This window comes from Engystomops pustulosus, chromosome 5 (genome assembly GCF_040894005.1).
Source record: "Engystomops pustulosus chromosome 5, aEngPut4.maternal, whole genome shotgun sequence".
Classification (NCBI taxonomy): domain Eukaryota; kingdom Metazoa; phylum Chordata; class Amphibia; order Anura; family Leptodactylidae; genus Engystomops; species Engystomops pustulosus.
Window position 1 is genome coordinate 63757809 of NC_092415.1, and position 288358 is coordinate 64046166.

The 288358-nt window shown below is 41.5% G+C and overlaps 6 protein-coding genes across 20 annotated transcripts; 4 read left to right on the plus strand and 2 right to left on the minus strand.

Moving 5' to 3' along the window:
* Positions 1 to 21594: 21594 nt before the first annotated feature.
* LOC140132870 (acetyl-coenzyme A synthetase, cytoplasmic-like) lies at positions 21595 to 77603 on the minus strand. 5 transcript variants are annotated; one of them, XM_072152221.1, is made up of 20 exons: positions 77410 to 77603; positions 53568 to 53677; positions 52186 to 52226; positions 48209 to 48404; positions 40801 to 40892; positions 38081 to 38184; positions 37842 to 37914; positions 36779 to 36854; positions 36043 to 36121; positions 35200 to 35337; positions 32572 to 32742; positions 30901 to 31034; positions 30554 to 30686; positions 29740 to 29796; positions 27550 to 27630; positions 26850 to 26958; positions 26499 to 26567; positions 25833 to 26009; positions 24457 to 24531; positions 21595 to 23717 (listed from the first exon to the last, which is right to left on the minus strand). In XM_072152221.1, the coding sequence occupies exons 4-20, from the start codon at positions 48394 to 48396 to the stop codon at positions 23590 to 23592; spliced, it is 1884 nt and encodes a 627-aa protein (XP_072008322.1). In that variant the 5' UTR covers positions 48397 to 48404; positions 52186 to 52226; positions 53568 to 53677; positions 77410 to 77603; the 3' UTR covers positions 21595 to 23589. The 5 variants fall into 5 exon arrangements, with proteins under 5 accessions (XP_072008322.1, XP_072008324.1, XP_072008323.1 ...); XM_072152223.1 differs by lacking the exon at positions 77410 to 77603 and adding an exon at positions 54016 to 54156; XM_072152222.1 differs by lacking the exon at positions 52186 to 52226.
* A 10-nt stretch (positions 77604 to 77613) lies between these two features.
* NDUFV2 (NADH:ubiquinone oxidoreductase core subunit V2) lies at positions 77614 to 93409 on the plus strand. The gene is made up of 8 exons (XM_072152225.1): positions 77614 to 77773; positions 79035 to 79094; positions 85475 to 85537; positions 85699 to 85815; positions 87061 to 87229; positions 89420 to 89529; positions 91927 to 92003; positions 93251 to 93409. The coding sequence occupies exons 1-8, from the start codon at positions 77732 to 77734 to the stop codon at positions 93342 to 93344; spliced, it is 732 nt and encodes a 243-aa protein (XP_072008326.1). The 5' UTR covers positions 77614 to 77731; the 3' UTR covers positions 93345 to 93409.
* A 7806-nt stretch (positions 93410 to 101215) lies between these two features.
* Positions 101216 to 155412, plus strand: ANKRD12 (ankyrin repeat domain 12). 5 transcript variants are annotated; one of them, XM_072152227.1, is made up of 14 exons: positions 101216 to 101452; positions 124403 to 124541; positions 127247 to 127391; positions 129594 to 129662; positions 139808 to 139954; positions 140102 to 140302; positions 140875 to 141017; positions 141942 to 142089; positions 142898 to 147474; positions 149140 to 149238; positions 149837 to 149980; positions 151714 to 151773; positions 153037 to 153132; positions 155020 to 155412. In XM_072152227.1, the coding sequence occupies exons 2-14, from the start codon at positions 124452 to 124454 to the stop codon at positions 155203 to 155205; spliced, it is 6105 nt and encodes a 2034-aa protein (XP_072008328.1). In that variant the 5' UTR covers positions 101216 to 101452; positions 124403 to 124451; the 3' UTR covers positions 155206 to 155412. The 5 variants fall into 5 exon arrangements, with proteins under 5 accessions (XP_072008328.1, XP_072008329.1, XP_072008332.1 ...); XM_072152226.1 differs by lacking the exon at positions 101216 to 101452 and adding an exon at positions 101512 to 102033; XM_072152228.1 differs by lacking the exons at positions 101216 to 101452; positions 151714 to 151773 and adding an exon at positions 101511 to 102033.
* Positions 155413 to 170173: 14761 nt separating this feature from the next.
* On the plus strand, positions 170174 to 199853 carry TWSG1 (twisted gastrulation BMP signaling modulator 1). Its single transcript, XM_072152232.1, has 5 exons — positions 170174 to 170409; positions 175359 to 175516; positions 178939 to 179038; positions 184255 to 184527; positions 199289 to 199853. Exons 2-5 carry the CDS (start codon positions 175394 to 175396, stop codon positions 199468 to 199470), a joined length of 678 nt encoding a protein of 225 aa, XP_072008333.1. The 5' UTR covers positions 170174 to 170409; positions 175359 to 175393; the 3' UTR covers positions 199471 to 199853.
* A 13581-nt stretch (positions 199854 to 213434) lies between these two features.
* RALBP1 (ralA binding protein 1) lies at positions 213435 to 243646 on the plus strand. Its single transcript, XM_072152233.1, has 10 exons — positions 213435 to 213591; positions 220215 to 220519; positions 223751 to 224194; positions 227471 to 227820; positions 228716 to 228877; positions 230090 to 230221; positions 237029 to 237139; positions 237737 to 237858; positions 240431 to 240554; positions 241396 to 243646. Exons 2-10 carry the CDS (start codon positions 220276 to 220278, stop codon positions 241639 to 241641), a joined length of 1935 nt encoding a protein of 644 aa, XP_072008334.1. The 5' UTR covers positions 213435 to 213591; positions 220215 to 220275; the 3' UTR covers positions 241642 to 243646.
* Positions 243647 to 251491: 7845 nt separating this feature from the next.
* PPP4R1 (protein phosphatase 4 regulatory subunit 1) lies at positions 251492 to 276614 on the minus strand. 7 transcript variants are annotated; one of them, XM_072152235.1, is made up of 21 exons: positions 276322 to 276544; positions 272831 to 272875; positions 269661 to 269796; positions 267461 to 267567; positions 267176 to 267318; positions 266381 to 266527; positions 265071 to 265178; positions 264233 to 264298; positions 263992 to 264150; positions 262266 to 262399; positions 260796 to 261331; positions 260301 to 260479; positions 258244 to 258339; positions 257979 to 258164; positions 257716 to 257877; positions 257296 to 257396; positions 255521 to 255641; positions 255137 to 255271; positions 253774 to 253915; positions 252382 to 252552; positions 251492 to 252292 (listed from the first exon to the last, which is right to left on the minus strand). In XM_072152235.1, exons 1-20 carry the CDS (start codon positions 276326 to 276328, stop codon positions 252389 to 252391), a joined length of 2874 nt encoding a protein of 957 aa, XP_072008336.1. In that variant the 5' UTR covers positions 276329 to 276544; the 3' UTR covers positions 251492 to 252292; positions 252382 to 252388. The 7 variants fall into 7 exon arrangements, with proteins under 7 accessions (XP_072008336.1, XP_072008339.1, XP_072008342.1 ...); XM_072152238.1 differs by lacking the exon at positions 276322 to 276544 and adding an exon at positions 276556 to 276614 and having other exon boundaries at positions 251492 to 252552; positions 269661 to 269745; XM_072152241.1 differs by lacking the exon at positions 276322 to 276544 and adding an exon at positions 276556 to 276573 and having other exon boundaries at positions 251492 to 252552.
* Positions 276615 to 288358: the final 11744 nt, after the last annotated feature.

Genomic DNA, 288358 nt, shown 5'->3' on the forward strand with positions numbered 1-288358 from the left:
TAGATCATTGATTATTTGGTCTCGGACAATTCCCCGCACTGGTCGGCTGTTTTGCACTATGTAATCTCAAGGACAAAAATCTGGAAGCACTTTTCCCCTGTAGCAGCCAGATGCTGTAACTTTAGCTCCATCTCACTTTTTACAGGAGCCGTAACGGATTTGGGGCTACAGTGACAGGGGCCCAACTACTTCCAGCTCCGTGTCCCTGTGTTTACATGGCGTGGAGCGGCTGATCAGAGTAGGGGGTGGTTATCTGCAGACAGTTTCTTTTACAAACTGTCTTAATGTCTTCTTACATGCTGGAAATCTTCTGAAGCTCAAGAAAAGCAGCTTAAATAATTTAAATCTGTTTGGATTTGGCTATAATAAAAAGTGACAAAATAATGAGTTAGTATTCTACAGTTTAATTGAATAATGTTAACTCCTTAGGGCACATACAGTTAACAATTGTTGTTTGTGAGACAAAGAGCCAGTCAACATGCCCCAATCCTAAGTTGCCAGGTCCAGTTGAGAACTGGTGTTATTTATTGGACAATAGATCTGCCAATGTGATATGTTCTCCATTTAATTATGGAATCTATTGCACAGGTGTGAATTATCTGTTATTTTTATCATTTATTTGTGGTCTCCTATTTGTCAGTAAAAAAAAATATCATATTATTAAAAACACTAAATCATTTTGGATTAAAAAAAAAAAATCTTTACCTATTTTTATTAGTGCTGATAGCACGATATATGATGTCATTTAGAAAATAAACACACATAACCAAGAGTTTATTGAGTATTTAAGGGTAACAGCCAAAAGATTCAATAGCCCCCCCCCACCACCTCATGGTGGAGACCTGGTATGGGGCTCTATGAAATTGTGAAGCATACTGGCTTATTCTGACCAGCTGTTGAACAACAATTTTAATGCTGTTGTATCCTGTGGCTGATGTAGTACATGTCCCTGCTCTGTCCTACATATTCCACACAAAAGAAAACAATTTAGATGTGGGAGAGATTTGTATACGATCAGTGGCACACAACCACGTTCAGTCCGTGGAAACAGCAGAACCGTGTGCAGGTCAGACAGGTGAGTCTTAGAACAGCTTAGCAATACCCTAATCAGAAAAAAAGAAAGACTAATACCCACATTTCAATGTAAATAACACAATCTTTTTATCATTTTAATCCAGTGCAACAACAAATAACAAAAGGAGTCATCCCAAAATACAAAGTATAAAAAAGATACTATATAACAAGATGTTCACCAATATTATAATCTATACAAGAGCAAACACATCTAGCAAATGAGCACCAAAAGGTAATCGGAAGAAAGCATGTCGGACCTTTTAGATGTCAGGATATTTTGGTATATAGATTGATGTCTAGTGACATGAAAAGCAATGAAGTATGATAATGACGTAACCACTTTATTACTTACCCATTGTTATTTAAATCTGCAAATATGTTTTCCAGGATGGGATAAGCAAATCCAAGCCTCTTTTAGCTATAATAATAATTCTTTATTTATATAGCGCTGCACAGAACTTGTCAAATCACTCCTACCTTGAAGGGCATGTCCCTTGACATGAAGCAAGACTTTCAGGAAGCCTAATAACCAAACCAGTATGTATATTCCAGAAGGAACAGATGTTTTGAAGGGGGTTGCACATCTTCAGTACAGTGAAGAACAGTGGAAACTGGTTTAGCTGAGTGAGAGGCGTTTGACTAGGGTCGGGAAGTAAGAGTTCTCCTTATGGAGACTTTGGCCTGCTTGATGTCAAAGGAGCTGCCTTGACCACTAAAAGAGGGGTAGTTTTCCTTAGCCCATCCTGAAACTTATTTGCATATTTACCCAGAATCCCCTAGTGGAGCATCAATGCCTATACGTCTCCATACGCCTACAAGGCAGAGTTAATTGGCAAAGTCTTCTCTTACTTCACCATCCTAGTCACAAGCCACTTATTCAGCCAAAGCAGTTCCCTACGATGTATCCCCAACTAGGTCGAAACATTGCTGTCTACAGTTAGGAATTTGTTCCTTCTGGAGTAGATATACTGGTTTGGTTTTAATTGTGCATCATGTCATTAGGCTTCCTGAAAGTCATGCTTGTTGTCAAGGAATCTTCCTTACAAGGTAGCTAGGAGGCATGGTTTTCCTTATCATATCCTAAAAAACTTACTTGCATATTTTCCGAGAATCCCCTAGTGGATCATCAATGGTTCCGCACGGCCTTAAGGTCTCTGTAAGGAGAACTCTCACTTTCTGATCATTGTTAGTGAGTCATCAGCCCTGGTATGAAGACAACCCAAGTATGAATAGGAGTCACTAATTTGCCATTGCACCTCTTTTCTGAAAACACAGTTCCAGCACCAACAGAAGATCATCTATAGAATCTCCAAAAAGAACTGTTTTGCGGTTTGAATCATGGAGAATTAAGGTAAAAAAATTAAACTAACCCTTTTAAGAGATTTAAAGGTTTCTTCATCCTACAAAGTTCTGTTTTCATGCATTGTGACAGAACCCCAGGAGTCCTAGGATTCTGGTCCATATAACCAAACTGTCTAGAGTCCCAATCAAGAACTCGTGCATTGTGACGCAACCCCGGGAGTCCCAGGATTCTGGTCCATATAATCAAGCAGGAATATAATCAAGTTGCTAGCCACACCATGATCTAGGTACATAGTAGTATAGATCTGGTTCTTGACAAATGCTAGTATGGCAGGAAAAAATATTCTTTTGATAGAGTCCCATCTATGTTTGTCTCTCCCACCAAATATTTCCTGGTTTCTGTGGTCAATGTGCTTTTCTTCCACTTTATAAGCATAGATTCTCTTTACGTCTCCATTGATGTTCTTGCCCAGAAAGCATGACATGTTCTAGTTGCATTGGTCCTGCAAAAGAGGCTGGTGTGAACATAGTCTTTAAAACAGAAAGTATCATACGCATGGTCTTTCCCTCATTGGCTTGGTCTTTAACCCACTCCTGGAAATGTAAATCAAAGCAGGTATCCAAAGCAATCAGGACTTCTAGGATAGAGAGACAATCAAGACAAACTAGCCCAGCCTTAAAATGTAGACTCCGTTAGCAAATTAGCACCAAAATTGTGTAGTGAGGATTATATAGGATGCACAAACGCCACCAAACCAGTGTGAAAATTTGCCTGGAAAAGCCGTGGGGAGGAGGGGGATAAACACCAGAATGGCTGGGAGATTCGACTCACGGGATGAGATGGTGACGGGGACCTAAGAGATTGGGATTTAATAATTTAATAATGAACGTGTTTCATCACAAACCATCTGAACACTTTTGACTGGTTCATAGGACCCACTGGTATACATATATCTCAGAATATACACTGCCACCTTAGGGCGTTCCAGTACATGTTTGCTGGGCTCTTCCATGACCAGACAATATCTACCACAGCTAATGGGGTGTAACTACCGAGATGACTTATAATGTGAATTTCCCAGTGACCTCATGTACACTGTAAATTATGAGCTCTTATAGTCATTGCCCTCATCTCTCTCTCTGTCACTGCTGCTGACCCACTGTATGAGAGCAGCTGCCTTGGCCTTTCTAGTGCCAGCCTCACCCACTGACATCACGTCTGTAATGTGGATTGCAGTTAGTGGAGCCAATTATAATCTCATCTACTGGCATTACATATATCTTGCTGAGGGCAGACATGTCAAACTCAAATGTTACTCTGTTTCAAATTACCCTGTAAAATCCCTGTTATCTTGACTTTATTAAAGTTCTGAGGCTGGCGGGCAGCTGTCTTTGTCATATTTTAAGTGGAGTGAAAACAATTATAGTGTAGATTACATATACAGCCAACTACAAGCATTTACATGCTCATTTACCCTTCATTTAGCTTAATTTGTTTCTGTTGAACAAGATATGTCAGTTTTAGGTTTAGTCTCTTGGATAAGGGTGAGCTGTAATGCTTAAACTTGGAAAAATAAGTAACATGACACAATTACACTAATATGTGTTATACTTACTTTATTGTTATACCTCGTAACCTCCATAGAACGCTACCTCCACCAGGGGTGCACTAATAAAAATGTAAATATGCTGATGAACACTATATTGGGATCCAGGAAGAAGAGGAAACTTGGAGGACTTCTGTGTAATATGCTGATGTACAGGGGAAGGAAAAAGTAGTACCAAAAGAGTCAGCAATAAAAGGTCAGTACCAGGAATGTATGTCTAGAACAAAATTACCAGCCCAGAGAATATCCAAGTCTGTGCCAAATGTCGCAACAAGGAATAGTCAGAAATAACCAAAGGGTGTGGTCATGTCATATACAGCTTTGACTCTACCTAGAAACGTAATAATGTGCCAGGAAACGGGCCAGCACAATCGCTCGCATATGTGTTTCTATGGAAATGCATGCGATTGGTAACTAACACCACTTGGGCCACATTTACTTACCCCTCCGACGGAGTTCACCCAAAGTGCAGTGTCCAACGATAATGCACTAGGCCGCAATTCACTAAGATTGTGATATTCGATCACACCCACGTCCCCGTGCTCTTTGATTCTAAACTAAGTCAAAGGGTACGTATAACCGCACCCAAAGGGTCCACACATCAACTCACAACCATAAGCTGGGTAATGAACTGGCTGTTCAGGTCCCCAATCAGGAAATATATCTGACCAGTAATCTGCTGAAGGCAGGGGAAGGGAAGATCTCAGGGTTTTAACCTCTCTGGGCCCCCAAGCCTCATACTGCCTGCATGAGACATGGCAATGCCAATGGATTCACAGAGGATGCACCTATACCTGAGGATGTTGCCTACTCCATAAACTTCCACTATACACCCTTGGAGACCCAGCATCCTTTCCTCAATAGCCTTGTGTGCCATATTTGGAAATCGGGCACTGCCTGCTATATATTGACCCCTTTCATTTTAGAAGTAGAACAATATAATGCTTCACTCTCTAATTTTGCATATATTTTGATACAAGATTAATAAAGCCTTGGTGGATCTCACATCATTGCATGCATTGCACAAATGTGTCCTTCAACAAGTCATTTTTAAAATAATTAAAATTTCCATATAATTCTTTTATATGGCTGCAGCTTCAGTCCAGCATGATCTTTGTCTGCCTGCTAACACGAATAAGCTTGTTAGCATAATAGCATTACTGAAATTCATTTACATAACCACTTTCCATTGTTCGCAGCTTCTGAAATCTTATGTTCTGTGTCTTATCCGATTTAAAGCAATTTCTTATTGACTTGATATATGCAGATCCTGCTGACAACTTGTATAAGTACGCATGTAAAATGTACAATTTGTGTCCTTGTATTGAAATCTTCTTTTGTCTGTCGGTTACTATTCCCCTATGCAGTGTGATCATGCACTGTCTTTGTATTCCTTTATTTGAGAGAGGAAAGATGGCCTTCTGTAAATGCTTAAAGAAGATCTATACCCTTTAATTTAAAAAAATCACTTATAGACACAAATTTTATGTTGATAAAGGGATTTCAGGATCTGCAGTGATGAGTGTACAGTGCTAGATAACTATTTAAAGGAAACATGAGAGCAGAAATTGACCTAATAATCGACAAATCTACGTTGAAGTGAGACTTAAAGTCATTGGGGCTCATTTACTAAGGGTCCGAATCGCGCATTTTGGTCAGGCTTTAAAAAAAAAATTGTGTCACAAGAACAGCACTCACATACACCAGGACAAAGAAGGTGAACTCCGGCGGACTTCAGCGCAGCAGCGACACCTGGTGGATATCGGGCTCACGGACCTTAGTGAATCCTGGCAGACCCGAATCAGCGTCGGACAATGCACCCCTGGATCGCGACTGGACCGCTTAAGTAAATGTGCCCCATTGTATAAAGTCATGGTGAAGGAGATTTTAACACTGAAGTCAAGCTCTCTCTCCATAAGACAGCCCCCTACACTGTAATTGTCCAGCAACCAGAGACATCACTGGGCCATGAAAGAAACAAAAACTAGAAGGTGTTACTCAACTTGATAGTATTCTGTTATTGGTTTAATAGGCCAATTGCTAATGACAGGTTCCCTATAATATAACATGGTTGGTAAACAGAGAAATATGCCCACATGAAGCCATCGCCACCAGGCAGAATGCAGAATCTTACTATGTATAGAGAGATTTAAGTATTGATGTTAATCTGTCCTCAGGCGTCGGTGCCTTAAGTGCAAGACAACTCTGACATCGGCCTATTTTGCCTAATAATAAACCTGGCCCTTTGGGATTATTTTTACATGTTCTTTTGCCTTATCCCTTTTTTAACCCATTATGGACTTGACTCATTTTCAACCTTAGGTCACAGCCCATTTTTCCAAATCTTCTAAGTATTGCAATACCCTACACATAGATGTAAACCATTTTATGGGCCCGCAACAGGGCACAAAAGGGAAGTAGGGCCATTGAGCTTTTGAAAGGCAAATTTTGATTAAATTGTTTCCAGGTGCCATCTGTAAATGCTTAAAGCAGATCTATACCCTTTAATTTAAAAAAAATCACTTATAGACCCAAATTTTATGTTGATAAAGGGATTTCAGGATCTGCAAAGCGATGAGTGTACAGTGCTGTATAACTATTTAAAGGGAACCTGTCAGCAGAAATTGACTTTTGAAAAGTTCCCGAGGTACCAGAACAGTTGAACCACACAACTCAAAAAATCACCCTATTTTGGAGACTACACCACTCAAGAAGTTCATGGGGAACATTTTAACCCCACTTGTGTAACAAATGATAATTAAGGTTTTTTTTTCAATAATACAAAGCTTTTGCCTAAAAATTCATCACACCGGTTTATACTGAATTGCTCTCCACTAAAGAATTACACTACACATAATCACCTTGCCCTTCCTCATCGCGCCGGATACATCAAGAGGCGTAAGCCTCTAGACTTGGAGTAGTTTTGCTTGAAAACCAGCAAACAAAATTTCGCTGGTTTTGCGCAGGCACTGGGAGGGAACTACACCCCTTTAGGAATTAACCAATGGGTATAGTATGCAATTTGACCCATTTTGAGAAATGGTTGGTACAAAGTAAAAATAGATTTTAGGAACATGTGGCCATTATCATTTTTTTCTAAAAGTATAACAGGTCTCTAAAGTAGGAGACCACCATCCACATAAGAGGCCTAATTTAGTCATTTATACTGCACTGCAAAGTGTAACCCTCAAAAAATGACCCCACAGAAAATTGCAATAACCCATTTCTGGAAAAATTGCAATAAAATTTTTCATTGTTCAGTTGTGCATTTATTTATAAAAAAAATACATTATTGCAAAACCAGGGAAATCAAATTCCACAACACTAAAACCTCAGAGTTTTTGCCAAAGGGGCATGGCCTCCCGTGGAGGCAGTTTTGCTCATTAGGCAGTGGTCCCCAACCTTTTTTTATTCAAGAACCGACTGCACCTAAAAACTTTTCCAGGGACCAGAACCAATTGTGCCTTGCAAATATCCCATATCTAACCCCAACCCATATGTGTCATTTGCCATATTAGATGTTTCATCTAAAATGCCCCCTTTTCTGTATAGTTCCCCCTTTTATGTAGCCCCCTCCAGATAGTACTCCCTTTCCTGCAGCCCCCTTTTTATACCACAAATACTTGAGTATAATTCGAGGCACCTAATTTTACCACAAAATAAAGTGGGAAATTTATTGACTTGAGTACAAGCCTAGTGGGGGAAATGCAGTGGCTTCTCATTAATGAAATGTTCAACAGCCTCACCTCATTAATAAAATGTCCAAAGCAGAGCCCCGCGATTCCAGGTTCGTCTTTGCCCCGCGGCTTCCCGGCAGATGGCCAGCGGCACGTCTATTCAGTATGGCGCGCCCAATTTCATCATAGTGTACTAGCACTGGCAGCGAGCATAGACGTGCAGCTGGGCATCTGCTGGGAAGCCACGGGCAAAGAAGAACCTGGAACCGCATGAGAAGAGGAGCGTCAGAGGTTAGTACTGTATAGAGTTTTTCTTTTAAGTTCTGCGGGCCGGGACCGGATGTGCCAACACTTACATTTTATTCACTTTATTTTTTTGTGGGGGGTGGGGGTGGTACAAAAATTAAATTCTGTAATTTATTTTTATCTTGTTTTTTTGTTTCTGACGCCTTATAAGCTTTCCAGCTTGACTGTAACAATAGAAAATCCATTGTTGTTTGCTTGTACTAAGCAGTTTTCTTCGTAATGTAAGGCATGCATATGTACACTGGCAGATCTCATCCCATGTATGTTAATTTACATTCTGCCACAATAACAGAGCTAATTATAACCGCTGACATGTGACATGTGACCTCTGATTGGCGAGGTGGGAATTTTATAGCTAAAATCAAGATCCGAATCAAACATGATCTACAAATTCGATACTATCACTCCAAAGGGATTAAATGCGGTGATGGAGTTGTTTGGTTTCTTATAATACTACTGAAGGATTTGAGCCACGTTCTCACTGTGCGTCTGGGTCAGGCTGTTTCCAGCACACTGACACCCTTTGGGGATGTGGCTCTTCCTACAATGACTTATACTTTCTTATAACCTCTTAGAACCTTTTACAAGTTCCTTTATACAAGTGTTGTCATACATATATTTTCTATACGTGCATTGTTATATATACATAATGCTCCATAAACTTTTGTGGGTTTGATGATACCAAAATGTCTATTTTTCATGACCATTCTAACTTTCATATGGATTTATGTAGCAAATATGTTTACAGATCTGTTTACAGATCTGTTTACAAGTAAGTTTACAGATATATTTGCAAGTAAGTTTACAGATATGTTTGCGGATATGTTCGTGGATATGTTTACAAATATGTTTACAAAAAGTACAATGAATAATATTAAATATTCTGGAATTTGTCACCTGAATATTATACAGGACTAATATATAAGTTCTGTAGCTATAAATCACTAAGACTGCTGAGATGTATTCTGGGATTTTTTGTTACCCTTTTTATTGTATTACAATGCAGGCATTATATTGTACACATTTTAAAATGAGCTATGATAGATCCACAGGATCCAGGCCAGGCTTTAGAAATTCTTTCTATGTATAACAGGTGTTATGGGCAGTCCATTGATTCATTAAGCTACTGGGGAAAGAGCCGAGGAAGGCTTTGAAACGCGTCTGGCGATATGGAACCACAATTCACACCGTGGAGAAGTTACAAACCGCTGACAGTGCACACAGGCACCATCAACAGCCAGCAGGGTCCGCTATTTATTTCCCAATCCCTCGTTCTGTTAACAGAGCACCTGAGCATGGTTTAGGAAGGGAGATCACCCATATACCTCCCAGATCCACCATATACCTCCTAGATACTCCTTCATTCCTGTCCATCCTGAAATTGGAGATCAACAGCTCTATTAATCTGAGGGAGTGTAGCGCACTTGCGCATGCGCACACTCACTAGGAGGACGCCGAGATAATCACCATCATTTGTAAGGCCCGCACAGCGAGGCATCGGTTCCCAAGGAGGACACTGTGTCATTCAACTAAACCGTGAGTGTGACTGTATACAATGAAAAAACTAAAGATCTGACGGTCGTAACAAAAACCTATTGTTGGACCTGTATCCTAATACCACACAGGACCATTTTTTGTTTACTCTCTCTTACAATATATCGCAGAGACATTACCATCTAGTCAGAGCGACACGGACAGTGTAAAGATACAAAGTATCGACTTAAATTACTTTGGTAATCAACAACAAAATCTCAAAAATAAAGAATAAAACATTACAAGGACTCAAAACAATCATAGTACCCACGGACCATGTTTTTGTAGTCTATATTCTATTTTAAAAGGCAGAAATGTGCACTTGGGCCCTATTAGTGCCATTTCTGCCTCTTTTTTAGCCCATCCCGAGGTCTTAAAGAATGTGTATATTTCTATGTATAGTATATTATTTTTATCTGTTATACTTCAAGTGTTTGCACTAAGGTATACCTTTTAAGTGGATGAATATCCCGGGAATATTTGTGAAAAGTGAAAAATAAAATATTTTTTTACTCATATATCTTACAGCTACAGTGTGGAGTGGTGCTTGGTGCTACTTTCTGTCTTGTTCAAATTTGCTGATACAGTTACGCACCTGTATGTCGCCATCAGCACGCCCACTGTCCATTTCATATCAATGTTAATGTCAGGGTAGTGCTGCGATAAAAAAAAAAATTTCCATGTCACATTAGACCTTTTGTTTTGGCACTGACTCCTCTTTTTGCAATGTGGCAAGTGAAGCCAATGGGATAATACCCCAGGCTTCATTGCGTATGCCCTGTACCTACAGCTCTACCACAGTGAGCCCGGGAGTACTACACCGGTTTCACATGCTGCAACATGCAGGCGCTAAAAGAAACCAGGAAGGAAGTCTGTCGGCACCTGTCCAGCAAACGCGCAACCACAACCAGGCTTGGCGCTAGCTATCAGACTAGGTAAGTGGTGGCGAACTCACCCTGTTACGTTCCTGCAGCTAGGGCCCTGCCTAAATTAGATAAAAAGCCATTATAAGGGCAAACCTACTATCAGGAACCTAACTGACGGTCCCTGAGCGACCCTACAACATGACAGGAAAGACTTACTTCATGCAGCTGCTGGATGGTGGAGCGGACAGGTAACGGAAATACAGGAATAGACAAGTGTTCACACTGGCGCACAGAAACCAACACAAGACTGAACAGGTAACGGGAATACAGGAATAGACCAGTGTTCACCTGGCGCACAGAAACCAACACAAGACTGAACAGGTAACCGGAATATAGGAATAGACCAGTGTTCACCTGGCGCACAGAAACCAACACAAGACTGAACAGGTAACCGGAATACAGGAATAGACCAGTGTTCACCTGGCGCACAGAAACCAACACAAGACTGAACAGGTAACCGGAATACAGGAATAGACCAGTGTTCACACTGGTGCACAGAATACTAACACAGGTCTGAGACAGGGAAAGTGGGATAACACTAGGAGGTAAACGATACTGAGGGACAAACAACCAATATATACAGGTCTACAGGCGGGTTATACACAGGTCAGATCCAGATACAGGTACAGGTACAGGCAGAATATACACAGGTCAGGTCAAGATCAAGTGGTTTATATACAGGTCAACTCCAGATACAGGCAGACAAGTGGAGACAAAACACAGAATACCAAACAAGATAGCAAGAGCACTAGATACACAGGTAAGACTTAAAATAACCAACCAGGTATGATGGGAATAGGCAGGTATATAAGGCAGTTCCCAGACACTCCTCCAGCAGCACACTGGGGGAACTGTCCATCAGGCTAATAACCCTTGCTGGGCAGGACTGAAATGCAATGAGCAGGATGTGGCTCATCTAATCAAACACAAGCAGTAAACCACAGTTCACACACAAATTAACGCCATCTATTGTGCCAACTGCGGATAGAGCGACGTTTAGGCACAGACGTTACACTAACATTTTTTTTAATATGGCCACCTAAAAAAATCATAAAGGTTGATTTGTGACACTAAACCACAGATCCATAAGGGCCTGTTGATGGTCTAGTACCCCAAATCGCCCTGACAGGTTCCCTTTAAACACTGATGACATCATAAAAGTGAAGAGTCGCCTTAGCTATTCGCTAGCACTGTCCGGTAGCTGTAAGCAGGATAAGCACAATGTAATTCACTGTAAAAGCCACCAAGTATTTGCAGAGGAGTGGAGAGTGGGGGCAGAATTTAGTGACTCATCCTTACTTTATCCTCTTACTGACTCTACTACAACAATATTTCTTTGTGCGTTTTAAATCTCCAGCTCAGCATTTTCAAGTCTATATTAACTGGTTCATGGGGAAAGTGGATAAAGCGAGTTCATAACTAAAACAATTTTGACATTTTCCGATAATTCTACCACTTATAGTGTAGCCTTTCATCTTATGGTATATACTGCTGTTATAGTTAACCTTTCCATAAGAGGGGGCTTAAGGGTTCACAGAGTCGATGGGACGGGTACTGTTTACATATAGAATAAGTTATAAGGTAAATTGGTGCAGAGGTACAATATCTGTACATTACTACTACACTACTATTCCACCTCTACTATATTGTATTTTAAATAATTAATTCCATTATTCAACAGTAGTCCCCACGCTCCTTGTGTCCCAGTACTTCATATCTGTGCATTCACACTGAGGACATTATGTGGTTTTCCTAGTTTTTGTATGCAAATTAGCTCTACTTCCAAGAAAAACAAAGCTACACCCCTAGCGCCACCTGCTGGAAGGTATCAATAGTACACGTCCATGGGGAGTTTATCATTGCAGTTATATCAGTTTTCTGGTTTAACAAAGTTGCACTATTGTCAAATCTGCTAATATGCCCATTTTTGCAGCTTTTGCCGACCCACACACTTTTCACTTAACTTACCTGAGATTTATGGTGTGGTACTCTTCACAAAGTTCAAAATGTAGGCCCAAATCCGATCTAGTGTCTTCTGGGGAACTGATTGCAAAAAATAAAAAATACTGCCTAATGATAAATCTCCCTCATGTCTGACCTTTTGAAAGATGTCCTAGCTTTAGCTCTAGTCTAGTGGACTCAGTACTACCATATATTACATAATTAACAATTTTTTTTGGGGGGAGGGGGGCGGCATTGTGACAACACAAGTGTCTTGGATAGGGTGACAATTCTCCAGTGATGAGAGAGAAATATTGTCACATGTCACACAAGAGTCATTAATACAAATTAGGGTAGGAAACAAAACCCTACTAATTAACATTACTTATAATTAGAGAAAGGTTTAAGTTCGGGTCCAGGGTTCGGGTGCGTCTCACGCGGCCTGGACATATTGCCGGATTGGCGGCCGAGCACCCAATCTTGCAACTTGAGGCCCCTATCTACTAGCCATGGTTGCTTCCTCTCATCTCTAATTATAATATTTACTAAATTGATAATCAGTATATTTAATATACCTATAAATATTTGTGTAATTATATGTACATGTATATATATATATAGGGAGAGAGGTAGGTATATGTATGAGTTTATAGTGAGTTGTATATATGTGTATATATTAAAGTGTACAGTAATAATGTATATAGAGCCATATTTGTATGTGAAGGGAGGTATACAGTAAATACTACCTATATACTAGTATACACATATATATCCTACTATATACACACCCCCCTATATATATGTGTATGTGTATATATATATACATATATATATAGGGGTGTGTGTGTATATAGTAAGTAAATACTACCTATACTACCTATATACTAGTATATAGACAGAGGTTTGTTCTTAAGTTGAATTTGTATGTAAGTCGAAACTGTATATTTTATAATTGTAGATCCAGACAAAAAAAAAATTCTCCCAGTGACAATTGGAGTTTAAACATTTTTTGCTGTAATGGGACCAAGGGTTATCAAGAAAGCCCTTACAGACACCTTACAGCTGATCATTGCAGTCTGGGACTATAGTAAAGCATCCAGAGAGCTTCACCAGGGGTCACAGTGGGCAGAGGGGTCCGTCTGTAACTATGGGATGTCTGTAAGTTGGGTGTCCTTAAGTAGGGGACCGCCTGTACTAGTATATAGGTAGTATAGGTAGTATTTACAGTATACCTCCCTTCTCATACCAATATGGCTCTATATATATATTATTACTGTACAATTTAATATATACACATATATATGCAACAACCCTGCCAATGTGCAAGGCAGAGGAGTGTTTGCGAATAAGTCCCCTGTATCATTCGGTACATCTAGAGGTAATTAGCAGCGGTACTTTCTGCCTGGACAGGCAAGGGTTAATCTTATTGAATATCTGTTTTCCAATTATATGCTTCATTGTAAGCTGGAGTGTGACTGGAGAGTGTCATCTGACCAGAGTGTAACAAAACCCCTGGACAAGAAGTGACAAGTTCAGGATCCAGCTCCTGACTAAGGAGCATCTCTTTAGGCCCAGCTCCTGACTGAGGAGCATCTCTTTAGGCCCAGCTCCTGACTGAGGAGCATCTCTTTAGGCCCAGCTCCTGACTGAGGAGCATCTCTTTAGGCCCAGCTCCTGACTGAGGAGCATCTCTTTAGGCCCAGCTCCTGACTGAGGAGCATCTCTTTAAGCCCAGCTCCTGACTGAGGAGCATCTCTTTAGGCCCAGCTCCTGACTGAGCAGCATCTCTTTAAGCCCAGCTCCTGACTGAGGAGCATCTCTTTAAGCCCAGCTCCTGACTGAGGAGCATCTCTTTAAGCCCAGCTCCTGACTGAGGAGCATCTCTTTAGGCCCAGCTCCTGACTGAGGAACATCTCTTTAGGCCCAGCTCCTGACTGAGGAACATCTCTTTAGGCCCAGCTCCTGACTGAGGAGCATCTCTTTAGGCCCAGCTCCTGACTGAGGAGCATCTCTTTAGGCCCAGCTCCTGACTGAGGAACATCTCTTTAGGCCCAGCTCCTGACTGAGGAACATCTCTTTAGGCCCAGCTCCTGACTGAGGAGCATCTCTTTAGGCCCAGCTCCTGACTGAGGAGCATCTCTTTAGGCCCAGCTCCTGACTGTGGAGCATCTCTTTAGGCCCAGCTCCTGACTGAGGAACATCTCTTTAGGAACAGCTCCTGACTGAGGAGCATCTCTTTAAGCCCAGCTCCTGACTGAGGAGCATCTCTTTAAGCCCAGCTCCTGACTGAGGAGCATCTCTTTAGGCCCAGCTCCTGACTGAGGAGCATCTCTTTAAGCCCAGCTCCTGACTGAGGAGCATCTCTTTAGGCCCAGCTCCTGACTGAGGAGCATCTCTTTAGGCCCAGCTCCTGACTGAGGAGCATCTCTTTAGGCCCAGCTCCTGACTGAGGAGCATCTCTTTAGGCCCAGCTCCTGACTGAGGAGCATCTCTTTAGGCCCAGCTCCTGACTGAGGAGCATCTCTTTAGGCCCAGCTCCTGACTGAGGAGCATCTCTTTAGGCCCAGCTCCTGACTGAGGAGCATCTCTTTAGGCCCAGCTCCTGACTGAGGAGCATCTCTTTAGGCCCAGCTCCTGACTGAGGAGCATCTCTTTAACCCCTTAACGACTTGGCCTTTTTTAGTTTTTTCACTTCCATTTTTCACACCCCACCTTCAAAAATCTATAACTTTTTTATTTTTCCACATAAAGAGCTCTGTTATGGCTTATTTTCTGCGTAACAAATTGCACTTCGTAGTGACGGTATTTAATATTCCATGGCGCGTACTGGGAAGCGGGAAAAAAATTCCAAATGCAGTGAAAATGGTGAAAAAACACATTTGCGACGTTTTCTTGTGGGCTTGGATTTCACAGCTTTCACTCTGCGTCCCAAATGACATGTCTACTTTATTCTTTGGGTTGCTACGATCACAGGGATACCACATTTGTACAGGTTTTATAATGTTTTCATACATTTAAAAAAATGAAAACCTCCTGTACAAAATTTTTTTTTTTGATTTTGCCATCTTCTGGCGCTAATAACTTTTTCATACTTTGGTGTACGAAGCTGTGGGTGGTGTCATTTTTTGCGACTTTTGATGGCGTTTTCATTGCTATCATTGTTAGGACTGTGCTACCTTTTGATCACTTTTTATAAATTTTTTTATATTTTCCAAAATGGCAAAAAAATGTCATTTTTGACTTTGGACGCTATTTTCCGTTACGGGGTTAAACGCAGTGAAAAACCGTTATAATATTTTGATAGATCGGACATTTTCGGACGCGGTGATACCTAATGTGTTTATGATTTTTACTGTTTATTAATATTAATATCAGTTCTAGGGAAAGGGGGGTGATTTGAATTTTTAGGTTTTTTTAATATAATTTTTTTTTTTTTAACTTTTTTTTACTTTTACTTTAACTATTTTTCAGACTCCCTAGGGTACTTTAACCCTAGGTTGTCTGATCGATCCTACCATATACTGCCATACTGCAATATGGCAGTATATGGGGATTTTACTCTTCATTCATTACAATGTGCTGATAGCACATTGTAACGAATAGGTTAAAACGAGTCAGCTTCGGGCCTTCGTGAGGCCCGATGCTGTCATGGCAACGGATCACCGCTCCCCGTGACGTCATCGGGGAGCGGAGATCCGCGCCAAGATGGCGGCGCCCATGCGGCGCCATCTTTTTGAAGCCTCCGGCAGCATTGCCGGAGGCAATCGCGGTGAAAGCACCCGCGATCGGTGCTAGCACCGATCGCGGGTGTTACCGGTAAGCCTTTGCTGCAATATGCAGCAAAGACTTACCGGCTATGGAGAGGGCTCGGCCCGCGAGCCCTCTCCATGCACCGGGACCCGGCGCGCGTCGGGAAGGGGTTAAGCCCAGCTCCTGACTGAGGAGCATCTCTTTAGGCCCAGCTCCTGACTGAGGAGCATCTCTTTAGGCCCAGCTCCTGACTGAGGAGCATCTCTTTAAGCCCAGCTCCTGACTGAGTAGCATCTCTTTAGGCCCAGCTCCTGACTGAGGAACATCTCTTTAGGCCCAGCTCCTGACTGAGGAACATCTCTTTAGGCCCAGCTCCTGACTGAGGAACATCTCTTTAGGCCCAGCTCCTGACTGAGGAACATCTCTTTAGGCCCAGCTCCTGACTGAGGAACATCTCTTTAGGCCCAGCTCCTGACTGAGGAGCATCTCTTTAGGCCCAGCTCCTGACTGAGGAGCATCTCTTTAGGCCCAGCTCCTGACTGAGGAGCATCTCTTTAGGCCCAGCTCCTGACTGTGGAGCATCTCTTTAGGCCCAGCTCCTGACTGAGGAACATCTCTTTAGGAACAGCTCCTGACTGAGGAGCTGGGCTGTAGGCCCCTGCTCCGGTCCCCACACCAAGCACCATGACATCAGCATGCCCTAGGCCGCAACCGCCAGCCACTCCGGTATTCCTACCACTCTCTCTTCTAAAAAAAAAATAAAAATATATATATATATATGTATACTAGTATTACAGATGAAAGTAGGTTCACACTGAGCACATATGACAGACGTGACAGAGTCTGGAGACGCTGTGTAGAGCAATCTATTAACTGCTTTGGCAGTGGGTCAGTAATGGTGCGGGGTGGCATTTCTTTGGAATGCCGCACAGCCCTCCATGTGCTCGCCAGAGATAGCCTGGCTGCCATTAGGTTCTGAGGATTTCATCTCTTTGTGTGACGATATGCTTGTGGCCCTGGGTTCCTCCTAATGCAGGACATTGCTAGACATCATGTAGCTGGAGTGTGTCAGCAGTTCCTGCAAGATGATGGCAATGAAGCTATGGACTGACCCGCTCGTTCTCCAGACCTGAAGCCAATTGAGCACATCTAGGACATCATGTCTCGATCCATCCACCAACATCACATTGCACCACACACTGTCCAGGAGTTGGCGGATGCTTTAGTCCAGGTCTGGGAGGAGATCCCTCAGGAGACCATCCGCAACCTCATCAGTAGGATGCCGAGGCGTTGTAGGGAGGTCATGCAGGCAAATGGAGGCCACATACAATACTAATTTATCTTGCTTTACGGACATTACATCAAAGTTGGATCAGCCTAATTTTGTGGGTGACTCCAAATCCAGGCCTCCATTGGTTAATAAATTTGATTTCCATTATTTTTTTTGTGATTTTGTTGTCAAAGTATTCAATGTAGGATGTGTCATTTGAGTGTTCCATTTTTTCAGCAGTATATTATATAATAGTTTACACTGACATCTTTGCTGTATGGATTAAGTCATGATCCACTGAACTGTGCCCTTTCCTTTACACTGTCATTCCCAAGGAGCTCAAGGTAGCTGCGGGAGCCCAGGGAGGTTGGTGCCTTTTGTTATTTCTGCACTATATTACATATTGAATTTAGCACGAGTGGAGCTTATTTAGTATAAATTATTATTATGCATTGTATTTAAGGAATTTAACAGGAGCAGGAATGCCCTATATATCATATTCAAATTGGGGGCTACTGCTTGTTCTCCTAAACTTTTATTTACACTGTGTATTCAATGTACAGATGTACAGCTTACTGTGTACTGCTACCCAATAAAATATTGTTTAAATAAAACAAATGGTAGGGCTATAATATTGTGAATTTGAGAAGAGGAGGAAGTATATCAAAATGAATTTAAGGCAAAGTGACTACATATTTGACTATATAAATGAAGTTGGGGGAAGGGGGGGGGGGTACACCATAACCCAGTTCATACCCGCTTCTAGAATTTCCTTTATATTCTCTGTTTTAGGTGATCAGAATGTAAACTAAAAATAGAACTTGAATAGAAGTCCTCAGTTCACCTTCCATTCCCCATAGACTTAAATTTAATTTTGTGGCTACACTGGTCTTAACGCAACACAAATTAGGGGCCTTCCGGTGCTCGTTCGCACCATGCTCCACATTTACTGTGCAAAGTCCAACAGAATTGTGTTGCATGCCCCATGTTGAAGGTGCACCAAAAAAAGTGGTGTTCTGTCAGGGCAGTGCAGAGGGCACCATGTGCCAGAAATCCAGAGTCTGGTGCCCCCCGCACACTACACAGGCAAACTGCACATAGTACAGACTGCACTGTTCTTACCATATGTGGTAGTCTTGCATTGGAAGTAAAAAGCATAATTTATAAGAAAAGAATTGTGTGCGATGAGTGTAATACGTAACTAAATGTAGTTGGAATCATTATCAATATCAGTATGCAATTTACAACAGTGTTCATATCATTTCCCCACTGGTCCCCTAAAAAAATAAAATAAAATAATTAAATATTTCAGCATTTGATCTCCTGACCACAGATTTTTCATGAAACTTTAGAAAAACACAAACCAAGTACACACAGGGACAAAGATCGGAATGTGGCAACATAACTAGGATGTGGATTTTATGCCTCTTGTCTACTAACTTCCCCAGCAATGGTTAAACGCACATTGCCCAGTGTTGGTTACATAATTGAAATATAAGTACAGGCGGTCCCCTACTTAAGAACACTCGACTTACAGACAACCCCTAGTTACAAACGGACCTCTGGACATTGGTAATTTATTGTACTTTAAATCCTAGGCTACAATGATCAGCTGTAACAGTTATCACATATGTCTGTAATGAAGCTTGAGTGTTAGGCTACATTCACACGATCGGTGCTGCGGAGAGGAGCAGGGGATGAGCGCTGCTCACCCCCGCCCCTCTCCATAGGAAGATCCAGCGCACGGCGTCGTAACACAGGAAAAGATAGGACATGTCCTATCTTTTACCGGGCCATGGAGCGGTACGGTGCCGCACCGTAAGTGTATGGGGGACGTATAACGGCCGTATATGCGTCCCCCATACATGTGTGTGAATGTAGCCTTATTCCTGATTCTTATGACAACCCAACATTTTTAAAATCCAATTGTCAGAGACCAAAAAAGTTCTGGCTGGGATTACAATGATAAAATATACAGTTCTGACTTACATACAAATTCAACTTAAGAACAAACCTACAGACCCTAGTTTGTATGTAACCCGGGGACTGCCTGTATCTATTTTGAGCGGTTTTATCCTTGTCTAATTTCAATTTTGAAAAAGCAACTTATGTATGACACTTATCCAACTGTATAAAAAGAAAGCAATGTGACCACATATATTAAAAATGGAGACTAGTGTGTATGTTACTGATTTGACTGTATTTATTAACTGGGAAAAGTTTTATAAACACAATATACAATAAAATCATACAAAGGCATCAAAATTATCTGAGATAAAGTCTCATTCTTACATTGCGGACCTTGTAGTATGTATGCGAATCACATATAGTACATGGAGAAATTTAATAGTAAACACTTACAGAGAAAAAAAACAACAAAATAATTTAAGAATGATTTATCTGTACAGTAGACCAGATGGTCTTATATGGAAGGTCGTCCTATGTAAAAAGTCCATGTGTACAATCATTCATATCCTTCCTGTACCGGACATGTCAGCTGGCTGCTACTAAAATTTGACTCAAACTAGTAAGAAAAAGGTTATATAAAATACAGTAGGTCATAATAATAGCAATGTATGATTTCCACCACAACCTTATTAATAGAAATTACAGAAATAGTAAAGTGCTGTTGCTTAGTCATAAAAACAGACGAATAAATGTGTCAGATCCATTCAAGGCTGGGAACACACGGGTAACATGTACAGCGGGAGGGTCACTGGGGAAGAGGTGCAAACAATGGGAGACTTTATTAATGAGTCGTCAGTTCTCGAATTAGATAACACTAGTCTTTTGCTGTGCACAATTTATCACGGTGATGATCATTTTGGCACATTGGTCTAGTCCTACTTTAGACTATCTGTTAGTCTAGTGCGTGTGCACCATCTTATTTCTTTTTGGCGCACAGACTGTTTGACAGGTGGTCACAGCCCTTTTTCAGAGAATACATTTGAAAAGTGTTAAAAAAAAGTTTAAAGGGTTGTTCACATTTCAGCAAATGTTATTGTTTGTATAATGAAAAGTTATACAATTTTCCAATATACTTTCTGTATCAATTCAGCTCTGATTATTCTCTATGATGCTAAAGAGCTGTGCACATGTGCGACCATGGTCAGATTTCTGTCCACTGGAAGTGAACACAGAAGCTTTGTATAGAATAACAGCAAGCAGAGATCTAGAAAACAGTGAGGAATTGATACAGAAATATAATTTTTCATCGTGCAAACAATAACAGGGTGGATAGGGCCTAACATTTGTTCATGGGAAACCCCCTTTAAGGACCTGTAAGGGCAATTAGGGAAACTAAACCACCCACAGGTCCTTTGGGACTCATGGGCTAGTGTCCCATAGGCCTTCTGGCTAGTCCCTTTGTGCCCATTATTAAAAAGAATAAAACTTTATAATTATCTAGATATGGGTCTGATGAGGGCCATTGGACACAGTAATTCAATGAGACCAGAGCTGTACGCTCGCCTTCTTTGCACAAGTGCCGTAACCACAGCGCATGCACAGCGAGGCCGGGATTTAGTACGGCGTCTTCACTATGCGCACGTTGCTCCAGAATGAAGTACTGTATACATTTTTTTTTTAATAGCAGGCATAGACTAACTACCTAGAGGCGATTTGGGGCAATTAACTACCGGTCCATATGGATCTATGGGGTGGTTAATGTCCCAAACTTCCCTGACAGATGTCCTTTAAAAATTCTGTAAAATATAGGTTAAGATTGATCTATAAAATTTACCCCTTTGCTGTTCTTACTGTAATTTCCACAGGTATTTTTGTTATGATCAACCCACACCTTTATGTTATCGGCCAAAAGTTGCATCTGTGTCTCTGATTTTTTTTCCTTTTGTGAAAGGACAGCACCACATCTGTCGTACAAGTAGGTAAGCAAAATATGATAAAGAATGGAAAAACAGACAGGTTTCTAAGGGTCTAAAATCCTGCAAAGGGTTCCCAGTTTGGTCTACATTCTACTTTTATTTTTGGTCTATTACAGCCACACATTGCAGACTTGGTGATCACATTTCATAAAATGTTAACTTACCCATAACCCAGGGTCAGGTGACAACTCAAGATATGTCACTTCACTAGTTATGACATCCCTCTCTACCAAATATATGGATGGAGGCGGCATGTCTATCCTTAAAGGAGCTTATATCACGGAGGACATTTATCACTCTAAAATCAATAGTATAGGTGACAAATGTCTGATCGGTGGCTATAAGCATATCATCAGCAAAGCAGATTCATTCCCACAAATATTACTTGTCACCGTAACAAAAAGGTTTTAAATGGATCGTTAATAAAGCACAAAAACGATGTCAAAGTATAGAGAGAAAATCTTTGGTGCTAAAAAAAAATTGCAAATCTTTATCATCTTAAAAGGATTGTACAGGTAGCCGTTATTTTTTTCCCCTTTAGAAACAGTGCCACTCTTGTCCATGGGCTGTGTCTGGTATTACAGCTCAGCTCCTTTGGGTTTCAGCTATAATGCTATATATGCTACCTACAAAATAGGTAGAACTGATCTACAGAAAAGTCTGAAGATATTTTCTCATCAAACAAATCTGAAAATACAGATTGCACGACCAAGTGCTAGTATCTCCTTCAATGAATCCACGATTGTAAGCCATTTCCTTATCCTAGGATGCTTGAAGCTTACCTAACCTTACAACAAAGTCTGCAGAAATGTCTAGTCTGTGACTTGTAATCTATATTCTCCAGCAGCTCCCATCCCTGCCTCTATAATGGTGGGGGAAGACCTAGCTGCTGTGACTCACTCCACTCATCACCCCTTCCCTCTGCATAGACTTTCTATGTAATATGACACTTCAGGGAATTTCTGTCAGAGCTGCTAGAAGGATGGAATTCAGCAGAAATTTCTGCAAAGTTTGTGAAAATTTAGTGATCGTCAAAATAAACACAAGCTATTGCAAGAGGGTCATGGGCAAAGTGTGTTTTGGTTGGATGCACATTAGGTCTGGTACGACCGATACTGGCCTGACTATAATAGATGTTTATGGCAGATATACATATCATATATATACGGTAAGCAACATAATAGGCAATTAGCATTTTCACATTATTTTACATTCACATTTTATACTGTACACAATTCATTGCAGCTATTTTCAGAATTTTATATATTACAATCTACAACCAGTATTCATTTCTGTGTGTAGCAACTTGGTATAAAAACAGATTATTATGTTGGATCAACGCAAAATTAGTTGTTTTTTTTTTAAATCACAATAGGATTTTATTACAGGCTACAAAAGATAAAGGTGCATTATCAAAGCACTCAAAAGAGGTTACCCAAGAATTTTAAGGGGTTGTTCAACACTATTTATTTTCCTCTGCAAATGTTCAAAATAAAGAAAAAAAAAAAAAACCCTTGCTAATCTGTCCTTTTATTTTGAACACATGTAGGGGAAAACTCAAGCCAGGCAACCCCTTTAAGAAATTAAAGTAACTATAGGAAATTCTATTAAAAAACACTTATCAACTGTTTACTCCCCAATGCTCTTAAAGTCCCACCCAATCTTTGATCTATTGCTACAGCAAACATACCTTATATACACACATGACTACCACTGGTCTCAGCAGGGACCTTGTAGCACATGACTACTGAGGCCAGTGCCATTACTACCGTATTTTTCGGACTATAAGGCGCACAAAAAATCCTTTGATTTTCTCAGAAATCAAAGTTGCGCCTTATAGCCCAGTGCGCCTTATATATGAACCATACTTACAGACAACAATTGCTATCAACTGTGCACAGGTCTGCCTGTGCCTTCATCCTTATAATCAGGTGCGCCTTATATATGAACCTAGACGTTTTAGAAGACATTTATTGATGGTGCGCCTTATAATCCGAAAAATATGGTAGTATTGGTAAAAAGTATCATCTCTCCAGGAAAATAAAGAGCAATGACCATTGCAGCTAAAGCAGCAGGGGATTGAGAAGGTGAATATTGTTGTTTTCTTATATATTCTGGCCTTTTTTGTGGCTACTTTAGTTTCACTCTCAGGCAAATGTGGAAATCTCAATTAATGGGCCAATATTACTGGTACTGTGGCCTGAATTCTGAAAGTTTCTTTATGGACGGATCCAAAATGTTTACAGATGTATTTAAAATATATAAACTATAAAAACATCAATAAAAAAGATTGTAGTTGTTCAGGATTGTGCTGATGCTTTAAGCTGCTGCTTCACATCGCTGGCTGAACAAGACTTCAACTATACTTGGGTCAGCAAGAGTCGATATGTCTCCCAAATCCTTCTCGTTCCGAGCGATCTGTCGCAGTACTCTCCGCATTATTTTACCTGCAAAAATATGGTAATATTAATAAATGAGTTTTTCTGAATCACATCTTGACTAGATTGACCATTCACTCTTAAAAACACAATGACATACACAAGACCTTTCACCACCTCCATCAATTTTTTGTATCTTTTAATAGGCGTCATTCCACATTTACTAAAAACAATGCAAACTGCACTATGTAGTGTGCAGGGGGCGCCAGATTCAGGATTTCTGTTGCACGTTCTTCATAAATCTGGCGTCCTCTGTACTGCCCTGACAGAGTGCACCATTTATTTTTTTGGTGCACCTTTAACACGGGGCGTGCAACTAATTTGTGTCTGACTTAGCACTAGAACCCCGATTTCAGTGCAGAAATTTGTGTTGCATGAAGAATAGTGCAGCATATGCCACAAATGTGTCCTGGACACCTCTTAAATGCATGTGCAAGCAGTTTGCACATGAAAAAACATGCAAAATCCGACAGAAAACTGGCGCAGGGGCATTAGTAAATGTGGGCCATTATGTATGATGAATTTTTCTCCAGCACACGCCATTCGCAATTCCCTAACTACTTGGGAATTTTGGGGGTTAAAAAGAAAATTGGAATCGAAATCAATACCTATTAGGATACCAAGTTATGTTTGGTGACTAAAAGGATTAAAGTGGATATCAGGGCAGTATGTTGAAGATTTATAAGCGCTCTATCATGCCTCTATACATATACAATTATACAGGCAAAAGGCAATACAAAGGTTTTACCTGATCTTGTCTTTGGCAATCCTGGAGCATTCTGTATAAAATCTGGAGTGGCAATTGGCCCAATTTTTTCTCGAACTGCAAAAGTGGAGATTTAACACGTTTTCTTCATATACATAAATCATAAAAGTTACATTTATAATTATAAAAATAAATAAAATAAAATATAAATTGTACCTGGGGTATAAAAAAGGACAATAAAAAAAATATATAGAATAGGCAAACATTAAAGAAAGAGAACACCCTCATGTTTCTTTTATAGCTGTACTCAATGGCAAAATGTTAATACAAAGTACATGGGGGACATTTATCATAGCACAATGTGCTGGTGTATGATGAAAGTCCTGGCTGGCTTGGAATGGCGTTATAACCAGCGACCGCTATAGCGAGTGCCCAGGCGCAGGGCTAGGATGCCCAGCCAGCAATGCCTGGCGTATACTGGGATCATTACATGACCCCTATATAGAAGGTTTATGAGGTTTTCTTAGACATTGACACTGGTTGTCCATCCCTAGTATGGGCTATCAATATTAGATTAACCGCAGTCTGCCTCCTACCACTCCCACCAATTAGCTGATAAAAGGGCTTTTGGTGATCCTTTTTCTTTGCTTGCCAGACAAAGCTTTACACATTTTTGGAGCGACTTGGCTTACAGCTCAGTCCTGTTAACTTAAGATGTAGTCAGCTACAATATCAAACACTCCTGGCCCATTACATTATCTGATCAAGAGATGGCATTCAGATCACCAACAATCTGATATAACAATACCTTAAAATCTTAAAGGAAATCTACCCCCAGGAATACGGATGAAAAGGCAATCAGACTTACATGGGGTGTGTGTGCACCCTCAGTCACTGTCTTTTCTTCTTTTGCTCTTGTTTGGTAAAAAAAACCCAGCTTTTAAAATTATGCAAATTAGTCTTGGGGGATTTGGTGGGTGTTACCCCCAGGTTGAGGGAGGGAGGAGGTGGGAATTTAGGCTGCATAATTAACAGATGACTAGAGCGGATCCTGCCAGAGGGGGCACACACCATGTAAATCTGCTTGGTTTACAATCGCGGTGGTAGAGTTTTTTAAAACTGCAGTCCTTCCATATGGATGGTGCTACATTAAAGGTTACATCCACCAACATGATTATTCATGTCCCCCAGCAGAAGTGACAGCTGGAAACGCCACCAGGAGAATGGATGGTCTGGGTTTCCTAGAAAACTTAATGATGTCCAAAGGCTCTCCTTTACCAAATAACTCATTCTCTGGAATCATGGCAATATTGGTAACTGGAGCTATCCTGTAAATCATAAGAAATCTACTTTCCATAAAGAAAAAGCAAGTTGGAATTCAGAAAAACAGACAGACAGCTTGTACAATAATATAGTACCTTGCTTTTTTAGCTCATCAGCCACAAGTTCTGTAAATTTCTTTCCATCTTTTAAGATGACAAAGCAGTAAAGACATTCTCCTTTCACAGTGTGTGGGCGGCTTACCACCGCTGCCTCTACTACTGCCGGGTGCTCCGCCAGGGCAGACTCTACCTCTGCTGTGCTTAGAAGATGACCTACAGGGAAATAACATGCTGACTATACAGAACAATTGCTGAGAATACTATCATGGAGCTATGCAGGCTTATATTAATATTAACGCTAGCTGGACAAAGACAAAAGTGGTACATTTTCAAGTAATAAATTAGAACTTTAATCCATTATTAATAGTGGAAAAAATACACTTTTTAATAGCGCTGTAATTGTCAATCATGGGTACAAATTTGTAATGTTGGTGTAATGGATGTTGACTGTGACTATTGAGAAATGCAGTGAAATAAATAAGACCGCCCACTGGACTCCCAAGCAAAAGGTTTTGTGAATAAAAATTATCCTGAATCTTTTAGCATAAATCTATATATCAATCCGCTCAGTTACTCCTGCTCTATGACATGCTGACTGTCCAGGTCAAAAGTGACAGGTGCTATCAATTATGTACTAAAGCTTTATATTTTAGAAAAAACAAAAATAAATAGCAAATAAAACAAATTGTTTATTACACTTACCTGAAACATTAAGCATGTCATCAATGCGACCTGTAATCCAGATGTATCCGTCCTTATCTCTCCTACATCCTAAACATCAGATAAAAAGTATAAAGTTACTAGTTATGACCATCTACAGTATGCTACCTAATTTCAGCATTAAGTGCTTCATTTACAGGACATTGACTGCAAATCCTTTTGCTTGGTGCCTCAGTCCCATTCACGTGAAATGGGACTGTGATACCCAGTAAAATTTGTGTTGTTTTCTCTTCATTTTGAAATGAATCTCTGTTCCATGCTTATGTCATTACATGTACACATAATATCATCATAATCAGTAGAGAAATCAGGATTATACATGAAACATCTTACCATCTCCAGCAACATAATACCCTGGAAACTTTCTGAAATAGGTATTTTCAAAGCGTTCATGGTTTCCGTACAGAGTCCTCATTATGGATGGCCACGGCTGCTTAAAGACCTAAATTGTGAAAAATAATTAACTTGCCTGCGTCACAAAAAACTACACCATCTAGTGCGGATCTTTAGTGGTAAACTTCCATGATGGATCACAGATTCAGTGCGTTATGTTATTCCACAATTCTAGAATCTAAAGAGGAAATGTATGTATAGTTTATTTGCTATATTATGCAGTTACATGCTGATCTTTGGGATCAGACCACTGGGACCCCCACTGATCTAAAGGAGGCCTCATTGGCATTTTTTAAATATGTATTACCGCTCCAGACCAGTTATGCTGAAGAGAAGTGGAACACAGTACATTTATTGTAAAAGAGATTGTAGCGGATAAAACAACATGGCCTCTTCTTACAGTGCCATGCTTGTCCATGGGTTATGGCTGGTATTGCAGTTAATATGAACTTTTTTTAACAGAAATTGACCTAATAAACCATTACCAGTATGTGGTCAAGTAGCTAAAAACACCTTCCAGGTGAAAGGCTTTTAAGCTGTAATAAAGCTCTGGTGCAAGAAGATGCCTTGCAATTGAGATGCTCAACTTGGAAGAAAGCCGCCATGCTTTTTCATCCTGCAACTTGGGCACAACACTTACCAGGTATCCTTCAGCTTCCCCTTCCAGCTCCTCTCCGTGCTCATTTAGTACTGCAGGAACCACTCCAAAGAATGGAAAAGTCTGTTAAAAAAACACAAAAAAAAGGCACTGAGTAAAAGGAATTGGCTATTTATAATGCCTTCTTCTTCCCCTAGTATTTAGGTGAAGAAACCATGTAAAAATCCCCATCCCTGACAGTTTTCCGCATCCCACTGTATTTATTATAGTCTCCAATGAAAAACCAATGAATTTCCCTTAGAATGTCTGAAGTAAACATAAAAAGCTTCACACCAGCGTGGTTTACAGACATACTGATATTACCAGATACAGGTAGTCCCCGGGTTACATACAAGAAAGGTTCTTTAGGTTTGTTCTTAAGTTGAATTTGTATGCAAGTCAGAACTGTATAGTTTATAATTGTAGCTCTAGGCAAATTTTTTTGGTCCCAGTGACAATTGGATTTTCAAATTTTTTTGCTGTAATGGGAAGAAGGATTATCGATTAAGAGTCATTACAGACACCTTAAAGCTGAAAATTGCAGGGGACCAAAATAAAGCATCCGAGATCTTCACCAGAGGTCACATTGGGCAGAGAGGTCCTTCTGTAACTAGGGGTCGTCTGTAAGTCGGGCGTCCTTAAAGGAAACCTACCACCACAAATCTACCTATAAAGGTAGATCGGGTGGTAGGTGAATCAATGGGACGTGAGGATAGCCCTTTTAAGGGCTAATCCTCACGTCCCCGCACTGTTTTATAAACTTTTATTACATCAATATGTTAATTTACTTATGCGGCTACTGGGGCGTGGAGTAGCCGCATCTGAGGTTACACGAGGCGGCTACTCCACGCCCCGGTAGCCACATTACCCCTCCTACTCACAATGTTCGGCGCGCAGCTGCTCGTAGCTGCGCGCCCTCGTCCGCCGATCCTGCCGTCTGCGCATGCGCAGAACAGCAGGCCCGCGCCTGCGCGGTCACTGCTCTGAAGCCGGGGCTGCGCAGGCGCGGGCCTGCTGTTCTGCGCATGCGCAGACGGCAGGATCGGCGGACGAGGGCGCGCAGCTACGAGCAGCTGCGCGCCGAACATGGTGAGTAGGAGGGGTAATGTGGCTACCGGGGCGTGGAGTAGCCGCCTCGTGTAACCTCAGATGCGGCTACTCCACGCCCCAGTAGCCGCATAAGTAAATTAACATATTAATGTAATAAAAGTTTATAAAACAGTGCGGGGACGTGAGGATTAGCCCTTAAAAGGGCTATCCTCACGTCCCATTGATTCACCTACCACCCGATCTACCTTTATAGGTAGATTTGTGGTGGTAGGTGCCCTTTAAGTAGGGGACCGCCTGTTTTATAATATTCTTTGACATAATATATGACAGGGAATATACCCACATATGGCAATGAATGAAGCAGATGATTTATAACAGAGAACATAATGAGTACCAGGTTTGAAAACATTTAGCTTAAAACATATAACCTAAACCTAGTACATGATGTGAAGGTTAAACCCTCTAATAGGAGACATGCTGGTGTAAACTAAAAACAGATCAGACATGAAAACACTGTATAATCTCCCCTGGGAACAAAGAGCGCAAAGATGCTGGCCATCAGGGCCCATATGTGCATGTACATTTCTTGTGATTTATGCAGCATTAAGATTACATACAGATATGCTGCTTGTAGTATATTGGGATATAAGCATATACAAACAGACACACCATAAAGTATTCTCAAGGTCAAACCTTATATTTTATAAAGTAATTTCCTCAATAACTATAGTAGTAAGGGTGTATAAGTATGCATTGTGAATGCATTTCAGTCCCCAACTTAAGAACACCCGACTTACAGACGACCCCTAGTTACAAACAGACCTCTCTGCCCCCCTGTGACCTCTGGTAAAGGTCTCTGGATGCAGGTAATTTGCTGAACTTTAGTACTGGTATTCACTATTTACACCAAAATATACCTGTTCCAGTTCCATACCAATTCAACTTAGGTTCTGTAGATTTGTTCTCATCTTGTAACCCAGGGACTGTGTAGTAATAGTAGTAGACAGAAAGTGACCCGCAGATCACAATATTAAATGTTCATTATTGCAAAAGTCTAATTGATCTACCACAGAGCATCTAAAACAACCGGGTTTCATGAATAAAGAAAATGTATTAAACCAAACTATGGTAATAATCACTTACAGCAGATCCTGGTTTTAGAGGTGTAGCAGCTGGTAAAGGAGTTATTACATGACCTCCCTTAAAAAAGAAAAACAAAACACAAATTAACTAATAAATTGTTTCCATTTACATGGCTTCTTCTTATCCCTTCCCAAAGCAGGTAAGATAGAATTTATTGTCCCCAAAGGATAAATTATAGAGTCGCCATCGCAGAACATAAAAAATAAATTTTTCTAAGGTAAAATATAAAATATCCTGTGATTATAATAGAAAATAGCACAATTATGCCTGGGAGGAAAACACTGTGCCATACCTAATTATGACTATACTAAGGTTACAGGCTAAAGAGGACTTTTCACCACCTCTGTTGAGGCCAGTTTCACACAGCCATATGCTCGCCCAGCCGTAGCAGCGTATCGCAGCTCGCCCCTCCCCTTTGTATAGCTAGTCAGGCGAAGGGAGACTGGTATACTTTTATACACTTTAAGTGAGCAAAAGCAGTAATGTTAGGGATAAAAGCATATTGGGAATTAGTATGGGTATTAGAATTTTATGGGCACCTGTCATTAGGTGAAAAAGTGTGATCCTGATGACAGATTCCCTTAAAGATTGTCTTAATTGAAGTTTATCCTCTAGCCTCCATTATGCAAAGTAATCAATGTAATTATGTTGTACTCTCTTTTATCAGCTGGGTGGCGCTAAGCTGTCTGTGCAGCCAAGGACCAACCATCTGACAGTATGGAGTCTAATTAGAAGGTGGTGAAAGGTTCAATTCAACCCCTTGAGAATTGGGTCCTTTTCATTTTCCATTATTAGAACCTACTGAACCACTTACAGTTTCTGTCTGCCAAAAAGTGTCGACAATAGGACATCTCTGATTGCCAATGACATTATAGTACCACAGCCAAGCTTCAGCATTTATGGGCTCTCCTACTGTACCCAGAATTTTCAGAGAATTCAGATCATATCTGTGGGGAAATTAGGGACAATAACGTAAATAATTATACGGTTCATTTATTTGTTAATGTTTCTTATGAAAATGTGCAAACATTTCAATAACAGAGAATTTAGAATAAAGGTTGATCCCAACTTGTCATAATACTCTTTTATATATGGAGCTCTCCAAAAAAAGATTTGCAGTTCAGTCATGAATACATTGTTTCACTGGCTCAAAAAACTTACTTTTGAATGACATCATTTCCGTATTTCATCAGCAGGCGTATGGCAGTGGGTGCAGTATAAAATTGGTTCACCTTGTATTTCTCAATAATTTCCCAAAATCTTCCCACATGTGGATATGTAGGGATGCCTTCAAACTAAATAACATAAAGAGGCATATTAAAACCTTGTAGAAATACTGGCAATAAGCCCTAGGAAAGAAGATGTAAATGAGCTCTTCTTTAGAAAACAGTCTCTCTTGTGCCCTCTTTAGGCAGCTCTGTAAGGAGTTACCTAGAGGGACATTCATGAAATATCCGTTGTCTCAGTACTGTTGTAGGGATACCTAGCTTCTGTGACACCCCAGTGAGATTATGTCCTTCTTGTTAGCAAAATGGAATTCAGCAGAGATTTCTTGAGGGAAACTCAATTTTATCAGTAAAAGAGGAAGTATGAGAGGAGCCAAGTGGAGGAAGAGACTATTTTCTTTGATAATATATTTTCAAAGTTTCTTATGTTCACCTGTACTATTGATTTATGCACATATTATGTATATATTATGTAATATGTATATATATATTTTTTCTTTAAATATACTTTGCATTAACAATTTACTATACGATGTGCAGTTTGCCTGTGGAGTGTGCAGAGTGCGGCAGATCAAAACTGGCATACAATCCTCATTTTTTTTTTTGTGTACTTTGATCATGCTGCAGAATTGTGGCGCAGACAGAATTGTGCCGCACGTAAGTAATAAATGTGGCACAAACTCTGACTAAGCGCTAACAAGTTCCTTTTAGGTGCCTATTTTTCCTGTCTTGTCGGACACAGTGCAGCCACGAGACAAAACTGGCGCACTTTATAAATATGTGTGCAAGCAGTTTGCATGTTAATTTCAGAGCAAAGTCAGCAAATCCTTTAAAGGGCATCTACCACCATGATGAAAGATTGTAAACCAAACACACTGACACACTGGTGTGCATCGCCTCTGCCAGTATCCACTCTTCTTTAAGCTTCTTTAAGCCCTTTTTAAGAAAAAAAATATTTAAAAATATGCAAATGAGCCTGAGGGGCTCCAGGCTCTATTAACGCCAATGAAACCTGGGGAATCTCAGGCTCATTTGCATAATTTGAAAAGCTTAAAAAAAAAAAAAAAGAAGTAGTAGAGCAGATCCTGCCAGAGGGTGAACACACCAGTATGTCAGCGTGCTTGGTTTACAATCCTTCATCCTGGTGGTAAATGTCCTTTAATAAATGCAGGCCATCTCATTACAAATGCTTTAATGGAAATGTAAAAATACAGAAATCCAGCATAATACCCCCAACCCCTAGAGTCTAAGGAGTTGTTTTTTTTTTTGTAAATTATCTGATATGTCTAAAAGCTACTCATATAAGAAAACAATTAAAAACCAGCCAAAGAAAAAAAAAAAAAGAAAATAAAAAAATAGAAATAAATAAATGAATCAACCTCCCCCTGCCAAGCTTTGAATCAGTTAACCCCATTTGCTAGAAGGGAGGTTGAGCAACTCTCCCATTTCCTCTGAAAAAGAACATGTCCCCCTCCCTTCAAGTAGTAGGATTTTTCTAGTATCATCACACTCTTAACCTGACTTGTACAGTTGACCAAGCTGGATATAGATTTATTCATTTATATAGAATACGGTACAGAAATGATAAGTAGTTTAGAAAGCTTACCATCACACTGGTGGCACCATTAGCTAATGGACCGTAGGTAATGTAAGAATGACCTGTGATCCAGCCAATGTCAGCTGTGCTCCAGTACACATCATCTTCATGGTAGTCAAACACATACTTGAATGTTAAAGCAGTATAGAGTAGATATCCTGCCACTGTGTGCAAAACACCCTGCAAGAAATAAACCATCAGTATTATGAACATATGCACAGTTTCTATACAAAATTGATTTCTAGAAGTAAGTTTAGGGTTACATCTGCCTGAAGGTTCTTTAGGAGCCTCCATCACAGAAAATTCACATATGAACAGTCCTGCAGACAGGACATTTTATTTGGAAAAACCAAATAAAAGTATGACCCCATCATACTGTAGTAAAATCGGGTCCATCAGGAACCCTTTTTGTCCATAAAGAGTTGTAATGTAACAGAAAAATAAAAGAAGGACAGACATGAACTGATGCCTTACCGATTATGGATATGCTGAAAACTGGATATAACTATTGCCTGAACTTTAAAACACAGGCTCTATGCAATACAGTCAATGACTATGTCATTCAGGATGTATATATAGTGAGATGACAATGCGTATGCACAGTGTAATGGGAGCGGTTATAATGCCACATCTTTTACTTATTTTTTTTTTTAACAATAAATTTTTATTTTCATATACATGCGAATGAATGCAAATAAAGTTCACAGCGAAATTTTGTCTCATCTTCTTTTTATGTAGGAGAAGCAGTAAAGGAAAAGGTTACAATTATATGCAAATACTTTGTAGAAGACACAAGTCAAAGACTTTTCCTGGGGATTTTCTTAATTCTCTGCAAGTGGTAGCAGGATGTACCAACATGAGAAAAGCAAAAACATATGAATTTACAAGGGATATTATTTCCATTTCCTTCTCAGGTTTAAAAGGTCACATAAAATCTATGACTGTAAAAAGATTGTACACGTCACCTTAGTCAAATCCAGCAGAACTCACTTATCTTTACAACTGCTGAAATTGGTGGAGAAATCATTACATTGTATATAAGGTACATTCTGTGGATACTAATGGGTTGGTATTGTCGACCATTAAAATTTGGTATTAATCACTTTCTACCAAATATAAAGCTCTGCACAGATTGTTGTGGCTGCAGATACAGCCTTGCTTCCAAACAATATATGCTTTCCAGGATATTGTATTGGAAAATTAGAAAGCCATAGAGCATTAGCTGGAATGTTTAGTCAGGGAGTGTCACTGTGCTACACGTCATAAAGCAAAGAATGTGTTTACAAATGTCCCCACATACGTGGACATGGCTGACGTGACATTTTGTTGTGAGACTTGCTGCAGAGTTTCTTGGCATTTAACTCAGGTGGTAAGTCCTGACCTGCTTTGGAAAAAGAATATGTAGAAATGCAGGGCGATTTCCCACATACTCTTATTATTCATGACATTCCCATTTTAATGTGTATGCTAATGAGGTAATTGGTGCAACAATAAGGAGGAATAGCAGTGTTCTGGAACACAAACTAAGGGCACCAACTGCTTCATTAACATATGGATTAAACTGGGAATATCTTGTACATGGCACAATGGACAGAAATAAAAAGGGTATTGTGGAAATCATGGTGCACTTCTCTACAACAACCTGCCAACAGATTATGTTTGATAAGGTAGTAGACTCCCTTTGAATACCCCTTGAGGAAGTGACGGCAAAACGCACATTGGGTTCCTCTGGGCCATTTGTTAAAACGTGCAGCACGGTTGGTATTATTGATAACCCTTAATATGCACAAGAATTATGATTGTAATGGGGCTGCTTTTGTACATTTATGAGAGCATGTATATATGTGATATTTCACTTGTATCTATGATATTATCTGTATTGCACCTGGACCCTGCTTTGGTACTACTCTTTGGACCACCACCACTCTTTAGACGTATACTAATAAAATTGTGTCTACTGACGCAATTATGTTGGTGGCGATTTATTTTATGATTTCTTGTAGCAAAGCCTATTGTTAGTATTGATTTAGTATCCTTGCATTTGGCTTTGCAATAGACATTACACTTTTTCTGGTTTATAGGTATTAATAATAAGCATTCTCTACAACAATCTGCCAACAGATTATAATGTTTGAGGAGGTAGTAGACTCCCTTTAAGCAATCCAACACTGTACCCGGAAAGGGAATTTATTGGTAACGTTCTATGAATAGTAACAAAGCAGCAGCAGAGTTCATGTTTAAGGCTAGCAGTGTCTTGCTTACTTTGAGGGCATTCTGGCTTTTGGGAAAACACTGTTGCTGACTATTAAAGGGGAAATTGGGGCTGTCTGTTTTCGCTTTTATTGTTCATCCAGGGGCAGCAAAAGGGGCACATCAAAGGGAACCTGTCACCAGCTTTTACACACGTCACCCTCAGGTAGGGTATGAAAAATCTGACAATAATATGGAGAGTAAGCAGACATCTGGAATGTAAATAAGAACACTTGTTCAGGTATTACAGCATAAAAATCATCAATATTCTCATATTTGAGATATATATTGAGATTACTGTGGGAAAAATTTTCATTCACAAAGCTGTGCAATTATTGCATTATTTTGAATGGATCCATTCCTAACACGAGGTTATCCTGTAATTACCTTTGGCTTTCCAGTGGAGCCACTAGTATAAAGGATGAAAAGAGGATCTTCAGAATCCAGCCACTCAGGTTCACACTCCTCATCCGCCTCCGCCATCAGCTCATCCAGCCACCTGTCAGTATCTGGATTCCAGGCAGTCTGCAATCAAGGCCAACATATCCATCAGTGACCAGAGCTACCAATAAGCATGAACAGCTGCAACACATAATGTACTGTGCACTGAACATTAATGTCAGAAATAGAAATGTACACGATAACCATTCTCTTCTTGGAACGGCTACATATTAGACTGCTGCTATCTACCTCTATCTATAATTATCTCTTGGTGAGAGGAGGGCAGCAGATATATTGATGACCTTAAAATACGGACATTGTTGACAAAAAGATGACAAGAGACACGTAAAATAAAATGTCACTATAAGTCCATAATACATTATAGTGTAGTTCCTTTGATATCTACACCTATTTTTGTAAAGTAGCAACTAGATCCTCACAACGCTTTCATAGGTAGTCTTACACTAGGGTACATTTCGATGGGCCAGTCGAGGCACAAGGCTGCCAAAACAGTGAGAATACGGGAATATAGTGAGAATACAATGTCTACTTTACAAGAAGAACAGCAGGAAACAGGAAGAAAAGCACTACAGAGGTATCTAGAGATCAGGTATTCTAGCTATGAATTATAGTTTTATTGTAAAATTGGGAAGTAGGGGGAAGTATATTGTATAATTACAATATACAGTGAGGAAGAGAAGAAATGGCAAGAAAGTCTGTTTGATATACCGTAAATCAGAAAGAAAAGAAGAAAAATGTTGTAACAAATTATTTTACTAAGTGAATTACCTGAAGTTTTGCTTTGTTTTGGTTGTTTAGTCTCCCGCTAAGATGTTTTACCACAATGCAATTCTTCACAGTATGTGTCCTTAGCCAGAGAGGTAAAAATACGATTTTAATTAGCAGTATACATAAGGCAACACATAAAGACGTCATGAGTAACGAAGTGTCAAACTAAATGAGTTCATCTATACATGACAAGCAGTATAATCATTTACAGCACAACCCCTAAACTTTGAACTCATTTCCAACCTCAGTTTTCTGGGTAAAAGATTTTAGGGAGTAGCTTATTATTCTCTTTTTAATCTGAAATAGTAAAAGATGCTGAGCTAAGCTTACATGCAAGGGTCGATTTGCCTTTTTTGGGTCCCAAAGAAAACTTATGGTTGGGAATCTATTTTTTCTGTGGATTCTGATAGAGTTTTGTATCAAGCCGGCTGTTTTGTTAAGAACTAGTGTGGGATATGTGACTGTATCCTTCCACTATATACGGCCTCCTGGTCTCCCTAGACCCAAGATACAGAATGGGTTGCAATATGAGTAAATCTGCCCCTACATGAATACTTATTGTGGGACATATGCCATGTGCTGTACTGTACTTGTATTAGGCAGCATAGTCTCATAACAGCACTGAGGGGGCTTTGACGTCATCTTATTATATTATTTGGGGCTCGAATGACAGTTCCCTTTGGCACTATGGGCTCAATATTTACAGAAGATAAGACGGTAGAAATTGAAGTCATACTTTTCCTTGCATTTCTGCACAGCTTCATCTGCAATAAGTTTCAAGTTGATGAGTTTTTCTCCTCTAAACACACCATCTGAAAAATAAACATTTTTTTTAAGGGCACATGACCAAATTCTGGATAACAATATGGGGCACATTTACTAAGAACAGTGCAAACTGCCCTCTGTCTAGTTCATTCTGAAAGAATCTAGCGCCCACTGCACTGCCCCGATAGAGGGTGTGTGACATTTCTGTTGGACTTTGCATGGTAAATGTGGCACCTGGTCCGACTGAGCACAGGAGCTTCAGTACAGAAATCTGTGTCGCATGAAGAATAGTGCATTCGCACCACAAAACACTTGTACCTGTACAAGCAATTTGCACCTATAAGAACGTGCAAAGTCCGACAGAAAACTGGGTACAGATGGGAGATGTGATGAAGTCATTTCTGCAGCAGACACATACAGTACAATAGGACAATAACACAACAAGATTTCTAAAATTCCATACGTAAACACACAGGTTATTTCTGCTATATATGTAATCCTATTGTATTATTGTCCTTTCATACCGTATATATCTGCTGCAGAAAAGACTTCATCAAATTTGCCATCTGTTTTCTGTCATTCTTTGCACGTTCTGTCTAGTGCAAACTGCTTGCACATGTATTTAAGAAGTGTAAGCACCACATTTATTTTGCACGCTTTGTGGTGTGGATCCACTATTCTTCATTCAAATTTCTGCACATAAAGGGGTGCTCCGGAGCTCAGTCAGACCATGCACCAGATTTAACATGCAAAGTCCGACATAATTGTGTCGCACGCCACATGTTAAAGGTGCACCAAAAAAAGTGGTACAATCTGTTGGAGCAGTGCAGCGGGCGCCAGATTCATGAAGAATGTGTGTCAGAAATCATGAATTTGGCGCCCTCTGCACACTACACAGGACACTGCACCGCACTGCTCTTAGTAAATATGCCCCACTATAATCCAGAATGTGTATGCATAGATACAAATTCTTGATGATAATATGTTGTATGTATGGATTTTGTGTATTCTAAGGTCTATACAGTTCTTCATACCTGCAGTAATGAGGACATCGCAGTGAGAGTCCAAGATTCTTTCACACAGTGAATCAGAGGAAAATCCTGCAAACTGAAACAATATAAATCAAGCACATGTCTAGCATTGTTATAACTTTTCAAATAAATAGAGTGTCATTGTTCTGCAGCAATTTCTTTTCTTTGGCTTGAACACCATCAGACCGCTACAGTAACTTTTTCAAGTCAAGTTTGAAGTTATCAAAAAAGGCGAAACCTACTACTATAGAGTGAACTGCTCCAATCCTTGCACATGCCAACATGGAATATACCAGTTCAGGGATCATTGGCAAGTAGATGGCCACCCTGTCTCCCTTCTTCACTCCTGGAAAATGAAAAGAAACATGATAGAAGACATTAATTAATAGGACGTTGTGACCAACTGTACAATGAGTTCATGTCATTACATGATATTATACTTGATTGATTATCATACAATATGCACATACACCGTGTTAAAACTGCTAGACAAATTAATGATAAGATTAGTGAAGCCACTACTTGTTCCTTATAGACTTAATTTCAAGGTTATACATTGTGTATCACTGACTTTCACTATGAAGAAGACATTTTATCTTTATTAGTGGCAATTGTACAAAACAGTCAAGAGATACTAAAAAGGTAATCTATGAGCATTTCCTCTACTGGGTGATAGATGATAGATCCACTATACGTCATTCGGTGATAAATTCTGAGGTGTCCTACTGAGTACTGAATCAGGAAGAATATCACTATATTGTGTGTGGGAAACAACAGAAACCTAACAGTGCACTGTAAAACAGAAGCAAGACTATGGAAATGATGCATGGCTACATCAGTCACATAATAGACACCAATGCCTGATGGATTTTACTGCCTTTAAATAGGGTGTCCATTATGATGTCTGTAATTTTATTCAGATTATGAAACTAACAACAGAGGCAAAATATTATATGATGCAGCAACTTAGAAGGAATAAAACATAAAAATGTGATCTTTAAAACCAAAGCAAAATTGTATGAAATATATAGAAATATGTCAAACATGTATTTTACTAGATTGCCCTGTATGGCAGGTATACATCAGGTAATTGCTATTTATGTACCTGCCTTGAACATAGGTATAATTTCAACAAAGGAGAATTACTTTTTATGACAAGCTAATTTTTGACATCCATTTCCCGAAATATAAAGAAAATCTACCATCAAGTATAATAAACCAGAGATACTTACTCATAGATCCAGCCACTGTAAATGTGGTAATCTTCTTATATTTGTTAATCAATGGCTTCCTTTCTTCAAAAATTTACTTTTAAAATTATACTAATGAGCCTTAGGGGCTCTGGGGGGAGTTTCCAAAGCCCCTAAGTGATGTCTTTTCATTGGTTTTTACAATACTAAGAGCAGGTCTCCCAATCCCTCTGCACTTCCTTCTGCTGCTAGATTACACAGCCAAAGGCAGAGAGGGGAAGAGGGAGAGATGTTGTGCTCAATGTAACAGCCTGTGGAAAGACATCACTGAGGGGCTCTGGAAACACCCACCAGAGCCCCTTAGGCTCATCAGCATCATTTTAAAAAGAAAAAGTCCATAGATAACAAATATAAGAAGATTACCAGTGTCACAGTGCCTGGATCTATGTGTAAGAGTCCCTGGTTTATTCTGCTTGATTTCGATCGTAGATTTCCTTTATAGGGCGTTCTATGTGTATTAAGATTTTTAATACTACTGATATTAACAAAGAACACTTATGAAGTCCATACAGAAAAAGCAGACAGATAAGGAGATTAATCTATGAAGACTATATAATAAACCCGTCTATAAAGTAAAATATTATCCAGATCTGTGGCGAGTTTTAATTGTTGGCATAACAGTAGGATAGGCCAGCAATATCTGTGGGGAGCAGACATCTACCCACGCGCCAACTTTCAAGCACAGAACAAATTTCATCCAATAAACTTTGCAACCGACATTCTGAATATTTGCCATGGGTGCCAGGTCATTGGGTGCAAGACGAAACCAACCTACTTTATTTTATAGCAAGCACCGTGGGGCACAATTAGCAGTAAAAGACTAACTGGTTATAGTTATAAAATGAGTAAACCATTGACTAGGAATGCCTATTACTCTTCTCCACCCACTATCTCTAATGACTGTACATGTGTCACTGAATGAATTTGTTCTTCATATTGTGTCATGCTTTGCACAAGAGGGAAAAAAAACTAAACAAAAATAACTAATATATAAAGGTTTATGTGACATAAGATACAATACCTCTATGACAGCTTTCCATTCTCTAGTACTTTGGATGTTACTTCTTCTGCCCACACAAAATACATGCTAAAGATTTCCATTGAATTCTATAGTTGAAAATTCAAGTGAAATGTTTGTAGCATGTACTCAGGGCTGGATAAAGGTAGGTGGAGGCCCCTAGGCACAAAATCAGATTGGGGCCCCCACTGAACCTAGCACAGACAGTGGTACACTCTCTATTCTAAATTATCATTTATATTCTAGACTTTCTCCTACTTATATGTAAGCCCAGCTGGCACAGTCCCAGTAGTACGGTATACTAGTCCTAGTCACCCCGCCAGTCCTACTGCTTCCTCGAGACTTCTCTCTACTCTTCTCACAGATCAGGCCGAATGATCTGTGAGAAACTAAACCTAACACTGATTGGCTAGGACTTTTCTGGTAACCAGTTCAGCCAACATGTGCTATGTAGCAATTATGGGGGTCAGGTGTCACTTTGCATGCGGCATAGCTCCTGAAATTCACGCTGCATGCAGAATGCAATTGAGTACGTCTGGGCAGGTATGAGTGCTGACCAACCCCTCGCCACTCCTCAGACTAGTGGAGCAGTTCTACCATTTCCATGATCTTATCAAACACATCTGTAAAAGTTGCCTTATATGGGCACCATATATCTGCTCCAACCACTTGACATCACAATGACATCATTTACCTAAAGTCTTTAGTACGTTTGCCAACTTGCACACTTGTTTGAGTAACTCGGCATAGGAAATCACTGAAGAATCAGATGGTGAATTGCCTTCCCTGAAATACAAAAGAAAAAGAACAGGTCAGCTTTTGCTTCCATATTTCTTTAGGAATATTACATACTACTGCACTCCTATTCTTCATGTGCAGGGATACAACAGCAAATTGTGTCTCCCTTCTTTGATTTAAGCCCGATGCCCATGTGCGAGTTTGGTACTACAAACATGCACTTGTGGGATATACCGGACCTAACCAAGAAATACTGACTTTTATGAACATGCTGTATACAGCTCAGTAATTCTAGGTTCAGTCTGGGAGACTCCGTAAGACCAAACTCAGTCATGGGAAACGGGCTGTGGGTGATTGGCATAGGTGCACTTAAAAAATATACAGCACGTAGATAACTAGTGCCAAGTTACACTGGGGGAAAGAAAAAAAAACAAAAGGGCAGAGATGCAGAGGAATAGCTTCAAGCTACTGGGACTTGATTCAAAAAGTGTACAAGACCGCAATGCTTTAATTTAGTATAAGAAACCCCTTATACCCCAGTCATACTCATATATAGAGTTTACTTATTAGATTTTTCTGCCACAGACCACACAAAATCATAAAAAACACAGCCAGGAATTGCGCCAATTTCCTCCTTTACCATGTCCATGAATGTATTAGACTGCAAATACTAAATATATACCACACTGGAAGCCAGGCTGTGGCTGGGTACTGCAGCAGTTAAAGGGATGCATATCCTTATGAAGTCCTTCTGTGTACATAAGACGTGCCCTGAGCCCTGCCTTATTGACATGGAACCAGATGTTGTTACAGAAATGGATTGTTAACACTAAACAAGCAAATGGAAAACATACACCCTTCACTAGAAGTATATAGACTACAAGAAGTTCCTTCAATATTACTCAAGGTATTTTTTGAACATGGCATAAATCAGTTTGGCTCAAATATAAAGCTCTGCTTTCCTAGGTTTATATGCACCAGGGTCTTAAATGTATGTATATAAAGTTACCAGCACCTTCTTAGAGGGATCTGCCAATTTCAGCAATTAAATGTTATTGTTTGTACAATGAAAAATTATAAATTTCAAAGTAATAAAAAAAAAAAAAAAAAAAAAAGGCAGAAATTTTATAGACTAAGCATAACATAACTGTAAATGATATGTCCCACATGTCTACTACAGCCAATCACTGGCCTCGGCATGGCACACTCTGTTTGGGCTAGGGTCATAGTCGAGGGCAGCAGATGAATGGGACTGCATCATTTTATGGAGTCAGACAACCCCTACAAATATTGCTATCTGTAAGCCATGAACACCATAAGTTTTGTTCTCTTACGTTAAATCTATTAGACAGTAGAAACCTCAATTTAACATGACATTGGATCTTCTGACTTTCTTAGTCTTCAAACCCATTTATTTAGGCAGGCCTATAGTACTTGCTAACTGCATGCAACTTTAAAAGGAACCTATCATCAGAAAATGGCCTAATAAACCACTACCAGTATGTTTTCAAACAGTTGAACACTTTCTAGATCATATTTCTTTTATGACACAGTATGGGGAGAGGAGGCGGAGAGTTAAACATTAAAGTAAAGCTCTCACAGACTTTGTACACCTCCTCCCATGTGATTGACATTGTGATGACATCAGACAGTGTGATTGACATCAGACTTCAGGAGATCTGATAAATGATAGGACCATCAATTACAGCCTGATTTCAGTGTTAAACTCTCTGCTCTTCCTGACTTCATAAAACCAATTTACATCTCACTTCACAGTTGATTTTCTTCATGATGCCACCACACCGGACCCCAAAAGAAACATTTAAAAGCTGCTCAGCTGCTTGACACACCGTATATACTCAAGTATAAGCCAACCCAAGTATAAGCCGAGACCCCTAATTTTACCTCCAAATACTAGGAAAACCTATTGACTCAAGTATAAGCCGAGGGTGGGAAATGCATTGGTCACAGCCCGCCCAGTATATAGCCAGCCAGCTCCCAGTAGTATACAGCCAGCCCACCCAGAACAAAAACAAACAAAAAAAAAAACTTCCATACTCGCCCAACGCTCAGCGCGGCTCCCCGATGTCGGTGAGGCTCCTCTTTTGTCTTCCCCGCGGCTACTCTTCTTTCTTCGGTCTTCTGTAACAGCCGACAGAGAAGCGACCATGCACTATGCTGGCAGGCGCACACTATGATGCGGCCGCTGCTGACGTCATTGCCGCGTCTATGCAGGCTGTTACAGAAGACCGAAGAAAGAAGAGGAGATGCGGGGAAGACAGAAGAGAAGCCGCGCTGAGCATCTGGGCCGCCGGAGGGTGAGTATATAAGTTTATTGACTCGTGTATAAGCCGACTTATAAACAAGTATATACGGTAATACTGTCAGTGGTTAACGAGGCCAAGTTTGTATATAAGATGGCGGATGATGGCTGGTTAAAGCAGCCTCTTTAATTTTTATTCCATTCTCTTAAAAAGAATGGCTGGACCATTATACAAGCTCTAATACCCCTTGTGTCACCCACTCATCTTCATAGACTGTAAGCTCTTGCGAGCAGGGCCCTCTCCTATTGTTCCATGTGGCTGTTATTACTCTGTAATGTCTTTTTTAATTTATATATGTTCCCCTGAATCTGTAAAGCGCTACAGAATATGATGGACCTATATAAAGATTTTCATTTTTATCCCTGCTGCCACATGGCTGAATATCTGAGTGTATGCTAGACAGAGCTATAAGGGAATAATACATACAATAACATGACAGTATAATAAAATACTTTGAGCTAAGTTTAGATCAAGGGAAACTAGTTATATGAACACTTTTATAGGATTGACCTTAATGAGACAGAGCTCATCCCTTTTTAGGCTATAAAGAGAACCATGATGTGTAGTCCTGGATGAGTTACACCTAGATTATATCATACAATGTCTAGATAATATATAACATTACATTTTAATGAGAAATATATTACTTTATGAAATAGATATACTCTTTGTTCCTTACACAATTACATTTGCCCCTGTGCAGAAAGTCTTATCTGGCCCTCGATAAAACTAGTCTAAATGCAGTTTAGCTGAACTGCTCTCATCATGTCAGGTAATCCACCTGCAATGGGACTCACATTCAAATGTTTTATGTTGATTATAGAAATGAGATTGTTTTCCCACCAATATCTCATGTGGTTTAGACCTCATATTGTACCTGTCAGCCGTGCTGCACTAACACAAAACTATGCCAGGTCTGACTTGGTAAACATAAATTTTTAGAAATTGTGAAGGCACAGGGCAGGAACGCTGCCGGTTGCATCCATTCACACCAAAAATGGCACGAGACAATGTAGTCGCCAAAATAATCGCAATTTGTTGCAGTTCTTAGAAGCTGCCGAAGAGGCACTAAAAAAAAAATATATATTTTGTGGGATATTATTTTTAAAAAATTAAGTTATTTTAAAGTTTTATATTCATACACATTCAGACTTAGAAGTCCTGTGGGCAGTAGAATCAGTGACTGAAAGTGTCACGGGTGCTCCCACGACCTACATCTTTGGTCGCTGGCTCACCTGTGCCCCTCTCCATGCTCCAGCGCCCCGCAGCTCCAACTCACCCGTCCACGCTCCTGGTCTATGCGCGCCGGCTCCCAAAGATTTAAAGGGCTGGCGTATCATAAGCCAGCCTCTTCCTGCACACCACGCCAGGTCTTTGTGCCTTTGAGAAAGCTTTGTTCCTGATGCCCTGTGCTCTTGTTCTGAATTCCCGGTGACCCCGGTTCCGATCCTGACTACACTCCTTTGCTGCCTGCCCTGAGCATCTGCTTCGTCGCCGACTCGGATTCTATGCTGCCCGTCCCGACCTCCTGCCTGTCCACGACTACGATTCTGTTCAACGACTCTGTACCTCGCCTTGGCTGCCACTGCTGACAAAGTTGCGCCTGTGGAACGACCTGGTGGTACCACACCGCAACAAATCCAACCCGCTTTGTGTCCGGTTCTGGTGAAAAACGGCTACCACTTAGATTCCGGTCCCAGGTGGCAGCTTACGTCATTGTCCACGGTGGTCCAGTGGGTCCACTACCCCTGGTGCCTGACAGAGAGTAGTAGAGCTACTCACTGGATTCAAAGAACTTATACCAAAACTTCTCCCACAAAAGGTAATATCTATGTGCTCAGTTTCTCCTATTCTATAACATTGTACAGGCAGTCCCCAGGTTACGTACAAGATAGGTTCCCCTAGGTTTGTTCTTAAGTTGAATTTGTATGCAAGTCGGAACTGTATATTTCATAATTGTAAGAACAAACTAATTTTGTTTGGTCTCTGTGACAATTGGATTTAAAAAATGTTGGAGTGTCATCAGAATCAGGATTAACTATAAAGCTTAATTGCAGACACATTTGATAACTGTTATAGCTGTTTATTGTAACTTAGGGCTACTGTATATTAAATTGTCAACATCCAGAGGTTTGTTTGTAAATAGGGGTCGTCTGTAAGTCTGGTGTTCTTAAGTAGGGGACCTCCTGTACTTATTTGGACCACAGATTTTACCTAGCCGAATATACAAAGTTATTTGACTTTTATTAACATTTAATTAGCATAATAACATACATATTAACATACCCCAGATACATTAGCTATAAGATGTGTTCTAACAAAGCGTCACAGCTAGGTATTCCTAGTCTCTCACTGTCCTTACCACTATAAGGGTTATTTAGATCCATCAGTATGTTCTTCAATGTCATTCAATATCTCTCCTGTTTACCAGGAGGATCTAATAATATCACTGAATGGTGACACACAAGTCCTGTTCTTTTGTAAAGGAAACAACATAGTTCATCTTTATTCAATAACAAGCTGCTATCGTGGCTGCCCAAAAACTTAAATAATCTTCAGAATCTGGGTCAGCTCCAAAATAGCTTCAAGTCTTGAAGTTAATAACTTTTCTACACCTGCAGTTTAATAATATCTTTTCAAGTTCTGCAGCATTTTATTAAAGTGCGACACATCATCCAACAATGTGACTTCACAGCATGATTCTTGGTGACTGGTCTTACTGTAAAACTATAACCACATCGCGATTATAGTACACTTCCTGCCATAAATGTTTCCAACTACAGATAATATTGTAAATATATTACCAAATCATGTATAGCTGGATCTTAAACACTTTTACCGTTATTAGCTGTGATACGCCAGGTAGAGACTTACCACTATATAGAGGGGTAACCTTCAGAGCCCAAGGGCTATAGGCCAATAGGTGTTCATAAGTGCCACATGTCAATGGACCGGGGGTGTACATGCTCAGCAACTGCTCCTTTTACTTTTATTATACTTCCAGGGCGGCTATATCATGCAGAAGTAAATGTAGTGTGGAATCAGCATACACACCATGGATCCATATCAGGACACGTGAGGGTCCATGTTGTTGGTTAACTCAGGTTGTTGAGGGTCCTGGTTGATGCGAGTCCCAGCAATGGACTCTCAGCCAGTTACCCACTATTCTGTGGATATGTGATATATGCAAAAACGTTTTCCAAGGTGTTAAATGGAGAGGCTCTCACACAGCCAATCCAGTTTCCTACCAGTTCGAAACAGTGCTGTCTACAGTTGGGAGTCTGTTCCTTCTGGAATAGATATACTGGTTTGGCTTAATCCCACACCATATCTTTAGACTTCTTGTAGGTCATACTTGGTGTTAAGGGGGCTGCCTTTCAAGGCAGGAGGCATTGTTTTCCATTAACACCTTGGAACATGTTTTTGCATACTTCCCAGAATTCCCTAGTGGAGCATCTATGGCTTTAAATCTCCAAATGCCTTTAAGGCGGCCTTAATAGGCAATCTCTCCATAAGGAGAACACCTGTTTGACATGCAATATGCTCATCCTAGACATTTATGGCATACACATTCCCAATATGTCTGGTACACCTCTGGATTCACACCTCTCCTTAAAATCATACCCTGAAATTACGTCCCACAGCTCGGGATCACAGATGACCTAACTGTCAGCGGGGACAGAAAAAGGCAATGGAACACATTTCCTAAGAATGTAGGAAACTCCACTAAAAGTGCTCTGCTCGTGTATAATGCTGGATGTGACAGATTCATCAAGAACATGCACCAAAAATCATGAATTTGGTGCTTCCCTGCACTGGCCTGACAGAGTTCACCCCCTTTTTTTAGGGGTGTACCTTTAACATAGGGTGTGCGACAGACTTAGCATGTTAAATCTGGCGCACGGGCCGAATGAGCACCGGAACGCCCCCCAATTTGTGTCATATGAAGCCTAGTGCAGCTGCTCCACAAAAGGGTCGTGTGACACATTTATGGTACTCCAGCGCCCTATTGAAAATCCCCTCTTTCAGCTAAACCAGTTGAAACAGTGCGGTCCAAAGTTGGGAATCTGTATCTTCTGGAATTGATATACTGGTTAAGCTTTAATCCCTCAACATGTCATTAGGCTTCCTGAAAGTCATGCTTGGTGTTAAGGGGGCTGCCTTACAAGGTAGATAAAAAGGCATTGTTTTCCTTATCCCATCCTAAAAATGTATTTGCATATCTCCCATAATCCCCTAGTGGAGCATCAATGGCTACAAGTCTCCAAACGCCTGCAAGGCAGCCTTAGTTGGCTTCGAATTCTTACTTCCCGACCCTACAAGAATGGTGTAACAATGAAGAACTTTTATCTTCATACCCTCAGACGACAAATAGCCAAATGCCTTGAACAAATAAGTAGTTACACTTGAAAAACCAGTTCCACACTTTACATTGTTCGTTTACTAACCAGCGTTTCTGGTTTCCATCTTCAACATGTATATGAGGTTACTAAGAAAATGGAATACCTGGGTTTTCCCATTGTATTTTGGTAGGTGACCCACACATGTAGCACATTAGCTGCAGAGTTACAGCACTATAAATGAACAGCATGATACATTATCAGTGTAGTATAAGGGATTTATTAATATCCCATACACACATTGCAGACAGAAACTGCATTAGAAATGGCTTTCCGCTGCAGATTTATGATCTGAAACATGTCATTGAATTTAGTTACTGCAGATCAAGGTGCTCAAATCAACTTATCAGAAATCATCTTAAGTAAAGTTTGATGTGGCAATAAAATGCATCAGAAACCAGACAATTTACAGCTGGTGCCATGTCTTTCCTAGAATGGAAGGAGCCGCATACTCAGCACCAGGATACAGAGGCGGCTGGCCACCTAGGCAGGCAGAAGGGACTGGTAGCAATAGCAGTGATCCAGAAGGCACTTGTGTGTAGGATCTGTGTACAGTACTTAGAAGGGACCTGTCACCTCCATCATCATTTATTGGGATATTTCTAATGTCTTATTTAACAATATGGACTATCTATATTACCAGAAATATGCTGTTTTATCCCCAAGATTCTTCTCCAGGACATTCCTGTCCACAACATTGTAGCACACATTGGTCTTGGCCCCTTTCATAAACTCCACAAATATTTTGCCTTTGGTGATGTCAAAATTGTAATCCAGGACTTTCCCAGTTGGGGGAGATTTCCAATAAAAATCAGAGGCAACGTCCATCCAGAAGTCTGAAGAGAAGAAAGACATGGAAGCAGAGGGATCATTACATCACCAATCCCTGGTGTAATAATGTGTATTAATACTATAATAAGTATATAGTATAATATGAATTAAATATGTAGAACATTGCTTCTTATGGAATAGTTTAGGTCCCCTGTGCAGTCCCATGTAAAATACACAATAATGAAACCTGGTAGAACAATAAACCGTGCAACTCCCTAACCCAGAGCACAGGCTCAGCTCTGCTACATCCCAGGATGTACCTTGTGGGCTGTGGATGGACCTCTCATACAGATCCTTGTAAGTCCTGAGATCCGGGACCAGGGCATGCTCCCGCAGCGGTTCTCCGGGATAGTACACCTCCTCCTCCTCCGGGGCTTCCTGGGCTGGGGCTCTCACCTGGCTTGGCATGTTTGCTGCTCAAACCTCAAACACCTTAGTCCTAATTTTTGGAATGAGCGATGAAGGAGCAGGGTGAGTGCCCCCTCTGGCAGATGTGTGTATGTGGATGAGGTGGCAGCGGATTGGACTACATGGGATTTGGCAGCGCTAATCCCTCCTCGCTCCCAGCTCCTTCTATCTGACTCCAGGAGCCGATTTGCGAATCTCGCCCGGGTCTGTATTCTCATATGTCGCCGTCCAATCAGTGCACGCCCTGCTCACACTCCTTCTCTCTGATTGGCTGCGGCGCGCTCGGCTCATCTCTTGCCATTGGAGATAGCGCGCACACAAGACGGTGGAGTCAGCGGGCGGAGGGTGCGAGTGCTCAGTGCTGTGAGGAAGGAGGGGGCGCGACTGCGGGAGCCGGGGGACGGGAAGATGTTACTGCTGTATAGCGCCGGCCATACAGGACTACTCATACACAAGGACTACTCATACAGGACTACACATACACATGACTACTACACATACATAGCACCGGTCATTTACAGGACTACTCATACACAGGACCAGTCATACATGACTATACATACACAGGACCGGTAATACATAGCGCCGGCCATGTACAGGACTACTCATACACAAGGACTACTCATACACAAGGACTACTCATACACAAGGACTACTCCACATACATAGCACCGGTCATTTACAGGACTACTACACATACACATCACCTGCCATACAGGACTACACATACACAGGACCGGTCATGTACAGGACTACACATACACAGGGCTACTCCACATACACATCAACTGCCATACAGGACTACACATACCCATGACTACTACACATACACAGCGCTGGCCATACAGGACTACTCATACACCGGACTACTAAACATATACAGCGCCGGCCATACAGGACTACTCATACACAGGACCGGTCATGTACAGGACTACACATACACAGGGCTACTCCACATACACATCAACTGCCATACAGGACTACACATACCCATGACTACTAAACATACACAGCGCCGGCCATACAGGACTACTCATACACAGGACTACTACACATACACATCACCGGTCATGTACAGGACTACACATACACATCACCGGTCATGTACAGGACTACACATACACATCACTGGTCATTCAGGACTACTCATACACAGGACTACTACACATACACATCACCGGTCATGTACAGGACTACACATACACATCACCGGTCATGTACAGGACTACACATACACATCACCGGTCATGTACAGCACTACACATACACATCACTGGTCATACAGGACTACTACACATACACATCACCGGTCATGTACAGGACTACACATACACATCACCGGTCATGTACAGGACTACTACACATACACATCACCGGTCATGTACAGGACTACACATACACATCACCGGTCATGTACAGGACTACACATACACATCACCGGTCATGTACAGGACTACACATACACATCACCGGTCATGTACAGGACTACACATACACATCACCGGTCATGTACAGGACTAGACATACACAGCACCTGTCATGTACAGCACTACACATACACATCACTGGTCATACAGGACTACTCATACACAGGACTACTACACATACACATCACCGGTCATGTACAGGACTACACATACACATCACCGGTCATGTACAGGACTACACATACACAGCACCGGTCATGTACACGACTACACATACACAGGACTACTCGACATACACATCACCTGCCATACAGGACTACACATACACAGGACTACTCGACATACACATCACCTGCCATACAGGACTACACATACACATGACTACTACACATACACAGCGCCGGCCATACAGGACTACTCATACACAGGACTACTACACATACACAGAGCCGGCCATACAGGACTACTCATACACAGGACCGGTCATGTACAGCACTACACATACACATCACTGGTCATACAGGACTACTACACATACACATCACCTGTCATGTACAGCACTACACATACACATCACCGGTCATGTACAGCACTACTACACATACACAGCACCTGTCATGTACAGGACTACTACACATACACAGCACCTGTCATGTACAGGACTACTACACATACACAGCACCTGTCATGTACAGGACTACTACACATACACAGCACCTGTCATGTACAGGACTACTACACATACACAGCACCTGTCATGTACAGGACTACACATACACATCACCGGTCATGTACAGGACTACACATACACATCACCGGTCATGTACAGGACTACACATACACATCACCGGTCATGTACAGGACTACACATACACATCACCGGTCATGTACAGGACTACACATACACATCACCGGTCATGTACAGGACTACACATACACATCACCGGTCATGTACACGACTACACATACACATCACCGGTCATGCACAGGACTACACATACACAGCACCGGTCATGTACACGACTACACATACACATCACCGGTCATGCACAGGACTACACATACACATCACCGGTCATGCACAGGACTACACATACACATCACCGGTCATGTACAGGACTACACATACACATCACCGGTCATGTACAGGACTACACATACACAGCACCGGTCATGTACAGGACTACACATACACATCACCGGTCATGTACACGACTACACATACACATCACCGGTCATGCACAGGACTACACATACACATCACCGGTCATGCACAGGACTACACATACACAGGACTACTCGACATACACATCACCTGCCATACAGGACTACACATACACATGACTACTACACATACACAGCACCAGTCATGTACAGGACTACACATACACATCATCTGTCATGTACAGGACTACACATACACAGCACCAGTCATGTACAGCACTACACAAACACATCACCTGTCATGTACAGGACTACACATACACATCACCTGTCATGTACAGGACTACACATACACAACACCAGTCATGTACAGGACTACACATACACAACACCAGTCATGTACAGGACTACACATACACAGCACGAGTCATGTACAGGACTACACATACACAGCGCCGGTCATGTACAGGACTACACATACACATCACTGGTCATACAGGACAGGATAATGGGGCTATGTGGTAGTTTGTGTACTTGTGTTGTCACTGCCGTTTATTATGCTGGCAGGAGAACAATAGCATCATAGCCAAGGCTTCTGCCTTAATTATTTCCATTGTTTTACCATCATTATGCAGAGCTGCTTTTTAGTAAAGATCCATAAATACAAAAGTAACTAAAAAACAAAACAAACCAAAACTATTATTATAATATAGGTACCATTTATTTTGCTAGTAAACGGCAGCAGTGTGTACAGTGACATATAGTTACCATCCAGTACTGTGCTTACAAGTTTATAGGGTATGGGGCAGGTCCAAGAACTTCTGATACCTAGCGGGAGAAATTTATGATTAAGTAACTTTTACTAGAAATTGAGTTAACTTTAAGAAGCCCCAATATATGAACTGCTTGATAAATCTCACACATATTCACATCTGTCCTGAGATGTTGTTCCAGTTTCGATACCACCACTTTCCTGGAGTAAAATTTCACCCATTTTTGCATGTTTTAAAATGTCCCAGTTGATAAATCTGGTTAAACGAGTGCAACAAACCCACTTTTCCATCCACTTTGTAAAATCAAACATTTTTAAAACAGAAATTGAGATTGCAGAAATGGAAAATCAACCACAGTGGCTTCAGCTCTATATTATATAGAGATTATGAAACCAAAGGTTTCCCTCAAAGGGGGAAGGGAGGAAAGACTCTAGCAACGAGAGTATTAGAAACACAATAAACCTTTATTAATGAAATATGTAAAAACATGATATAGATCAATTTGATACAAGATGCAAAAACATGCAAACGGTAAGACACAGGAAAAGGGCAGTCGTACTCAAGGACAACACATGGAACACCATGAGAAGATCTGGTCAGAAAAAGTAAGTGTAGGGACTGAGATGAATTGTATGAGATCCTAGAGATACCATGGTGAAATGCTAGGTAAGATGAACCGAGGTGCCTGAGTGCACGTGGAATCGGTTATGGAGTATCTAGGATAATATAAATGCCAGTCCTTACCAGATAATAAAGTAATGTGTTCCGGTGTCCGGGACGACTGCAGGCCCAGGAAATACAGGCCCAGATCAAATACCAGAAACATAGCAAAACACGGACACCGCAATGTGAACTGGTTTGACAGACGTTTGACCTGCAAGGGGTGTAGCCTGTGCTGGGTACTATATAGGGTGGTAGGCCTTACCGCAGTAATCACACAGCACAGCCATCACTGCTGTACCTTTCCAGTGGCACCAAGGAAGGTCTAACATGATAAGTATAATATTGGTTACCCTGTTAAGCTTTGCTAAAGGTGGACACACTTTTCACAATATTCACTTCAGCACAAAGTAATCTTACATTTTTGTATCATTTTGCCCCAAAGCATTAAAGGAAATCAGTCAGTCAATGTAGCTGCATGAGGACTTTTTGTAGGACAAGTGGTATTTTTTTTAATGGCACCATTTTTAGGTGTCAGGTGCAGAAAAATACACTACTTGGAAGTAGTGTTCCAACAGCAATATTAGTAAGGGTATCTATGTATTGGACATACAATTTAGCCTAAGATTTTACAATTTCCAAAACTTCTAGACACAGGGATATTAACTCCAGAGCAAATCACATTTTGCAACACTTGGGTTTATAAAGGTTCAATTGAATGTCTGATTTGCCTCACCTCACTGTGTGGTAATAGGAAGATGACCCAGACAGTATTCACCCCTGGATGATAAGAAGACGAGGTCTGATGCAGTTGGCACAGTCTGATGATTTTTTCAGGTCAATTTGCTGGGAGCGTGCATGGAGGGCAATAGAGAACATTAAACCTTAAAATACATTAATATTGTTCCTGATTAACTGTCTATTACTATATGTAAATAGTAATTCATTTTAGTATATAGTTGTGCTAATAGAACATGAAAAGATGGGTGGCACTACTGACAGTACGTCAACTTGAATGAGACATAGGTATATAGATTTCCATATAATCTCTATCAAAAAAGTCCCAGTGAAAAAACAAATGGGTGTTGGAACATGGAACGGTTGCTTGGAGTGCAGTGGTGCTCTAAATTCCTAGCGTCAGGATATACAAATAATGGAAAAATGAGAAAAGGACTGGCACTCACCGCGTATCTCCTTCCAATACGAATTTATTAGTGCATACTCACAGCAGAAAACGAGATGTGTGGTTTACAGGTCGATGGAGGGGGGGGGAGGACACAGGGACTCAAAACATGACAAATAGGACAGCTGTTTCGCGCACACGGCGCTTCATCTGGCTTGTCTGTTCAAACACATGTCAAACATAGCGGACATTTAAACCTGCTAAGCACGCCCCCTAAAGCAGGAAGTGAATTCTATTGGTTCTTCCACAAATTGGGCAGTTCCCAACAAAGATTATATGCCTTAGTTCATTAGAATATATCCTAAAAGTCAATGCACTCACCGGTAGCTAGGATGCGCTGCAACCCGCTCTCATCCGATCAACATCGATATGGACGGGGCACGCTGCAAGCGATGGACCCGCGTCCGGCGCCGACGCGGCTGTATAGCAACCGCAGCGTCACCACAACGGGTCCGCCGTCGCAGGGAACGCCCCCCCCAGTGACGTCAGCCGGAGGGGCGGGGTTCACTCGCAGGCTGCGCCGGAATGGGCGCACGACCCGAGGGATAAGATGTATTGCTGAGTTTACAGCTGCACAATCTAGAGGCATTCAATATACATGGAAGTGTAAAGCGACATGCGCTTGAAATATGTATAAAGGAGGGGGCGAGTGGATAGCAAGCAAAAAACGACCTGGATTTAAAATGTTTAAAATTAGTACCTTATGTCAGAATGGACATGGGCACCAATGCTAATTTCTTCCCTGAAATCTTGAAGAAGTATCTTGTATTTGGGGCAAGAAAATAGCTGTGTATACAAATACGCAGTAGAAGTACATACTGTACATAATGTTACAATCAATACTGCATCTTAGATTAGGTTCTTTTGGGTGGGGAGTCGGAACTGTGGATATATGTCTTTTGTAGCCCTAAATAAACGTCAGGGCCTATATTCTGGACCCTGTTAAATAAATGGGCTCATGTCTAATTTATCATTGAGTCCCAGGGGACCTAAAGCTCCCGTGCGCAGGATCCATTTCCCCTCTTTTTGCAAAAGGAGGCGCTGTCTATCACCACCCCCTCTCAAGGCAGGTACTCGTTCTAGACCTGCGAATCTTAGAGTCTTAGGGTCAGAATTATGGTGTGTTTTTACGTGCTCTATTAATCTGGGTGCTCCTGAACCTGTCTTTAGAAAGACAGGTTCAGGAGCACCCAGATTAATAGAGCACTTTAGAAAGACAGGTTCAGGAGCACCCAGATTAATAGAGCACGTAAAAACACACCATAATTCTGACCCTAAGGCCCCTTCTACACTGGCGTTTTTCACGCGCGAGTTCTGCGCGTGCATTTGACGCGCAGAACTCGCATTGCACTCTGTCCCATTGTATTCAATGGGTCTTTCTCCATTTGCGTGGTTTTCAACGCGCGTGCTTGCGTTCGTTTGCACGCGCGTCAAAATCGCAGCATGCTCTATTTTTGCGATTCACGCGCATTTTTCACGCCCCATTCAAGTCTATGGGGACGTATCAAAAACGCATTGCACTCGCAAACATTGCAAGTGCAATGCGAGTGCGATGCGTTTTAAACGTAAGGGTTGCTAGGTGACCAGTATAACAGTATTTCCCCTGCTCGCGAACGATCATTTAATTAAAAAAACACAATGAAGAACAGTGAAGAATAGAATAAAACCAGTGAACACAGTGAACACAGTGACCACAGGATCATTTAAGATAAAAACACAGTGCAGAACACAGTGCAGAATAGATTACAGATGTTCGGCACATCTGCTTACTTGTCGGGAGATACGCGCGGAGCGGTGCGAACAAAATAGCATGTGAAGAACAATATATATGTGTGAAGAAGACATTGCAGATGTATGGAAACATCTGCAATGTGTTCTTTACACACATATATATTGTTCTTCACATGCTATTTTGTTCGCACCGCTCCGCGCGTATCTCCCGACAAGTAAGCAGATGTGCCGAACATCTGTAATCTATTCTGCACTGTGTTCTGCACTGTGTTTTTATCTTAAATGATCCTGTGTTCACTGTGTTCACTGTGTACAATGATTTTATTCTATTCTTCACTGTTCTTCACATCTGCTAAATTGTCGGGAGATAATATACGCGCGGAACAGTGAAGAATAGATCGCAGATGTTTGCAAATTATCAGAAGACATTATTTTTCAATTAAATAACACATTTTAATCCCAAACCATGGTCCCTTTGAAAACTGCTCGAGTCTCCCATTGAAACGCGCGTCAAAAATGCGCCGAAAACGCAAAAACAACGCTAACAACACGCGCGTGAAAAACGCAAAAACGCAAATTACTCCAAGGAAAAATGGAACAAAAACGCAGCCAAAACGTCAGTTTTTCACGCATTGCACCCTGACGTGAAACGCAACGCTAGTGTGCAAGGGGCCTAAGACTCTAAGATTCGCAGGTCTAGAACGAGTACCTGCCTTGAGAGGGGGTGGTGATAGACAGCGCCTCCTTTTGCAAAAAGAGGGGAAATGGATCCTGCGCACGGGAGCTTTAGGTCCCCTGGGACTCAATGATAAATTAGACATGAGCCCATTTATTTAACAGGGTCCAGAATATAGGCCCTGACGTTTATTTAGGGCTACAAAAGACATATATCCACAGTTCTGACTCCCCACCCAAAAGAACCTAATCTAAGATGCAGTATTGATTGTAACATTATGTACAGTATGTACTTCTACTGCGTATTCGTATACACAGCTATTTTCTTGCCCCAAATACAAGATACTTCTTCAAGATTTCAGGGAAGAAATTAGCATTGGTGCCCATGTCCATTCTGACATAAGGTACTAATTTTAAACATTTTAAATCCAAGTCGTTTTTTGCTTGCTATCCACTCGCCCCCTCCTTTATACATATTTCAAGCGCATGTCGCTTTACACTTCCATGTATATTGAATGCCTCTAGATTGTGCAGCTCTAAACTCAGCAATACATCTTATCCCTCGGGTCGTGCGCCCATTCCGGCGCAGCCTGCGACTGAACCCCGCCCCTCCGGCTGACGTCACTGGGGGGGGGGCGTTCCCTGCGACGGCGGACCCGTTGTGGTGACGCTGCGGTTGCTATACAGCCGCATCGGCGCCGGACGCGGGTCCATCGCTTGCAGCGTGCCCCGTCCATATCGATGTTGATCGGATGAGAGCGGGTTGCAGCGCATCCTAGCTACCGGTGAGTGCATTGACTTTTAGGATATATTCTAATGAACTAAGGCATATAATCTTTGTTGGGAACTGCCCAATTTGTGGAAGAACCAATAGAATTCACTTCCTGCTTTAGGGGGCGTGCTTAGCAGGTTTAAATGTCCGCTATGTTTGACATGTGTTTGAACAGACAAGCCAGATGAAGCGCCGTGTGCGCGAAACAGCTGTCCTATTTGTCATGTTTTGAGTCCCTGTGTCCTCCCCCCCCTCCATCGACCTGTAAACCACACATCTCGTTTTCTGCTGTGAGTATGCACTAATAAATTCGTATTGGAAGGAGATACGCGGTGAGTGCCAGTCCTTTTCTCATTTTTCCATCATTTTAGTATATATATACTATACTACCGTATATTCCGGCGTATAAGATGACCTGGTGTATAAGACGACCCCCCTACTTTCCTGTTTAAAATATAGAGTTTAAGATATATTCGCCGTATAAGACTACCCCTTTTCCAACGCATACAAAACAACGGTAAAAATTTTTAAAAAACCAGATTTGAATTTAACATGGTCCTTTTTTTAATTTAAATTCTTATGACATGCAGGTATATAGCAGGAAAACTGTCGCTCATAAACATAAGGCATACAACAACAACATTACCATCGTCCATTTTACTGTAAATGTTACCATACTGTACCTTAAATTTTTATTTTATTAAATATTCCATGCCATGTACTCAGAAGCGGGAAAAAATTCCAAATGCAATGAAAATGGTGAAAAAACGCATTTGCGCCATTTTCTTGTGGGCTTGGATATTACGTCTTTCACTGAGCGCCCCAAATGACATGTCTACTTTATTCTTTGGGATTAAGGGGATACCAAATTTATAAAGGTTTTATAATGTTTTCATACATTTACAAAAATGAAAACCTCCTGTACAAAAATTATTTTTTTGATTTTGCCAACTTCTGGCACTAATCACTTTATTATACTTTAGTGTACGAAGCTGTGGGTGGTGTCATTTTTTGCGAAATTTGATAATATTTTCAATGATATAATTTTTAGGACTGTACGACCTTTTGATCACTTTTTATAGATTTTTTTATATTTTTCAAAATGGCAAAAAAGTGCCATTTTCGACTTTGGGCGCTATTTTCCGTTACGGGGTTAAACGCATTGAAAAACCGTTGTCATATTTTGATAGATCGGGCATTTTCGGACGCGTCGATACCTGATGTGTTTATGATTTTTACTGTTTATTTATATTTATGTCAGTTCTAGGGAAAGGGGGGTGATTTGAAATTTTAGGCTTTTTCTTATTATAATTTTTTTTTTTACTTTTTTTTATTTTTATTTATACTATTTTTCAGACTCCCTAGGGTACTTTAACCCTAGGTTGTCTGATCGATCCTACCATATACTGCCATACTACAGTATGGCAGTATATGGGGATTTTCCTCATTCATTACAATGTGCTATCAGCACATTGTATTGAAGGGGTTAAAACGAAATAGCCTCGGGTCTTCGGAAGACCCGAGGCTACCATGGAGACGGATCGCCGCCCCCGATGACGTCACGGGGAGTGGCGATCCCAGGTAAGATGGCGGCGCCCATGCGCCGCTATCTCTTTGAGGCTGCCGGCAGCTTTGCCGGCAGCCCACGCTGTGAAAACACCCGCAATCGGTGCTAGCACCGATCGCGGGTGTTACCGGTAAGCCTTTGCTGCAATATGCAGCAAAGACTTACCGGCTATGGAGAGGGCTCAGCCGTAACGTAACGTTTTTTAATGTTTTTCTTTAGTTGCAATATTTAAAAACTACATTTTTTTTCCAATATACATTCTTTACCTTATTTCAGCAGTTACCCTGCGAAAACTCTGCTAATTCTGGTTGCTATAAACGATCTGTGGAGTGAAAGAGGAGGGAACAGGAGATGCAGTCTACAGACAGAGGGGTCACAGAAGGGTGCGGGGTAAGGCTATGCACTGTGCTACTTCTGGTCTCTTATTAAAGGGAACCTGTCACCAGGGACCTAATTTTCACTAAAGACAGGTTACAGCAGCCCATTACAGCTGCATTGCACAGGTCTTTCTGCTTTCTCTAAGCATTTGCATTACAATATAATTATAACTGTTTATTATAATTGTTATAAATTACACACCCTGACAGAATCCTCCGTGTGGTCCCAAGGGTTGGGCTTTGATCTGGATGAATTTCAAAAAACATGTGACTTGTCTGTGTTGCAGACTCCTTAGTGCTCAACCCCCACCTTTCTGCTCCTGAACAGCTCATCCTTTTAGCTCCTTCACAGAGCTCACAGCCTGGTGAGCTGACATCCGTGGGGGAGGGAAGAGCTGTACAGGAGCACAAATGTGGGGGCAAAGAGCTGAGGAGTCTGCAGTCACGTTTTTTGAAGTTCATCCAGACCAAAGCCCAATCCCTGGGACCACACAAAAGATTCTGTCAGGGTGCAAGGTAAGTTAAAACACACAATTATATTGTAATGCACATGCTTAGAGAAAGCAGAAAGGCATATGTGCAATGCAGCTGTAATGGGCTTTTGCAACCTGTCTAGAGTGAAAATGAGGTCCTTGGTGACAGGTTTCCTTTATTTACAGGAAGCAGCGCAGTCTTCAGCTCTGAGCAGAAAATCCCCCAGACTGTCCACCTAAAAATATCAGTCACTTCACAGTAACATCACCTGGATAACAGATGACATTATGGCTTACAACACAAATAATACATCATATATACAGTATATTTTCCCTAAAATAAATTAAAATATGTACAGCACCCACAAATTATGATATGTACCACAGCCCTCTCCCTAATTAATATAGAAAATTGCATATACAGCCAGAGTCCCCTCTCTAATTAATATATAGATGGCGTATACAACCTGAGTCCCCTCCATAATTAATATATAGGTAGCATATACTGCAAAACAAATATAAAATCAATACTCACCTTCACTGCTCCATTGCTGACTACATCTCTCCTCCTCTTCTCCCGCTCTTCAACCGGCGGCCGCGTCGTCTGTGAAGTGACTCAGGCCAGAATACCTGTGTCATGCAGAGTGGTGCAGGCACACTGGTTTGTGCTTTACCGCTCAGCCCATCAATTTCATCAGCCAGGGGCCTAACTTGAGGCGGTGCAGAGGTTGTGATCACACCCAGGCTCAAGAGGTTTAGGGGGCCCTTATGGTGTCTCTTTCCCATATGAGAACACTATTACTATAAACCATACATTATAGTCGGGGCCTGGCACAGACTTTGCACTGGGGCTTATCAGCTTCTAGTTACGCCACTGTCGTCAGCAATTATGCTATTTTTACAGTAGTCGGGCAAGTCCGCAATACTGGCAGTCCTGCCCCATGGGAGATGTGTCCCTGTACCCGCAACCCACCTTTCACAACCACTATACATGCTTGATAGTGCCATTAGATTGCTGACTGAGCATAGTGATAGACACTGTGTGCAGAGACAGAGCAGGCTATAGGGATAGTGAAGAGATAGAAGGTTAAACCTGTTTGAGATTAGAACAGGAACATTGTTGGGGTTGACATTCTCAACAGTTGTATAGGGGGGGGTCAAAAGACTCAAGACAGGCTGTGCCGTCATGCTACACCAGTTTGCATCCGTTTGTCTATGCACCTTGATTGCTGCTGCTGCTGGGTTGTGTAACCTGTTAAAGTTTGGGGTCATGTCACCTGTTTGCTAAAACTTTGTAATACACCATGTACAGTATACATCTTTTTTTCTGTGTCATACTACTGATGTGCAATAACTATTGGCTTGTGGGAGCTCCAAGACTCCAAAATTTGCCTGCAATAACTCTTCTCTGCACATTTTTACAAAACTCTGGAGATTTTTTCAAAGATAATTCAGGGCTGGCACCAGCACTTACCATACCTGGGCAAGTGTAAGGGCCCAGAACAATTGGAGGCACCCGCACTGCTAAATCTCAGTCCTCAGCAGCCTGGCAGGGTTAAAGGTGCTGCGTGACTGCCGGCAGAAGAGCCAGATGAAGACAGGACACAGAGAGCCCTGGCTGGACCTGAGCTGAGGGCTGATGTTAGCATTACTTTGTTTTTCTTTTCACTGATAGTATTTTGTCCATAGGGGATGGGGGCTGTCCATCATGAATCCATGGAGGGTAAGGGGGCTGTATATAATATAAACTTATAAGTGAGCTCTATATATTGAAACCATGTGGGAGCTGCATGTAATTAAACTTTAAGGGGCTGTATATGAAATAACCTTGAGAGGGCTGTTTTGGATGACATACTAGAGAATATTGTTGGGAACGGGACTGTTTTAGTTTCTGAATTTTTAATGCATATAGGCCCGCTGAGGCTCTGTTGCCCAAAAGCCTACTGAAAACCGGAGCCGGCCCTGGCTAGAGGGGAAAGATTTGACATATAAGAGGGAAATCTAGAAATGAATTCATACCTGATGGTGCTAGAAATTTAAAGGAATAAAATCTGGTGGCAGAGTCCCTTTATGACTAGTACAATCTATATTTTGGTTACAATATATCTGAATATCACTAGTAAAGCAAGAGTTCCCCATATTTTATGGATGCAGGTTATATTTCTGGCTTTGCTAATCCTTCTGACCTTTTCCCCATTCTCTTCTCATGGTGAGGGTCAGTGCATGGCCTTCCTCATAAATTATCAGTTTGCTCACCTTGTCCTTTGCCTTTCTGGTCTTTCCAGAATTGCAACTCCAAATACATGACCAAGATTTGTTAAGTGCAGTTAAAAGTCACTGGAAATGTCTATTATATAACTGTGAAACTTTTATTAATACCAGTAATGTGAAATGCAACTGCAAACTATTGATTCTACTTCAATGCTTGATATATAGCTCCTTCAATTCTCCAAATTTTTACTGACACAAAATGCAATAGAACTAAATTTGATCTTTGAGGTTCTTATGGAGCCCATGAGATAAAGGTAAAGTGCTGGACCTTTTGCAGTGCAGAGTAGAAAATTACAGAAACCTCTTTACTAGGGGTTCTCTATAAAGGAAAGCTGGATAACTTGTATGTTTCTATGAAAAACCCCTTCAAACAATGGTCCACATTTACTAAAAACAGAACAGTGCAAACTGTACTTTGAGCAGTTTGCTTGTGTATAGTGCAGAGTGCGCCTGATTTATGATTTCTGGTGCACGTTCTGCATGATTCTGGTGCACCCTTACTGCCCCAACATAGTGCACCAACTTTCTGTCGTGCCTTATATTTCTGTCGGACTTTGCACGATAAAGAACATCCATTCATTGCATAAATTTGTGTCACATGAAGAAAAGTGCAGCTGCGCCACAAACGATCACATGCGGCACAAATGTGGCGCAGACACTTGTTAAATACCTGTGCAAGCAGTTTGCACTGAAAAGAATGTGCAAAGTCCGACAGAAAACTGTTGCAAGGACCTTAGTAAATGTGGGCCAATGTTTGCATTTTTAGACTCACTTGCCATTTTCTGCATATTTACACCTAAGTGCGTTTGGCTACCAGATTTATTACCATTAAAAACCATATTTCTGACCCATCCACAGGATAAAGGATAAATGATCCCTTGCAATTGGAAACTAAAGAAACAGCAAGTATCCCCTAGTTCATTGGACCTTTTTTTGCCCAGGGACCGGCTGTGAGCATAAATTTTCTCCAGGGACCAGTGGGATGGGGTCTGGTGTCTAGCCAAAAATGTACCTTGGCACTCCCCACTGTAACTCCCTGTGTGCTTAGCCTTTCCTGTAGCAACCCCCCTGCTTCCAATGTGCCTTTTTCTTGTAGCTGACCCCCTTCCATTTTTTGTAACTGCCCCTTTCCAATGTCAACTTTTCTGTAGCTGCCCTCCTCCAGTGTCACCTTTTATGTAGCTGCCCCCCACCAGTGTCTCCTTTCCTGTAGCTGACCCTCTCCAGTGTCCCCTTTACTGTAACGTGCCTCTTTTTTCTGTAGCTGCCCCCTCTCATGTTCCCTTTCCTGTAGTTGCCCCCACCCCTTGCTTCCTATGTCCCCTTTTTCAGTCGAACTGTCTAAAAAAACAATCCAATACTTACCTTCCCCCGCTGTTGTCTTCTCTTCCTTCATTTCTGCATTAACCCTTCCACGACCCATGACGTAATAGCACGTCACGGGTCGGCTGCGGGTTCATGGAGAGGGCTCACGGGCTGAACCCTCTCCATAGCCGGTAAGTCTTTGCTGCATATCGCAGTAAAGACTTACCGGTAACGCCCGCACATTGCCGGGCGTGATAGCTGCCATTTTGTTGGAGATCGTTGCTCCCCGTGACTTCTTCATAGAGTGGCAATTGGTTGCTTCCGAATAGGGTCTTCCAAAGACCCGAGGCTGTCTGGATTTAACCCTTTCATTACAATGTGCTTATTGCACCTTGTAATAAATGAGGATGAAAATCCCCATATACTCCCATACTGTAGTTTGGCAGTATATGATAGGATCAATCAGACATCCAAGGGTTAAAGTACCCTAGGAAGTCTGAAAAATAGTAAACGTAAAAATAAAAAAAAGGGAAAAAAAATTATTATAAAAAAACCTAAAAACTCAAACCCCCCTTTCCCTAGAACTGATATAAATATAAACAGTAAAAATCATAAACACATCAGGTATCGCCGGGTCTAAAAATGCCCGAACTATAAAATATAATAGCGGTTTTTCACTGCGTTAAACCCCATAACGGTAAATAGCGTTTGCACTTTTTTGTCATTTTGAAAAATATAAAAAATACAATAAAAAGTGATCAGAAGGTCATACAGCCCTAAAAATGCTAGCATTGAAAACTTCATCAGAAGTCGCAAAAGAAATGACAACACCCACAGCTCCTACACCAAAATATGAAAAAGTTATTAGCACCAGAAAAAAAAAAATTTTGTACAGGAGGTTTTAATTTTTGTAAATGTATGAAAACATTATAAAAAATTATTACAAATTTGGTTTCCCCGTAATCTCAATGACCCAAAGAATAAAGTAGACATGTCATTTGTGGCACACATTGAAAGCCGTAAAATCCAAGCCCACAAGAAAACGATGCAAAAGCATTTTTCACCAATTTCACTGCATTTGGAATTTTTTTCCCGCTTCCCAGTAAACGGCAAGGAAGAATAAATACCATCACTATGAAGTGCAGTTTGTTATGCAGAAAACAAGCCGTTACAGGGCTCTTTATGTGTAAAAAAAAAAGTTATAGATTTTGATTGTGGGGAGTGAAAAATAGAAATGAAAAAACTGAAAAAGGGCCAGGTCCTTAAAGGGTTAAGGTTCTGTTGCCGGCAGAATGTGATGACATCATCACGTGTGCCAGCAATAGAGCCGTGCATTGACCCACGAGAGAAGTAAAAGAAAAGAATACAGTAGCGGAGGAACGGGGAAGGTGAGTATTGGATTTTTTGCTTTTTACCCATGGCCTGGGATCAAGCGATCCGCGGTCCAGCGGTTGGGGAACACTGTCCTTGCAGACCGGTGATGCCGGCTCTATGAGCCATGGCTAATTTGACAATAGAGTGTCTTTAACCATCATTGAAGTCTAAAAAGGTGGAACTACAGCTGGAGGGAACCGTTAAGGGTACTTCTGATCCATATCGGAAAGGGTGTTGGACTGTATTATCAAAGCCCAGCACCAGAACTAACACCCAAGATCGCAAAAGCTCTCATCAGGGCTGTCTAAAACCACTGTCGAACATGGACCGCAGGCACTCCTTCTGTCACCCACAGCAACGATCGCAGGGTCCACTGAAGATCCCAAAGGCTACCTGACATAGCTATCAATTACATACCTGCCAGGGACAATTACAGTCATAAATTGTACAGGCACATTTTGCCCTTCCCAACGTACAGTAGTTTAGCATCTTATGTTTGCAATGTGTTCTAATAGTAGTATTAGCTTATAGTAGTATATAGTGGTTATCCACTTTCAGCAAATAAGTCATATTGTTTGTGTAATATAAAGTTATACCATATTCTAATATACTTTTTATATCAAATGCTGATGGATTTCAAGATCTTGCAGTCAATCTAGAGCAGTGATGGCTAACCTTTTAGAGCCTGTGTGCCCAAACTTTAAGCAAAAGCCACTTATTTATTGCAAAGTGCCAGCACAGCAATTTAAGCAGTAATTTATTTCTCCTTGTTCTTTGATAACTTTCAGTCATTCAGCCTCCTAAGGACACCAACGCAGTTGAAAGGAGGAGGGCAAATTTGCCTATCATTGTAGGAAGATTCTTTGAGTTCTGTCTAGTGTGCTGGGGTCAGGGCCGGCGCTATGGGTAGGCAAAGGTGGCAATTGCCCAGGGCCCCAGGGAGAAAGGGGAGAATCTCTTCTTTCAAATGAATCTTAAATTGTGTCTCTAGGTGCCAGGGATCCAGAGATATTCAGGTTTAAAGTGAGAATATCAGGTGCCATTTTTATATATAAATATCACTTCCGACGGCAGTTTAACAGTTAATATCTCCGTTTTCATATAAAAGAGGAGACTCTCTTCTTTCATAGGAAAAAAGAAGTGAGTTTCTATGAGTCACAGAACCAGAGATACAGCCCCCTGAAGTGTCTCCCCCTCTGCAGATTCTTAGCCATCAGGCTGCATGGAGTATTAGCTGCACACAGGAGCTGCTGCACCTCACAGATAATGGAAATATTCACTTTATATGTTACTAGTACTACATTTTGAGAAGGGATAATATCAACAAATTTTCATGTTTTTAACCCTTCTCTATGCAAATCTAAGAACACACTTTGGGCCACATGTATCAATCGTTTTTTTTCTGTTGTTTTTGCGCCCTTTCATTCAGGCGCACCATTTTTTGTGCCATTTTTGCGACTAAATGCTAGCTGCGCAGCAAAAAATAACCAGCTTTCCCTCATTTATCCTAGCAATCCAGATGTTTTGATGCGCCTAATGATATTCATCACTTGCGACTTTTCATTTAGGCGCAAAAACGGGCGCAAAAACACTCCAGCCCGGAGCTGGCGTTAACTGAGAAGAAAGCACTGAGCCCCTTTGCAGAAAAGCTCATCCAGACACTGCAGACACTAGAACAGATCATACAGACATGAGATACTCTGCAGACTCGAGCTGCAGACTCTATTTACAGTTCATCACCTTCTATTTACATAACATTCTGCAGAATCCTGAGCTCAAAGCAAGAGAGAAGAGAACGTTACAGAATGTTGCAGATAGTACTGACAAGTGTCCCCCATGTCATTCTGCACAGTATCTGAGGGGGATACTGTGCAGAGTTACAGGGGTGCAGCAAGAGACCAGCACTGGGGGATCCCCTCCAGGAGAAGCCCCTGCTGAGGAGATCACTGGGTGCAGGGTGTCACACACCTGGGTGCTGCTGTGAGTGTTATCTTCATTCTGGGCTGTGGGAGAAGCAGAGAGGAGCTTGTAGCAGGATCACATGTAAGTGCCTGAATCTAACATTACGCCTTAACTGCGCCAAAATTGCGCCTAAACTGTGTTAAAGTGAAGTGATTAATAAGAGGCAGGAAATTAACTTATCATAGATGGTTGTAGCTTGTGATAATTCTGGAAAACAGTGCACCAGAATTTAGGCGCAACTACTACACCTAGGCGCACAAAAGTGATAAATGCGGCCCATTCTCTCTTATTCCCTTTTATTTTGTGATAGTTATTTTTTGTTGGGAAAATTGACTGATACGATGAACATTCAATCCTACACTACACCACGACCAGAACATGTCCATAAAGTTATATGTAACACCAAAAACACACACATGTCCTGGAATAAAGTTTTTATTTCCCATCATCCTCCATTATTTACACCTATGTTATGACATTCTCACTTTCATTCTTATGAAGCGCGGAGGGTTCTGTTATTGTGATAATACAATGGCGCACATCTAAACTTGACTTTTATTATCTCATTAGAGGGGTTTATGGATATATAGTTATTTATTTGGGTGACCATTGTGTAAGGAACAGACAATGATACATCTGTGTGAATTTTCTGCAGTTCCCTGCAGTTTTCTGCAGTTCCCTGCATATTTTGGTGAATATACACATGTGGGGTCTGTATGATCTCCTCACATCTGTTTTAGGAAAGTAGATTTTCTTTATATAAGTATTCTGGATTTGTACATATTTTAGAGGAAATTTTGAATGTTAATTGCCAAATGCATCGCCTGGTTGTCTGCTTTCAAAATTCTCTAGGTTTTATGGCTCCTTTACTTTTTATTGTTTTATTGATATATTTTGCAGGTTGTGACTGTCTAAAAATGTCTAGCTGAAAAGCAGATATCTAGTTATTACAGTTTTAGTGATTTTATGTGGATTTATTTATGTGAACATATCAATAGGGCACATTTGTGATTTCTACACATGTCCATGTATTACATTTAGGAGATGTGAAGGTAAATATTTTATGTTTGGATCAAATTTTTTGCCATCAAGGTCAAATTTTAAGTATTTTTAATAGAATGTTTCAATTTGAATCAAAATTGCATGAAGGCGTCTATGTCTATAAAATCTTTGATGCAATTTTGAAAATGGGGCAAGTGTCTGCTTTCAGAAAATATTGGTCCCCCTCCCCAATGGGCCTCACAGTCTAATCAACCTACCAGTAATTTTTTGGAGTGTAGGAGGAAACCGGAGGACCCGGAGGAAACCCACGCAGACACAGAGAGAGCATACAAAATCTTTGCAGATGTTGACCAGCGCTGCAAGGCTGTAGTGCTAATCACGGAGCCACCCATAAATCTCCCTATCATCTATCTATCTATCTCCTATAAAATTCTCCCATTTTACAGTTTGTTTTACCATACTAAAGGAGCCTCTTACTGACTGTGACTGGTCATAAAATAGTTTTATTTTGGGGCCTCACTTTTAGTTTTGCCCAGGGCCCCACTTTGTCTAGAACCGGCCCTGGCTGGGGTGATGGCCTGGGTGCCCACAGAGAGGGCTCCGAGTGCCGCCTTTGGCACCCGTGCCATAGGTTTGCCACCACTGTTTGTCTCATTTTTTTACTTCTTGTGGATATAAAAGGTATTTGGTCATGTAATATCACACAGGTGCACGGATTGCTAGTGTCACAGAGAGTAATCAGAGCCATGCACCTGTGTGAAATCACACGATCAAGTACTGTTTTTTTTATCCACAGGAAGTAAGCAGTGAAGCTTCCCATAGATCTTCCAGCAAGCAGAGATCTTAAAAACAGTGATGATTTGATACAGAATATGGTATATCTTTTTATTACACAAACATTAACATATAAATTATTTGCTGAAAGTGGACATCTTTAAGACTATTACAGCACTGAGCTGCAAAGAGATTGTGACCTGCCCAACAGTTTAGATCATCTGGGGTTGAATGCATTAAAACAGTAATATAAAAAAACTTGTTACATAGAAAACATAACTTAACATAATACATGGGGGCAGTCCAAAACCAAGCTTATTATATAGATACAGCACTAGAACCAATATTACTACATACAGTAGATACATTATCAGAACCAAGAAGACCACATAGAAAAAGTATCGGAACCAAGTTTATAACAAAGATACATTACCAGAAGCAAGCTTACCACATACATACGGTACCAGAACCATGATCACTACATAGATATGATAGTAGAGCCAAGAATACTGCATAGATACATTACAAGTTTGAAGGTTACTACATAGATACTGGACCAGAACCAAGATCACTACATAGCTTTGATACCAGAACCGTCAGATTTATCACAATGTCTGATGCTAGATGATAAATATGACATAGTATAAGACTGTCTCTATGTAGCTCCCCCTCATAGTAGAAGATAACAGTGAGTCACAGCAAAGGTGCAGAAGTGAGAGCTTATGAGTTACTGTAAACGGTGACCAACAGATTTCATTTTTTATTCTGAGCAGTCACTCATCAGTCACGGGTCAACTCACGGTAGCTGTCACGGGTGCTCCTGCTGCCCATGTTTCGGGTCGCAGGCACACCCGTGTTTCTCCCTGTGCCCCTCCAGGTCAGCAACACTTACCTTACCGCGCATCAGCATCAGTTCCCGGCGTGCCGGCTTTCTAAGATTTAAAGGGCCAGAACATCAATGATTGCTGCTGGCCGGCCACCTTCCCAGTTAAATTCCCGACCCTATCCTGTGTCCTCTGCCAGATCTTTGTGCCGGATCACAGTGATAAGCAGTGTTTGATACCCTGAGCGTTTATACTGATTTCCCGTTCCTGACTTCGTTCCTCTGCTGTCAGCCCTGACCTTCTGTTTTAATATTGACTACAATCCTGTGCTACCTGTTCTGACCTCCTGCCTGTCCCCGACTGCAATTTTGCTCTACAACTCTGTCCTTCGCCCTGAGCACAGAATTTGCGCCTGTGGAGTGACCTGGCGGTATTGGTGTCGGCTTATGTCATCGCTCGCGGTGGTACAGTAGGTCCACTACCCCTGATAGTAGCAAATATAGTAATGGTACCTATGCCTTAGGTACATTTATTCTTTAGCTGACAACTACATATTTTATGATTGCACTGCATGCGCATGTCTTAAATTTTAAAACTTAATAAGCCTCTCCTTGTAGTTTTAAAGAATTTGTGTTTCTGAAGACATTAACATTACCAAGTTTCTTATAAAATAGCATATTTAGTTATTGTATGTTCTGTGTGATTTATCAGTGTGAGGTGTCTGTGCGAATGAGATGTCTATGGCCTTCCTAAGTATACGGAAATCGAGGGTGGTGGCAGCTCGTGTGGGTGCTGAGAGTGCTACGGATATCTTGGATAGTTGGTGGGATTTATGTTTTAAATTAAGATGCTCCCTAGTGTAAGTGTAACCCATGATTGGACTCGAGAGTGGGGGGGTCATCACACTCCACAGAAGCCAAGTCCTAGTGCCTCCCCCAATAGTAACAGTGCCCCCATAGATAAAGGGGAAAAATACTTACCTTATTCCCCTCGCATATTCATGCTTTCTTCTCTTCAGGGCTGCAGGAGCTGTGGCGTAAGTGACAGGTGATGGCACATCTGCCTGTGCTAGGGCAGCTCCGGCTATCGGACGCAGCCGCATGCATCATCACACATGGCCTGCACTGCATCTCCTCCATCTCACAGGCCACAAGCATATGAAAGCTCCCACTTCATAAATCTGATTAGAGTGCTTTGGCTTACTTTGACAAAATATGGTGCAAGTTTGAGACTTTTAGAAAAGAAAATTAACAAAACTCTAATGATACAACCCTTATAGAGTGTCTGTCAAACACTACTCTCAACATGCAGGAAGTAACATTTTACAAACTTTCTACCCCGATTTGACACAAGTAGTGATTTAAACTATTTGTACTTGTTACAATTACCAATATAATCTGGCAGCTGCAGGTGACATACAGTATAAAATCTGGAATATCAACATCAGTGTACGGGTACATTCACATGAACGTGTGTCAGCCCGGCTGGAGAGAAGGAGGGATGAGCGCTGCTCACCCCTCCCCTCTCCATAGAGCAGCGCAAGGCCGACGCCATAACACAGCAAAGTATAGGAGATGTTCTATATTTTACGGCAATATGCGCTCACCACACTGTGACCAGGCACCATATACGCCAATGGGTGAATGTACTCTTAAAAGCACAGTATTGCTCTGGGGAGCACTTGGATTACGAACCAGTCCCAATGTCCGGAAGTTCATAGAAAATCTGTACCAATCCAAGGCTTCAACCTCAGGAGTTTTCCATTTTTTTTTAGGTGATATGTTCTCCAAGTCAGTTCCACAAGTCCTCTATGGTTGGGGTGGATAGATTCCACAGTTGTGTTGCGTTGTCCAATTCCCAACAGTTTTCCCTGTAGGGTCTCCTCCACTAAGAAATCTCCTTTAAGAATAATAAATCCACATAGCACAGTACTGTTTGATAAAACTTCACACACTTTATTTGTTCTACTTACAAAATCTGTGCTGATGTGAACATTCTACCGGCTTCTTTTAGCTATGTAAATTGATATAGTGAATCCAGCCAAAATAATGTTGCAATTCGGTGTATTCAGATCCCAGTCTGTAGGCATACTGTTCGATACCTGGGCATCTACCAGGGAACGAGCTTTAACAAAGAAGCCAAATGGAAAGCATTAGTGTAATCTGCCAATGAATTGTGCAGGTTCACCTCGGGTCAACCTACTTGAATGTGTAAGAGTAAAAGTGCTGACTGCTAGTATCCCCACTAACCTAGAGAATGAGAGGACCGCAGTGTTGGTTCAATGTCCCCTTAACAGTTTTATCTTCTCCACAACATAACTCCGTTTATGGTGTACTGATATCCAGTTCTCACACGTTGCCACGTGGGGGACCAAGACTCACAAGGAATAAATCGGGGTAGAATGTCTCTGATGTGTAGGTAGAACACAATAGGCTACTTAATCCATTCTGCCAAGACAGGAAATACATCCCAACAGTTTATTGTACTAAAACAACAAGTTTCAGGTTCAAAATATTTTTATATTTGTTACCGAATCCTTTATTTCAACGTAACGTATATCAACACCTATCATATCCATTCTTGTGAAACTCACACCCAGAGAGCACCCTACTCATAGCCCAGATGCAATGTGGACACTATGTACTGGTAATATGCTTGTGATCTGGAGTAAACATCAGAAGGATTTACTAATGTATATGCTCAATAGTTCGCTGTGAAGGATGCCACTGTAAGGGCATAATACTGCTAGTAGACATTACCAGTGGCAACAGTTTTCATAAACAATAGTGGCATATTGTTTAGGTGCAAAGAAATTCAAAAGCTTTCAAACTTACAGAATACATTTTTGTCTGTGTTTGCTATGTCAGCATTTTTATTGCTGAACAAATGGACACAAGGTCTGATCTGCTGTCTGAAGTTCACAAAGTTTTCACTTGATATAAACATTTTATAACTAATCAACAGCACAACATATACAGCTAGCTATAGACTTAAAGGAAACCTACCACTTGAAGTGGCAGGTTTCCGATGGCAATACCGAGCACCAGCTCAGGGTGAGCTGGTGTCGGAGCCTATTTTAGTTAGTGTTTTAAACCGCGGTATCGCGGTTTAAAACACTTTTTAAACTTTATAGCCGGCGCAGGCAGGTACGCGTTCGGCGCTTACCATGCGCGCGGCTCTCATTCACTTCCTATGTAGCCGCGCGCATGGTAAGCGCCGAGCACGTACCTGCCTGCGCCGGCTATAAAGTTTAAAAAGTGTTTTAAACCGCGATACCGCGGTTTAAAACACTAACTAAAATAAGCTCCGGCACCAGCTCATCCTGAGCTGGTGCTCGGTATTGCCATCGGAAACCTGCCACTACAAGTGGTAGGTTTCCTTTAAAGGAAATCTACCATCAGGATCAAGGATTGTAAACCAATCACACTAACATACTGGGGTGTGCCCTCTCAGACAGGATCTGCCCTTCTTTTAGCTTCTTATGCCCTTGTGTTTATGAAAACAATGCAAATACAAAGATTATGCAAATGAGCTTCCAGGATCCATTAACAGCTATGGAGCCCAGAGCCCCTCAAGCTAATTTGCACAATTTTTAAAGCCTTGTAACACATCTGCATGTAAGTGTGCTTGGTTTACAATCCTAGATCTAGGTGGCAGATTTCCTTTTAGACAGCTTACAGCTATTCTGCCAACCTGTAGGGCTCAATGTGGGAGAACAGGTGTACACAAAAGCGTCAGGAGGTCAGGCTTTAAAGGCTTTGGGAAGGATGATTTTCATATGTGTACATACATATCATGTAATCATTTCCAGAATATAGGGTCTGTTCTCAAACCATTGGATGAGGACATAGGAGATCTCTCTGGATACGATGGCACCAGTAGTTCTGAACCATTCTAGGTTTTGAGGATTCAGTGATTTTAAAGGGGTATGAATAATTTTCGTATCCACTGTAATTCCTTTATCACCGAATAACAAAAATAAGGCCAAACTTCATGAAAAATTTGTAAAGGGAAAACCTTAATTATAGCCCTAAATCAATGTAGTGAAAGGTTAGCAAACTACAGGCAGTCCCCGGGTTACATACAAGATAGGGTCTGTAGGTTTGTTCTAAAGTTGAATTTGTATGTAAGTCAAAACTGTATATTTTATAATGGTAGATCCTGACAAAAAAATGTTTTGCCCCAGTGACAATTAAAGTTTCAAAATTTTTTGCTGCAATTGAACCAAGGATTATTAATAAAGCTTCATTACAGTCACTTTACAGCTGATCATTGCAGTCTGGGAGTATAGTAAAGCATCCAGAGAGCTTCACCAGAGGTCACAGTGGGCAGAGGGGTCCGTCTTTAACTATGGGTCGTCTGTAAGTCGGGTGTCCTTAAGTAGGGGACCACCTGTATATTATTACAAAAATAATTTAGAATAATTAATCAACACTTAATTCAAAAGATTTTTTACATCTGACAAGATACAGAAAATAAATAGTTTTACACCACATTATTTCATTTAGCCAAATTGGGCAAAAAGTATAATCTTTGATGTGACAGGTGTAAGTAAAAAAGACAGGGACAATACAGATATCAGACACTAGATGTCAGTATTAGATCTATAGATCAATCAATGACCATGGGAATGCTAAAGGAAATCTACCATTTATTTTTATGCGTAGTGAACCAAACATACCTTGAGAATGCTGTAGGAAAACTGATGCAGAAACATATCTTGTTTAATCCCTGATCCGAGTGGTTTTGCCCAAAGAACAATTATAAAATTCAGGAACTTGGGAAAGCAGGGTGCCCTGGCTGCCATATATAAACACATTACTTCCACATACACAGGAGCTGCTTGAACTGTTCAGACAGGACTAAACAATCGGAGCTGGATGACTCATACACAGCAGCTGGGGGATGGTGCAGCAATTGATTACTTCTGCCTGTCAGGGACAGAAGCATGAAGTATTCTCATCTTATGCTGGGCAGGACAAGGCTGGAGAAGTGCATAATTAGGGTAAGAGGAGAGCACTTGGGCAACCACAGTAGCGAAAAAGCCTAATTATCATAATTTTATAATAGTTTTTTCACCAAAGCCATTCAGTTCAGGCATTAAACTAGATATGTTTCTGCATCAGTGTAGCTACATCGTTCTCAAGGTATGTTTGGTTCACAATAATATATATATATATATTTTATATATATTCATATATCATTTGGCCAGATTTATCTTATTGGCTTGAACAGCTTATTGTCTCTGCTATATGAGGTGTCGGTGGCAGACTTGCAGGAGGGACTGGAGTGAATTTCCACCAAAATTTGAAGCTTCACTTCCATACAGTGACCCTTTACCACACACAGTGGTCAAACAGTAAGGTTTCATAATACAGTTCTGTAACTCATCAGTGGGTCCTTGATGCGAAGTTTAATCTGCAGAAACCATGGTATAGAAATACATCTATATTTTTGCATTAATCTAGAATCTTCCTGCAGGTTTAAAGTCTGCAGAAAATCTATCAGCAGCCACATGAGTATAACAGATAATAGAGGCTACTGAAATAGCGAGGACAAAATCCTCTCATTAATCTGAAGGGTTTGTAGAAATCTTGCAGTAACTATTATCTGTCAGCAGGAGGTGCCATTGTAATGGAAAAATCAGTGCTGTAAGTTCTATCCAGTCTACATACTGAATGGAACAGACCTGTAAGTTTATGCACAGGCAGGTTTGTTCTTACGTCGAAACTGTATGTAAGCCGAAACTCTATATTTTATCATTGTAGATCCAGACAAAAAAAATGTTTTGCCCCAGTGACAATTGGAGTTTTAAAGTTTTGTGCTGTAATTGGACCAAGGATTATCAATAAAGCTTCATTACAGACACCTTACAGCTGGTCATTGCAGTCTGGGACTAGGGTAAAGTATTCAGAGAGCTTCAATCAGTGATCACAGTGGGCAGAGGTGTCCGCTACGTGTGGTTGTGGCCTATGGGCCCTGTGTTGTAGAAAAGCTTTTGGTGCTAACACTTCTAGCAATGAAGAAAAACACTTTAAAACTTCCGCATATACTCCAGTATAAGCCGATCCGAGTATAAGCTGAGGCACCTAATTTTACCACCAATAACTGGGAAAACCTATTGACTCGAGTATAAGCCTAGGGTGGGAAAAGCATTGGTCACAGCCTCCCTACTATATAGCCTGCCAGCCTCCTGTGGTATATAGCCAGCCAGCCGGTCCCCCGTGGTATATAGCCAGCCAGCCAGCCGGTCCCCCGTGGTATATAGCCAGCCAGCCAGCCGGCCCCCCGTGGTATATAGCCAGCCAGCTGGCCCCCAGTGGTATATAGCCAGCCAGCCGGCCCCCCGTGGTATATAGCCAGCCAGCCGGCCCCCCGTGGTATATAGCCAGCCAGCTGGCCCCCCGTGGTATATAGCCAGCCAGCTGGCCCCCAGTGGTATATAGCCAGCCAGATGGCCCCCTGTGGTATATAGCCAGCCAGCTGGCCCCCTGTGGTATATAGCCAGCCCCCTGTAGTGTATAGCCTGCCCCCTGTAGTATATAGCCAGCCTGCCCCCTGTAGTATATAGCCAGCCTGCCCCCTGTAGTATATAGCCAGCCCCCTGTAGTATATAGCCAGCCCCCTGTAGTATATAGCCAGCCCCCTGTAGTATATAGCCAGCCAGCCTCCTTTAGCATATAAATTGAGAATTTAATGAGCCTGTGAAGTATACAGCCTGACAGCTCCCAGTATGCCCCGCGCATAAAAAACTAAACTAAGAACTCACCTTTTTGACGCCCCAGGCAGGTCCTCTTCTTACAAACTACATCAGCCGCTGAGCACATGAAGTAGAAACATTACCTGCCCATCACCTCTGCTTTTACTTGAGTATATACAGTAGAGAAACGCATTAAAACACATCACAAACAGGTGTGGCCCCACCGGCACCCTGTGTTTTGCATTTTTAAATGCCAGGCATTTCGGGCTGGTTAGTCCACCAGATAGAACACACTGGTCCAGATTTACAAAAACAGTAGAAACTGTACTATGTGCAGTGTGCCTGTGTAGTGTGCAGTGGGCGCCAGATTCAGGATTTCTGGCGCATGTTCTTCATGAATCTGGTGCTCACTGCACTGCTCCTATAGACTGCACCAACTTTTTTTGGTGCCCCTTTAACATGGGCTGTGCAACACACTTCTGTCGGACTTTGCATTATAAATGTGGCGCACGGTCCCACTGAGCACCAGAACGCACCTGTCAGTGCAGAATTGTGTGTCGCTCTGGGTTGGGTATAGTGCACCCCAATACAATGTGTCTCTTAAATACATGTACAAGCAGTTTGCACTGAAAAGAACTCTCAAAGTCCGCCATGCAAATGGACTTTGCAGAAGTGTGTTGCATGACCTAACTTAAGGACACCTGTCATCAGGTCTGTGTCACTAGTCCTGTCACCTCTACCTGTTGGAGCAGCTCACAAGGATCCATCACAGCCTTTATCTAGTTATTTCATGCATTAATCATTATAAAATCATCTATTCTTTATTATGTAAATGAGGCTGGTCACATGGTCAGGGGCAGTGATGTCACCCCTGTTCCCCCTCCCCTCTCCTCCCCCTGCTCAGGTCTGTGTGTAATGTATAGTAAAGCATTGCTGGTGTATCTGCTGACATGCTGCATCCTACTAATACACAGAGACACAGACATCAGCTACACAAGTACCTGACATGTTCTGCTATACATATGTGAGAGACACAGACATCAGCTACACAAGTACCTGACCTGTGCTGCTGTAACATGGCTGCATCCTGGAGCTGTTGTATCTCTCCTACATACACCCAAGCTGCAGGGGGCGTGGCCACCAGTAAGCACATGGAGCAGCTGTCAGTCAAGCACTGGGGGTGTGGCTGTGCCTCCCACTCATGAATAAGGTGGACAGCTTGAATATGCTAATGCTTCATTGGACATTTCACGGGTCATTTGCATACAGCTTTAGGACCTCATTGCTTAGGTTTACAGGCATGTAGAGGGACAATGAAGGGATAGAGGCAATGCTTTCTAATGGCAGTTTTTGAAAATATATTTAGTTTAGGGGGGTTATTTTGCATGACGGGTTCTCATTAAAGGTGCACCAAAAAAAGTTGGTGCACTGTGCCGAGGCAGTACAGGTGCTACAAATCAAACTACATTTAGTGTATTTTGCCCTGTTCTTAGTAAATGTGCCCCGGTATGTAGACATAAAACACTCATATATAATATATTTATATTATACTATATATATCATATTCTTACCCAACATATACACCTACCAGGGAGTGAGAGGACCGGAGTGAGCTAAGAGAAGGAAATGGCAGTAGGTTCTGTATACTCAATGCTATACGCTCTGAGTGAGATAGATATGTCACATGTGCTATGTCTGAGGTGACGCCGCACACTGGGGAGCACTGCCTCATCTGCTGCACTCACCCTCACTGAGCACAACGGCGCTGCGGTCACGTGAGCAGTTGTTCAGCATTTGATTAGTTCTCCCTCGTAGAGCAGGCAGTCCGCTCCCTGAGATCTGGGCTCTGCTAGTGCTGCCTGTCTGCCTCTGGTGCTCTTGGGCCCAGTGTTGCTGTGACCTGCGCCGCCATGTTCCTGTGCTCCAGGCTCCGGGCCGGGGTCACCAGCTCGGTGAGTACATTGTGCACAGAGCACGGTGGCCGGTATAGGCGGAGGAGAGTGTGCATGGCGGCAATAGACGGAGGGAGTGTGCACGACCTTCAGTGTCCGCTCAGCGCGGCCTCCCCTCCAGCTGTCACTAATGCTGTGTCCTCCGTGGTCCTGGTATCACTGTATTGCCAGACAGTTACAAAATGTGGTAAACTGCCAGTGTCAGGTGTATTGCTCCCCCCTATACCCCTGTCAGCTTCCTTCACATCGGTAGCATACAGGTACCAGTGCCCAGCCATGTCCAGGCAGTCCTGTACCTACACATGTACTACCTTGTACACAGTCTCCCGGCTCTCATTCCCTGGTCCCATATGAGCAGGACTGCGGAGTAGGAGTCAGTCGGTGATCATTTTGATGGAGTTGTGATAAAATGAACTGACTCCAAATCCACAAAGATAATAAATTATGAAATTGTAGTCAGATGTATTCTCTATTCCTTATCTAAGGATTTAGGCCAGAGGTGATCAAAATGTATTGGTCCAAGGACCACATTGTCATAAAACTCAACTTTAAGGGGCTGCATCTGTAACCAGCACCCTACATGCACCAACAACTACAGTACGGCACAAAATGGCAACCCATAAACCTATATATACACCTGTACAGCACAAAATGCTGTCACAGAAATTATAAAAGCCACCGTACAGCAATAAATACCACCCCAACAACCAAATACTGCATTCAGGGCAGACAAGAATAATACTGGAGACCCCAAACCAGACAACTAATAAAACCCCCAGGGCTTGGCGAGAGGGAATACCCGAGACCCCCCAGAGCAGACATAGAAATAAATCCTGTCCTTTCCTGGCTCTACCTCACTACCAGTGTGCATGGAACTGGGGAAGTTGCATATAAAGAGATCAGTTGATTGTTAACATGACATAAAACACCATGTCAAGTATAAAGTGCAAAAAAAATAACAACTGCAGATAACATGGAAAACAATGAACGGTAACACAAATCTCTACATTACATGTAATCCGTGACTCAACTGCCCCTGTGGTGTGACTTCAAGAAATGTACCACCCTACCCTATGCTTATAGACAGTTGTCTGGGACTGTGTATTTTGAATATTACATATTGCTTTGCATTGCATTACTCATGAAAATTTTGTTTGTGAAGTTTGGTGTGTTAAAGGGGTTTGCTTTGCACCCGAACTGTGTGCCCACCTGTTCTTTTGTAATAATGAGGCAACACATTCTCTGTTTATGGTTTTTACAGGTACGACGGTACTTACATAAAAGTGCAAGATGCAGCGGAGCTGGAGGTGCCTCGTTTGTGGTTAGTATATTTCATTTTCGGCACAGATAAGTAAAAAAAAAAAGTGTAAATGTGCTTTTTGTTTTACCAAAAGTGCCACAAAATTTTGTGCATTTTCTGGCATGAACTAAGGCTAAGCCAACATAGCAGCTACAGTATTCTCAAGGTATGTTTGGTTCATAATGCATGAAATCAAATGGTAGATTTTCTTGAACCACTTCGCGACCGCCCGCCGTGTATTTACGGCGGCGGTCGGGTCGCGCTGCATGGAGAGGGCTCACGGGCTGAGCCCTCTCCATAGCCGGTAAGTCTTTGCTGCATATTGCAGCAAAGGCTTACCGGTAACACCCGCGATCGGTGCTAGCACCGATCGCGGGTGTTTTCACAGCGATGGCTGCCGGCAAAGCTGCCAGCAGCCTCAAAAAGATAGCGGCGATCCGTCTCCATGGTAGCCTCGGGTCTTCCAAAGACCCAAGGCTATTTCGTTTTAACCCCTTCATTACAATGTGCTGATGGCACATTGTAATGAATGAGGAGGAAAATCCCCATATACTGCCATACTGTAGTATGGCAGTATATGATAGGATCGATCAGACAACCTAGGGTTAAAGTACCCTAGGGAGTCTGAAAAATAGTAAAAATAAAAAAAAGTAAAAAAAAAAATTATAATAAAAAACCCCTAAAATTTCAAATCACCCCCCTTTCCCTAGAACTGACATAAATATAAATAAACAGTAAAAATCATAAACGCATTAGGTATCGACGCATCCGAAAATGCCCGATCTATCAAAATATTATAACGGTTTTTCAATGCGTTTAACTACGTAACGGAGAATAACGCCCAAAGTCGAAAATGGCACTTTTTTCCATTTTGAAAAATATAAAAAAATCTATAAAAAGTGATCAAAAGGTCGTACAGTCCTAAAAATGATATCATTGAAAATATTATAAAATTTCGCAAAAAATGACACCACCCACAGCTCCGTACACCGAAGTATAATAAAGTTATTAGTGCCAGAAGTTGGCAAAATCAAAAAAAGATTTTTTGTACAGAAGAATAAAGTAGACATGTCATTTGGGGCGCTCAGTGAAAGACGTAATAACCAAGCCAACAAGAAAATGGCGCAAATGCGTTTTTTTCACCATTTTCACTGCACTTGGAATTTTTTTCCCGCTTCCGAGTACATGGCATGGAATATTTAATACCATCACTATGAAGTGCAATTTGTTGCGCAGAAAACAAGCCGTCACACAGCTCTTTACGTGTAAAAATAAAAAAGTTATAGATTTTTGAAGGTGGGGAGTGAAAAATGGACATGAAAAAACAGGAAAGGACCCGGTCCTTAACCGGTTAAAGGGCATCTACCACTTTAATTAAGAACTGTATGCAAATGAGCCTGTGGGGCTCCAGGCTCCATAGGTGTTAATGGGGCTTGGAGCCCCTCAGGCTCATTTTGCATTACATCTTTCATGCTGGTAGTGATGTCGTTTAAATAAAAGATAGGAATTGGAATTTTATATGCAGGTTACATTTCCAACTAGGTATTTAACTATCTGTATCTCCTGCTCTGTAGCTCGCAGCCTGATGTGATCTGAAAGATGAGATTTTTTATCTCCAACATAATACTAAAAGCTTGTTTTTTAGGAACTATAGTACTGAAGTAGCACTCCTCCTGCAGACTCAAAATAAGAACCTGTCACCAGGAGACCCATTTTTAGCACTCCCCCAGTCCCCACAGAGCATAGTATATACACTGCCTCCTCCATAAACCAGGCCTCCTTATGTCCTTTTCAAATATATGAAACCGCCCATCACGTGGCTTGGGAACGCCCCCTGCACCTCGATAGCCACTCTCGAGTGATAAGTTATTCATATGTTTGAAAAGGACACATGGAGGAGCGGTTTCCCGGGGTGGGGGTGGAAAAGCTTCTCTACAGCCACTCCCAGGGGACAAGTGCCTAGTCATAGAGCACATGGCATTGAAAGTTGCTATTGATAAAGTTGCCAAAATGTAATACCATCATGCAACCACATTACTTAAAATTAAAAACATAAAACTCACATCAACGCCAAGGTATATGCACAAATGTAGAAATAAGTCAAAGTGAGTAGATTTATACATACTACAACACTCAAACTCAACATAGTTTTTTTCAAAAATCACCGCCTTATTAGTGCACACAACCACCTTCATGCAACTTTGCATCAAACTGTGATAAAATGTTATTTTCAGCTAAAATATGTACGAATCCAGATTGTTTTACATAAGCAAATGTACTTTCCTAAAAATAGTAAGATTTGAGTGCAAGCATACCCCACATGTGTATAAACACCAGAATATGCAGTAAAGGAGAATGTTAAATCTTTAACACACGTTATTCAGGAATGTGTGTGTTTTATGTGTTACACATTTTGAAAAACTTCTGGGTCGCAGTGGTCATATGTAGCCACATTAGGCGAAGAGGATGGAATTGTAATCCTCTCCCTCCATTATGTAAAAACACGGTATATGACAGAGAGCAAGTCTGCTCTGATTGTTGTGGGTAAGAGAAGGCTAATAACACGCACATAAGTTCATGTTACCCCTTTTCAGAATTTATCTAAGATAATGTCAATGTATACTTAATTTGTGTGCTGCGAAGCTCCTCTGTGCACTCTACTACTTCTCCCTGTATCATGCCAGCTTGAAGGGGAGGCACAATTCAGAGGGCTATAACTATGGATCCCTGCCATATAGAATCTAATTTCCACATATCTACATCCCCGGTAGCATACGTTCTAGGTCGGCTTTTTCTTCACTGCATTGAGCTTTGTGAGTCTCTGTTAATATACAGGGTGAGCCATTTATATGAATCCACCGGAATAATATGGGAACGGTTGGTGATATCAACTTTCTGTTTGACACAGTATACTTTTTTTTTCCAATGGGAAGAGGTATCTGACACATAGAGAGATGAGACAGATCAGATGAGAGATCCTTGATATGCAAATTACACATGACATTATCAGCTCTTCTATAACAGCCATAACATACACTGTGAACTCTGCTATATGCCTCCCTCCTTTGGATTAAGACATTATCTGTCTGTAGCTTGTAGCTTTACTCTCACAATGTGTTGCTTGCCGACAGGAAGCCTCTGTGAGCTTGCCTTGGAATGCAAGGGGGGCTAGAGTCAGAGAGCAGCACAGTGCAGTGTCAGACAGGAGAACAATATGTCCTCCCGACCCTGAAGTCAGAAAATTTGGGGTTGGATCCACAGGCAACCTAAATTGTGTGCACCAGCACTGATAGAGACAGGTTGGAATTATATCTGTGAAATGCTGTATTTTTGTTAATAACATTGAATTAGAAAATGTGTTATTTTGTCATCCTGAGTATATTTAAGAATCTTGTCTTTGTCACGTGTGTGGCTGCATTGAACCTGTTTATCTATTAGGTTCAAAGCAGCCAAACACATTGCATTTTCAGTCCAATTTTTACCGTTAACATTCTTAAAAACAGACCCAAAACGGGGCATCACCCTTACCTGCACCAAAGCATCCCCAGGCCATCACATTACCTCCACCATGCTTGACAGATGGCATCAGGCTCCAGCATCTCCCATATGTTCTTATGTGTGATCCAAACACCTCAAATTTAGATTTATCTGTTCATAAAACTTTTTTCCAAACTTTCTCTGTCTTATGTCTGTTCTTTTGCCCATATTCATCTTTTCCTTATATTAGCCAGTCTCAAATATGGCTTTTTCTATGCCACTTAGCCCTAAAGGCCAGCATCCTGGATTATCTTCTTAACTGTAGAGGTTGACATTGGAGTCTGGCGGGTGCTATTTAATGAAGCTGCAGGTTAACCCCTTAAGGACGCAGCCATTTTATAGCTTAATACTCAGCCCCATTTTTTGTATTCTGACTTGCGTCGCTTTATATGGTTGATAAGTAACAAAAGTTACAAAGTAATTCTGAGATTGTTTTTTCCTCACATGTTGTACTTCATTTTAGTGGTAAATGTTGACTGATAAGTTTTGTGTTTATTTACAAAAAAAGAAATTATGAATTTTTTGAAAAATTTGCCATTATTCAAAATCATTGCGTTTTCAGGCAGATAGATTTACCACCTAAATAAGTTGCTGAATAACATTTCCCATATGTCTACTTTACATTTTCATAATTTTTGAACTGTCTGGATAATTTTATTTTGATGTCACGCGGCTTACAAATCGAATAGTGATTTTCCGTATTTTCAGAATTGACTATTTTGGGGATGAAATTAAATTGAATAAGATTTTACATATTTAACATCAAACCATATATAATCAACCCATTTTCAAATGTGCACCCCTCGAACTATCAGAAACAGCTTTTAGGAAGATTGTTTACCCCTTGAGATCTTCATAGTGGTGAAATTTAGAATGGTCAAATTTTGTCGGTTATACGTTCATTTATCCCTAATATTTACACATTTCCAAAAGAGAAAACCCACCATATAGCCTAATAATCATGTTATTTTTATTCTACCTTTCAATACAATTACGGGATACTATACATGAATATTTTTTCTTACGTTTTACTAAATTACACAAATAAAACCCTAAGGGCTTATTCACATGGCCGTTTGCGGGGACGTACATGCGCCCGCAAATTTGCGGCCGCATGTACGTCCCCATAGACGGCAATGGCGGCACAGCAGGGATACGGTGCCACACACCGTAAAAAGATAGACTGCGCACGGCGGCATACCACGTGTGCATGTACCTTAATGTGGGGGAAAATCTATCATTTTTGCATTGCTGTCTTCCAAGTTGCATAAAATTTTTACTTTTTTGGCTATGGAGCTGGTTGATGGCTTGTTTTTTGCGGGAGATGTTGTACTTTGCAACAACATCATTCTGGAGTACATATGTTTTTTTAATCACTTTTTATTGCATTTTATGTGGGATTGTATAGGTAAAAATCATAATTTCTGGCAGATTTTTAACAGTTTTTAATGTCGTTCATTGTGCAAGTTCAATAATGAACTTTTATTCTACGGGTTTTTACGGAAGCGATAATACTACAGGCGGTCCCCTTCTTAAGGACACCTGACTTAAAGACAACCCATAGTTACAGACAGACCCCTCTGACCTCTGGTGAAGCTTTCTCAATGCTTTACTATAGTCCCAGGCTGCAATGATCAGCTGTAAGGTGTCTGTAATGAAGCTTTATTGATAATCCTTGCTCCCATTACAGCAAAAAATGTTTAAACTCCAATTGTCACTGGGACAATTTTTTTTGTCTGGATCTACCATTATAAAATATACAGTTTCGACTTACATACAAATTCAACTCAAGAACAAACCCTCGGACCCTATCTTGTACGTAACCCGGTGACTGCGTGTATATATCTGGAGTTTGTGGACTCTTTTGGGGGTTATATGTCTCTTTATATGTTATGGGGCTTATGGGCATTTTATTGATTTATTTTTTACTTTATTACTATTTCCACCATGGGACATGAACAAGCAATCATCTGATTGCTTTTTCATGATAATACTCTGCAATACTGATGTCCAGACGCCATCTTTCAGGCAGTGCCTACAGGCAGCTCTGGGGTCTTGATCCCCTGAAAAACGGCGCGGCGGGCGATCGTGGGGGAAAGACCCCCCAAAGGCAAGACTTGTATTTAACAACACAAGAGACTTAATGGACAAACAGAAAATGAATCTCTCTCCCGTCTTCCATTTTCTGAGACCTATTTTATAAGATCCATTTTATAAGTCCATGCCTGTAAGGGGCTGGGTTTAGGGATTTTATGAAAATGGAAGTTCTCCAAAAGGGCCTGTTTGTTATCACTTCTTGTCCAGTATGGGTAGAAAATATGATCCTTACAACTATTGATGGATTATTCATGAAGTTAGTATGGTCTGGGAGTTCCAGATTTGAAAATGTATATTGTTGCATCTAAAGTTAAGAAAGTGGTTGATGTATCCTCTAAAGATATTGAGTAGCTTTATCTTGGATACAAATATTCAGTGTTCGGGGGTGGGGGGGGTCGTCTTATTGTGATATTGTGCACAGGATTGGCATCTAGATATAGCGGAGAACTCCCAACTTGGGCCATGTTCTCACCAGTCCCTTGACCAGTGGCAGATTTTGGTTTGAGGACATACCCGAGCACCAGAGGTGTCCGGCAGCAGCTTACTCCTTTCTTCCCATAGAGAACACATGTATAGGATGGAACCGACTATCCAATGTGTATGACCATGCAATAAAGCTTTTTTTATCTTGGTAGATAATTGCACTAATTATTAAAGATGTATGGCCTATACAGAGGAACACATACTGCACCTGGCGGCTTTGATGTATAAATACATCTCCATATTCCTATTCTGAAGCTCCGATTTTATTTTTCTATTCATTGCAGCACAGAGATACCCCTGAGAACAATGCAGATACTCCTTTTGACTTCACTGCAGAAAATTACAAGGTACGTTGTGGGCACTTTGGGTTATATAACATTAGAGCTCTCAGACATTGCCTGTTATATAACCCCATTAGAGGCTGCAGAGCCTGCATCTAAATTGCTTTGCTTTTCATTCTGGACTTGTGACACAGGAGGGATTTATATTTTAACATTTTCTTTTGCAGAGAATAGAGGCTATAATTGGCAACTACCCAGAAGGTCACAAAGCAGGAGCTGTAATCCCGGTGCTCGACTTGGCACAGAGACAGAATGGATGGTTACCCATCTCTGCTATGAACAAGGTATGACTGACAGCTTCAGGTGCAAGTGATAATTAAAAAAGGTTTTTTTGAGGTGGGGTTTGCACTTCCTTTAGTCTTTAACTCCTTATTTTTTAGCATTAAAAAGCCATCCATTTTCTATAACAGTACTTTTGTTTTTGTGAGACAATTTTTGTAATTGCATCTGGGAGATGGGTTAAAAAAAAAACCTCCAATAAATTCTGGCATTTTATGTGACATTTAGCATTTTTCACTGAACAGCATAAATTACATGTTATTTTTGTTGTGAAGGTCACAATTGTATATTTCTTTTTTTAATATATTTTTTATAAAGTGGGATAAGTAAAAGTACCGTTATACTCGAGTACAAGCTGTGATTTTCAGTACAAAAATCCTAAAGCAGCTTATACTTGAGTCAAGAAAAAACACAAAAAATGTACTGTCCTACCGATGCCCCCCCCCCCCCTTTCTCCGGCAGGTCCTCTTCTATACATCGATGCTCCAGCATCAGCTCTGTGTCCCCGTGTGGTCTGTTGCAGACATTGTGACGTCAGCTGACATTCTAGTGTGTGTGCCGGCCTCGGCAATGTATAGAAGAGGACCTGCTGGGGTGGGGGCAGGGCTGCAGGCTGTATACTGAGGGGTGGGGGCGGGGCTGCAGGCTGTATACTGAGGGGTGGGGGCGGGGCTGCAGGTTGTATACTGAGGGGTGGGGGCGGGGCTGCAGGTTGTATACTGAGGGGTGGGGGCGGGGCTGCAGGTTGTATACTGAGGGGTGGGGGCGGGGCTGCAGGTTGTATACTGAGGGGTGGGGGCGGGGCTGCAGGCTGTATACTGAGGGGTGGGGGCGGGGCTGCAGGCTGTATACTGAGGGGTGGGGGCGGGGCTGCAGGCTGTATACTGAGGGGTGGGGGCGGGGCTGCAGGCTGTATACTGAGGGGTGGGGGCGGGGCTGCAGGCTGTATACTGAGGGGTGGGGGCGGGGCTGCAGGCTGTATACTGAGGGGTGGGGGCGGGGCTGCAGGCTGTATACTGGGGGGCCCTCAGCTTATACTTGAGTTAATAGGTTTTCCCAGTTTTTTGTGTTAAAATTAGGAGTCTCGGCTTATACTTGAGTACATACAGTAAAGCAATTTTAGTTGGGTCTTTACAGATGTGGCATAATAAAGTATTTGATATGGGGGAGAAATGGGAAAGTATTTTATTTGTTTTTTGTTGTAAACTATGACCACACAGACAGTTTTTATTTTTCCATTGTATTTTCAGGTAGCTGAAGTTCTGGATATGCCTCCCATGAGAGTATATGAAGTGGCGACCTTCTATACTATGTTTAACAGGCAACCTGTAGGAAAATACCACATTCAGATATGTACTACAACACCTTGTATGCTTAGAGATTCTGATTCCATACTGGAAGCTATCCAAAAGAAACTTGGTATGTCACTTTTGTGTTTCAATCGTGTGGATCAGTCGTCCTCTCTCTAATTGGAGGCTTTGTTCACATTTGCACTAAAGGCTGTCAAGGCTGCCAGAAACTATAGTGGATCATGCTGTGTTATTTCATTCTGTAAAATTACCTTTACATTCAGAAATAATCTTGCGTTAGTGAACCCAGATGTAAATATATGAAAACTTTAATATGAAATGTTATTACCGGCAGGTTGATCACTGGTAATGCACAGCCGGTAGGATTACTATGAAAAGATTCCGTAACCACAACATATGCTGTAATATACACATTTATGTAAATATGGAAAAGTTTCAAATGTTTTTCTTTCTTGCCCCAAAATTAACTAAATAGTAACAAAGATCTTCACACACGGGTTGTCTCATTGGCCATTGAAGCAGATAAGTTGGGAGCTCTAACTTGTAGGCAGGGAGAGAGCGAGCCTGTGCAGCAGCATTATTTACCTGGAGAAGGCTCTGCATGGATCTTGGAGGGTTTGTCCCAGACGTTATCCCCTATGGACAGGATAGATGTAAACTAGCTGATATGTGAGGGTCCACCTGCTGGGGCCCCAACTGATCACAAGAATGGCGCCACCAGCTCTCCAGGTTATGGGGATCCCATTCTCACTAATGGGTGGAGTGGCAGTTCGCATATATGCCCTGCTCTATTCTATGGGACTGCCTGAGATATTGGAGTGCTCTGTTCAGCTATCTCTGACACTCAACATAGTGAGTGAATGGAGTGTCAGGGAGCATGCTAGGCCTGCTGCTCCATCAATTATTGAGGCAACATGATTTCCAGATTGTGGGGTCCCAGCAGTCTGATCCACACCAATAACCTTGTTGTCCTGTATCCACATAACTTCTAAACTTGGCATAACCCCTTTAACTAATAAAATAAATATTCTGGCACAATCACTTCACTCAACAATAGTAATGCAATTTATTAGTTTCAGACTATAAGGAGCACAAAAAATCCTTTGATTTTCTCCAAAATCAATGGTACGCCTTACAGACCAGTGCGCCTTATATATGAACCATACTTACAGACAAAAGCTGCCTTGAACTGTGCAAAGGTCTGCCACCTGCTGGTCATTCATCCTTATAATCCGGTGCGCCTTATAATCCGGTGCGCCTTATAGTCCGGTGCACTTCATATATGAACCTAGACAGTTAAGCAGGGATTTATTGATGGTGCGCCTTATAGTCCAAAAAATATGGTATATTTTGAGTAAGTATCTATATCAGGATTTTAAAATATTGGTCCCACTGGGGTGTACCCTTTGGCTTTCCCTTGATCTGCCCAGTGTCAGTTCACCATGTTTGCGGGTAAGTGTGCAATAGCAATATGAATTTCTGAATACTGGATGATACCTCCAGTTTTGTGTATGGTTTACCTTTACTGCACTATTGCCACTTTATCCCCTTTTTATTTTGGTCTTACATTTGACTGAATTGCTAATACTGTTAACAATACCATTAGGACCCTAGGCTAATAGGGGTGGCCACTGGTCTCCTGTGCTGCCCTATTTTTCATCTGGGGCTATTTGAGTCCCCCATATACTGTATTTATACCTTCCCATTTGAGGGATATACATGTCGAATTTTTGTATTTGCTTTCAATAAAGAGTATTATTTTAAACAAATTAATGTTTTTTGCCACTCTGGTTCTTTTTGGTATTCTATAAAAAATATTAAATCTGTTATACTAACACATCTCTGGCTCAGAGCATAGCCACTTTGTACTGATCTTTAGCTTTAAAGAGGGTCTGTGAATGGAAAATGCAATCGTGCAATCTGCTTGTAATGTGTAGGGCAGGAGGAAACTTATTGATAAGTGACGTGTCCTTTATCTAGTTATTTATCTGCTCCTTCTATTTTGAGCAGACAAGGAGGCAGTTTGAGCCGTGTTTGACAGCCCGTTTTCTATAAACTAAAACCTGGATCATCGACTATAAAACAATCTGCTCAGCTCCCCTGCTCTATAACATGCTGCTAGCAGATTACACTGCATTTTTTCTGGTGACAGTTTCCAGTATAAGTCATTTTGTGTAGGTATAATCCATAATACAATTACTAAAGAATATACTATATAATCTCATCCACAGTTTGTAAAGTTATGTTGTAATGTACATGGAGCAGCTATCAGATTGGATAATGTGTCATCTTTTCTTAGGAATAAGTGTTGGAGAGACGACACCTGATAAAATGTTCACACTGACAGAGGTTGAGTGTCTCGGCGCCTGTGTAAATGCACCGATGGTGCAGATTAATGACCATTATTATGTGAGTAGATCTCCTTTCATTTTACATTTATTGAATAACAAGCCATACAAAAAAATGTGATATTTGTAAGAATATTTAACTTTTAATTATACACAAATGTATCATTTATATTCTTATTTACTGATGTTTATGTGAGAAAACTTAAAGGAATCTAACATTTGTTTTCATACTTTATGAACCAAACATACCTGAGGAATGCTGTAGCTACACTGATGCAGAAACATATCTTGTGTTTAATCCCTGAATTTGGGAAAGCTGGGTGCAGGCTAGCTGTCGTACATAAACACATTACTTCCACATACATTGGAGCTCAGGTTGATAGGTCCGGTCCTGGACAGGTCAGGCAGCTCCTATGTATGTGGAAGTAATGTGTTTATGTATGACAGCCAGCCTGCACCCAGCTTTCCCAAGGACCTGAATTTTATAAATTTGTTTTTGTTTTTTTTTGGAGCAAAACCACTCAGTTCAGGGATTAAACAAGATGTGTTTCTGCATCAGTGTAGTTACAGCATTCTCATGGTATTTTTGGTTCACAATGCATAAAAACAAATGGTAGGTTTCTTTTAAATTCTAGCAATGCTGCCAATACTGGAAAATGCTGGAGAACTGTTTCTACTTTCTACTGATGCTGATCATATAGTGTTGTCCTGTTGCTATTCTGTAAAGGCTTATCTCCAAAAATGTTTGCTTACAATATATCTATGTTGAGATTGTTGCCGAGTAGCTTGCTGGATAATCCGCCTGCTAATCTGGCTGCAATACAGCGAGACTTTAAAGGTTTGACATGTGCAGATGGTGTTTACACGGAGGGGGGTACATATGCTCAGGAGATAAAAGACTGTTCCTCCTACATGACAGTTCTGCAAGTAAATACAGTGACAATAAATCTGCTGTAGGGGGATCCTGATATTTTAGTAAAAGGTATACAGAGCGTGTAGAATATTTAAAGGTGTATGCTCCCTTGAGCATTGCCGGTTAATTTAATACATCTGCCATATACATACATTTTTTTTAATTGGATTTTATTTTGGAAAAAAAAATGTCCCTGTGGGAAGATAATTTCCCATAAATGTAGTTATATGGTCTCTGAGCAATTGTGCAAAGTAATAAATAGTTGTTGCATATGAAATGTAGTAACTGCATGTCCCACAATCGTCCTATGGTAATGAACGCTGAATCCTCATGGTCGGGGTTGAATATCCAATTGAAGAAATGTATGTATATGGCAGATGAATAAAATCAAATGTGAATGCCCAGGTGAGAATACCCCTGTAAGGTGATTGACTTATAATGGACGGAAATGCCATCACTGCATTTAGAGTCCTTCTTTGCATTAGAGCAATTGTTCCACTTCTATTAAAAAAAAGAAAGTTAAAATGGACTTTTCGTATAGTTTAGATCTAGTCTAGTGATTGGCTGCTGTGGCTACCTGATTACAAATGGGGCTTAGCTAAAAGGTATCAAGACTGTTTTATTACAGCATTTGCTGCCTTTGCAAACAAACCCTTTTTAAATTTTTTTTTTTCTGGTTTTATTTTTATACATCAATACAATACAATACAAGTTCTACATCCTCCCTAGTTCTAGGAGTTCCTACTTTCAATGGATTTTCCCATGAAAGAAAGCTTCCAAATTTAAATCCCTAAATCCCCCAGGGATGTTTACACAATATCACTTCAAGTACACTTTTTTGGTAGATATTACTTAAAGGGAACCTGTCATCTCAAACATCAATACCAAACCTTGCACAATACCTTTAAGACGCTGTAGAGGCATTCCATTGTTTCTTGACTGGTTTTTGTACATTTCCAGTGTTCTCTAAAAACAACTTTTATTAATCTTGCTTTCATGACTTTATGCATTCAGGAAGGCGGGATAGCTCTCATCTCCAGTCAATCTTCCCCCCCTTCTCTCTGCTGTGTGTGTCACTAAAACTGCCACATCACTGCGCCCTGCCAATGTACCAAGGTTTGTAATCTCAATACATGCGCAGTGCATGGAAGCTGGAAGCCTGCTGCCCCCACAAACCTGTGGGCAAGGCGAAGGGGCAGTTATAGTAAGATACACGGCAGAGAGGAGGCGTGGGGGGGGGGGGGATTTGTTGTCAGCCTTTGTTTGTATACAGAGGTTTAGTGCTGACACCACATATATAGCACATGCTTGTGCCCTACAGCCATCGCTCCAATCACTGTGGTCAGGAGAACACTTTCCTTATATCTTTATAGCTTTGCCCTCATAAGGACAATACACAAGTACAGTTGGTATAATGTTCCAAACTGTTGAATGCTCTGCTCTGCCTGTCTCCTACTTCTTCAATATCATGCTCTGTCGGTGAGATGTAAATGGATGGTGCTAGGTCTATTAAATATATTAATGGCGATACCCACACTGTTGCAGGAGGATCTGGTGCCAAAGGATATTGAAAGTATCATTGATGATTTGAAGGCTGGGAAAGTTCCTAATCCTGGACCAAGGTAATGGACATTTAGCTGTATAAATAGTACAAATTTGTTAGTAATTCTGTATTGTGGCCAAATACATGAGATACTATTGCAGCTAGTAATTTGAAGAAATGATGGGTATCTGAATTCTTTTTTTTTTTTTTTTTGTATTCTTATAACTTGTTTGTCTAAAGGCCAGTAACTCAACAGGCAGATTAACCTATGAGTATTAAATAATTGCATTTTATATCGAATTGGATATTCACCACAGTTAGTACAAGGCCATTCACAGCCTGAAACCATAACTCAAGACGCCAAAATTCAGCTATTTGGTTGCTCGGTAGGAGATGATGCCATTTTAAATACTGTACATAGTTAAAACTAATCTGTATAGATGGAGTCAAAAGTACTAGTTTTTTTTTTTTTTTTTTTAAACTGTGAAACCTCTCCAGAAGACCACCCCTTTGAAAAGACCTTTTCTCTAAAGTACTAATTTTTTTTTTTTTTGGGTGCTCAAAGAGGTTTTACTGTATTATAGACTTTTCCCAACAGCAGATTATACTCCAGATTAGTTTGCAGTTATCTAATAATAAAAGTGTTTGTAGGTTTTTTTTTTTTCCCCCATAGTCCTCTACTTCACATGACCAATGAACTATTAGTATTTTTGGACACAAATCGGCAGACACCACACAAGAGGAATTTATGTTGTGTTTATGGCAGAATCCTTAAAATCCATCTCTATGGTTCCCAATGACAGGACAATTCACATTATACAAGTCTCTTCCGCTTTCCCCAGAACTTGATTTAACTCTTGACTTTTTTGCTGCAAACATAAACCTTGTTACTTGCCTAGTAATAGTGAAGCCAGTGGCCCTGGTAACTAGCTAATGATGCTCATGATCAACACCTTTACTGTTGGTCGTAATGCTGACTCTTCGACTCCAAGACTAATGCTATTCTATGGGCATGTGCCTGGTGAACCCACTGGTACTGGCTTGTACAATGCCGAGAAAATACTGCCTTGTGAAAGCAGCCAGTTGTCCATTTTATATATACAGTCAGGGTTATTATCTCTATTATTATGTAGATTCATGCCTGTGATACTGCCATGGTAAATTCTGCTGCCATTCCACTACATGTGCAGCCTTGATAACCCTAGGCTCCCTTTGAAAAAATAAAAGGTTACTATTATATACTATTTATGTATATGGCTGAATGCAGAATTCTAGTAAAAATCCTTTACTGGCTAATGACTTTTTTTCATTTTTTTTCCCCCTCAGAAATGGCAGATTCTCTTGCGAGCCCGCTGGAGGACTAACCTCTCTGACAGGACCCCCACCTGGCCCTGGTTTTGGTGTTAGGGCAGACCTCTGAACTGTATACAACTAATAAATGTATCTATGTTGAAACCTAAACTGTATTAAAGTGTATAAAATCCATTTACAGTCAGTGTGATGTATGTTTCTACCTAATTAGAAACTTCATAAACAGTCTTAAGGTTAATGGGGTAACCCTATCTCTGAGGCCTCATGCACATGACTGTATTTGGGGCCATGGGCGATGTTGAGAGCAGTCTATTGACTGTGGCATAGCCACTTATTTCCTATGAACAGGGCCTGTTTGTAGTCCTTGGGCTTGAGGCTTTGATGTCTAGTGGCATTTGCTGTGCAATTCTCAAAACATTCTGTTCAGCAGTGAGACCAGGGGCACTTACTCATAGATCCAGGGACTGCGACAATCTCTTATTTGCTATTCATTGCCACCTTCCTTCTAAAATCAACTCAGAGGGACACTGCTAACGCCCCCAGAACACTTCTGGGTTTATTAGCATAATTTTTAAAGTTGATTTTACATGGAAGGAGACCATAGATGGCAAATATAAGCAGATTACCGCAGTCAAAGTGCCTGGAGCTACGAGTAAGTGTCCCTGGTTTAGCATGATGGATTTTGATGGTAGATTCACTTTCATCAGATGTGTTTCTGCTTTTCTATGGTGGACTACATATTACTACACACTGGCTTGGGATCCATTCTATGACCCAGAGTGTCTGGATAGAGAACTTGTTTGTTTTTGCATCAGAGTCGAACACAATACTGCAAATTTCTGTATAATCCCTGTGCAGATGATCTGGGATGATCTGCCCCTCACACACAAAAAACTAAAGGTTGGTAACAACTAACATGCATAGTAAGTGGGGGAATTTTATGTATGAAGAAGAGGTTTGACTAAACTAGTCAGCAATGCTGCTGTCTGCCCTCAGAGATCTCACACATCGATCAACAGCTGAGACCTAGGCAGCCACTCTGTAGCCTGCACACACCGCCATATAAATGTGAGACCGGGAAATCCCTCCCACACATTGATGTGTACTGGAGGAAAGATGTATGCTATAGCTGCTGATGGCTCTCTACACTAACTAGATGGTGGTCTGCTGTAAATGTATGGAGCCATCATCAGCAGGTGTCTGCTGTAACCGCAACCAAGGGGTTGAAAAACTTAATTGCTGTGTAGCAGTGATGGCGAACCTTTTGGATACAGAGTGCCCAAACTACACCCAAAACAAATTTAAGCAGTAACTTATTGATCCCTGATGTATCACAGGTTTTAATCGTGTTGGTGTCCTGAGTTTACTACAATATAAAGATAGAGAAAATTGGATTGTAGCTTTTCTCCAGGGTCCTCTGAAGAGGAAGAATCAGGGGACCCAGAGCAGGAGCTCAAATGAGTTTCTCCTGTAGTCCTGGCAGCCAAGGATGTTGGTTTAAAATAGTGCTGAGCCTGGCACGTCCTGGGCTGTATTGGACCACAGGAGAAAGCCATGAGTCCTATCTGACAAACTCTGTGTTGGAGTGATGGCCTGAGTGCCCACAGAAAGGGCTCAGAGCGCCACCTCTGGCACCTGTGCCACAGGTTCGCCACCACTGCTGCATAATAATGAATTGGAGCATAGCTGCACAGCCTATGGTTGTGTGGAGCCAATTTTGGACTACCCTCTTACGGATTGACATGTAGATAGTTGTGCACATGTTCATATTGCTCTTTCCTTCAACTGAATTGAAGTTAGAAGGATGTGATACATGGGAATAGTCCATTACTCTATTCAAAAGTAATCTAATGCCAGTCAGTGTTTCCTATGAGTCATCTGAATATTCCTCATGCTGGAGGAACCAGACATAATACTTGCATTGATCTACAAATATATCTGGGCTTTCCTGTGCTGGATTTGGACTACCATCTCAGGAAGCCTTTCCTGTAGGCTCAATATAGTACAATCACCAGATGACCCATTCCTTGCCAAAAAGTGATACTGCAGATACATAAGCCTTATGTACACGGGCATCTTGTGTAAAATAAAGACTGTATGATTCTCCAGGACTCTTGACTTCTAAAATCAGTCCTATGTTATGATAGCCCCTGTCCCTGCCTCGCCAAGGCACCACCGGTGTGGATACTGTAATCATTTACATTTGGCCGTATACTAGGAATTGTTGCAACAGCTAGAAAAGCGTGTCATGTAGTTATATGGGCTCATTCACATGGTCTCCACCGCTCCTTGTATGAGCAGACTACCTAAACCGCAGATTGTAGAGCAGCTCCTTTTCCTGTCTGTGCTTCTATTGTATTTGGCAGGTGAGCGGACCTCACGTTCTGGTCACACACAGGTCCGTTGGTTGTGGCTTACGCAGACTGTACACTTCCATGTGCCCTAAAGCAAACCATGGCTGAGATGCAATGAAAGAAGCTTCACCATCCTCTTAACTATACATGCACTTTCTGTTGTGGCTCAAAGCTTCATGTTTGCCTAAATTTATACTACAAAATGTACTTTATGATCATGTATCGTGGTACCAAGAACAAAACATAAGCACCTATAAATAGTATACCAAGGATCACAACAGTCCCAAATAAAATGTAGAGACCAATTTCTATATTACTCACAAAGCTTTATTAAAAAATGACAATACAAAAGTAGTGGTGGGCAAAATAGTATAGTGTTTTTTTTAGTAAAAAAAAAACAACAGTAATATAGTAGTAATAGCAACTAGGCGTCCTTTACACCACAAGCACATTAGGGGAGATTTAGCAAAGTGCAAAATATTTCTAGTTGCTCATGTCAACCAATAAGAGCCCAGCATTTATTTATTTTTCAATTGAATAACATACAGATATAGCAACAGATCGTGCATGCAGGCCCATCAGACACTGACAAACATGTATAGTGTTCAATTGTGAACAGTGTTTCAGATAGCATCATATAATAAAATCAAAAGAAGGGCAACTCTGACTTTTCTACCCCTCTTCTTGTTTTTATTACGTACTGATCTAGAGAGTCGAAGGAGGCATGACCTCCACGGCTGAATTCAGAAGCTCCTCCCCATGTCCTTAGTCTCTTCTCAGCATTCAGCACTTGTGACATAGGGTGATGACATTTAAGGTCTTTTTACTCCCTTACATTTGCAAATTGTCCCACATGTATGCATCTTATCACATGAAATCACAGCAGCCTCCATGGAGGATGTGGTGGAGTAGAATGGATACATTCATAGAGCATGGTTTGAAAATGTAAGGGGGTAAAAGGACCTTAGCTAAAGACACCTCGGTCATATGACATCAAGTTTGAAATTCTACATGGGACTTTTAAAATTATGCAAATTTTAAAGCCTTTTTTCTTAAAAACCAGGGCATAAAAAGAACAGATCCTACCAGAGGGGTCACACACCAGTATGTTAGTGTGCTTGGTTTACAATCCACCCTGATGGCAGATGTCCTTTAACCGGTTAAGGACCGGGCCCTTTCCCGTTTTTTCATTTCCATTTTTCACTCCCCACCTTCAAAAATCTATAACTTTTTTATTTTTACACGTAAAAAGCTATGTGACGGCTCGTTTTTTGCGTAACAAATTGCACTTCATAGTGATCGCATTGAATATTCCATGCCATGTACTGGGAAGTGGGAAAAATGCAGTGAAAATGGTGAAAAAACGCATTTGTGTCGTATTCTTGTGGGCTTGGATATTACAGCTTTCACTTCACGCCACAAATGACACATCTAATTTATTCTTTGGGTCAGTACGATTACAGGGATACCAAATTTGTATAGGTTTTATAATGTTTTCATACATTTACAAAAATTAAAACCTCATGAACAAAATTTTTTTTTTTATTTTTACGTCTTCTTGTGCTTATAACTTTTCCATACTTCCTTGTATGGAGTTGAGGGTGTCATCTTTTGCGACTTTTGATGATGTTTTCAATGATATTATTTTTAGGACTGTACGACCTTTTGATCACTTTTTATAAAATTTGTAATTTTTTTTTAAATGGCAAAAAAGTGCCAGTTTTGACTTTGGACGCGATTTTCCGTTACGGGGTTAAACGCAGTGAAAAACAGTTATTATATTTTGATAGATCGGGTATTTTTGGACGCGGCGATACCTAATGTGTTTATGATTTTTACTGTTTATTTATATTTATATCAGTTCTAGGGAAAGGGGGGTGATTTGAATTTTTAGGTTTTTTTATTATAATTTTTTTTTTAACTTTTTTTTCATTTTTATTTTTACTATTTTTCAGACTCCCTAGGGTACTTTAACCCTAGGTTGTCTGATCGATCCTACCATATACTGCCATACTACTACTATGGGGATTTTACTCCTCATACATTACAATGTGCTGATAGCACATTGTAATGAATGGGTTAACCCGAAGTAACTTCGGGTCTTCGTGAGACCCGAAGCTACCATGGCGACGGATCGCCGCTCCCCGATGACGTCACGGGGAGCGGCGATCCTCGGAAAGATGGCGGCGCATGGGCGGCGGCGATCAGCAAGAAAACACCCGCGATCGGTGCCGGCACCAATCGCGGGTGTTACCGGTAAGCCTTTGCTGCAATATGCAGCAGAGACTTACCGGCTATGGAGAGGGCTCGGCCCGCGAGCCCTCTCCATGCATCAGAACGCGACCGCCGCCGTGAATACACGGCGGGCGGTCGCGAACCGGTTAAATAACACCCCAGTGTCGCCACCCGTCTTTAAGACGCTTTTTACCATTGCAACAGGGTAAAGGGACTCACCAGGGAGATAAGTTCCTCCAGGGTAGAGTGACAGGGAAATAATTATCTCCATTTCTTGAATATTCCACAGTTTAGACTTGCATCATTAAGCTTCTAACTTCTTAGGATGAAACCGTTTTTTTCATCTATAAAATTGTTCGGATTTGGCGCACTTTGTTGGAAATATTAGTAAATGTTGATGGTGTCGCCAGTATCGATGAATGGTGACCTGCACCCAAACAGCTCAGCAGTTCACCATACAGGGAACCACGGTAAATACTCAAAAATACAAATACGATACCTGCGCCACTAAAGGAGAGCGGGATACCCATAAAAAGCATGCAGCCACTAAAATTGTATAGTACCAATAATTCAGAACAAATGCCTCTAACCATGTGATCATACAGCAGAAAATACACTTATCTGTATTTTTCAGTTTTTTCATCTGTTTGCTCAGCTTTCATTTTATAAACTTCTCTGGGAAAATGAAAGCTGAGCTCTGATTGGTTGCCATGAATGATTAGAACAATTATGCTCTCAGACACTTCTGATAAATCTGCCCCAATGTCTCAATAACAATAGTAACTGTTGAATATCTTAGGGTTACCCAATAATAATTATTTATATAGAACCATGAAATGCCGCAGTGCTTTATATATCTACCAACACCAGTTACCAACCCTAAGGTAAGCCTGTTAAAGGGGTTTTCCCACAAAGGCAAGTTAGGCCCTATCCACGTTAGCTTCAGCTGACGGAGATCGCCAAGATCTGTCAGCTCCATAGAGATTAATGCGCGGCCGTCAGCTCCATTAGTCTGAGGAGCGGCAAGGGGTTGGCTGGACCCCTCGTTCTCGGTGGTCTCACCACTGAGACTCCCACTGATCAGCAAGTTAGGCCCTATGCCTTCACAGGAAAACCCCTTTAAAGGATGCCTGCCTCCAGGATATAGGATTGTAAACGAAGCACTCTGACATACTGGTGTGTGCCCCTCTGGCAGGATCTGCACTTCTTTTAGCGTCTTATTCCCTGGTTTTTACAAAAAGGCTTCTAAAAATATGCTAATGAGTCCATAGGGTTCCTCTCAGGCTTATTTGCATAATATTAAAACCTTATTTCTTGAAAACAAGGTCATAGGAAGCTAAAAGAAAAGCACATCCTGCTAGAGGGGGCACACACCAGTATTTCAGTGTGCTTGGTTTTCAACCCTTCATCCTGGTGGTAGATGTCCTTTAAGCTGATGTACACCAGGTTTTCCAAATGTGATTTAAGAAAGTTTCAGTACCTCAATCCAAAAGGGTGATGTAGAATATGAAGTACCATCTCCGGACACTATGTTAGCCCTAAAGGTGTACCAAATTTATCTACTATTGGTAGGTCAGGGTAGCAGACGGTGGCATTTGATAGCTTTCCTATCTAGTCAGTGCAGTTTGACTAGTCAGCTTTGTCCGTCTTTGCATATCCATTGCATTTAGTTTTTAATTCTTTCAGTCAATGGACTATGAGGGTTTGGCTTTTGCAGCTGTCAAGTTGTAGTGTTTAATACAATCATTTAAAATTTTTATTAACGGTGGGAGGAAAAAGACAAATCTTTTTACACTTCACATTGCGGCTGAGTAATTGTATATGGGCTGATACAAATTATAAAAATGTGGTATTGATGTAATTGTATTTTTAACACAATAGAAAAAAACTGTGTAAATTAGTGCTAATGTGGGGAAATAAGTATTTTTGATTGCTTTTTCTGAGGTTTTTTTGGTAACTTGTAGACAATAGACTATATGGATTATAAGTGTAGCACAGCCAGCTACAGGCAGTCACCGGGTCACATACAAGAAAGGGTCTGGAGGTTTGTTCTTAAGTTGAATCTGTATGTAAGTCGAAACTGTATATTTTATAATTGAAGTTCTAGCCAATTTTTTTTTTTTGCCCCAGTGACAGTTGGTGTTTAAGAATTTTTGCTGTAATTGGACCAAGGATCATCAATAAAACTTCATTACAGACACCTTACAGCTGATCATTGCAGTCTGGGACCATAGTAAAGCATCCAGAGAGCTTCACCAGGGGTCACAGTGGGCAGAGAGGTCCGTCTGCAACTAGGGGTCGTCTGTAAGTCGGGCGTCCTTAAGTAGGGGACCAGCTGTATAGCGCTTCCGAAACATGAATTTAATTCTACGGGAGTTACTGTAGCACTGACACTTGCAACTTTAAGACAAGGGGGAGGAATAAATCAGGTCTTTATAATTTCACTAAGGTCGCATTCAGACGAACATGTGATTTTTCAAGTTGCGTATTTTCGTGCTGTATGAGATCATATATACTGACATTTCATCCGTATGCAGTGCGTATTTGACCCCTATTTATAAGTCCCAATAGACTTCTAAGCGCATAAGGAAATGAAATACAGGAGAAAATAGGACACGCTCTGTATTTTTATGCGGCCAGTATATGGTATGGTGATAACAACGGCAATATAAATGGTTGGACGTATTGTCCATTGAAATGAATGAGGCTACATTCACACTGCCGTTGCCCGCCCGTACCGTACCGTAGCGGGCAACGGCAGTGTACGGGGAGAGGAGGAGGAGGTGAGCGCAGCTCACCCCCGCCCCTCTCCATAGCAACCTATGGCGCACGGCGCCGTATTACGGGGAAAGATAGGACAGGTCCTATCTTTCTCCCGGGTACGGAACGGTACGGTGCCGCACGTGTGCTGCACCGTACCGCTCCCGTAGGGTGCCGTGCGCCCATAGGAGTGTATGGGGGACGTATATCGGCCGTATATACGTCGGCCGTATATACGTCCCCCATACGTTCGTGTGAATGTAGCCTGAGGCTGTATGTAACCCGTAAAAAAAAATGGTACGGAACGGGTAGCATACGGCCATTTCCATACGGCCGTGTGAATGCAGCCTGAAAGTCTCACTATAACTATGCAGAGTCATCATTGCTGCCATGCCAACCAAGCCAATACACTGCAGCTTTATGCCCGCATCAACCACAACGGCCAAATCCAAGAAATCTTCCCCTAGTTGCCATAGCTACACGCCATTTCCCGTTACCAGCCACAGCGCCGCCCTCCTCGCACTATTTACATCTCAATGACCAGCGCTATCAAAATAACAGATGTTGCGTCACTGCCGCAAGTGACGTCACCAGCCAGTCCAAGCTTTCGCGCATGCGCCCGAGGCCTCTAGAGGACAATACTCACTGCGCCATCACAACAAAAGTGAAGGCGAAAGCAACAATGGCGACCCGTGTGTTACAATCTGGAGAAGAGGGACCGGCGAGCTGGAGACCAAGGCCGGGGAGCGGCCACCACAATCGCTCCGCTCCTGTCACCTCTCGCGCTCCTTCGCTTTCGAGAACCTTCTTCTAGGCTCAGCCATCCCTGGGTGACGTCACTGGCCCACTAACCAATCACAGGCGACAGGTCTGTTTCCAAGTGCCAGCTTGTAACGAGTGGTGCCGCCTCTTTCGTGACGTGTGGCGGAGGGGGGAGGCTGCGGACAGATGTGTGGAGATGAGAGCTGCCGTTAGTGGGGGAAGGGCTGCTAACTGACAGGCTGGATTACAGTATGCTGCGGGCATTGGGACAAGGCGGCGCCCCCTTGCCGTAGCCGTTGGCGCTGCAGTCCCTATTGTTATATAGACACCCCCTCCTCCCTCATGTAGTCTATAGGCGCAGACGTTGTGGCTATGTATGGCTTGTGTGAGTGACAGGTCGGCTGTAGCCCCGCCCCCAGCTCGCCCAATCCTGCTGCTCCGAGCTGTCGTCACGTGGTGTGCAGTGTCGCGTCCAATCCGCTGTGGGTCGCTGAGGGCCGTGCGCGGGGAGGCGGGGAGCGTATAGTGAGGGGGAGGGCGGCAGAGAGAGAAGAAGAGGGGTGTGAGCGCTGCTGTGAGGAGACTACCGGAGAGCCATAGCCCCCGCACCCCGACCATTACCGCCGCGCTCTGCACAGTGTGACCCGGGCCCGGCACAGCGGGAGAGTCCTCGAGGCGCTGCAGCAGGTTGGTGGCTGTGGACGGGTCACATGGGGAGGGGGTGGGCTGCCCTAGGCCGGGGGTTATGTGGGGGGCGGCGGAGGCTTCCCTGTGTTGTTGTCTAATGCACATGATATTGTCGGGGAGTTTAGGGGGTGAGCTGTGTCCTGCAGCAGCCCTGGCAGCTGCTCTCCACACCCCCTGGCATGGCACTGGATGGCATCGTGGTAACTGCAGCCTCATCCTTTTTTCGTGGTTGGGACGTGTTCACACACAGGATAATAAGTGGTGTTTGCGTTATTCTGCAGAACAGTTGGACTTGCCCCAGAGATGCCATATTACATCTCCTAGTCAGGTGCCATATTAATGGCTGGCAGGTCCACAAATCTTTGATCAGGTCCCTCTTATTGCACTGTTCTCTCAGTAAATGCCCATGTGCTGTGCAGAGGGTCCCTCCTTTTTCTGTCATTTGCCCAGTGTCTCAGACTTCGCTGCTTGCCCTGTGTATTTTAGATTTGCCTTTACCCCCAGGAGGCAGCAGGGTCGCACTAGTGCAGAAGGTGTTGTGTATTAACCTCTCTAGTGGCAGGTTCCAGCTGTCATCCCCTGAGCATTGGGTTTTGTGTTCTCCTTGTTATGTTTGTATGCTGGGCACCACTATACGCGATGATGACTTGTTTGTGCCCATGGAGATGTTGTGACTTTGTGGGTGTTTTGTTGCTGAACATTGGCCCTGGTAGAGCAGTAGGGATGGCTGAGGTGTCACTGCCCACCTCCCTTTATTGCCAGGGCTATGAGCTGCAGACTGTGTGGTGGGCATTGTTTTCCCTTTTATTACATCCATCACTGATCCTAGAGAGCAGAGGGTCAGCAATTTGCGTATCCATTTAGCTTGTCTGGGCAGTTCAGTCAGGCCACAAATTAATATCATTGCCTTAAATGGCAGCACCTACACCCAGGAAGATATATCCTGTATGTGTGTGGTATACATATAATAAATACCAGTAGTGTGTGTGTGTGTGTCTGATATTTTCTGGAAATTGCTGCCACATTTTTTTTTTTTTGTGGTATGATATAAAGCAAGTGGGAAGAAAGGGGGTGTGTTCCTTCTCTCTCTCCACAGGCGAGCGTTCTGAGACAATGCAACCCAGGCATGAATGCCGCATAGAGAAGAAATGGCACATCATAGCAATACGCTTGCTGGAGGCAGCTTGACATGTTTGCCGCTGTCTACAATCTGCATACATGCCCTACTTGGCTATTATATAATCTGGTACTTGGCAAGGAGTGAGCTACTCCACCTTCTTCTCTGGTGCACCCTTAAAGATTATAGAGACCTGAGGACGCTAACATTTTTGCGGTACATGATGAGGTTATAAAGCTACTGACAAATGCATGAAGTTTTTTAGTCTTCAGTAAAAAAGTTTTAGCATTTTGTTTCATGTAGATCTTTGTAGCACTATTGTTTTGGAAATGTCATTCTGCTTCTGACATTGTTCACCTTCTTGCAGGTGTGGCGTAGTGTGTTTTACTTGAGGTGGTTGGCAAGCCTGGCACTGTATTTCTTTGCTACTTCTTTGTTTTTGAAGTTAATTTTCATCAGTGATTTTGCTTTGCTGCCAGCTTACAACTTCGAGAGCCAGCGACTCGGGTACAGGTAGACCATCTTCTTATACTAGTTCTCCTATGCTTCTTTCCTTCTAAAATTTACTTTTAAAATTATGCTAATGAGCCAAAGGGCTCTTGGGATTTTACCAGAGCCTCTCAGTGCTGCAGATTCAAAGGCTGTTACAATGAGCAGAACGTCTCTCGCCTTCTCTCTCCTCCCTCTGCTAGTGTAATTTGGCAGTAGCAGGAAATGCAGGGGGAGTGTAGACCTGTTCTGCTCATTGTAACAGCCTGTGAATCTGCATTAATCAGGGGCTCTAGTAACAACCCCAGAGCCTCTTGGGCTCATCAACCCAATTACAAAACTTGTAAAGAGGCCATGAGTAACAAATATAAGAAGATTACCACAGTCACGGTGCCTGTATCTGTAAGAAAGTGTGCCTGGACTAGTATGCTTAATTTTGATGGTAGATTTCCTTTAAAGGTTTGAAAGTAAAATTACACTGAACAAACTTGCCAATAATCTTCTTCATCTTGATCCCGCTGTTGGTCTTCTTCCAGCTTGACACACTGGGATCGCCTGAAAAAGACTTATGAAGAGAAGGCCGGACACAATGTCCCAGTGCTCCGAGCTGCTAATTATTCACGCCTCCTGTGTCATAGATACCTCCCTCTCCCATGTTGAAGAGGGAGGTGATGTTGCGCAGGAAGTATGAATAATTAGCAGTCAGGACTGGTCTGCTTTTTACAAGTCGTTTGTTTTCTGACGATCCTGGCGTGTCAAGCTTGAAGAAGACTAACGCCAGGATCAAGATGAAGAGGACAATAGTTGAAGATGTTCAGTGTAATTTTACTTATAGTTATTGAATGAAAAGAAATCTACCACTATGTTTACTTTTATTTTTTAAACAGTGATTTATTCATGATTGCTGGTTTGTAAGAGGTCATAATCATTCTCTTTTTAAATCCATTTTTGGTTTAGTAAGAAAGAATAGGAAAAGGTTCCCAAACTGCACTGCACTGTCTGTGAAGGCATATTCATAGCCATAGCCTTTTTATACACGTAATGAGTTAGTAGCAATGTAGTGTATGGGATTTCTGAAAATTCCATGTATACATTGTGTAAAGGATTTATGATCCACAGCATGTCTTTAATTTGCTGCAAATCCTGGTGCAGAAATCAATCTTGGCAGTGTAAGACCTCTTGGCCACAAGCGACTTTGATGCATCCAACTCGCATCAACCCAAACATTTAGAAACCAGAGCTGAGCTCGGCATGTCGGTTCAGTTCGGGTTTCTGAGCGTTCGGGTCAGACATTGCAGGAAGCACAGAATGCGAGTTTGACATCAAAATTGCTTGTGGGCAATTGCTTTAGCTAAATTTTTATCTTTGTAAATTTTACGGAGAAGCTACTGGGTGTGAAATAATTTCTCTGGGCAGTGGGAGGGATCACTGAGGTTACTGGGGTGTGGAGTAGATTTTGCTACCTCTGCATGGAGAGGCTACTCCACACCCCAGTAGCCTCTGGAAAATTTAGATATTAGCTAGATAAAGTTTAGCTTAGTTTAGAAGTATAGGGTTAGCTACAGATAGATTAGGGTTTTGTAGGTTTGTAGAAACCTGCCACTAAATCTACCTTAATAGGTAGTTTTCTAATGGTAGGTTTCCTTGATTGACTTCCACTGGTATATGTTAGGACCACTTTTGTTATTTCTTCCATTGTTTGAGCTGAAAATTGGACAGAAGCTGCAGTGGTATTTTTTGGCTCCGATAACTGAAGCCTAACAGAAGGTAAATGGACACTAGCAGAAGCTATAAAAAAATCATTTTAACAGATCTGCTAAGGCTTCCATAATTGTTTTAGTTAAGGTGATCAGAAAGCAGGCGTGTACTAGACCGTATTTAAAAGTAAATTTTATTGGTGGTGCCACCATACAGGACCTTCGTAGAAACTTTATTTGGATGGACTCAGGCCAGTTACCTACACACGTGCGCGGCCTGCGTATACGTCCCGTATAGTGGCACAATACCACTGGCTTGCACGTAGTGCAGTGGGTGGGATTCCCTGCATTAAATAGAAACTATATGCAGCCTGTATACACGGACTGCATACGTTCATGTGCAACAGGCCTTTGTCTGTATGTTTGAGGTTATAATGGTGGTTTCTTAGATTAATTTCTGCTGCCAGGTTCCCTTTTAACTAATGACAAGCTGGGAAATGATCCCTCCCTTTAACTGTGTCACTTTTAAAATGGTCAGTATATATTATAATATTCATTCAACATTTAATTTCATTATGGATGTTGGGACATGGCAAACATTGACTTCTGTGAACAGTTCTAAGTTTATTGTAATGATTATTTTACATTTTATTAGGAAATGCAAATTGCTATAAGGCCAAATTGTTAGTTTAGTTATTTATTTTGAAGATAAAAAACAGGGCGTTAAAAATAGATTATAAAATGTTGCAATAACCAAAAGTAACATTTGTAGCAAATATTATCTGCACACGAGAGAAATAGCTCAGTCAACCAAATGGCTGCATATAAAGGATGTATGTGCATGCATAAGCAGTCTTTTGTTCTTTGCAAGGTGGGAATGTCCCTAGAATTTTTTGCTGCTGTGCATCTGCTATCATTGTACGTGCATTCTGCCATCCTTTGTCATACGTTAGATTTTAGGAATCCTGTTTCTCACTGCTGAAAATGTATTGTTGATATCAATGTGAACTGTGTGAGGGGAGGTTATGTCTGTACACAGCTAAGCACATAGTGTTTTCTTCCTTGTTTGTTGCGGTTTAATGGTTTTCTGCTTTAGCTTTTAGTGCTGCATTTGATGTGCCTTATGTTATTAGAATAATATATGTATATGTATCACTCATTTGATCCAGACTTCTCCTCCTGATACTACAGTGACCCACTGTGCCTTTACTTTGCTCCAGTAATTGGTACCAGTACAATATGGCATCTATCATTTTTATTACAGTCACCAGGTTATGTACAAGTTAGATTGTAACCCCAGGCAGAATTTTTTTGGTCTCAATGGCAATTAGATTTTAAAAATGTTGGATTGTCATAAGAACCAGGATTAATAATAAATCTTACTTGCAGACACCTGTGATAACTGTTATAGCTGATTATTTTAGCCTAAGGATAAAGTACAGTAATTTAATAATATCCAGAGGTTCGTTTTGTAACTAGGGGTCGTCTGTAAGTCGGGTGTTCTTAAGTTGGGGACCACCTGTACTGTCATTGTTCTTGCTTATTGCTATGGCTAATTCCAAGAGATAACTTGTGCAAAGAAGAACTCAGAAACAACCATTTCCTCCTAACTACGTTTGAGTAGCTTTTGCCAAAACAAAGTTGTTTTGCAACAACCTAATTGGAAAATAATTTTCCTTTTCTAAGCTCAACCTTATTGGACAGATAGTGCTAAATTCGGTCACTTCACGCATGATAAGTTGTGGATTTCTCTCTGAGAAGTTGCTAGTGGTCATGTACGTGTGTGTCATCAAAAAATCTGGGAAGGAATTCATATTTCATTGTTAGAAATAAAGCTCTCTGTCTCTACTGCCACCTATTAGAGGTAGCTCCCTGTAAGTCAATTGCTGATGTTCCAGAAGTCTCCTGTAGATGTACTACTTTGTCTCCATCCCAAGCCATGTTCAAGGGTTCTTGAAAGTCCACATTGGTGTAGATTTATCAAGCTGTCTGAAAGTCAGAATATTTCTAGTTTCCCATGGCAACCAATCACAGCTCAGCTTTCATTTTACCAGTGCTTATGAATATTTTAAAGAGAGCTGTGATTGGTTGCCATGGGCAACTAGAAATATTCTGACTTTCAGACAGCTTGATAAATCTGCCCCATTGACTTGGGGCAAATAATTCACCATTTTGCTGTATCCTGGTGCCTTTTGGGGACCATACAACCTTTTTGATATAATTTTCTTTTTCTTTTTTCTTTTTTTTTTTTTTTTTTTTTTTTTTTTGTGTTGCAAAAAATTCTGGGGGTGTTTTCTGTAACAAGGCTCATAGCCAAGAATAACCATTTTTATGTTTGGGTATTTTGAGCACATGTATTTTCGTAAACAGCCATTAGAAAGCATTTCCCCAATCCCTACATGTTCCCTTTATATGCCTGTAAACTTAAACAATCAGGTCCTAAAGCTGTATGGAAATAACGTGAAATGGGTCGAATGAGTCATTACCATATTCAGCAGTCCAGCTTATTCAGGAGTGGGAGGCATAGCCACACACCCCAGTGCTTGACTGACAGCCTGTATACTGATGTGACACTCCTGGTGCTGGCAGCCACGACCCCTGCAGCTTGTGTGTATGAGCTACTCCTATACACAAGACTGACGGCCTGTATAATGATGGGAGACTCCAGTTGCTGGCTCCTCTTTGTGCTCCCTGGTTCTTGCGCCCCTGCAGCCTGTGTGTGTATGAGATACTCCTATACACATGGCTACAGCCTGACCTGCTGTTCCTCCCATGCACTACTTATGTAGTTGATGTCTGTGTCTCTCACAAGCAGCAGATAAAGCACAGACACTAGCAATGCTTTACTATACATTACACTCAGACATGAGCAGGGGGAGGAGAGGGGAGGGGTGACATCACTGCCTCTGACCATTTGACCAGCCTCATTTACAAAATAAAGAAAAGATGATTTTAGAAAGATTAATGTATGAATTGACTAGATAAAGGCTGGGATGGAATCCTTGTGATCTTCTCTAATGGGTAGTGGTGCCAGAAATGGTTAGAGGCCTGATGAAGGATGTTCTTTAACCCTAGGGACCAATCCTGCAGTATTAGCAGAGCTTTTCCATGCCGAAGCTGCAGCATGGAGGGGCACTGGTAATGCATCCCATTGGCTCATTAGCATAATTTTAAAAGTTGGTTTTGGAAAAGGGGAGAATAAAGGTGGTTAATAAATGTAACAATATTACCAAAGTCGCAGTGCCTGGAGCTATAAGTAAGTGTCCCTTATTTATTTGGCTCCTAAGCAATAATGCTAAATACAGAGCAGAATACTGTAGTCTGCTTGTACCCATATATAGCACTAAATTGCATCTTTAGGAATACTACTAGGACTCCAGGACCATCAATATACCTTTTCATTGGAGGCTGATGGTGATTGGGATGGAAAGAAAGTTTTGGGTTTAGTTGACTTTACCATTTTAGATGTGACAATATGTGTATTTATTTTATTCTGTAGTTGAATCTGTGCTTTTCTATAAATCTCTTCTATAATATGTTGGTATGCTCGGTATCCTTCGCATTATACAGTAAAGTCAGTGTAGCACGTCCTAGAAGGCATTCATTCATAGCAGGCCCCAGCTGCCATGGCAACCATCCTGCAATTGTATTGCAGGAGTGTCTATAGTAAAGGATAAGGAGCCTCCTCCTCTTCTTCAGACTTTTTACTTGCACCTGTCATTGGTGGCAGCGTCTGAAGGGTGAAACTGCAGCACTTTCAGTATTATTGTAACTATTGACGTAGAACCCTGCACTCACTTGCTTGAGCGGCATCTTTGCCCACTTGACTACTCAGGCCTCACTCTATTCCTGATACCTGCTTGCTCACCATCTGCTACATTGATAACTTTTTTCCATCAGCTAAGCAAGCTCAGGGATTTTTTTTCATGCAACTAGCCTTAGTCATTTCCAGTGTCATTCTGGTTTACACCAGACTTTTTGATCACTTTTATGAGGTGAGGGGGGGGGGGGGCAAAAAAAATACAGAATAATTTTAAAAGTTGCTTTTAGAAGGAAAGAGGCCATGGATAACAAATATAAAAAGATTGCCACAGCCATGGTGCCTGGATCTATTAGTAAGTGTCCTTTTAAGTTCTCAAGTGTTAAGAATCTGTGTTCTTTATGTTCTTTCTTTCGGATCTCAAACAGCTTGTATGCATCGGACTGTTTGTCCCTGAGATGGTTACATTTCCTCAAGTTAACACTTGGCATATAGTATGTGTGAGGCGTGATGTGAGAATAGGAGTGTATGAGAGGGCCTGAGATTTGTGCCACCAACTGTATTGGGCCTGTTTTGGGCGTCAAAATGGCATTGTGAGCTTGCTGGAACTGACATTCAGTACCATTTCTGAGCGTCGGGCCGGACTTTCCTGTAGGACATCGGCTTCTGTACATAAACCAGCCCAGTAGTTCAAGTGCATATGGCAGCTCCATACTGCAGTTTGTGGTAAAATTGCCTAATACTGCAATTTGGTAAAATGCTTTTAGTGATGGGCCTTATTTCATTCTTCCCAAGCGATTGCTAAATTGTTACATTGGAGAGAAGGGGCATGTCTTATGGATTACTCACATGAAAGTAAATATATAAAAGCTGTAGTCTTTGTGATCAGTAAAAAATAAATACCTACACGTTCACTTAGGAAACTTGCTAATCATCTGCCAGTTAGTGGTGAGCTCGTTCCTGGCTCCATGTGCGCTCAGTTATAGCGGTGGGGTTGGGAAAAGATTCATCCGATCTCTATGCCAGATTAAATCTGTTGCTGCCGTTTCTCATCTTTTTGTGGTAGGGTAGTACATTTTAAGTTTACGGGTAAATAAGACTTATGTAAAATACTAAAAAAGCAGATATGGTTGGAAGTATATGTTAAACACAAAAAATGGTTGCTGGGCAAAATGTCCCAATGAATTAAGCCTGCAATTAAAAATACATTAAAAAAAAAAAAAAAACCCTCTAAAGCAACATTTGGATTGTTTGTTTGTTTTTTTTTCCCCGTCTTATTACTTGTCCCTACAAGCTCTTGCAATTTCCAGTGTCTGACTATTTAGGGACAAATATCATTGTGATGCGAGGAGAGATAGCAGATAGGTAGCCCTGGACAGTTCTCTGATAAGAAGCTCCAGAATAATTATTCTTTATATATTATGTGATAATCACATATTATGTGATTATCAATAATAATGGCTATGGAATAAAATGGTGTTATATGAATAAAGATTATTTTTTATTTAGAATATCAAGTATTTTCTTACGTTTGTACCTTGTACTAAGATATCTATAGTCTGTTTTAAAACTTCATAAGGAAAAAGGCACAGATGTGGTAAAATTGGCCATATTCCCCCTCTGTCCCTGTACAGTGCGGATGCTCCAGGGCTGTGATAGAGAAGGGCTTAGGGTGCCCTGCTACTGGCGGCAGTGCTCAGCACAGTCTAGATGCCAGTATGTATGGCGTGGGAACAATGAGGCCAGTGTTTGGGTGCAGCAGTCTAGTTGTTGGTTATGTGCGTATCTGGCTTTTGTTTATGAATCACATTTGCGGTTTCTTAATTTTCAGGAACAGGGTTGGCCGTTTTCTAGATGTAATTGATTCTATGGCGTAATTATTAGTATAATGGCTGGTAAATGCAGCTTTGTATCTGTGTGTAATGGCTTCTGCAGACACATGCAAAGTTTCTCCAGATTGTGACAGACGCTGAATATGCCATAATGTATTCCATGTGCAGCCGTTGGAGGAATTCTCAGATAGTCTGAGCTTTCTCTTCCATTTCTTTCATATCAATTATCTGAAGAAATATATAAAGTGGATGTATAGCTGTTATAGTAGGTTGGGCACATTGCAGCAGGCTGATAGAAAATGTGAAAACCCCCTGGATGCTATTCAACTATTTTAATCCAACCCTAAGCAGAGGAAAGATGTGGCCATTTGGATATGACGGTGCTAACATTTTGCATACGTATACAGAAAATGTAATAACTGTACTGAAACAAATTGTGAGTGTCGCTATTGAATTTTCTTTCATAAAGGGAGATTCTAGCTCCGATTGTGCACAACATTCATTGAGCCCACCACCTACAATTAAAGAAAGATAGACGCCTTAGGAAAGCGCTATTTGTCTGTGTTACGGGCAGGATTTACAACGTGACAGCCTTGGGAATGTTTGTTTACTGCTAATGACAGCAACGGTCTGTGTAGCTGGTGGCAATAGATAAGTGTAGGCTGCGTCCACCACCTCCCTGACAGGTTACTACATATGAGAGTGAAACATGACTTATTTCTCTCCCAGTGCAGACTGTGCTTTATTTCTTACCTGGTGATCCCCCTTGTCGATTTTTTATTTTTCCTCAAAAGCATAGGCTTGCCGAGGGGGAAAAAATACGTTTGATTTATACATTGTTTAAAGCTGGTAAGCAATACTGTAGCCAGAGGTTGCACTAATTTTTATTTTTTTTAACTGCATAGCAAAAATATTCCTCCCATCATGTTTGAGAAGTACTTACTGGGTGAGTTTACAGTAGATTGTCTATGGTGGAAAATCCACTGCCTGATCAGCAGCTGCCATAAAATAAAACTCCTGGAATAGCCTCTATTGTGTGGTGAATGGGTGAAATCCTCTCTTCAATATACATCTTGGAAAATACAGTTGCACATGACACAACATACATCTATACATACAGCAGCACTAACAAATTTTTAATTCCCTGCCCTTCCAGTGTACAGTATATTGGTATATTAATATTAGTGTATATTTCTACCCTACGTCCTACGTAGTGGAAATATTCTGCAGGCTGTGTGTGTGCAGGCACGTGGCAGGAACGCCGCCAGCCACACGCTCCTCCTTGCCCTCTCGGTGTGGTGTTGGCTTGAAGGGGGGAAATGGCAATTACTGGCTGTTGGACATTTGTGATTATTTGGGGGCTCGTATGCCAGTTTTCCATTGGTCATACATTTTGCAGCAGAAGGAAATTGCCTTCAGCATCTCTACCTACAATGAATCAATAAGTAGGGAGAAGCGCAGCCCAAGGCTCCTTCTGCACACCACCTTCCCCTCTGGTTGTGTTCACACATGGCATTTTTGGTTTTAAAACTCATTAGAAACATCAAGGTAAAATGCATCCTATAAAAGAATGTGTTTTCACGTTTCAAAACATGACTGAAACAGCACATGTGATGGCGGCCTTTCTCTGTTCCTTCTATTAGTCATGGAGCAACTGGAGATAGAAGCTGCTGGTATTTCCTCAGTGTGCGTTCACACGTGGTTAACGCATGCGTTTCAAACGCACTGCAATACCCGGAGAGAGATTTGCATCTACAAAATGTTCTTGTTCCATGGAGAAAACAAAAAGTAGGTTCCGGCACTCCAAACAAAAAATTCCTCTATTTGTTAAAACATGTAGACTTTATTTCTTCTTTTTAAAATAGATACATCATCTCAGAAGCGTTTTCATAGGGAAAGACCTACGCGTTTCGACCAAACATCACATCTTGTTCTTAATCATGGCGTAACCAAACAGAAAATAGCCTGTGCCCAAGAAAATTCAGTATTGTGGTGCATCAAACTAAGCTAAAAGGGAGGTGCAAGGTACAAGTCCCCAGTCCTATACTGCAGCAGAATAATCGTCCAACATGGGATTAATCTGGAGCAGCAGAAAACTAACTAGTCCTACTCTCCCACACATTAATACATTTCCACCACAGAGGGCTCACCGCACCGTGCCCAAGTGCCATGGACCTCCACGGTGGCCGTGATCTGGTCCTGCAAAGGAGAAAAGAATCATACATAATAACTATGGAGTAAAACCATGTGTACAAGAGTCATTAATGTGACATCTGCCTGTTAGTGAGTGACTGCCATATCTGTGTAGGCACACAGCACTATATCTTGCCCACAAGTTGCCATGCTGGGGGGAAAAAATATATAAAAAGCAGCATATATTTTTTTTTTTCTTGGATGTTTGTGTCCCACACTGTGATCTAGCGCACAGCAGAGAAAGTTACATCAGCTGAAAGGACACTCCTTTGGCTTTCATCTGGTGAATGGGGCCAATGAATATGTCTAACATATGTGCCCAGAGCTTTTCCTGCTTGTGTAGCAAATACAGTACAAAGTCCTCTCTCCCTTCACTTTTTTTTAAACGAAGAGATTCGGTTTTGTTTTTTTGCTGTGGACAAATTCTCTGCCTACTTGACTTATTACAACCAATATACATCTCACTTTAATGTTGATTTTCTGGATGATGCCATCACACTGGGCCATGAAAGAAACGCAATCTAATGTATTCAGCTGCTTGGCAACATGCTGGTAGTGGTTTCTTAGGTCAATTTCTGATGATAGGTTCCCTTTAAAAGCAAATGTGTGCATGGGGCTTTACACATCAGACAGCATGATGCCACGTACTGTCATGCCAGGCAGCTGGATCGCTGCCATGTGTTGCTGTGACTGCAGCTATCATGTTATGTAATTTGCTCCTTGTTCTACATTCAACTTGTCATTTTACTCGAAAACGAAAGTAAAATGTTCGTTGTATTAAGATCGTGTGGGTTTCTATACGCCTCAGTGCTATTTGGTAAAATGTCATAAAGTTAAGCAACAACATTACTGCAGCTGTCCGCTCATAGATGTCAGAAGGGTATAACTAGGCTTTACCTGGGGCAAATATACATACTGGAGCCCTCTCCCTGCCTGCACCTTAAATAGTTTCTTTTTAACAAGCAGTTATATTTCATCAGCTGCAAGCTACATTCATATGAAGGAGAAAAACTGTTTTACAGACCGGTAATTATCAACATAAAAATATTACGGTACCTTATGTAATGTACCAGTGACCAGGCTGACGATGCCGGCAACCTTTACATGTTTCTTTAGCTGGGTATACTCTAGGCATTTTGGTGGGGTTTGGGGGGGGGGGGGGGCTCTCTGCATCATCAGCTGTACCGACTTGGAAGCAAACTGAGGGCTTCTTTTATGTGGATTGGATGATAAAATTCATTCTATTTGTACAATGTTGGAGTCTATAAAGCTTTTTGATACTTATTATTATTGTACACTTTTATTACCTATAATAAAATCTTCTATGTAATATAGCACCAGCATATAACGTAACACTTTACAAATCATGAGGGACAAATAAAATAATACAAACCTAGTAAAACGTCATATGCAAACAATAAGAGTGAGGGTTCTGCTCGCAGGAGCTTACAGTCTAAGAAAAAAAGTGAACTTCTATGCTGGATAGTATGTTTGGGTGCGCACATTTTGGGTGTCTTTTCCAATCCTGTGTATTAGTGCCGTTGTTTACCTGTGATAACACAGCAGAGCACTGTCTGCAGTAGGACCAGCTTCCTGAAGAACTGATGTAGACAGGCAGCGCATCAGAAGTACCATAAAAGACCACTGCAGAATCACAATGTCATAATGCAAATGACCTATTAAACCACTACCAGTATATTATCAAGCACCGTGGCACATATGAAAATGAATTACCCAGATTTTGGTGCGTGTCAAATCAGCGCCTAATGGAAAGTTTTTTACCAAGTTGTATTCTGCGAAGAATCTAAAAGGAACAATTTTTGCTGGCACCGGAAATTTCCGAAAAGGATGAACAATTGTGGCTCGGTAAAACCTTCTTTATTTTTAGCATTGCATGTTAAAATACAACTAGTCTCATGCTCAGAATGAGTGCCCCATCAGCTTTCACAAAGCAAAAAACTATTTCTTTCTATTGAATTGCTGCCCCCCAAAATTAGTTTGATTGGGAGTGGCTTGCAGTTTCCGTGTTGGCTGTTTGGAAATTTAAGTGCTTCATTCCCTCTGAGTACTAACTCCTTGCCATGACCATTCAAAACCACTGATGGTCCTGCCCACTCATAGTATGTTGCTTCACATCCAAATTCAGTGACTTCTGCTTCCCTTAGGGCTGTAATGGTGAACCTATTAGAAGTGTGCACAAACTACAACCAAAGACAAGACTTATTTATCACAGTACAGACACCGCAATTTAATCAGCAGCCTATTGTTTCCTGCTCTACCACAGCTTTTAATCTTAATTGGGTCCTCAGGACACCAATACCAATGAAAAAAATGGTGTCTGTGGCTTCCCTCCAGGGCCCCCTGAACAGGAAGAATCTCGGGGTAGGAGCTCTAATGATAATCCAGCCCTGTCCACACCTCGTCTCTAAGCCTCATGCAGTCCCTTCAAAAATATACATTGTGATAGATCGGACATTTTGGGACACGTGATACCTAACATGTTTATGATTTTTACTGTTTATTTATATTTATATCAGTTCTAGGGAAAGGGGGTGATTTGAATGTTTAGGTTTTTTTAATATGAAAAATTAAATACCATATATACTTGGGTATAAGCTGAAAAGCCTCACCTCTGCTTATACACGAGTCAATAAAAAAAATAAACTTAATACTCACCGTCCGTTGTCCCCTATACCCGTTGCGGCTCCTCTTCTATGTTCATATCTGACGTCATCAGTGGCGACACCGCCACATCATAGTGTGTGCCGGCTGGCAGGTGTCGCATGGATGCGACTCTGCCGGCTATTGCAAAGAGAAGATAGAAGAGGAGCTGCGACGAACATCGTGGGCCAACGGAGGGTGAGTTTTAAGTTCATTTGTTTTATCTGTTTGACACACTATGTGGGGGCTGGCTGGCTGCACACTACAGACCAATGCATTTCCCACCCTTGGCTTATACTCGAGTCAATAGGTTTTCCCAGTTTTTGGTGCTAAAATTAGGGGTCTCGGCTTATACTCGAGTATATACAGTATATAATCTTTTTATTTTTCAAACTCCAGGGTACTATAACCCTAGGTTGTCTGATTAATTCTACCGTATACTGCTGTATGTCTTCATAAGATCAGAGGCTGTTATGGCAACCGATCACCGTCCCCGATGATGTCACAGGGGGCGGAAATCGTATCCAAGCTGTTCGCGCTCATGCGCTGCCAGAATTTAAATGTCTTCTGCAGCTTTGCCGCAGGCATTTACAGGGTTAACAGCACTGACCGTGGGTGTTTGTTGCACCTTGTAATGAGAGGGTTCCCAGTGCCGCCTCTGACACACGTGCCATAGGTTCACCACCACTGCCTTATGGTATGTTCAAAATTTTTGGGAGGGGTCACAATCTGATTTTTGTTTGGATCTACTTGTGAGGAGAAAAAAACACGACCTGACCTATTTTCAGATGGAATCTGCATTGAAAACTGCTAAATATGCAAATTGAGGCATTCCCTGGGTTACTGCAAGACAAGTTCTTTTAGGTTTGATCTTAAGTTGAATTTGTATGTAAGTCGGAACAGGTATATTTTATAATTGTGACCATTAAACTATTGTCATGGCTTGACTTTTGTTTTGTTGTGTATTTCTACTGTACTGTACTCTTTTGGATGTGTTCAATATGGGTTTTTTAATTTATTTTTTTTTCTTCTCCCATTAGTAGTTTACTGTTGCCATTGTTTTTCTAGGCTAAAACTTTGAATTAAAACCTTTTTGAATCTAAAAAAAGGAATTATGACTCCTATCTGAGCAGTATAATAAGAATGTAGACCTTCTGTTAGAATTTATGCCATGCGACAGCATTGTACAGGCAGTCCCCGAGTTACGTACAAGATAGGTTCCGGAGGTTTGTTCTTAAGTTGAATTTGTATGGAAGTTGAAACTGTATATTTTATAATGGTAGATCCAGACAAAAAAAATTTGGCCCCAGTGATAATTGGGAGTTCAAACATTTTTTGCTGTAATGTGACCAAGGATTATCAATAAATCTTCATTACAGACACCTTACAGCTGATAATTGCAGTCTGGGACTATAGTAAAGCATCCAGAAAGCTTCACCAGAGGTCAGAGGGGTCTGTCTGTAACTATGGGTTGTCTGTAAGTCGGGTGTCCTTAAGTAGGGGACCGCCTGTATTCTGTTTGTCACTGCTGTGAAAGTCCATATGAGGTCACTAAGTGGTTAAAGGATATGAAGGCCGCAGTGATGGAGAATTGCATGTTGGGGTTTTTTGTGGTTTTTTTTTAATAAATGAGAGTAAGCAACCTGTTACGTCCTTTTTTTTTTTTTTTTTTTTTTTGACGTAGATCAAAAGACAAAATGATGAAAGTAAATTATTATTGAAAATTAGAGGCTTATATGCAAATGTCTTCTAGAACTGCGTCGTTCTTGTATATGTGGGAGTTGTAATGATGGGGAATTATGAAAATTCACATATTAGGACATCTACCATGAAAATCCATCATAATAAACTTGGGAAACTTACTGATCGATCCAGACACTGTCACTGTGGTAATCTTCTTATGTGTTAACCATGGCCTCATTCCTTCTAAAATCAACTTTTTAAATTATACAAATGTGCCAATGGGGGGTGTTACCAGTGCCTTTCCATGCTACAGCTTATTACACTGTTTCACCCCCCCCCCCATCCCACTGCCTTATATAATCTCACATTTGCAGAAGTTTCAGCACACAGTTGCAGAGGGAAGTGCTCCTGCACAGTGTAACAGCCCCTTGGTTTTAGAAGGAAGGAGGCCATGGATGACTGATATAATAGGATTACCACAGTCACAGTGCTTGGATCTATGAGTAAGTGTCCATTCTTTATCATTGTGGATTTTCATGGTAGATTTCCTTTAACTCAATCCCAATCAGCCATTGATTAAAAAAAAAAAAACCCAGAGGGTCTCAATTCTGCAGCGTTTCTCCTGCTCCCATGCTAATCACAGGGGCAGGACCAGGTCTCTGGCTCTCAGGCGCAGTTGGAGACCCTAGGGAGAAGGTAGAAGACGTTTGTTACCGTCTGCATTGAAGAGCAGAGCCGGCACAGCCGCCGGGTCTATAGAGCTCAATGGGACTGCAGGTGTTAATCAGAGCTGCTGATTGACCTATAAAGTACAGACAACACACAAACTCAATATATTAATAAATATGTAAAAATAAACACAGTTTCCAATAAACTATACATATTGTATACAAACATTCCCTTATCTGGTGTTATGTCACACACTAGGGAATTTACTGGAAACTGAAAGCATATATACTATAGAAAAAAAACTTCCTCTAGTTTTTGAAAAATGTTTGTAAAAAAAAAAAATGAAACTGTTCGAATAACTTTTTTTAAACTTATGCCTATCCTTATGTGTTAGACGCGACGATTTCTGCTGGGTGCGGTGTGTAGTGGTTCACCCATCACCCACTGTATCTCGGTGGTGATGATGTTTGGTGACTGTGGTTTGCAGATCAGTCGGATTGTGTTGCTATGGAAACAAAGATGTGGCGTGTAAAGACGACTTATTAGTGCGGCCCGTGGCTTTTCAGCTGCTGATATTGCATGGATTGCATCAGCTTCAGTGTAGAGCTCCATATCATAGAGCAGAGGCAGAATCCCTGGCTGCCGCTCCGTAATGGGAAAAACAAGGCTTCGTATTTATCCCATCGACATCACTGAGAGAGTTGTAACAAATGCTACCGGTAATGTGTGCACAGCCCTGATACTATACACATGCCCTTACCTGGTGTTATGTGATCACAAGCACCAAGTGCAAGGCTCTCCTTACTGGGACCGCCTTGTTAAAGGGAACCCGTCAGCAGAAATTGGCCTACCAGTATGCTCTTAAGCAGATAAACGCCTTCCAGATCATGTTTCTTTTATGACCCAGTGTAATGGCATCATCCAGAAAATCTACTTTGAAGTGAGATGTAAACTGGTTGGATAAAGTCAGGGAGGGGGAGATTTTAACACTGAAGCGAAGCTCTCTTCCTTCGAAAACCCCCTACACTGTAATTGATGGTCTTGTATCCAGAGACTTCACTATCTAGACGTCCTGAAGTCCAATGCATGATGTCAGTCACAGAGGAGGAGGCGTTCAGAGCTCCCCACCTTGATTTCAATGTTAAACTCTCCTCCTCCTTGACTTTACACAGACCATTTACAGCATGATGGTTTTTTGGATGATGTCACCACACTGAAACATGAAAGAAACAAAATCTAGAAAGTGTTACACTGCCTGGCAATAAACTGATAGTGGTTTATTAGGCCAATTACTGATGACGGGTTCCCTTTAACACCTAGGCGCATCACGACGTTATACTACGTCCCCGGGGCTACATGCTAAGCGCACCAGGGCGCACTATAACGTCCTGCTTCTGGCACCGGCTCACGAACGGAGCCAGCACCAGAAGCAGCGGGTGTTAGCGCAGGATGTCAGCTGTGATAGACAGCTAACACCCGCGATCAAGCATGACCGCAGCGTGTAAGGGTCTTTGCGCTGTGGATCGGATCCACCGCGCCGCTTACCGGGGGATCCGATCCACTTCTGGGCAGCTCCGAGGACTGGAATGTGCCCCGGAGCTGCCCGGTCTCCCTGGCAGCCAGCTCCCTTCCGGGTCTGACTGCAAACTGTCTGAGCATGCGCAAGCACTGCAAGACAGATTACACTGCTCTACAATAAAATAGTATTGTAGAGCAGTGTATTGAACTTGAATCAGCGATCAGAGCATCCCTGGTTCAAGTATGTATAAGTAAAAAAAAAAAAAATGAAAAACACTGAACACTACACATTAGAATAAATAAAAAATAAATACATTAAAATATAAGCCCCTAAAATGTCACTTTCCCATAAAATCGCCTAATAAAGTATAAAAAAACACAAAAAAACCCTGCATATTTGGTATTGCCGCGTCCGTAACAATCTGTATAATAAAACGGAATCATTACTGGACCCGCACGGTAAACGCCGGAGAAAAAACCCCGCAAAAACGTTCCGAAAAAAGATCATTTTTAATTAATTAAAAAATGCTCTAAAAAGTGATAAAATGTTATGCACTCTAAAATAAGCCCACTCAAAAGAACAACTCTTCTCGCAAAAAATAAGCCCTTAACCAGATTTGTCATCCGAAAAATAAAAAAGTTATACATATGAAAAGATGGTGATGCAAAAATGAACAAGATTTTCTCCCAATTAGTTTTCAGTCCAATTGAATATACCGTATTTTTTGGCCTGTGCGCCTTATATATGAACTTATATAGAAATGTACTACAGACAAGATGTACTGTACATTTACCAGTGTTTAATAGCTCCATCCCCAGAAATTTCCTGCACCTTCCCACACTGTACACAGGGTCCCTAGCTCCTGAAGTGCCCTGGCACCACAACTAACATTGTGCCCATCCTGCCCACCCCTAGCACGGAGAGACCGGAGCTGCCATAGTGCCGGCCACGAGGCAATCATCATCATCAGTAAACAATCCCCCATACCTGACAGCCCTGTAACAGGGGAAAGAGAAGGAGCCACAGGGAACCCCACAGGAATAACACCTTGGCTGAGGAGGGAAGGAGAAGGGGCAGAGGGAGACCGCTTAACCCCTGCTGCATCACCCTGCATTAACCCCCAGCAGCCATACCTCTGAGATCGGAGCTCTCTGACATGCTGAAGACAAGTTTCCCGGGAAGTGTAGCTGGCTTGAACTGTGCACAGGTCTGCCACCTGCTGGTCATTTTTAGGTACTGCATTTGATCCTGCGCCTAATACACCAGTGCGCCTTATATATGAACCTAGATGTCTTAGCAGGCATTTATTAGAGGTGCGCCTTATACTCCAGTGCGCCTAATAGGCCGAAAAATACTATAATACACAAAACCCCCACATACTTGGTATCCCTGCGTCCGTAACAATCTGCATAACAAAACAGAATCATTAGAACCGCAAAGTGAACCCCGTAAAAAAAAAATGCTCCAAAAAAAGATCATTTTCAATTAATACCCTATAAAAAAAATGCTCTCAAAAGGTGATTTAAAAAATGTTATGCACCCCTAAATAAGCCCACTAAAAAGAACAATCCTTCTCGCAAAAAATAAGCCCTTAAACAGATTTGTGAGGTGAAAAATAAAAAAGTTATGCATATGAAAGACGGTGATGCTAAAATTAACATTTTTGCCAAATTACTTTTTATTCAGTAAAAATGGTATGGTTAACGACCAAAAAAAAAAGAAAACATAAAAATTTTCCTAAAAATTGATTATTTTCATTTCCTCCACCAACAAAGAGTTAATAAAATCTCACCAATTAGCTATAGATGCCCCAAAATTACCTATCAGAAAAGTGCATCTCATGTGGCAAAAGAAATAAGCCCCTATAGGTCCACATTAAAAAAAGAAAAAAAATGATAGCCTGTACAATGTGACATAGCAAATCTGATCTGGATGGCGCCTCCTTCCCTTCTATGCCCGGCCGTGCGCCCATACAGCAGGTTACCACCACATATGGGGTATCCGTGTACTCGGGAGGAATTGGGTATCAAACTTTGTGGAGCCTTTTTTCATTTAATCCATTGTAAATGTTTCATTTTCCACCCAAAACGAGTGTATTGTGAAGAAATATTGCAATTTGTAGACCACACCACCATTTTGTTTTAACCCCTATAAAACACTTAAAGGGTTAACAAACTTTTTTTTTTTTTTTCATACGTTGAGGGGTGTAGTTTCCATAATGGGGTAATTTATGAGTCTCGCTATTATTTAGGCCTCTCAGTGTCAATTGAAGTTGAGCAGGTCCATCTAAATATTAGTTTTGGTGACTTTACAAAAAATGTGAAAAATGGCACCCATATTCTGAGCCTCATAACATTCTAGTAAAATATGTGGAATCTTAAAAAACCATGTCAACATAAAGCAGACACTTGGGAAATGTAAGTTATGAATTTATTTGGGTGCTATGACTATCTGCATCAAAAGTAGAGAATTTAGAATGTTGAAAATAAAGAATTTTTCCACATTTTTGCCAATTTTTTTTTTTTTCATAACTAAACGCAAAAGATTTCATCCAAATTTTTAAACTAATTTGAAGTACAATGTGTCACGAGAAAACAATCTCAAAATCCCCTGGATATCTTATAGCGTCCCAAAGCTATAAGCACTTGCAGTGACACAGGCCAGATATGAAAAATGGGGCCGCGTCCTTAAGGCCAAAAGAGGCCGAGTCCCCTAGGGGTTAAAATGTATCAGACACTGCTTATGGCCAATCACTGATGCATAAGGATGTGAGGCTGTGCAGCAGCAGATTTGTCTAAGGGTCGGCTCCATTGAATTCTGTGAGGCTGGACAAGTCTCCTACTATTTCCACTGAGATGCCAAGTGCCCAAGGTTTTTAAAGAAACTCCAAAATACATTGGGAGCTTACAGTGGATTTTCTTAATTGCATGGGATACACATTAAGTAAATTTTGTGTACTTGCTACAAAATTTCCAGAAAACCTCTAGTAAAAACTGCATTGTGATGATCCTAGGATACACATATCAGACACTGTACACCATTATGCAAATGGTTAATTTATTTTGAAGGTTTTCATCAATCTATTTGATCACAAAAATTCTTGTTCATGTACAATTGTTGTTGTCTCTTGGCATGTACCTTCTTACTACGATGACTGCTGTGGTGGTTTACCTTGGTTGTGGTGCTTGCATTTGTTTTAGAATAGAGGGGTGTTGTCATAGATTCAAGCACACAGTTGTCCTATTTCATATGCTTATACATATATGTTATGTATGTACATTACATGCGTAACAATCACAATGCAGAATTCATTTCTTAGGTTGTTGGGGGGAAAAAAACTGCTGTAATGTTTTTATGCCTTTATAAATCTGCCCCTTGGTGCTTAGTGATACGAGCATAGTTGTTCCAATTCTTGGCGTATAGAATCTGTATACACTAGTCAGCAGTTTGCGGGCAGAAAGCTTTTAATAGCGCATTGCAATTCCCCGGACCAGGGTGTCATGGAGACTAATGTGACAAAGAGCTGAAATAATTCTGCCTGTATCACTAAGCAACGTGGGGGGCAGATTAATAGAAACTGTCTGAAAGAAAACCTGTCTGTCTTTGCTGTAGCAACCGATTACAGCACAAGTGGTTAAAACATAATGAACCATATAGAAATTTGGTATTTCCATGTAGACCCAAAGAATAAAGAGGTGGCGTCACATGGACTGTATAGTAAAAACGGGACCCATAGGAAAATAGTAGTAATGTGTCTTGCGCCTCATTTAATGTTTCTGCATAACCACTCTATGCAATATTCAAAGTTCTCTTAAATGGTACAAAAAACAAGCCCTCATGCTGTGATCTAATCTTTGTCAACATCTTGTGTTTACTGTATCAATAGACTGTGACATTATGACTATAAGTCCAAGGTGACAACATACACGGTGGCTGAGTGAGTAGCACTTCTGCCTTGCAGCACAGGGGTCCTGGGTTCGAATCCCACCCAGGTCAACATCTGCAAAAAGTTTGTATGTTTCCTCCGGGTACTCCGGTTTCCTCCCACACTCCAAAACATACTCTTAGGTTGATTAGATTGTGAGCCACATTGGGGACAGTGCCCAATTTGACGAGCTCTGTGCAGCGCTGCGTAATCTGTAGGCACTATATAAATAAAGAATTATTATTATTAACCAGCATTGCTAAGTCTAAACTTGCTTGCTGTACGCTCGCTAGCCCCTTCTGAGATGTCTGCAGCACAACCTAGTGCTGGAGTCACGGTGGGTGCTATGTCAGGTGACCCTTGGGACTGTTTAACTTTTTATATTGAAGTTTGTATTAGTAGAAGTACTAAAGTCATTACATGACATGATGCATGTAACTGGAAAACAAACATCCAGTCTTGCGTGATTGGGGATCTTGATTCTGGCATCGGAGTGACTAAGAGCTGAGCTGCAGTTCCCAGCCCCAGCCACTACACAGGGAATGGTGCTGGGGTTCAGCAGCTACTGAAATCAAATTATGTGATTGGCAAGGACACAACACAGCCACAAGTTATATTGGTCATCATCCTCATTGTGCTTTTTATTTTTTCACTTGTTTGCTATCAATGTCCATCTATAAAATTGTGACCCATATCAGCCACAGAAAATGAACACTGTTCCTTGCTGTGGGAACTGAGGCAGTTGTATGGTAATAAATATGTCTCAATAATGGGTGTCAGGCTATTTACTTGCATTTAAAATGTGATTCTTTCTATCTCCCCAGGCACATAATGATCCACCCAATTTGGTGTTGAAACCGATTACACAATAAGATGCCCAAAACATTGTCTACAAAAGTAATTCCAAGTGAGAATTCAGACAGCGACTGCAACATCATGGTTGAGAAACCAACAGGACGAAAGGTAAGATGAGCGGCTTCGTTAAGTCCTGGACAAACTGTGGCAAAAGGCACCAGATGTTTTCATTTGTTTTTTCCCCTAAATAGGTTGTTTTTGTGAAATATATCCTATTTTTCCATGTCTCCAGCAGCTGGCTCTGGATGTTTCCGGATGTCTTTCTGTGCTCACTGGAATGAACGGAAAACAGCTGGTGAATTTCTTGCAGCCCTCTCTGTAGTTCTGTACTAGATTAAGCCTTCATTGTTCTCATTCTGTGTGCCTGGTCCATACCTGGTAGATACAATAAATGTATATGGCGTGTGTACACCCAGTACTATCTGTATACAGTTTATGGACTCCTGATATTTGGCTTGATCAGATTGGTAGAGCCTGGTATCCGACATGTGCAATTTCTCCTAGTAGTTATGGTAGACTATATAATAGCTGTCTTATAAGGCTGCTTATAGAAAGAGCGGGTTTAAAGAGGTTTTCCACTTTCAGCAAATAATTTGGTACAGAAAGTATATTGAACCTGATTTTTTTTTTTTTTTTTTTTTTTTTTTTTTTTTTATACTCCCACAAATCTGTCCCATTCTATAACCCACTAGATTGCATTTTCATGGTTGCAGGTTTGCTGCGGCTTCCCGTTCTGCTGCTTTGCATTCTGTTTTCCACATTGTTCTTTTGCTGTAGTAAACACCAACAAAGCCCACTAGACCCCATTACTACAATGTGGACTGTTGGGTTAAGATGTCCTTTAATTTACCAGATGATGCTCCTGCATTGAGAGCTTCTTCTTCTTTTTTTTTTTTTTTTTTTTTTTTTTTTTTTTTTTCTGTGATTTTTAATGGATTCTGCAAAGGAGGCTCCTAGCAGATGTGAATGTAGCCTTAGATGGTTTTTGAATGTTCTTGCTTATAGTTTGTGTACCAAATGTGCAAATGCATCTTGAGTTTTCTGTAAAATCTGACAAAAGGGATATTTTTACTTGAGTACGAAATGTCTTTCAGTATCAGAGCCTGTTTATTATCCACGTGCACAGCCACTTCTTCATGTTTTATGTCAGGGTTACCTTGATGGAGCGGAGAGCAGCTTTTAGCATTTATAACAGCTAATATAAATGAAGAGTACTTCTATTATAGCTCTTACAGGACATCTGCCGGGCCTTGAGGTCTGTATTTGTTGCATAATCTTTCATTACAGAATGTAAGACCCCTTTAAATACTGATTTGGAAATTTTCCACAAAGTACAAAATGGAAATGTTTAATCCAGGATATATTGATACATGTTGTGTACAGCTATTAAAGTATATAAGTCCGTTTTGTGCCACCATTTTTTTCCGTTTTAATTTGGTGTTGTCTGTTTGGTCCCTGCAAAGGTTACGGGCTTCATAGAACTTCACGCATATAACATTTTGTATTTTGCTAAGTATTTGTTAGTCAAAGCCAAGAGTGAAGCTTACAGAGGGGACACTAAATTGAAAGATTTATGCTTTAAAAAAAACATTATCATGCATGTTAAAATGCATGAGTCTTTTCTCTCCATCAGACTGCTGGATGCTCATGGTAAATGCTGCTGCTCCTTCACCTCTGCAGATTGTGGCCTTCGTGGCTAGTAGGCGGTCATATCACCGGTACATCAAGAGGACTGGTTGTCAGCTATCGGGAACAGTGATTACCACTGCGGCTTACTGTCCCAAATAAATAGTAGCATTTTACATTCTTGTCCATACTACGTAAAGTAACCGCCTTGGGATTCTGTTCCTGTGCCTAACTCCCATTAATTTATGGGAAGTATCTGATGGTATCTCCAGGATCAGGCTCTTGCAGTGACTGATGCAGTCCTTTTGACACAAGTCTGATTTAATCCCACCCCACTATAACACTCATAGCACTTGAATGGGATGTTTCGGCTTTCATCTAAATGCTCGCAATCCCTTCACATCTGTAAAGATGTTACAGTGATTCCTGGAGCAGAGGTTATCTATATATAAAGATAAAGCTCTATATATAGGCATGTAGGGAAGACACAAAGCAATGAAATTCACACTTCTCCAAACCCAAATGCACCACCTTAGACCTTCTGCATGGCACAAATTTGTTTTGATTAGGTATTAAGTGCTTCGTATTAATACATTTTTATCGAGCAGAATATAGATTACACCAAACCAAAATTGATAGCCTATGGATTATAGCTGTGGCACCCTTTCACGTTGGGGTGAGCATACTTGCTTATTTGCCATATTACAGTGATGTCTCCCCCTTCCACCACCTCAGCCAAGTGGTGTCAGCTCATGAGCTGCATTTCTGGTGTTTCGCCTTGCAAGGCCCAGTACTATTGTCTGTAGACGGCTTCCACCACAGCCCATTTATCCTTCAAATGCAGTCATATGATCATATCGGAGCATTTGGAGGCTTACTTGTACTTTTGACAAAAGTACATGTTGAAGCCTAATCAGAATATGCCCAAAAATTTTTAGACGTTGGATACTGAAACTGAAGGTCAAAAGTCTAGGGGATAGGCCGGTCTTCCAGAACAAAGCTGGACTCATGGACTCAAACTTATTTTGAAGAGTTTTCCATGGTTATTAACAAATTTGGGCCTTGTCTACTTTATATTAATGGTGTCCTTGTTATGATTGCTATTTAGACTCTATAGATTTTCCAACTTTTTATCCTGCTAGATAAACCGTTTTTAAAATATATATACTTTTTTTTCTCCCCCGTAGAATAAGGAAAAAATCACATATGTTCGGACTCCAAAATTGGATAGAACAGAAGGTGGGAAAGACCTAAAAGAGAAGTCTTCTATGAAACGCAAGTTGCCCTTTACCTTAAGTCCACCTAGAGAAGAAGAAAGAGACTCTGACACAGGTAAGGTGGAAAGCTGGAATAGGAAATACTGGGTATGATGAGGTGGAGAAGGGTTAGTGCTCTTCCTGTATCAGTACTATAGGTCTGGCATCTGGTGTCCTTGCTCTGTTAACCACTTAATGTCTAGACTGGAGCACAAGGTAAATAGATCCAGCGTTCTGTGATGGTTGTAGCTCATGTTCACACTAAATGCCTAATCTCTGTTACAGAAGAATAGAAGCCGCCACTTAGATGGCTTACAATGCTTCTAATGTAGTTGTCAAAGATGCAAAAAACGATAAGCCCCTAAACTTCCCATAGTGCTGGCTAGAGGCAAAACAGCGGCCACTAGATGGGGGGAGCACTCTGTAAATATACCTTGGCATAATTAAAGGACATCTACCACCAGGATGAAAGACTGTATGCAAATAAGCCCAAGGGGCTCCAGGATCCTTTAATTCCTATGTAGCCTGGAACCCCCCAGGCTCATTTGCATACAGTCCTTCATTCTGGAGGTAGATGCCCTTTTAAGGAATCAGCTTTGTGCCCAGGAGGTGTAGAATATATGTGTTGCTTGGGCCATCTTCAGTGCTGACATCCCATCAGGAAATCACTAGAGCTGTCATTCAGAGCATAGGGCAACATTCTGTGCAGAAACATTCTGGGGCACTACATATGAAAGTAGTGTTCTTCAAATCCTTTAAGTTTTCATGGGGGTTTAGAGCTATAATCATGAGAAAAAGCAAGTGCAGCCTCTTTAAATAATTTGGTTCTACATATCAAGAGATGGTTAATGACAACGCTACACAACAGATTTGTTGTCATTATTTCTTATAAATGATTCTAGCATGGAAAACAAGCACCTTTTATCAGTGGTAACCTAAAATCACTTTCTGGAATTATGCCCCATACTTCTTTATAATTCTGCTTCAGTTCTTTGAGGGTGAAGAAGGTGGACTATTGTTTTTTTTTCATGATTTTAAAAAACAGAATGTTGGGCCTAGAACTATTTCCATTGAGGGGGTAACATTCTGCCTAAGCTCCTCTTCTAGTGTGGCACCCCAGATCTTACAGGTGAGCATGCTAAAGTTGGACCTCGGCAGTAATTGGACCTGCTCCACCTTTTACAATTGGGGCAGTCGTCTTATACACAGTCTTGTACTTGAGGCCATAGTAGTGAATAGGGACATGTGCTAGCTGTAGGAAAACCACTTGGTACAAGTCATGAATTTGTTGTCGTGTGCATGAGCCCTTAAACTGCAGCAGATTTGACGTTGTGTGATCCTGGATCATATATCTGGCATAGATGTTATACAGTGTCAGTACTTTTGTCATTAGTGTTTGAAGACACTCGTCATTCGTTATGTCAATGACTGGGGCGAGCTTAAAGGGGTATTCTCATTTCAGCATCTCATGTGATGATAGCTGGGGTTATATGTTAGACGCTTACATGATAACAGGCAACGCCCTAGGTGGTCAGGTTTCTAGTAGGTTTATTGTCTTACTGTCTTCTGCAGAGCAGATGTTGCTTATTTTTGTTGATGTTAAATTTGTGGTGTTGTGTGTGAGAACACAACGTTGTCCTTAAGTCGAGGCATCTGGTCTAAAATTAGACCATGTCAGTTGAGCGAGGGGAAGCGTCCTGTCTAGTAATGTGCAGGTGTGTAGAGAAACAGATCCTCCACATACAGGGTTACACAGCTGCCGGGAGCGACATGTCTGCATTGTGCGCTGGTTCTAGAGGAATGCGAAGGAGGGCGACATCTTTACAGCTAGCAAGTACACAAGTGTGGCGTCTCATCAGCTATACAGAACCACACAAAGCTGATCAGCAGACTTGTAGAATGCAAAACACAGCAAGACTTTGCGGAAAAACTAAGATTGTTTGATGCTTTTAATAAAATGCAGACTCAATCCAAATGGCTGCATTGTTGTAATTGTGCTTGACCTTATAGGCACATTGCATGTCACACTAGTGGAAACAATAAATGCCTTTTTACTGGCTGGATCCTTTGCATTTTTGTCCTTTCCAGACAATTTTGTTAGTGATTGTATGTAGGATACTCATGCATCTTGCAGCGATGCGTTGAAACACTCATATGGAGGATGACATCCTTCATAAGGAAGTGCTGGTCTCCAACTCTTTCTACGTGTGCTATCGAGCTGTCCTCTTCTTTACTTGTTTCCTTCTTCCCTTCTTTTCTGTACCCTTTAACCCTGTAGATTCTGAAGCAGGACACACAAGTGAGAACTGGGGCGAGCGAATAACTCCTCCTTACAGCACATATACAGGTAAAATTGTGTATATGCTTTCCAAATACTTATTAATCTCTCTCCCTTGGTCATAGATCACATTTTGCGCGATTTGTCATTTCTTTTTAAGAAGGGTCACTGACTGCCCCAGGTTTGGTTGTTTAAGGCTGTGGTCACACGTTGCATTTTGTTTGTGTTAACGCATGCGTTCTCAGCTGCTCTGACGCGTTTGAAAAGAGATTTGCCTTATTGCGGTCAACATTGTGTTTACTAAACCCATGCCTTAATGCAATTAACAAACACATTCTATGATGACATTTTAAACTCTTTGCTTAAATGCAATGTTGACAGCAATGTAAGTGGGAAAATCTCCTCTTCTCATCTGAAATGTACCATCAAAATCAAGCATGATAAACCTAGGACACGTAGATCCAGGCCCTGTGGCTGTGGATTTGTATTTCCAAAATCAAGATTACCACAGTCACAGGGCCTGCGTCTATGGGTAAGTGCTCCTGGTTTATCATGCTGGATTTTGAAGGTAGATTTCCTTTAACCCCTTCGCGCTCCGCGGCGGATATATCCGCCACGGAGCGCAGTGACTTAGCGCTCAGTGGCGGATATATCCGCCACGGCTCCTATGCCGGCTCGGCTCTGGATCAGAGCCGAACCGGCATCGGGAAACACGGGGTGCCGGCTGTAACTAATAGCCGGCACCCCAGTGTAACACCCGCGATCGGAGTTGTCTCCGATCGCGGGTGCTTAACCCGTTAGATGCCGCGGTCAGCGCGACCGCGGCATCTAACAAGTATCTGGGGGGTCTTTCCCCCACGATCGGCCCCCCCGAACCGTTTTCGGGGGGCGCCGATCGTTGCTATAGTAACTCTGGGGTCCGATCTGGACCCCAGAGTTACTAGCAAGAATTGCCAGTAAGATGGCGTCTGTGACGTCATCTTACTGGCAAAGTGCCAGCCTATGCAAGTGCATAGGCTGACACTGATAATACTCTGCAATACATGAGTATTGCAGAATATTATCATGAAGAAGCAATCAGAAGATTGCTTCTTCATGTCCCATGGTATAAAAGTGAAAAAGTAAAAAAAAAAGTTATTCAATAAAAAAATAAAGTCATAAATCACTAAAAATGCCCCAAACCCCCAAAACATATAAAGAGACATATAACTCAAAAAAAAAGTCTAAATCATAACACAAACCCCACATATATAGTATCACCGCGTCCGTAACAACCCGTAGAATAAAAGTAAATCATTATTGAACCCCCACGATAAACGCCGTAAAAAAAAACTGTTATAAACCCTCCAAAAATTATGATTTTTACCTTTTCAATTCCACAAAAAATGATATAAAATGCGACCAAAAAACCATATGTACTCAGACATGATACTGGTGCAAAGTACAACATGTCCCGCAAAAAATAAGCCATCAACCAGCTCCGTAGCCAAAAACGTAACAAAGTTATGCCACTTGGAAGATGGCAATACAAAAATTATAGATTTTTCCCCACATTAGGGTTTTGTTTGACAAATTTAGTAAAACGTAAGAAAATATATTCATGTCTGGTATCCCCGTAATCGTATCAACCCATAGAATAAAGATAACATGACTATTAGTCTATACGGTGAACACCAAAAAAAAAAAAGTCAAAAATCCAGTACAGAATTGATGCTTTTCTACTCCTGCCCTCAAAAAAAGTTCCTAAATTTTCAACAATAGGTGATACCAACCCCAAAATGGTAACAATGGAAAAAGCATCTCATCCCGCAAAAAAAATGCCGTCACATGGCCCCAATAACGAAAAAGCGAAAATTTTATAGCCTTCAAAAGGGGCCAATGAGGAAACTAAATTCCTGGCAGCTGCAGCGCCCTCCTTCCCTTCTGCGCCTCGCTGTGCCCCCATAAAACAAGTAACGGCCACATGTGGGGGGTCTTTGTACTCAGGAGAAATTGCAGAACAAATTGTATGGTGGGTTTTCTCTTTTTATATTTTGGAAATGTGTAAATTTTGGTGCTAAATGAACGTATAAGGGAACAATATGACCATTCTAAATTTCACCTCCATTTTGATTCAATTACTATGAAGATCTCAAGGGGTTAACAATCTTCGTAAAAGCTGTTTCTGATAGCTTGAGGGGTGCAGATTTGAAAATGGGTTGGTTATATAGGGGGTTTTGATGCTAAATATGTAAAATTTCATTCAAAACTGTATTTATCCCCAAAATAGTCAATTCTGAAAATCCGGAAAAGCGATATTCTATTTGCAAGCCGCGTGACGTCAAAATAAATTATCCAGATATTTCAGAAATTATGAAAATGTAAAGTAGACAAATGGGAAATGTTATTCAGCAACTTATTTAGGTGGTAAATCTATCTGCCTGAAAACGTGATGATTTAGAATTTCGAAAATGGCAAATTTTTCAAAAAATTCATCACATTTTCTTTTTTTTGTAAATAAACGCAAAACTTATCTGCCAAAATTTACCACTAAAATGAAGTACAACATGTGGGGAAAAAACAATCTCAGAATCGTTTTGATAAGTAACAGTGTTCAAAAGTTATAACCATATAAAGCGAAGCAAGTCAGAATCCAAAAAATCGGGCTGAGCCTTAAGCTGTAAAATGGCTGCGTCCTTAAGGGGTTAAAGAAAAAGGGGAAAAAAGCCTTATTGTGTGCTGTAATTTTATCCTCAAAATGTAACCTCTGTGTTATTTAGAACACTTGATACTGCCATTACTTGTGGCTTTGTATAAGTAATTTTATTTTCAGTTTTTTTTGTATTGTGAAACATGATTGCATAAGATTCCGGTTTTTAGGGAACTTCCCTCTTTTTAAAATGGTTGTCTGAGGGGCATACCGAAGGGTCAATATTTACGGATGAGGAGGAACTGCAGTGACGCCAGGGAGTTCAAGAGATGTGCAGACGATTTAAGAACTAGATTCAAAGAGAGGGGTTATCCCGACACCAGCCTTAAAAGAGCTTATCAACATGCATGTAGTAGACCCAGACACACACTACTACACGGAGAAAAGAGTAAAGAGGGAACGGAGGAGAAAACAATTAGGATGATAGCCACATTCGACAATGGGGCCATCGAGGCAAGAGAGGTGTTGAATAAGCACTGGTCCATTCTCCTTATGGACCCGGATCTGAAAGGCGTACTGACACAAAAACCAGCTGTCACATTTAGACGGGGCAGATCGATCCGAGATAGAGTGGTCCACAGTCATTTACATTACAATAGTCTTGGCTTGGCTATCTTCTGGTTAGGCCAATCCAATTGCAGCTTTATTTCACCTATAAGATATAGGGTGCCACTACTAGCTGGCTACATACAGGGGGGGGGCTAGGGACTGGCTGGCTCTATACTGGGGTGGGGTGGGCGACGAACTGGCTGGCTCTATACTGGGGTGGGGTGGGCGACGGACTGGCTGGCTATATACTGGGGTGGGGTGGGCGACAGACTGGCTGGCTATATACTGGGGGAAGGGGGCGACGGACTGGCTGTCTATATACTGGAGATGGAGCTGAATAGCTATATACTGGGTGGCGGCTGTGACCAATGCGATTCCCACCCTAGGTTTATACTTAGGTTAATAGGTTTCCCCAGAGTCTCTTCTTATACTCGAGCATATAGGCTATAACAAGTACTAAAATATTATTAATCTTATATTTTTTAATTTCTATACCTTACTACCAAAACATTTCTGCCTGTCCTACCTCTGCAAAAGTCATTTTCTGTTCAGTGCCATGCACCAAACCCTCTGTGCTGTAAAGTGGAAGCTCTTTGTACCAACTAGTTAAACCATTTACGGGAACCTTTTATAGGTGGCCTTGGTTGAATTCCAGTCTCATGAGAAGGTCATTTTGGTGTGTTCCCACAATGGTAAATAATCACATAAGTTGCAGAAAACCTGCCCCTACGTTCTCCTAGACAATGCCATGAGATGTTACACATTCTTCAGTCTTACAGCGGGATCATAGCAGACGCATAAACACTGAATCCATTAGGCTTTGTATCTCTGCCATACATCACCGGCATCTAATGCAGGGGCAGAGTTATGTGCACAACACCTAGGACATGGGGAAAGGGAGAGTGCAGTTGTATTTTGCAATGTTCTGTAAATGCATGAATAAAGATCCTGTCTTACTACTTGTAACCTTTCATTGGATGCATCTGTTTCTGTAAACAGGAAGCATTTTCTTAGTAACATTCTAGGACTGGTCACATTTCAGGGATGAGTCAGACGATGGTACAGGGAAGGGGTGAGCTCACCGGGCAAAACCGAGAACTGATGTGTTTTATGTATCCTGACTTTGTGTTACTGAGTCCTTTGTGATCCGATTGCTTTCAGCTTTAATGTTTGGGTTGTTCATTAAATGAGCTATATTTCCTCCGTCCCCTCTGTGCTACAATAGCAGCAGAATGCTCTCCTTTTCTGTAGATGGAGTAACACGTTACATTGGGTCTGGTATACTACTTGCAGTGAAAGGAGCACTGTGTGTTGTATGAAGCACATTCGCTGAGCGGTCCTTGCCCCTCCCCCATGCACATTGCTCTCACATATCTGTATGAATCTCAATGATCTCTACACAGTCCTGCAGCTGTGGCCAGCAGAGAGGGGGTGCGCCGACTAGTGGCCTTGGTTAATACACTCAAGTATTATAATGCGATTTGTGGAACCTGGCACAGGTATTTACTAAGTCTTGTGATTCTAAATTAAAGTTGAAAGAAAATAAGCAGTATCCTGTTGTCCCTTGTCAACTTTATCTTAAGTATCAGAGGCCGCCAGATTGTTAAAGACTGGCATGCAATCTTTCTTAAATTGAGTGTACCAGTTTTTTAATTTTAATTTTTTTTTTGTTGTTTTTACGAGCTTGAGCCACTTTTAGGGTTCATTCACATGGCCGTTTACGGCCGCATGTATGTCCCCATAGACGGCGATACGGTGCCACACGTGTGGCACCTATCCGGGCCGCACACCGCAAAAAGATAGAGCATGCTGTATCTTTCTGAGAGTGTGCGGCTTTGCACTGCTGTTTTCTATGGAGGGAGGAGGGGCCACCTCCTCTCCAGCACAAAACGGTATGCCCGCATGACGGGCATACTGCTTGTGAATGCACCCTAAAATTTCTACGTAAAGGTGGTGCATGGTCCAAATCTCCACCAAAACTCCCCTTTATGTGCAGCCAAACACAAAACATGTGCAAGTCTAGACAGAAATGTGGCACAGTCAGTTTAATAAATCTGGGCCGTTGTGTGGCCAATGAAAAATGAATCCCTTAATACCCCTGTTTTTTCTTTAATCTGATACATCTTGCATTGATTTTGGGCTTGTGACTTTCGGTTTTTAACGCTAAATTACTATGTAATATCCTAAATATCGTCCAACAAGGCAACGGAGAACATTGCTTTTCATTGTGTAGCACAAACTTTTCTTATAAGCTGCAAATGTTCTTTACCAAAAGTCTGCTCAGTTTGCTTGCAGAGATTGTCTATAACTATAGAAACCCATAGGGTTGCATAGTAGCTGTGCCCAGTAAAGGGGCAATAACACAATGGATTTGGAACGGTAATTTTTTTTTTAAGGGAACATGTCGCATTAAACCTGGCTACTCAACCCAACCCAAACAATACCTTATAGAAAATAGTACAGGTGTATCAATGTTCTTAGTGTTTTTTTTTCCCTACGTTTCTGTAAAAAACATCTTGCTCCTCCTGATTTCTTGATGGGTCCAAACAAGCTCCCTGCCTCTTCATGACCACAGTGTAGGAACAAGACTAGGAACATTGATACACCTGTCCTATCTTATTTAAGCTAGGTTTGAGGTGACATATTCCCTTTAAACCTCTGACAGAAGTTGTTTTTATTGGGTTTGTAGCCTCCCATCTTCCATCAGCACCTGCTGCCCATGAAACCTTCCTGAAGCTCAATACTTGCCAAATATTAAGCAACCTCCTTTTACCACGTTTTCTACCTCAGAGCAAAACAAGTAGAGACAAGACATGACAATTGCTGATCTGCTTTGGTATTAACCCCTTAACACCCTACGCTTGTTTTCAGCTTAATGACCAGACTCTGACATGTCCCAATAATTGGTTATAACTTTGGAACGCTTTAACATATCCTGGTGATTTTGAGATTGTTTTCTCAAGACGAATTGTACTTCATGGTAGTTGTAAAATTTAAGTGATAAGTTTTGCGTTTCATTCTGGGAAAAAAAAAAATTAAAATGGAGAATTTTGCCAAATTTTCAAAGTTTGAAATGTTCTGCTTTCCAGGCATATAGTTAAACTACCCCAAAAGCTATATAACTAACATTTCTGGAATGTCTGCTTTATGTTGGGATGATACTGTATGCATCCTCTCCTTTTTCTAGGATGTTATGAGGCTTTTTGAGTTGTCCCTCAACTCACATTTTGAGGAACAACTCAGGTTTCAAGTGATTTTGAAAGGCCTAAATAATACTAAAACCCCATAAATGGCCCCACTATAGAAACTACACCCCTCATTGTATGTAAACCTTTTTACCTTTTTAAATGTTTCACATGGGTTAAAACAAAATGAAAGTTCGATTTAGAGACTTTTTTTTTTACTATTTTTTTTTTTTGGAAAATGCATTAATTTAGGCCAAAACTGACAGTTTCATACTTAATAAAATGATGAAAAGCTCTGCAAAGATTGATGCCCAATTTCTCCCGAGTGTATTGACACCCCTTATGTGGTGGTAGCCTGCTGTATGGGCACACAGCCAGGTATACAATGAAAGCAGCGCCTTTCACAGCAGATTTGTATTGTCACAATGTACAGGCTCTAAAATCTTTTAACTTCTTTGGCAATGCAAACATATGAGGACTTATTATTTGCAGGGCGAGATATAATGTATAGATAATTCATTTTGGGGGTCTATAACTTATTCATGAGATTTTATTAACTATTTCAAGGGGGGCACCAACAAAATTATCCATTGTTATTTGTAGCATTTTTGTTCCCGCTCGCCATTCACATTAAGATCATAAAAATAATATTTTATCAGTATTTTACGGTTACTACAATTACAGAACCTGATTTTTATAGTTTTTCTTATCTTTGCTCAATTTTTCTGAGCAAAACCAATATGGGAGAAAATCCCATTTTCAACAACCTTTTTAGGGGCATAACATCTGTATTTTTCTGTTGACAAGTCTAGTTGAGGGCTTATTTGCAAAAAGAGTTGTTCTTTTTAGCTGTATCATAGGGACAGGTTACTTTTTTTTTTTTTTTTTCCTTCCAACGAGTGGGTTGGACGCGGCGATACAAAATATGTACCTTTTATTGTGTGTTTATATGGTTTATTTGGATTTTATAAGTAATTGGGCTGATTAGGGGATTTTTTATTATAAAATGATTTTTACTTTTATTTTTTACATTTTCCACTCCTGGCATTGAACAAGCGTTCATCCGATCGATTGTTCAAGCCTTTACATTGCAATATGCATGTATTGCAGTGTCCAGTGTACCAGTAATGAACATGTTCAGTTACATACATCCGAGTCCTGCCAGTAGGTGGAACCCGGAGCCAAGAGGAGACGGCAGCTGTGGGGCACTCGCCGTAACCCGGGGCTGCCATAGAATAGATCAGATCCACCGGTAAGCACAACGGGGGTGGTCCGATCCACAGGGGACACACTTACACGCTGCAATCCTGCTTGTAAACACCCGACTGAGACTTTCCGATCCCGGGTGTTAGTGCCGGGTCTGGGCTGTGATGTCACAGCCCGAAACCGGCACCAGCAAGACCCGATGTCCCGCAATCATCTTCTGATGCGCTACCATAGAAAGGCGTCGCATCAGAAGTGCCCTTAATTAAGGGGGTTAAAACAGCACTTGCCATGAGACATCCAGTGTAGTGTGTATATTAAATGTCAGTGCCTGTTTTTGGGTGTTGGTCAATTTGAGCATTTGTGCATAAGGGTACACATTGAGACTAGTACAGGACAAGCTGCACAGTACCGTCAGAAGTTACATTTCCATGCTACATAGTAGACAATAGGGGACCTTTATATCTTCCTTCATATTTTTTATTTTTTTTTTTTTATTTTCAGTTTTTCTTGATTTGGTGATTTTGGGCTCGGATGATATTTAAGCACAAGGGTACTGATAAAGTTTACTTGGCTCCCCTGAATTTTGTATCAGTCAAATGAAATAGTTTAGAGACCCAAATAAACGTATTTGTTTACTTCCATACCAGAACTCTTAACTAGGCTTCTAGCAAACCTTCAAAATTCTTTACTAATTTAGATTGTAGCTTGTTTTGTGTGTTGTTTTTTTTTTTTTAATTATTTATTTTTATTTCTGACCATGGTTGTTGGGTCTGGGCTTCTTCTCTGCTATATCAAAAGAATTTGGTGAAATACTAGCCATGGCCATAGGCTACCATGGATTGTAGCTGAATTACTGAGGTCTATGTAGCGATTTCTAGACCTTCTCTGTGCAACACGTGTAGTTGAGCAGCGGCATCAACTTTTGTCCATAGTAGAGGCAATGATGGTGTTATCTTAATCCTGTCTGTGATGTACCGTATTTTTTGGACTATAAAACACACTTTTTAGCACTGCCAGACCCTCCTGACCGCTGTAATGGAGGTCGGGTGATTCCCTGATAACTGGAACTGAAAAGGACTTTGGGGTATTTGTGGATGGTAAACTGATGGCTGCTGCTAAAGCAAATAAAATCATGGGATGTATCAATAGAGGAATTGATTTCTCATGATAAAGACATAGTTTTGCCCCTATCCAAATCCCTGGTCAGACCACACATGGATTATTGTGCAGAGTTTTGGACCCCTAGTAGAACTGGAACGGGTGCAGAAGAGAGCAACCAAGGGGAATGGCGTTACTAGAATACAATGACAGATTGCAAAATTTGGGATTATTCCGTTTAGAAAAAAGACGACTAACAGGAGACCTTTATTACAATGTACCAATTCCTGAATGGACAGTACAAGGATCTCTCCAAAGATCTTTTTATACCCAGGCCTGTGACCAGGACAAGAGGGCATCCTCTGCGCCTACAGGAGAGGCGATTTTACCATCAACATAGACTCTCTGCCGCAGGAGGTGGTGGACTCTATATACATGTTTAAGAGAGGCCTGGATGACTTTCTGGAGAGAAAAAAAATATGGGGATAAAACATTTATTTAATTCTTGAAGGTAGGACTTAATGGACTTTTTCCGGCCTTATATACTACGGTATGATACTATGATCTCCCAGAGAGGAGAGCCTCCGCAGTGCTCTCCCTTCTCCCGGGTGTCCTACAGGACCTGCGGTGATGTCAGAATCATGTGACTGATCACATGCATCTTACATCACGCATACTGCTGAGAATGGGGACATGCTGCCCTGGGACAGAGGAAGAGGAGGGGGGGGGGGGGGTTCTGTGTCTGTATAGCTGTGTGTGTAACTTTATGGATGATGCAGAGCTCTGTGTGCTGTTCTTCAGTGCGACCAACAGGCATATTTTAATTGGTGTAGAGTGTTTTTCCTTTCTTGGAAGCCTAAATCTGGGGTGCGTCCTATAGTAAGAAGCGTCTTGTAGTCCGAAAAATACGGGTATTTAAATTTGAAGGAAATATTACATTTTATTAAGTCTTATGATGTGGAAATTCTCAAAATGTAAGTTTCTCAATTTAAAAAAAAAAAATTTGGGAAACCCATTGTATAGAAGGCCAACGCTACATTTTTCATTATTTTGGAGAGGTGAGTGTTTTCCCTCGGCAATGTTTTTCTAGTGCCTAAATTGTTTCTGTTGTTGAAAATCTATAGTGTAGTGTACGAGGCAGTCATCCATACACTGTTCAGTGCTTGGACTCCTCCATTTAAGTGTTTGGTAGACTGATTTAATCATAACTTATTGTATGTTAGTAGCGGAAGAATTGTCAGGGTTGTTGGTGAACTCTGAGTGTCCTCACACTGCTGTCCAGGTCCTGTGGAGCAGTCCAAGCAGAGGTTTTAAGGCTACAATCCTGAAATCTAAATGCATTATTCACAGTTCTTCAGCCACTAACAACTCACACACAAATATATGGCTACACAAACCTCCAGGCTGTATTTGCGTGGTCAGTATTGCTGGTAGACTCCTTTTTAAGATCTTTGTACAAGTTTATAACTTCTACTTAACTTTTTCAGAGAAAGAAGGACCAGAAAAGAAAAAGATGAAAAAAGAACCTGGAAGCAAGAAATCCACTCCTGTAAATATCCTCTTTGGTTATCCCTTATCTGAGCGTAAACAGATGGCGCTCCTCATGCAGATGACGGCCAGAGACAACAGCCCAGGTGATGCATAGTAATGCAGATTTATAGAATAATAAGAATTAAGACAAACCCATTTGGATAACTACTATCAGGTTCAGTTTGGGTGCAGCCAATAGGATTTTTTATTTGTGTGGTTTATTTTAACTTCATTGTCCAAACCGTCCACAGAATCTACCCCAAATCACCCTTCTCAAGCAACACCAACTCAAAAAAAAACTCCGACAACCTCCTCAAGACAAAAAGACAAAGTTAATAAAAGAAATGAACGTGGGGAGACTCCATTGCACATGGCAGCTATACGAGGAGAGATCAGTCAGGTGAAGGAGCTCATCCGTCTGGGTGCAAATGTCAATGTGAAAGACTTTGCAGGTAATTTTAACGAGTCTACAGTATTGTATAGATTCTTGTAGTATGGTGTGTATTAAAACAAATGCCAGCTTAATCCAAATTGGTAATTTAGTTTTGTTGCCATTCCTGTGTAAGGAACCTAATGCATTGATTGAGAACAGTAGACACATTTATTAATCAAGCAAAATACGTTGTGTTCTTCTATGAGCCAGCGGTAATATGGTAATAAATAATTCCTATTACAATATGATTCTTACCAGTTACACATCAGCTGAGTTGTCTGTATTCGGCCACAGACATGTTCAGCCTGTATTAACCGTCCTGTGTGCTTGTCCCATCAAAGACTGTACACATTGCACAGGACGGGAGTCATTGCTTCATACACAAATATGATGCAAGGACTCCCTGGCCGCCGGCAAGAATGCACCGGCAGGACTGTAAGAGTTGTTACAGTACCAGTGCTGTAGCTTACACGGGCTGAACATATCCGTGTGCAGCCGGCATTACCCCATTTTTCTCGCAGTATTATATTGCGAATGTATTGTCTTGGAGACCAATACTTTAAATAATTGATTGTGATTAATCATTTTCAGGTTGGACCCCTCTGCACGAAGCTTGTAATATGGGATATTATGACGTTGCAAAGCTTTTGATAGCCGCTGGTGCTGATGTAAATACACAAGGGCTGGATGATGATACACCACTCCATGACGCAGCCAGCAGTGGCCACAGAGACGTAAGTCATTTAGAGATTTCTTCCTTCATTAGATGGGCTCATGCTGTGTCTGCTGTGCACCACGTTGTGGTTTCCATAATGAGAAGTAAATGGAGCTTTATTAAATGGTGAATCTTAGTGGATTGCATGCATACTTGTACAACAATCGGTAATAAAGTATTGACAATAGTTACTATCTTTTATTACACTTTTCTGGCGCCAGTTTTCTGGGGAACACATTCCTTTAGGTGAAATCTGATTGCACATATGAACCTTTTGTGTCGCAGCGGCACTATCCTTCATTCAGCGCAAATTTTGTCATTGAAATGGGCGGTCCGGTGCTCAGTCATACCGTGCACCACATCTGACATGCAAAGTCTGATATCATATAATTTTGTGAACTGACCCAACCCTAATTGCGGGCTGCCGCTGCATTGTAGGCTCTGCCCATTTACATTCAGCATGGTATCCTCTGTGACTTGATGGACCCATCTGTTGCTGTTTAACACCACTTTAATAATTTAAAAAGCCACCATTTTGTATCCAATTTACAATTTTACTAGACGTGATGAATAATGACCCATCCTTAGGATAAATCATTTATTGAAGAATTGTAGTGGCCTGAACTGATTTACAGATATCAGCAGTGTGTATGAGTCAGAAGCAGATTGCTCCATACACTTTGTAGTGGCTGAGGTTTTGCTCATTTCCAAAGAAAATGAATGGGCCTGCAATAGCACAGCAATGCCGCCACAGTGTGTACAGAGCCATGTGCTTCAACTGATCAGGCTATTGCATTACATGGTACTTGATTGACAAAAGTGGTTAAATGCAACTAAAAGCATTTTTCCACGGTAAAATAAGTACTAAAACATACCTGGTACCGGAAATTGAATGCTTCCTGGGATGTCACAACTTTTTTTTTTTTTTTGTTTAAAAATGAAGATTGTGAAGCTACTTCTCCGTCATGGTGGGAATGCGTTCCAGGCCAACAAACATGGAGCTCGACCAATTGATGTGGCAGAGACTGAAGAACTTGAACAGCTACTGAAGAGAGAAGTGCCCCTGTCAGATGATGATGAAAGTTATACAGGTATACATAGTCTTATTGGTGTATATATGCACTTTAAAGTGGGATTAATTACTGAACCTTAACAGTGACCCACTTCCACCTATATGGTGCTACCACATATATACACATACTGTGCTCCACTATTTTTTTTTTTTTTTTTTTTCAGGACGACTCTGTCGTCTGATAACCTAAAACAGCTACAGAATGCCTTTTAGTTGCTTGCTAGCTCTTAAAGCTTCTGTGGAGTCTAACACCCCTCCACCGGATACACGCTAGCCCTAATGTTCTATGTGCTGTGACGGATATAATGTTCTATAGACTGAACATGTCTTTTTATATTTTCCAAAATCGTCAGATGAATATGAAATGTATAAAACTTATTTGACAGCATGTTTGTGCTTACCTGGCCGCAGTAGTGACATCACTTTGCTGACATGTAACATGCCTGTTTATGAATGAGAAGTAGCTTTGACCATCCCTGCACTATACAATATGACCCAACACCTCAAAAGCGCCAATGCCTGGGATTGAACCCCTATGTATAGATTTGATAGTATATTTGATATTGATCCAACATCGGGTTCTCAAGTGAATTCTGGAAAGTACTTCAATGAGCCATACTCACACAACTAGTTCACATAACTTCTTCCTTATTAATCATCTATACCATACTGGTGTGTGTTCAGTACAATTTGTCGCCTCTGACAAATGTGGCATAGGCAGATGACCACTTTCAAGTCCTTTAATTATGCTGATTCAGCCCTTACTGTTGTAATTTGTATCATTTTTTTTTTTTCTCTATTATTTTTGTTTTGTTTTTTCTTTTTAGACTCTGAAGAGCCACACTTCACCAATTTATCCAGCGTGGACGAAAACTTGGACTCAGAAGGTGAAAAGGAGTCACTAACTAGCGAAGCCAAACATGTCCCTGTTAAAGGAATTCCTTGTACCCCGGGTCTTGATGAATATGAATTTAAAGATGAGGAGGATGATGAGGATGACTACGAAGATGAGGAAGATGATGATGATGACGACGACGACGATGAAGAAGAAGATGATGATGATGATGACGACGACGATGATGAGGAAGATAATGATAATTCACAAATCAGTAAGATGTTGGAAGATCAGCGAATCGTCAAGATTAACATGAAAAAGGAGAATGCTGAAGGGAGTGAGAACTTTTATGTTAAAAAAGAGAAGATAGATTTTCCAAAACTATATAAAAATCGAAAACCAAAATCTTCTCGGCTTTTGTTTACAAGCTCTGATAGCTCAGATGATGATTTATTGCCTGAGAAAGTGGGACTTATTTCAGAGAACCTAAATACTGAGGGCAGACTTAAGAAAGAATTCACTCTTTTACAGGAACAGAAGGAGAAAGGTAAAGTTAAGAGGAAACTAAAGACTCAAAGCAAGAACAAGGAGAACAAAGAATTGAAACAGGAAAAGAATAAAAAGGAAAATGTGAAAGTGGTCAATTTAGTGATGAGCTCTGCCTTAGATTCAATGGATAAATCCAGAGATGAGGAAGTATTTAGGAAGTCTTTGTGTAGCAAGGAAGAAGGGTCTTTACATTTATTACACATCACTCCTGGCAAATCTCCCAAACATTCCTATGCATTTGTGGATAAGCAGTCAATACCTCTGAAACAAGAGAACACTAAAATGTGTGTTTCACCTCCGGGTGGATCAGAGTCCTCGTTACAACCAGAGTTATTTCACTATGATCACAGCCCTGACTCAGAATATGCACTGGAAAGTTCAAGCACCACGTTTTCCAAATATAAGGAAAAAAGCAAGCATCTGAAAGAATTTTTTACAGAATATGGGGAAAGGTCTGTTACAAAGTGCAAAGAAGATGACAAGAGCCCTTTATATGAGACACCAGAATGTATCTCAAAAAAGACAGACAAGGAAGGCAAAGTATTGAAGAAGCACAAAGTAAAACATAAAGAAAGGGAAAAAGACAAACTTAAAAAAGAACCTGATGCAGACAAGGACAGAAGTAAGCATAGAGACAACAATAAAAACACACAACGAAATATTGAGTTTGATAGGGAGTTTTGGAAAGAAAATTTTTTTAAAAGTGATGAAAATGATGATGAGTTTTTGAGCATAGATTCCAAAAACGCACCCATGGAGAAAAAAGCCAAGCTAGAAAAAACTCCAGTAACAGATGAAAAATTGCAAGAGAATAATGACAACAAGGAAAGTTCAAAGTATGACCTAGAGGAAGGTACAAAAAAGGAAAAAGATGGTAATAATCTTTTCCCAGAGAAAGAAACTGATGTATTTTCACCAAATCTAATTAACAAAGATGATTCTTCAAACTTGGAAAGGGAAATTGACACCGAGAAAAAGGTCAGAGAAAAACTTGATAAAAGGATAGCTTTAAAAGAAAAAGACGTGGATAAACTGGATAGAAAAAGTTCTGACAAGGAGAAAAAAACAAAACAAGATCACAGATCAGAAAAAACTGAAGTTCATGAAAGCACTGACAAATGCAAGTTCACTTTACAGATCTTACAAAAAGAAAATGACAAAATTAAAAACTCCTCTTCCAGTCGGGAAAAATCAAGAGATAAAACTGAGAAAAAGGCTGAGAGAATGGAAAAGGAAAAGCATATTGGTGAGCAGAAAGTTCTATCAGATAAAAAGATCAAGCCATCTGATAAAGATCTGGAGCCAAACAAGTTGGACAAAGGGAAACGCAGGGAGCGGGAATACAAAAAGAAAGAAAAATCTAAGGAAGGAGAATATACTGCCGGGACTAGTGGGAAGTACAGTCAAGAAGACAGAAAGCAGAGTAACAACGAAAACGGTAAAATTCTGCACGAACGCTTGTCAACAGTAAAGGAAAAGAACAAAGATGAGCAGCAAAAAATGACTGATTACAAAGAACGAGACCGAAAAGATAAGGAAAAGGACATTGATCGATACAAAGAACGAGACAAACATAAAGACAAAACGCAAACCAATATATTGAAAATCAAACCAAAAGAGGCTGAACTGGAAAAATGTAAACCAAAATTACAGATCCTTAAAGATCCTCGGCCAAAAGAAAAACGCCTGGTTAACGATGACCTTATGCAAACTAGTTTTGAACGAATGCTGAGTCTCAAAGATCTAGAAATTGAACAGTGGCACAAAAAGCATAAAGAAAAAATAAAGCAAAAGGAAAAAGAGCGGCTCAGGCATAGGAATAGTTCAGAACTCGGTAAAGCAAAGGAAAAAGAAAAGCCAAGGCATACACAGACACCTTCTAAAAGCAAGGAGCTGATGAGATCCAAAAGTTCAGAAATGTCAGAGGTCTGTACAAAAGACAAGTTATCAAAGGATGCGACAAGCTGCAGGTCACAGTCTGTTGATAGCAAGAATTTGCTGCACACTGGAAAGACTCTCTTAATACTAGAGAATAATAACCTTGCTAGGTCTCCTAGATCAGAGAGTGAAAAAACTGGTCTGAGCTCCCGATCAGTATCTATGATTTCAGTTGCCAGTTCTGAGGACTCTTGTCACGCGACTGTGACCACTCCAAGACCCACAATTGAATATGATTCTGACTTTACACTTGAAGGTTCAGACTCTCAAATGTCTTTCTCGCAGTCACCTTTTTTGCCAAGTGCAAAGTCACCGGCTGTTCATGATCGGGAGGTAGACGGCCTCCCCGAGTTGCCTGATCGTGTTAAACCAGCTGTGACAAATAGACTTCTCCCGGGCTATCTCAGGTCAGTCTCTGTTGAAGATGGTAAGCTGGCAGTAGGTGAATGCAGGCCAGTCGTAGAAGTAAGACGGTGCAGCGTGCCCGCCACTTTTGTTGAGCAAATAAAGCCACCATCAACAGTATTGGAAAATACATTACAGGACACATCGGTGTCCACCTCATTGCCAAATAGTAGTCTGTCTCCTAAACCGGAAATATTGCCCTCCTCAGATTCGCCTAATACACTTGCTAATTGCCATCCGAGCAGTAGAAAGTCCTTACCGTTTAGTAAGCATACAGTAGATTCAAACGTTTTAAAGCCAGAAACACAAGCAAGTACTGAAGGAACTCCCAGTCATGTTTTGTCAGAGACCCGAATCTGTCATACAGGACCACCGGCAACTGTGCCTGAGTCTGAATCTGCTAAGTTGGTTTGTTCTGAGCAGGTGTCTCCCACAATTACTGAGGTAGATAAACCAGGATTACAGGATCCTCACCCGTCCCGGCCAGAACATGGAATAGCAAGTACAAGTGAAGCTTGTATATCACCTTCAACAACCTCTTGCCCTAGTGTTGCACATTCTTCGGCTTCTGAAACGCAATGTTCCCCAGAATCTGCACAACTCTGCACTTTTACTGAATCTCCGAACCTTGTCAAGGAAGAGCAAAGTTCTTGTGCCAAGACTATATATGTCAAAGGACCAGATCCATTCGAGGTTGATCCAAAGCTTTCTCAAGCTGAAAAGACTATGGCATCCCCCGGTCCATCGTTAGAGAATTGTTATCCAATTGAGAAGATAAAAATGACACATTCAGACTGTTCTGTTGATAAAGCACTAAACCAAGATGAAGTATCTGTGGTCTCTCAGAATAACGCACCAGCAAAAGAAAATCTTCTGACAGATAAAACAGACGATGTACAGTGTACCAGTAAAGAAAGTGAACCCAATTCGGGACATGTGGCACCTTTAGCAGCTAATAGTAAAATTAATATAGACCTAGAAAAACCATTCCCTACAACAGAAGCTCCGAAAGACAATTCACATTCTCCAGCCAATCAGACTGCGCACTCAAAGGACTTGGCAGAGAAAAAGTCTGACCAAGTTCAGTGTGGATCTGAAAATAATGCCCTCACTGTACAAGAAGAGATGCAGAAATTTAGTCAGTCCATCAAAATGGAAGTGGAAGAAAATGCAGAACTGAAGACCGAACCACAAGAAATTCCCCAGAGGATAACAAGGAACAGGGCTAATATGTTGGCCAATCAAAATAAACAGATGCAGGCGACCTATACACACTCGGCAGAAAAGGACACAGTTGAAACGTCCATATCACTGCGGGGGAGGATCCGTTTATCTGAAGATGATGATGTTCCAGTTCATCATCCACGGAAAAGGAAGATTCCACGTGTGCCTCAACCAGGGCTTGTCAATCCCTCAATACAGCAAGCTAAAGAGAAGACACAGCAGTCCCTGGCAGCCGTTGTAGATTCCCTGAAGCTCGATGACATTCAACCATATCAGTCCGAGAGGGCAAATCCTTACTTTGAGTATCTCCATATAAGAAAGAAGGTAGAAGAGAGGCGTAAGATGTTGTGCAGTGTTATCCCTCAGGCACCACAGTACTATGATGAGTATGTAACCTTCAATGGATCGTATCTGCTAGATGGGAACCCTTTCAGCAAGCTGTGCATACCCACGGTAAGCCTCTTCCATTTACAATTTACTTTAATTTATACACACACTCCACAAAATATTTGTATACATTATAAATAAACGAAAAATTTTACGCACAAGTCCTTCTATTAACAGAGCACTACACAGGGTGATTTCATTTTTCTCATTATGTCACCCTATCCCCAAAGAAAATATTACAGCCAATATATGTTATTTTTATCTGCAAAAATCATTGGATCTTTCTCTATAGCTGGGTCATGTTATCTCATAGCAAAAACCCCTCCCCCCACCTTCCTGTAAATCCTATGTCTGTCTATCCTCTTCAGGGGGTCAACCTCTTGGGCATCAGGTTTTCTGGGTGACTCAGCTATAATGACTGCACCTCACAATTTCACAAAGGGAATCCCTGTTACTGATGATTAAACTAGCTCCTACAACACGGTATTATAGAACAAGACTATGCAGCAACCAAGATTGTATTCTTGTGATCTTGGATCTTTAGGAGGGTAACGTAAGAAGGATAATCACAATCACATTTCTGTCACCATCTTGACATAGTACATCATTGCAGCAACTGCACACTTCATCCCCTGTCCAGTTGGTAGGGTATAGCAAGCTAATCATTGAGGGTCCGACTGCTGGGACCTAAAGAGCAGTGGTGCAATTCCCGCTAATGGGTGAATGCGTACTTGTCCTGCTGCTCCACCAATAGTATGGAAGTTTCCAAAATCACAGCGAACAGCATTCTGTACATTGGAGTGCAGGAGATAACGGTCTATGTGAGTGTCAGAGATTCCCCAGCGCTGTGCTCTGCAACTTCTAATAATCCTGTAGTATTGACTTGGGCGAGGGGACACCTGAGCAACCTGCTGCTCCTGTTGAAAGTGAGACCCCTGTTCTCCAAATTGCTTGGGGCCCCATTCTTGTGATCAGTTGGGACCTCCTAATCACTTTTAACTGCCCATGTGTTGCTGAGGCGACTTGGCATTGATGTCAAAAGAGCACATAGAGCAAATTATGTAATGGTGAAGATGGTGAGTGATAACAGGAGTAAGTGTTGTACCCTCGGGTAATGGGGCGAGTTATTCTCCTGTAGGAGTACTTTTATGTGTCATTTACTGTAGCATTTTAGAGCTCATTACTTTACATGTAAAATATTGTGGAGTAGTTCTTACTTCCCACAGTTTTGGATAAATTGTGGCTGCACTTGCACAATGGTTAGTTGGAAACCTTCACTAGACCGGGTGACTTCAGGGGTTGTTTGAGTTATTAGAGCATGGTTTTACTATGAAGAGCCAACTAATAAAAATGGTAATGTTACAGCAAGCAACTCTAGTGCAAACTTATCAGGTCCCCTTTGTGGGGATTTCCTATATAACACTTGCTTCCTGTAATATTGAGTAGAATAATAATATAAGTCTTCCTATTATATAAGCCGATTAAATAACAAATGTTTGGTTGCTATGAACAGTAACAATTTAAAGCCATTTCTACCTGTTGCTTAATAAGCCCCTTAATGTTTTCACTGTGGTTATAACCTTCTAGAGAAATCATAACCCTGAAGCAAAGGTCCTCATTTGCTTCTTATTGAATATAAGATGCCGTATTGGAGAGCCCTTTCAGTAACAGGACCTAAGTTGTATACTTAGTGTGTGGACTATATAGAGATGAATTGTATTTTTCTTGCAGATTACACCCCCTCCATCCCTGTGTGAACCACTGAAAGAGCTTTTTCGACAGCAAGAGGTTGTACGGATGAAGCTCCGTCTACAGCACAGCATTGAAAGAGTAAGGAGAAGACTAGCTACATGTCAGGGGCAATTGCACATCAGCTGCCTCTATTCTAACATACTTGCTACTAATCTAGACCTTGTAGAAGTGTATGAGTGGCTACCTGCCTGTATGTTGGTGTACATGGCCATGAAGGTTGTTTCTATCAGTGTTGTAGCTGTTTGAATGAATGGCGCACTGGCCTGAGTATTTCTATGGGCTCATGCAAACAGCAATGGTTTCCAGTGCTCCATCTACTATCTGACTGCAGGTCCTATTGCGGCTCGGGCAGTCTTTATTATGGTTCATGGTGCAGGAGTGGGTCTCGCACACCAATGATGCAAAGGCTGCAAACAGACCTTGGGCATGTAGCTTTAGTGGGTGGGTTTGTGTTCCTGCACTGACTGATACTGCCATTCTGATTGGGACACTATTGGACATGCTTTAGACTGGTAACGTCTACTTGACCAAGGGATAGCATAGCAGTTATGAGAAAAGATACTGCAGAATTTTCATCTACATACTGCATAGAAAAGTCAGGAGAGGTTTCGCTAGAAGTCTATAGATAAGTGGAATTAAAAGTCTGGAAACTAATGTATCCGTTCATTTACTGCAGGAGAAACTAATCGTGTCCAATGAGCAAGAAGTTTTGCGAGTCCACTACCGAGCTGCCAGGACACTGGCCAATCAGTCCCTTCCTTTCAGTGCCTGTACTGTATTGCTGGATGCCGAGGTGTATAACGTCCCACAGGAGTCTCAGGTAAGTTTCTTTGTAATGGTCATTTTATGTAATTGTACAGAATATGGACATGTTCCTTATATTCTGCCAAACGCCCCAAATCATTGAATTGGTTAGGCCCCTTTCACACGCGGTTTGTCACAGTTTGACTTGTAGAACTGTCATTGCTCTCTGTCCCATCGTATTCATTGGGTTTGTTCCTGTTCGCTTTTTTTTTTTTGTGTGTGAATCTATCAGCATGCTCTATTGCATGAAAAACGCCCTATACAAGTCTAAAGAGACCCATCAAAAATGCTTTTTTTCACTGATCCATTGGCATAAAGAAGATAGACCACGATCATGAGTATTTTTCACACACTTTGTCTGTGTGTGAAAACTGTTTTTCACACTCATGTTTGATTAATTTATACTGAGACACAGAAGAAACTCTGATTGAAAACTAATTGAACGCTGATCTTGGTCCGTGAAAAACTGATATTTTTCATCAGACTCTGATGAAACTTTGCAATGCTAGTGTGAAAGGAGCCTTACTTGTGATCAACTTGGCCAGTTACTTCCTATTAATCTGAGTGCTAATTAGTCACCTACATGGCAGTCGGGAGCTTTTAACCCCTTTTCTGTATTCCAAAAAGCCAGAAACTATTTTATAGCTCTAGTGGCTTGTTTCTGCAGGACATACTATGTAATGTTTCATGCCATGTACCGGAAAGCGGCTACAAAGAGATCCCCGTGAACCACTTTCATTTTAAAAATGTATAAAGGTTTATTTGTTTTTTTTTTTGTTTTTTTTAAGGTATTAATGGGAACCTGTCACCAGGAATGTGATTTTTAGCTGGTGACAGGTTCCAGTAGCCTATACTATTGTTGATTTTAAAAATGCCAGCACTTTAAATCATTTCATAGATGGTGGCACCCATGCGTTGCCTTCTGTTTAGCTGAAGCAGCACCCATGCGTTGCCTTCTGTTTAGCTGAAGCAGCACCCATGCGTTGCCTTCTGTTTAGCTGAAGCAGCACCCATGCGTTGCCTTCTGTTTAGCTGAAGCAGCACCCATGCGTTGCCTTCTGTTTAGCTGATGCAGCACCCATGCGTTGCTTTCTGTTTAGCTGATGCAGCACCCATGCGTTGCCTTCTGTTTAGCTGATGCAGCACCCATGCGTTGCCTTCTGTTTAGCTGATGCAGCACCCATGCGTTGCCTTCTGTTTAGCTGATGCAGCACCCATGCGTTGCCTTCTGTTTAGCTGAAGCAGCACCCATGCGTTGCCTTCTGTTTAGCTGAAGCAGCACCCATCAGTGCTGTAAAATACTGGGAACCTACTTTCCTACCTTCTACCGTACTATAAGTAATAATAGATATATTGACAGGGATGACCGATGAGATCACTGCTATATAGGGTAACCTATGACTACTGTTGTGTAAGCATTATTTAAAGCACCAGTGCCACAGCAATATATTTAAATGTAAATTATACTTATTGTAAAATAGTATGTAATTTTATTTCTTTGCGCCAGAGTTTTTGTAGTTTGTGGTTTTTCCCTGTTTGGTAAAATTCCAACAGATTTAACAATTTGTTTTACACTACAATTACCGTACATAGAATCATAAAACACAAAAATATTCATCATGACGGTCTTGTTGGAATGTAATGAGAGTAAAAGCATTTTAATATGGCAAGAAGTTTTGAATTGTAATAAATCAGTGTATTTTTACCTGGGCCCAAAAATTACTTTCCATCAATCTTTCTCCAAAATAGATAACCACAGGACAGTTTTACAGTGGCGCTCGTGATGTGGATGAAAAACGAAAAGTAAAGGTAATCCATTAACCCCATTTCAAACTAGATGCACTGGTGCTTTAAATAAATGCCAGCGGTGGGCTAGGACTGTATTGCCGTATGAATAGTAGACGTTCAGCTCATGAGAGGAGACTGAAGCGCCTGATTATGTTGTGTTTATCATCGCCTTTTGTTTGACCAGTTGAACGCTGCCACCTACTGGACACTTTTGCATAGTGATGTGTGTGTTACTTATGAAACATCTGTATAATAAAGTACTGTAATATAATGATTAATAGCTATAAGGTCATAATAAGGGATAACCATTACAACTCTCTGGCCCAAGCCTAGTTTTCTTCACACAAGACAATTTCTCACAGTGCAGCCTTGGTTGCTATTTTGGCAAGGCCTTGTATATTTATATAATTCGCACAGATGGCAACTAATTCATGGCCCCCATTAAAGTCTATTGTGCACAGTAGTTGCACCATGTGTCATCATAATCCTGCTGGGTTACTTAATGAAAACCTGGTCCAGAGAGCTTCACCGTCCAACTAAACAATCACCCCTAGCACACAGACAGGATAACACAGGAGGTTCTTGAAAGAAGAGTTTTGCTATACATGTGTGACCTGCCCCCCCAAAGCCCTTGAGCCCTGACTTCAACACAATCGCACATCTCTGTAGAGAGGCATCTGACAGTCGCCAGCCAGCCTTACAGAGCTCAAGAGGCCAAGGTATATAACCAGTTAGCAGGTCGCGCTGCTCAAGAGTTCAAGAGGATTTGCAAAGAATGGGAGAAAATTAACAAATTCAGCCAACGTTATGGAATCTTACTGAAAAGACTGGAGGCTGTAATCTCTTCCAAATCTCTTGTAAACAAGCACGAAGTATAGGGTCTGAATACTAATGTGAATTCAAACTTAATTTGTTCCATTTCTACATATTTTTAACATTAACTTTTTTTTTTTTTTTAGTATTCCAGTTCTGAAAAGCTTTGGTTAATTGTTTGCACACACCGTTATTTGTGATATATTATACAGGGGTTTTTATTGTATTTTTAGCCTTTTAAGGTAAAGATCATAGATAAAAGAAGCACTGATGCTCATGGGGACAGGAGAATAGTAGTATTGGCTTTCTTTCATTCCTAATTTTAGTAAGCATCCTGAGGATTCACACCTTAGTGGATAGCATGATTAAGGTGAAGGTATGATAGAACAGAGGTTTTCCAAGAGTATTTTAACACTCGAAAGACTCTCATTTCTATCCACTTCATTTATAATATTTTCCTTTTGTTTGCAGACAGAAGATGGAAAAGTGTCTGTACGGGACAGGTTCAATGCCAGGCAGTTCATGTCTTGGCTCCATGATGTTGACGATAAATTTGATAAGTTAAAGGTAAGTTGTTGTGTGTTGTCATTGTGCTTTCCAGATGCAATAAATGTCACTGATTTTAATATGGAACCTATTGGTATGTTTTATACTACCACCCTTACTTCTGGAAGTTGTGGGCAAAAGTTTTTTTTCTGAATCAGGTTTTTAATTTTACAAAGTTTTTGCTGCTGGGATTGTTTTTTTTTTTGTTTTTTTTATTAGCCAGATGTTTCTATGGTGTACAGCTTGTACAATGCTTCTGCAGGTCACCCTGACACGTTAGATACCTACTTATTAGATTGAAGTTTGTGTACTCGGTATGTGAAGATCATTGCTTCTGAATGGGATTGTGATGCAAGGACTTGCCTGGCCATGGAACCTAAATTTCAATGTTTAGCTCACTAAGCCACATAGTTCTCACTTCCACATTATGCTGGAAAATGCATTGCCCTTCCTCAGACCACTGAAGGATTAGTGTGAGAAGTTGCTTTTGGAGGTTCAAATACAAAACTACAGTGATCACGAGACTAGTACCCTGCCCGTGAGCGCTCACAACCAAACCCACACACAAATGTTTTCGGACTCTTCATTGTTGGCACGAAACAGGAATGATGTTGCCGCTTACCTTTTCTTCTCCAAACAATCCTTTTAAATTATTTGTAAGATAAAGTATATAAACGTTCACCTGGCTCCCTCCCAGCACTGAAGAGTCCCAGAGGCATGTGGTCAAACAAGCATCCTGGATCAAACTCATGTTCACCTCATTATGCACCCCGCTCCCTCCCCTTCTGCCTAATCTCACTGACTGCAGAAGGCAAAATTTGCTCTTGCACAGTCGGCCTCTTCTATTTGTCATGCAAGAGTCTTCACTGTGCATGACAGAAGGAATAAAATTTTGATTGCTGCGGTCAGCGAGATTAGGCAGAGGGGGAGGGAGCTGGAGGGAGGAGCAGTGCATAAAGAGGATGATGAGCGATTACTCCTGGAGATGGTACACACCCCCAGGACTTGCTCTTTAGTGCTGGCAGGGAGCCAGGTACAGTTTTATGTACTTTATTATCTTACTGAGTCCACTTTCAAAGATTTTAAAACCATTTCTCTGACCTAAAGGTCAAAATGACTGAAAAAGCAGACTTTGCGAGGTGTATGGTTCACTACTATATGTATTACCCTTGACTAGTCATAAGGGGGTTTCCCCCATACTAAACAGTCATGCTGGTGGATGTCCCTCCAGCCAGGATATATTATCACATGTCTGCTCCACAGACGGAGAATAGTCAGGGATTTATGCTGTAGTGTCTCAGGCTGTCTGTACTACATACCATCAACCCTTCCAGGAGATGGCAGACTTTCAAGAAATCAATGGGTATTTTTCTAGATCTGAACTTGGAATGAGTGCGCAGTCATGGCTTTCAGTGACATATATGCATCTTGCTAGGTCGTAGGATCAGAACAATGAAAAAGGATTTATTTGTAACAGATACAATTAAAAGATGTTCCATTTGTCTCCATCCTTATTCTCTTCAATATTAAAATTGAACACCGATGAGGGTCATATTTTCCATAGGAGAAAAAACAGCATTGTTTTCAGTTGAGCATTGAAGTGAATTATTATGGCAGATGCAAATGGAAAGTCTTCAGTTTTAATTTCCATTCAGTTTCCCATCTGATCAGAACAATAGAGATGCAGCAGCAGTGTGAACATGATCTTCAATGCCTTTAGTAGGAGTTTAGCGGAATTTTAGCTTTTTCTGAAGTTTTGCCCCATTGTTGACAAAGCTGTATCTCCTGACCTCACGTCAGACCACAGATGGAAAGGCGTGTGGCATGGCTCTGCTTCCTACATTGTATCTTTTAGTAGTATGTAATACAGGTAAATGGACTAACTCCTTTCCTGCTTTCTGTCTGCAGACATGTTTACTCATGAGACAGCAGCATGAAGCGGCAGCACTCAATGCTGTCCAGAGGTTAGAGTGGCAGCTCAAGCTACAAGAACTGGACCCGGCCACCTACAAATCCGTCAGCATTTATGAGATTCAGGAATTCTACGTTCCACTGGTGGAGGTTAATGATGACTTTGAACTGACTCCAATATGATGTCTGCAGCTCCTTCCATAGATTGCACTTGAGTATCTGTAGCTGCATTGGACATTGGAGAGGCAGCAGCCCGGCCTCTGTGAGGAATAACCTGCACTGCTTCTCCAGAGGGAAAGGCAAAGCCACAAGCGCACACGGTCTCCGGGGCTTTCTGGAGCATGTGGATAGGATGTGCATATAGACTTTATTTTATATAAATGTATTTAATCATAGAGAACAACTGCATTTTACTACAGTAATTTCACTGAAGGCATAAGCTGGCGGCTCAGGAAGCGCTTCAGGATGGCAGCGAGAAGCTTGAGGTGACCCCGATTGGTTTAGCTATTATTGGTCTTCTGCACACCATGCATTGCAGTTCACTGGGGGCTTTTCCATGAGTGCCATAGGGACCTTATTAAATGTACAATCCAGGAACGCGTCCTTTCAACACCAGCAAGGGTTAACGTTCCATCTTTATAACCAAGATCTAATGAAGTGTAATGCAATGGAAAGGAATGAAAAGCTCTGATCACATCTTAGGAAGATAGTGTGAAATTCAAAACAAATGTAAGATTGTTTTATTTTAAATAACTTATTTTATATGTGTATATATTTCTGTCCATTTGTATATAGTATTGTAATTAATAATCCCGAGCTGTACAAAGATAGATATTTTATGTGGAAACTTATGTCTGATGTTTTTAATGGACCAAAGTTGTTGTCCTTTAGTTTTTGTTTCTCCTTGTAACGTATTGTACGTGTCCGTGTTTCAGTAAGGCATGTTCATAGCCCTGTAAAGGTCTATGGATAAAGGTATTGCATGCACCACTTGTACCACAACAAATCCAATACCATTACTCCTCTAGCAGAGAACAACCTTCACGCTAGCCTGCTGCCAGTAACCTTTGTCATACGCAGAATTTTTTTTGTTCAAATTTAAAAAAAAAAAAAACCTACAAAAATAATGTTAAAACTTTGGACTCAAATTGAGCCTATTTTTAAAAAAGAAAAATGGAGGGGGGGGGACTTTGAAAGTTCTAAAAAAAAAAAATTGTAAATGTTCTATTTTAATATTTACAAGAATTTGTATATATCTATGTAAATATATTGTTTTATTAAATTTTATTGGTCCTGTTCTAAAAAGTATTCACACAATTTGTGTAGACTTTTATTTTCTTACACATTTTAGTTTTGTCATCTTGTTCTTGCAAATAAAAATGAACAGAGCTTTTCATGGGAGCTGAAGGGGAGCTCGTAAAGATGGACATGTACGGGAAGAGTAAGAAGACATTGTGGCTGCCTAAGACTAAGCTGCTAAATATCCCTGTTATGCTGCTTGTACACACAAATATTATTAGAAAGGCGGCGTAATTATAACTAATATACCAAAAGCTATAAATCTGCCTACACTCCTCCTTTTACCACTTCTTATAGTAACATTGACAACGTTTGCTTTATTTTTTTTCTCTTTTTAATAATTTTTTTAAAAATTGCACGTGTAAACACTTATGAATACACTCACACAGATCTTCAAGTTCTTAGTCCTGTGGCAATGGATCCTGTAGTGGTCCAATTTCATGGACTGACTACATATAGTGAGATATGACGCAAGGTTTGTCTGTGCGTTCATCCAGGGTGCTGTTGCATGCTGGCGACCTTTTAGTCTGTGTGCCAAGGTTTTTTGAGATTTTTTTTTTTTACTGATTTAGTTAGTGTAGGGCTCTACTCCCAAGTCCATGTGATCATGAGAAATATCAGATTATAGGTAACACAATCCTTCAAGATGTTAGGACAAGATACTGATATCCTTTGCCATTCTTCAATTATTTTTTTTTTTTGGATCAACCAAAACAGGTGTCATACAGATTAGACATACGCTTCAGCAATGGATGACAACTAACCAGGATCAATTGTAACTAAGTGGCCTCAGTTATGTGTATTTCATCCAATTGAATCTGACACTATTTTAGGCAATTTTTACATTGCTGCACTTGATACTCCAATCGACCGTTTCCCGGCCTTCGAGATGTTATATTGCTTATACCAGACATTTAAAATAGTAATGTATAGTCTATGGCAGTGGTGGCGAACCTAGGGCACGGGTGCCAGAGGTGGCACTTTGAGCCCTTTTCTGTGGGCACTCAGGCCATTGAGCCCAAGACAGTTTACCAAATAGGACCAAATTCACCAAATCTTCCTGCAGACCCAATCAATTTAAGAGATGCTGCAATCAGCGCTATTTTAAAACGAGACTTCATTGGCTGTTTGGAACTGTGGTAAAAAGTGAGAAAGTGTTGATAGAACTGCATTATCTTTGTAGGTCAGCTTACTGGACCCTACATTCTTACTGTACAGAGAGACCCTGGAGAGAAGCTACAATGATAGTCTGAATGTGCCCCCTTCTTTCAACTGTATTAGTGGCCTTAAAGAGAACCCGTCATGCAAAATAACCCCCCTAAACTAAATATATTTTCATAAACTGCCATTAGAGAGCATTGCCTCTATCCCTTCATTGTCCCTCTACATGCCTGTAAACCTAAGCAATGAGGTCCTAAAGCTGTATGCAAATGACCTGTGAAATGTCCAATGAAGCATTAGCATATTCAAGCTGTCCACTCTATTCATGAGTGGGAGGCACAGCCACACCCCCAGTGCATGACTGACAGCCTGTATAATGATGTGAGGCTGTATAATGATGTGCTTCCTGGTGCTGGTGGCCACGCCCCCTGCAGCCTGTGTGTGCATGTGTGTGTGTTTAGGAGAGATACAGCAGCTCCAGGCAGCCATGTTATAGCAGAACATGTCAGATTCATGTGTATCTGATGTCTGTGTCTCTCACCTGTATATTAGGAGGATGCAGCATGTCAGCAGATGCAGCACAGATACCAGCACTTTACTATACACTACACACAGACATGAGCAGGGGGAGGAGAGGGGAGGGGTAACAGGGGTGACATCACTGCCTCTGACCATGTGACCAGCCTCATTTACATGATAAAAAAGATGTGATTTTACAATGAATAATGTATGAAATAACTAGATAAAGGCTGGGATGGGATCCTTGTGAGCTGCTCCAACAGGTATAGGTGACAGGACTAGTGGCAGAGACCTGATGACAGGTGTCCTTTAAGGGGCCGATACGATTGATAGATGTTGAAGAGCAGGTAGCAAGTTACTGCTTAAAATGCAATGTTGGCACTTTGTGGTAAATAAGTGGATTTTGGTTATAGTACTCTTGTCTCTAAAAGGTTCGCTATCACTGGTCTATGGGGAAAGTACAGAACACATGATAATGATCAATCACTGTGTCCAGTTCCTGAAATCTCACAGTTTAAAGAGAACCTGTCATGCAAATGAACGCACCCAAAATACTTCATTAAAAATTATGATTAAAAAGCATTGCCCTTATCACTAAATAGTTGTTTTCCTTGGCTGCAATAATTTTTTGTATTTTTATATGGAACTCACCTGATGTCAGTCCAATTACTAAGTGAGTCCTCCATAGTAAATTTTACATTGACAGGTCTCACTGCTACAGAACATGCTGCTATGTGGAACATTGAGAGAGAGCTCTGTTGTGTCATTGGCCACTTCATGTCATGTGACCATGGTGACATCATCTAATGTCCTGTTACATGTGCACAGTCTACCCTATGTATGTATCAGAAAGATGAAGCAGCCCTTTCTGTTATTGACAGCTATCTCTATGTACAGTCATAGACAGGGGTCTGTTTTTTCTGATGGACTGACCCCTTGACCCCATTACATAATAAGAATAAACAGAGTTATGATTGACACGTTATAGCAATCTGGTCAGCTCCTCCTGCTCTATAACATGCTGCATGTAGATTGGACTGTGTTTTCCATGTGACAGGATACTATTAATACTCATGGATTAATAAGCATGTAGTAAGATGACACTGTTGCAACAAGGCAGTTTTACATATCCTAGGATCCAAAAATGTTAGATAGTGGTTTGTGGACCACTGTGCCACCAGACTGGTTTGGCTTGAGGCGTTTTTGCTGCAGACTTTTTTTTTCCCCACAACAGTTGTATTGGATTTTCATAAATACTATACAACTGTATTCAACCATGGATCTACATACAATATGCTAAATGTCCAGTTACCATAAGTAGACAGAGGGAAAAGAGACCATTGGTAACAGAATGACTGGGAAGGTGAGTAATCTGTGGGTCAGGAGTCTCACATCAACTGGATGAAGCTTTATCTAGGGCAGTACTGGAGCCTTGAAATCACTCATCTATCTGATGGACAAGTCTGGGCAACTCGAACTCAAACTTCACCTGCCTGACTTTATAGTGTCAACTAAAGTTTGGGGCAAGAGGAGAGAAAGTGATTGTGTTGCCTTTCAGGGTTTGGCATCACCCCGTAAATTCCTATGTGGGCAAATCTTAAAGGGAGCCTACCAATTAAATCAACCCACTAAAATAAATACTTCATAAAAAAACAGATTAAAAAGCACAACTTTTATCCCTAAATGGCTCCTTTCCATAGCTGCAATGTTTATAAACTTGTGTAACTTACTTTAAACTTGTAAAAGCTTCTAGGAAGATTGTTACGTAACCCCTTGAGATCTTCAAATTTGAATCAAAATGGAGGTGAAATGTAGAATGGTCAAATTTTGTTGGTTAAATGTTCATTTAGCCCTAAAATTTACACATTTCCAAAAGATAAAAAGAGAAAACCCATCTAAAAATTTTTTGTGCAATTTCTCCTGAGTAGAGAGACCCCCCCCCCCCCCTACATGTGGCTGTTACGTGTTTTATGGGCCCACAGCGAGGCACAGGAGGGATTTTAATTTCCTCGTTGGCCCATTTTGCAGGCTATAAAATTTTCACTTTTTCGTTATAGGGGCCATGTGACGGCATTTTTTTTTGTCGGATTGTGGGACGAGATGCTTTTTCCAGTGTTACCATTTTGGGGTTGGTATCTCCTATTGTGGAAAATTTATGACATTTTTTTTTAGGTCAGGAGTAGAAAAGCATCAATTCTGTACTGGATTTTTTTCACTTTTTTTTTTTTTTTTGCTGTTCACCGTATAGCCTAACAAACATGTTACCTTTATTCTATGGGTTGATATGATTACGGATATACCATACTTGAATTTTTTCCTTATGTTTTACTAAATCTGCCAAATAAAACCCTAATGTGGGGAAAAATCGATCATTTTTGCATCGCCATCTTCCAAGTAGCATATCATTTTTCAATTTTTGGCTACAGAGTTGGTTAATGGCTTGTTTTGTCTGGGACATAATCTGTTTTGCAACAGTATAATTATGGAGTACATATGTTTTGTTGATCACTTTTTATTGCATTTTTTGTGGGATTAATAGGTAAAAATCATAATTTTTGCCGGTTTTTAAAGATTGTTTTTACGGCGTTCATCATACAGTTTCAATACTTGTATTTTATTCTACAGGTTGTTACGGACGCGGTGATACACTATATATGTGGAGTTTGTGTTATGAATTAGACCTTTTTTTTAGCATTATATGTCTCTTTAGATGTTATGGGGCTTATGGACATTTTTATTGTTTTTTTACTTTATTTTTTATTGAAACATTTTTTAAAACTTTTTTACTAAATGAACAAGCGATCATCTGATTGCTTCTTCATGATAATACTCTGCAATACTAATGAATTGCAGGGTATTAACAGTGCACATGCATAGGCTGACACTCAGGGATGAACCAAGCCTGTCTTCTGCCTGAGGTGAGCCTTATATGTAATATATCAGAGTGTCAGGACCAGATCCATCATATTGGTTTGGTGTAAAAATAAAGCAATGCAAAATGCATACAGTGTGCCGCCATACAGTATAAAATGCATGCAGCGTGCCGCCATGTTGGATAAAATGTATGCAGCGTGCCGCCAAGTAGTATAAAATAGATACAGCGTGCCGCCAAGTAGTATAAAATAGATACAGCGTGCCACCATGTAGTATTAAATGCATACAGAGAACCGCCATGTAGTATAACATGCATGCATACCTCCCAACATTTGTGAAAGGGAAAGAGGGACAAAATGGCGGCACGCTACGCGTGCTGCGGTGATCCCCCTAAGCCACACCCCCAATCACTCCCTGGCCACGCCCCAAATTTTAGCCATATTATAATAATAAAAATCATCTCAATAAAAAAAAATATATATATCCTCATTGGGATTTGAACCCAGAACCAGCAGTGTCCATGCTCAATAATGTCTCAGCACCCCAACCAACTGAGCTATAATCTCATTGATTATCTAGGTGTATGAATTTTGGTAACTAAGAACTATGACTACTGTTACACTGTAACACAGATTTACTGCCTTGGTATATAGGGAGGGATCTTCTCAGAAATTATTGTAATTATTGAGACTATTATTATTATGGAGATTATTATTATTATTGAGATGATTATTATTATTTTTACTATTATTAATAATTGTCTCTATAATAATAAAAATAATAAAATTTATAATAATAATAATAGTTTCAATAATTAACATAGCTTATGTTAATAGCTCAGTTAGTTAAGGCTCCTGTCTGCAGTGCAGAGGGTCCCAGGTTCAAATCTCAGCCTCGGCAAAACTTTATTTAATTTAATTAAATACTGAGCTTGTGTCTGGGGAAGCCCTGGAGACCATATATGGGACGATACTGATTGGTCCCTGCTCTCTCCGCTAAGCCGACACTTCTCTGAAAAGGATTCCCTGCCCGATGTCTGCTCTGGGGACCCCTAGGAGATGCAGAGACCATATTTGGATAGATGTCTGCTCTGGGGAACCCTAGGAGATGCAGTGACCATATATGGACAGATGCTGATCTGAAGCTGATGACGTGGTCCCTGCTCTCCGCTAAGCCCGACACTTCTCTGAAAAGGATTCCCTGCCCGATGTCTGTAGAAGCCATTCTGTACTGTGAGTTCAGGCTTTCAAAGTATTTACTATGCGGACACAGCGCCGGGACACAGCGGGACCTGGGGAGAAAATCCGTGACAATCTCATAGCTGCCCGTGACGCGGGGCAGAGGTAAGAAAAACTGGACTTTCCCGGCAAAATCGGGACGGTTGGGAGCTATGTGCATGCAGCGTTCCGCCATGCAGTATAAAATGCATGCAGCATACCGCCATGTAGTGTAACATGCATACAGTTTACCGCCATGTAATATAAAATGCATACAGTATACCGCCATCTAGTATAAAATGTATACAGTGTACCACCATTTAGTATAAAATGCATACAGCACACCGCCATGTAGTATAAAATAGAAGCCCTGATAAATATCACAAATACCGCATATACATACTGCATATATACATATACAAACAGTAGATACAGCATATACACACATATACATATATACACATTTACACCCACATGTACATATATACACATATACACACACACGTACATAAATACACACATATTACATATACATATATATGTAAAGATAAAGTAACCTTACCGTTCGGCCTTGTCCTAAAGAAGCAGTGGCATGGTGGGGGAGCCGGAGCTATTGCGGGAAGGGAGTCTGGAGCTTGAGATGGGGCGGGAGGAGCAGGTAGCCGAGAGCCTGGAGGGGGGGAGACGAGAACGGAGGGGGAGCCTGGAGCGGGGTAATGTGGGGAGTGGGGGCTGGGAGCACAGTGTCGCCAGAGAAAGCACTGGAATGCGGTGCTGGCCGGCCAGCGGGCGGGAGTTCGATGTAGGCCGGGAAGGGAGTGAAAGCGCGGTGGGGGGGGGGGCTCAGTGTAGCCCCTCCCCTTTGAGCAGGAGGCGCGCCGCCTGAGGCTAGATGCTCAACTCGCCTCATGGCAAGTGCGCCCCTGCTGACACTGTGGGCTGCCATAGCAACGATCGACGCCCCCCGAAAACAGCTTGGGGGGGGGCCATCGTGAGATAAAGACCCCCTAAAGGCAAGTTAAATGCCACGGTTGCGCTGACCACGGCATTTAATGGGTTAAACACCTGCTATCAGAGCCCACTCCGACCGAGGGTGTTACCCGGGGATGTCAGCGGTAGTTTACCCCCACGTTGGCTCGGCTCTGGTGCAGAACCGAACTGGCATCGGTTCAGTGCCGTGTGAGAACGGCGCAGAGCACTAAGGGGTTAAATTTTCCTTGCACTGCCTTGCTTCCTTGTTCCCAATTGACTGGTCTCACTCCTCAGACATGCTGCTGTATTAGGCCCCTTCCACACTTGCGTTTCAGATCACGTCAGAGTTTGATCAGGGTTTGGTCAGTGAAAAACGCACATTTTGCATCAGAGTGCAATCAGTTTTCAGTCAGAGTTTGTTCAGAGTCTCAGTTTTTCATGCACGTTTTTGATGCAATTTCAATGCGTTTTTCACGCGCAGAAAATGCGCGTGAAATGGACTCAGGACTGAGCTCTATCTTTTCTATGGCAATTGATGCGTGAAAAACGCATTGCACTTGCAAGTGTCTCAGAGTGCAATGCGTTTTTGATGCATTTCCATAGACTTGTATGGTGCGTTTTTCACGTGTGTGCGTGAAAAAAAATGCAAGTCTGAAAAGACCCATTGATTACAATGGGTCAGAGTGCAATGCAAGTTCTGCGCGTCAAAAGCACGCGCAGAAAACGCGTGTGAAAAACACAAGTGTGAAAGGGGCCTTAAATTAGTACTTAGAGAATGTTTGCAATAATCCATTACAGACAAATAAAGCTGTTTACTTCTTATTAGAGGTAGAAAAGGCTGTGTAAAATTTTTTTTAAAAGCGCTTTGCTGGAATGTTGAGAGTGTGTTCTGTTACATCATTGAGAATTTCATGTCATGTGACCAGGTGATGTCATCTAAAGTACTTAACTAGTAACTTTTGCATCTACCTCATGTATGTATCTGATCACATGAAATCACAGCATGCCTCCATAGCGGCATGGGAAGGAGTAAAAGTCCATGGAGGCATGCTGTGCTTATATGTGATCAGATACATACATGAGGTAGATGTTAATGTTACTGCATAAAGTAAATGTTACTGGGTGAAGGAAGTTAGATGACACCACCCTGGTCATGACATGAATTGTGAGGGGGAGGAGTAGATGGAAGGGGCCAGCTGAGCAGGAGACCCCCCTCTGATGCTTCTTGCTTTGGGGAAGGCCTATTTCTGTTCCAGAAAAGCTGGGTCCAAAAGGCAAGGTTGGATGAGTTTGGTGTGGAACAACTTGACTGACTTCAAATACGTTTGGAAATAACTAGATGGGCGAAAGGAAGCCAGGGCCCTATGTCCAACACCAATGTCTGACCTCACAAATCCTCTGATGAACAGGATGAATGAATTACAAATAGGATGAATGGCACAAATTCCCAGACACGGGGAAGGAGGAGATTTTATTAGTGACTGGATTTGACGTAATGTGCATCGAAAAAACACCTTGTACTACATTTATCATAGGGTTTCTGACTGTTTTATACACTTTTGTGACTGGTGCGCCATGAAGGGAGTGACCTAGACAGTCTTGGCCCTTGTGCACACAATTGTCTTTTCCTCCGGTGACTTGGCCATTTTGCTCAAGGCTTCATTTATTGCTATGAGATCATGTATAGACCGATTCCTTAGCCCCATGTTGGAGCCTAGTGCCCCTGAGTAAAAAAAATCAGAGCAGGCCATGGTTGCGTCTCTCTCCCATAGTGATCTATGGGGCCACGAAAAATATAACAGACACACAGTGGGACACATGTATATTAAGTCTTAAACTTTTTTTTGTTTGGAGTGAGCTTCATTTATTTTATAGTTTAGGCCCTTCTAAACTATAGCCTACGCCTGCTCTGGACTGTAGTTTATTTGCCCCAAAAACTGCAACTTTTCACCGTGATCTCAGAAAAATTAGTGACTTTTTCAGATGTCGCCCCCCACCCCACCGGTGTGTCATTCATGTATTGGAGACAAGTAACTGACTTCATTTTCAAGTCTTCCCAGCAAAAGCAGATAACACAAGGTCTACACACAGACAAACTTTGTGATCATACAGAGACTTGGTGGAACTACTGTTAACACAAGTGCTAAAAAAAAAAGGAGCCGTTGAGCCGTTGTTTGCAGCCAAATAAAAACAACTATTGTGTGCAGGAGGCCTTATACTATGACAGCTTCATCATCAGACACTGATAACTGGTGCAGTATAATATTGTCTAGTATAAAGCTCCTTGCACACATCTGCAAATGGAGCAGTGACCTAGCCACAAAAACAGCCACTACTTTACAGGTGCCACCGGCGTGCAGGGTGCATGTCTGAGCCAGCGCTCCACACCACAAAAGTTGGTGCAGCCGCACAGATCCCAATGGCTTTTGAACCCGTTTTTAGGCCATTTTTAAGCAGTCCGTTAAAAATCGCATGAGTTTTTGACCATTTTTCCCAATTATCTTAATTAAGATAATTGGAAAACGGACAAAAATGGTCAAAAAACTGATGCGTTTTCAAAAAAGGAACAGACTGCTTAAAAACAGCCTAAAAACGGGTTCAAAACGCTAACGTGTGCCACCACCCTTAGACATGGGGCATTTACATTGCTTTATACAACAGCTGATAAAATTTGCCTAAATACATTGCTGTTAACATTTGCATTTACAAAACACAATGTTAGCGGAATGTGTTAATCGTGTGTTAACCCCTTCTTGCACCCTGACGTAACTCTATGTCATAGTATGCGGGTATCTCCTGCACCTTGACATAAAATTACGTCATGATGATCGCTCGTGTGATCACCACGGGATCCCGTAGTTCCCACCTGTTTAACCCTATAGATGCCATGGTCATAATGACCGTGCGTCTATAGTCCATTGCCGCGACAATCGGGATCCTCCATGTTGCCATGGCAGCCCTGATGTACAATGAAGGACCCCAGACCCGAGGTTGTCATAGCAACGGATCGCCACTGACGGCACGGGGAGCGGCGATCTCCGGCAAGATGGCAGCGCCCATAGGCGGACTAGCACCGATCGCGAGTGTTACGGGTAAGTCTTTGCTGCATATTGCTATGGAGCTACAGAGAGGGCTCAGCCCATCACGAAGGGGTTAATACAGGGTGATGCAAAAACAAGCAAATTTCTCACAAAATGAGTTCTTTATTCAGCAAAACAAGTTGGGGTAACAATAGGGTATTGCTGTAATCATGATGACCCATAGAATAAAGATAACGTCATCTATCATGATGACCCATAGAATAAAGATAACGTCTTATTTTTATGGTACGGTGAACTTCCGGGGAAAAAATGCTAAAAACCATAAACAAAAATGAATGATTTTTTAACCACCACCAGGAAAGACTTAATAAAATCTGATTTTGGTTTCTATCTGGTTTTTATCATTTAATTTTTGGCCAAAATTAATGTATTGTCTGAAAAAAAATTATAGCTTGTAAATTACACCTCTAATTTTGTTTTAACCCCTGTGAAACATCTAAGGGTGAAGACACACATGGGCCGTTTTTGGGCCGTTTTTACTAAGTGCGTTTTCAGATCGTTAAAAACGCATGCGTTAAAAAACGCATCCGTTTTTAAAAACGCATGCGTTTTTTGAAAACGCATGCGTTTTTGTCCGTTTTTCATTGCGCAATTTCGGAAAAACGGACAAAAACGCGTGCGTTTTCAAAAAACGCATGCGTTTTTAAAAAACGGATGCGTTTTTTAACGCATGCGTTTTTAACGATCTGAAAACGCAATTAGTAAAAACGGCCCAAAAACGGCCCAAAAACGCCATGTGTGTCTTCACCCTAAGGCCGGTACCACAGGCACCGCTTTGGCCGGCGCCACACAGGGCGCTTTGTCTGCGCTTGCAAACGCAAACGCAGACAAAGTCGCGCCCACCGGGGCGGGCCTCGGCCCGATCGCATCGGCGTTTCTATGGAAAAGCCTGCGATTGGGAACGAGCCGCCGGTGTTTCGCGTTAAATTAACGCAAAACACCGGCGGCTCGTTCCCGATCGCAGGCGTTTCCATAGAAACGCCGATGCGATCGGGCCGAGGCCCGCCCCGGTGGGCGCGACTTTGTCTGCGTTTGCGTTTGCGCAGACAAAGCGCCCTGTGTGGCGCCGGCCTTTGTCTGCGTTTGAAAACGCAGACAAAGCCGCGCCTACCGGGACGGGCTGCGGCCTGGTCGCATCGGTGTTTTGCAATGGAAAAGCCTGCGATCGGGAACAAGCCGCCGGTGTTTTGCATTAAATTAACGCGGCTTTGTCTGCGTTTGCAAGTGCAGACAAAGCGCCACGTGTGGCGCCGGCCTTAGGGACTGTCCCACGTTGTGTTTGCAAACGCAAACAAAACCGTACCCACCAGGGTGGGCCATGGCCCGATCAAATCGCCGTTTCTGTGTAAACGCCTGCGATCGGGACTGAGTCGCCGGTGTTTTGTGTTCATTTAATGCAAAACACCTGCGGCTTGTTCCCAATCGCAGGCGTTTCCATAGAAACGCCGATGCGATCCGGCCGCGCCCCGTCCCGGTGGGCGCTGCTTTGTCTGCATTCACAAACATAACGTGGGACAGTGCCCTTAAAGTTGATTTTTCACACATTGAGGGGTGTAGTTTCTAAAATGACATAATTTACAGGGTTTTACTGCTATTTAGGCCTCTCAAAGTCACTTAAACCTGAGCAGGTGCTTCTAAATAAGGGTGCAACACACGCATCCGTTTTTGTCTGTTTTTCCCAATTATCTTAATAGATTAACAAGTTGTAAGCAGCCAAACGCATGGTAAATGGTCAAAAACGCACACAACAGCTGATGAGAGGTAATTTGCCTAATTACATTACCGTTTACATTTGTAAATGCAATGTTAACATATGTGTTAACAAAACACATCCATTAACGCGTTGTTAATGCATGTGTTAACATCTCGTTTACAATGCATTTTGTAAACGAAAATGTTAACAGTGATGCCATGTGTGGCATCACCCTAACAACCTAGAAAAGAGAAAGGATGCATAAAAACCCTATGCCGATATAAGGGTGAAGACACACATGGCGTTTTTGGGCCGTTTTGGGCCGTTTTTACTAAGTGCGTTTTCAGATTGTTAAAAACGCATGCGTTAAAAAACGCATCCGTTAAAAAACGCATCCGTTTTTTAAAAAAGCATGCGGTTTTGTCCGTTTTTCCGAAATTGCGCAATGAAAAACGGACAAAAACGCATGCGTTTTTAAAAACCGCACGCGTTTTTTAACGCATGCGTTTTTAACGATCTGAAAACGCACTAAAGGGCACGTTCACACGTTCCGCTAGGGGGACGGAGTTTGGGGCGATCGCATATGCATTTCCAGAGAAACGCATGCGATCGGCCCGAGCCCTGCCCACTGTGCGCTAGTGTCGCATTATGAACGCGACGATAGCGGAACGTGTGAACGCGCCCTGAGGGTGAAGACACACATGGCGCTTTTAGGCCGTTTTCAGATCGTAAAAAATGCATGCGTTAAAAAAAGGATGCATTTTTGAAAAACGTTTTTGACAGGTTTGACCAATTATCTTAATTCAAACTGGTCCAAAACGGCCCAAAAACGGAAACGCCTGCGATCGGGAACGAGCCGCCGGTGTTTTCGCGTTAACACCGGCGGCTCGTTCCCGATCGCAGGCGTTTCCATAGAAACGCCGATGCGATCGGGCCAAGGCCCGCCCCGGTGGGCGCGACTTTGTCTGCGTTTGCGTTTGCAAGCGCAGACAAAGCGCCCTGTGTGGCGCCAGCCTTAGGGCGCTTTCACACGATGCGTTGCTTCACTTTTTTATGTGTTTCTGACACATTCCAAGGGCTGCAGCCTTGATCCCATGCTAAGGTTACATTACATTTTTAGCAGATGCAGTAGAAACGCAAAGCAACCTCAGCATGTGATCAAGGCTGCAGCCTTTGGAATGTGTCAGGGCATGTTCACATGCTGCGCTTTGCTTGCGTTTTCACTGCGTTTGAAAACGCATTACAACAGGTGAGGAGAGGTGATTTCCCTAATTACATTACTATTTACATTTGTTAACGCTGTGTTATCACATGCGTTGACAAAACAATGCATTTTGTAAACACAAATGTTAACAGTAATGTAATTAGTCAAATCTCCTCTCCTCAGCTGTTGTAATGCGTTTTAAAATGCAATGAAAACGCAACCAAAGCGCAACGTGTGAACGCGCCCTCAGAAACACATCAAAAAACTTGAAGCAAAGCATTGTGTGAAAGCGCCCTTAATGCCCTGTTGCATAGCCCATGGTTGCCATTTCACTGACAATCCAGCATGGTTTCAGGGTCCCTGTTTAACAGGCCAGCACATCCACTGTCCACCTCCAGCACTGTGCTGTCACTGTGTTAATGTGTTACTATTTACATTAGTAGCTATATGTTAATTGAATTGTGAACTATGTGAGACAGACAGGGAAAAAAGACCTGTGCTCTCTGTAATGGGTGCCTGGGGATCATTTTGGTAAGTTGTGTATAGGAAATGCTCATTGATCTTTTTTGGTTGCGGTCACACATTCAGTTTTCCAGGTGCAGTTTTTGAAAGCAAAAGCAGGTGTGGATGATAACGGGTGAGAACATATCATTGAGAGATGCTGCTCCTCCTCTGTTTCCACTCCATTCCCGGTTTGGACATCAAAAATGACATCTGAAAAACTGAACGTGTGAACAGTTTGCAGACTATCTGAATTGTAATTTAGTGTCCTGGTAGCCAATGTGTTTGTCACTGATACAACTGGGATGAAAGTGACAATTTCAGCAAAAGGGACTTTAATCCAAAATCCATGATGTGAATCACAAAATCAGAAATCGATTCATTATCTGTAGTGAATCATTGGCTTTAGCTCTTCCAGCTGCAGCAAGAACTGCAAGTGTGATCCCAGCCTAAATCAGAAACATGGGCCGTGTAGTCCTCTAGTGTGAATGGATCAAATAAAATAGGAGATTCTGGAAAAATAAACTTTGTTCATTTAACAAACCACATTATAGTTGCAGCTATAGTGCAAATCCATAGGGTTGTTGCTGTGTGCATGGAGGTGTCTAACAGAATACCAGTCATTTGTCTTTGGGGATGGAAAATAGGAGGGAGGTGCTCTGGAAACTGACTGCAACTTTTTTGTAAGCATATTGGGGGCTGGGATATCCCTGCTCCTCCTTCTCCTTCTCTCCCACACGCCATCAGGGTCTAGGAGCTAGCAGAAAGCTGGATAGTTTGTGGAAAGGAGAAGTCTATAGAGACAACCCTAAGGAGAAGACAGGATCCTATCCCATACAATTACTGGTAAGAACCTGGGAGGAGGTGGGTGTACTTGTCATGGAACATGAGGAATGATCCTTTCTTTTTTTCCTTGGAGTGGAATGCTAAACTACCAGGAAACCAAGTTTTCAATCTAATGACTACTTCTTCTTACCTTTGGGTGTCAGCTGTAGAGCGGATACAGGGTTGGATTTTTGTGGAGCATTAGGTAGAGGAGGCCAGGGAGCGATGTAAGAGACTTTACCTATAGCAGAGGAATGTAAGCTGTTACACTGGGCTGTGGAGCTGTTAACCCATTTTACTCCTTTTCCATGGGAATTCTCTCCGGCTTTGTACTCTTATTACATGTGGATGGTTGTATTAGAAATTATTAGTAGTATGCGTTGACTTCAGTATCAAACAAGAGTTAAAAGTAGCCAGGACAGATTTACATGTATGTTTTTACTGAAATATATTATTTTTAAGCACCCGTATTCACTAAATGCCTAAATCCTAAACCTTTTGAAAAACTCATTAAATCTGGAATGCAAGAGAATGTGATGGGATGTGTCTGTTCATTTACATGACAGATCAATCCGATGGTAAAGTCAGATTGCATAACCGCTCAGTGGATCTGACTCTTACTGCAAAGGTCTATTCAGGATTGTGAACCTCTATCTAAACTTTGCTGTAAAATTAATTCAATAGAAAAAGGATGGACTGTAAGCGATGTATTGTAGCCCATCACGTGACTATAAATGTGCAGTGAAAGGGTTAAATAGTGTGATGTTTGTTGTATTATAATCCAATAATTATAGGATCAGGACCGGTAGGTCCCAATTTACTGACCTTTTGCTTCTTTTTCATTTTGGACATTAGAAAATTTACTTGTTGAGTTTAACCCTATAATTACTGTGATTGTTTTTTTTTTTCCCCCGAAGACTGAAAGGCTAAATGACCAGGACCTTCCCTGAAATAGCTTGATATATATTTATGTTGGTTTCCGCATGTATTGTGTTTTATTAAAGTTGCATCTAAAGTGTAAAGAAACCCTCATGACACAAAGCAACCTGCTGTGGGTTTTCCCTTTAGCAAGATGAGCAGCGTTTAGGATTTCATACAGAAACGTGTGTGTATATGTATATTATATATTACAATACAATATTATTTCAACTTAAGAACAAACCCAAAGTACTTATCTTGTGTGTAACCCAGGGATGGCCTGTAATATGTTTGTTCTTAAGTTGAATTTGTATGCAAGTCACAACTGGTATATTTTATAATTGTAGCTTCTGAGAAATTTTTTTTTGTCCCTGTGACAATTTGATTTTCAAAGTTTTGTGCTGTCATGGGACAAGGATTAGCAATCAAAGTAAAAGCATCCAGAGAGCTTCACCTGAGGTCACCGGGGGCAGAGAGGTCCGACTCTAACTAGGGGGCGTCTGTAAGTCAGGTGTCCTTAAATTGGGGATTGCCTATGTGTGTGTGTGTAATGTGTGCTGAATGATATAAAGCTTGTACTATTTCTCAAGATTTACAGCCAATAAGTCTAATGTATGAAAGTGTTAGTGGTAAGGATCATCGTAGCTCCTTATAAATTAGAGACATGTGTTCTGACATGACCAACAAAAACCTACCAAGTATCTGTCACTAAGTGACAAGTGCTAGAAGCCAGGAGGATGTTACAGCGAGGCTGCTTCCAGCAACTTTTATATCCTCTCAACACTTATGTAGACTTTCATACATTACTTGACCATTAGATTTTCGGATTCTTAAAGAGGTTTGCCCAAATTTTAATCTCCTAGTGATGTTTACACAATAAAGATCATTTTAACCCCCTTACTTTACAATTTACTCAGTTTTATTACTGCTTTAGCTCCTATAACTCAGTGATGGTCAGTGTAAGATTCCAGAGTGTGGGGAGGGACTCTCTGAGATTAAGACTTCATGATTCCTGTGTCCTATGAGAGGATGTATGCTGACAATGTGCGTAGATTATCAGGCTACAGGTTTATATACACTTTTATTTGGATTCTAAACATTCTACTAGCATCTGACACATAACAAGGAGAAATAAGACGGACAAGAGATGCTGAGATCACAGTCAGCTCTTCTATAAAGATCTTAGCTTGTAGAGTAAGTCTCTATACACTGCTGCTTGCTGGCAGGAAGTGCCCGTGTCTGAGCTGGTCTTGTAATACAGGGGGAGGGATAGGGGGTGGGGAGCACTGCAGTGAGAAGAAAAGTTATTCATGAAAAGAATCAGACCATAGTCAGAAAATATACGGTTGCGTCCAGGGACAACCAAAATTATAAACACCTGGACTAATAGAGACGGCTTGGAATTATATCTGTGAAATGCTGCAATTTTTTTAAATAACAGTAAATTAGAGAATGTGTTATTTTGTTATCCTGAGTATATTTAAAAATCTTGTCTTCATGGCAATACCTCTTTATACTCGGGATAACAAAATAACACTTCTGAGTATGGTCAGATTATTTTCATGAATAGCTTTGCTTGTCTGCACACTGCAGTGCTCTCTGCCTCAAGACCAGCTCAGACACAGGCACTTTCTACCAGCAAGCAGATAAGGTCTTTAGAGCAGAGCTGATTTTGTATTTTATTGATTAGGTGGGTTAGCAGAGCTGAGATTGTAATCGTGTTTTATATCTATCTCATGGGTCTCATAATCTCTCTTTTTCTATGTCAAATGCTAGTAGAATGTTCAAAATCTAAATAAAAGTGTAGATAATCCATGTTCCCTGATAATCTAAGCACATTGTCGGCACACAGCATCTCATAGCACAGAGGAATCATGAAGTGTCTTCTTAGAGAGTCCCCACCCACACTCTGGGATTTTATACTTACCATCACTGAGTGATAAAAGCTAAAACTGCAATAAAACTGAGTAAAAATCTAAAATAAGAGGGTTAAAAATTATCTTTATTGTGTAAACATCATCTGAAATTATTTCTAGCAGGTAATGCTAAACTGCATGCAGGTGCATGGCAATCAGTTCTCTAGTATCTGACGGATGGTTACATTAGTATGAACACAGTACTAGCACACAATATAGTGCCGTTTATCAGCAATACACAAGTATTGTAAGCACTTGTCTTATCTTTATAGGGCCATTGTACAATCACAAGTAAATTGTATTGATACGGTATGTGTATTTAGGCCTCTAGGCCACCTTCACAGTCAGTATTTTGGATAAGGATTCATAGTATCATAGTATATAGGGCTGGAAAAAGACCCAAGTCCAACCTTTAAGAATTAAACAATGTTATTTCCCCATAATCCCATAGAGTCCGCCATAACAACCTCCTGCGGCAGAGAGTTCCACAGCCACTGCTCTTACAGTAAAGAATGCCTGTCTATGGTGATGGTAGAATCGCCTCTCCTCTAGGCATAGAGGATGCCCCCTTGTCCTGGTCACAGGCCTAGGTATAAAAAGATCTTGGAGATCCCTGTACTGTCCGTTCAGGTATTTTGTAATCTGTCATTGTATTCTAGTCCCCCCATTCCCCTAATAATGCTGGTTGCTCTCCTCTGCACCCGTTCCAGCTCTACTATATCCTTTTTATACACTGCTGCCCAAAACTGTACACAATATTCCATGTGGGGTCTGACCAGTGATTTGCATAAGGGCCAAACTATGTCCTTATCTATTCCTCTCTTGATACATCCCATATTTTAATAGCTTTAGGAGTAGAATCAAACACAGAGAAATCATGAAAAGATTTTCATCACTTTGCCTTTAAGACCTTCTCTCTTTTTTTTTTCCGTACATATACAATTGTAAACATTGACTAAAATTATACATGTATATATGTATATATTCTGTTCCTGTGAATGACAGCCATGGACTACAGAACAAGTCTAGTAACACAGAAAAATAAAATCCTCCAATATAAAGGAGGCTCCATTGATAATGCTAGAGAAGAGGAGGAGGAGATTTGGCAATTGTGGCCTTATACTTGCAGATGGCAGTAGAGTTAACAGGCTTTAGGAAAGTAGATACTTTCCTGAAATAAAGACCTAAAACTTCCCAGGTCTCATTAGGTTTCCATCCGTCATCATGTGGAATGTTTTCTGGTTATCTTATCTTGGTATGGGGTAAACCCCTACTAATGAAAAGATTTAACATTCTCTTTGTGCCAACTCTGCGAGCAACAGCAGGGACAGAATCTGATCTTATTATCCGATAATGAAACTTTAGCCAGAGATAACTGCTTGTTACTCTACAGCTTTCCAGCTCTAATAGTCTTCCGATTAATAGGCTGGAAAAGCAAGTATACACATCAGCAACCCATGAATTATATGTCCTACAGCTCAGACGTTATCTTCTGCATGAAGCTTAATCTTAACAAAAGACACTAAACACATATAAACTATTGACCATGTGGAAACTGTTCAGTAAAATACTGTACCGCATGCGCACCATACTATATTTATTATGACGACCCCCATTTCTTAGTGTACATATAAGAGAATACTAACTTTTTAACTATAGATGTTGTTTTAAATAGAGCTGGGGATCCCTATTTTCTGCAATTGCATACACCTGGAGGTTTAACAGGCTTCCCTCTGCACCTTTGGGATACTACCCAGAATATTGCAGGGGTGAGCTGTATCTTGCCTGATATTTCTTTTTTGTGTGATGGTAGAAGAGGACTTTCCAGGCTGCAAACTCTGTTATGAATAGGACCTTCTCCAAAAATTGCAGCGTGGGCAGTCATGTCACAAGGCTACAGTGCCAACCATGGCATGTTCATGAGGCCAGGAGTGGGTGTGTTAGCCGCTGTAACAACAGTCGTGGACATGAGAACTTGATGGGCTAAGAATCTACTGTATTTAATGTTTCATAATACTGCAATGTGCTATGGGTATTCCATGTTAAATAATCTCTTTTTTGTATTTCTAACTATAGATTTTGGCCTATATATTTTTACCTACTTGTAATAACCGATTTTGTCTTGTGTAATTTCAGTTTTCCGTGGATATTTTTCGTGTCATCTATAAAGAATGAAGCCATTTGCCTCCATCGTTCCATCGATAGCCATTGCCCTGTGTCTAATTTGGATTGTACCCACTCAGTGCTGCAATAAAGCTTTGTGTGCCAGCGACGTCAGCAAATGCTTGATACAGGTACATTCAATCTATTATTCGTGGCTTACTACTAGGGTTCCACCAGCATAGCAGAGGAAGTCAGGTATGTCATCTCCATGTAGAGGTCTACTTTTTTTTTTTTCAAACTGTATTTATTGAGTTTTTCCAATTTTATAGGAAAACAAGACCCCAAGATAGGGTCAACAATGCAATGATTGGGTCTGGGACCCACAGGAGAAAGGGGAAGGGAAAGGAAGGGGTATGGAAAAAAAGGAAGGGAGAAGTTAATTGAATCAGGTCATTGAATTCAGAATGGCAATTCCAGTTCTTTAGCCGTTAGTGGCAGCCTTTTCCAGCTTAAAGGTCAAAATCCATAATGTATTGGCTCGTAGAATGATGGCCTTGCAGGAACGTTTCATCCAGTGCTGGGAGAAAGGAGGGGGGGGGGGGGGACACACAATATAATTAACACAAAACCAAAGAATCATGGCACTTGCTCATCATCTCATCCCTGGAGGTTACGCCACCCCCACCCCAGCCCAAGCATGGTGTATTATAAGATGTTACCACATTCATATATTAGATTACAAACTCTAACATCCCTGATCCAATTTCAATCAAATTCTATCGGGGCATCTCCCACAAGTTGTTGTTCCTGGTACCACACTGTGTTCACAAAACAATTTCTGATATCTCGCCTCATCTCTAGTGACAGCACACTGATAAAACTTTAGAGGTCTACTTTTTAATCCCAACAGACTCAGAAAATATTTTATCGTTAAGGTCCAATATTTGTCATACGGTTAATGAAAAGTAATTACGTTAATGAGCTCCAGATTAACTACCGGCCGGAAGCTCCCATCCGGATAGGAGGAGCTGGCCACATCGCGGACCGGAAGTTCCCTGTGTGCGGCTTCTGTGCCCCTGTAAACAAACAGGGGCACGAATCGAAGGGACCACGGCGTGGGACATCGGCGGTGCCAGAGGAGGTAAGTACAAGTTTATTATGTTTAACTATCCCACACCAGCCTGGCCCTCAGTAATTTTTAAAACCCGGATAACCCATTTAATGGCCAGAAAGCTCTGGTGTTTGCTTATCTCAGGTGGTTGAATTCCAACTTGTCCAAACCTCATCTCCCCCCATATTTGCCATGAGAGGAGAGTTGGAGGGTCATTAGATGGTTGATACAAATGAAGAATCTACCCTCCTTTTTGCCAAATTCGGCAGCTGTGTTCTTCAGCTTCAGTCATTGATTATTTATTTAAAAGGAGACGTCTACTAGGCCTTTACCTGTTGTATAGAAAAGTTAGCATAGCGTTTTCTTAAAGATACTTACTAAGAGGATAAAACCAGAGGTGGCACTCTGGGCCCTCTCAGTGGGCACTCAGGCTGTTGCCCCAGCACAGAATTCACCAGACAGAACTTGAGGGATCCTCCTGCAGGCCCAGGTAGCCCAAAACGTGAAGCATCTTGGACTACCTGAGACTGCAGGAAGAGAAGGTGAGGACATGGTCAGATTATCATTGGAGCCATTGAAGCTCCTGCTCTTGGCCCCACAATTTTTCATGTTTAGGGAAGCTCCAATGACAATCTGAATTTTCCCACCTTCTGTCAACGATATTGGTGTCCTCAGGACCCTTGAAAGCTGTGGTATAGCGCGGAGCAAGAAGATTTTAATAATTTAATGCTAGAATTGCCGTGTTGGCACTTTGCAATAAATAAGTGGGTCTGGTTTGCATTTTGGGCACTCGGTCTCTAAAAGGTTCGCCATCACTGTCCTAGGAGGTCAACCACAAACCTACAAAAAGACTTGCACCTGAAACTCTTTCAGCCTCATTGTAAGGATGGAATGTAGAACTTTAAAACTTAGCGTTGAATAATAGCCATAGGCAAGTTCTCCTGCTTCAGAGAAAGTAAGGGGCGTGCTGCCAATATATCGGCTGTACAGACACCCTGGTGCCTGCACAAGGCCTAGGAATGGAAATAGGGACAGTATCGTGCTTTAAGAGTAGGCTTTGTTACCACATCTAAAAGATATCTCTGCTACGTTGTAATTTTACAGTTGTAGGTAACTACATTTTTTCCAAACTAGATTGTGAGCTGTTGGAACTTGTCTCATTTCACTGCTGTTGTTCTTGGCTTTCCTGATAAGCCAACAACACATTATTCATTATTCTTCTTATCTCTCGAAATGCTGCTCTTCTAAATAAAAGCCAATGTGTGCCCACAGATCCAACTGCTGGAACTTTCCACAGATAGTAGATACTACCGGGGAAAGTTCAGTTCTGCAGCTATATACAGTGGCTATACCCGATCCTTATCTCCTCTGATATCTGATGTTAAAAGAGAATTGTTAACCTCAATTGAGAGAGTTGGGAGACTCCATTCACATAAAATAGTCAGCATAAGCTGTAGAACAGTGGCTTCAGTTGATGGGTCACGGAAGAAACTGAACTCCTAATGGAGAATTGCCTTTTCACTCCATGCTCTGCTGTGGATTCTGGGAAAGGAATAAGTTTGGCACAGGGTGCAGCACCTGCTTAGGGTTTTCCACATAGCAGTAGCCACACTGCTCTTGGACTTGTAGCAGAAGAGGAGGAGAAGCACAGGAATGGCACAGACTGATGAGGTCAAGGAGTTCAGGTGATGGGTGAATCAATTTTATTGTTGTTTCACAGTTAAAAACTACTTTACAAGTTGCATTCACACTGCCATATGACGGTGATGGGCCCATGGCGTCGTAGGAGATCGGTACGGTGCTGAACACATGCAGCACCGTACCATTCTGTACCCGGGAGAAAGATGGGGCGTGCCCTATCTCTCCCTGGAATATGGCGCCGTGCCCAATGTTCACCAACCCTCCTCCTCTCCCTGGTGCAGATATGTGACCACCGTGCTATGCCTTAATGGACCTTGGTTTGAGGGAATTTCCAAGCCGTTGGCGTTTGATTCATATGCGACCAGGTTTGCGGTCCTTTCCCATGCAGCTGTCCAATGTACAGAGTAGTTCTTGTTTTACAAAAGTTGATAATAACTGTAGAAAATCATAGTTCTTTATAAATGTGTGTGAACCTACTGTAGATCTAGCTAACTTTGTAAGTACATTCCTTAGAATAAAGTAACCTGGATTTAAACATTTGTGGCATTGTGCTTCATGCTTAGAAAAGTAATGAGGCATTAGATACCAGGTAAATGGGAACTCTACACTGCTAGTTCTTGGAATACAATTAAGACTCTGTGGTGTAAACAGAAGCTTAATGACTTCCTTTTGTGTGACCCCTCCAGACGCTTGTTCTACTCTAGACCAGAAGTCTCCGCATTATAAAGTGTGTGTAGCATTTCTCCTGCTGGGAGCAATAATGAGCACTATGACAATTTCAATCAGTTTTATCTGTCTTAGTTTTGGAAAAATTGATTTTGAAATGATTTTTTTTTTTTTTTTTGTTCATTCTTTTAACAGGAGCTCTGCCAGTGCCGGCCTACAGACGGAAACTGTTCATGTTGTAAGGAATGCATGCTGTGTCTGGGCACTCTCTGGGATGAGTGTTGTGACTGTGTTGGTAAGACTTTCTCTCATTTTTCTATCCTTTTAATGTAGTAGTCAGGAAATATGTCCTGAGAACCTGGACACGAGATGCCATTTGCAATACACAAGTTTTACATATAACACTTTTCTGTTCTTGGGTCTGAGATGTATATATGCTAACCTATAGAGATTTACAGTGACAACTCAGGAAATCCACATACTGCCTAACAAAAAAACAAAAACTACCAATTGAATCATGTGTGTCCTTATACTTATGTTGAAGTCTTATTCGGTTAGGTGAAGCATAAATCTAACTAAATCTATAATAATTCTTTATTTATACAGCGCATACAGATTACACAGCGCTGCACAAAGCATGTGAAATTGGTCCCTGTCCCCATGGGGCTCACAATCTAAACAACCTAACAGTATGTTTTGGAGTGTGGGAGGAAACCGGAGGACCCGGAGAAAACCCACGCAAACACAGAGAGAACATACAAACTCTTTGCAGATTTTGACCTGGGTGGGAATCCAACCCAGGACCCCTGTGCTGCAAGGCAGAAGCACTATTCACTCAGTCACCGTGCCGCCCTTTTACCACTGAAATTCATAACCAATGGACTATTCAGTCCATTGGCTATGAGTTTCACTGGTAAGAGTGGTTAAACCACTTGTAGAAACCTCTGATGTGGCTTCTCATCCTACAGACAAAGAGAATTGGGCATAGATACTTCTTCTTTTTTTTTTTTTTTTTTTGCCTCATCTGTTGAAAAAGAGTTAAAGGGAACCTGTCACCAACACCCTATTTTTTTCCAAGTCCCACCTATTTCAAAAGCCCATAACATGACAACAGCATATGTGCATTTGTCATGTTTGTGGGATGTGTAGATCAGTTAATATAGACAGTACAGTAAGTTACCTGGTTCCCTGCCAATGTCCCTCCTGGAGTCCCGTGGGAAGGGATTCAAATTCAAAAAATGTCTTTGGGATCATAATCACTTCCCACATGCCAAATTCCCTTCCCTGTGCTAGGTATCGGGGAAAGGAACCCCTCCGTGACGTCAGCTCACCGAAGCAAGAGTTGCTGTTGCTTGCACGGTGAACTGTATCTCCCTATGCATCTCATTGCTCATACGTCACACTGGCTGTCGCATTGCTAGGCAGGGAGGAGATACGAAAACTCACAACAGAGTTAGTGTATCTCCTCACTGCTAGCAGCTAGGAATCGGGTGTCCCTCCCCTTGTTCCTAGCGGCCACCCATTCACGACTTCACAGGGGAAATGGCTCTGTGTGCTAAAGCGATCTCCTGACCCGATCCTCTGATCACTGGAATTAACTGACATGCTGAGACCTACTTGTGATCAGAGGTTCAGGACTGGAGATCCCTTCAGTTGCATCTGCGATATATGTGAGTGTTAGACAGTGCCAAATATATGCCTGGTGTGTAACAGTTTTCTGGAGTAATTGTCAGAGGTACCCAACTAGTAGAAAGTGTCTAGATGCCAAGGAAGTCAACTACAACTCTATCACATGGCATGTGCCCCATCTTGTGACCACATAATCTATGTTTATGCTATTGGGGCAGATGTGTTTTGGGTGCCAACTCAGCAGGGCATCTACTCTGTGACAAAATATGGTGGTAAACCCACAAATAATACACACAAACTCATTCTGTATTTCCATGTGGATTTTGCAGTGAACCATTGACTGTTATGCTTTTCTACAACAGAAGCTCATAATGGAGATGTGCGCTGAGCCTATATATGTTCACATATTAGAGCCTCATGGTATTTGTCATTTCTCCTATATAAGGTGAAAGACATTAACTCACATTTGTAACATGTTCTAGTTACAGAATAGCTTGTGGAGTTTGATGTGAGGCAGATCCCACTTGGCATGACTTTCGTGTCTCCAGGCATGATTGAATGCAGGTGACTCAGTGGAGTGCCAGAAGAGAACCCGCCCCTCAGGCCTGCTATATGCACAGCACTTGTCTCCAGATGTGCAAACTTCTAAGCTGACATCACCGCTTCCAATAACACAAGCTGGACTGCACTTTCATTACCCCTCCTCTATGAACTCCAGTGCTCTCCTCCACTTGATTTATTTTTTTTAAAAGGTTTTCACTTCCTTCCTTCCTTTTTTTTTTTTTAATAAGAATGTACAGGAGAGATTATAAATTTTACAGATGTTCCATCCAGGAAGGAAATTTACAAATTGCCATAATTACTTGTAAAAGATCTACGTTTTCCTAACTCTCCCTCCTGCTAAACATAGAGCTGTTATGTGTTCTCCCCCTGAGATATTTCCATTTATACATTATGAACTATAAGCGGCAGAATGTCCTGCCAAGACCAAAGAAGAGCGTTGGATATGATTAGACACAAAAAGGCAACAGGAATATATAGAATTTATTTAATCATGTTCCTATATATGCAACTAATTTCACAAGGGGAATATGTGGTGCACAACATTTTTGTGAAAATCCGTTTCCTACTTCCATATGTACTTGGGATATGCAGATCAAAATGAATCTAACCACAATAACTTCCAATTTTAATGGAAGTGAAGGTGGTTATTAGCAATAATAATTAATTAGTATTTCAGTTCACCATGGGTGTAGCTCTGAGGTCACAGTATCTAACCCTGTATGTCTGACAGTCTCTTCTGTGAAATGACATGGATAGGGTAACGAAAAACTTGGTTGGTGCAAGACGTGCTGTCCGTAATTAAGTTTCATAGTTTATACGGTTGAAAAAAGACACTTGTCCATCAAGTTCAACCAAGGAAGGGAAGGGATTGGATGAGGAAGGGATTTAGGGGAAACAATTCTATATAACATAACAATCAATGTTATTTAGGTGTAAAAAGGCATCTAGACCCTTCTTGAAGCTCTCTGCTGTCCCTGCTGTGCGACACAGATTTCTTTTGTTTAGAGTTTATTCATATAGATAATGGACTACACGTTTGGGGGGTGGGCCACCCCCTTCATCAGGTCTGTAAGTGGTACTAAATAAAAAATTATAAAATGTGTATACAGGCAGTCCCCGGGTTACATACAAGATAGGTTCTGTAGGTTTGTTCTTAAGTTGAGTTTGTGTGTAAGTCGGAACCGTATGGTTTATTATTATAACCCCAGTCAAAATTTTTTTTGTCTCTGTGACATTTGGATTATAAAAATGTTGGGTTGTCATAAGAACCAGAATTAACAATAAATCTTAATTACAGACACCTGTGATAACTGTTACAGCTGTTTATTGTAGCCTAGCACTAAAGTACAGCAAATTACTAAAATCCAGAGGTCCGTTTGTAACTAGGGGTCGTATGTAAGTCAGGTGTTCTTAAGTAGGGGACCGCCTGTATGTGTACACGTACATATGTGTTTGAAAGGACATACGGTTATTAAAAAGTAATTTCATCGGTGTGTGTATAAGATACATTTCGAAACGGATGAGTAAAAATGTATAATATATAAATAGATAAATAAATGCATATATAGAAGTACATGGATTAATATAAGTGAGCATAAGTGTTATGATTTGGTCATTTGGACATAGAATCAATATGTGATTTGGTGGTAGGACTGGTGGGGTTATTTGCCACTCCAGCTCACGTAAGTTCTAATCACTCAGATCCTTATTATTTACAACCCCCATAGCTTTTTTTTTTCTGCATATTTCCATATCTATGCTCTCTACTACCTACCATCATTCTGGACCGATCACCTTTTTCTCCCACCAGCTGTTTCTTGAAGAGGTAGCCTGCATCTGATATCGCTCGCTACCGGTTCCTAGTTCATCCAAAAGTACATATTGCCACCAAATCACATATTGATTCTCTGTCCAGATGACCAAATCATAACACTTATGCTCAAATATTAATCCATGTACTTCTATATATGTATTTATTCTAATACTCTGCCATTTATTTATCTATTTGTATATCATACAATTTTATTCACATAAATTTTTACTTTGAAATGTAAATTCCTATAAAATGTATCTTATACACACACCAATGAAATTATGTTTTAATATCTGTATGCCCTTTCAAACACGTATATATAATTTTGTTTAGTACAACTTTAGTACCTGATGAAGGGGTTGGCCATTCTCTATATGAATAAACTTTCAACAAAAGAAATCTGTGTTGCGCCAACTTAATTACGAGTCGCGCACCTTGCACCAATCCGGTTACCCTATCCATGTGATTTCCCTATCCCGCACCATTCAGTACCGGATCCCAGGAAAACACAGCATACCCTACCTACCTAACCAATAGAAGACTGGACCTCTAATATCTAACGCATAAGACACAAGGTGTCTGAAGGTGAGCAGATATCACTGTTACCAATACAATCCTTATAATTACCATATTGCACTAGGGGCGCCACCCGTGTTCCTTCTATTTTTCTTTTGTGAAATTGAAAGGGTGCACCGAATCTTGTGGGCACACCCATGGTGCACTAATATAAACCCTTTCGAGAAATGTATGCTGTTGGTGCAGAGCACTTCACCTGTATGTTTAGTTAATATGTGACCAGAAAGATGACAGATATGGTATATGAAAGTGTTGTACCTAAAATAACCCACTTAAATTCAGATCTAGGAATAAACTGCTTAGTGGGTACAAGGCAGGGTACAGAAGGGAAAAAGTCCTGTTTAGCTTCTGGATTATCTCTGGCAATGTGACCACTATTCTCTATGGGGACAAAGTGTTTTTATAATAAAACTAGCGGTAGCGGTTTCCCGAGGGTGGGGTAGGGGGGAACCACTTCTCACCGGCCACTTTCATGGGATTTGGGACACTGTTCTGCAGAGAAAGATAAACTTTCATCTAACTTTTCTTTGCATCAGAAAAACCCGGTTTTCATATAGAAACACTTTGGCAATTTGCACTATTCTTTATGGGGACACGGCGGAGCCAGAAAACGGGCTCCTGATGACAGGTTCCCTTTAAGCTCTGGAGATCTGTATATCTGCTACCTTTGTGTTAGCATGATGCTGACAAATACATCTATATTCCAGTATTGTAGCTGGAGGACTCTCTGGAGTCTCTGTTGTATTCTTTGATAACTGCTTTCCAACAGCTTACTAGGTACTCCTTCTCTGCTGTAATATCTAACCAGAAGCCTGCTACTGCTCTTAGTCAGAAGATCAGGGAGGATCTGTGAGATTTTTTTATTCCTGTATGTAAGCATAGCCAGCAACGAATCCCAGAAAATAAGATTGTTTGCATTTCTCTTATAGGAATGTGTAACCCAAGGAACTACAGTGACACTCCTCCAACTTCCAAGAGCACAGTGGAGGAACTTCATGAGCCCATTCCATCCCTTTTCCGAGCGCTTACAGAAGGAGAGAGCCTGAATCAGCTCAACTGGAATATAGTAACTTTTCCTGTCATCGAGGAACTCTCACATCATGAAAACCTTGTATCTTTCCTTGGCTCTGTAAATCAACATCAACACCAGAATGTGTCCATTCCTCAAAATGGAGTTCATGTGTCATACTCAAGTGAGAAAGGTATGTGAGTGTTGTGTCACCAATTGTATTCTACTTGCACATTTCTGTCCTCATATAGTTTTTGTCTTTCAAGAATGCCAATAGTTGTACCACACTAGTTTTAATAATGAACACAGTGGGGATTTTTTGTTTTGGGCTGTAACCGTCGTGTGTGAGTGACATCAGTGATGGCCTCTATACATCCAGAGACTGGCAGCGACAGGTTGCGCCATGGCTGTAGTTAGTATAACGAACTAGCACATGGTTGTTTATTTCTAAGGGCCAGTTCACATCCCTCTTATGTCTTCAGTTATTTCCATTAGTTATTGTGAGAATACTACACAGAGAGAATGTATAACAGAAGGACCCTGCACCCGTTCTATGTGCTCAACCACTCCTGGTTTTGGCGCACAATAACTGATTCAAATTAGTGAAGACCTAACGGAGAAGTGAACTGGCCCTCGACCCTTGTGCTAGTCAGATCCCACAACTGACTGAACACAAAACTGTAGAATTATAGGTTGGATGTGCCTTTCTTTTTGACCTTTATTAACTAGTTAGTTTGTAAGTGACTTACACCGTGCCAAAACACAAGTTTTAGTAAATCTTAACACATTTACTATGTTGTGTCATATGGGATTCATTTTTATGAGGACTAAATGAGCATCACTTAATTACTGAATATTCAACTACTACATAACTGTGACGTTCATGCTTCTTTATAAAAACCTGTATATTGAAAATAAGTCCTCAATTTCCCACCATCGCTGGTTTCCAGCAATGTACAAATGGCAAACATCGCCCTTCCTGAAACATGTGCTATGCCAGTATAAACTCTAGTGTCCTTCCTGCTCTTTCACTGTGCCATCCGGTTTTATTTGGCAAATAGACTTGTAGTAATAACTACAGATGACTAGGCACATTGGGAATTTTGGCTAAAACTCTCTCATAAAAAGGGCATCTAGAGAAACTGTCAACTGACTGACGGAAAAAAAAATGTTATTCTGTTTGCCGGAATATGTTGGTTTTCTTCCTCAATAATTGCCATGAAGCACCACACAAAGATGTATTCTAGAAATAAACCAGCCTCTTGGACTGGATATACACACAGGGGTTTTATTATCTCTATGTTGCCTGTATTCCTTCAAGTATCCATATTTTAATAGAAAAAAATTATAATCTTTATATAGTACCATCATATTCCGTAGCGCTTAACAAATCATAGGGGACATATACAAATAAAATACTACATTACCTTTAGAGTACAAACGGTCATATGGAACAATGAATAAATCGGTCTGATAGGCAGAGGCAAGGAACTTATTTTTTAAAACATTGAAATTAATGGAGAAGGGTCCAAAGGGAAGTCATTTATTTATTTTGATGAAACTTCAAAACTGTTTTCCTATTTGTCTTATTGATCAGAACAATGGAAAAGACAGCAGCTGTGTGAATCCAAGTGGTTCAAGGGATCATAAGGGGCTGATTTGGTAAATTTCTGGGCTCTCAAAAACAGTAAAGGACATCAACCACATAAGGAATGATATACGAGGGCGGTTCAATAAGTACCTGTGTTAGAAATGAAGACGCCATTTTTGAACTTTTTTTTTTTTTCCGTGTTAGAAAGATACACATTTTTCAACCCCTCCAAAAAATAGGATTTGCTGAACTCTCCATAATATGCCTCTGTCTCAGCGATGACTTCCTTGTTTGAGCTAAAAAAAAAAAAATTCCTGCCAGCCATTTCTTCATGTTAGGGAAGAAGAAAAAGTTGCAGGGAGCCAGATTTGTGTGAATATAGGGGTGCGGCAGCAATTCATAACGGAATTCATGCAGTTTGGCGGCGACAACTCTGGATGAATGTGCTGGTGCGTTATCGTGTTGAAACAGCACCTTCTTATTCGCCTAATGTGGCTGAGTCTCTTAATTTCTTTGGTTGAAGCGGTCCAATTACTCACTGTAGTATTGTCCAGTGATCCTCTTCCTTTTTCTAAAAAATCCATGAGGATGACGCCGTTCGCATCCCAAAAAAAAACGTCGCCATGACCTTTGCCTTCTTTGGAGCAGATTCACCAGGAGAAATCCATTGTTATGATTGTTGCTTAATCCTGAAGCAACAGGTTTCATCAACGGTGACAACTCGACGCAAAAACTCCTTCGGATCTCGGGTTAAATTGCTCCAAACACTGCTTTGAAGTTAACAGCCGCATCCGCTTGTTGTCCACCGCAAGCAATCGCGGCACCCATCGGGCCAACAATTTTTTCATCGCCAACTTGCCATGTAAAATATTAATTGCCATTCCAGTCGACAAACACTACGGCCTCTGCTTCTTAGCGCACTCGTCGATCAGCGAGTATCATGTCGTGAACTTTTTGAATGATTTCCTTGGTAACCACATCTGCGGTGAGTCCTAGTCGCTCCTCATCAAAAACAGATGTTCGCCCACGTTTAAATTTGTTGAAGCAATATTTAACTGTGGTCATAGATGGCGAAGTGTCCCCATAAACAGCATCCAACTTTGCTTTTCCCATCCAAAAACAAAAAGCGAATTACCGAACAATACTGCTGTTTTTCCATCTTGGTGAAAATCGAGACACACGTCTTACTCAAATGGCTGCCAAATCCAAACTAACCTATCAATCAGTCTGCAATTTGTTTTTCCGTCGTTTGATAGATGGCAGCACACGATTATAACACCAACTTCCCTCAGGAATGCCCTCTGTCGTCGGGTACTTATTGAACCGCTCTCGTAGATGTGGTTTTCACTGCTAAACATCCAAGAAGTGTTTTGGGGCTTTCATATGATATTGTCTGTATATCATTAAAAGCGGTGATCTATCTATCTACTGATTCATGTAGTTGGGTGATATGTTGCATAAAGGGGATACTTCCCTAACCAGACATGTAACCTATTACATTGTGACCCCCTTTGTGGATTGACATCCATGGGGATAGACGTGTTAAGACCCATGATTGTAAAGTTATGGAGGTAAAGAGTTGGCACTGAAGTGATGCTCTCCCTGTCTCAGAATGTCCCCATGTATTGATTGAAATCATTTACCAGACTTCAGGAGAACTGGTTACTAATGTACCTGAATGCAGAGCCATCAATTACAGCAAAGGGGAGTTTGTATGTGAGATGTTGACCAGGACTCCACGCCTCCTTGACTTTATACAAAAATTTTACATGTCAATTTTAAAGTTGATTTTCTGGATAATTTCACCAAACTGGGTCATGAAAGAAAACTGGACCGAATGGTAGAACAAATGGACATCACAAAAGACTCATTCTGATCTATTATTTTCTACCTGTGATAAAGCATGTGTGAACTGGGCCTAATGGAGAGAGAAAGGGGAGCAGCTCTAGAGCATATCTGCTACTCCTAAGATGAAATGCAGAGATGAACACTCATGAATGCTTGTAAAAAGTTATTATGACACTCGTACATTACATTACTAACATCTAATGCAATATTATAATTAATCCTGATTACCGGTTTTAAATTATTCTTAGAATTTTGCACATGTAACATAGAAATTAGCTTTTACTAATTTAAGTAATTACCAAAGTTTAATTAAATGTCTAATCAGCATCATGTAGGGGGAGTGAAAGAATATTGTCTTGACAGCCTGTGAAACGCTCATAATACAATTATACACAGTCATGCTAGATTCTAGACCAGCGCTCCATTTTATGGGACTTTTGAGGTTGGCGTCCTAGGATAACTGGAGAATTGAATGAAGCACTGACCGAATATGTGCATTGCTGATCCAATTGGATGGGGCATTCACCATGCATTTGCTGACCACTGAGGGTTTCTGCAGCTTGACTTCCACCGACATGTGTCCACAGGATAGGAATAGAGTGACAAGCATCCTGGATACTGTTGGCATTACCAGAGTATCAGATATCTGATATTCACCAGAAATGGTAAATAAGAGGTGTTTTTAAGTATTTCTGGTAGTAGTTAATCCATTTTTATTTTATTGACTGCGGCACTTCAGTTTTGTAATCGGTCCCGGTGCTACTTTTTTTTTTTTTTTGTGCATGTATAATCCATTTGGCAAGTATCCCAGGTGTATGAATTCTTAGTGTATTAACATATTTGAATATTTATTTTGTCACCATTTAGAACCTGATCCAGGTGCAGCGCCTTGTGCGGATCCACTACAATTTGCCTGCATTTAACTTGTCACCTCTTATCATTTCCATGAATCAGAGATGATTGCGCTCTTTGGCTGTGATTTCTTGGTCCATTAAGCTGCCGGTGCTTTACACCATCCACTTTATAATTTACCATAGTATATTGGCCATTTCCCATATAGGTTTGTTTCTTTTTAGGAGATTCAATATACAGTGTTTTATCCTTATTTCTCTGCTGTAGTTACTCAACGGCTATTCACACACTGCATAAATCAACTTTTAAATTGACATTTAACAGCAATCGAATATTTACACAGAATTGACATAAAAAATTCTGTCTACAGGAACATCCACCAAACTGCATATTTGGGTCAAATGTTTAAGCGAGTTTTTCTCTGCGGTACATGTTTTAAAATGTAAATGTAATATGTTTCAACACTGAAACAAAATGTCAATGCAGTTATCAGCTCAGAGACCTAGGGTCTCATTTACTAAGGGTCCGTGGAGCGCATTTTCGGTGGTTTTTCTGACTTTCCATTTTGCGCCAAATTAGCCCGGGATTTTGGCGCACGCGTTTGGATTGGGGGGGGGGGGGGCGCTCGCATGAACTGGGAAGAAGCTGGTGAACTCCAGCGGACCTCGGCACTGCAGCGACACATGCAGAAACTCAGGCGCACGATCTTCATGAATCGCATCGGACCCGAATCGCGACAGGACCTGGTGTCGTGTAAATCTGCGCTTTGTGTCGTGTGTGTTTTTTTTTTTTTTTAAAGCATAGTAATGCCTTACAATAGGTCATGGCATAACATATGCCCCTCGCAGGGGGATCTCATTATTTTAGAGTGATGCATAACCAGCTACTGTATTAAACAAACTGAATGAGTGAATGGGGGAGGGCAAAAGGTTGGGGAGGGTCGGAATAATCTGAGAATGGAGTTGGTACAAGATCAGTAATGTGACAGAGACAAAGTTGTTTTCGTCGGTTATAAATGTCTAACAAATCAAATCAATGATGGATATATCACATATAAACACAATAGAGCTGCTGGAGTGAACCTGTCATCCAATACTACTGGCTGTAGCGGATGATAACGAAGGGTTTAGAAGAGGAAAAAACCAGACTGGAGCCGCGCTGCTCAGTTTTCCATATTTCATTCAGAATCGCAGTGGACTACGCGTTTCGGAAGCGGAACGCCTGCTTCATCAGGTCCGTAAATACAATTTCTATAACAAAAAGTAAGTATAAAAAATTCTAACAAATAATCTAATAAATAATGACCGATTCGGCACATTTCAAAAATACACATAGATAGGAGTGAATAAAAAGGGGGAATAAAATAAAACCATAAAAATCATAAAAAGCATAGATCTATAGTGTACACGATGAGATATACATTCTTGTGTGATCGTAGCCGTATATGAGACTCAGTGGAACATAAGCATACCATTAGTCCATATGAAAAACAAGCATATTCATGGCAAAAAAGAGAGGATAAATGTATGGCAGATACATGGAATGAATAAATAAATAAATTTAGAATTTTAGGGTAGGGATTAATTTATTTTCTAATTTATTGATTCATTAATTTACTCTTTCGGGTGGTCAGTCCCAAATGGATAGGGTAGGGGCATATAAATAATATCCATTGGTTTTTGACATCCATCATTCACCTAACCTACCATACTTTTCTCTGCATTCTGTTTCTCCAATTACCAGATAATAGTTCACAAGAACAGGTCCTGAACCTTCACTCACCTGTCCACTTATCCAGCGATGACACCCGCTCTGTATCCGATTTTACTGAGAACTCCGTTCTTTCTCCCACAGCGCATGCGCGTTTCAACGGTACGCGTGTGCACAATGAGTCCTCAATGTATTACATAATTTCCATCACTGCACATGCGCACCGCCAGCGTCTATTTAAATCTCTCGCGGAGTCGGCAGGGATGCCAAACACAGCGCCCATGCCGGCCCGCGATCCTATTATTGTAAGTATTTCACCACCCTTTATTATTTATTACCTGCCAATCTTACATTTATAACCTCAAAACCTGAATATAATTTCCGTTGTTTCAGATTTCTCTTTATCCAACGCTGGCCCATACTACAGGTACCTCTATATCACCTACGGCGCCTTTCTGCTTATGAATTAATTTATTACTCATTACATTACATATATCACCTAATTAATTAGATCCCTTCCTCTATATAATCAAATCAGCCTATAGGACAGCTCAAGTACCCCTACCCTATCCATCTGGGACTGACCACCCGAAAGAGAATTTTAGGGTAGGGATTAATTTATTTTCTAATTTATTGATTCATTAATTTACTATATTTATTTATTCATTCCATGTATCTGCCATACATTTATCCTCTCTTTTTTGCCATGAATATGCTGGTTTTTCATATAGACTAATGGTATGCTTATGTTCCACTGTGTCTCGTATACGGCTACGATCACACAAGAATGTATATCTCATCGTGTACACTATAGATTTATGCTTTTTATGATTATGATGATTTTTATGGTTTTATTCCCCCTTTTTATTCACTCCTATCTATGTGTATTTTTTAAATGTGCCTAATCGGTAATTATTTATTAGATTATTAATTCAAATTTTTTTATACATACTTTTTGTTATAGAAAAGGTAGTGTGTCTGTCCTGGTCGCCTCTATCCTCTCAACCAACTTCATTAGGTTTACTGTTTTTAAATTTTTTTTTTTTTTTGTTTGTTATATATGTAGCTCCGGGACACTCTTCACTTAACTTTACTAATGCCACAGGATTTTTTTGTATAAAGGAAGTAGAGATGCAGATGTATCATATTAGTCATTTATGGAAAATGTTGCCTTTTGATCCCTGTTAAAAGAACAACTAAAATCCTGAGGGAAGGAAGAATATGCACATGTTTGTTCACACTGCGCTTAATAACAACTGAAACATCAGCAAGTCTTATGAAAATTGGTAGTGAAAATCACTCCAGCAGGGAGAGTAAACTAAATATGGTGGCTTAATACCATGGCTGAGAGAGAGCGCTTCATTGTCTATATAAAAAAAACAAAAAATCACTGACCAGAATAAGATCAGAAATCATAAAGAATAATATGATGAAATATGTCTGCTAAGAAAAATTCTGGCTTAAACAATGCTGGCATATAACTGTGGTTCAAATATTTGGGTGTTTTTAGATACTTTTTATTTTTACCCTTCACTATACAGTTTTGAAATCTGGTCAAAATGTATTGGTTTTAACCAAAGTTTTCTGGTGTTAAAAAAAAAAAAAAAAAGTTGGACCATTTTGTGCAAATGAGGCACCAATGATGCACCTGTTTAAAAATGTAGGCAGGGCTTGGCTAGAGATTGCCCTGCCCACGTATACTGACAGATTTACATGGACATACATCAATCAAATCTACACCAGCTCTTAGCTTAGATAAATGTGACATAAATGGTGCACTGGCAGACAAATAAATGTGGTACCTCTTACTCCAGGGGCCATTTAAACTTGGCACCAGGGACCTCATTTTCACTAATGACAGGTCACAGACACCCATTACACCTGCATTGTAAATCTGCCTTTCTACCTTTTCTGAGCATTTGCATTACAATATTACTTAAAGCACTACACAGGTGAGGAATGTGAAATGTCAGGGAACTCCTATCTTTTTATTAACTTTCTGATATTCACATTTATAAAAAAAATAATAATAATATGTTTGTATTTTAACTTGCCTGGCTTCCAAACAAAATCCTGCGGTGAGTCCCACGGTATCTTTTGTTTTGGATGCATTTAATAAAAACAAAAAAACATGTGACTTGTCTGTGTTGCTCACTCCTCGGCGTTCAGCCCCCACCTTTCTGGTACTATACAACTCCTTCCCCCTGCTCCTTTACTCACACAGGAATAATAAATAAAAATTGGCCAAGGACAGGGACAGGCATGACTGTGGCATAAGCCACAGCCTGGACAGAGGGGTTCTGGGGCATCAGCCATAGTCTGTAGGCAGAAATTTCTGAGGTGGCAAAAAATGTTGTGCACCCTAAATTTTATAAATTTTGTAAGATTAACTTTAATTGTCTCAATCTTCTACTTAAGTACAGAAAACAAGGGCTGTAATGATTTTCTTGCATAAATATCTGTCTATTAACAATATATACGCCTAGGCGTTATTTATATGTACTTCTGTATTACTTCAGTAAAAAAACACTCCACAAAAATGGTAACAGGAATATTCTTACCCTTCTGGAAAAAAAAAATCTAGTGTGACCTTTGCCCATGTCAGTGGTTTTTGATATGGAAGAGGGTGGGATAAACATAGTACCGTATATACCGGCGTATAAGACGACTTTTGAAGACAGAAAAATCTTCTGTCTTCTCTGGGGTCGTCTTATACGCCGGTAATCCCGCCCGCCCGCTGTGTATTCACGGCGGCGGTCGGATCACGCTGCATGGAGAGGGCTCACGGGCTGAGCCCTCTCCATAGCCGGTAAGTCTTTGCTGCATATTGCAGCAAAGGCTTACCGGTAACACCCGCGATCGGTGCTAGCGCCGATCGCGGGTGTTTTCACAGCGATGGCTGCCGGCAAAGCCTCAAAAAGATAGCGGCGCATGGGCGCATACTCACCCTCCGGTGGCCCCGATGTCTGCGCGGCTCGTCTTCAGTCTTCCGCGCCGTCTTCTTTCTTCTGCTGGGCGCCGCCATGCTTTTCCCCGGGGCGGCGCCTAGTATGACGTCAGCAGCGGCGCGTCATACTAGGTGCCTGCCGGGGAAGATCAATGGCGGCGCCCAGCAGAAGAAAAGACGGCGTGGAACACTGAAGACGAGCCCCGCGGACATGGGGGGAGCAGCGCAGCACATCGGGGCCACCGGAGGGTGAGTATATAAGTTTTTTTTTTTTTTTTAATGCTGGGCTGTGCTGTATACTACTGGGGGCTGTGCTGTAATGGTAATGTTGTATGCCTTATGTTTATGAGCGACAGTTTTCCTGCTATATACCTGCATGTCATAAGAATTTAAATTAAAAAAAGGACCATGTTAAATTCAAATCTGTTTTTTTATTTTGTATTTTTACCGGTGTTTTGTATGCGTTGGAAAAGGGGTAGTCTTATACGGCGAATATATCTTAAACTCTATATTTTAAACAGGAAAGTAGGGGGGTTGTCTTATACGGTAATAACTGCATGGCCCCCTTCATCTCCCGGAAGCCAGCAGGTCACGAGGTGGCACATGAAGTCCTACTGCCAGGGGGTGACGATCTGCGATTACAAAGAAAAGGTTTGGAACTTACCCTAGAAAACTTTTGTATTAGTGGCCAACACCTTTAAAAATGAATATTCATTGCAGACACCCTAGATAACTCTGATGGTTCAACATTGCTGCCTGAGCTACGGTAAATTTCCTGTATCACTGACTCCTCTTTTTTCACTCCACTCCTGGTTTGGACATAAAAAAAATGGTTCTAAAACTGAACGGGGGAATGCACCCTACAGTCTTAAAATTATAAAAAGAACATTGGGGTAAATCTGCTGGTAGGATGGGGAAGCTTAGAAAAGGCTTAAAGTGGTCACCGTGAGTACAGCGGTCCAACTGTAACTATAAGTCACTTGTTGGTCAGGTGACCTGGATTTAAGTCCCTTTTTTCGTATTTACATTTATTTTCTGGTTATTGTTCTCCTCTTGTATTGTGCATTTGTGTCTTCACCAATGTTATTTGGATTTGGTGTATGTGTGTTTTTTTTTTTTTGTTTTTTTTTATAGATGACATCTGGTTCCTGTGTGTTCTAGTTATGCATTTTCCCTGCTGTTGACAATATGATGTACAGCTCAGTCTATTTATAGATATAATGCAACAAATGTACCTTAACCACCACATACAATAAATTGTTTTCATGTTTATCTCAATTTAACATAAAGAATGACAATCGTTTTTGTCCAAATGCTGAAAAGGTCTTACTTGTTGCGTGGGAAAACCCCTTAAAGCCTTTTGCTAAGCTTCCCCATCCTACCAGCTCACAGGAGATTTGCCCTATTCAGTTTTTCAGAAGCAGTTTTTGATTTCCAAACCAGGAGTGGAATGAAAAAAGAGGAGTTTGTGGCATAATATTGTAAAAAAAAAGTATATGGCATAAAATAAACACCAAAAGTTTATGGTGATCCATGACGAGAAGCCAATATAGCTAGTGCCAATCTCTTTCTCTACTGTAATGGTAACGAGCGTTAAATTTCTTGAGTGGATTATAAACTATGAAGCAAAGTTTTCTTTGAAAACCTGGTGTTTATGCGATGACTAATGGTCAGTATATTCTTTTTTTCTTTTTACCAAGCCGGACCTCCTTGAGCTTGGCAGAACAGATGTGTCTGTTTTCAGGATGTCCTAATATAACCCGAGTTTGATCTGTGACTCCGGAGGTGATGTAGTTGAAGGATAAACATCTCAGAAGTGTTGGAAGAGAACTTCCCGAAAAATAGGTGGCATAGGTGGAATAACAAACATATCCTGGTTATAAAAGTGCTACAGCTGTATATCTGTACATCCAATATTTAGATTGATTCTCTTCATAAGGTTGCACATAAGCTCAGCATGTTGGAGTGTTTATTAGACACCCCAAATATTTCAGGTTTGCCAAATATTTCTACTTCACTATAGTCATATTTTCCAGCAGTAAAGTAGCCATTATATTTAATTACTGTGGGTTTTTGGTTTTGTTGTGTTTTGCTGCCAAGTCGCCTCACGCCCTATTCTTCAGATGAATGTAGTTTGCTAAGACTTTGTTGCTTTTATGTTGCTAGAAGTTGTCTAGCAGCAGTAAAAGTCGCCTTTGGTACCAAATGTAGGCATATTGTAAATTGGTGATGTTAAAGAAGGTTTTTTTTTTTTATAAGTTTAATAAAGATGTGTATCCATTTGCATCTGACCCATTATGACTGATTTGAAAAAACCCCCAGAAAACACTGCATAGAATATAACCCAAATTAAGTACGTCCTAAATAGGAGTTAGGATGACTTCCCCCTAACTTTAATCACAACACCCTACAAAAGAAGGGGAACTCATAGAATATATTAAAAAGATTACTTTTTATTACATGGATATTAAAACCAAAAACACACATTGACAAAGTTTTACATAGATTTTTAAAATGATCCAAAGAATAAGGTGGAGCCAGGCATTAGCTGTGGCAAACCAGTACATTTTATATAGTATTGCCAATACTCTTATGTGCCAATATTTAGTTCATGCCAGCCTCTATTCATTAATCCAAATGCTTTCTTTCTATGGTAAAAGTTCAGCTGATTGTTACCTTGCTGCTGTGGCTGCCGTCCGCCCCTCGTCCCATAGGTCTAACTTCTGTTGTTTATGAGCAAGTTTTGTCAACAAACTGGCTCCATGCTATTGTGGGATTCACCGGACTGAATCTCAAATCCCTGTCTCAGCATGTCCATTTATTTGAAAGATTCTAAGTTTGGACCGGTAAATCCCACAAGTGCATGGAGCACGTTTGTCAGACCAAACTTGCTTGTGGGCAACAGGTTTAAAAGCAGGAGCGGACTGGGAATTTAAAATGGCCCTGGAGAGAACTATAATATAAATATAAAAGTGGCCCCATTTAATGGGCGGAGTCAAAACAAGTGGGTGTGGTCAGATAAAGTGGTCAGACAAATTGTTGGTAGATGGCCTTAATGCAAAACAAGAACATCTTTTGCTAGTAAGTGAATCTAATGTGCAAAGAATGTGACCAGTCGATCAGTAAATGATGCAAACACATGACCCGATAAGCCTTAAATACCTTTCCCCTGTGCCATACATGTACAATTCAGAGAAACAATATATTGATACTGCCTCCTATGTACAAGAATAATGCTACATTAACACATTTAGAATAACCCATTCAATCCTGCCTTCTATATACAAAATAAAACTACTACAAAACCTTCTCCCATATACAAGCCAACTACTATAATACTGCCCCTATGTACAAGAATATAACTACTATAATACTGCCCCCTATGTACAAGAATATAACTACTATAATACTGCCCCCTATGTACAGGGATATAACTACTATAATACTGCCCCCTATGTACAGGGATATAACTACTATAATACTGCCCCCTATGTACAGGGATATAACTACTATAATACTGCCCCCTATGTACAGCGATATAACTACTATAATACTACATATATATACACAGAAGCGAACACATGAGTGACATCAAGTGACGTTTCCTCGGATTGTATTTGTTCCTTATCTTCTCCATTAGTTCCACCATCACCTTGTCTCTTCCTCCAGGTACACAGCTTTCCTGCAGAGTTTACCACACAGACACAGTCTTATGTTCTGCACTTTCCCATTGTCCCTTCTTCTGCTACCACCAATACTGTGCCCCAAATACTGTAATAGAGCCCCCTGATATATTAGTACCACACAAATAGTGCCCTATAATGTAACACCCCTACCCCAGACATATAATTAATGCCCCCAGCCTTCCCCAGATGTATAATTAATGCCCCTTGCCAGCCCCAGATATACAATAATGCCCCCTGCCCGCCTCAGACATATAAATAATGCCCCCTGCCATATAATGCCCCCTGCCAGCCCCAGATATAGAATAATGCCGCCAGCCCTAGATATAGAATAATGCCCCTGCCCCAGACATATAGTTAATGCCCCCGCCATATAATAATGCCCCCTGCCTGCTCCAGACATATAATAATGCCCCCCCCCTCCCGCCTCAGACATATAATTAATGCCCCCTGCCAGCCCCAGGGGTGCAGGTACTATACATTAAATCAAAAGTTGTAGGGAGTGCGGACCGGCCCAGGACCGACCGGCCTTTTTTTTAAAAGGACCGCCCCTGTTTAAAAGTATTGCCAAACTGACATGGGTGCCTAAAGGGAGCCAAGGGTCTATATGCTACATAAAAAGACAACCTTGTTAGAAATGACACATGTTTAAGAACACTAAACATCTATATAAGTGAGGGTCTATATTTTGTTGTCTTAGTAGTCATTATACTCTCTAATACTCTGTGTTGGACTATTTAATATGACCTGGAACATTAAAGCAAAAACCTATATAGAAAAAAGCCAGAGTACCATAAAAAGATTTTCTTATAAAAAGTTCATAATTTTATTTAGTATCTTATAAATGAATAGGAACAGACATTTGAAAATGTGGCTAACTATACTGGAGGGACACAAAACATCCAAGGGACATGGTTACTACCAGGAGAATAACAAATCATGAGTAGATCTGACATAGGATTATAGGCTACATATATAATATGGAGGGTGCATAAAGTTGTCACACAAAGTTGAATGCACAAGTAGTGACAACTTTATGCACCCTCCATATTATATATGTAGCCTATAATCCTATGTCAGATCTACTGATGATTTGTTATTCTCCTGGTAGTAACCATGTCATTTGGATGTTTTGGTGTCCCTCCAGTACAGTTTGTCACTAAATACACATGGTAGTTTTTTGAGTGTGGGATTTTGTATTGGGATCTAATATCTCAACACAGAACTAATATAGCAAAGCTGAATTTAATTGCTATTATTACATGTGTATCTTTTTTGGGCTACATGCAGACAACCATATTGGGGCCTTGATCTGGCCACACAAATTGCTCATTGTTCGGTGATTACACTGTCTCACTGCAGTCAGTTTGCTCATTGAATAGAGCAGCTCTGGATTGGACTCAATTGGCTGAAATTGTGGAGCTGACCTCCAGGCCAGTCCGGAGCTTCTACTCAATCTGGGCGGAAATCCGCCTGTGTCTGAAGAGCTGTGCATCTGCCAGTGTTCTGGAAGCCGGAGAGAGAGGACGACTATACTGCTACATGTCAGTTGATTGTCCATACTAAGATTTTACATCTGGTGGGGTAAGGTACGACCTTTACACTGCAACAACCACTATTCGTGCAGTGGTAGGATATATATATATTAGATACTTCTCATATGATTCTCAGTTTGACTACATGAATTTTACAACATTATAAAGGTACTTACGGGACAGGTATTACTAAAGCTAAATAACTAGTAGGACTCTACTAAGTGGTATGCAAGGGTCCCACGGCCATTATCAATTACCTATTAACTTTTGTAGTTTTTGCTTTTTTTATACTTTTGTATATGCACTGAGATTTATGAATTACTGAATTTGTATTAAACTGTATCAGTAGTAAATAAATAATAGTATAGTCTGTCATATTTGGTTGTGTAGAGGAACAGGTCTTATGTTTGGCCTGGTTGGTAGCTCCCCTTCCTATGTAGAGGGGAGCGCTCACCCTCCTCACTTTAATAAACCCGCCGCTTGCTTCACCCAGGGTCCGTCCCGGGTCACGCACACAGTCTTGTGCATTTTAGCCTTTTTTTTGTATTTTGGGGACATATAAGGTCCAAGTGTAGCAATCTCATCCAGAACCTTGTGTCTGAGATTAAGCAAAGGCCCCACTGTCATATAAGAGGACACTAATGTAGTAGGTGGCACATGGTAGGTGTGGGTCCATGAACTACGGTAATTTGAGCTCTTATCCTAAACTGAGAAATAAATTCCTTGTTTGTTTGACATTTTCCCCCATTGCCAGATGAATTATTAATTTTTCTCCATTTCCTTTGCAGAACACATGTGCACAGTGGTGTACTTTGATGACTGTATGTCAATCCATCAGTGCAAAGTTTCCTGTGAATCTATGGGAGCATCAAAATACAGATGGTTTCACAACGCATGTTGTGAGTGTGTTGGTCCAGAATGCATTGATTATGGCAGCAAAATAGTGAAATGTATGAACTGCATGTTCTGAGGGCATTGTCCCCGGGCTTAAGAGAACTCCATACCTTTCACTAAGATATATGAGGTTTATTGAACAAGCATAGTACATGGCGCTATCCACTAAATCAGCGAAGATGCTAAAGAAGAATATGTGCTACATAGAAAGGAGCATCCAGTTCTTGGTAACAATATTGTATTTTGCTGTTTTTATACTCTAAATGTATGTAAATGTTTTAGATTACTGTGTACCATTTTGGGTTCACAGAATGTATTTTTTTTATAAAACATGTAAAATGAAATTTTATTATATAGTTTACAAATACATTTCCATTTTAAAATGTCTGTAGCAAGATGATATTTAACGGTACCCTGGATTTCATGATTTCCTTGTCTTAATGCAATGGAGGAAACATTTTATCAACTGTAAAGAAAAAGGATATTATGGAATATGTATATTTTTCTTTGTTTTTATTTCTGGGATTTTTTAAAATATTCTTTTTAATTTGTTGCACTTTGGGCCAATCCTTCAAAACGTTCCATAAAATGCTTTTACTTACCGTAATTTTTGTGAGTTTTGTTCCTCTATGATGTGCAAGTCTGTTTTGGGAGATGAATAACTCAATGATGGTATAAACTTGCTAAAAACCAATTCGGACTAGTTTCCTCTTTTATCTGCCTCATCACCCATAAACTTCTGACCGTGCCAACATTCCTTGAGAAGCATACTGTATGTTCTTTAGACTGTGAAGAAGCTTTTATTAACAGTGGATTTTTATCTGTGCCTGCACACAAGTACGGGAGGATCACAAGGCCTGGAGCTGATCAAAGAGACAAATTCATGATGATAATAATAAATCTTTATCCAGCATCGTCAATACATAGCGATTTTACAGATCATGGGATACATATACAAATAAAATAAGACATTACAGAGTAAGGACATGGTTGGATTAAACAATAGGAATGAGGGCCCTGCTCGCAAGGGCTTACAGTCTAAGAGATAAACCGAACATTAAAATTGCTGATTGCATTTGTTTTTTTTTACGGTGTAACTTTCTTTTGAAACTCGTATATGGCGTAGCAGAACATACCCACTGAAATGAGTCATCCAGCATATACTACAGTATATGAAGACTGAATGGACACACAATTCTGCACATCAGAAACAAATGTATTAAAACACCAACAGGCCTCATTTCTGTCTCAGGTCAAATAATCTCCTGTTTTTTTAAAAATACTTTTTGTATATAATATTTATAAGCTGGGACATTAAAGGGGTATTCCCATCTGGGCAAACACATTAAATTTACATCAGCTATACAATTTCTTCAACTGCATGTTATTAAAAGAAATGTTCTTGTGTGAAGTTAAAGGGGTTGGCCACTTTACATCATGTTTTTTGTAACTTGGTGTAAGTGTGGGGGACAGGATATTAGGTAATTTACCCCATATACATCTATTACTACTCCTAATTTTACCACCAAAAACTAGGAAAACTTATTGACTCGAGTAAAAGCCGAGGGTGGGAAATGCATTGACCACAGCCTCCCAGGCTATAGCCAGCCAGTCCCCTTTTAGCATGGGGGCCCGAGGCCAAGCAATTCTAGCTGAGGGGGCGACTGGTGGATCCACTCGTTTACCTGTGGGCCAGTCTGAGCCTGAGAGACATTATTTTATATATCAAGAAAGCGGTGCTTTAATAGATGTATATTGGTAAATTACCTAATATCCTGCCCCCCACACTTATACACATATTACAAAAACACACGAGGTAAAGTGGTCAACCTCTTTAATTTCTCAAACGTTTTCTGGCCATGTCTCACCTTGCATGCTACACTCTAGCCTTGACTTCACCTCTATAACTGTATCGGCAGAAATAAATGGACATCCAAAAGTATCTGTCATGTCACTGTGTATCTTCAATATTATTGCCTTTCAAAGGGTTATCTGTTTGGAAGCTAAAAACGCATCACTGCATCTTGTCAATGCACCACTAGATGCCCTGTGCACTATTCTCATAGGTCTCCCACCAAAGTATACATATTAGCATATAGCTATAGAGCACTGTTCAGAAAGATTGTATTTGATAGGTCACAGCTTGCTCTACATACCAGGTATCGACGATTATCACGACACCTATAATAGTATCATATAGAGACCTGGTCCCTCACTGTTAATTACCGTATATTCGGGCGTATAAGACGACCTGGTGTATAAGACGACCCCCCTACTTTCCTGTTAAAATATAGAGTTTAAGATATATTCGCAGTATAAGACTACCCCTTTTCCAACGCATACAAAACACCGGTAAAATTTTTTAAAAGAAACAGATTTGAATTTAACATGGTCCTTTTTTAATGTAAATTCTTATGACATGCAGGTATATAGCAGGAAAACTGTTGCTCATAAACATAAGGCATACAACAACAACATTACCATCGTCCATTTTACTGTAAATGTTACCATACTATACTATAATACTGCCCCTTATGTACAGGAATATAACTACTATGCCATATACCACCGCCAGCCCCCCCAGTATATATCTAGCCCTCCCCTGTATATAGCCAAACAACCACCCCAGTATACAGTCAGCCCCCCTATATATTGCCAGCCAGCTCCCCCTGTATTTTGCCAGCCAGTCCCCCTGTACATAGCCAGACAACCCCCCCCCCCCCAGTATATAGTCAGAAAGCTCTCCCACCCCCAATTATACAGCCTGGCGGCCCCCCCTCTGCATAGCCAGACAGCTTGGCACATTAAATTAATTTCCAAACATCCAAACTGGTATCCATTTAATGGAGCAAGTAGAGGCCTTATTGCATAAATGAAGGACACTGTGTTTTGGGACAATTTGCATTCGCTGTAGATTCGATGGCATACTACTGTTGTAATATTAACTAATGGTATCCATTGCGTAAAAAGGATTTCTACCCCCAATTATTTCACTTTATCCCATTGAAGTAAAGGTAGATGGAGCTGTAATACCTCAATATGCCTACTACACAGTGGACAGAGCCATCTGCTTCCACCCCTCCATCGTATATAGTTGTAGTACCTGAGGCTGTCCCCCATAACCACTGACTAATCTATGGGGGTGCAGACTCATAGGCCCTTTCAATATTAAAGTATTCTGCTGAATTATATCTGTTTTCATTGCTTTATTGATGGCCGCATGGCAAGATTTTCTCTAGAGCTTCTCACCTTTCCCGCGATCCACCGAAGCTCCGCTGCTACACTCCGGCCGGCGGTGACAGCTCATTGAGCGCTGGCGGCTAACAGAATATGACGTCAGCCGCGTGCCGACGTCATATTTTCTGCGACGCCGGCACCCACGGAGCTATCACCGGCGGCCGGAGTGTAGCAGCGGAGCTTCGGTGGATCGCGGGAAAGGTGAGAAACATTACCGGCGTATAAGACGACCCCAGACCAGACAGAAGATTTTTCAGTCTTCAAAAGTCGTCTTCTACGCCGGAATATACGGTATTTTAACATTCAACACAGGTGGATTATTTATATTCATTCCCTGCAATTTGCTTATCAAAAATCCACACTGTGTCTTCGCTTTGATCGATTTAAAGGCAATTAAAAAGGCTCAGGCTTACATAAAATCTATTCTTCCGTAGTAAGGCTACATTCACACACCTATGTGCCCGCCGTACTGTAGCATGGCGGGCACACGGGAGAGGAGAAGGGGGTGAGCGCTGCTTGCTCTTGCCCTTCTCCATAGCGATACACGGCTTCTCATGAATAGCGTTTTCCTGTCTGCATGCTGCAGTGCTCTCTGCCTCCTGCCCCTCCCTCCTCATTACAAGAGCAGATCAGACACAGGCACTTCCTGCCAGCAAGCAGCAGCGTGCAGAGACTTAATCAAGCTGCAGACAGATAAGGTCTTTATAGCAGAGCTGACTCTGTGTTTTATTGATTAGGTGATTGAGCAGAGAATGTCATTGTATTTTATATCCATCTCATGGATATCGTCATCTCTAATCTGTCTCATTTCTCCTTTTCTATGTGTCAGGTGCTAAATAAAAGTGTAGATAAACGTGTACCCTGATAATCTAAGCACACTGTCAGCACACAGCATTTCAAAGAACAGAGGAATCATAAAGTGTCTCTTCAGAGAGCCCCTGCCCACACTCTGGAATTTGACACTGACCATCACTAAGTTATAGGGGTTAAAACTGCAATAAACCTGACTAAAATTGTAAAGTAAGGGGGTTGAAAATTATCTTTATTGTGTAACATCATTAGGGGGTAAAAATGTAAGAACTTTCTTTCATGGGTAAACTCCTTTAAGGACAAACTAGCTTCCGGCAACAACATTTTCTGCAGATTTTGAAACATCTTAGCTTTACTTCATCAACCCCCCCTCTTTATCACAAACTTAACACTGTACCGTTGTTTCCTTAGAGATCACTATGATGACCTCCAAGTAGCCAAATAGTAACAGGTCCCCTCATTAACCAATATAGTAGAAGTGCCCCCCATAGTAGCCAATATAGTAACAGGCCTCCTCAGTAGCCAATATAGTAATGTTGTTCCCTCAGTAGCCAATATAACAGCAGTGCCTCCATAGTAGACAAATAGTAACTGTGTCCCCCAGAGTAGCCAATATAGTGTTGACTGAACAGGATTGTCTTTGGAGGTCATCCTGCTGGACCCACCAGTCTTCCTTGAGATAAGCTACAATGATGTTATGAATTTGCCCACCTTTTTTCAACTGTATTGGTGGCCTTAGGAGAGCCAATATGTGGTGAACAACACGTAGCAATAAGTTACTGCTTGAAATGCCATGTTGGCACTTCATGGTAAATAAGTGGATTTTGGTTGTAGTTTGGACACTCAGTCTCTAAAAGTTCTCCATCACTGTGCTGGACTGAGGTGGGACTGCGAAGGCTACTGGGGTGTGGAGAAGCCTTTGCCAGCCAGGCTACTCCATGCCCCAGTAGCATCTGCAAGTAATTTACCTATTCCTTTATTAAAGATTTTTAGGAATCTACTATCATATCTACTTCTGATGGTAGATTCCTCCTGGTAGTTTTCCTTTAACACTTCAAAAGATAGATTTATCATGCAGTCTAAGGGTTCATTCAAATGGCCATCTGGGGGGACATATATGCGGTCACATGTACGTCAATGGCTGCCCGGCGGTGGTATTTGTGGCACCGTTCCACGCCGTACACCGGGAAAAGATGAAGCATGCGGCGGGCATACCACATGTGAATGCACCCTTAGTCACTATGTCAAATGTGTTAAATTCTACAGAGGACGTTGCAGGATGTCTACCCAATGATAATCCACCCCCACAGCTCCTTGAAGACCCCAAACTAGACCTTTTAAATATGTTTAAATCACATAAATACCATTAAAACAATTCTTCTCTTTTGTTCAGCTTTGAACAACAGATAACTTCTGAACATCTGCTATAGTTTCTCCAATGTCACCCATCGATCCATCATTTCATAGACAATATATAGACATAATATGGTGAGGAGGTACACTTACATACAATTGGATCACCCTATAAGCAGACAGCATAACCATCTTTCTACATGATTCCTGTAAATCAGTGGGTTTGCCTGCTTGATAAATCTGGTATATATGTTGTTAAGCTTTGCAGTACAGGCAGTCCCAGGGTTACGTACAAGATAGGTTATGTAGGTTTGTTCTTAAGTTGAATTTGTATATTTTACAAGTCGAAACTGTATATTTTATCATTGTAACCTAAGCCAAAATTTTTTTGGTCTCTGGGACAATTGGATTTTAAAAATGTTGGTTTGTCATAAGAATGAGGATTAACACTAAAGCTTCATTACAGACACCTTTAATAACTGTTCCAGCCGATGATTGTAGCCTGTAGGCTAAAGTACAATAAATTACCAAATCCAGAGGTCCGTTTTAACTAGGGGTTGTCTGTAAGTCGGGTGTTCTTAAGTAGGGGACCGCCTGTATATTTATTGTGCAATCCATTCTAAACTATTTCCTATGTGCAGGGGGTGGGGTGTGCTGGATTGGTTTTGCGTCAAAATTTACAGACTTTTGAATTGTTGCACGTCATATATGAGACTAAAACATCTGTGTTCACTTGAGAAATATGCTCTAAGTTAAGAAAATTCAAAAGTGGCAAGCGTAGACAAAAGTCACATTCAACAATTAAGCAACAGTAATAAGCCTGACAACTGGCAGAACCGCAAAGATAAGTTCCCCCCAAAGAATTCTAGCAGAGGATAGAAGGAAAAGGTTTTCTTTGTAAGAAGATTTTCTTAAATCTTCCTCTGGCAATTTACTCTAATTATTCATATAAAAAAAAATTCAAAAAGGAATACAACTAGGAAATCCTTTGAAGAATGTGGTTTCATAGGTGTAACTACAGTGGTGGCAGCCACAGCAGCTGCTATGGGGCCCGCAGTGTCAGGGGCCTTGTCATTTGACCTGACACACTAAAGAATGGAGGCTCTGCACTATTATATACATATGCTGCACAGTGTACAGCATAATATGTATATCACATATATGTGATGTAACTATGCTGTATATGTGTGTATATCCATGATGTGTATATGCTCTATGTATGTGCACCTGATGCATAAATGTGTGTAAAGAACTGTATGTGTATGTATATAAAGTATATAAATGTGTGTAATTGAAACTCGCATGTGTGAGTACAGTATATAAATGTGTATATTTTTAAGTGACAAGGGGAGCCTTATTTAGAAGCCTGCTATGGGACCCTGCCACTCCTAGTTACACCACTGTGCGGTTCCAATTCTGTAATGTCCTCTTGTCACTCCCTTGTTATACGTCTAGCACACATAGTGATTTCACTGCTACAAGCAACTGAGGACTAGTATTAGGAGAAATCCATTGATTCCATCTAATTGTCCCATTATTCTATTTTCCGTCCCTTATTTCATGGATTATATACCAGTCATTCTGCACATTGGGAGATCAGTTTACATCATATTTGTTTTTCTCTGCATGGCTGCTATTTCTCCTGGGTCTGCTTTGTCTGTTTTTAAAAGGATGTGTATGTGGGAAGGAAACTGACGTGGGAATGTTTTCCTCCAGGTGTATATAGTGCTTTCTATTCCTAGTCTCACTTACAAGGCTGATACTGCACTTCACACAACATAAAATTGTACATCAGTTTATAATATGAAACTGGAGAGGACACGGACCTATGCGAAGAGGGAGAACCTAAGGGGTTTTCTCAGTGCTGAGACCCCAGTAGTTCATTAAATTGCCAAGCACTGCACTCACCGATCTCCGTCAGCTCCATAGAGAGTAATGGAGCAGAGCGGTCATGAGTGTCCGTCTGCTTCATTAGTCGGTCAGTCGGACCCCTGCAGGGGTCTCAGCACTGAAACCCCCACTGATCAGCAAGTTAGGCCCTATTCCGTGGATAGGGCATAACTTGTCTTCGTGGGAAAACCCCATTAAAGTCAAAGCATGAATAAGGGCAGATTTATATTGTGCAAGTTTTCTGGGTTATTGATATTGATGACCTATCTATTGGATATAGCATCAACGTCAGATTGTGTGGAGTGCTGCATTTACCTGGCTCAGCCACTAGAACATTGGGGGAATTTATTGTGTGTATCATGCAAAGCACACTCTCCTGTTGCGCCAAATACATCAAGAGGCTTAGACCACCTGATATATCTGTTGGGCAGCTGCAAACATTCAATGGGCAATGTTCGCAGGCTTTAGCAAGTGCGCAGCCACTGGGCAGGAACACCCCACTCCACCGGTGCCCACACCTTCTTTGCATCCACCAGATGGTGTGGAGGTTGTGTAGTTGCAAGAGTAATCACAATTTCTTGCAGTGCACAAGAAATTGTGATTATTTCATAAAACTAGCAAAGAAGCACTGATAAATCTCCCCCATACAATTTTGTCTGTTTGGACCCCCTCCCCTCCGTCTAATATTGATGCATCAGATATATCCATGTGAATAACATTGTAAAACCCATTTAAATCCATATTCTTAGGGAAACAGTTCAAATAGTGGATAGCGTAGCAGGGAAAGGCTCCTATTTGGGTGGCAGCGGATTATCTCCTTGCGGCCCGAGTTGAGGCATTTTAGGAAATAATAGCTTACCCGCTTAGGGGTAAGTAGGGACAGCCACCGTTGTCCTACAGTTACACCTACCCAGACTTGATCTTTTTCCTGACCTATTCCCTTTCTGTGTACTATAACCCTGTTTTGTCTAGTATGTGAGCAAATTAACATAGGGGGAGATTTATCATGAGTTTCTGAGAGCAGAACTGTTCTTGTTGCCCACGGAAACCAATCAGAGCTTGGTTTCCATGGGCAACTAGAACAATTTTATCATCAGTCACTTCTGATAAATCTGTCTCTATTGATATTAGATACCGTATATACTCGGGTATAAGCCGAGATTTTCAGCACAAAAAATGTGTATTCACTTTCTGTTGCCCCCCCCATGGCAGGTCCTCTTTTGTACACCGTGGCCCTGGCATCAGTTCCGTGTCCCAGTCCGTCACAGGGATTGTGACGTCAGCCGCACAGTGACATTCTAATGTGTGTGCCAGACACGGAGCCGATGCCGAAGCCACAGTGTATAGAAGAGGACCTGCCGGGGGATGGGGCATTTTTTTTTCTTACAGACATTATATTGGGGACAGGGGTTGGCAGACTATATACTAGAGGGGACTGGCAGGCTATATACTACAGGGGGCTGGCAAGCTATATACTACAGGGGGCTGGCAAGCCATATACTACAGGGGGCTGGCAGGCTATATACTACAGGGGCTGGCAGGCTATATACTACAGGGGCTGGCAGGCTATATACTACAGTGACTGGCAGGCTATATACTACAGGGGGTTGGCAGGCTATATACTACAGGGGGTTGGCAGGCTATATACTACAGGGGGTTGGTAGGCTATACACTAAAGGAGGCTGGCTATATACTAAAGGGTGTTGGCAGGCTATATACCAAAGGTGGTTGGCTGGCTATATACCAAAGGGGGATGGCAGGCTATATACTACAGGGGGCTGGCTATATACTAAATAGGGTTGGCAGGCTATATACTACAGGGGCTGGCTGGCTATATACTAGAGGGTCTGGCAGGCTATATACTAGAGGGGCTGGCAAGCTATATACTGGGGGTGCTGGCAAGCTATATACTGGGGGTGCTGGCAAGCTATATACTGGGGGCTGTGACCAATACATTTCCCACCCTTGGCTTATACTCGAGTCAATATGTTTTTCCAGTTTTTTGTGTTAAAATTAGGGATCATGGCTTATACTCGGGTCAGCCTATACTCGAGTATATACGGTATTTGCAACTCAAACAACGGTCAGCCACCTGAGTTAGCTGAGACAAACCAGGCAGACAGTAAGGAAGAAGTATTTATAACCCAACAATGAGTTCTTGTATAGGCATTTTGATAGTCACAGAACATTTATTTTTGAACTACTATCTAATACTTTCTGTAGCTTTGTATGGTCAATGAAATAATAAAATGAATATAAAAACAAAATAATATCTGTTTGAATAATTCTGCTTATTAAAATATGCTAGATACATAAATACTATATAAGCAAGTGGGCCTCTAATAACATCGAGAAGGAGGAAGTTTTAGCCTTCACATGTTTTAGTTTTCAAATATCTTTGCTTTTCATATTTTAACTTTCTTTTGCCTTTAGATTGTTTAACCCCTTGAGGACGCAACCATTTTGAAGCTTAAAGGAAACCTACCACTTTATAATAGCAGTTCTAACCCTCAAATACATAGCTCAGGGTGAGCTGGTGCCGGAGCATATCTTCATTCATTCCAGAAACTGCCGATTCCTTTTTAAACTGTTTTATACTTTATATTCCAAGCACGCTTCGGCACACCGTGACATGGGCTCGGCGCACCATGCGCGCGACCGTGCGTGCGCCTGATTAAGAAGTGCCGGAGAGCCGGTGACGTCACTCGTGTCTGCGCAACTTCGCGTACTTTACATTTTCAGAATTTTTGAAATGTCTGGATAATTTATTTTTCTGTCACGCGGCTTACAAATAGATGATCGATTTTCCAGATTTTCAGAATTTACTATTTCGGGGATAAATACAGTTTTGAATGAAATTTTACATATTTAGCATCAAAACCCCCTATATATCAGTGGTGGCGAACCTATGGCACGGGTGCCAGAGGTGACACTCAGAGCCCTCTCTATGGGCACCTGCACCATCACCCCAGCGCAGAGTTCTCCAGACAGCACATGCATAGGCTGACACTGTGCCTGTAAGATGACTGTCACGACTGGGAGTCTGTGGACCCTCTGGACCACCGCGGAAGGTGGTACTAGCCGACCTGGGACCAGAGCCTCAGTGGAACCCGGTGTTCACCAGAGCCCGCCGCAAAGCAGGATGGACTTGCAGCGGCGAGTAACCACCAGGTCGTTCCACAGGTGCGACTAGCCCGCGGTGGCTGCCAAGGTAGTAACACAGGAGACAGTCTGTACTCGGAGTGACGGCAGGAGAATAGCACAAGGAGGCACACAGGACTCATGTCAGGAATCGCAGGAGCTGGCACGGAGGTATGGAGGACCACAGGAACGTACTGGCACACAGGAACGCAGGACACAGGAACGGACTGGCACACAGGAATGCAGGACCACAGGAACGGACTGGCACACAGGAACCCAGGACCACAGGAACGGACTGGCACACAGGAACGGACTGGCACGCAGGAATCACGGGAACGCAGGAATCACAGGAACGCAGGAATCACAGGAGCTTTCTCTTCAAGGAAGTTTGAAGATCCGGCAAGTGTCACAGGAAAAGGCAGAACTTAGGAGTGACGGCAGGAGAATAGCACAGGAAGGCACACAGGACTCACACCAGGAATCGCAGGAGCTGGCATGGAGGTATGGAGGACCACAGGAACGTACTGGCATACAGGAACGCAGGACACAGGAACGGACTGGCACACAGGAACGCAGGACCACAGGAACGGACTGGCACACAGGAACGCAGGACCACAGAAATGGACTGGCACACAGGAACGCAGGACCACAGGAACGGACTGGCACGCAGGAATTACAGGAACGCATGAATCACAGGAACACAGGAATCACAGGAGCTTTCTCTTCAGGGAAGTTTGAAGATCCGGCAAGGGTCACAGGAAGAGGCAGAACTTATAACAGGCCAGCGCGCGCCCTAGGAGACGGGGAGGTGTGCGCCGAGCCAGGAGAGGACATCGCTGGAGCCGGGGAAGGTAAGCAGAGCGGAGCTCCAGATGGACGCTGAGGGGCACGGGTGCGCCCGAGATCGGAGACAGAGATCGCGGGAGCACCCGTGACAATGACGTCACAGAAACCATCTTTCATGCAGTGCCTACAGGCAACTCCGGGGTCCAGATCGGACCCCAGAGTTGCCATAGCAACGATCATCGCTCCCCCCGAAAACAGCTCGGGGGGGGGGGGGGGGGGTTGATCGCGGGGGAAAGACCCCGCAAAGGCATGTTAAATGCCGCGGTCGCACTGACTGCAGCATTTAATGGGGTAAACAACAGCGATCGGAGCCCACTCCAACCGCGGGTGTTACACTGGGGTGTCGGCTATTAGTCATAGCTGGCACCCCGTGTTTCCCAATGCCGGTACGGCTCAAATCTTGAGCTGAACCGGCATCAGCTCTGCGTCCCATATATCGGACGCTGAGCGCTAAGTCACTGCACTCAGCGTCCGATATATCGGACGTAGAGCAGGAAGGGGTTAATCAGGTACAAGCCTAGCTAGCCTAATTATTTACTTTAGCCGATCTCATGATTGTCCATGGCCACTCTAAAAGATATTGGGGCACATTTACATACCTGGCCACTGGAGTTCACAGAAAGTGCATCCACTAAGATCGTGCACCCGATATCTTCCTTGTGTCACTGCCCCGCTCAGGTCTGACAGAATTCACCATCTTTTCAGTTGTGCATGGTCTTGCGACACAATGTGAATGTTAAATCCGTGCTCAGTCCGAATCAGTCGGCTCGTCCGACGGCATGCCCCCCAATTTGTTTCGCATGTAAGCCAGTGCAGCTGCGCCAAAAAAGGATCCTACCGCTGACACTTGTTAAATATCTGTGCAAGCTGTGTAATGCCCAAAAAAGGTCCACAGTTTGATGAAAGTGAGCAGCACAAGCCTTAGTAAATGAGACCCATTATGAACTTCAATATTTTATGGTTTTAAAAATGTGAGATTGCTAAACTGCATGACTTATTTCAAGAGAACCAGGCACGTATATTTTGGACATTAATATCCTGATGTAATTATAACACTCCTTTTGCACACATTAGCCACCCCATTAATATCTTACTTCTGATTGGTGATTTATACTGTAATGCTATGATGTGTGTTATATTCTGATTGCAAAATGTATTGCTGATTCAATGTACAATATTTGCATATAATCTGATGGCTGTAATTTGAGTTCTGATCTATTGGACAGACTCCTGCATATGAAATAAACACACTGAAAGAAAGAAATACCTAGAGCACACCTATTTTTTGTTTGAATATGCTCCTAAATGTGTAGTAGCAATTTACACAGTAAATGGAAGTGTTAGAGACAGCCCTGGGCTATCCTCTAGTAATGGGTCGTTCAAGAACGAGCTGGCACAAAGAGCAGGCTCATTCGCGTGGACGGCGTGAGCTGGCAGCTCACTAATCTCCAACCCTAAACAGCTCACCAAGCCCCCTTTAAGCCTGCAGCTTCCTATTATATACTTTATGGGGAGCCGTTCAGGAGCCAGAAGAGCCGGCTCTTCTTAGTGAGCAGAGCCTAATGAGCCAGATCACTTGAAAGAGCCGGAATTCCCGTCACTACTGTCCTCAGGAATGTACATCCCTCCCAAACGATTGAATGGAGTGACAGGACGAACGCTCATCCTACCACTCCACGCATCAGTAATAACACAACTTCCAGTCTCTGTATTGCAGGGGTCTGTTCCCATAACCCTAATCACTGATCCTGTAGATAGGAGATACATTGCAGCTTTCAGATTGTCTGCTCTATTATAAAGTTGCTGCACATTCTATCCTTATATAGTGAATACTGTACATCTCATTACCCGTTTCAGACTTAAAGAGGTGTTCTCGTCTGGGCATTCACATTCAGTTTCATTAATCTGCCATATATAAACATTTCTTCAATTAGATGTTATTAAAAAAAATGTTCCTGTGTGAAGATAATTTCTCATATATGTAGTCACATGGTCCCTTAGAAACAAGACTGTGTCCCTGGATACCTCTAGATACATCTCAGCTGGAGGGATCGCACAAAGAAACAAACAAAATGTTTTTGTATATGAAATGTCTGGGAGTTACTGCAGGTCCCACAGCCATCCTGTAGTAATGATTGCTGAATCCTGGTGGTCCGGCAGGACTCTATAGCGCAAGTCTGGCCACTGCTGTGACGTGTGACGTGGTCGTATCCGAGGAAGCCATCTGGTTTCTAAGGGACAACATGACTACATTTATGAGAAATTATCTTCACACAGGAAGAAATGTTTACATATGGCAAATTAATTAAAATAAATGTGAATTCCCAGATGGGAATACTCCTTTAAACGTGTAATAACTGGTAAATGGACTAAGGAAGCACCAGATTCATCATCCGCCTCAGTCTCTTGGATTGTCCAGTCTAAGTTTCAGCCATGAGTAGTAACTCACACATTCTGTTGCTCTCATATTCCTCACCCTCTGACCTAATAAAGGGACCCAGGAAATAAAACAGTCTGATGATATTCACAAGACTCTGAATTCCCCCAAATACAGCTCTATGGATGGCGGCGCGCCAACCACAACATGTCCACTTCTGCGGCTGCCAGTGATCACATGACGCTGGAGCGCATGCTGTCATAGAAAAAGACTCTCCATAAACTAGAGGCCAAAGTGTACCCGCGTCATCTGTCTCCCCCCGAGAGGTCGCTCAGCTGTGCCCAAAGCCTTATATCTTGTATTGCTTTGTCTACGGTAAAATGGAGGCAACATCAGGAAATGACAGACACATCTTACAGGATGTTGCTTATGTCCTCTTGTAAGGGCTGTTTGTGCTACGCCGCTTCCTGCTTTGCACTGGATCCAGGAGGAAGAGGAAGACAGGCTCATAGTGACAGAGCGAGGCGGAGGGGGAGGACACAGGTGAGAGGCCGGGGGTTACCTGTCAGGGGCTGCTGTGTAGTGTTACTATTGTAGCTGGCTATACATAGCTGCTGGGTGTTTGTGTTGTTGTACTGATGGTTATGGAAGCATATGTGCTACATGCACACTGGTGTATACGTGTGTTCCTCATTGATGCTATTGTAGCCCCTGACACTTTTATTTTCAACTTTGGACTGACAGATCTACCAGAAAATATCCATCCAACTGTTCATATTTACCCACATCCAGATCTGTGGTGCATTGTCCATAGTCAATATTGATGAGATTTGTATCGGATGGATATTCTAACAGTATATCTTGTACGTACATATATATTAGTGCAGAAAAGGTCATGGCAGGCTCACAGATATAGGATTGTCTGGAAGAGAGAAAAATAATGTAAAGTCTCAATTAACCGGACTAATAAATCTTTACTAATCAATTATTAGAATAAGAAGTTGTATTATGAGTTGCCTTTGGTTTCGGATTGTCCCACATTTCAGGAATCATAATGAATTGTACTCATTTAAGTGCCATATTTAAGGAAAATCATATTTCATGTTTTTGAGACACTTTGCATATTTGACATTTTGTAATATGTGTTTCCATATATTATATACTGTGGACAGAGGGAGAGATGCGGGAGAGCTACAATCAGTCGTCATATGGGCTATTACGCACCTCCGGCAATGTAAATCCCATGTTATTTCAGATAGGGGTTTCCTTAGCTTTGTAAATGAAAGAAAAACTGGGCAGATGTCTTCCGGTTTTACCATGGTAGGGACCAGTTCAGATGTCTGTGTTCTGTTGGATGTACGAGGGCTGCACTACCATGAGGCTGTATAACACGCTGCTGGTGATATGTGGTGCTTGGCATTCTAAAACGACAAAGTATCCTCTGCACAGGACAATAATAATATTGTGTATAGTACAGTAGACAGTGGTGAAGCCCCCCCTTAACCTGGCAGCTTATCCGAACTTCTGAACCATTGGACCACTTGCGATGCAGATACCAGTATTGCTGTGTCTTTTATTATTTCACATATTTTCCTTATTAAACAATTTTAAAGAGTTAAATGGGTTGTCCAACTATTAGAAAAATGTAGCAGGCGGGCTATGGAGAGCTTTTTAAAAAAAATTTAAAAAAATAAAGCTTTTCTCAAATCCTCTGGCGCTCCCATTATCCCATGCTGCAGTCTGTCCCAGTGGAACAGGGGCACTGTAGCTCGGCTCCGACAACTTCCGGGTGGCCTGGCACGCCCATCAGTCTCCTTTTGCTTGATAGGGCGCTATGACAAATTTTTTTTTAACAAAAGTTGCAAGCAGCGCTAAGCTATTTTCCACAGGTGTGGATTTGTGCTAAATAATTTTTTTTGACTTGTTAAAAATTGCGTCTTTAACATCTGGTATCGGTTGATAACTCAGAGGACACTGGTAGGAAATATGTGTGAAGGGCAAGAAAAGCCACAGAAGTGCCCCTGGGCCGTGAAAAGTTGCAAATAAAGAAGAAAAAGACAAACCAAAAATGAGATACATGTGCACCAACATTGATGTCCCTGATATTGCATACATATTTGACATAATTTGTTGCATATGACAAAGAAAACTAACACATATACAATAGTGGATGAAAAAAAATGTGTGTTAAATATGTAAGGCTACCGCTCATGGCCGCTAGGGACTATATTTTAGCTTGGGCTTCGTATAATTTAATAGGGAGAATTCAAGATTAGTGAGTGAAACTAAACAAGTCAGAGCCAACTTGTACTTGTACAATGTCCTATTACACAAAGGGTTGTCTTCTCACTTTGTGATCTTTGTGTAAGTAAGTTGGAGTTGTCTCCTCTCCCTACAGATCTGACTGATGACTGTAATTCCTCATTATTGTGCTATAGAGGCAGTCCCTGGGTTACATACAAAATATGTTCTGTAGTTTTGTTCAGATTACTGGTGATGGTGTATTAATTAGGCTGCTTGTTCCGTGTAGGGCAGTGGTGGCGAACCTATGGCACGGGTGTCAGAGGTGGCACTCAGAGCCCTTTTTGTGGGCACCCAGACCTTTTGCCAGACAAGACTCAAAGCTTCCTCCTGTGATCCAATACAGCCCAGGATGTGCCATGGTCAGCTGCATTTTAATGCAATATCCTAGGCTGCCACAACTACAGGAGGAGCAAGAAGGTGTGGACAGAGATGGATAATCGCTGGAGCTCCTGCTCCGGGTCCCCTGATTCTTTCTCTTCAGGGGACCCTGGAAGGAAGCTACAATACAAATTTCTCCATCATCTTTCTATCGTATTGGTGAACTCAGGATCCCAATACGATTGAAACCTGTGATACAGAAGGGATCAATAAGTTACTACTAAAATTGTCGTGCTGGCACTTTGTGACTTGTAAATGGATATTGGTTGTAGTTTGGGCACTCTGTCTCCAAAAGGTTCGCCATCACTGGTGTAGGGGATGGGGGGGAGGGGGGGGGGAATTGGTTTTAAGACGTTTACTTGTATCTTTATTAACGAAACATTAACTTTGTAAAAGTGCAGGAGGCGCTCAGGCTAATGGCATTTGAACACCACTGGGCTTCCCCGGCTTTTTATTTATGCACGCCCCGGATGCAAGCCTCCTCCTGCTCCCGGCCAGGGAACTAGGAGAGCGCACACACGCCGGCTATGGTGTTGCCACCCGGATCGTAATTACGGCCAGGAGCAGCAAGACGAGGGTTGCAGCAGGGGACTTGCATAAATTAAAAGCTTGGGAAGCTGAGAGGCGCCCGGGTGCATCAGCCCGATCGTCTCCAGCACTTTTACAAAGTGAATATTTTATTAATAAAGATGCAATAAAATGTCTAAAAAAACTGGAACAACTCCCCCCCCCCATCCATCCCCTAGAACGAACTAGCAGCCCAATGAGGACACTTATCTGGACACTTGTCCATTAAGTTTTATTTCTATGTAAGTTGGAACTGATATATTGTATAATTGTAACATCAGACATTTTTTTGTTGTTCTTGTGTCAATTGGATTGTCAAAATTTTGGGTTCTCATGGGAACAAGGATTATCAATAAAACTTCATTACAGACACCTTATAGTTGGTCATTGCAGCCTGGGCCTAAAGTGAAGCATCCAGAGAGCTTCACCAGAGGTCACAGGGGGCAGAGGGGTGGTCTGTAAGTCGGATGTCCTTAAGTTGGGGACCACCTGTATGATTATGTATGTGGTAACTTGGCAGAGAAAACAGCTTCTGGTAAATACAGACATCTATATCTTTGTAGAACTTTACAAAATACTTGAGTTTGTGGTACAGAGATAACATCTCAGAACACATTTTACAGCATTTCTTTTGAAGCACCAGAAATGTTCCTTGAGATTGTTTCTCATAAAAATTCCTGAATTAACTGCGCCTTTCCTTAGGCAGTGATATAGCAAGCACCGACGTCACCTCATTGCAACATAAGGAGGTAGCAAAAATCTCTAACAACAAAAAGCAAAAATAAAAGAAAAAAAAGGACACACAGAATTTGAAGTCCGCTGCACATGCGCAAAAAATGTGTACGTTTGATTTCCGTGTTCACTTTGTATTCACACCTATTTTTTAATGTCTGTTTTTCAGCAGTTTTTTTTTTCACATCTGCAAAAATGGGTTTCTAATGTACTTTTTGCACAGCCCAGTTGGTTGAGTATCAACATTTGAGAAATAATGGATTGCATGCGGATGTTATCCATGTACTTTCTGCATATCCATTGTTTTTATTATGGAGGTCTGTGGTCTGCATGTGAGAAAAAAATAGTGCATGCGGGGTTTTTTTTTCCGCATTGTCAGCACATGCGTGAAAAAAAAAACGGACATGTGAACAGACCCAGAGGAATCAATGGGGTTGTATTGCGCCCGCAAAAAAGCCATATAGCATACAGACACCAAAAACACCCGTCTGAATGAGCCCTAAGTTATACAGTTTATATAAACATTGCCAGGATAACCTTTACAATACATATACTACACTGTCATAAAAAAAATCATGTTCTCCTCACAAAACACTGGTTGATCGCTCAAAGTAAACACATATGCGAACAGGCTGAGCCCCATCCCCAGACATTTGCATTGAGTTTCTAACGCCCTATGTGACTGTACCCTAAACGTTCAGATAATATGATGTCTACTTACACGCTGAAAAGACTGACACAAACAAGGGCAGGAATAGGACACTGTCTGAATGTTATAGTTTTGAGGTTTGGCAGACATATTGGGCCATGGAAAACACAGCTGTCTGTATGAGCCCATAGTAATAATGGGTAATCACCGGATAGCACACGGACACGTTCTATGTTCATGTTGCCTAAGAGCCATCAATGTGTAAACTGTGTTATGCTGTTGATTTTTAATGAACCATGTGTATAGGGTCATTATAAATCCCATCCACTCTGCGGTCACTGTATGCTGCTGCAGATTATCCACCACTGGTTTTGATGTGGCCAGTCTGCAGCAGGTAAGGTCTGTGTGTCCATGGTTGTAGTAAGTTGCTTAAAATCAGATTCATCTTATTTATGTCTTTAATAAATATGTTAGGCTGGTTGTAAAAAGCGAGTTTGAGGGAATTAAGAGTCCTCCACATCCCCTCTAATAAAGGAAATTTACAATTCGCTTTTATACATTATGAAGCAAACATACCTTGAGAATGCTGTAGCTACACTGATGCAGAAACATATCATGTTTACTCCCTGAGTGGTTTTGATGAAAAAACAATTCTAAAATTATGATAATGAGGCTCTGTCGCTCCTGTGGCTGGCCCAGTCCTTCTCCTCTTATAATAATAATAATAATAATATCCTAATTAAGCACTGGTCCAGCCTGGTCCTGCCCAGCATAAGCCGGGAATACGCATCACTGTGTTGTCCCTAACAGGCAGAAGTAATCAATGGCTGCAGCAGCATTTGTCATTCAGCTCAGGTTGATTAGTCCTTTCTGGACAGTTCAGGAAGCTCTGTGTAATGGGTTGTGTACTGCAGCCAGCTTTCCCAAGGTCCTGAATGTCATTGTTTTTGGAGCAGAACCACTCGGATCAGGGATTAAACAAGATATGTTTCTGCATCAGTGTAGCTACAGCATTCTCAAGGTATGTTTGCTTCATAATCCATGAAACAAATGGTAGAATTTCTGTCAGCAGACATTGCTGACCACCTTCTAGGTCATGTCTATTTCATATCCCAGCACGGTGTCATAGTCCGGAAAATCAACTTTGAAGTGACATGTAATTTGGTTGTATAAAGTCATGGAGGCGGAGATTTTATTACTAAAGTCAAGTTTTCACTGCAAAGCTGTCCTCACCTCAGAATGAAGGAGATCTGGTTAGTGATGTGTCTGTATGCAGGGCCATCAATTACAGCAAAGAGGGCTTTGTGAAGTGAAAACTTGACTTTAGAGTTAAACTCTCCACCTCCATGACTTTATACAACCAAATAACATGACACTTCAAAGTTGATTTACTAAATGATGCCACCAGCATGGGCCGTGAAAGAAACCTGATCTGGAAGTTGTTAATCTTCTTCACAACCTAATGGTTAATTAGGTCCATTTCTGTCCACAGGTTCCCTTTATGTCATAAATCAGATACATTAATAACTTAGAGTCAAGTCCTGATACTAGCTCTTAAGGGTGCTGTCACACATACTGCTGGTGCTGTGCTGTAATACTGCAGCACTAGTGTATGGGTCGGGCCGGTGCCCAATCGCATATGCGTTTCTATGGAAACGCATGTGATCGGTAACCAGAACCCGCTGTTTTGCATTAAAAGAATGCAAGAAACTGGTTTTTGGTTAAAGATCGCTTACGTTTCCATAGAAACGCAAACACGATCAGGCCTCGGCCTGTCCCCATACCCTAGCGATATGTTTGTACTTTCGGAGCGATTCTCTGTCCAGGCAGCCGCTACATTTCGTTTTTCACTAATCCAAGGATGCAGCTGCTACACAAGTAAAGTTTAATTTGAATATGCTAATGAATTTCAAAGGCTTCTGCTGTGGAGTAGCTTCAGAAATTCTGGTGGGGGCGAAGGCTACTCCACACCCTCAGTAGCCACTACTGACCCACCTCTACCCGCCCGTCTCTGGTATCCGGCGTGTCTTCTGCTGCGCTAGAGCTGGCTATAGACGTTTTGATGGTGTCCAAAGCCAGAGATATTTGGTATGACTGGTATCTAACACTGCCGTGATGTGGGACGAAATCTTTGTCACTTCTTTCATATGTGGGTTATGGACTTTGGTCAGACCCTCGTTCTATCAGTTACTTTGTAATTCTTTTTTTTTACATTGTTTCCTATTGGTCACAAAGTTCCTTAATGTTCACAGGTGTAACTTCTAATAAACTCCTCATGTCTACCAGAGACTAGAAATAGAATATTTTATATGACCAAACAATAGGCATGTGACAAGGCAAGCTATTATCATATAGTATAAAAGCGTCTATTATGTAATGTGAACCAGCTGAAAGAGCTTATCCCTACATCCACTAATACACAATTGTAGGGGCCTCTTGTGGGTGAGAAGGATCTAGCCTGTAATTTTAGCTGAATTGTTTGAAGCTTGATGAGATCTCACATGTTGATATATTGTTGTTTTTGGCCTTTTTCTAGGTAAAATGGACAGGTAACAGCAATCCGGGCTGAGTTCCTGCTGGAAGTTGTCATCGGCAGAATGACTGAGTGCTTTCTGCCTCCCACCAGTAGCCCCAGTGAACATCGGAGGGCTGAGCATGGCGGGGGCCTGGCTCGTACACCCAGCTCAGAAGAGATCAGTCCAACCAAATTCCCAGGATTGTACCGGACTGGAGAGCCATCACCTCCTCATGACATACTCCACGAGCCCCCCGACGTAGTGTCTGATGACGAGAAAGACCATGGCAAGAAGAAAGGGAAGTTTAAGAAGAAGGAGAAAAGAAGTAAGTGTACAGTAGACTTATACGGTGCTCCTGCTATTGTATTACCCAAAGCAAAGCATATTTAGTATTATAAGGTGTTCCTGCGTAAAAATTTCTCCTTTCTTTCCTAACTTTCTAACCCTGTGCTATTTTGGGAGGAGAGCAGCACAAGTGCTACTGGGTCAGCTGTTGTTTCTACTCTTCTACTGATTACCAGAAAAGATACTAGGAAGCCGCAATCCTGGAAAACTTCATTGAATATTATTCACTGGTGATGTGAAAGCAACAATTGCCGAGCTGAAACAAGCGGGGGAGCCAGGGCGCGGCGGCGGGGGAGCCAGGGTGCAAATCGAGTATAGCTGAAAAGTAGGGAAAGAATGGAGCTATAAAGGAATTGGCACACTAGTGATTTGGCCAGCAAAAACTCCTGTCCAAAATAATTTCCATCCTTCATAAAGTTTGATCTTGCATTGCCCTTTTCAACATTGGTTGACATCCAATCTAGAAAACAAGTTTAGAAAGAGAATAATAGTTGCTCTGTGGGGCTCAGTTGCATACAAGTAAAAACAGGACGGGTCTATCGGTGCCGCCCAATGTGTAGCTGCCTCTTAAAGTGTGTGCATACGGGAATATTTCTTTATCCTTCAAAAGATAAATGTTTTTGGCTGGGGTATCCCTTAAATTTATGGACCATTTTTTAATAGTAAAAGTGGTGTCCGGCTATGGGTTTCCTATATCACTTACATTATGTGCTTACAGTCCGGGGGTTGGGCAATGGCTTAGCTACTTGTAAAGAAGAATTATACCTGATGCCATAATAGCAGAGGTGCAGCCAGGGTGTAGTCTGGGTTTACAGGCTACTTTGTATGATTTGGGAATGAGTCACTTATGTCAGGATGTTTTCCACATATCTGTGATGTTTTTGGACTTGCAAGTCTATGTGTACCAACTAGTTCGGTTACAAGAAGATACAGAGTAGAACATCTTTTACATTATGGTAATAAATCGACTTAGTACGGATGTCCTATCTGCACTTGTAAATCTTGACCGTCCCGCACATTGTCCTGTTTCATGGACCCATCACAGTGGAGAGGATGGGACTAGATTAAAAATATATACGGTATATAAAATAACTTTTTTTTTTTCTCCATTTGATCAGTCTCTACTTCAACAAACCCTTTAACAGACTTTCACATCATGCGTCACTGTAACCAGCTTCAGGTTATCTTCATGTCAAGTAGATGCTGTCATTTCTTTTGAGTATGCCAGGAGATGGGCTTCCTTGTACCTGAACATTGTGGCACAATAACCCTTCTCGTCTAGGTCAAATATATTCGCCTTCAGATGAAAGCGCAATGCCTTGAGCTAATGGTCTCCAGAAATAATCACCGTCCGTAATGTCAGTGGTTTATCAATTTCAAGAGCCTTTCAATAATTGTGCGGATGTTTTTGTGCTGAACCCTGTTACCTCCGGGCCCAGTTATATTTATTACTATTATCGTAGTTGTATTAGTGTGCCAGCAGTGATATTGGACAGGTTGACCCACTCCTGCCCCTAGAAGATGTCTTTAGTCAGGGTCATTATTTGTAGCTACATGTAATAGATTTAATAAAAAAAATCACATTCTTTATTATAGGAAATGGCTATCGGAACAAAAACAGAACACTAGAAAAATTTACGCTGTGCTGTGATTGGACAATTAAATACTGAAGGACTTGTATGACATTTATCCTTGTGGTTTTAAGCTTTTGTATCTTCACAGGCCTGATACACTTTAATATATGATACAGCCTTATACTTTTCTTTGTTTTTTTTTGTTTTTTTTTTAAATATATGGTTTGACATAACTTTTCTGTATTCTTTAAATATAGCTATGCTTAGAATAGATAATTAATATAGGAAAACTGGTTGTAGGTAGCTCATCTTAAAGAAACTCTCCAGTCACAACTGATTCATTGCATTATACCTTCTGCAGTGCCTGCATGACTCTCGGTTCTAGGAATACCGTGAAAATGAGCCATGATCTTCCTTTCATTCCCTGCACCATGCATTATTCAATTAGCTTTACCTGGAGCGTTTTAAAGGGATAAGCATACTGCATATACTCGGGTATAAGCCGATGTACCTAATTTTAACGCAAAAAACTGGGAAGAACTATTGACTCGAGTATAAAACGATGGTAAATGCATTGGTCATAGCCCCCCAGTATGTTGCCAGCCAGCTCATACCTCCAGTATATGTCCAGCAGCCCGTTCCCCCCTTCCCCCAGTTTATAGCCTGTAGGTCCGGCCCCTGATATATAGCCTAAAACCCCCTCCTTGAGATATACCCAGCCGATAAGGAAATAAAAAGGTTTACTCCCCTTCTGACGCCCCCCCTCCCCGACATGTCCTCTTCTATACATCGATGCTCTGACATCGGCTCCCGCGTGGTCTGTCGCAGGGATCGTGACGTCAGCTGCTCACTGACATCATAGTGTGTGCAGATGCTGGCGCACACATTAGAATGTCAGCGAGCGGCTGACCTCATGATGCGCGTGGCAGACAGCACACCGACACGGATATATACTCTTAAATTTACAGTCGGGAATATAGAACTGTATTTCGAAATTTGTTTTCTTTTACTTTAAGGCCTGATACAGACGAATGTATGCTCGCCCGGTGCCGGCTCCCCTCCCCTCTCCATTGAAAACTTAGTGGCTTGCGCCGTCGCATGGCAGAATATAGGACATGTCCCATATTTTTCCGTGCAGCTGCCCATCCTAGTGAAGTAAGACAGTGTGTGCTTACCGCATCCTGACCGGGTGCCTAGACATAGGGGCTGTGATCTGGCCGCACAATTTAGTCCCCCTTACATTGGTCTGCATGAGGCCTAAAAGTGTATATCTCTGGTTCTGTTTCATGTAGAAACTACTAGTTTATTAAAAAGGAGATACTCCTCTTTAATGTGACACCAGAATTGTGTTTCTAGGTGCCACAGTTCAGGAGATATTAAAATGTGACACTAGCATGGCGAATATATACATACTCTTTGCACAGGGAATGTGTGAATAGGACCGATATAGCTGTGTGGCAGTTGGGAAGGGGTTAATAAAGTATATTACAAAGTTTACTATTATAATCTGTGCTATTGATAAAATAAAAACAGTGTTGTCAAAAGTTTAGTTTTAGTAGTTTTAATTTAAACCTATGATTGTACAAACCAGACAAGCCATGGTGTCCGCGCTTCTTACATCTTACTTTGTTCCCCAGCTGAAGGTTACGCTGCCTTCCAGGAGGACAGTTCTGGTGATGAAGCAGAGAGCCCGTCCAAAATGAAGAGGTCTAAGGGAATCCATGTATTCAAGAAGCCCAGTTTTTCGAAGAAGAAGGAAAAAGACTTCAAAATAAAAGAAAAACCTAAAGAAGAGAAGCACAAAGAAGACAAGCACAAAGACAAGAAGTCCAAGGATCTAACTGCTGCAGATGTAGTCAAGCAATGGAAAGAGAAAAAGAAAAAAAAGAAGCCCACCCCAGAGCCAGAACCACCCCCTGTAGATGTGCCCAGGCCCAGGCCAGTGTTCGGGATCCCACTGGCTCAGGCTGCAGAAAGAACCATGATGTGTGATGGGATCCGGGTGCCGGCAGTATTCCGGGAATGCATCGATTTCATAGAGCTGCACGGCATGAAATGTGAAGGCATCTACAGAGTGTCAGGTACACCGCTCACATAATGTGCTCATATTTACTGCCCTCATCATAATGGAGTAGTAAAAAGATAAATAAATAAAAAGTCTAATTAAACCTTAATATTCCAATTTAAAACCAACAACAATAAAATTATAAACATGTTGGGTATAGTTGTGTCCTAAAAGTCCCAATATATCAACATATGAACAGTTCTTCCCAGCGGTGAACCCGGTAACGGGTTCACCGCTCTTTCATCATTTTGCAACACATAAAAAAAAGTAATAAAAAGTGATCATTGTACAGTCCCCAACATGGTATCAGTGAACATCCTGCGAAAATGACACCTTACATAGGTCCGTACGCTGAAGTATGAAAAAGTTATTAGTATCAGAATACGGCAAAATAAGTTTTTTGTTTTTTTTTTCTACAAAAGGTTTTAATTTTTTAAAATCTCAAAAGAAAAGAAAGTTGGATGTGTATATCAAATAGATAAATACTATATATTTATTTAGGCATCATACAATTTCATAAAACCATAAAAAAAAAACCTCATCATGGGGTCTACAGATACGGACTGGGCATGTCATTTAGTATGGGAGGATGACTGGGTGTAGTACTGAATAAGTGAAACCAAGCTGTGGGGTGTATGACATATATAACAATACTACAGTTAGAATATAAGAAGTTGTATGATGGAACTTGGAGGCTCAGTATAAAGTGACACAATGAAGCCGACATAATACCACCAGTGATCTAAGTACTTGCTGAATGATTATTGCATATATCCAGTCCAGGTCCATATCAAATACTGGATCTGGGGGACGCTGTGGATGTTGTATATCTGGACTTTTCAAAGGCATTTGACACCGTGCCACATAAAAGGTTGGTATATAAAATGAGACTGCTGGGAATAGGAGAAAATCTGTGTATCTGGGTAAGTAATTGGCTTAGTGATAGAAAACAGAGGGTGGTCATTAATGGCACATTCTCAGATTGGGTTGATGTTACCAGTGGAGTGCCACAGGGGTCAGTATTGGGGCCACTTCTTTTTAATATTTTTATTAATGACCTTGTAGTGGGTTTACACAGTCAAGTTTCAATATTTGCACATGATACTAAGCTGTGTAAAGTAATAAATACTGAGGTCGATAGTTTAGCATTACAGAGGGATTTGTGGAAGCTTGAGGGATGGGCAGAGAAATGGTTGATGAGGTTTAATGTAGATAAATGTAAAGTTATGCACTTGGGCCATGGAAACAAAAAGTATAATTATGTTCTAAACGGTCAATTACTTAGTAAAACTGAGGCTGAAAAGGACTTGGGGGTATTGGTGGATGGTAAACTTAATTTTAGTGACCAGAGCCAGGCGGCTGCTGCTAAAGCAAATAAAATAATGGGATGTATCAAGAGAGGAATAGATTCTCATGATAAAGACATAGTTCTGCCCTTATACAAATCCCTGGTCAGACCACACATGGAATATTGTGGACAGTTTTGGGCACCAGTATATAAAAAGGATATAGTAGAGCTGGAACGGGTGCAGAGGAGAGCAACCAGGATTATTAGGGGAATGGGGGGACTAGAATACAATGACAGATTACAAAATTTGGGATTATTCAGTTTAGAAAAAAGACGACTGAGGGGAGACCTCATTACAATGTACAAATACCTGAACGGACAGTACAAGGATCTTTTTATACCTAGGCCTGTGACCAGGACAAGGGGGCATCCTCTACGCCTAGAGGAGAGGCGATTCTACCATCACCATAGACAAAGGTTCTTTACTGTAAGAGCAGTGAGACTATGGAACTCTCTGCCGCAGGAGGTTGTTATGGCGGACTCTATGTACATGTTCAAGAGAGGCCTGGATGCCTTTCTGGAGAGAAAAAATATCACGGGTTATGGGGATAAAACATTTATTTAATTCTTGAAGGAATTCTTGAAGGTTGGACTTGATGGACTTGCGTCTCCTTCCAGCCTTATATACTATGAAATAGGCTTCAGGGGTAATATTACACCTAAAGAGAGCACCATCTAGTAAAACATAATACAACCTATAGAAATTTGGTATCCCAGCGATCGTACCGACCAGAGGAATAAAGTAGAGCTGTCATCTTCATTTCATCACATTAGGAATTTTTTTTCCAGCTGCCCCATAAAGACCCTGGTGTATAAAATGCTATCACTGGAAAGTACAATCTGTTAGAAAGAAAAAAAAACTTCCTGCAGCTCTGTAAATGAAAAAAATCTGTATTTTTAAAGACTGGGAGTGAAAAATTGAAAAGCAAAAAAAAAAAAAAAAAATGCATTGGTGCTTAAGGGGTTAAAGGAAATTTACCATCAAAATCAAGCATGGACAAACCAGGGGCACTTATTCATAGATCCTGACACCGGGACTGTAGTAATTATTCTAATGAGTCAGAAGCACTCCTAGGGGTGTTACCAGAGCTTCTCCGTGCTGCAGCTTCACAGACTCTTACACTATCAGGAGCACTTCGCTCACACACTGTGTGTGGAAACTTCATCTGCAGTGAGATTACACATAGCAGAGCGAGTGAATCGGCAGCGCACAGGGACCCATTAGCTCTTTTGGCTCATTAGCATACTTTTAATAGTTGAGTTTATAAGGAAGGAGGCCATGGAAAACAAATATAATAAGATTAGCACAGTCACAGGGCCTGTATCTATGAGTACGTGCCCCTTGTTTTTCTTGTTGATTTTAATAGATTTCCTTTTAAAGAGGTTTTCTGGGTCTATAATATTGATTCAGATCAATTGATATCCGACATCCATGATCAACTGAATGAAGTGTCTAAATTATTTGGATGAGATGACAGCACTGTATAGTGGCTATGCCTGGTATTGCAGGTCAGTCTTAACCTGCACAGAGCCCACCGGGATCCATGACTGAAGGGGCTGTGGTGGATCGATGAATACCATATGTCATTTACATTACATGCCCCTATCTGATGTCCTATACGTTCGCGGCCTCTTAACTTCTGGATATCTCTCTGTGTTGTTGAGTACACCTTGTCTGTTTTGGGCTAATTGCCCACAAATGAGTTCTGTCTTTGCGTTGGTGGGATTTCCTGGACCAAACCTTGTATCACTGGACTGAAATGACATGCCAGGTTTAATACAAGGTTTCATCCGGGAAAGGCTGTCAGCACATGATGCTCGCTTTTCTTGGACCAAACTCCCTCTGTGGGCATCTGGTTCTCTTAAAGTTCCCACCAAGTGACGACACTTGCTTTATCCTCTATTGATATGTCATTTTCCTTTTCTTCAATCGCCTCTTTTCAGGAATCAAGTCAAAGGTAGACGAGTTAAAAGCCGCCTATGACCGTGAGGAGTCTCCAAACCTTGATGACTATGAGCCTTACACTGTCGCCAGCCTACTGAAGCAATACTTACGCGAGCTACCGGAGAACGTCCTCACCAAAGAATTAATGCCTAAATTTGAAGAGGCCTGCGGCAAGAGCACGGAGGCCGAGAGGCTGCAGGAGTGCCAGCGACTATTGAAGGAGCTGCCAGACTGCAACTTTTACTTGATTTCATGGCTTATTGTGCACATGGACCATGTTATAGAGAAAGAACTTGAAACTAAAATGAACATACAGAATATTTCAATCGTGCTGAGCCCAACCGTTCAGGTACATACGTCCGATTTTTCTATATGTTGCATTGACTGGGCGAACGCCATTACTTATTCAAAAACGGACATCTCCATTTGTTAGTTTATGCCCAATATGCAGCTCAGTGCTAGTGATGCCAGCCTGAACATATTTGAGCAAGGCTCTTTTATCAGTAGGTGATGGTAGTCCCTGGCTCACAAATCTGTACAGACAGTGTTGCTGCTGAATAGTTGGACAAGTCTTGTGTTTTGCTATGACCACTTTCTGTAGTTGCAGTATTAGGGCTCATTCACATGGCCATAATGGGGGCTGTGATCTGATCACGGAGCAGAGAGCACACTATGCATCACCGCACCGTGAGCGAGTCGGGCGGCCGCTTGTCTGCCTATGCAGGGAGGAGGAGTTAAGAGCGCTGTCACCTCCCACCTCCTCCTCCCGACAGTCGGGCGAGCACACAGCCATGGGAATGAGGCCTTTGTCCAGGGACACAGTACCAATCTACAATGGGATAGCTGCTGCACAATTTTCAGATGGTTTCCTATAGCAGTTTACAGTGACTCTACAGTCGCTGAGATTTATAAAGATCTCATCCACATGTTGTGGGGGGGGGGGGGGGGAATGATAGCAACAAATCTTCCTTGTGAAAACCCAGTCTATGTAATTGTAATTTGACTGTTTGTGTTGCTGAGAACAAATGACCTGTATTAGAGAGATGTCCATTGCTTTGCTGGGAGAAGTATCTTAAGGTACACTGACATTACTCAAGGTGAGTCATTGGTACGTTTTCTTGGGACGTAACCCACCAAAAAATGTAACAAAATGGATCCTATATTATACATTCCCTAGTGGAGGATATGCTGCCCTGTCATTGGAGCTTGGCTTACTAAAATGTTTGTGTCCTTCTGTGTTCCAGATCAGTAACAGAGTCCTGTATGTATTCTTTACTCACGTGCAAGAGTTGTTTGGTGGTACGGTTATCAAGAAAGTGATCAAACCTCTCCGCTGGTCTAATATGGCCACCATGCCCGCCTTGCCGGAAACTCAAGAAACTATAAAAGAGGAAATTAGGCGCCAGGTTTGTCATTATCCTATGTATAGTATACAATATTTGTGATGGGCAACATACACTATGAGTAGATGTGCACCAGTGTAGTGGAGGGTTTCTTGTTGGATGGCAGCTGCCCCAGGTGCAACTCAAAGTAGATTATTTCCTGTAAAATGTTACGTTTTTCTGTGGCGCACTCAGTTGTGTCGGCTTCATAAAGTTTGAAACGCTGCGACACAAAATGTCATGAATACACAGCTTCAGAAAATAAGCCTTTTCTCTATGAAAAATAGTGTATGGTTTTATTAAGCGTGGAGGAATATGATCTTTGGGAATTTAGAACCGTGTAAAGTTCATCAAGTCAATGCCATGTCGGTAGTAGGCATTTATCAATTCTGTGCTTATTTATCACAGAATTGGCACATTTAATTCGTCTTTGGTTTGGCTGCAGTTTTAAGGAAATTTGCCATGGTAATCCATCATGATAAACCAGGGAAAATTCCCCATAGATCCAAGCACAGTGATAATCTACTTATATTTGTTATCTATGGCCTCCTTCCTTCTGAAATCAAATTTTAAAATTCTGTTGATGAGGCAAAAGGCCTACGGGAGTGTTACCGGAGCACCTTCGTTCTGTAGCTTTACAGACTGTTACACTGTGTTGGAGCACTACTGTCTCCCACTTCCTGCAGTGAGATTACATCCGGCAGATGGAGGGGGGGGATGCTGAGTGAGAGACATTGTTACAGCTGCAAAGCTACAGCATGAAGGGATCTATCACCCTCAGAACACTTTAAGCTCATTAGCAGAAGTATAAAAGTTTGATTTTAGAAAGGAGAAGGCCATGGATTACAAACATGAAAAGATTACCACAGTCACAGTGCCTGGATCCATGAATAGGTCTCTCTGGTTTATCATGCTGGGTTTTTGACAGTAGATTGCCGTATTTGTGATTAAGTGTCGGAGTATCACACTTCATATAGGCTATATCCCCTGCACATTAGATCGCGACAGATGCGGCTTAAGAAGTTGAAAATAAGTCCTAAGTAAAGCGCATAGAAACCAAAACCTCTTTTATTGAAGACGTTTACAAAATGACCTCCACTAGGGCACGACCTTCTCTGACCTTTGTGTATTTATGTGATGCCTAATAATCTGGATTAGGAAATGCACTTCAGTTTCTGTATTGCCTAAGGCTCGGTGAATTGTATCTGTTGTAATAAAACATCTTGTTCTTTGTAGGAATTTCTCCTGAACTGTTTGCACCGCGACCTTCAGGCTGGCATCAAAGATCTGTCCAAGGAGGAGCGTCTGTGGGAGGTGCAGAGGATTCTTACTGCGCTTAAAAGGAAATTGCGAGAAGCTAAAAGGCAGGTGTGTGACATTCTGGGTCCCGGGCTGTCCGCTCTGTTACACATTTCATCTACAGGCATGCAGAATGGCGGAGAGGACAAGGCTTGCCCTTGTATGTTTTTTTGGCAAGGACCCAATGTGCTGAATCAGTGTGTCATGTGACTTGTTGGACTGTCCGCTGGGCAGCACAGCTGCAGATATTTCACACACTGTCCACCTCTTATCTAGTCTCTTACATCTGATTAACCCTTCCTGCACCGCAGTGTAAGGCTATGCCTGCAGGATCGATGCCGCTGGTAGTTTCTAATGCTTTTTTATGCTGCAGTTTTGCTTAGACAGGTTGTGGGCAGAGCTCAAACTTTACATTATAAAGGTTGAATTCTGCTCCAGGATCTGACGCAGTTAAACTTTTTTTTTTTTTTTTATAAATCCTAGAAGCTACACTGCTACTGTATTATGCTGCCAGATTATTTTTCTGTGTGAACGTCCTAATAGAGACACTAAAAGTCAAAGTTCATGTATGGTATCCTAAAGACTCAATGTGGAACTGTTTAAGGAGGGAAGGGGTAGAGTTGGTAGTCATGATCTCCATTCCTGGTGAAGTGATCGTTGGGTCTCTGGGCAGTACAGAGTCGGCAAGCTGGAAAATTCAGAAATGTTGTATTGTCCTGTAGGCTGATTTGGAAGGTGTTTTATGGCTTCTTTCAATTCATGAATTTATTATACACGTGTTCTTTATTGCATACTTGTTCGATTTAAAGGAAACCTACTATTTGATTTGATGCATTGTGAACTAAACATACCTTGGGAATGCTGTAACTGCACTGATGCAGGATCATATCTTAGTTAATCCCTGAGCTGAGTGGTTTTGCTGAAAAACAATTATAAAATTCAGGACCTTGGGAAAGCTGGGTCAGGCTGGCTTAATGGAAAATATGTAATTGGCCAAAAATAAATGTATAGATGCCAAGCAAGAATGCCATACACAGTTTTGGGGGCCAACATCGCTCTCACCTTGCAAATATCAATCTTATACCAGCTAGTCAAGTGAGATAACTAAAATTCATAACTTTTTATTGGATATGCATTAAAAACCAACATCTAAATAATATCAAATACAGGCGGTCCCCTACTTAAGGACGCCCGACTTACAGACGACTCATAGTTACAGACGGACCTCTCTGCCCACTGTGACCTCTGGTGAAGCTTTCTGGATGCTTTACTATAGTCCCAGACTGCAATGATCAGCTGTAAGGTGTCTGTAATGAAACTTTATGGATAATCCTTTGTCCAATTACATCAAAAAATTTTTAACTCCAATTGTCACTTGGGCAAAAGGTGGAGCTACAATTATAAAATAAACAATTCCGACTTACATACAAATTCAACTTAAGAACAAGCCTACGGACCCTATCTTGTATGTAACCCAGGGACTGCCTGTAACAGTAAAATCATCCAGTGCATCCAGCCCGGATGGTCACAGTATCACTGGGATCAAACAATTTTCACACCAAATCCTCAGATAGAAAGTCTCTTGATCTCTTACAGACACATAGATGTAGTAGAAAATATTTGCATCTTACCATACATGATGGTGTCTGTGGAGATATGGATGTGAGGAGAAATCAAAGCTGCCCCTACACTCTCCCTATCGTCCCGGAGTTGTCTCCCGCCCGTACAAGGGCAGTATCATTCAGACTTGCCCTATGAAAAATCCAAAATACCCCCGCATCCCCCCACCCTGACGCGTTTCTTCACACATGCGATTCATCAGAGGGTCTCCATCAGTGAAATGCGAACATTAACAGCTAGATACAGTGGCCCCTGTTATGATCTCTAGAGACCAGCTAGGGATCATGAGTGTGCTTCTACACTGCGCTCTCCCTCTCCGTGCCTGTTCCCACTGCAGGACCCTTGGTGATGTCAGAAGCATGTGACTGATCACATGTTTTTCACTGTAAGGGCTTTGAACCCTTTCATCTACAATAAAAATACTGACCCAGGAAATGGGTAAGTGGCAGATGTGAGCGAATGCACCACGGTGGCGCAGTGGTTACTATTTATATGTTCTCACAGTCCAAAAACATACTGGTAGGAGCCCATTGGGGACAGGGACCGATTTGGCAAGCTCTGTGCAAAGCTGCGTAATCTGTGTGCGCTATATAAATAAAGAATTATTATTTATGGATGGATGAACGTAGCAAAGTCGCATTTGTGTGTGTGTATAGTTGAATGTAGCAAAGTCTGTGTTTGAATGGAAGAATGAATGTAGCAGCGCTGTCTGTGTCGGTTGGATGGATGCATGTAGCAGCGCTGTCTGTGTCGGTTGGATGGATGGATGTAGCAGCGCTGTCTGTGTCGGTTGGATGGATGCATGTAGCAGCGCTGTCTGTGTCGAATGGATGGATGCATGTAGCAGCGCTGTCTGTGTCGGATGGATGGATGTAGCACCGCTGTCTGTGTCAGATGGATGGATGGATGTAGCAGCACCGCTGTCTGTGTCAGATGGATGGATGTAGCAGCGCTGTCTGTGTCGGATGGATGGATGCATGTAGCAGCGCTGTCTGTGTCGGATGGATGGATGCATGTAGCAGCGCTGTCTGTGTCGGATGGATGGATGCATGTAGCAGTGCTGTCTGTGTCGGATGGATGGATGCATGTAGCAGCGCTGTCTGTGTCGGATGGATGCATGTAGCAGCGCTGTCTGTGTCGGATGGATGGATGCATGTAGCAGTGCTGTCTGTGTCGGATGGATACATGTAGCAGCGCTGTCTGTGTCGGATGGATCGATGCATGTAGCAGCGCTGTCTGTGTCGGATGGATGGATGCATGTAGCAGCGCTGTCTGTGTCGGATGGATGGATGCATGTAGCAGCGCTGTCTGTGTCGGATGGATGCATGTAGCAGTGCTGTCTGTGTCGGATGGATGCATGTAGCAGCGCTGTCTGTGTTGGATGGATGGATGCATGTAGCAGCGCTGTCTGTGTCGGATGGATGGATGCATGTAGCAGCGCTGTCTGTGTCGGATGGATGCATGTAGCAGTGCTGTCTGTGTCGGATGGATGGATGCATGTAGCAGCGCTGTCTGTGTCGGATGGATGGATGCATGTAGCAGCGCTCTCTGTGTCGGATGGATGGATGCATGTAGCAGCGCTCTCTGTGTCGGATGGATGGATGCATGTAGCAGCGCTCTCTGTGTCGGATGGATGGATGCATGTAGCAGCGCTGTCTGTGTCGGATGGATGGATGCATGTAGCAGCGCTCTCTGTGTCGGATGGATGGATGCATGTAGCAGCGCTCTCTGTGTCGGATGGATGGATGCATGTAGCAGCGCTCTCTGTGTCGGATGGATGGATGCATGTAGCAGCGCTGTCTGTGTCGGATGGATGCATGTAGCAGCGCTGTCTGTGTCGGATGGATGGATGCATGTAGCAGCGCTGTCTGTGTCGGATGGATGGATGCATGTAGCAGCGCTGTCTGTGTCGGATGGATGGATGCATGTAGCAGCGCTGTCTGTGTCGGATGGATGGATGCATGTAGCAGCGCTGTCTGTGTCGGATGGATACATGTAGCAGCGCTCTCTGTGTCGGATGGATGGATGCATGTAGCAGCGCTCTCTGTGTCGGATGGATGGATGCATGTAGCAGCGCTCTCTGTGTCGGATGGATACATGTAGCAGCGCTCTCTGTGTCGGATGGATGGATGCATGTAGCAGCGCTCTCTGTGTCGGATGGATGGATGCATGTAGCAGCGCTCTCTGTGTCGGATGGATGGATGCATGTAGCAGCGCTCTCTGTGTCGGATGGATGGATGCATGTAGCAGCGCTCTCTGTGTCGGATGGATGGATGCATGTAGCAGCGCTGTCTGTGTCGGATGGATGGATGCATGTAGCAGCGCTCTCTGTGTCGGATGGATGGATGCATGTAGCAGCGCTGTCTGTGTCGGATGGATGGATGCATGTAGCAGCGCTCTCCGTGTCGGATGGATGGATGCATGTAGCAGCGCTGTCTGTGTCGGATGGATGGATGCATGTAGCAGCGCTGTCTGTGTCGGATGGATGGATGCATGTAGCAGCGCTGTCTGTGTCGGATGGATGGATGCATGTAGCAGCGCTGTCTGTGTCGGATGGATGGATGCATGTAGCAGCGCTGTCTGTGTCGGATGGATGGATGCATGTAGCAGCGCTGTCTGTGTCGGATGGATACATGTAGCAGCGCTCTCTGTGTCGGATGGATGGATGCATGTAGCAGCGCTCTCTGTGTCGGATGGATGGATGCATGTAGCAGCGCTCTCTGTGTCGGATGGATGGATGCATGTAGCAGCGCTCTCTGTGTCGGATGGATGGATGCATGTAGCAGCGCTCTCTGTGTCGGATGGATGGATGCATGTAGCAGCGCTGTCTGTGTCGGATGGATGGATGCATGTAGCAGCGCTCTCTGTGTCGGATGGATGGATGCATGTAGCAGCGCTCTCTGTGTCGGATGGATGGATGCATGTAGCAGCGCTCTCTGTGTCGGATGGATGGATGCATGTAGCAGCGCTCTCTGTGTCGGATGGATGGATGCATGTAGCAGCGCTCTCTGTGTCGAATGGATGGATGCATGTAGCAGCGCTCTCCGTGTCGGATGGATGGATGCATGTAGCAGCGCTGTCTGTGTCGGATGGATGGATGCATGTAGCAGCGCTGTCTGTGTCGGATGGATGGATGCATGTAGCAGCGCTGTCTGTGTCGGATGGATGGATGCATGTAGCAGCGCTGTCTGTGTCTGATGGATGGATGCATGTAGCAGTGCTGTCTGTGTCGGATGGATACATGTAGCAGCGCTCTCTGTGTCGGATGGATGGATGCATGTAGCAGGGCTCTGTGTCGGATGGATGGATGCATGTAGCAGCGCTCTCTGTGTCGGATGGATGGATGCATGTAGCAGCGCTCTCTGTGTCGGATGGATGGATGCATGTAGCAGCGCTCTCTGTGTCGGATGGATGGATGCATGTAGCAGCGCTCTCCGTGTCGAATGGATGGATGCATGTAGCAGCGCTCTCCGTGTCGGATGGATGGATGCATGTAGCAGCGCTCTCCGTGTCGGATGGATGGATGCATGTAGCAGCGCTGTCTGTGTCGGATGGATGGATGCATGTAGCAGCGCTGTCTGTGTCGGATGGATGGATGCATGTAGCAGCGCTGTCTGTGTCGGATGGATGGATGGATGTAGCAGCGCTGTCTGTGTCGGATGGATGGATGCATGTAGCAGCGCTGTCTGTGTCGGATGGATGGATGGATGTAGCACCGCTGTCTGTGATGGATGGATGGATGTAGCACCGCTGTCTGTGTCAGATGGATGGATGGATGTAGCAGCACCGCTGTCTGTGTCAGATGGATGGATGGATGTAGCAGCACCGCTGTCTGTGTCGGATCGATGCATGTAGCAGCGCTGTCTGTGTCGGATGGATGGATGGATGTAGCAGCACCGCTGTCTGTGTCGGATGGATGAATGGATGTAGCAGCGCTGTCTGTGTCGGATGGATGGATGGATGTAGCAGCGCTGTCTGTGTCGGATGGATGGATGGATGTAGCAGCGCTGTCTGTGTCGGATGGATGGATGGATGTAGCAGCGCTGTCTGTGTCGGATGGATGGATGGATGGATGTAGCACCGCTGTCTGTGTCGGATGGATGGATGTAGCACCGCTGTCTGTGTCGGATGGATGGATGTAGCACCGCTGTCTGTGTCGGATGGATGGATGTAGCACCGCTGTCTGTGTCGGTTGGATGGATGGATGGATGGATGGATGGATGTAGCACCGCTGTCTGTGTCGGATGGATGGATGTAGCAGCGCTGTCTGTGTCGGTCAGATGGATGGATGTAGCACCGCTGTCTGTGTCGGTTGGATGGATGGATGTAGCAGCGCTGTCTGTGTCGGATGGATGCATGTAGCAGCGCTGTCTGTGTCGGATGGATGGATGGATGGATGTAGCACCGCTGTCTGTGTCGGATGGATGGATGGATGGATGTAGCACCGCTGTCTGTGTCGGATGGATGGATGTAGCACCGCTGTCTGTGTCGGATGGATAGCTGGATGGATGGAGGTAGCACCGCTGTCTGTGTCGGATGGATGTAGCACCGCTGTCTGTGTCGGATTGGATGGATGTAGCACCGCTGTCTGTGTCGGATGGATGGATGGATGTAGCACCGCTGTCTGTGATGGATGGATGGATGTAGCACCGCTGTCTGTGATGGATGGATGGATGGATGTAGCAGCGCTGTCTGTGTCGGTTGGATGGATGGATGTAGCAGCGCTGTCTGTGTCGGTTGGATGGATGGATGTAGCAGCGCTGTCTGTGTCGGATGGATGGATGGATGGATGTAGCAGCGCTGTCTGTGTCGGATGGATGACTAAACCTGTGTTGCGTTGTACTGTCTGGAAAGTACACTAGTTCTGTGAATTTACCTATTTACAATTGTATTTACAGACCTATATATGTTAATGGAACATTACAAAATATAATGAATGGGCAATGAATAAGGGGAACCTATCAGCAGGATCTCTCTTATCAGGTTAATAGCAGCAGGTCACATAATAAGGGCATCCTCCAGCAGTCACCACTGAAAACTCGCCTACATGACAGATGTTGAATAGAGAGATGCCTTTTCTATATGTGATTTCTCAAAAACAAGCCAGCAGATATGTTAGTCAGGTGTTGTGTGTTACGGTGCATGCAGTGTTATGCCAATGTGTGGCGCCTTTGTTGGGGACTATTGAGCTGGCATGATATTAATCAGTAAAAAGAAAATTGGCAAAAATAATTTTATCCTAAGTGTCTTTAATAGGACTGTGAAACCAAGATTGCCCAAGAAATTGCCAGTCTTTCAAAGGAAGATGTTTCAAAAGAAGAGATGACAGAAAATGAAGAAGAGGTTCTCAATATACTGCTTGCACAGGTAAAGTATGCACAATCCGATCTGAACGCTCTAGGTGTGTTTTTTTTGTTTTGTTTTGAAACCAAAAACATTTTGCCTGGAACCATTGGGAGTGGGGGTGGTGCCAAAATTTTCAAGTTGCAGGTCGTGTCCCTAACCCCGTCCCTAGTGTGCCCACAAAGTTTAATTTAATAACCCATGTAGCCTCCCACTCTATATAATGCCCCTGTTAGTGTCCCCCACATAGTATAATTCCCCTTCCTATGACAGTCCATTTTGTGTACTGTAATATCCGGTTATACCCCCTACAGGCAGCCGTCCTCTCCTCTTCAGCAGTTCTGGTGCTATATATAAGTGACCGCAGCACATAGGACTAGCGGCTCATGCCCCGCTTCATCTCTCATGACTTAGTCCCAGAACACGACCAAGTGTTCCACAGTCCAGTCATTGGAGAACACATCCCCAGTGGACCTAAATATAAAGTCAATAAATAAAAAAACAGATAATACAGTAAACAATAGAAAACGCCTGCAACGTTAAGGGGTCTGTATAATGAACCTCCCTCTATATGATATGTCTATATAAACTCATAAATAGTTATATTTGTATTTATGTTAGGAAAATGAGATCCTCACAGAACAAGAAGAACTTGTAGCAATGGAGCAATTTCTGCGACGACAAATTGCTACAGAGAAAGAAGAAATTGATCGTCTACGAGCAGAAATCTCTGAGATACAGAGGTTAGAACATTCTTATTACTTAAAAGGGGTTTTCCCACGAAGGAAAGTCAGGTCCTATCCCATGGATAGGGTTTAACTTGCTGATCAGTGGGGGCCTCAGTGCTGAGAACCCTGCAGATCGCGAAAACAAGGGGTCCGTCAGACCCCTCATCGCTCCTCAGACTAATGGAGCAGACTGCCCCACATGACCCTTCTGCTCCCTTATTCTCTATGGAGCGGGTGGAGATCAAAGGGTCAATAGCGCTGGTTTGTTCCTAATGTAAAAAGCTGATACAGTGTTCAGCCCAGGAAGCATCTGGTATTTCTACCTAAATACTACCAAACAAATGTGTATTTACCGCAATCCTCCAGTATAAAAATCCAAATGACCTCATCTTCTATTTGAATCCAGATGTCGTGTCTTTTGCTGTGTTCTTTAGTAATCCACTTTATTCATCAGGTCTCGGTGTGTTTCATCCCGTGTAACCGCGGCTTATGGTTACTTTTGGGAATGCGTAGAGTTTCCACAGCGTGTTACAGTCCGGCAGGTGACGTCACCATTTGTTATGGATAGTTGTATGAGACAAAAAACTTTCCAACTAACGGTATCCAAAGACAAATTCATGAGAACCATGTTATAGAGGAAGGGGGGGTTAAAGATTTACAGTTTGAAACTCCAGATGAAACTGGGTTACAAAATAAAGTTGAAGAAACACCTTTAATTGGAGGGAAATTCTCCAAAAAAGACCGTAAACCCACAGAAAATTTACAATTTAAGCCAATATATACTCCCAAAACGTGAAGAATCATTACTACAAAAAGGGCTACGGCGCGGTTTAATAAATTTGATGCATTTACCGGTTGAAAAGAATTTATGCAAAATTTATTTATTCAATTTTCTTGAAACTTTCACCCGCATTACAACATGACCCAAAAGTCCCAAATACACGAGTTACTGGACGATCAATTCCAACGTACAGATCTCAAATGCAGATCCAAAATGCATCCAATTATGTTCCAACAACTAGTGCCTAGAGAAATACATTCATATAAAATTTCACTAAATAAGTTTCAGAACAATCTTACTAGAAATGAATAGGAAACTATTAAAAAACTACAGAAGAATAATGATAATATTATACATCCAGCAGATAAAGGGGGGGGGGGTGCAATTTTGGATTATAATTATCAGCAAGAATCATTTCGTTTATTGGGGGATAAAAGGACATAAAAAGCTTTAAGACCCCACACAAACATGTAGAAAAGAATTAGAAAAATGAAAGAAAAAAGGAAAAGAACATTTTTACTAAACAAGAGTATTTGTATATAAACAACCAAAGACTGTCAGTTTTTTATCATATTCCGAAGATCCATAAATGTACGACAACTCCCCCCCCCCCCCCCCCCCCCTTCCCGGTAGACTAATTATCTCAGGAATCTATGCATGTATATACTTCCGTGATACAAAGCATAGTACTACAAGAAATAGTCTGGGATCCAAGTTACATTATGGGTACAGTAGATGTTACGTCATTGTTAGTCATTGAGGGATGTTATGTAAGGCAACTACATATTTTTGTGTACGGCCATGGGGACTAGGTATGCTCCGTTCTATGCCAAATTATTTTTGTGTTGGTAGGTGCTAAGAATGTACTATCTTCCAGCATGGGCTTTTACGGGCAGACTTAGTCCTCTGGCGCAGATTTATAGATGATGTCATTTTTATATGGAAAAGGGCTGAAGAAACACTGCAAAACTTTTTTTAATGAGATTAATAAAAACTAATAACCCTACTTTTATCTTAAAAAGAAAAAAAAAGAGAAAAAATTTAGCAAATTTAATAGCCCCGACATTGAAAATTCATGGGACTAGAAATAAAATACGAAATAAGTCTTTTTTTTGCTAAATAAAAATGTAGGCTTCTTTCCATGCAGAAAATATAAAACATGTTGCAAGTCGAACCTAAAAAAAACATCATATAAGTTGCCATACAAAGGGAGTAATATATGGACTTGGGTGCCCATGTAATAAATATGTTTATTCTTTTCAACATCCATACGTTTTGTGCGCCCATCATATATCTTTTCACCTACAGAAAAAATCAAAAGGCCATCCAGTATCCTGACATTATGCAGAAAAACATGGAGGTTCAATAAAAGGTAGAATATTCTTTGGAATAGAACAAGTGAAACATGACTGGAGGGGAGGTAACTTCATTAACAAAATGTCCCAGGCAGAGAGCAAGTGGATCTTTAACCTAAATACACTAATACCAGTGTGAAATTGAAGTCTTTGCCTTCTGAAATGGTGTGTTGGTACATTGGGTGGTCTGGCAGGAAGCTTTATTAGCATGTAGGGAGTTAGGGAACTTTATCGCTGATGAAGGAAACCAAGGATTTCAGAAACGCGTTGAAAAAGTTTTTTTTTTGTCTTGCACAACTATCCGTAACAAATGGTTATTAAAGAACCCAGCAAAAGAGACGACTGACATGTGGATTCAAATAGAAGATGAGGTAATTTGGATTTTTATAGAGGAGGACCACGGTAAGTACACTTTAAACTTGTATTGCACCTTACTTTTGTCTTATTGTAGTCGCCAGCAACATGGCCGGAGTGAAACAGAGGAGTATTCATCAGAAAGTGAGAGTGAAAGTGAGGATGAGGAAGAGCTGCAGATTATACTGGAGGATCTTCAGCGGCAGAATGAGGAGCTGGAGGTGAGTCTACTGTCTCCATCTAGATCTTGACAATGTTCACTTAAAATCAGATTTACCCTTTATTATATCATTTTACCAGATTGTCCTATGTGATTCCCCCTTTCATAACAAACAGAATGGTTGCTATGTTTTGCTGCTCACCTTTTTCCTTAGAGTTCTTTTCTAAGCTACTTGTCAGATATCTTCCTCAGCAGCAATGAAGTGGGTGTAAACTAAGTCAATTAATTATAAGCTGCTCAGCATCCCCTTCATGCTTTGTGTTCTCCCATGAAGTAACTTATCAGCAAATCCGGTGAGATTCCTACAAGTAAATAAACTGGTGTGTATATACAAGACTATATAGTGACTACCCTGGCAGATTTCATCACATAGAGGAGCATGGGGCATGTTTTAAGTAGTAGAAAGCAGCAGTGAAATATTTCTGATACGACAGACTATACACGTCATGTTACTAAAGGTTAACAGTTTCCTTCCTGTTTAGATAGTGTTGGAGTACAGAGAGGGTTGCTGTAGAGTAGTGTATGACACCGCTTGAGCAAGAAACTGTTATGCAGGATCACAGACTGGGCTGGAGGCAGTGATAGGCAACAGTGGTGCCCTTCTATCTCCTTATTCTTTGCAGTCACAGAGCTGCAGACACAAGGCTCCCCTGCTAGATACAGAGAGCATCCCATAACATCCCTCTCCCTCCAAAGTGCGCTTTAAGCTTTCCATTTCTTTCTTCCGTTTTAAGACAAAATAACAGTCTGTGCTGATGGGGCAAATTCTGATAATTTGGTGGAAACAATAAAGCACAATGCACTTTATTCATTTATTCCAAGTTTACAACTTCTTTTGTCAGATTAAGAACAATCATTTGAACCAAGCCATTCACGAGGAGAGAGAAGCGATCATTGAGCTGCGGGTGCAGCTCCGGCTCTTACAGATCCAGCGCATAAAATCCGAGCAGCTGCAAGATGAAGATGAGCCAACGAAAGCCGCCAGCAAGTCCCAGCTGCAGAAAGACGCCACCGCCTCCTCCGAAACCAAGACCAAGGAGCAAGTGAGACCCTCGCCTGTCAAAGACTGGAAAGAAACCCTGATATGAGAAGAATATATCCCATGTAATGTGCGCATTAACCCTTCCAGACCATTGCTGTGCTTTTCTTTGACCGAGGCACCCTCCTTCTGAGGACACCCGTTTTCTTTTATGTTCCAGTCTGTTCTTTGGTTCCCGGCTTTTTCTGGGGTCTCTTCTATAAAATATTATTTTGTACACAAAGTAATGGTGAGAAAAGAATGTAGTTTTGTGAATGATGGGACTTTTGCAAGTGTTTCAGAAACGTGGCTATGAATTTTTTAACACTTATTTTTAGGTGATTTTACAAGGCACACACACCGATCTATATTATTTATTCATGGGTATCTTGGCATCAGAGCAGCTTTAACATGTAGGGTTTTTTGTATTGACATACGCCAGGGATTTTGCAGCTGTGAATGCACCTGTTTGAGACTACTACAAATAAAACTTTTCTTCTGTTGGTCTATATGGTTCTCTGTGATGGGATGAGCTCTCCAGTGCTGTAAGGAACAGTATTCATTTACCACATGGGAATGTAGCAGTATATGGAGCGGTATAGCTTCATAGCCAGCAATGAGGGACTCCCCAATCTCACTGCCACCATAGGGGTTCAATACTTCTTCTGAAGCTCAACTCTTTCTAATTTCCCTATTGCAGAAATGTAATGGAGTTAACCCCATCATGTGACCTTCTGTCAATGAATGTATTCTGTGGAGTCACATGATTGAAAATACATGTGCAGATATTGGGTTTTGGTGTTACTTTGTCTGCTCCGGGGTTATGTATTATCTAACACGGCTGCATTACATCAGAAGAGAGAAATAAATTGACTGTGGGGAAAAAAGATAAACTAAAGATGATAAAGTATAGAACCTTTGGTTGCTTGAGATACAATACTAGTTTTGAAGGCACGTCCCTCACCCTCAGTGCTAGTACCCCATACGCCAGTGACATTAAAGGGGACCTGTCACCAGAGACCTCATTTTCACTAAAGACAGGTTACAGAAGCTTCAGTACAGGACTAAGTTGCCTACAAACTGAGGGCAGAGCTGCAGTAAGTTTTGGCCAAACGTCTCCTCTAACTCTCCCTAATTTCATGCAGCTTTTAGATATTGGAACACTGACTGCTCTTGACCGCCCAACTGGAGAGCATCAGTGTCCTTTATGGAAAAAGATTCCTTCACATTTACTGTTGAAGTTCATAGAAAAATAGAGGGGTATCTCGGATGAGAACTAGTAAAATATTGACACGTTGATTGATTTGCATTTATTCACTTTTAGATTGCTTGCCCCCTACCCCTTACACATAATGAGCTTTACATGCTGCCCTTTACTTACCTTTATGTGCCTTTTAGGCTTTATTTATAAGCTACTTATCTGCTCATAAATTCTTTGTTAGCCGTGGAGTCAGTTTTTTTGACAAACCATCGCTGTCTGCAGAAGACTGGAACCTGAATTGTCATCCGTCTTTATGTGCTGTATTCTGTGATGGCAATCCGCCGTAACAATCCTTTCCATAAGGCAAATGTCTCATTCCCTCTTGCAGCCCTTATTAAAGGGACCTGGCATCACAACAGTCCAATGAGAGCTGAGCAAATTGCAGAGTCCTATTTGCAGGTGGCATGTTGTAGAGCAGGAGGAGCTAAGCAGATTAAATAGTGTCCTATCCGCAGGTTGTATGTTAAAACACCAGAGAAGTTGTCCCGTATACACACTTTTGTTTATGCTTAGAAACTATACAGACATGAATGACTATACACACAGATAGCTCTCAATTATTGATGAGACAATATATAGCAATCTGCGCAGCTCCCCTTGCTCTATAACCTGCTGTCTGTTGCATTTTCGCTGTGACAGGTTCCCTTTACTTGGGAGTGATGTACTGGTGTCAGATACTTGAGTTGAAGGCAGCTGATATTTGCCATAACATTACTGTAGGGTTGGGTTTCGTTTGGGACATTGATATTTAGACTTCAAACTACTTTGAAGCCTGTGAATGGGTCTTCCCTTTTTGTATTCCAGGTTTTTAAGGCCCAAATAACTGGTGATGTACATTCAGGTATTGTGCATGGCTGAGTGAATCACATTCATGCAGAGGTGATCTTAGAAGCCAACACAATCTGGAGAAATGAGCATGAACTCCATGGCACTTTCATAGTGTTACGGATGTGGGAAGACTTTGGACCTCAAGGACTTTTAAGGCCTTAAGTGGCCACAATCAGTGCTTGACTTTGTGCCTCCTTGTGGCCGGCGCCAGAGCTGTGAAATGGTATTATCTACTCATTGCGCATGCTGAAGTCCCAGCAATACGTATGGGCGGGATAACATAGCTTAGAGCCAATGAAAGCACATTCCGGTTCCATTTTGGAGATACAGGGTTGCTTGGTGCTTAGATACATATACAATGGATTTGTAGTGTGACAGTAGGTACATGACTGGTACCATCACTGAGTGCTAGCAGTGTGATCCTGCAATGATCACTGCTGGGGATGAGCCTTTCCTGTGCCACTGCTAATGACTATACAACACAGGAGATTTACCCTTTTGTCATAGTCCTATTGTTCTAAATGAATGACTGGAGTGTTAATATGTTCTTTCTGTTACAAATACATTTTGTATTTACAGATGTTGATCCACTGAAACTAAGCATCACGTTCCAATTAATATTGTCACATACCAGTATTTTATTTCTCCCAACTTCATGTAAGTCTTAGTTAATGTTTCTTATCCCAGCATCATGCAACAGAGCAAATAAAATTCAGTTTTAAAACTGCATATTGTGTTTTACTTGACATAAATTGGCAGCTGCTTTCGTAATGGGGGTTTCCCTTAAAAATAAAATAAACAAATCTCAATCCCCTAGTGATTTTTACCCAAAGATCATTTTAACCCCTTACTTTACACTTATTCCTGTTTTAGCTCCTATCACTTCCTAGGCTGCTCAGTGCAAAATCCTAGGGTGTGGGCAGGGTCCTCTAAGACACATTGTCACCCCACAGGACTAGATGGGTCATAATGTGGTTACATTATCAGGGTACTGGTGTATCTGCACTTTCATCTGGCTTCTGACATTGTGTAATAGGCATCTCATCTCTGTCAGCTCTGCTACATGTCTGTCCAAGACGGCAGCCCAAAATATATTCACGGTCCAGCCGGATACTGGACATCAAATTGTTTTATTTGGTTACATCATAACCTCTCCATGAAACATACTTAGTCAACGCGTTTCAAGCGGTGCAACCGCCCTTACTCATGACAAATATATTTATATTTGTCATGAGTAAGGGCGGTTGCACAGCTTGAAACGCGTTGACTAAGTATGTTTCATGGAGAGGTTATGATGTAACCAAATAAAACAATTTGATGTCCAGTATCCGGCTGGACCGTGAATATATTTTTGGATTGCTACACGCCCGCGCAGAAGGGTGGCCCGTGCCTGGATCTGACACAGAAGGCAATTACGAGGAGGTGAGCTGGCATCCTTTTTCTGAGCCAAGACGGCAGCCACCTGACCCCAAGTCAGAAGTTACAGGGTTGTGTTTAGGGGCAACTGAAACTATGTACACCAGGACTGGATAGAACCTGAGTGAAGTTGGCCCCCCCACCTTGTCCAAATCAAACAAAATTGGTGTCAAACGTTAGTGCTACGTTTGTGCAGCAAAAATTTTCATTTGTGCCGCTATCATTTTTAAGGTATGTTCAGGTGTTTAGGATGAACAAACCAGCACAAACGTAGCAGAATTGATTGGCACCAGCTTTGTTTAGTTTGGGCAATGTGGGGGGGCTGGTTGACCTCTGGAAACTTTCATTAAAAACGATAGCGGCACAAACGCTATGTTGGTGGTAATCTTACCATATGCAGGTTTTTTAAATCGGTCAAACACAACACATAAAAAAGCCAAGTGTGAACGCACCCTTAATTTGCTGAAATGGGAATATCCCTTTAAGCATTGAACTAAATGTAAATGTTTTTGTGATAAAGTGGTACAATTTTCCAATATACTTTCTGTAGTATAATTCCCTGCAGTTGTTTTTTTTTTTTTTTTAGATCTCTGCTTGCTGTCACTATAGAAAGCTGGGTTTACTACCAGTGGACATAAATCTGACCATGGTCACACAGGTGCACAGCTCCTTATATCATATCAATGAACAGTGTCCTATAAATCGACCATTAGAAACAATTTTTTGTTTTATCAAGTTTTTACTTCTTTTAAATATGTACACGTATTTACTTCAATTCATTTTCATTAATCTTCTTATATGCAACAAAGTTTTCTCGGCGAGCAAGTACACAACCTTGTGAGTGTGCTACCATATAATAAATAGAAAAGTTCACCTCGTTTGGCGTTCAGGCAATTCTTCCACAACACTCACTTGTTCGGAGGCCCCAGGGCTGAGACTGACGTATCTCTGACTGTTGGACAGAATAGTATCGTCCACCTGTTGTGACGTTTTGAGGGACACGCCCCCTTCCTCAGACGTATACGATACACGTCTCCAAGGTATTTAAACCCTGTTGACCGGAAGTTACTATGTATATAATATAAACTTTACAAATGCATGAAATGGCTAAATGTATATAAATATTTAATCTACGGTCTAAATGATGACATAATACAGAATATGTAAACATCGTCTTAACACCCCTACAGATGAGGGAATACATACCATCAGAAATAAACTATGTGAAAATCCCTGTATATCTAATGCTGAAATAGGTTTACTGATAACACTATTAGAAATTATACTTAAGAAGAATTATTTTAGATTCCAATCAGAATTCTTCCTACAATTACAGGGGATCTCAATGGGGTCCCCTGTTGCACCAAGTCTAGCAAATATCTTCATGTCATGTTTTGAAACACAAGCTCTAGTGTCGCACCCTCTTAGCCAGCATGTCGTCCTCTGGCTCCGCTATGTGGACGACGTCTTTTTAGATGTTGAAATTCATAGAAAAAATGACATATTAGTCACCACATTATACTCCAAACCTACAGATAAAAATAACCTCTTGTCGAGATCAAGTTTCCACCATCCTAATACCTTCAAAGGGATTCCAAAGGGACAATTTATCAGGGCCCGTAGGATATGTAATACTGATGAAGAATATGGAAATTAATAAAGTAAAAATGCTAAGAAAATTTGTAGATAAAGGGTACAAGAAGAGAGAAATAACACAAGTAGGCAATACAGTAGCACAAAAAAATTGTGAAGAATTGAGAACTGAAAGTAATCCTGATAGTAATACAGATAGAGACAATTTGACATTTATTTCTACGTATGACAAACATTCAAGAATGATTCAGAATGTAATATTGAAACATTGGGATATACTTCGATGTGATCCCAAATACGGAAAAATATTCAGAAACAAACCGCGTTTTGTCTATAGAAGAGGAAAATCACTAGCGAAGTACTTAACCAGAGCAGACGTAGAAAAGAACCCTAATAAATCTAAAAAACAATCGTTCCTTAAAGCACAACAGAAAGGCACATTTGCATGTTTATCATGCCAAAACTGTAATTCCATTATAAAGGGTGGCAAGCTACATCATCCCACCCAAGGTACACCTATTCCAGTAAAAGGCTGGTACTCTTGCAATAGTAAAAACATCATATATTTGTTGAAATGCCCATGTGGTAAAATATATATAGGGCAGACATCCAGAAACATTAGAATTAGGCTCAACGAACACAGGAGTGCCATAAGAACACATTTAAGAACAGGTACGAAAGAGGATAAGAGTAGCAATAAAAAAATATGGAGAACCGACAGTAGCAAGACATTTTCTAGAAAGAGGCCATCAAGTGTCAGATCTCTCTTCGATTGCTTCGAAGAGAGGTCTATTGGAACAATCGCTTGGAATCTTTAAGTCCTAAAGGTCTAAATGAAGATTGTAACTAGAATGTATTTTTGTAATAACATATAAAAGGGTAGTGCAATACAATAATATTGAAAAGACGATGTTTACATATTCCGTATTATGTCATCATTTAGACCGTAGATTAAATATTTATATACATTTAGCCATTTCATGCATTTGTAAAGTTTATATTATATACAGCATAGTAACTTCCGGTCAACAGGGTTTAAATACCTTGGAGACGTGTATCGTATACGTCTGAGGAAGGGGGCGTGTCCCTTGAAACGTCACAACAGGTGGACGATACTAATCTGTCCAACAGTCAGAGATACGTCAGTCTCAGCCCTGGGGCCTCCGAACAAGTGAGTGTTGTGGAAGAATTGCCTGAACGCCAAACGAGGTGAACTTTTCTATTTATTATATGGTAGCACACTCACAAGGTTGTGTACTTGCTAGCCGAGAAAACTTTGTTGCATATAAGATGATTAATGAAAATGAATTGATGTAAATACGTGTACATATTTAAAAGAAGTTAAAACTTGATAAAACAAAAATGGTTTCTAATGGTCGATTTATAGGACACTGTTCATTGATGCGTCTTTTTGGTGGATAAGGAGATCCCCCTAGTCCTAGACCAATGATAAATTAAATTTATACCTCTGTATACTATTATCAAAACCCCTATCCAGCTTCTTATATCACACAGCTCTGATTCCCCTCTGTAAGGATACATTTAGCCGGCCGTCTGTAGGAACGTATATGTGGTCTCATGCTCTCTTTCTCCATGTGTGCGGCCGTGCACCGCTGTTCTCTATGGAGAGGTCACCTCTAGAGATGAGCGAGTATACTCGTCCGAGTATTAGCATACTCGGACCGGCCCGTTACTCGGACGAGTATCTCGCCGGCTCCAGATCGAGCATTAAATTAAGTGAAGACCAGTATTTTTATTACATAATAAAATAACCCAGATGTTTACTGATGTTTTGCTTGTAAGAACACATTGAAATAACACTATTCTTCACTTTCCAGGTGTTCGCGCGTGTCTCCCGCTAAGTTAGGAGATGTTCGGAACATCTGGAATGTGAAGAATAGTGTTCTTTCAATGTGTCCTGCACTTAAATGTTCGTGTTTTCACTGTTTTTAATGTTTTAATTCTATTCTTCACTTTGCAGCTGTGCGCGCGTATCTCCGAACCTTTCAGATGTTCTGAACATCTCCTAACTTAGCGGGAGACACGCGCAAACACCTGGAAAGTGAAGAATAGTGTTATTTCAATTTTTTCTTACAAGTAAAACATCAGTAAACATCTGGGATATTTTATTATGCACTGTTCTTTTAATGTTCTCTTTTACTAAAAAAAATGCTCGAGTCTCCCATTGACTTTAATGGGGTTCGTTATTCGATACGAGCACCCGAGCATCTGGAAAAGCTCGTATCGAATAACGAGCACCCGAGCATTTTAGTGCTCGCTCATCTCTAGTCACCTCCTCTCCAGCGCACAGCGGTATGCAGCCGGGCGGGCATACGGCTGTGTGTATGTACCCTAATACTAATGAGCTGTGCAAGATTCAGATTTCTATCCACTGGAAGTAAACAGAGCAGGACAGCAATCACATCTAGAAAGTTAAGTTATTTTTTTTTTCCAATGTACTTTATCAATTCCTTATCATAAAAACATTAATTTGCTGAAATTGAAATACCCCTTTAATTCCAATTTGGGTCTCCACTACCAAGGGGGGTGGTCTTTAGCTTGAGTCTGGCACCATGTACCTAACTTTACATTATGACCTGTGTGCTGCAGCTTTCATTAGAGCTGAAAATACTAAGCCAGTGGTTCTCAACCTTTGTAATGCTGTGACCCCGCAATACAGTTACTCATGTTGTGGTGACCCTAAACCATGCGATTTGCAGGAAAAACACAATAAAATCGTGGCTCCAAAGGCTTTAGGCGACCCCTGTGTTTTGGTCGTTCGACCCCTACTGGGGTCACGACCCACAGGTTGAGAACCACTGTTCTAAGGGAAGGCAATAAAAAGCCACAGAAATCACACAGACATTTTTAGGCCCCTTCCACACTTGCGTTGCAGATCACGTCAGAGCCTGATCAGGATGCGATCAGGGTTTGGTCATTGAAAAACTGACATTTTTCATCAGAGTTCAATCAGTTTTCAGTCAGTTTGTTCAGTGTCTGTTTTTCATGCGCATTTTCAATACGTTTTTGCTCGCGCAGATAATGTGCGTGAAAAGGACTCAGGTCTGAGCTCTATCTTTTCTATGGCAATTGATGCGTGAAAAATGCATTGCACTTGCACTGGACTTGCGTGCGTCTCAGAGTGCGATGCGTTTTTGATGCATCTCCATAGACTTGTATGGTGAAGAAAAATGCAAGTCTGAAAAAGCCCATTGATTACTATGGGTCAGAGTGCAACGCGCGTGTGGAAGGGGCCTAAGGGTGTTTGTTTCCATCAATAATAAAGTTAACAGAAGTCCAAAAGCAGATGTAACCTGGGCCTTTGATAGATGATTTATAGATTAAGTGTTATTTTTGGGTATAAGAATGAAAAAATATTGTTACATAATAAGTTTATGTTTCATAAGAAAATTGTTACATTATTTATTCTGCAATGTGAACACTGCAAAATTAATAAAGATATTCTCTGGGTTAACATAGATATGATACCAAAAAATGTTTAAGCTTTGTAGAACACTTTAGAAAATGCTAAATTTGTTTGCATCATCCTCTTTCAAGACCCCATAAATTTAGATTTTTCCACGGATGTAGCTGCGGAAGGGCTTGCATTTTGCAGAATGAGTTTATTTGTTCCAGGAGGTTGATGTATATAAAGTTGTTAAATTTTGCACTGTAGTTTTGTCTTTTTCAGCATTTTGTAAAGAGTCCCACTATGGGGCTTCCACATACAATCATTTGATGGTGTAGAATACAAATAGCTTCTACAAAGCAGTCAATCTCACCAATACTTCTGAAAACTTTGTCCCTTTATAAAGCCAGTGAAAGGTGTAGTTGCACACGTGTTTTTAAGAAATTAATGAGAACTATTCTGTTTTAGTGCACACTAAATCTGTAGGTGGCGACCACAGGCAATTTTGCTGTTCTCATCGATTTTGGCTGCTGCTCGTCACTTTTGCATTTTGTCATTGCTCTCATCCCTAGAGGTAAAATGATGTAGTACTGCAACACAGAAGTTGGTGCGGGTAGTGCAGCTCATCCAGGATGGCACATCATTGCAAGGTGTGACAAGATGCTTTGTCATGTCTGTCAGCATAGTGTTAAAAGCATAGAGCTGATGCCAGGGGACATGGGGGGGCTGTAGAAGGGCATCAATCAAGCACCCACACACCCCCTCTTTTTAGTACAGGATTAGCAGTACCAGAGCCCTGCAAAGTAATATATTCATTCCTTCACTGTCAGAGGCTCCATGAGGGTCCAACGTCCACAAGCCAGTTTGAAGATTCAACATCAGTCGCCTCATCAGGAGCATGGCCAGGTGATGTAGGAAGGTCATACAGGCACGTGGAGGCCACACACTATTGAGCCTCATTCCTTTGTCTTGAGGTTTTTCCCCACTGAAGTTGAATCAGACCAACATGTTATATTCCACTTTCAGTATCATTCCAAATTCACACCTCCATGGCATAATAATTTTAATTGTTTATTTTTATGTTTTATTGTTCTAAATAAATGAAATATTGCTATTACATAGGATATGATATTTTCCCTTTATAAAGTACACTGATCAAAATAAAATAATGAATATGCATTGTGCTCTTTCATCAGATCAGAATGTCATCAGATAAAACCCTAATAATCCAAATGTACCATTTTGTAAATGGGGTTAGCACATGCACACCTTGCTGCTGTGGGGAAGATCTGTGCCCTGTTGATTGTAGATTCTTTTTACCTATGTATTTATTTTTACAAATGGTTGCCATTTTCTTTTGTTCAGAAGACAAATTAAGAAAACCTTCTTCGAAAGCTTATGAGAGAGAAAGTATTGAAACTTATTAATAAATTTTATTCGGACAAGCAGATAATCTTGTATTACAACAGAGCATGATTAAAGACTGTGGTACTCTAGGGAGCCCAGCAGATATGTACATTTATATGAAGACCAATAGTGATGCACCTCAGAGCTGATCATGATCAAGTTAAAAAAAAAAACTTGACTTGAAGCACATGAATCAATACATATCCTTCAGGTCATGACCAGCATGAAAACAAATTAGAACAGAGGTACTTAACAGCAATGTTGCCTGCCTATAAGTACAGCAATATGCTGCATTTAGGATTAAAATCAGTATCTAATGTAGTGTTAGCACTGAGCCCTTAAGAAAAAAAAAGGGTATACACTGCCCTTTATTTCTCAGTTAACACACATCCCAAAAAGGAAACTATTCACACATTAAGAAAGTGATGGGGGATACACTTAATAAAAAAATCCCATTTGCCCCTAATACTGGAAATTGTCTACTATGATTGGGAACTGATTGATTAGTAGGAGTCACTGCTGGGTATGGCCCATAGATACATAACAGTGCTGCTGCATATGGCAAGCCACATTCATACAATAGGCTCCACCTAAGAATGGTGTCTTATGGCACAAGACATACAGGCAAGCACCTTAGTACCAGCTCCAGCAGTGAGACTTAGCAAGTGAACCTTCTGAATGATGACAACCTAGAGTAGAACTTTATTTCCTCACAGATATCAGTTCAAGTTTCTTGACATCTCAGGAAGACAGAAGACTTAAGGCTTTGGTGGCAATCCTCTGAGAGTTCATAGATACTCTTCCCTCCTAAAGTAGAATAGGAAAACCAAGACATGATAGGACAGTCTCCCGGGCTTGGGTTGGGGTGCAGGCTGACCTTTCAGGGAAATGAATACCTATTATTTAGTAGGTGGAAGAAGCGGTGCTCATTGCATCATCTGCAAGTTTGGTGCTAGCAGGGTGTATACTGGCAAAATACTTGACATCATTATCATAATCCATCTGTAAAGCCACAATCGTCTGCTCCACAGCTTCTTGGTGAGAGTTGGCAGAGGTTAAGAAGTACTCTGGGGGCAGAAACAAAATGCACCACATTACACAGATAAAAACCAAGAATATAGCTTACCCCAAAAAACAAATAAATTCCATAAATACTTAAATTTAGTAGCAGTCAGTGAATACAACTTTTAAGGATTAATAATCGAGTTGGAAAGGGTTAACTACCCAAGTGATGTTTTGGGTATTGAAATTTTCTGCCGCTTTCACTGTACAGGAGGTCCCATACTTAAGAACACCCGACTTACAGATGACCCCTAGTTACAAACGGACCTCTGGATGTTGGTAATTTACTGTACTTTAGCCTTCGGCTACAATAAACAGCTATAACAGTTCTCAAAGGCGTCTGCAATTAAGCTTTATTGACAATCCAACACTTTTAAAATCTAATGGTCACAGACACCCCAACATTTTTTAGCTGGGGTTACAATTCCGACTTGCATACAAATTCAACTTAGGTTCTGTAGGTTTGTTCTTATCTTATACGTAACCCGGGAACTGCCTGTATTTTAAGGTTTTCCTGTGTGTAGAGCCCTATAAGTGCTTGTTTTCTGCAGGACAGACACCCATCCACCCAGACATCCCTGTAAAAAACCCTAAAGAGTCAACACACTGTTTAAAGTTGGTTTCTCATACATTGAGGGGTGTAGCTTCTATAAAGGGGTAATTTATGTGGTTTTACTAATATAAGTCCTCTCAAAGTCACTTGAAAACTGAGCAGGTGCCTGTAAATATAAGGTCTTGACGATTTTCATAAAAATGTGAAAAATTGCACCCATGTTTCTAAGCCCCATAACAACCTAGTAAAATGAGAGTATGCATAAAATGCCAAGTGGACATTTGGGAAATGTTATTTATAAAGTTATTTGGGTGCTATGACTACTTGGAAACCAAAAGAATTTAGAACCCTGAAAATGTATTTTCATTATTAAATGCAAAAGATTTCATCCAAACATTTCCACTAATTTGAAGTACAATGTGTGACGAGAAACCAATCTCAAAATTACTTACATATGTTAAAGCATTTGAAGGTTATAACCACTTATAGTGACACAGGGAGGATTTCAAAAATCGGGCTTAGTTCAGAAGCCTTAAAGTGGCTTGGTCCTTAAGGGGTTAATCAATCTCTGCTGTCTTAATAGCAGACCGATAACATGTCAGGTGGTTCAAGGCAGAACTTTTTCCTGCCTCCCATGCACATTGTCTGGATGTGTATAGATTAATTCACTCACCTTTCTCTAATAGCGTTTGCTTTAAGGTCTTTGCAAGGAGGACTCTGACATTTGCTACTCTGTCAGAGGCAAGCTGGAGTAGATGAGGCATCAAATGCATAGCAAATTGCTCCATAGGAAGACAGTCATCTTCAATAAGGGCCTGGCAAGGCAAAAAGAGATATTACATTTAATATGACATTGAAAATACTAGCAGACATTTACTCACATGACAACAGTCTCCTCTGTTTATATCTCAACTTCTTAAACAGCAAATGTGATACAGGAGACCGATAACCAGCTACTCTAACCCTCAACATCTGTAATTGCCAGGGAATCTGAGGCTACATAGTAATGCATAGTCTAAGACAGTGATTTTCAACCAGTGTGCCGCGACACATGGTCGGGTGTGCCGCGGGGAAAGTTCCCCAAACTATGGTGCCCCCTGTGTTTTGTTTCCCGGCAATGCGCAGCGATGCGCAGTCACGGCTTCTTACAATGTAGGAGACATGTACAATAAGACATGCGCAAGCTTTGAACCTCGCGCGACAACATGACATCACTGAGGCCGGCGCATCATCCTGAGAGCGGAGCCCACCGCCAAGGTAATGCCCGCCAATAATGCTGACTATATGAGCTTTTGCCTGAGTATATGAACTGTTGGCAGAATACTCAGCATATGAGCTGGTACTTTTAGTACTGCAGCAGTATACTGCATATAACAATGAGAAATGTAAAATGAGAAATACTATAGTCATGAGGCTGGAGTACTACTAGTACCAGCTCATATGCTGAGTATATGAGCTGGCACTTGTACTCTGGCCTCATGGCCATAGTACTTCTCATTGTACCCCTTTATTTTGCAGTATATGATCCACATAATAATCAGCACCATATACTAAAAACAGGGAGAAACTGAGAACTGTTGAGGAAGAGCTTTGTGTGTGTCTTTCCACCATTCCTGCCAGGATATCCCTTTTGAGTTTATCGAAACAGGCCCAGGTTTCACACTGAGTGAGTAAAATAAATTTAGAATCTATATTATTAACTATATGTATAATATGACTGTTTTAGTGTCATTTTGTGCTATTTTGGTTGGTGGTGTGCCCCAGGATTTTCTAAGTATAAAAAGTGTGCCGCGGCTCAAAAAAGGTTGAAAATCACTGGTCTAAGAGGATCTGTAGACGTGCACGGTTTGGATACTGGCCATCTAGTTTTAGCTTAAAATGTAGCAAGTTTAATATTTGAGAATGTCAGCAATCATTTGCATTTGAAGGGAAGCCCCCAGTCGAATGCAAGTCAAGTCTTTGCTTGACATCATGTTTGGTCTGTTGCCCCCCACATGACTATTGTATTTGTGCCATATAAAATACAGAAAACTAACCTGGCATATAAACACAAATGTTTGTCTCCCTGACCATTTCGGGCTCTTGCAGAACTGCTCCACAAGCTTATTCATGAGGTCCAGGGCCAAGGTTGGCGTTGGGGCAAAGTATAACTTCTTAACCATCTCACTAACCTGGAAGAAATCCGATTCAATATAAATGAGAACAATACAGTCAAAAGGAAAGCAGAATACGAAATATATGCTTATTTGCTCTAGGCAAATATTACTAAAACAAGATAAATTTACAATTTTTTTTTTTTTTTTTTTTTTACAAATCTTCAAGCCCCCCCACTCAAGTTTTCTGATTGAATAAAAATAGATATTGCAATTTTATGGAAACATAAACCCACTCTATGAGGACTGGGCAGAAAGAACACTCACCAGTTTATAGGATATCCAGCGCACAGAAGATACTTTGTCCCCACAGAGAGTTAAAGCAATTGGAAGTAAATAATCATAAATATCCCGGGCACTGTACAGTTCAAGTAGAAGAATCAACTGCCTAGAAAGACAAGAAGAACGCATATTTCATTTAAGTAAATCAGCTAATGAATGTATACTGAACAGGTAATGGTTGTATTACTTCCTGGATTACTTCAATACTCTAGAGCAGTGGTTCTTAAAGGGAACCTACCACTACGAATCTACCTATAAAAGGTAGATCGGGTGGTAGGTGGATGTAAGGGACGTGAGGAGAGCTCTTTTTAGAGCTAATCCTCACGTCCCCGCTAACTTTTGGGAAACTTTATTAACCTAATATGTAAATTTAGTTATGCGGCTACTGGGGCGTGGAGTAGCCGGCACGAGGCTACACAGCGCGGCTACTCCACGCCCCAGTAGCCACATTACTCCTCCTACCCTGTTGTGTCCGGGCATGCGCAGTAGCCGGCTTGTCAGACGAGGGCGCGCAGCTACGAGGAGCTGCGCGCCGGACACAACAGGGTAGGAGGAGTAATGTGGCTACTGGGGCGTGGAGTAGCCGCGCTGTGTAGCCTCGTGCCGGCTACTCCACGCCCCAGTAGCCGCATAACTAAATTTACATATTAGGTTAATAAAGTTTCCCAAAAGTTAGCGGGGACGTGAGGATTAGCTCTAAAAAGAGCTTTCCTCACGTCCCTTACATCCACCTACCACCCGATCTACCTTTATAGGTAGATTCGTGGTGGTAGGTTCCCTTTAACCTTGTTTGAGGTACCAAACCCACCAGTTTCATATGCACATTCACCGAACCCTTCCTTAGGAATAATTCAACTATGTGATATGTGTGTGTCTTGACCTCCATGGCGGAGGCTCCACTGAACCCCAAAGACCAACTCACCGAACCCCTAGGGTTCAATAGAACCCTGGTTAAGAACCATTGATCTATAGACAATTGAAGAGGATTTGTGGTCTAGAGTTGTTCCAAGTTTTAAGGTCACCCAAATCTACAGGAAAGGGAAACCCTATCTAATGGGTGGAGGTCCAACTTATGGGATCGTCACCGATCCAGAGAAAAGATGTCCTGTTTTCACCAGTATATGGAGGGACAGGTTGGGCATGTGCCTGGCTGTTCAATTCAAAGTCTAGACAGTGAATGGACTGACAATAAATAGTAGTGCTCAAGACGTATAAGTGCTGCACTCACCAATTTCTACTACTGAATGTAGAAGAAGGGTGTATTCTCAAACCTGCTGCTCCATCAGCAAATCAGAATGGAGCCCCTGTTCTTGTTAGAAGTAGGTGACCCAGAGGTTGAACCCCTTACAATCATATTGTTCTCTTTTATAAAGTGAATAGGTGATAAACTTGGTACAAACTCTTTAAAAAGGTATTCACTTTCATTCACTTCATATGAGGGCTGCACCGGTAATATGACTGGACACTATAGATAGATATGTTCTATTTACAACCATAGCCGAGCCATGTGGTGCGCCTCAACAGATCAACTAATAAATATTTACCCTGAGGATAGGCAGGGAAAGGATTAGGCTGGAAACCAATGCCTTTCTTGGAAGCCTGCTACTTCCAAGATGTTACTTCCTAGCATTATAGGGGTATCATGGGCTAAACAATGGGCCAAATCAGAATGAAAATGAAGTGAGAGATACTGTAGGAACATTTTTTTTTTGGTACTGAAATAAAGAAATATTTTTTTTAAGTCTCCAGGAGGAACATACTCTGCCAATTCTGCTCTGAAACGCCAGTTCCGACAGTTATCAGTCACCAAGAATTCTTGCAGTTGATAAAGGTATTCCCGTCTCTTGTCAGGCTGTAGAAGCTGAAAATAAGACAATAAGCAGTTATAAGATGTAATTGATACGAGATCTCAACGAACTGAAATTTATATTGTAACTGGCGGCTAATGGCACACTATGCATTATTTTCTGTGTATTCTTTGTTTCCATAGCGTCCACCAAGGCAATGGTAGATTAATATCCAGACACTTGTGATTTCTTTGTACTAATGATTGTTATACTGATAGGAGTTTATTTTGTCACTTTACGCTGCAAGTGGCATTTATGATAGAGGGTTTTACTTTGAACATGTACACACAGAATTAGCCTTTTTCTAAAGACTTATAAAGCATAAATACTCACTTTTAAAAAGTCATAGAGATGCTTTAGAACACCTATCCTGACTTCATCCAGGTCCTTTAGAAACCCATTGAAGATTGGCAGCAGGTCTGCTGCAGTAAGGGAATCACCAAGTATTAATGCTAGCTCATGAATGGAAAAGGCCAAAGTTCTCCGTACTTTCCACTAATAAGAAAAAAAATAATTAAGAATCAAGGAAACCAACAAAGTAAATCTCATATGTAGCTTTCAAAGTAAAATGCCAAATAGGAAAGTATTTTATATACCTGCATGTCTGCTGCCAATGTCTCATATGTGTCCCGTAGACAGTGCCAGTTGTGTCTACCCAGTGTGAGGGCCACTCCTGGAATGCTATAGGCACAATGCTTTGCAATTTCTGTGTCAACAGTCTGGGCACGGGATGGATCAGTCATGGATAAATACTGATCCAATAGGGCCTGAGGTATAACATCCTAAGAACACAATAGAACCACGGCATTATATTTGCACTTAAGATATCAAAAATATACATGATAAAAACTCACCACACACCTGCACTTTGGACTTCTTTTCCTCTTCAGGGCTATAGCCGCTACTAGTGCTCAAGTCGGAATCATTGTGGATGTAGCGCAGGGTGGACTGCATGCACTGTGGACAGTCAGCATATTTAAAAGGTAGTTTAAAAGAATTTAAGAGTAAACAATTTAAAGCATATCTAAACATCTGACATTATTACATCAATAGTGCAGATAATACATGTTGTAATGTACTTTAAGAAGTATCTTCCAGTGTCCTTTTCTCTGCCTTTCCGCCTCATTAAATCAGCTTTGTCTTATTCTCCACTGACAGCTGAGAGATTAAGGAACCTGATAAAGTGTCTATAAAGTTAAAGGGGTATTCTCATCTGGACATTTACAATTAATTTAATTAAATTCATCTTGTATAGTTAGGCTTCAAGCACACAAATGTATGAAAATGCAGTATAGACGCAGTAATTACATGTAGCATAAGGCCCCATTCATTACAACGGCAATACAGCCCTCCGTTTTACTGGCCATATTGTGCAATGGACCATACGAAACTTTCTATTTCCATTCCGTACACCCATAGAAATCTATAGGAACATATAAAATACTGGTTGCATTCGTGCTGCATAGCGTTTTCACCATATCCGGGGAGACCAGAACCAGTGGGAGGTACATTCTGTCAGGAAGCCCACCGTATTTTATACAGATACCGTGTCATAGGTGCGAATACGAATAAAAACGTCCTGTATTTACAGCCAAAATACAGTTGTATATACAAAACAGGAAAAAACATCAAGTTCAACCAAGGAAGGAAGGCACGCACAGTCAACGTTATTTTGATGCAAAAAGACATCTGTATCTTTCTTGAAGCTCTCTGTCCCTACTGTGATTACCACCGGAGGCAGGCTATTCCACAGAGTTTCAGTTCTCAAAGTAAAAAAAAGCCCTGTCGCCTCTAGTGATTAAACCTTGTTTTCTCCAGATGGAGACATTTGATTGGATTTAACCTGGAACAACTTTTGGCCATATTTTTGTATGGACAATTTATATATTCATATAAATTAATCATGTCCCCTCTTTTTGAGACTATATAAATCTAATTCTGTTAATTTTTTCTCAAAACTGAGACCCTCCATATCCCTTATTTTTAGGGCTCTTCATTGTACCCTCTCCAGCTCCAGGGCATCCTTTTTATCGACTATTGCACAGCACTGGACAGCATACTCCAGGCGAGGCCGAACCAATGCCTTGCACAGTGGTAATATTACATCCCTGTCCCGAGTGTCCATACCACTTTTGTAGAAGATCTTGCTGGCTTTAGAGGCATCTGATTGACATTGCATGCTATTATTCAATCTATAAAGTACTATTACACCGAGGTCCTTCTCAACAAGGGACTCTCCCAGAAATATTTAAACATTTCTTCCATTGGATGTCAAATTCCTTTAAATGTAGCCATATTGTCGCTTAGAAACAAGATAGATGACCTTGGATACGACCCCCCCCAAACTCTGTCATGGGTGGTCAGGCCTGCACTATTGCCAGACCACCTGGATTAAACATTCATTACCACAGGTTGACTGTGGGATATGCAGTAACTCCTGAAAAAACAATCACTCCAGTGATTGTGGTCGTATCTAAGGACAGCTATCTAAAATGGGTACATTTATGGGACATTTCTTCAGTTGCATGTTATTAAAAATGGGTCTATGTGAAAATAATGTTTGTACATTAAATTAAATGCGAGTGTCCAGATAAAAATACTAGTGTAACTCTTTACAGACAGTACCTGGGTAATTTAATATTCTCAGAGAGCTGAAATAAAAAATAGTTTTAAGTTGCTAGCTGCAAAGTTAAAGTATAACTAAACATTTTAAATCCAACAAAGAATTTCCAAATCATTAATCCACTTAAGAGGAAGATGTGTGTGGGTATCTACAAGTTGGTAATGGATATTCTACTGCATCAGAAGAATTAGGGAAAAAAAAAACCCAAAACTTCTGAACACTAAAAATATTTACATCAAAGAATGTGAGCTATGGAGATTAAAACTGAAAAATTATAAATGTAATCATTATATACCTCTACAGAATCACTGATCAGAGGGATGGAGTTATCTTGGGAGACTTTGCAGCTAATCCTCCCCGTCTCAAATATCTCATTATGGTAGATGATCTCCGAATTCAAGTGAGAGGATTTTTTATCTTCCTGAGTTTCTAAGCTGGAGGCGTTAAGGGCAGCTGTGAGGACATCAACTTGTGCTTAAAAAAAAAAAAAAAACAAACAAACAAAATCAATGAACAGTAATGCACATTTTAATAATATTTCTCAGACCAGAGACCACAGTGCCCGCATCAACAATGGCCTGAAATACCTCTACTGCTCCACACCCAGGCTCTAGGCTCCATAAATGGCAGACCAAAGGCCACAGTCTTGTCTTCAGCTGCCTGGCATAGCCAGGGGACGTGGGAGGGTTTCGGAGAGAAAATGTTCATTTCTTAGGACAAAATGCCAGTCCTAGGTCCCCATCAGGTTAAAATGCATTCATGCACAAGCAAAAAAGCCTAAACTAATTACCTTTAACATCAGGATCATCTATGTGCGGCTCCAGATTTTCGATCATTTCTTCCAGCTCTTTTCTAGTAGCCATGGCTATATTAGGGGAGCCAGGGGACGATGTCTTCTGAGCTACTAGCCTACTGTCTGAGCTTTGTGCTTCAGCTTGTGTATGCCGAAGTTCCATATCTATATCTATTTCAGGAATTGGAGTCCTCCAGTAATGGAACGAATTGAACAACTCTTGTTCAGTAACACGGTTCTCCTGAGATTGCAATTCTAAAACTTTAGATGTTTCTGCATCAGGAGAATCATGTTCTGGTTCATCAGAGTCAACTGAATTCTCCAAAGGCAAAGTGCAATGTGAAATGAAGTCAACCGAATAATTGTTGACCCTACAATGTTCATCTGAAGCTGGATCATCATCCAAGTTGGTTTCTAGCTTCACAGTGAAGGTTACAAGGCTGTTGTCAGATACTCGAGACTCGTCTGTTGTGGCAGCATCTTCTAGTGTAACATTCTCAGTATGTTCCTGTCGGTGATCATTTGAAGGGCTGCTGGAAGAAAGCAATTTTAAATAGATACTCATTGAAAGTAAAATATTAAAACAAAAAACTATTAGGCTGCATTCATATGCAGTTGCCGGCTGCACCGTAGCACTGTGGGTAACGGCAGCACTACTCCCCCCCAGCGGTCTCTATAGGGATGTATGTCGCACGGCGCTGTAATACGGGAAAAGATAGGACACGTCCTATCTTTTTCCCAGGTATGGAGCGGTACGGTGCCGTCGTGCGCCCATTGCCGTCTTTGGGGGACGTATACTCCCTTGCGGCAATGTGAATGTATCCTTAAATGTTGCAGCAATTTACCTTTCTAAATTTTAAAGGAAAGCTACCATTTCATTTGATGCAGTATGAACCAAACATACCTTGAGAATGCTGTAGCTATACTGATGCAGAATCATATCTTGTTTAACCCTGAGCTGAGTGGTTTTGCAGGAAAAATAATTATAAAATTCAGGACCTTGGGAAAGTTGGGTTGCATCCTGCAAGCTGTACATAAATACATTACACAGAACTTCCTTAACTGTCCAGACAGGACTTATCAACCTGAGCTGGATGACTCATACAGCAGCTGTGGATGGTGCAGTGATTGATTACTTTTGCCTGTTGGACACAACACAGTGATTACATTAGTCTCTGAAACCGTGCAAGAGGAGAAGCGCTGAACCAGTGAGAGAAGCTGCAGAGCCTCATTATTCAGAATTTTATAATTGAGTTTTCAGCAAAACCACTCAGCTCAGGGATTAAACATGATACGTTCCAGCATCAGTGTACCTACAGCATTCTCTGTTTCACAACGCATTAAATCAAATTTCAGAAAATTTGCATAATGCAGCATATGAAGGAAAATGTTTCAGTAAAATAGATCCTCAGCTGTACAGGAACCTTTAGAAATGACATCAGTGCCATTTGAACAAAAATGACCAACCTCTCAATGGCTTCAGCCTCTTTTACATCCTCTGTGGTTTTACAGTCTTCTTCCTTAAAGTATTGTCCAGAACTTGATGGATTTGCAAAAGTAGAGATAAAAGGCCCAAGAGATTGAAAGGCAGCTTGGCGTACCTATGATAAAATAATTAAATGTCTTATGTATTATCGTCACTTGCTTAGCTTATAGGATATACTGCATGTATGCAATGTATAAAGGCTATGCTTGTTGGCCACATAAGCTGCAAAAAAAGACCATTACTGTTTCATCAGATTTTAGCGACTTCAGTGCACATCTAGAGACTACTAAAGAGCTTAACTGTATAGCAGACTGAGTGCTATGTAATATATGACTCAATACTGAAACACTTGCAGATTTCTTTTTAGTTGGTCTCTTTTTTTATGACACTAAGTACTCACTGCAGATGTACAATACTTTCCCAATGATTAGGATGACAATGTTTTTTTCCCATCATAAATGCCTGATCAATTCCCGAAAGAAGCAATTAGGTAATCCAAAAGAAAAGTAAAACATTCGCACAAGGAAGCCATGTCACCAATAGTTTAGTCTCTGTCCTTAAAGGGGTTGTCCCATCACAGCAAGTTAGGCCCTATCCACTTGTGATCCATGGGAGTCCCAACGCTGAGACCCACTCCAGTCATCAAGTTGTGGATAGATGGGACAACCGCTTTAAACACCCAGCACCTGATAATTCCAGGTTCCAATAGGAATCCCAGTAGACTCAGGTCTCCTTTGCGCTGCTGTGAATAACACATAGGAGTTGGCTCTAGAACATGTGCAGTAGCCGACTGCCCTTGCATTCTCATCATTCTGAATCTGAGCACTAGGAGCTGGAGATCGGGCCAGGCAAGAATCGGGTTACCCGCACTCCAGCTGTCCCAGAGTCTTCTTGCTATAAGTGCTGCATGCTACGTAAACAAGTGACTGCAGTATTTGACCTTTTTTTTATTTTTAAGAAGGCAAAGATCTAAGTACTTAAAGAGACTATTGGCAAGATTTATCAGAAGTGTCTGAGGTAAAACTGTTCTAGTTGCCCATGAGCCGAGCTTCAATATTATTAACAGCTGTGGGAAAATTAAAACGCTGACATATGATTGGTTGTCCTGGGCAACTAGATTAGTTCTGCTCTCAGACATTTGTGATAAATCTCCTCTTATCTATATCTGTCTGTCAATGGAGACTTATGACCGCTTTATGCAATTAAGGCATGGTCACCTCTGAGCCCACAGATTGAGGACTCCATTTCACCATTATATTGATCTGTAACGTCTTATTTTATTAGTATAATTACCAGAAAGCTCTGTAAAGCGCTGATTAACTTTACCACACAGAGGAGCACAACACTTATAGCTACTGCTGATGACTAGAGATTCTGTCATACAGTTATAAACGATGGAGAAGAGGAGTGCAGCCTCTGACTGTATATTTCTAGTCTTGTACTTATTCTAGGATAATATAGTACGAAGGGTTGCCCCCCCCCCCCCCAAGCAGCTATAGGTGGCACAATCTCTAGATGATCATGTGATACTCTGCGAACGCATTACGATATAGAAGACAACATGGAGGTGCTGAAATCTAACAGTCAGGAAAATCACTAATAAAAGCGGAGGTAAGCAAAATGTGTGTCTCCCACACTCCCCATGCACATAACAACCAGGCAAGGGGTGTAGGTACGGAGAAAGGGTTATTTCCTGGACTTACTTACCCATCTAGATGGGTCACTTATTAAGTTAATAAAAAGGGCAGATAGTCTGGTTCGGCGAAGTTCCTGTGAGGTGGCACATGACACAGCCATGAAACACTCGGCACAAGCTTTCCGCACACCCCATACATTGTCTGAGCACAGCTGGAGAAAGCGAGGCAACTGCAATAAAGACACAATCTTAATATTTGCAGCATAAATAGATCGTTAATATTCCCAATCGCACGACCAATTTCTCACTCACCAGCATCTTCTCTGTTGCATCTTGTCCAACAACACTGCAGATATCCCCAAAATTGGCTGCACAAACCTTAAGACATAAAAAAAAACATGCTAAAAGACAAACCCCTTGTATTTATCAAACAAATAGATTGACACTTTTGTAGCTGGTATCACGAAAGGATATTTAGAGGGGTTGTGGCTATGTACCAAGGCCAAGTTGTGCCAAACCTGCTGCATTTTTCTGGTCTGAACCAAGTCTTCTAACTAGACAGTCCCAAACCATGACAGGTTTATCATTCCGCATCAGACTATCTAGACTAACTTTAAGTAAGAAAGGTGCACAGACAATTGATAAACCCAATTGTTTATTATAAGAATGAAATGTATACAGTAATTTCTGGTCATAGAGGTTCCATTCTTTTTCAGTAGCAGACATTGCATCTTGGACCCTGAGGTCTGGCTGCAATATCTTGACAGAGGCAAAGAAATGTGCAACTTTACAAACCGTCCTAAGATGCAATTGTTTGTACCCTCAGCCTTTCTGTATTGCATACATTCATTAGGAGGCATCACAGTAAGAATGCATTTTACTCCATTTATTTGGTAGACCCTGGTGAAACACATAGACTGGAGTCTATTAAGACCACAACAGTTCTGTTCTGCAACTACCGAGCCATTAGACAAAGTCGGGAGTGTCAGTGTACTAGTGGGAACTGCAAAGCTTGGGAAGGAAGATGGAGAAGAGCAAGCATAATCAATTTACCCCCCTTTGCCACCAAGGTTTTCATGCAATTTTCCATATTGCACACAGAATACATTTACAAACATGCAAAAATGATCAATAGCAAGACCCGACGTACCTTACGGACATGAAACATTCTGCAGTCACAACACATTTCACAAAAACGGGGAAGGATCAGCCTCTCTGTAATATCTTTACCCACCATTGAGGCCATTTTACACATTATCTATGAAGAAAATATAAAAAACATAGATTGCAAACCATTCACATGTAGTGCTAGACTATAAAAAAAAGCTGCAAAACTCAAACTACCATTAAAACATCCTTATATTTCATCATTACATAGTGTTAAGAATATAAAAGCAAGTGTTATTCTATTTGTACAAAAGGTGGAAAAGATTGTATTTAGATTTTTATCTAGCTTGAGCTTCGAAAATATATGGTATATTCAGCCTCATATGTACAGCCTATACACACTGTTCATCAATAACATTACAACCACCTGCCTAGTGTGCCGACTCATCTACTGCTATTTTGTGTCCTTTAGCAGTGTACTTTTCAAAGGTTTGTCCACTTTAAGAAAATAACTGTATAACTTTTCATTACACAAACAATTTCCCAAAATACATAGTTTCAATTCATCACAGATTTATAGATCTCTCATTCAACAGGAAGCCTCATTGTTTGCGTCCTGTGTATAAAAATAAGTCCATGGTCATGTGATGTCCACAGGTGCACAGCTCGTTAGTATCACAGAGCGTAATTAGAGCTGTGCACCTGTGTGACCTCACATGACCAAGGACCCGTTTAGATCCACAGGATGTAAACAATGGAGCTGCATATTGAATCTAATGTAGAAAACTAATAGCAGTTATTTACTGAATGTGGAAAATCCATTTAATTACAACATATTTTGGAAAATGAGATTTTCCAAACCAGCTTAATTTTCTCAGCAAACCCACAGATGCTCAGTTGAATGGACAGACAGGTAATAGAGCTCTTATGTTCCCTACAATGTTTCTGTAGTGTGGCAGGATGGGTTATCACCCTGAAATGGGGACACATCCATGAGGACACATTATTGCCACAAATGGATGTACAAGGTTTGCAACACTATTAGCAGCTGGACAGGGGTCAGACGAACATTGTAACCCAGCTACAACTACTACCTTGTATGGAGCAAATAATGCTATTTATACAGCCACACACACTTGGTTTCAGAGGTAGGTAATACAGTATTTCTACTGCGACACAGGATGAGAATAGCGTGTCCTTGGTACTTATGAAACTCGCTCTGCGTTTCAAGTTTTTCTTCATTATATTTATTTGTGTATTCCCATTACAAGACAACAAAAGCACAAACGAGACAAAGATCTCCTGGACAGTGACAATAATCACAATAAGATATACAACAAGCTTAGAACTCACGGCTACAGCTTCAGTCTTGACGTCATCATTGCTGTCTGGGGCAGTGAGATCAATGAGCACTGGACATATTTGACTCTCCACGTCAGATCTTTCAATCAGTTCCTGTTCAAGTAACACCAGCAATGCTGCTTGACTTGTCTTTCTAACCTGCATCAGGTAAATTGCACAAATAATTCTTAAATTGCCCCAAACCGATGGTCTTAATTTTAAAATCCCTTAGTATAGGTGTAGTCAGGGCCCCAACTGGCTAAAATTTTAATCTAAATACATACAGTCATCATACTGTAAGTGTAAAAAAACACTTAAATGTATTAACAATATAATTTCTAGAACTCCCTCATTTTTTGTCCGCTTATCTAATAAAATCATTATGTCCCATTAAAGAGAACCTGTCACCAGAATCATCAACATAAACCTCAAGCAAAGATTTGTTGGTAAATTGGGGTTTTTATCATAAAAGAAGGAGGGAGAATAGGTCAAACCCTACCAGAGGGTTGTTAGTTTAGTGGTGTAGGTTCCCATGAAATGCAGGTATGCATGGAACTTTTATCACCCTCAAATAAACGATAGTGAGGTTTACCCCCCCCCCCCCCCCAAAATTAAATTAAAGGAAATGGAGCAGCACAATGAAAATGGAGGATCCAGTCCGGAAAAGCCCACTTGAAAATGGCTCCATTTAAGAAACATTGCATTTTCACTCTGTATTCTGAGCCATGGGCAAACAACTAAAATTACATGGAAGTATAATAAGTATATAGTACAAATAATAAATTAGTAAAACATTAATTCTCAAACCTGGTTATTCTGGTCAGCGAGATACCTCACTACAATGGGTAAAAGATATTTGGAGAAAGCATGGGGAATTGATGGTCTGTTTTCTTGGCAGAACATTGCAAGGTGAGGCACTTGTTCCATAAGTTCGGCTCGTACTGTGGGCTCTGCGTAGATACAAGGCGGTAAATGTTGAGTATTACAGTAGTTGGTAGCAAGTAATAATAAAGAAACTGATGAGCGCACTTCAAGCAGCACATATTTTGCAGAAGTTGGACATGTTAGTTCCAGTTATAAATTGGCACATACCAGAGTCTTCTGAAAGCTTTGTAACCCTTTCTAGCACAGCAATACAATCCTTCTCGTCATCACTGACTTCTTTTAAAGTGTCCAGTAAACTTCGTGCAACCATTTGTCTGTATCGCAAACAAAGAAAAAAATTTAAACTTGATAATTGTTGAGGAAAACAATCAAGCATCAACAAAAAAAAAAAAGAATTCATCATCACAGATTACTACAAGACTTCCTAGTAAGGCTGGTAGCTTCACATTCAAATTCAGCCATGTCCACAATGAGAGTCATACAAAGAATAAGGGAATAGGAAGCTCCGATTTTTGGGAAAAGAACACAAATCAGCTGGCGATGCACATTTTCCTTTTCGGCTAAATGAGCCTTTTCACATTATAAAATCTCCTAGTTTTCTTTTTTTTTTAATGGCTGCTAACAAGCTTCCTTATCTGGAAGAAAATATTTCAATGTTTACTTTGAAAAATATCACATACTATTTCAACAAAGAACTTTACACATTTGTGCTCATTCAACCAGTCAGGGCATGCTGCCCACTGGCACAGGTCTCTCAGGGTTAGGGAGTAAAGGCCAAATTGTTTTAGATTAGCCATGAACTCCTAAAAGAAACTGAAGCTTCTTGCACAGAGAATGACAAAAAAAACAGCATTTCTTGCCTTACAGCCAGTCATAGCTGTAGTAAAAGGACTTGGCCCAAGTTTAGTCATCTATCTCCATGGTGTATACACTGTGTGTAGAGATGCAAGTAGATGGCTCCTTACATTGTGCAGGGAACCACAGTGAAATTGTAGTCCTCTCCTAGTCAAATAAATGGGCAAATCGATATGCACCAAACGGCATCCGCCTTAAATTTGTACGTTTTTTTTTTTTGCTCTGTAAGATTATAGGTTAGACTTGATAAACCAGCATATTTATTCAATATTCTATGATAACATGAAAATGACATAGGCCGCCTGTTTCTGACCATGCACACTGGGTGACATTTATCATACGATACACAATGACATTTATCATATGATTAAGTCTCTGCCCCTCCGGATATATTGCGCTATAGCCTGCAAACTTTCTGGACTGCATAAAAAAGGAAATATCACAATTATTGATGGCTGATTATTGGGCTTGTACACCAGAAAATTGGCATACAAATCCTGAAAAATGTCTCCCACTGTGCTGAAAACAACTGATCTTTGCAGGCCAGGAGTCAGAGACTCTCCCCAGTCTCTTATTAATGACCTCTCTATTTGTTGAATAGAGGAGCGGAGAGTAAGGCTACGTTTTTGTGTGAGGAGAAGAGACTCGCCCAATTCCATTGCGTTCTGTAGACGCAAATGTTAACAGAAATCTTAACACAATGTTATCTGAATGTTATGATGTAAACGGGTGTTAAAGCTCCTCAAAAATGTGTTAATAATATGTTAACATTGCAATTAACATAACACGTAAATGCAATGTAAACCTTAAGTTCTGTTATCGCAACGTTCACACAGAGTTGACGCATTGCAAATGCTATCTTATTGAAACTTGAGAACACAACTTTTGGATAAGACTTTAATTAAATTGGCCACTCCACCCCTGCAAGTTACCTTCACACATTTGTGTGCTTTACTGGACCACAAATGAATTTGCAGCCCATGTCTTTTCTGTGCGAGAGGTCTGCTCACAGTAGAGAAGTCTTATGGCGAGAGACAAGTGGACCCAAACTTTAGGTTCAGTGTTTTAAGTGAAACACCTCGGCCTAACCCGGATCTCTTGTTTGATGGACTGTAGAACATCCATTCAGGCAGCTTTACACCCCTAGCAACCAGGTATGGCTGTGATTGGCTAGGTGGACTAATCAGTCAAGCTTAGTCGCTAGGGGCTTAAAGCACTACAGCCCATGAAGAAACACATCCGGGTTAGGTGGAGCTGCTGAACAGAGAACAACAAATTTAAAGTTTGGGTCTGCTCATCTCTACTCACGGCTTACACTGTTCCATGTGTAAATGTGTATGTGATTAGGTGATGCCCCTTCACTGTAGCATTTTAATTGCATTTCAAATCCCAATTCAAATAAATTGTAGCTCTTGCGAGTGGTGCCTTTATTCCTTTTGTTTCATGATGGACCCAATTAAAGGGTAGGGTACGTCGGGCACCAGAGATAATCAGCACAATTTCCATTTGTTAGTCTAGTATAACAAGGTGAATGCTTGGTCTCTGTACATACCTGTTGAATAGGTTTTCACTTGCAGCGTACTTGTCTAGTCTTCCAATAGGTGTCAACATTTCATCTTGTGAGACGAAGTCCAAGGCTGAAGGTATAATAATCACATCAGACTCTGAGCTGTAGTCATCCACACCAACTATCAGAGACATCAGAAACATGACTTGAAAAATCAAGATACATTAAACTACTGACTGCACTTCTGCACAGATAGGCTGCTCTGATCTGTTCTCCATAAAGATCAAGACCATACCGTATGTGCCACCAAGACCTGAAAAGTAAATCATTTTGGGAACATTAAGGTTAACTTAATCTCTTTGTAACCAGGGAATTTGATGTCTGGAAGTCCACATCAAAATTTCTGTTTTCAAAATAAAACATTTCAGGGGTCATACTTATGACCCTTATACTGAACTTTTTCAATGTGCCAACACTGGACAAGTATCTTTTCTTTTTAAAGTTTTACACAGAGAAAAACTAGCAAACATTGTACAATAAAAAAAAAAATTCAATTTTCTTTATTTGTAATGAAATATAATAAACCTCATTAGACTTGTTAGAAAACATTAGGGATACAACATCATGAAAACGAAGGAAGACACGGACAGCTCAAGCAGGGTAAGGGTTTTACGCAAAGCTCTGAACAACTCCTGGATCACCGCTCAATTCATGATCCCTAAATGTAAGGAATATTGCACAAGCTCTAACCTACCAAGACCTGAGCATGAACCTAAACCGATAGCCCAGACAAAGAAAGGATTAAAGGAAATTTACCATGAAAATTAAAGCATGATAAACCATGATCAACTTTTAAAATTATGATGAGACAGAAAAATGTCTCACTGCAGCAGAGGAAATTTTAGCATATGGTGGGAGACATTTATCACCTGCTTATGCATAAGAGATTAACTTTAGAAAATGGGAAACGCTCACGTCCTAAGGCATAAGTTGACCAGGAGTTATTTTATTTTCTTTCAACCCTGCATTGTCCCATCACCTTTATTCTTTTCGGAAAACTGTAGCATTACATTCAAATTTGTTGTTGTGTTAGGGATCGACTTTTTAAAGGGTATGTCCTCCACATAGTCCTATAATTGCTGACCGTGTAGAGACTAAGGACTAAGTCAGGTCATTGCTGCAGACAGTTCTAGACGCACCATATAATCTGTACTCCGCATTGTGGCCTAGTTCTGACTAGAAGGCCATGGTAATGCCAGAAGTAGGCAGCACGTAGGTCAAGCATAGGGCCAATTTGCCGAATTGTATTCAGACCCTGTAGATCCTGATAATTTACACACTTACATTTCAACTTCTATATTGACAAGGTAATTGTATTGCAAGTAAACATTGTCTTGACTACACGTACATCCTCCAAGTTGTCATGACCGCGCTACTTTAATTAAAGGGATATTCAGGGATTTCAATATTGATCATCTTACCTTATTCATATCAAAACAGCAGGAGTCTGGGCATGTACGGTCGGTGGTTAATAGGACAAATCTAGATTTGTACACCAGTGCAGCCAGAGGTGCTTTATGTATTTTTCAGCGCCAGAGGAATGGTGGTCTCATCACATGCCAAATCTCCTCCAAGGGGTGGCTGTACTCACAGAATAGGTGCATTTCGTTCCATAGACTATGCAGTATGAAGCATAATGGACTTGCACCACTACTGGTTTTGGCTCACAATAACTGGTGAAAATAACTGAAGACCTAACAGAGATGTGAACCGAGCCTTACAGAGCACTGGAGAGAGGAGTGCACTTAATTCTAATGAGCTCACACTTTATACTAGATGCTTTATTGCATTTAAAATGTGCCAAGCCCTCTTCTACAGCTTGTTATCAAATGTATTAAAAAATGTGGCCTAAATATTCTCAAGTATTAGGCAGTTATAGAAAAGTATACAGAACTTTCCTGTGAGGAAGAGGAAGTCTCACTTTTCCACAATGAAAAGATGATTTCAATAGAAAAGACAAATCATCTCTGCTCATTCTTCCTTTCTAGTCTGGCAGGGTCTGGATTTGCTCATGGAAGGGCATAGGTGTGCGGCACCAGCATCATCTCAGGCTCTCAACACGAGCTTGAAGATGTGTCCATGTCCACTGCTGGAAACTGTGTGCGCTGCTATGCAACAGAGTAAGCAAGGATGATGGAGACATATCCTTTAATCAACTATGTATCTAACGTGGCCTCTGGCATAGAAAACCATACCAACAAATATTCATTACAGTCTGAAGATGTAACTGAATAAATAATTACAACATGAAGCAAACACCCTTAGGCTATGTTCAGTGTGTATGCCAGGAGAGCTCCCAGGGGACATGCGGATTGTGTCCATAGACTTATACTTTATACCCTCCTCAGTCCCTCCCTTTCCACAATCCGCCTCAAAGCACAAATCTAAACAAAAAGGTATTTTTATTGTCAATTATTGCACCTCTGGAACTGTGTCGCCACTTTCCATCTATGCTAGGTCTCGTGATAACTTTCAGATTTCAGACTTGCCCCCTTCTTTATGAATCAAAGTAATGGTTAGGTGCTTTGATTATTTGCAAAGAAAAAAAAAAAAAAACTCAAACACTATTTACACAAAACAAGAAAAAAGTTCCATAGGCACTTTTCCTTTTTTTAACCTGCTTCCGCCTGAAAAAAAAGTGTACATTGAGTGAAGGATATTCCCCTATGGGGGTGGCAAGCTAATGTATGGCTGTACATACGCTCTGGCTGCCGCTGATATTCACTCGTCATCCTGCTTTCAGGAGGGAGAGTTAAGCCGGAAAACAAATCCCACTGTATGAGCATATATAACGGAGGGAAGAAACTCCTTACTGGCCAATAGAGCCATCAGGGGACTTCACTAGAAGATATTCTACAACTTCATAATCTCTAGTTACATAATGGTGAAAACCACAATAAAAAATTGCTTAAATCAATTAAGCTCCACACTAATTATTATGATTTTTATAATGGACTGGACTAGATTAGACCCAAAATAAGCAACACATGAAATTTTTGCGCCAGTCAAAAGCCAGAAAACTGCTGTATTCGCAATCATACATTCACCCAGCAGAAACTAAAATGGTCTTTTAGGCAGTGAATACAGTTTATGTATCAAGTACTACATCACAGACAGAAAATCTTATAGCTAAAGTATATGAAAATGAAACTTACATCCATCTATTTCTTCCTGAACATCGTCCTGCAGTAGTGACAAATCTACAAGAAATACAAACATTTACTGAAATACAGTCAGGACGATAACATAGAAAACAGAAAGTGAACGGCAAAACATCTATACATTACTCTCCCATCCAGTAATACACAAACATTATCAGAAAAAGGAAAGAATTTAAAGGGGTATTCTCGTCTGGGCAATGACATTCAGTTTAATTAATCTGCCATGTATAAACATTTCTTCAATTGGATGTTATTAAAAAAAATGTTCCTGTGTGAAGATAATTTCCCATAAACATAGCCATGTTGTCCCTTAGAAACGAGATAGCTTCCTCGGTTACGACCACGTCACACTCTGGCAGCGGTGGCCAGACATGCGCTATTGTGTCTTGTCTGACCTCCTGGATTCAGCGATCATCACCACAGGGTGGCTGTAGGATATGGAGTAACTACTGGACATTTCATATATAAAAACTTTTTGTGTCTTTATGCAATCCCACCAGCAGATGTGGCTGTATCCAGGGACACAGCCTTGTTTCTAAGGGACCAAATCACTACATTTATGAGAAATTATCTTCACACAGGAACATTTTTTTTAATAACATCTAATTGAAGAAATGTTTATATATGGCAGATTAATGAAAATGAATGTGAATGCCCAGATGAGAACACCCCTTTAAGCAAATGAACTTTACCAATGTAGAATGATGATTGTGGGGAACAAATAGAACCTCGAGTGACCAGGGCCGCAAATGAACACAGTCTAGTAAAGCACAAATATGCAAGTCCAGAAATTAACAATAAAGGGCCATGTCTGGTTTGTACGGGCCTTATTAGGAAATACGGGACCATCCCTAGAATCAGCTGTTAGCATAAGGCCACATTCACATGACCGTTAGGGGTCGTATGTACGGCCGCAAGCTTGCAACTGTATATACATCCCCCATTGGCCGGCAATGGGCGCACGGAGCGGTATGGTGCGGCACACGTGTGGCTCCGTACCCGTGGAAAAGATAAGACAATTCCTATCTTTTCCCGTATTACAGCGCCATGCATCTCTAAGGAGAGGGGTGAGCAGCGGTCACCCCCTCCTCTCCCTTGCGTTGACGTGTGTCACACGTTGGTGTGAATGTAGCTTAAGAGAAAGGAAAAGATGGTTCACTGTATGAATGTCCCCTGAACTAAAAGCGCTTTTTCTAGCTCAAAAGGGATCTCATAAAACTTGATGGTATTTGATTATGCAATTGTCTGGGTCACATGGAGGTTGAAAAACATGGCTGCTTTCTTCTAAAATCCTGGGCACATCAGACCCTGGTCTGTGCTCTTTTAGCTCTAATGTATAGAGATGAACGGAGCTTAGTCGCAATACCACACACTACCAATGGTCAGAGAGGAACAGTTTTTGATGTTTTTTCAACCTCTGGCCAACCCCTTTATATTGCAGCAGAGGGGTTTCAGCTCTAGGAGACTTGATTCGTGCAGCGGCTCCTTCACAGCAGCGCTCCACATAACCAAACTGTGCAGGGAAATACAGAAGTCCCGCTAGATATCAGCAAAACAACTAAAGGTAAAACCCCTGTAATCAGAGGGATAGGATAGCTAGAAATAAAATATTTCCGAAGATGAGAAATACCCCTTTAATTCAAAATATCTCAAAGAGAGTTCTTGTCTGCGAATGTGTTTGTTTTTATATTACCTAGCAGGTAATAACACTAATGTTTTGTTGGGTTTAAATCATTTATGTTTAAAAAAAAATTAACTTTATTCAGAGTAAAGCAATAACCCAAACAAGAACAACTTTTACAGAATATGGTAGAAAAGTGGATCTTCTATTCTGTACTACCCTGTTTCCCCGAAAATAAGACAGTGTCTTATATTAATTTTTGCTCCTAAAGAGGCACTAGGTCTTATTTTCAGGGGATGTTTTCTTTTTCCATGAACAAGAATTTACATTTATTGTTGAACAAAAAATCAACTTCTCTAACCTCCTTATAACTCTCCAAACTCTGAATTTCATGCTGTATTTCTTGTGACTCCATTTCTATTAGAATCATTGGCCCCGATCTCTCATTATTAGTAAATGCACTTTCCATAAATGACCCTTCTTATCCTGGGAGCTGCTGGTATCACATTTGCAGCACAACAGCCAGTGATTTACTTCCATGAATTCTTCCCCATGTCACATCCTTCTAAAATATTTCCTAATACTAATGTATGGCGTGGGGGCAGCTGCTGCAATGACTGCCGCTAGGTCTTATTTTCAGGTGAGGCTTTATATTTCTAAGCCTGAACAAAATTGTACTAGGTCTTATTTTCGGGGGATGTCTTATTTTAGGGGAAACAGGGTAGCACATACAACAGAACCTGCAGGCCTCATGACTGCAACTACAGTGACAACTGAGGGAAAATTCACACTTTATGCATAAGGTATTGTGAGCCAAGGTGTGGGGACACAGATAAGATGCAATGGAAGAAAAGGAACCTATTCTGTGTTTGACAGCTCCTGGGTCCAGCTCACAATAACTTAGGCTTTATCAGGGTTACTCTACACCCATCTATTACTCACTTTCTATCCTATCTACAGCTGGCGTCACACATCAAGTATTTGTCAGGAAAGCTCTTAATGTACACGTCCATAGACGCATACTGGCGGCTGGAGGCTCCTTTATGGCTATATCAATATACGTCTCATACAGCAGAATGTAAAAGTGTGGTAGACTGCGCCAACGGAGGCCATAAGAGGCAATGAGAGGCAGATTACACTGGTTGGCATCAATCTCCATTAACCGGAGACAATGCGTATTCCCTCTGTAATAGCCTAAAACTTTGTGTAATAACATTAGATTTCTGACTGATGTCTGGGACTAGAAACCTAATGTGAAGGAAGACGTGAGGAGAGGAATGATCCGTCTGCGGAGAAGTCACAGGCGAATAGAGGAAAAGACACAACTAAAAGACAATCACAGCCTTTAGCTGTACACACTGCATTGTCTGGGGAAGTCAACACACAAGACAGTTCACATGGGACTCATCACCCAGCAATGTCATGTCCAACCCGCGCACATACGTGTAACATGGGACTGTCACCCAGCAATGTCATGTCCAGCCCACACACATACGTGTAACATGGGACTGATACACTGGTGCTGCTGATACACTGGTGCTGCTGATACACTGGTGCTGCTGATACACTGGTGCTGCTGATACAATTAATGAAATAGGAAGTTATCACACCTCACACTGCGGTCAGGGCAGCTCTGTGTGTCCCACTATGATGACATTCACTTTATTTCACGGCACACGCACAAAGCCACAGCCTCCCCTCACTATGGCAGCCACCAATCTACCTGCCTGGACAGACTGTCCCTCCATACTGACCAGTCCCCACACGGGAAGACTATGGAGCTGCCCTGACACATGCACGCTCTGCCCCTGGGGACACTTGTACAGCACATGACACACTCTGACACGCACACGGCGCCTCTCACCCGCCATCTTGAGCCCCAGGCTGCGCCGCTACATGGAGTCTGCAGCCCAACAGTCTCCGCCTGAGCCCCGGGTGTGTGCAGCGCCCGTACCGGGGAGTGTGCGCTCGATGACGGGGTTGCCGCGCTCGGTCCCGGCTGCTCCCCGGATCACACACACATCACCCCGCTCATCCGGACACAGCAGCCGCCTCTTCCTGTGAGCACACGGCGCGCCGCCCCTTCCTCATCACACACCTCATAATAACAGGCCTCTGCCGGGGGTGCACGGCCGCCGCTGCCAGCACAGGCCTTATGTGTGCCCGGTGCCCTCCTGACAGGAGGAACTGCCGCTCTGGAGGGTTATTCCTCCACAAGAGGGGCAAATGAGTTCAAGAGGAGGCTGCGGCTGCACTTGTTTGTGCTAAAGAATAGGATAAAACTTTAGGAATCCTACATGGGGAAGTGACATGAGGGCTGCTGTTATGTAAGAAAGAATGGGATGTGGAGCCTGGCCCCATCCACAGCCTGTACCCAACCGCAACATTGCCCCAATCCGCAGCCTGGCCTCATCAACAGCCTGTACCCAACCGCAACATAGCCCCAATCTACAGCCTGGCCCCATCCACAGCCTGTACCCAACCGTAACATAGCCCAAATCCGCAGCTTGGCCCCATCCACAGCTTGGCCTCATCAACAGCCTGTACCCAACCGCAACATAGCCCCAATCCGCAGCCTGGCCCCATCCATCCACAGCCTGGCCCCAACCGCAACATAGCCCCAATCCGCAGCTTGGCCCCATCCATCCGCAGCCTGGCCTCATCCACAGCCTGGCCTCATCAACAGCCTGTACCCAACCGCAACATAGCCCCAATCCGCAGCCTGGCACTATCCATCCGCAGCCTGGCCCCATCCATCCGCAGCACAGCCCCATCTGCAGCCTGGTCCCATCCATCCGCATGCAGCACAGCCCCATCTGCAGCCTGGCCCCATCCACAGCCTGTACCCAACTGCAACACAGCCCCAATCCTCAGCCTGGCCCCATCCATCCGCAGCACAGCCTCATCCACAGCACAGCCTCATCCATAGCCTGGCCCCATCCACAGCCTGTACCCAACTGCAACACAGCCCCAATCCGCACCACGGCCCCATCCATCCGCAGCACAGCCCCATCCACAGCCTGGCCTCATCAACAGCCTGTACCCAACCGCATCATAGCCCCAATCTGCAGCCTAGCCCCATCTGCAGCCTGGCCCCATCTGCAGCTTGTACCCAACCGCAGCCTGGCCCCATCCACAGCTTAGCCCCATCTGCGGCGCAAGTAGTGGGTCATAACGTAGGCGGTATGGGTGGTCGCCCGGGCGAGAATGGACACATCCTCCATTCCCCAAGAGGCTGATTCTATTACCATATGTAGGAAGTGATTCCAGACTTCTCGGGGCTATAATGTTCATACAGCCTAGGGCCCATTGCAGTCTTATCTACCTCTGCTCAGCGCTGCGGTCGGTTTATGAAGACCATCGGGTCTGGGATTTACGGACCAAATTTTTTCTCCTGTCTGACCCTAACGCTTCTGAGGTTGTGCCAGTAAGATCTGCTCTAGGTTTTGGCTTACATACTATCCAGATATATACTAACCATAAAACTGCAGAGTAAAACTGGACTTGTGTGTGCTAGGAACTTTAGACCACTCTACCAGTTAGCTTTAGGCAAGCTTTCCACAGGCAAATTCAGTATTTGTAGTATGGACCCATGGGCCATATTTCTTGGTGTAAGCAATGTCCGGGGACTTAGAGACAAGGTATCATAGGTATACACCTCATTCAAAGTTTTCCATATTTTCATGACTATAAAAATTTTTGATTCACACTGAAGGCATTATATAACAAAAAAGTGTGAAACAACTGAAAATATGTCTTATATTCTAGGTTCCTTTTGCTTTGATTACTGCTTTGCAATCTCTTGATGAGCTTCAAGAGGTAGTCATCTGAAATGGCCTTGAAGGTGTTCCCAGAGATGCTTAGCACTTGCTGGCCCTTTTGCCTTTACTCTGCGGTCCAGCTCACCCTAAACCAACTGGGTTGGGTTCAGGTCTGGTGACTGTGGAGGCCAGGTCATCTGGCGTAGCACCCCATCACTCTCCTTCTTGATCAATAGCCCTTAAACAGCCATGAGGTGTCATTGTCCTGTTGAAAAATAAATGATGGTCCAATTAAACACAAATCGGATGTAATAGCATGCCCCTGCAAGATGCTATGGTAACCCTGCTGGTTCAGTATACCTTCCACTTTGAATAAATCTCAAACAATGTTACTAGCAAAGCACCTTCACACCATCACACTTCCTCCCCCATGCTTCACGGTGGAACCAGGCATGTAGAGTCCATTTGTTCACTTTTTCTGCGTTGCACAAAGACACGGTGGTGGGAACCAAAGATCTCAAATTTGGTCTCATCAGACCAAAACACAGATATCCACTGGTCTAATGTCCATAATGTCCTTGTGCTCTTTATCCCACAAGTTACTTCTGCTTGTTGGATGTCCTTAGCATTAGTTTCCTATCAGCTATTTTACCATGAAGGCTGCTGCACACAGTCTCCTCTTAACAGTTCTAGAGATGTGTCTGCTGCTAGACCTCTGTGTGGCATTAACCTGGTCTCTAATCTGAGCTGCTGGTAACCTGCGATTTCTGAGGCTTAGGACTCGGATGAACTTATCCTACGTGACATAGGTGACGCTTGGTCTTCCTTTAGGGCTGTCCTCATGTGAGCCAGTTTCTTTGTACCGCTTGATTGTTTTTGCAACTGCACTTGGAGATACTCCTGGAACACCTGGTCTATTCTTGACTAACCCACTATCTCTCGGCTAATTCTCTCCTTGACCCCCTACAATCAGGTTTGCATACTATGCACTCCACTGAAACTTCTCTTACTTAAGTCTTCAGTGATTTCCTAACTACTAAATCCAAAGGTGACTATTCTCTCCTCATTCTTCTGGATCTATCCACAGTTTTCGATACTGTGGACCGCCAGATTCTCCTCAGGATTCTTCGCTCCATTGGCCTAAAGGACACTGTACTCTCTTGGTTTTCTTTCTATCTTTCTGACCGCCCTTTCAGTGTCTCCTTTTCTGGATATTCTTTTCTCATCTTCCTCTCGGTGTCAGAGTTCCTCAGGGCTCAGTCCTAAGTCGTCTTCTCTTTTCCCTCTATACTGCCCCCATCGGACAAACCATCAGCAGATTTGGTTTCCAGTATCATCTCTATGCTGATGATACCCTGCTGTATACTTCTGCATGTAACATATCCCCTGCCTTAATCCAGAACACTGGTGACTAAATCTCTGCTATCTCTAACATCATGTCCTCTCAAATGACTGAACTCCTCTTTCCACCATCTGCTAACCGAGCCAACACTGACTTCTTCATCTCCGTCTGTGGGATCACTATAGCACTTAGGAAGCAGGCCTGCTGTCTTGCAGTTGTGCTCTGTTTTGCACTGTATATTCAATCTCTTGTTCGCTCTTACTGCATGCATCACAGAAACGTCTCCGGAATCTGCCCATTTCTGACTTCTAAAATGCTAATTGTTGCGCTGATTCACTCTTGAGTAGGCTACTGTAATTCCCTACTACTTGGTCTTCTACTCACTAAACTGTCTCCTCTAAAATCTATCCTTAATGCAGCAGCCAGGCTTGTCTTTTAGGCCAAATACTACACAGATGCCTCGAGTCTTTGCCAGTCACTGCTCTGGCTCCCTGTCTTCTTTCAAATTCAGTTTAAAATAATATCCCTCATCCACAAAGCTGTGCATAATGCTGCACCTCCCTATCTCTCTTCTCTCATGTCAGTCTAGCGCCCAACACGTGCTCTTCGATCTGCCAGTGATATTAGATAAATCTCTACCTTTATTCAAACCTCTCATGCACGTCTCCAGGACTTCTCCCAAGCTACATCAATTCTCTGGAATGCTCTTCCCCCGACTCCCAGACTAATACCCACCTTCCAAAGTTTCAAATGTGCTCTTAAAATCCATCTTTTTTGGCAAACCTATCACACTCACTAACTGCATGAATTGTCAACTCTCTCTTTACTAATCCATCCTGTGTCCCCCTCCTATCTGTAATCTGGCAAACACCAGATATACACCAAGCTCCAGGCTTCTCTGCAGTCACTTTCACCTTGGACCCCGTATATAAGATGGCGGCTGATTTTTTTATTTATTAAATTATTTTATACTGTTCCCTTATAAAGAATGGCTGGAACATTATACAAGCTCTTTTACCTCTTTATCTATTTTACCTCTGGTGTCATGCAGATTTTGATGGCGCTATATAAATACAGATTATTATTATATTATTATTATTATGATTTTTGCACAACACAACTATTGGTCCCAACCCCATTTATAAGGCAAGAAATCCCACTTATTAAACCTGTCAGGGCACCCCTGTGATATGAAGACCATTTCTGGTGACTACCTCTTGAAGCTCATCAAGAGAATGCCAAGATTGTGCAAAGCAGTTATTAAAGCAAAAGGTGGCTACTTTGAAGAACCTAGAATATAAGACATATTTTCAGTTGTTTGACACCTTTTTTTGTATATAAATATATAATTCCACATGTGTTAACCCCTATGGGACTCAGCCTCTTTTGGACGCGGCCCCATTTTTCAAATCTGCCCTGTGTCACTATAAGTGGTTATAGCTTTGGAACAATATAAGATATCCGGGGGATTTAGAGATTGCTTTCTCGTGACACGTACTTCAAATTAGTTTAAATATTTGGATGATATTTTGTGTTTAGTTATGAAAAAAAACTAAATTTGGCAAAAATTTTGAAAAATTCTTTATTTTCGAAGTTGTAAATTCTCTACTTTTGAGAATCACCAAAATTAATATTTAGATGGACCTGCTCAACTTTTAATTGACCGTGAGAGGCCTAAATAATAGCAAGACTCATAAATTACCCCATTATGGAAACTACACACCTCAACATATGAAAAACCACTTTTAAGAAGTTTGTTAACCCTTTAAGGTGTTTTATAGGGGTTAGAGGGGTTAAAACAAAATGGAGGTGTGGTCTACAAATTGTAATATTTTTTGACAATACATTCATTTTGGGTGGAAAATCAAACATTTGTAATGGATAAAATGAAAAAAGGCTCCACAAAGTTTGATACCCAATTTCTCCCGAGTACACCGATACCCCATATGTGGTGGTATCTTGCTGTATGGGTGCACGGCCGGGCATAGAAGAGAAGGAGGCACCATGCAGATCAGATTTGCTATGTCACATTGTACAGGCTATAATTTTTTTTGTTTTTTTTATTGTGGACCTATAGTGGCTTATTTTTTTGCCACATGAGATGCACTTTTCTGGTACATAATTTTGGAGCATCTATAGCTAATTGGTGAGATTTTATTAACACTTTGTTGGTGGAGGAAATGAAAATCATCAATTTTTAGGAACTTTTTTTGTATTTTTTTTTTTGGCCGTTTACCGTACCGTAAAAATAGTATATTATTTTTATTCTATGGGTCTCCACGATTACGAAAAGACCTTATTTATATAGTTTTTTTAAAAGAAAAATTTTCCATTTTACTGAATAAAAAATAATTAGGCAAAAATGTAAATTTTAGCATCACTGACTTTCATATGCATAACTTTTTTATTTTTCGGCTTACAAATCTGGTTAGGGGTTTATTTTTTGCAAGAATATTTGTTCTTTTTAGTGGTCTTATTTTAGAGTGCATAACTTTTTAAAATCACTTTTTAGAGCATTTTTTAAAGGAAAATTATCTTTTTTTCGAAGCGTTTTTGAGGTTGTTTTTTACGGGGTTCACTTTGCGGGTCCAATAATGATTCTGTTTTATTATGCAGATTGTCACAGACGTAGCGATACCAAATATGTGGGTTTTTGTGTATTTTATACAATTTTACTGTATAAAAACTAATTTGGAGAAAATTTTGTTCTAGCATCACCATCTTTTCATATGCATAACTTTTTTTATTTTTTGGCTGACAAATTTGGTTAATGGCTTATTTTTTGCGAGAAGAGTTGTTCTTTTTAGTGGTCTTATTTTATAGTGTGCGTAACATTTTTTAAATCACTTATTAGATAATTTTTTTAAAGGTATTAATTAAAAATTATCTTTTTTCAGAACGTTTTTTGCGTTTTTTCCCCTCACGTTTACCGTGCAGGTCCAGTAACGATTCTGTTTTATTATACAGATTGTTTATTAAGTGTTTTTATGGGAAAATGACATTTTAGGGGCTTATATTTTTATGTATGTATTTTTTATTTATTCTAATGCTGGTTCAAGTTCAATACACTGCGCTACAATAGTTTTTCATTGTAGAGCAGTGTAAACTGTCTGAGCATGCAGAGCATGTGCAGACAGTTTACAGTCAGACCCGGAAGGGATCTGACTGACAGGGACATCGGGCAGCCCCGGAGCACTAGGCAGACTTCGGGGCTGCCTAGAAGAGGATCAGATCTCCCGGTAAGCGGCACGGGGGATCCGATCCACAGCAGGAACACCCTTACACGCCGCAGTCATGCTTGACCGCGGCATGTAAGGGGTTAACACCCGCGATCGGTGATAGACAGCTGACAGCCGCTGCTTCTGGTACCGGCTCCGTTCGTGAGCCGGACCCAGAAGCTGGACGTTATACTACGTCCCGATGCGCTTAGCATGTATCCCCGGGGACGTAGTATAATGTTGTGGTGCGCCTAGGGGTTAATTCATAGTTTTGATGCCTCCAGTGTGAATCTACAAATTTTATAGTCATGAAAATACAGAAAACTTTTTGGATGAGGTGTGTCCAAACTTTTGGTCTGTACTGTATATACTGTATATAAATCCTGACTGCATAGTTATTATCTTCATGTATCTGGCACCTAGAAACACAAGATTATTTCACAAGATATTATTTATAGGTTCATGGGTTAACTTGAATCCACAGCAGGACTACTTGAGGAGGCAGCAGCCATATTTCCTCATTGCAATAATGTCCAGATACCTGTATAGAAGATAAAACCGATGGGGACTCTAGGATAATGCTCTTTAAAATAGTGCAAAGCCAAACTGGTTAGGTATCACAGCAGCTTTAAATACCACTTCTTGTGACACAATATAATATACAGGAAGGGGAGAGATTCCGAATAGCGGGAAAACCATTTTACGTTACAATATAATATTCGGCCACAAGATGGCATACAGCCTTATTCTGATGTTAATGCAAACACAAATTAACTGCACAGAACATCACTTCTTAAAGTCCTTACAAATGCTAGCAAACAACTATTCAGTAGTTTGTTTTTAATGATTTACTAAATGTAAAAATACCATTTACATTTCATGGGCCTACAGACAATTTTTGTAAATCTGTTGCAGAAAAAGGATATTGCTCCATACTAACCACAAGCAGATGTTTGAAAGAACTGCCCTGTTAAAGGAAATACCAGGTCCAGGAGTTAACTATGTTGTGCTAATACTATAGTATTCTACTCTTTACAATGTAAATGGAAATTTTTGCAGTCCCATCTGTCACATTCCATTACTGCATTTTATTTAACATTACATTAAGTTGTACCCTTGCTAGACTTGCATCCAGACATTGGGGCACCTGTCTACGACCTGTATTCAGATAAGAAAAAGTCTGCACTTAGCAATTGCAGTTTCTTATGCAATGGCTCACATTTACTAAAGCCCCTGCGCCAGTTTTCTGTCTGACTTTGCACATTCTTTTTAGTGCAAACTACTTGCACATGTATTTATAATGTCCAGGATACCTTTCTGGCGTACATGACACTTTGTGGCGCCCACTGCACTATCCCCGACACGACACATAATTCTACACTGAAAAAAAATGGATCCTGAGTCTAGCGCACCCTCCCCTTTAGGGAGGCCCAAACTTTCCGTATTTAATATTAAAGTCGTTATTTAATCCAAGCTTCACTTTTTACCTCCTATTTTATGCCCTTCACTTTTCAACTCCCTGGCATTATGGGGGTTCACCTACTAAATCAATCATCATCTATACTCTCATCATTACCTTTTCCCTAACTCCACTGTTTTCCCTATTTCCCACTTTTCTGCTCAAAAAATTTAGGTTTTTTTCCCTTTTTTTTATTTTGGGAACAATCTACTTGTACCTGTGTCCACTCTTCTGTAGCTACAAAAGTTAAAATACTAAGACATTGGGCATGGCCTGACTTCCGGCATGAGCGGACGCACCTGAAAAGAGCTCTGCTATTGAGCACAATCACCATAATCCTGCTGAAATATAGACTGCAAACATACCTTGGACACGGGCTAGACGATACTCCAGCCGCAGGTCGAGCACCATGAGCAAGACACGAAATTCTACCGCAGCTGAGAGACTTAAAGAATTTGCCAGGTCAGAGACCCAAAATGGTGCCGCGGCTCCACCACAAGCGCAGCTAGTGTGTGCTGCATCAAAGCCTGAGGACTCCTCAGCTCCGAAAGATGAATCAGAGCTAACGCTTAAAGAAGTCTCTATGCAACCCAAGCAGCTATACAGCAGTCCACGGTCTTGTTGACAGGTGGATTTTAGGCTATTCTGACAAGATATGCAAAAATTGAGAGACTTCATTATGGATACAGAGGAGCGTATCTCCCAAATCAAAGACAACAATGCACCAGTACAAGCTCAGTTAGCGGTGCTGGAGAATGCGGCTGAAATGTGGGCCCAGAAGTCAGATGACTTGGAAATAATGTCAGAATACTGGCACTCCAGGAGAGATCAGAGGGTACTGACCCTATTATGTTTATGGAGAAATGGTTTAAAGAGATGCTGCCACATTTATTCTTATCATCGCTTTATGCTGTGGAGAGGGCTCATCGGCGTGCAGGTACCATTTCATACCAAAGCAGCAATGTCGCAATGTACCCAGACTTTTCTGCGGCCCTTCAAAAAAGTAGGAGTGAAGAAAAGACTCAGGGAACTTCTGCTGGAGTGCCCGGGACTTGGACCCCACATGGGTGACCCCCAGTAATTATGCCCCTCAGGTCCCTGTTTTACGACCAGTCCTGGGTAATGCAAAGACACGGCAGGGCTCGGACCAGTAGACTATTTTAATTTTTTTTAGACCAATCTTTATGCTGCTCAATATATTGCCCAAAACCTTACTTCTTTTTATTCGCAACCCCACATGTGGACCCCGTTAGTGCAGCAGAGATGGAGAAGTACTGGGGCATATTACTTCTTATGGGACTCGTCAAAAAGCCCCAAATCATGGACTATTGGAGCACAGACATACTGTACTACACCCCGATGTTCCGCATGGCGATGAATAGGATGCGCTTTGAAGCCATCCATAGGTTTTTGCATTTTGCCGACAATTCTCAGTACCGACCAGAGATGACCCCAGTTATGATAGGTTGTATAAGGTCCGGCCCATATTAGAGTGTCCGATTAATGAAAGTGTATACTCCAAAGAGGCACAAATCAGTGGGCGAGTCCCTGGTACATTTCAAAGGGAGACTTCAGTTCCGCCAGTACCTGCCCAAATAGAGGGCAAGGTATGGCATGAAGTTGTATAAGCTGTGTGAGAGTGCATCCAGGTACACTTTTAGGTTCAGGGTATATGAAGGGAAGGACTCTAGAATAGTGCCCCCTGAATGCGCCCCTTTTCCTGGGAATTGCTGGTAAGATAGTTTGGGATTTGTTGCACCCACTATTGGACCAGGGCTACCACCTCTACCTGGATAATTTTTATACTAGTACTACCCTGTTCAAGTGCCTCACTTTCAGACAAACTGTGGCATGTGGCTTTTGTTAGAAGGAATCAGAGAGGTCTCCCTAAGTCGCTGCTAGGAGAAAGCTCAGGAGGCACGAGAGCCAAGCACTAAGCAGCGACTCAAAATTGTGTGTTAGGTACAAGGACAAGAGGGATGTCCTTTTACTAACAACAATATATAGGCACACCACCACCCCTGCCCCTGTACGAGGTACCAGTGCAGAAGCCCCCAAGCCAGACTGTATTTTGGATTATAATAGGTACATGGGAGGGGTGGATTTGTCGGACCAGGTAGTTCTGCCATATAATGCCATGTGTAAGTTGAGGGTGTGGTACAAGAAGCTCGCCGTGCACATCATGCAGATGGCACTATATAATGCTTGCGTGTTACATCGATGTGCCGGCTAGAGGGGAACTTTCCTGGAATTTCAAGAGGTGGTAGTTAAGCAGTTGATTTTTAGAGACCAGGAAGGGGGGAGCGCTAGTACGTCTGGAAGCGAGGCGACATCACGCATTTTACCAGGGCAGCACTTTCCAGGAGAAGTTCCCCAAACTGCCAGCAAGGGAAGGACACAGAAGAGCAGAGTGTGCTCCAAAAGGGGCATCAAAAACAAACAATATACCAGTGTGACACGTGCCCTGAGAAATCGTGAAGGAGTGTTTCTGGATTTACCACACGTCCCTGGATATATAATTGTACCCTGATGCACACAGCTCACGCAGCTTATACATCATGCCACATGCCGCACCTTCCCTGCTGAGCTCTGCCGTGTGCCTAGCCTGTAGATTATTGCCACATATGGGGTATTGCTGTATCCGGGAGAACCTGCATCATGTTTTTTGGCGTGTTTGTCTCCTGTGGCAGGAGCTGGGCACAAGATGACATGGATAATTTGTACTATGCACTATCCATTATGCATCATCCTTGGGGTCCACCTGTGGGGTTAAAATGCTCACTACACCCCTAGATTTATTCATGGAGGGATGTCATTTTCAAATAGGATCAGCACTCAGGGGTTTCTACTGTTCTGATCCCTTAGGGCATCTACAAATGTTTTATGATGCCAAAAAAAAAAATTAAATGTCTGTGCTCCAAATGCCATTTTCTTTCGAGCCCTGCCGTGTCTCCATCTTGTAGCCTATTTCCACAATAACATTCTACCCGTAATAACCCACAGAATGATTTTTAGGGTGTTTATCCACAGTGGCATAAGTTGGGCTGATTTCATTTGTCACTACATGACACATTTTTACACTGACTCATTCACTTTTTATTATATTAAGGCCAGCATCTCAGGGGTTAAAATGCTCATACAGCCCTAGATCAATACTTTGATGGGTGCCATTTCCTAAAATGGGGTCACTACTCGGGGGTTTCTAGTACTGGTACCTCAGGGGCACCCCAACATCAGTCTAGTGAAAAGGTGCTCCAAAAGCAAAATTTTGCTTGTCCCTTCTCAGCCCGGCTGTGTCCCCAGCCTGTCAATTATTGGAACGTGTGGTATTGCCCTACTCGGGTTAACACGCAGAATGATTTTTGGGGTGTTTGTCTAAAGTGACATGGGTTGGGCACAATACATTAGGCATTAAAATTACAATTTTGAGGGGGCGTGGCTAGACCCTGAGCCTGATGGCAGCACATTGAGACAGCTCTGCAGCCCCGGTGCCTATTTTACCCTAAAGGAGGGGACCTACCCTGGCCCCTAAAGCTAAAAAGACCCCCAGAAGGGGAGTAAAGACCTCAGGACCCCAGAAAGCAAAACGGGTGGGCGAAATACCACTCACCCGCTTTTTTCTCCGCTCTTCTGCAGCAGCCAGCACAGGACCACGTGCTGCCCAGAGAACCGACGGCCTGCCAAGGAACCAGCCACAGCCGACAGACGCCCTCACCATGGCACCCACGCCTGCAGCGGGTAAGCGGGGATCCGCGGTATCCACCGCCGCGCCGCCTCCACACGTGGCCCGCGGCGATCCAGTCCGGGCCTCTCAGGCCGCGCCGAGCCGCCATTCTGGCACGCAGCCAGACAGACAGCGCGGATCTCCTGAGGCGCAGCAGCGCCAGAATAAAGTGGCGCAGCAGCGCCAGAATGAAGCGGCGCAGCCGCGCCAGAATGAAACAGCGCAGCAGCGCCAGACTGCAGCGGCGCAGCAGCGCCAGAATGAAGCGGCGCAGCAGCGCCAGAATGAAGAGGCGCAGCAGCGCCAGAATGAAGCGGCGCAGCAGCGCCAGAATGAAGCGGCGCAGCAGCGCCAGAATGCAGCAGCGCAGCAGCGCCAGACTAAAGGGGCACCTCCG

Bases quoted from the DNA above. Each gene is read 5' to 3' on its own strand.
- ANKRD12 (XM_072152227.1), top strand. From the start codon at position 124,452: ATGCCCAAAACATTGTCTACAAAAGTAATTCCAAGTGAGAATTCAGAC. The intron at 124,542-127,246 runs GTAAGATGAGCG...TCTCCCCCGTAG, and splicing joins AGAAACCAACAGGACGAAAG to AATAAGGAAAAAATCACATA. The intron at 141,018-141,941 runs GTAAGTCATTTA...TTAAAAATGAAG, and splicing joins CCAGCAGTGGCCACAGAGAC to ATTGTGAAGCTACTTCTCCG.
- RALBP1 (XM_072152233.1), top strand. From the start codon at position 220,276: ATGACTGAGTGCTTTCTGCCTCCCACCAGTAGCCCCAGTGAACATCGG. The intron at 220,520-223,750 runs GTAAGTGTACAG...TTTGTTCCCCAG, and splicing joins TAAGAAGAAGGAGAAAAGAA to CTGAAGGTTACGCTGCCTTC. The intron at 240,555-241,395 runs GTGAGTCTACTG...TTCTTTTGTCAG, and splicing joins GGCAGAATGAGGAGCTGGAG to ATTAAGAACAATCATTTGAA.
- LOC140132870 (XM_072152219.1), bottom strand. From the start codon at position 48,807: ATGCCAAGCCAGGTGAGAGCCCCAGCCCAGGAAGCCCCGGAGGAGGAG. The intron at 40,893-48,208 runs GTAATATAGATA...TTTGTATTTCAG, and splicing joins GATAAAACAGCATATTTCTG to GGAAGGCAATTCACCATCTG. The intron at 37,915-38,080 runs GTAGGTTTCGCC...ATATTGTTTCAG, and splicing joins GAGCAGTTCACTCTATAGTA to TTTGCAGGATTTTCCTCTGA.
- TWSG1 (XM_072152232.1), top strand. From the start codon at position 175,394: ATGAAGCCATTTGCCTCCATCGTTCCATCGATAGCCATTGCCCTGTGT. The intron at 179,039-184,254 runs GTAAGACTTTCT...TTTCTCTTATAG, and splicing joins TGAGTGTTGTGACTGTGTTG to GAATGTGTAACCCAAGGAAC. The intron at 184,528-199,288 runs GTATGTGAGTGT...TTTCCTTTGCAG, and splicing joins GTCATACTCAAGTGAGAAAG to AACACATGTGCACAGTGGTG.
- NDUFV2 (XM_072152225.1), top strand. From the start codon at position 77,732: ATGTTCCTGTGCTCCAGGCTCCGGGCCGGGGTCACCAGCTCG. The intron at 79,095-85,474 runs GTTAGTATATTT...TATTCATTGCAG, and splicing joins CTGGAGGTGCCTCGTTTGTG to CACAGAGATACCCCTGAGAA. The intron at 85,816-87,060 runs GTATGACTGACA...TTGTATTTTCAG, and splicing joins CCATCTCTGCTATGAACAAG to GTAGCTGAAGTTCTGGATAT.
- PPP4R1 (XM_072152235.1), bottom strand. The intron at 258,165-258,243 runs GTGTGTGGTGAG...TTGTGTTCTTAG, and splicing joins AAAAGAAGTCCAAAGTGCAG to GATGTTATACCTCAGGCCCT. The intron at 252,553-253,773 runs GTGAGTGAATTA...TTCTGCCCCCAG, and splicing joins GCAAACGCTATTAGAGAAAG to AGTACTTCTTAACCTCTGCC.